This window comes from Oncorhynchus mykiss, chromosome 24 (genome assembly GCF_013265735.2).
Source record: "Oncorhynchus mykiss isolate Arlee chromosome 24, USDA_OmykA_1.1, whole genome shotgun sequence".
NCBI classification, from domain to species: Eukaryota; Metazoa; Chordata; class Actinopteri; order Salmoniformes; family Salmonidae; genus Oncorhynchus; species Oncorhynchus mykiss.
This window is the reverse complement of record NC_048588.1, coordinates 3022836-3308756: the sequence shown is the minus strand read 5'-3', so window position 1 is coordinate 3308756 and position 285921 is coordinate 3022836. Positions and strand designations below refer to the sequence as shown.

General features: G+C 45.0%; 9 protein-coding genes and 3 non-coding genes across 18 annotated transcripts; 8 read left to right on the top strand and 4 right to left on the bottom strand.

Annotated features, from left to right (window-relative positions):
* Positions 1-7955: 7955 nt before the first annotated feature.
* On the top strand, positions 7956-13063 carry LOC110503508 (probable zinc transporter protein DDB_G0282067). Of its 3 annotated transcripts, none has more exons than XM_036961986.1 (5): positions 7956-8346; positions 9003-9611; positions 9752-10105; positions 11593-12037; positions 12143-13063. In XM_036961986.1, exons 2-5 carry the CDS (start codon positions 9008-9010, stop codon positions 12453-12455), a joined length of 1716 nt encoding a protein of 571 aa, XP_036817881.1. In that variant the 5' UTR covers positions 7956-8346; positions 9003-9007; the 3' UTR covers positions 12456-13063. The 3 variants fall into 3 exon arrangements, with proteins under 3 accessions (XP_036817881.1, XP_036817882.1, XP_021437525.2); XM_036961987.1 differs by having other exon boundaries at positions 7957-8346; positions 9003-9596; positions 11581-12037; XM_021581850.2 differs by having other exon boundaries at positions 7959-8346; positions 11581-12037.
* Positions 13064-16440: 3377 nt separating this feature from the next.
* Positions 16441-16527, top strand: trnastop-uca. The gene has a single exon. It is a non-coding gene; the product is annotated as a tRNA-Sec (tRNA).
* Positions 16528-26594: 10067 nt separating this feature from the next.
* Positions 26595-26681, top strand: trnastop-uca. The gene has a single exon. It is a non-coding gene; the product is annotated as a tRNA-Sec (tRNA).
* Positions 26682-27237: 556 nt separating this feature from the next.
* Positions 27238-27324, top strand: trnastop-uca. The gene has a single exon. It is a non-coding gene; the product is annotated as a tRNA-Sec (tRNA).
* A 374-nt stretch (positions 27325-27698) lies between these two features.
* LOC110503509 (39S ribosomal protein L28, mitochondrial) lies at positions 27699-30466 on the top strand. Its single transcript, XM_036962003.1, is given in 8 exon segments — positions 27699-27877; positions 28231-28469; positions 28472-28548; positions 28665-28799; positions 28935-28951; positions 28953-29055; positions 29265-29351; positions 29506-30466. Coding segments are annotated over 7 exon segments (765 nt in total). The 5' UTR covers positions 27699-27877; positions 28231-28261; the 3' UTR covers positions 29644-30466.
* Positions 30467-40821: 10355 nt separating this feature from the next.
* LOC110503511 (transcription factor RelB) lies at positions 40822-50403 on the bottom strand. 3 transcript variants are annotated; one of them, XM_021581853.2, is made up of 11 exons: positions 49940-50403; positions 49385-49396; positions 48980-49167; positions 46905-47237; positions 45980-46146; positions 45678-45769; positions 45401-45532; positions 45107-45211; positions 44667-44882; positions 44439-44510; positions 40822-42687 (listed from the first exon to the last, which is right to left on the bottom strand). In XM_021581853.2, the coding sequence occupies exons 1-11, from the start codon at positions 49971-49973 to the stop codon at positions 42194-42196; spliced, it is 1845 nt and encodes a 614-aa protein (XP_021437528.1). In that variant the 5' UTR covers positions 49974-50403; the 3' UTR covers positions 40822-42193. The 3 variants fall into 3 exon arrangements, with proteins under 3 accessions (XP_021437528.1, XP_021437529.1, XP_021437530.1); XM_021581854.2 differs by lacking the exons at positions 48980-49167; positions 49385-49396; positions 49940-50403 and adding an exon at positions 47763-48912; XM_021581855.2 differs by lacking the exons at positions 48980-49167; positions 49385-49396; positions 49940-50403 and adding an exon at positions 47824-48912.
* Positions 50404-78843: 28440 nt separating this feature from the next.
* Positions 78844-101543, bottom strand: LOC110503565 (cleft lip and palate transmembrane protein 1 homolog). The gene is made up of 15 exons (XM_021581958.2): positions 101393-101543; positions 94296-94423; positions 91614-91737; positions 91131-91289; positions 90932-91049; positions 90752-90837; positions 90522-90642; positions 90090-90334; positions 89838-89931; positions 89616-89743; positions 89271-89333; positions 89085-89180; positions 88841-88976; positions 88268-88435; positions 78844-80908 (listed from the first exon to the last, which is right to left on the bottom strand). The coding sequence occupies exons 1-15, from the start codon at positions 101504-101506 to the stop codon at positions 80709-80711; spliced, it is 1980 nt and encodes a 659-aa protein (XP_021437633.2). The 5' UTR covers positions 101507-101543; the 3' UTR covers positions 78844-80708.
* A 2903-nt stretch (positions 101544-104446) lies between these two features.
* tbcb (tubulin folding cofactor B) lies at positions 104447-120011 on the bottom strand. Of its 2 annotated transcripts, none has more exons than XM_036961356.1 (7): positions 119882-120011; positions 108699-108869; positions 108406-108549; positions 107964-108060; positions 107483-107674; positions 106531-106603; positions 104447-106371 (listed from the first exon to the last, which is right to left on the bottom strand). In XM_036961356.1, exons 2-7 carry the CDS (start codon positions 108816-108818, stop codon positions 106257-106259), a joined length of 741 nt encoding a protein of 246 aa, XP_036817251.1. In that variant the 5' UTR covers positions 108819-108869; positions 119882-120011; the 3' UTR covers positions 104447-106256. The 2 variants fall into 2 exon arrangements, with proteins under 2 accessions (XP_036817251.1, XP_021437632.1); XM_021581957.2 differs by lacking the exon at positions 119882-120011 and adding an exon at positions 109090-109292.
* Positions 120012-120082: 71 nt separating this feature from the next.
* Positions 120083-129170, top strand: LOC110503563 (homeobox protein SIX5-like). Its single transcript, XM_021581956.2, has 3 exons — positions 120083-120921; positions 122337-123805; positions 125969-129170. The coding sequence occupies exons 1-3, from the start codon at positions 120230-120232 to the stop codon at positions 126658-126660; spliced, it is 2853 nt and encodes a 950-aa protein (XP_021437631.2). The 5' UTR covers positions 120083-120229; the 3' UTR covers positions 126661-129170.
* Positions 129171-129229: 59 nt separating this feature from the next.
* On the top strand, positions 129230-131545 carry LOC110503562 (homeobox protein SIX2-like). Its single transcript, XM_021581955.2, has 3 exons — positions 129230-130044; positions 130501-130664; positions 130864-131545. The coding sequence occupies exons 1-3, from the start codon at positions 129661-129663 to the stop codon at positions 131039-131041; spliced, it is 726 nt and encodes a 241-aa protein (XP_021437630.1). The 5' UTR covers positions 129230-129660; the 3' UTR covers positions 131042-131545.
* A 3218-nt stretch (positions 131546-134763) lies between these two features.
* On the bottom strand, positions 134764-233361 carry sipa1l3 (signal-induced proliferation-associated 1 like 3). 2 transcript variants are annotated; one of them, XM_036961354.1, is made up of 23 exons: positions 233156-233361; positions 187386-187502; positions 174372-176064; positions 172819-172949; positions 169552-169740; positions 169197-169371; positions 168638-168741; positions 163734-163891; positions 163032-163614; positions 162588-162686; positions 160612-160787; positions 151304-151558; positions 149896-150072; positions 146502-146626; positions 144744-144856; positions 144177-144631; positions 143060-143293; positions 141394-141556; positions 139549-139732; positions 139247-139402; positions 138722-138848; positions 138023-138104; positions 134764-137869 (listed from the first exon to the last, which is right to left on the bottom strand). In XM_036961354.1, exons 3-23 carry the CDS (start codon positions 175834-175836, stop codon positions 137726-137728), a joined length of 5295 nt encoding a protein of 1764 aa, XP_036817249.1. In that variant the 5' UTR covers positions 175837-176064; positions 187386-187502; positions 233156-233361; the 3' UTR covers positions 134764-137725. The 2 variants fall into 2 exon arrangements, with proteins under 2 accessions (XP_036817249.1, XP_036817250.1); XM_036961355.1 differs by having other exon boundaries at positions 139253-139402.
* A 7289-nt stretch (positions 233362-240650) lies between these two features.
* On the top strand, positions 240651-285342 carry map3k10 (mitogen-activated protein kinase kinase kinase 10). The gene is made up of 11 exons (XM_036961425.1): positions 240651-243811; positions 277276-277456; positions 278706-278854; positions 280663-280838; positions 281006-281252; positions 281524-281646; positions 281908-282046; positions 282220-282332; positions 282670-282920; positions 283164-283692; positions 284236-285342. The coding sequence occupies exons 1-11, from the start codon at positions 242812-242814 to the stop codon at positions 284646-284648; spliced, it is 3321 nt and encodes a 1106-aa protein (XP_036817320.1). The 5' UTR covers positions 240651-242811; the 3' UTR covers positions 284649-285342.
* Positions 285343-285921: the final 579 nt, after the last annotated feature.

Below are 285921 nucleotides of genomic sequence, written 5' to 3'. Positions count from 1 at the left end.
TAACCCGGTAGGCTAGTTGAGAAAGTTCTCATTTGCAACTGCGACCTGGCCAAGATAAAGCAAAGCAGTTTGACACGTACAACAACAGTTACACATGGAATAAACAAAGATACAATCAATAATACAGTAGAAAAATCTAGATACAACATGTGCATATGAGGTAGGATAAGAGAGGTAAGGCAATAAATAGGCCATGGTGGCGAAGTAATTACAATATAGCAGTTAAACACTAGAATGGTAGAATGTGCAGAAGATGAATGTGCAAGTAGAGATACTGGGGTGCAAAGGAGCAAGATAAATAAATACAGTATGGGAATGAGGTAGATTGGATGGGCTATTTACAGATGAGCTATGTACAGGTGCAGTGGTCTGTGAGCTGCTCTGTCAGCTGGTACTTAAAGATAGTGAGCGAGGTAAGAGTCTCCAGCTTTAGTGATTTTTGCAGTTCGTTCCAGTCACTGGCAGCAGAGAACTGGAAGGAGAGGCGGCCAAAGGAAGAATTGGCTTTGGGTGTGACCAGTGAGATATGTCTGCTGGGGCGCGTGCTACGGGTGGGTGCTGCTATGGTGACCAGTGAGCTGAGATAAGGCGGGGCTTTACCTAGCAGAGACTTGTAGATGACCTGGAGCCAGTGGGTGTGGCGACAAATATGAAGCAAGTGCCAGCCAACGAGCATACAGGTCACCGTGGTGGGTAGTATATGGGGCTTTGGTGACAAAACAGATGGCACTGTGATAGACTGCATTCAATTTGTTGAGTAGAGTGTTGGAGGCTATTTGTAAATGACATCGCAGAAGTCTAGGATCGGTAGGATGGTCAGTTTTACGAGGGTATGTTTGGCAGCAACGGTGAAGGATGCTTTGTTGCGAAATAGGAAGCCAATTCCAGATTTAATTTTGGATTGGAGATGTTTAATGTGAGTCTGGAAGGAGAGTTTACAGTCTAACCAGACACCTAGGTATTTGTAGTTGTCCACATATTCTAAGTCAGAACCGTCCAGAGTAGTGATGCTGGACGGGTGGGCAGGTGTGGGCAGCGATCGGTTGAAGAGCATGCATTTAGTTTTACTTGCATTTCAGAGCAGTTGGAGGCCACGGAAGGAGAGTTGTATGGCATTGAAGCTCGTTTGGAGGTTAGTTAACAGTGTCCAAAGAAGGGCCAGAGGTATACAGAATGGTGCCGTCTATGTAGAGGTGGATCAAAGAATCACCAGCAGCAAGAGCGACATCATTGATGTATACAGAGAAGAGAGTCGCCCTGAGAATTGAACCCTGTGGCACCCCCAGAGACAGCCAGAAGTCCGGACAACAGGCCCTCCGATTTGACACACTGAACTCTATCAGAGAAGTAGTTGGTGAACCAGGCGAGTCAATCGTTTGAGAGACCAAGGCTGTTGAGTCTGCCAATAAGACTTGTGATTGAGAGAGTCAAAAGCCTTGGCCAGGTCGATGAATACGGCTGCACAGTATTGTCTCTTATCGATGGCGGTTATGACATCGTTTAGGACCTTGAGCGTGGCTGAGGTGCACCCATGACCAGCTCTGAAACCAGATTGCATAGCGGAGAAGGTACGGTGGGATTCGAAAGGGTCGGTTATCTGTTTTGTTAACTTGGTTTTCAAAGACCTTTAGAAAGGCAGGGTAGAATACATATAGTTCTGTAGCAGTCTGGTTCCAGAGTTCTCCCCCTTTGAAGAGGTGGATGACCACGGCAGCTTTCCAATCTATATGAATCTCAGGCGATATGAAAGAGAGGTTGAACAGGCTAGTAATAAGGGTTGCAACAATTTCTGCAGATAATTTTAGAGAGAGAGGGTCCAGATTGTCTAGCCTGATTTGTAGGGGTCCAGATTTTGCAGCTCTTTCAGAACATCAGCTATTTGGGTTAAGGAGAAGTGGGGGAGTTTTGGGCGAGTTGCTGTGGGGGGTGGAGGGCTGTTGATCGGGGTAGGGGTAGCCAGGTGGAAAGCATGGCCAGCCTTAGAGAAATGCTTATTGAAATTCTCAATTATAGTGGATTTATTGCTGGTGACAGTGTTTCCTAGCCTCAGTGTAGTGGGAAGCTGGCAGGAGGTTGTCTTATTCTCCATGGACTTTAGTGTTTTTAGTTTGTGCTACAGGATTCAAATTTCTGCTTGATAAAGCTAGCCTTAGCTTTCCTAACTGCCTGTGTATATTTGTTGATATATTTAAATGAATGTTCTTACGTGATGTGGACACCAAGGAACTTGAAACTAACGACCCGCTCCACTTCAGCCCTGACGATGTTAATGGGGGCCTGTTCGGCCCTCTTTTTCCTATAGTCCACGATCAGCTCCTTTGTCTTGCTCACAATGAGGGAGAGGTTTTTAGTCCTGGCACCACACTGCCAGGTCTCTGAACACCTCCCAATAGGATGTCTTGTCGGTGATCAGCGAACTTAATGATGGTGTTGGAGTCGTGCTTTGCCAAGCAGTCTTGACTGAACAGGGAGTACAGGAGGGGACTAAGCACGCACCCCTGAGGGGCCCCCGGTGTTGAGGATCAGCATGGCAGATGTGTTGTTGCCTAACCTTATCACCTGGGGGTGGCTCGTCGGGAAGTCCTGAATCCAGTTGCAGAAGGAGGTGTTTAGTCCCAGGGTCCTTAAATTAGTTATAAGCTTTGTGGCACTATGGTGTTGAACGCTGAGCTGTAGTCAATGAACAGCATTCTCACATAGGTGTTCCTTTTGTCCAGGTGATAAATGGCCGTGTGAAGTTCCATTGAGATTGCGTCATCTGTGGAGCTGTTTGCGCGTTATGCAAGTTGGAGTGGGTCTAGGGTTTCCGGCATGATGGTGTTGTGAGCCATGACCAGCCTTTCAAAGCACTTCATACTAATATCCCGTTGGTAGGATAGTCTTAATCGTAGCTCGTCCAGTTTGTTTTCCAATGATTGTACGTAGGGTAGTGGTGGTTTACCTACTCTTCAGCGAACTCTTACAAAGCACCCCTTCCCCTTTTCCTCCGTCTTTTCTTCACGCTGATGGGGATTTGGGCCTTGTCTTGACAAACCAGTATATCCTTCGCGTCGGACTCATTAAAGAAAATCCTCTTCGTCCGAGGTGAGTAATCGCTGTTCTGATGTCCAGAAGCTCTTTTCGGTCATAAGAGACAGTAGCAGCAACATTGTGTACAAAATTAGTTCCACAATGCGAAAAAAACAAACAGCTGGTTAGGAGCCCTTAAAACGTCAGCCATCCCCTCCGGGGCCATTATTACACAATCTGGAACTACAATAACAATAGTGGAAGTCTGGTTCGCATACCAGTCCAAGGCCCAGTACAAGAGCTGACTGAGATAGTTTGGTCAGGCTAGTGACCCCTCTGTGCAATATGTGACCTTTCACCTTTCAAGGGAAGTATTGAGAGATCTGGATATGTCACTGTCTATGCTGTTTTGGTTGCTTGCCATTGTTTTTTTTATCGAATATCATTTTTTTCTTTGAATTTCTATCTTTTTTTTTGTCCATTGGACATGTGTACTGATAGAGATGGTTCTAAAAACAACAGAGAGACCACTCGGATCAGCGATTGCGTACTACAACGACATGGCATACTTGAAGTATAAAGTGGCATTTTGGCCAAGCATTCAGTACTATTCTGGTATGGATATTTATATTCTCTGTTATGTCAAGACTCAAAAGGTTTGTCTTTTAAATCAGATTTCAGGAGATGGCAGGTTCAGTCTTAACTTTCCAAAATGTGACCATGTTAAGATGGTACGTTGAGGGGTGAGGCGGTTCACCGGACCCCCTGAGACGGGCTCATGGGGCGAGGGTATTGTGTGTATGTGGGGGGCGGGGGGGGTTATGTTCTCTTTATATTACTAATTCTGTTCTGAAGGAATTCCAGCCAATACTAATCCAACCCCACCCTCCCACCCCCAGCCGCTTGAATGATCATGAGCTAGAGAGAGGAAAGGAGAGGGGGCTAGAGAAAGCCTTAAACAAACTTCAGAAGTGAAACTATATAGTGGATAAAAATGGAATGATCCTTCATTCCATTCTCTTTCTGTATAGTAGACTCGTGTGACTTGATTGGATAGAGAGACTAAGGGCAGAACCTGGAATTTAAAAAAACCTCAATAGCCATGTTAACGTTTAAGAACTATTTTTCTTTCATGTTTTTTTCCCTTTTCCTAGTGTATCTATGCAAGTATTTCCTTTGTTCTACTTTTCCCCAGCCCAAACTGCCACCCATGAATTGGCTTAAATCCACAATGAAAGCAACACTGAAATCTAATTAAAACGCGACCTTCAGTTCTAAGTCTGCTTTTCTCAGCTTCCCCATTTTACCTTTCATTTCAGTGAACCTATAAGTAATGCAGTGGGTTTCAGCTCCCAGTACACCTCACCTGAAATACATTGGTGTTGTCTTTAGCGCACAGGCAGGCTGTTGAGGTGAATCATATAAACAATGGCTGTGCAACATTGTGACCTGTGGTGTATTGTAGCTTCACCTACGTCTCATAATGTGCTCTTCTAAACTATCTACGGAGGTGAAGTGTCACTTGTTTTTCTTTATTTGTGTTAAAAGTTTTTATGGGATTTGTGTATAATGTTGGTTGAAATTAAGGATTTCCTCATTTCCCGTGTCTCTTGGTTTCATGTTTGTTACCTTGCCTGACTCTTCTTTACAGCTAGGTTCATATGCACGTCTCCAAAACTATGGGGGACAAAGCCTTCATGCTCCCTTGCCCCTCACCTATAGAATGCTCTCCCTGACCATCTGAGACCTGCTCTGTCCACGGGGGGCTTTAAAACCCACTTTTACAGACTTTCTCAAAACCTAGATTGCTTGCCCACTGTTTTTATTGCATCTATATTTATTTTCCCTTGTTAGAGTTTCTGTCATGAAAAGTGCTTTACAAATTACATTTGATTTGTTATTTACTGTATTTTCCACAGGTGTCTTGGTGAAAAATTGTGTAGCATTTGTACGACAGAAAACCCAATGGGCAAACCTGCACGGTGTCAACCGTGTTGAGCACTAGTGTTGTGGTTGACACTCTGCTGTAGTTTTCTGTTCCAGCAGACTGAGTGAAACCGGAGGTGGGACACAGAAGATGTCCCATCAACATTAACAGGTCAACAATCTGGTGTCTAGTTAATGAACCAATGTGGATGTTTCGGAAAGTTACGGGTCAGCAGTGTTAGCTATTAAACTATTTGGGAGTCAGTGGACAGACCAGGCTCATTGTCTTGTGTGTCCGTTCTGGCTAGTGATTCCCTTTGGCATCCGGACAACATACCCAAACAATCACTGTCATAACAACGGTGATGACATGCCCAGTGAGCACAAGATGTCTTTTCAACATCTGATGCTCATAAGAGGGAAATTATGCACATCCACAGATGTCCCGTAGCCTTCCCAGCACCTGTTGATTCTATGTGGGGTAATATATTGTGTAGGCTGATAGATGAACAAATACTCCACATTAGATGTTGATGTTATGTCTTGTAATATTATGCGAGTTGCATAATCAACCAACCGCTGGAGAGCGTGTGCCTGTGATGCTGAAAGAGCAGCTGTAACCTGGGAATGTATATGAGGAGAAGCGTTACTAATTATCTGCTACTCTGGCTGATGTCACTCGTACCTTTTATCCTCTTTTTCATCAAAGGGTCACAAAATCTGTAGGAACCAGCTATTTAACCTTTTTTAAAGGAGTGTTGTTTTTTTTCAAAGGACAGTGGCAAGTGATCAAATGTTTCCTTGCCAGGCCTTTCCTTGGGCTTAGCAGGGCCTGAGGAATGTGCAGGCGTGTTGGTATAAGAGTGAAAGGGGACTTTTCCATGGTGTCAACCCTCATCTAGCCTGTTGGCTCACTGTCCACTGGACTGCACCAAGCTTCTGCACTTAGGCAGGGAGCTGTCAGAGATGGGGCTCTGGCACCGTAATCTAACAGAGTGCCTTTGGAAAGTATTCAGACCCCTTGACTTTTTCCACATTTTGTAACGTTAGTTTTATTCTAAAATGGATTAAATAAAAACACACAATACCCCTTAATGATAAAGTGAAAACAGGTGTTCAGAATTTTTTGCAAATTATTCCAATAATAAACGTGCTTTATATAAGTATTCAGACCCTTTGCTATGAAATGTGACTTGAAATTGAACTCGGCATCCTGTTTACATTGATCATCCTTGAGATGTTTCTACAACTTGTTTGCAGTCCACCTGTGGTAAATTCAATTGGTTGGACATTATTTGGAAACACACACCCCTGTCTATATAAGGTCCCACAGTTGATGGTGCATGTCAGAGCAAAAACCAAGCCATGAGGTCGAAGGAATTGTCAACAGAGCTCCGAGACAGGATTGTGTTGAGGCACAGATCTTGGGAAGGGTACCAAAAAATGTCTGCCTCAATGAAGAGCACAGTGGCTTCCCTCATTCTTAAATGGAAGTTAGGAACTACCAAGACTCTTCCTAGAGCTGGTCTGCCCAGCCAAACTGAGCAATTGGTGCCATGATTATTGTATATATGTGATAACCTTTGTATGCTTGCAATGTGCAATGATGAAAAAGTACTGGGTAAATGGAGATCTACTGCTTTAGTTCTCGGACTGCGAATGGTCTGCACCTGCTGATAGTCACGCAGCCTCAATGCCGAGATAGCAGAGTGAGAAACCACAGTCTAGACATGTTTTTCTCTTCTTAGATACTTTGTATCTAATCCAATGCAACAATATGATTGGCGGTAGGTTGTCCGCACCAACTAGTATAAGGAGGGTTGTTTCGCCACACAGATCTTTACTGTAGACTACGGAGGTATTCTGTATGTGAATCTGTCTGCGACTGCATTTTACTTCAAAGTTTTATACCAACGTTCCTGTGTCTGTGTCATCTATCTGGAAGACTGATTGTTGAAGGAAACTTACATCACCCCATGCAAAGGACCACCCAACAGCAGCATCATGCTGTGGGGATGTTTTTCAGCGGCAGGGAGACTAGTCAGGATCGAGGGAAAGATGAATGGAGAAAAGTACAAAGAGAGCCTTGATGCTCCAGAGCGCTCCGGACCTCAGACTGGGGTGAAGGTTCACCTTCCAACAGGACAACGACTCTAAGCACACAGCCAAGACAACGCAGGAGTGGCTTCGGGACAAGTCTGAATGTCCTTGAGTGACCCAACCAGAGCTTGGACTTGAACCTGAACGAACATCTCTGGAGAGACTTGAAAATAGCTTTGCAGCGATGCTCCCCTTCCAACCTGACAGATCTTGAGAAGGATCTGCAGAGAAGAATGGGAGAAACTCCCCAAATACAGGTGTGCCAAGCATGTAGCGTCATATCCAAGAAGACTTGAGGCTGTAATCACTGCCAAAAGTGCGACAACAAAGTACTGAGTAAAGGGTCTGAATACTTATGTCATTTGATATTTCAGTTTTTTTAAATGTTATATTTATTCTTATTGATACTATGTGCATATACTGAACAAAAATATGAAGCACAACATGTAAAGTGTTGGTCCCATGTTTCATGAGCTGAAATAAAAGAGCCCAGAAACTTTCCATACACACAAAAAGCTTATGTCTCAAATTTTGTGTACAAATTTGTTCACATCCCCGTTAGTGAGCATTTCTCCTTTGCCAAGACAGTCAATCCACTTGACAGGTTTGGCATATCAAGAAGCTGATTAAACATCATTACACAGGAGCACCTTGTGCTGGGAACAACAAAAGGCCACTCAAATGTGCAGTTTTGTCACACAACACAATGCTGCAATTGGTATGCTGACTACAGAAATGTCCCCCGGGTCTGTTGCCAGAGACCAGCCACCTGGACAGCTCATGAAACTGAAGAGTATTTCTGTCTGTAATAAAGCCCTTTTGTGGGTGGCTGCGCCCCTGACCAGTCATGGGAAATCCATAGATTAGGCCCTAATCATTTTATTTAAATTTACTTGATTTCCTTGTAGGAATGTTGCGTTTATATTGTTGTTCAGCATAGTATCATCTTTGCTCAGGTTTAAATTATTTTCACTCGGCATCATCTTTTCCTGAAGTGTGGTCAGTAAAAGGGTTAAATGGGTGGGCTTTCCTCTTGACCCCCACAAGGGAATGGGACAGCGGATAAATGAGGAGGATGATGAGAGCGAATCACCTCACATGACAGCGATTATAACCTGGGAGTTTGGTGGGCGTGGGAGAGAAAGAGAACGAGAGAGAGAGAGAGAGAGAGAGAGAGAGAGAGAGAGGGAGAATAACAGAGCACAGAACACGTGAAGAAATGTCTTAATTCGGCGCGCAAATGTGCATGTATTATCTCACCGCCATTTACCGGGTGATTATTTGACGCTTGTGATCTACCGTTCATCAAAGGTAAAGAAACTCTAAAACAATAATATTATTAACTCCTACCATTAAAAAGTGATAGTGGCAAACCATTTGCCAGTGAGTTTTTTTTCATCTGTCAGACTAGCCTACATTTAAGTGCTCTGAATTTGGAGCATATTGACATATTGGTAAATTCATATGGTAGTGTGTGTGTGTGTGCACGCGTGCCAAGCAGGTTATTCATGCTGTGAAACATGAATTCCTATGTAACTTTTTAGGATCAGCTAGGCTGGAGTATTAGTGAGTTTGGTTGGGACCATTGCAAGGTAACACATTCCACTGAACAAGAGACATGCTAAAGCTCATTTGATACATTTCAAATCAAATTTGTCCATTTATGGCACTGGGCAGACAGGCTAATACTAAAGGTTAAAGAAGGTGCCTGGTTTGTTTGTTTCTATCAGTGCAGTCTTAGAAAAAAAGGTGCTATCTAGAACCTAAAAGGGTTGTCCCCATAGGAGAATTGGAGTGTATATTGTACTTTGGGTAACCAAATAACCTTTGCAGCAGTGGTCATTGATAGGAAGTCCTGGCTTTTACAGACCTTTATGTCATTTTTACATTAACTTGCATCTGATGGGCTGCTCCACCAATATCGAGCATGACATTTGACTTTTTCGTGTGCCTGTATCCTCGGGCAGGTGAGATGGCGAGCAGGTTGGGGCTCCCCCATGACAGTTCCCTACACAGATGCATGCTGGTCCTGACCTTCCTGCTCCTACTGTGCGAGATCGTTGTCAGCCGCCTCTGTAACTCCCTCATCACCATGGTGGATGTCTTCCACACCCTTTTCATCCTCATGCACATGGCTCTTCCTCAACCCACCCTGGGCAGAGGTTCCCCAAAACCCCCACCTGCCTCCCCTCTCTCCACCCCCAACACCTCCACTCAGTCACCTGTCAAAACTCCCCCATATTCCCCAGCCACCTCCGGTGTGTTCCCCAGACCCCTCACCCCTGTGGCCTCCCTGTGTGGCCTGTCCTACAGTGGGGCGAGGGTCCAGCCCCTGGGGGCTCTGATCTCAGCTCTTCTGCTGGCTGCCTTGTGTGTCTCTGTCTCTCTAGAGATCCTCAGCCACACCCTGCAGCCCCACCCTATACAGCGCCCTCTTTTGGCCACGGTGATGGGGGCTGTCAGCCTGCTCTACAACCTCCTGGTGCTGGCGCTCAGCTGGGGCAGCTGGCTTGGGACCAAGACTAGAGCTGCCTGGGAGGGGGAGGAGAGCTCTGTCCTTGGTGTGAATGGAAAAGGCACAGTGCATTCTTTGCTTTTAATATTAATGTCTGTGTGGGAGGGAATTGTGTACAAGTTCTGCATTATTATAGTAGGTTCAGTAGAATATAAGCAATGAGCATCTGTTTGTTTTTCCATTCTTTCCAACACACCACAGTCAAGGTCCAGACCAAAGACAGCAATGCAGTGGGGGGAGAGAATTACATCAGTAACTCCCCTACATCTCTAGATGGTGCCTTCCAAGATGGAACACTTGTACTCTGTAACCCTGGGACCTCCAGTGTCCTGAACCCTGACAGTGATACTCCGCACCCATCCCAGACATCCCCACTCCATACCGTGGCCCCTCAGGGTCCCCTTTCAGACCACTGCCACGGAGCACACACACTCCCTGCAGACTGCAGAACTTCAGAGACACCAAGCAGCTTCCCACATCCAGTGGCCAGTGTCTGTCATCCAAAGGACCTCCACTCTGAAGTGTCTAAGTACAGGGCCTGCAAGGGACACAGAGGTGAGGAATGGTATCTTCCTGTCTTTGACCTTGGCAGTACATTTTACTATTTGGTAGATGAGTAATTTCTATGCTTGGGGACCATGTTGCATTTTGTGGTCTTATCTGTCCTAGTCTGGAATTTAAACAACAAATCAAAAGGAGGACTAGGGAGTCGAGACATGGTCAAAGACTATCCATTTTATGGGGGTGGGGAAGGCTACACCCCATCCCCTGATTGGAGTAAACTATCAGACAACAATACTTGTACTGCGACATACAGCTATTTTCACTCATGTACAGTACATGTAGTTAAATAATTATGCATACCTGTATATCCCTAATTTCCTTTTTCTGCAAATGCTGGATTTTCACTCACAACAGCCAATCCACCATTCATTCTGATTTGAACTCCAACCCTCCGATGTCCACAGATTAACCCATCTTTCCCAGCAAAATACCATTTTGTATTGCAAAAGGAAATAGCATCTCCCCATTTTACTGTGATGTCTTTACGAGGGTCTTGAACCTCCCTATTTTTAAAATGTTTACCGATATTTCCCTATAAAATAAATACATTACCCAAGACTATAATCATATTTCCCATTGACTGATCATGATTTTTCAGATCCCCCAACAATATCTTGCAGGTCCATCTGAACCCGGATATTATGACATAACCATCACAGAAGTGCTCCAACGATGGACAGCACTAGAAAAGATGCCCTATTTATTCTGTTTCCTCATGGCTGCCCCGGTCAGACTGTTCAATGGCCTACATATTGAGCATTCTTTTTATAGCAAGTATTTTATATAATAGTTTAAATTGAAATGAGCTAATTGATTTGTCAATTGTTGTTTTATATATCAGTTCATAGGCCAGATGCCAAGGTATTGGGACATCAAAGACCTGTTCCGAACAGACTTGAATTTTATGCAGCATTACTGTCAAACCCTTTGACATTAAAGACATGCTCCAGAACTTTGGCAACTACTTTTTTTTGTAGTGGGCTGGAAGTGTCAATGTGTACTTCATAAATGCATAATCTATGCTCAAATTTACTTACCTCAATTAGGCACAAAATCACTAGTTTGGAAGCAACTGTTTTTCTGGAACCTGTGCTGTGCCATTTCCCCCCATCTGGGCCAGCCCCCCAGCAATTCGATTTCAACCAATGAGCTTCAGCCCCTTGCTATATGAGTGACGGCTAGCAAGATGCACACACACAGCAGCACGACGGAGAGAATAATGACATGGTGCACTTATCTGCACATTTTCCGGGACCACTTTTGTCTCGTTAACACTACTTTCAGAACTACTGGGTAAAAAGTAACCAAAAGTACCGGAGAATCTCTAAGTGAAACAGGTGTTTTTCAATGTTTATACTAATCAAGTTAAGCCATTTCATGGGTGGCAGACAGACTAATTATTACATTATTTCAGATTTGTTCAGTTCTTCCTGCCTTACCCTCTTTTTATCCTGTCTCCTCCTCAGAAAATCAGACAGACCCCACCACAGCCTCAGCCCTAAAGTCAGAAAGCCCTACAAGCCTCAGGGTCCAACTTCCCTCCTGTCTCCCATCCCTCATCGCCCTCACTCAGGCACTGCTAGGCTCCATCCTGGCACTCACCAACGGACTTACCTTGCTACTACTGGGCCCAGACTGCATGCATGGCTCTGGGGCCTGTGGCCCCTTCGTCTACCTGGACCCTGGCTTCTCCATGGTGGCTGTGGGGGTGCTGCTGGCCACCACTCTGCCCCAGGTGTGCCGCTACGGTTGGCTGCTGCTCCAGGCCGTCCCGCCCCAGGTGTGTGTGTCTGATCTGGGCCGGCGGATCGCCAGTGTGCCAGGGGTGCAGGCGGTGCACGACCTCCACGTGTGGCAGCTGACAGAGAGCTGCCTGGTGGCGTCTGTACATGTCCACTGCCACGCTGGGTTCCAGATTCACAGGTTTGTGTCTGTTTTTATAGTACAATACAATGCATGTTGCTGATGGGGAAATGGTTTTGGCTGGACAGTAAATATAGTTAACTCAATATGCATCTATTCCCACAGGTGTGGTGATTTGTTGTCGGGGGTCACCAAGGTGCTGCAGAGTGTAGGTGTGAGCTGCTGCACCGTACAACCAGAGTTCCTCCTCTCTACTCCCACAGCCAACGGCAACCTGGATAACAACGGCACCAACCCCGCCATCATCCATAGGGAGATGCCCTCACACCTCGCCTGCAGCCTGGCCTGTGGGAAGGGGTGTGCTGGGAAGATGTGCTGTGCTCCTCTGGAGGAAGGGCCTGCAGAGCCACTGGCACCCCCTGCTGGGGAAACTGAGCAGGAGCCTCACGTGCTGATCATCGAGAACACCTTTCTTTGAGGGAAGGACCTCTAGGATGTATCTCAGTAATGTAGAGTGTGCTCCTTGCATCCTTTCCTTCATATGAAACTGATGTGAGAGGCCTGAAGTGGAGCAAACCACTTTTGGCAATTAAGATTCAGCTTGGGGATTGAATAGAATACATTATTATTGTCAGAATATTCTTAAAGACTTCTGTCCCCATGTCATTGAGGTACTTTTAGAGCGCTAGATAGCCTAATGTAAGAATTAGGCTCAGGTAAAGAGTAGAAATCCCAGTAGTCATCATGCGTGTGTGTATTTTGGGATGGGGTGGGATAATAAACAGCATTCCTATGGGTATTCAGAAAGGGCCTGTATGTGTACTGTATCTACTGTATGTATGTACTACATTATTATGTTGGGATTGTATTTAATTGTATTAACACGGTGCCATACCAAAGATACAGTAGATTGTAAGCCAAGTCACTCACCTAATTAAGTGTTTATTCAATAATGCCATTTCAACATACACTACCGTTCAAAAGTTTGGGGTCACTTAGAAATGTCCTTGTTTTTGAAAGAAAAGCCTACAATTGTCCATTAAAATAACATCAATTTGATCAGAAATGCAGTTGACATTGTTAATGTTGTAAATGACTATTGTAGCTGGAAATGGCTGATTTTTCTATGGATTTTCTACATAGGCGTACAGAGGCCCATTATCAGCAACCATCACTCCTGTGTTCCAATGGCACGTTGTGTTAGAAAATCCAAGTTTATCATTTTAAAAGGCTGATTGATCATTAGAAAACCCTTTTGCAATCATGTTAGCACAGCTGAAAACTGTTGTTCTGTTTAAAGAAGCAATAAAACTGTCCTTTAGACTAGTTGAGTATCTGGAGCATCAGCATTTGTGGGTTCGATTACAGGCTCAAAATGGCCAGAAACAAATAATTTTCTTCTGAAACTCGTCAGTCTATTCTTGTTCTGAGAAATGAAGGCTATTCCATGCGGGAAATTTCCAAGAAACTAACCAGAATCGAAAGAGGAGTGGGAGGCCCCAGTGCACAACTGAGCAAGAGGACGAGTACATTAGTCTCTAGTTTGAGAAACAGACACCTCACAAGTCCTCAACTGGCAGCTTCATTAAATAGTCCCTGCAAAACACCAGTCACAACGTCAAGACTGAAGAGGTGACTTCTGGATGCTGGCCTTCTAGGCAGCATTGCAAAGAAAAAGCCGTATCTCAGACTGGCCAATAAAAAGAAAAGATTAAGATGGGCAAAAGAACACGGACACTGGACAGAGGAACTCTGCCTACAAGGCCAACATCCCGGAGTCGCCTCTTCACTGTGGATGTTGAGACTGGTGTTTTGCGGGTACTAACATTAACAATGTCTACACTGTATTTCTAATCAACTTGATGTTATTTTAATGGACAAAAAATGTGCTTTTCTTTCAAAAACAAGGACATTTCTAAGTGACCCCAAACTTTTGAACGGTAGTGTATTTTCACTGCCATTATTGCACATTAATGACAAAGTTGTATGTCTAATCATTCACTTTTTGTGCACATTGAATGTGTAAAATATTTAGGGCTGTCAAACAATCACAGTAATTAATGGAGTTAATTGCTAAATAAAGATTTTTACATTTAATTAAAAGGCAGTGCATTGAGGTACAGGCACACTATGCTTTGATTGTAAGGGACGAAAACACAACATTATCTACAACACAATTTTCACCGTAAACAACACAAATGTCACTAACATAGTTATTAATGCTCCCAATGTTTAAGTAGGTCTACTCCCTCTTATCAATGTTCTTGAAGTTTAACACTTGAGCAGAGCAGACAAATACACATACGCACATACTTTTAGAGAAACAACAAATGTCGGTACATATAAGTGTCTTATATCGGCTGAAAGCTTAAATTATTGTTAATATAACTGCACTATCCAATTTACAGTACCTATTACTGCGAAATAATGCCATGCTATTGTTTGAGGAGAGCTCCCAACAACAAAACACTTTTTTCACCGCGATAGGTTTGATAAATTCACCTCTGAAGGTGAAATGTGTACTTAAATTCTGAAATCTTGCTCTGATTTATCATCCAAAGGGTCCCAGAGATAACATTAGGTGTTGTTTTGTTAGATTAAATACATTATCATATCCTTAAAAGGTCCATATAGCATGCATGATCGATTTTGTACTTCCACTCGTTCAATTTGCAAAGAAAGGAATCTGAAAATCTCACCCTAAACGTTGTTTCAACCAGTCAAATCACATTCGTATGTATTCCTCAGAGATCCTAGACTGTAATCAGACTTCACCATATCATTAGGGGTGTAGTATATCCTATAGGACACTAAATTTGGTCAGAGAGCGACGCCTTCATGGCACGCCGATGATGCGGCCGTATCTGTCGCAAAATGTAGCTGCTAACCTTGTGCGACAGCAAGCCTTTTCCCTTTGGACAAAAATCCTAAGAATATGGAGAGTTATAAAGTTATGAAAACTGGGTGTTTTGCAAATGTTGAACTTATAATATGGCTACTAATACTGGAAAAGCTAAATCAAAGTCCAAGTAAACAGATTTGATGATATTCTTGCAAAGAAATGTAATGTGAATGTCTCCTTCACAATTTGCCCAAATGTACCTGGGTGACTTTGCACTGAATGTCATGTAGTTGGCTCATACTTCAACTTTGCTCATACACGGAATTACAACCAGAGTGCTGGCTCGATGTGGGACCTTTCTGTTGTATTTCAAAGATGGTGATCTATTGTGTTATATTCTCCTACATTTAATTCACATTTCCACAAACTTCAAAGTGTTTCCTTTCAAATGGTACCAAGAATATGCATATCCTTGCTTCAGGGCCTGAGCTACAGGCAGTTAGATTTGGATATGTCATTTTAGGCAAAATTTGAAATAAAGGGGGCTAACCCTAAGAAGTCTCCAAAACACAACATAATGATATATTTTCAATGTAGTCGCTTTAACTACCAGTTAATCCACTAGCAAATGTAAGATATGTGTTTCAAATCACCCTTAGAAGTGCTGAAAGTAATATGGTACAGTACTGTAAATTACAGTACAGTTTTCACATTAGGCAATACACTTATATTACCCAACAAAATTGACAGAAAATCTATCATTTCCATAATAAAGTACTGTATATATCCAATGTGTAATCAAAGGTGTGATCAATGAAGACATCCTCTACAAAATAAGTATACTATCTGTAATCAAATGTAAGAAATTAAATGTAAAATTAATTAATGAATTTAAAAAATAATAATAATTTAGCACACATTAATTTGCATCAAGCCTGTCTTGAGCATTTGGCCATAAATTCTCAACCACATCACAGTGAATGTCCTCATTGTTCATGCACCTTGAGAAAAACCTTTTGCCATGGTGAATCCAAGCTTGACATTGGTCTGCGTTGATGTTGTCGCATGCCTCATCCATGGAAGGAGGGTGGCACACCAAACCATCTTAAGAGATAGCAGCGCACACAGAAATGTTTTCCCCCACATTGTGCAGGCACTTGGAAGGTTGCCTGTTGGCCTATGAGATGGTTTCCATGTATTTGATAACATTCCATTTACTCCGTTCCATACATTATTATGAACTGTACATTATGAACACAGCAGCCTCCTGTGCCTTAGACACACTCGGAGAATGGGGTCAGAGCCAGGGACCAGCCATTATTTGATGGTGACCCTGGATGCGCAATATAAACACTCCACCCCTTTTGTTCTCAACCAGCCAATCAAATCTTATCAATTTTGCATTCTTTCGAAAAGCCCTCCCTTAACCAGAAACTTCGTTTAATTTCTGTGTTTCTTTCATTATACAGTCAGTAAAATGCTTGAGATTTTCATTGTAGAAAAACGTACATTCCTTATACTAAATATTACAGCTGCTTTTACCACAACATTTTGTCACCGTCACTGAAACACTTATGTACACCATCAGGTATATATAGGCACTGCGAACTCTCATTCAAATGCCCGGATGACCCTCGGTGGTCCGGGGTGCAGGCTTCAAACCTGTAGCTGCTTAGCGGCAGAGTGGTTCAATTCCACCTTTCGGGCGTAATTTATCAACATTGAAGTGTAATGGACTTTGATCACCAACAATGTTCGTACGATATATATTCGCTGGTATATATATACTACGCAGCGAAAGAAACGTAATTCTGTTCTTGGAGGTCCATCCACAATTTGTTACTTATATTTACCTCCAAGAACAGAATTACGTTTCTTCTTACCACATTTTAAGAGATAAGTGCACACTTTCCCCCCACGTTGTCCAGGCACTTGGACAGTGAGCTTCTGCCCACAGTTTTGACCAGGTTGAACCAGCACCATCACTCTCTAAAAATATATTTTGGTTAGTTATTTTTATAGTACAGTTCCAATATGATATTGTGAAGTAAGTTGCATAGCATGTGCATCAAAACTATATAGTGATGTACCTGAACATACAGAACCCAGTTGTTCCACCCGGTCGTTGTTTCTCTCAAAAGGCACCAGAAAAAATGTGTTTCGTAGATACCTGGTGCCTCTTCAAAAGAGGTCAAAGAGGTGGGCGTGTCAACGTTCTCCTCAATGGGCCAGCGTCATTTCCGACAGCCGCATGTCATTCCTGGCTTTCACCGTTTCCACTACTGCCCACTACTGCTGGTCGGTCAGCACACGGCCACCACCATGTGGTCTTCTGTCAATTCTGAGGGTAAAACAGGGTCAATAGATCATACTGTCAGAATACATGTTTTGCTAATTTACATGTGTTAGAATGTAATTTACTGTAAATGTAATAGTAAAGTATTGATATGTAGGCTATGAGTGCCTTTTTAAAAAAAGTATATAGTTCTGTCCTTGAGCTTTTTCTTGTCTATTGATGTTCTTTATTATGTCATTCTGTGTAATGTTTCATGTTTTGTGTGGACCCCAGGAAGAGTAGCTGCTGCTTTTGCAACAGCTAATGGGGATCCTAATAAAATACCCCCCCAAAAAAGTATAGTGCATATCCTGCAGACGGGTTTTCTTGGCGAAATGTTCTTGTGATCGAATTGGCAGTTGATCTTCTCAGATTGGGGTGAATTTATCTGGCAGCCTCTGCAATGGTAAGGCCGGTGTTTACCACATGGTCAACAACAACGGCCCAGACTTCATTAGACACAACAGTTCCCTGCCGTCTGCCTCCCTCCCTCTGATGTCAACATCTTTGATGGGGCCCGTGCCCACCTCTTTGACCTCTTTGATGGGGCCCATGCCCACCTCTTTGACCTCTTTGATGGGGCTCATTCCCACCTCTTTGACCTCTTTGATGGGGCCCATGCCCACCTCTTTGACGGGGCCCATGTCCACCTCTTTGACTTCTTTGATGTGGCTCATTCCCACCTCTTTGACCTCTTTGATGGGCCCATGCCCACCTCTTTGACCTCTTTGACAGGGCCCATGCCCACCTCTTTGACCTCTTTGTTGGGGCCCATGCCCACCACTTTGACCTCTTTGACGGGGCCCATGCCCACCTCTTTGACCTCTTTGATGGAGCCCATGCCCACCTCTTTGACCTCTTTGACGGGGCCCATGCCCACCTCTTTGACCTATTTGATGGGGCCCATGCCCACCTCTTTGACCTCTTTGATGGGGCCCATGCCCACCTCTTTGACGGACCCCTTGTCCACAAGCTATTTGATTTCTTCCTCTCCCTTGCTGTCTATCCTGCTCCGTATTGAAATCAATTAGCAATAACAAGTAGTCATTATGCATGGTTATCATGTATCATACAGTGCCTTGCGAAAGTATTCGGCCCCCTTGAACTTTGTGACCTTTTGCCACATTTCAGGCTTCAAACATAAAGATATAAAACTGTATTTTTTTGTGAAGAATCAACAACAAGTGGGACACAATCATGAAGTGGAACGACATTTATTGGATATTTCAAACTTTTTTAACAAATCAAAAACTGAAAAATTGGGCGTGCAAAATTATTCAGCCCCTTTACTTTCAGTGCAGCAAACTCTCTCCAGAAGTTCAGTGAGGATCTCTGAATGATCCAATGTTGACCTAAATGACTAATGATGATAAATACAATCCACCTGTGTGTAATCAAGTCTCCGTATAAATGCACCTGCACTGTGATAGTCTCAGAGGTCCGTTAAAAGCGCAGAGAGCATCATGAAGAACAAGGAACACACCAGGCAGGTCCGAGATACTGTTGTGAAGAAGTTTAAAGCCGGATTTGGATACAAAAAGATTTCCCAAGCTTTAAACATCCCAAGGAGCACTGTGCAAGCGATAATATTGAAATGGAAGGAGTATCAGACCACTGCAAATCTACCAAGACCTGGCCGTCCCTCTAAACTTTCAGCTCATACAAGGAGAAGACTGATCAGAGATGCAGCCAAGAGGCCCATGATCACTCTGGATGAACTGCAGAGATCTACAGCTGAGGTGGGAGACTCTGTCCATAGGACAACAATCAGTCGTATATTGCACAAATCTGGCCTTTATGGAAGAGTGGCAAGAAGAAAGCCATTTCTTAAAGATATCCATAAAAAGTGTCGTTTTAAGTTTGCCACAAGCCACCTGGGAGACACACCAAACATGTGGAAGAAGGTGCTCTGGTCAGATGAAACCAAAATTGAACTTTTTGGCAACAATGCAAAACGTTATGTTTGGCGTAAAAGCAACACAGCTGAACACACCATCCCCACTGTCAAACACGGTGGTGGCAGCATCATGGTTTGGGCCTGCTTTTCTTCAGCAGGGACAGGGAAGATGGTTAAAATTGATGGGAAGATGGATGGAGCCAAGAAGAAAACCTGAGTCTGCAAAAGACCTGAGACTGGGACGGAGATTTGTCTTCCAACAAGACAATGATCCAAAACATAAAGCAAAATCTACAATGGAATGGTTCAAAAATAAACATATCCAAGTGTTAGAATGGCCAAGTCAAAGTCCAGACCTGAATCCAATCGATAATCTGTGGAAAGAACTGAAAACTGCTGTTCACAAATGCTCTCCATCCAACCTCACAGAGCTCGAGCTGTTTTGCAAGGAGGAATGGGAAAAAATGTCAGTCTCTCGATGTGCAAAACTGATAGAGACATACCCCAAGCGACTTACAGCTGTAATCGCAGCAAAAGTTGGCGCTACAAAGTATTAACTTAAGGGGGCTGAATAATTTTGCACGCCCAATTTTTCTGTTTTTGATTTGTTAAAAAAGTTTGAAATATCCAATAAATGTTGTTCCACTTCATGATTGTGTCCCACTTGTTGTTGATTCTTCACAAAAAATACAGTTTTATATCTGTATGTTTGAAGCCTGAAATGTGGCAAAAGGTCGCAAAGTTCAAGGGGGCCGAATACTTTCGCAAGGCACTGTACATGTCATTTAGATGTTTATTCTTTAAACACATTTTATATCTGTAGTTCTCAAAATCCATTAAGCACAGTTGGATTAAATGATGGTCAAATGTAATTAAGCAAATGAGAAGAAAATCATATGAAAAGTATTGTGAGCAATTATTTTATATGAAAGGTATTTCTAGATTGAAATGATTAGGTTTGGTGAAAAGGTTACTGTGTGAATTTGTGTGTTGTACTTGAGATTGTGATTACGTTTTTGGAAAATAAACAGCCTTTTTGAAGATCTGTTTTGAGTTCTTTATTAAGAGTTGTGAAATTTTATCACATACTTGTGAATATAGTTTATTTTCATCATCACTCAATGCCTAGGTTCACCTCCACTGTATTCACATCCTGCCATACCTTTGTCTGTACACTATACCTTGAATCTATTTTATCGCCCCCAGAAACCTGCTCCTTTTACTCTCCGTTCCAGACGTACTAGATGTCCAATTCTCATGGCTTTTAGCCGTACCCTTATCCTACTCCTCCTCTGTTCCTCTGGCAATGTAGAGGTGAATCCAGGCCCTGCAGTGCCTAGCTCCACTCCTATTCCCCAGGCGCTCTCTTTTGATGACTTCTGTAAACGTAAAAGCCTTGGTTTCATGCATGTTAACATTAGAAGCCTCCTCCCTAAGTTTGTTTTATTCACTGCTTTAGCACACTCTGCCAACCCGGATGTCTTAGCCATGTCTGAATCCTGGCTTAGTAAGACCACCAATAACTCTGAAATCTCCATCCCTAACTACAACATTTTCAAACAAGATAGAACGGCCAAAGGGGGCGGTGTTGCAATCTACTGCAGAGATAGACTGCAGAGTTCTGTCCTACTATCCAGGTCTGTACCCAAACAATTTGAACTTCTACTTTTAAAAATCCACCTCTGCTATAGACCACCCTCTGCCCCCAGCTGTGCTCTTGATACCATATGTGAACTGATTTCCCCCCATCTATCTTCAGAGCTCGTGCTGCTAGGTGACCTAAACTGACATGCTTAACACCCCAGCCATCCTACAATCTAAGCTTGATGCCCTCAATCTCACATAAATTATTAATGAACCTACCAGGTACAACCCCAAAGCCGTAAACACGGGCACCCTCATAGATATCATCCTAACCAACTTGTCACCACCGATAAATCCACTATAATTGAGAATTTCAATAAGCATGTTTCTACGGCTGGCCATGCTTTCCACCTGGCCACCCCTACCCCAGACAACAGCACTCCACCCCCCACAGCAACTCGCCCAAGCCTTCCCCATTTTTCCTTCTCCCAAATCCAGTCAGCTGTTGTTCTGAAAGAGCTGCAAAAGCTGGACCCCCACAACTCAGCCGGGCAAGACAATCTGGACCCTTTAATTCTAAAATTGTCCGCCGAAATTGTTGCCACCCCTATTACTAGCCTGTTCAACCTCTCTTTTGTGTCGTCTGAGATTCCCAAAGATTGGAAAGCAGCTGCGATCATCCCCCTCTTCAAAGGGGGCGGACACTCTTGACCCAAACTGCTACAGACCTATATCTATCCTACCCTGCCTATCTAAGGTCTTCGAAAGCCAAGTCAACAAACAGATCACCGACCATTTTGAATCCCACCATACCTTCTCTGCTATGCAATCTGGTTTCAGAGCTGGTCATGGGTGCACCTCAGCCATGCTCAAGGTCCTAAACGATATCTTAACCGCCATCGATAAGAAACAATACTGTGCAGCCGTATTCATTGACCTGGCCAAGGCTTTCGACTTTGTCAATCACCACATCCTCAGCGGCAGACTCAATAGCCTTGGTTTCTCAAATGATTGCCTAGCCTGGTTCACCAACTACTTCTCTGATAGAGTTCAGTGTGTCAAATCGGAGGGCCTGTTGTCCGGGCCTCTGGCAGTATCTATGAGGGTGCCACAGGGTTCAATTCTTGGTCCGACTCTCTTCTCTGTATACATCAATGATGTCGCTCTTGCTGCTGGTGAGTCTCTGATCCACCTCTACGCAGACGACACCATTCTGTATACTTCTGGCCCTTCTTTGGACACTGTGTTAACAACCCTCCATACGAGCTTCAATGTCATACAACTCTCCTTCCGTGGCCTCCAACTGCTCTTAAATACAAGTAAAGCTAAATGCATGCTCTTCAACCGATCACTGCCTGCACCTGCCCGCCCGTCCAGCATCACTACTCTGGACGGTTCTGACTTAGAATATGTGGACAACTACAAATACCTAGGTGTCTGGTTAGACTGTAAACTCTCCTTCCAGACTCACATCAAACATCTCCAATCCAATGTTAAATCTGGAATTGGCTCCCTATTTTGCAACAAAGTATCCTTCATTCATGCTGCCAAACATACCCTTGTAAAACTGACCATCCTACCGATCCTCGACTTTGGCGATGTCATTTACAAAATAGCCTCCAATACCATACTCAATAAATTGGATGCAGTCTATCACAGTGCCATCTGTTTTGTCACCAAAGCCCAATATACTACCCACCACTGTGACCTGTACGCTCTTGTGGCTGGCCCTCGCTTCACACTCTTCCCCAAACCCACTGGCTCCATGTCATCTACAAGACCCTGCTTGGTAAAGTCCCGCCTTATCTCAGCTCACTGGTCACCATAGCTGCACCCACCTGTAGCACACGTTCCAGCAGGTATATCTCACTTGTCACCCCCAAACCCCCAATTCCTAATTGGCCGCCTCTCCTTCCAGTTCTCTGCTGCCAATGACTGGAATGAACTACAAAAATCTCTGAAACTGGAAACACTTATCTCGCTCACTAGCTTTAAGCACCAGCTGTCAGAGCAGCTCACAGATCACTGCACCTGTACATAGCCCATCTATAAATAGCCCAAACAACTACCTCTTCCCCTACTGTATTTATTTATTTAGCTCCTTTGCACCCCAGTATTTCTACTTTGCACACTAATCTACTGTCAAATCTACCATTCCAGTGTTTTACTTGCTATATTGTATTTACTTCGCCACCATGGCCTATTTATTGCCTTACCTCCCTTATCTCACCTCATTTGCTCACATTGTATATAGACTTATTTTTCTACTGTATTATTGACTGTATGTTTGTTTTACTCCATGTGTAACTAACTCTGTGTTGTTATGTGTGTCGAACTGCTTTGCTTTATCTTGGCCAGGCCGCAGTTGTAAATGAGAAGTTGTTCTCAACTTGCCTAAATAAAGGTGAATTTTTTTTTTTTTTAAATAAAAAATAGTATTAGGCATTCTAAACGACAATAGGAAATGACTATTGGGGAAAATAACTGTCTCTATAGATACAAAGAACAGAGCTTTTAAACCCTACTGGGAAGGGAGGGAGTTGTAACCCTACCGGGAAGGAAGGGAGCTCTGACCCTACCAGGAAGGATGGGAAATGGACAACTAGGTCAGGGGAAACATCAGGGGTGACTTCTGGCAGGTCCCCTGAGGCAGGGTCTGGAGGTTGCAGAACCCTCGGACCGGAAATAGCACGGTTCTTGCAGGTGGGGCTAAAGGCTTGGGACTGGCAGGTCTCACCTGGCTGTGACTGGAGAGGCCTGAACGTCTGGGCTGTACTTGACGTCCGCAGTATACTTATAACTGATTGGTTTGGTTCTGTCCTCTATCGTGCTGTCTGGTTAGAACATGATGTTGAGGCCCATCACTGTGCTCTTGATAGTCACCACCACATAGTTTCCTTTGAAGATGTTCATATGATTTTGGTCATCCGAATTACTTGGAATCTTATTGTTGTGGGAATTTAGATACACGCACAACATTCAGACATTCAGGTTACTGTCGACAATAAAAGGTTCTCAGAAACATGTGACTTCTCCCTTTGGATGGCAATAACACTCAGAACTGAGTGGGCGGGTGCAGTGTCCAGATGCACATTTCCAACCGCTCTGATTGGTTGGTAATGGCAGGGCTATAATGGGTGGGGGATAACTTAGGTAGGCTGAGCAGCAAAACTAACAGGACTTAAGGGAAGCTGAAGGGACTGTGAGGGGAAGTTAGGTCGAGAGGAGAGGAGCAGGACGGTCTTTTTTACACCCACACTACTTCCCGCGGCTATGAGAGGCACAGAGACTCACATCAATACCTTTGTCAGATAACACTGTTAATTAAACAAATAGCTGATGCCATTGCTAGCAATCTACCAGGCTTATGCTGTCCAAATGGATGTTAGCTGTGAGAGCCGAGGTGCACGTACACGCTATGCATGTTGGAGGATGCTATTCACAGGGACATATTGTTCTGTCTCACGATTATTGTTATTTTGTGTATGTGAATAACTCACGGCAAAGAGTTTGGTAAAATGCAAGCATAATCCTTTACTCAGGTATTTCGTGTTACAGGTCACGACATCCTCATCAGACACTCATAATGCACCTGTTAATATATCTTAGATAGGTGCCCCACCAGCGTCATCTTTGGGTTGGCAATTATGCCCATTATCTTAACATCAAGCATGAAATGGCACAGGGTATGTTCTGTGTGCTGTGTGGCTATATTGACGAAAACAGATTCCATGGGATCGAATAGTGGGCTGTTGCACAGATGGGTATGGAAAGGTGAAGAAAATCATGTGTACAAAAAATGACATTTGACACTTGAAAAAAGCGAGTGAAAAAATAGAATTATCAAGTATTCAAATCACCTGTAAACACACACTGGACAAGTGAAAAAAACACATGTAAAGAAAAGGACATTTGACACTTGATAATGATAAAATTATAATTACAATTGCTAAGACGTGTTCCAGGTAAGACGATTTGATCATTTTCGCTTTCCATATTTGGGACCTACTTCCCAATCCATTTGACTGTGATCCTGGCTCAGTTGACTTGCCGGTAAGTGAAATTGAACAGTTGATAGAGCTGTCATGTGTCAGAATGACACATGGAGAAGATGGAGAAGTTTTGGTTCCTGCCGTCTCCCTCTGAGAACTAATACCGCTTCGAAGCAACTTGGAACTCGGAACTGAGAACTCTGAAATCTCCAACTTCTGACTTCAGTGCGTTCAACACTAGCTCCGACATGGAAAAATCCATTTGAACAGTCATCCAACTCAGAATGCCAACTCTTTCTAGAGCTCCGACTTTCCGACCGGAAGATCACTGACGTATTTGTCCGAGTTCGCAGCTCTCTTGAAAGAACCGTAAAACTCATGGTACTCTTCACAAGCTCATATCTGTGTGAAGCTGGATTCACTACTCTCATCTGCATTAAAACCAAATATCGATCCAGGTTCGATGTGACAGCAGAGATGAGGTGTGCGATGTCGACCACGCCCCCTGACTTTAATGCAGGATTCAAAACAACTGGGAACTAGGTTGAATCCTGACGTCGGTGATCTTCCTGCCGGAAAGTCGGAGCTGTAGAAAGAAGCCCGAGTTGGAATTCCGTGTTGGACGACATTCAAAACGATTTTTCCCAGTCGGAGCTAATTTGTTTTCCAAGCTCCCAGTTATTTTGAACTCACTGAAGTCGGAAGTAGGAGATTTCCAAGTTCCCAGTTCCTAGTTGTTTTGAATGCGGCATAAGATGCCCCAAAGCTACATGCATCAAGCACACCCATCTCATTGGTGAGATAAGAGACATTATGTCAGACTAGATTGCAATTGACTGTCATAGTCCCACATTAAAAGTATGTGATGGTGAGTTGAGAAGGCAATCAGAAATACGGTTAGAATGTTTTTCAATTGACTATCATTGCCCCCAATAAAAAAGTAAACATTGGTTGTTAATTATGCTGTATAATTCTTTTCACATGGTTGGGTGAGCAATAATTTTTAGATATCTAAATGGGGTTGTGGTGCAAAACAGTTTGGGAATCTAGGTCTCAGTATATATGAATATGTATACATGATCCTGAAATATCATTTGGATTTCTTTTTTACAGTCGTGTGTCTATCTTCACCAAAAGTGCTGGAATAAAACAATTTAAGAAATTCTGCTTCCTTTGTGCACAAAACATGCTTGAAATGAATGAACCCACAAATACATTGCCGACTGTAATGCATTTTGTCATAATTTCTCTTTATAATGGGCAATTATACCCTCAGTGTCCTGCCAACCATATAGAGTAAATAGGCCCAAAAATACAGTATTTTGCCTAAGACACCTCACTACAGAGATAATAAGATAAGATAATTAGGTGGGTGCTTACATTTGTCCTATTTCACACATGTAAAAGTGCATGTGTGGATTGGAAATTATTTTTTGGGGATATCCCACTCCCCCTGAAACCACAGGAGGTTGGTGACACCTTAATTGGGGAGGGCGGGCTCGTGGTAACAGCTGAAGCGGAATCAGGGGAATGGTATCAAATAAATCAAACACATGGTTTCCATGTATTTGATAACATTCCATGTACTCCGTTGCATACATTATTATGAGCTGTACTGTTCTCAGCAGTCTCCTGTGCCTTAGACACACTCTGAGAATGGGGTCAGAGCCAGGGACCAGCCATTATTTGATGGTGACCCTGGATACACACTATAAAAACTCCACCATTTTGTTATCAACCAGCCAATCAAATCTAAGCAATTTTGCACCCTCCCTTAACGACATACTTTATTTCTGTGTTTCTTTCCTTATACAGTCACTAAAATGCCTGCGATTTTCACTGTAGGAAAATGTACATTCCTTATACTAAATGGTACGGCTGCTTTTACCACAACATTTTGTCACCGGTACTGAAACACTTATGTATACGGTTAGGTATAAATAAGCAGTGAGAACTCTTCAACAAATGCCCGGATGAGCCTCGGTGGTCCGGGGTGCAGGCTTCAAACTTGTAGCTGCTTAGCGGCAGAGTGGTTCAATTCCACCTTTCGGGCGTAATTTATCAACATTCAAATGTAATGGACTTTGATCACCAATGATTTTCTTACGAATTCGCTGATATATACTACGCAGCAAAACAAACGCAATTGTGTTCCTGGAGGTAAATACAGAGTCACAAATTGTGGATGGGCCCGGGACCTAACAATGACATCTTCACATTGACAGGTTCTACTGAATTTTATTGTGCGATGTTGTAGGACGTCCTACCACATTTTAAGCGATGAGTGCACAGATTCCCCCCACGTTGACTCTGGATATACCCTGGATACACACTATAAAAACTCCACCCCTTTTGTTGTCAACCAGCCAATCAAATCTTAGCATTTTTGCATTATTTCGAAAAGCCCTCCCTTTAACAACATACTTCGTTTAATTTCTGTGTTTCTTTCATTATACAGTCAGTAAAATGCTTGCGACTTTCATTGTAGGAAAACGTACATTCCTTATACTAAATATTACAGCTGCTTTTACCACAACATTTTGTCACCGACACTGAAACACTTATGTACACCATCAGGTATATATAGGCACTGCGAACTCTCATTCAAATGCCCGGATGAGCCTCGGTGGTCCGGGGTGCAGGCTTCAAACCTGTAGCTGCTTAGCGGCAGAGTGGTTCAATTCCACCTTTCGGGCGTAATTTATAAACGCTCAAAATACATGGACTTTGATCACTAACACATTCGCTGATTTATATACTACGCAGCAAAGCTACAACAATGTAAGTGTGTTCCTGAAGATATATATGTTGTTTTATAATTAGTTGTATTTCAACAGAGTCACGCTGTCTGATACATTTATTTGGGTATTGATGATGAGAGGTAGTTTAGCGGTTAAAGCGTTGTGTCAGTTGCCGAAGTCCCGGTGGTTCAAATCTCCGACAAGGTGAAACATCTGTCAATGTGTCATTGAACAGGGCATTTAAGGCTAATTGCTACTATAAAATGATTATTGCGTCACTCAAAACAGTACAAAATATGGTGCAGCGCGGCGCAAATTTTATGCATCCTTCAACGAACAAGACCGGAAGCACAGAATGACTGCCAAACCCGATAAACCAATCAACGCTTCGCGGTCTTTTTTCTTAACCTTGTTGGAGTAGGCGGAAATGTTGCATGTTCTTGTTTTTGTAACGTGGAGAGATATAAACGGCATCTGATGGTGTAGTTGGTCGTTTATCCAATTCAAAGGTAAGTTGCCGTTTGAACTAAGTAGACTAGTATTTGGCAACAAATTAGAAATTATATTAGAAATAGCTTCGTAGCTGTCCTATCCAGCTACTGTAGCTAGTTTAGTGAAACCGAATGTGCGGCATTGCTCGCTGTTGACCTCCAGACAACCCAGCAGCAACATCTAGCTAACGTTAGTGAGCTACACCGACTTCCATATTCCTATTTAAATAGCTATTTCACCTTACCTTGCTGTTGTCTAACAATGAGTTTAACAAAAGCACAATTAAATGTAAAGAGATTTAATTGAACAAATAAGTAAAGGAATTGCAAACAAGACTACTCTTGGTCCAATTATATGTTTGTTTTCCCAGCTAGGCATGCGTCAATACCAACCCAGTGACCATGCCTCTCCACAAGTACCCCTCAAAGATCTGGGAAGCCCTTAAACTGAAGCAGGGGATCTATGCCTTCCTCCCCAAACACTACCTCTGCTCTCTGGAGGAGACTACGCAGGCCACCCCGGTCCACTGGAAGGCCCTGGGAGTCAAATACAGGGCCAACCCCAAAACAGGGCACAAGAAGTGGGTCCAAGACATCCCCATCCCCATTTACTACCCCCTGAGTCCCAGGACGGCCTATGGGGAGGTGAAGGATGGATATCAGGCTTCAGATATGCAAACAATGACAAAGTGAGTGATATGAAGGGCATTAATGAATATCATGAGCATTTGTTGTGTTCCGTGTATTCACAGGCACACTTTATTCTATATCTGAGCATGTATCCTAACATTGTCTATCTCTTCAGCTCTCCACCAGGCTGGAAAGAGTCTGGAAGCCCCAGCTGTTCACCAGAGAGCTGTACAGTGAGCTCCTCAACCACAAGCTCACCATCACCGTCACGGCTCACATCCTTGACCTCATTGACTATTACATCCTGAGGGTGAGAGAGGAGTCTGCATGTTGCCGTCTTTAGCTATAGTGTGTGGATCCATGTCAATTGTTCAACGTGCCGTGTTTTGAGAAGATGGCACAGCGTGGGTTTCATCATCCAATGACTCGCTTGATTCTCCTCCAGACACCAAAGGAGGACCTGAATGGACCTGAGGCGGGCCATGCTCCTGAGGCTGGCCTTTAAAGACACCAAGCTCGACCCAAAGGACCCTGTCAAGAGGGAGAGGATCTACACCAAGCACAAGGTCGGTTCGTTATGTTTTGGACCATGACGGTTTGAAATTCCAACACCCTTTTGTCTTGAGCTTTCACCAAGTTGCTATAGGAGATGACGCAACAACCATTCATAAAGTCAGTGAAAGTGCTGCACAAAGTTTATAGATGACGTAATGAGGTCTCCCTCATCTCTCTCCCTCGCATTCTGTCCTCGCCCTTCTTCCATTGCCCTCTACAGGAGTTTGAGATCCCCGCAGAGGAGGCTGAGTGGGTTGGCCTGAGTGTGGATGAGGCCGTGGAGGAACAGAGACAACTGGAGCACAAGGTAACTGCATCGTTTCAGTCACATGGGACATATGGTGTCCCACAGTAATCACCCTGCCAGGGTAAAAATGCACGGGTGATATTGACTGATTTTTAGATTGTATCTGCTCGTGCCCATAATCTCTCTAACGGGACTCTATTGTTTTGTTGCCCAGGAGCCGGAGCCTTTGTTCAAGAGCTGTGTGGAGAACCCGGTGAAGGAGCTGGCCATCCAGAAGCTCTCTGAACAACAGCTGGTGGAGGAAAAAGTAAGGGCCATTTTTTCGAGGAGCGCTGAGGTCACTTCCTGTTGATGGTGACACTTGGGGACACTTGGTGGTCACTTGGTCCCATTGAAAGACACTTATTTATTCAGGTTCTATTTTTCAGCAGCTGATTTGGGCTGATTCATCTGGGTTGTTACCTTGTAAATATTACCCATTCAGTGCTATATCATTTGTCTAAGGAATAAAATATTCATTTTTAATCTGTTTTTATTGGCTGATTCTTAGTTATTGTTGTGGTTAGTTGTACGGTACTGGGCTCTTGATTCCTAATCTAGACTGTCATACTCATGTTTATCCTCTAGATGGGAGTGACTACCCCTTTTTCAGTATCATTTTAAGAACGATAGAAGACAGCCATGGGCCTCATTTATCAAAGGTGCGTGCACACAAAAAAATACTCTAAACCTTGCGTGTGCCCGTTTTTCCACAAAGGTTGGTATTTCTCAATTTTGATGTTTATGGGAAAGTGTGCGTATCGCACATACAGCTCAGACCATATGTGAAAAACTCATTTATTTGAATGCATTCAGTTGTGCAACTGGCTAGGCATCCCATTTCCCCATGCGTATGCACAACTTCTAGTGGTTGAACAATTGTATTGCAAGCAAATGTTGTTATTTTGGGGGTGTTTGATGCATGGGTATTATAGTAATGGTAGGCTACTAAAAACATTATAATGTAGGCCTAATGATAACATTGGTGAATAAGATCAGATAGCAGCATGAATCCTCATATTTATTTTGCTTTTATTATATAGCTTAGGCCTAAATCATCATCATTTGCAGGACATGTCTCTCCATTTCTGTCATGACTGGTTTATTCCTGCTACACAACAAATAGGTTATTCCACGAAAACAGTGCCCTGTGATATTTTAAGTGGAAATTGTGCACCAATATTAAATTGTTATAAAACGAATGCCCTTTTAGTAAAGACCACATGGAGAAGTCAATAAATCAAATTTTTACATAAAAAGGCTTGCTAAAGTGACAAAATTCAGTATTTTGACATGTCAATCCCGAAATGTCTCCCAAGTTTCTCCATCCTTGTAAAGCCTTATTTTGTTTCTTTGACATTAATTTCTGAAGATTATCATTCAGTGACTCTTTTACGTCTCTCTCTCATTTTAAGGTCAAGCGTTAACTGAACACTTTTTTTTTTTTTTAGTATGATGAAACAATTCCTTTTTAAAGTATTTTTTCCAAAATAAATATCTAATAGTCAAATCATAGTGTAAAAGCAGGTGAGTTGGTTCTACCCTTTTTGGCCATTTTGTGCTGGAAAACTGAATGGGTTGAGCATCCAACATTTTTGTGAAGCTTGCACCCCCTGTTGCACCCCCTGTTGCGCACAAGCTTCCATTCCCCCTGTCACAAGGGAATTTATGGCTGATTTTAAGAAGAAATCGTCAACCCTGTCACTTTATTTGGAACTTACTATTGTTATTTTTTATATATAACCACTTGAAGTTGAACATATACTCTTTAAGACAATGTTAAAATGAGCTCAAATCAAGTTTGTTTTTAACCAAGTCACACTTCTCAAAAGACACTGAATTGGTAGAACGACCCAAATATTAGGCTACCATTTATCCATCGCTCATTCAATAGCCAAGCATGCTCTGAAGTAAATAGACCAATAGCCCTGTTTAATATATTTGATGGTGTTGCTGTGCGATAGGAGCGCAACATCATAGCCTATATAATCTCAGAGCCTATACCAGGGCAGGAGATAGAAACACAATCATGTGTTGATAAACTAATAATTCATATACTGAACTAAATATAATGCAACGTGTAAAGTGTTGGTCCCATGTTTTATGAGTTCAAATAAAAGATGTATGTTGCGTTTATTTTTGTACATTATATTTTGCATAGAAGTGTGGGCTGCAGTACTTTTAAATTGTTTCAATATTGCAGAATATGCAGACAGTATTTGGCACTCGCTGTAGGCGGCATGCATTTGGTTTGAAAAAGTAACTTCAGAACATTACCCTTCTGCCCACACCTTTCCAGAAATGTGCTAAGATTGGCCATTGCGCTTTTTTTTAGAGACCGTCAGGGACCAGCTCCAAAATCTCAATCATACAGCAAATGAGGGTGTTTTTGTTACCATAAAAGGTGAATGATGTTTTCCAGACATGGTTGTAATGCTGGTTCACGAGCACACACATACAGTGCCTTGCGAAAGTATTCGGCCCCCTTGAACTTTGCGACCTTTTGCCACAGTGCAGGTGCATTTACACGGAGACTTGATTACACACAGGTGGATTGTATTTATCATCATTAGTCATTTAGGTCAACATTGGATCATTCAGAGATCCTCACTGAACTTCTGGAGAGAGTTTGCTGCACTGAAAGTAAAGGGGCTGAATAATTTTGCACGCCCAATTTTTCAGTTTTTGATTTGTTAAAAAAGTTTGAAATATCCAATAAATGTCGTTCCACTTCATGATTGTGTCCCACTTGTTGATTCTTCACAAAAAAATACAGTTTTATATCTTTATGTTTGAAGCCTGAAATGTGGCAAAAGGTCGTAAAGTTCAAGGGGGCTGAATACTTTCGCAAGGCACTGTATATACTGAACAAAAATATAAACATGTAAAGTGTTGGTCCCATGTTTCATGAGCTGAAATTAAAGATCCCAGAAAATGTCATAAGTATTCAAACCGGAGTCAAAACTTTGTAGAAGCACCTTTGAGTCGTCTTGGGTATGTCCGTTTCAGCTTTGCACATCTGGATTTGGGGATTTTTCTCCCATTCTTCTATATTTTCTCAAGCGCTGTTAAAGTAGATGGGGAGCGAAGGTGAGCAGAAATGTTCAAGTCTTTCTACAGATTTTCAATGGGATTCAAGTCTGGGCTTTGGCCGGGCCACTCAAGGACCGTCACATTCTTGTTCTGAAGCCATCCCAGCTTTCTTTTGACTGTATGCTTGTGGTAATTGTCCTGTTGGAATGTAAATCGTCGCCCCCAGTCTATGGTCATTTTCACACTGAAGCAGGTTCGCATCAAGGATTTGCTTGTATTTGGCCCCGTTCATTGTTCCCTCTATCCTTACCAGTCTCTGCTGCTGAAAAGCATCCCCATAGCATGATGTTGCCACCACCATGCTTCACTGTAGGGATGGTGTTAGATGAGTGATTACCTGAGCCTGGTTTTCTCCAGACATAGCGCTTTGCTATGACCAAACCATGTTATGTTCTTATGTTCTGTCTTTCATGTGCCTTTTTGCAAACTCCAGGTATGTTGTCATGTGTCTTTTCTCAGGAGTGGTTTCTTTTGATCTGGCCACTCTCCCATAAACCCCAGATTAGTGTACTGTAGAAACTGTTGTCCTTCTGGCAGGTTTTCCCATCTCAGCCAAGGAACTATATAGTTCTGTCTCCTCCCAGATCAAGGTCCTTCTTGCTCGGGTTGCTCACTTTGGTCGGACGGACAGCTGTAGGCAGAGTCTGGGTAGTTCCATATTTTTCCCATTTCCCAATGACGGAGACCACTATGCTCTTGGATACTTTCAATAATCAAGAAATGTCGGAGATCTATGTGTAGTTCTTTGGATTTCATGGTGTAGTTTCTGCACTGACATGCACCCCTATCAACTGTGGGACCTTATATGGAAAGGTGTGTTTCTTATTAAATCACATACAAACAATTGAATTGGCCACAGGTGGACTCCAATCAAGTTGTAATGACATCTCAAGGATGATCATAGGAATGCACCGGAGCTCAATTTGGAGTGTCATAACAGAGGGTTGTGAATATTTATGTACATTTTATATTTCTGTATTTCATTTTAAATAAATGTAAGAAAAATAAATAAGTAACTTCATCGTTATGGGGTGTTGTTTGCAGATGGGTGATATTTAAAAAAAATATTTAATCAATTTTGAATTCAGGCTGTAACACAACAAAATGTGGAGTAAGTCAAGGGATATGAATACTTTCTGAAGGCTCTGTATGTTCCATGCGACAGTTTGATAAATTCCAATAATAATTTGTTGCACAGGCAAAGCCTAGAATCTCCACCTACGCCAGAATTTTGGACAAAATGTACACGCCGTTGATAAATGGGGCCCCAGGTCGTCATCATGGTTTTAGTCTCAACACAACACAATTTAATCTTAAATAAGCTTATTTACATTTTGAATATAACGCAGCTGTGTAATGTCCCACTCTCTGTTTGTGCTTCTTGGAAGATTACAAGGACTATAAGGCAAGATGGAGTTCATCCACACACTCCTTAACTCACTTAAATGTAAATGTAATGAAGACCACATACACCTGTGTTTATGAAATTCCCTTATATGGTACACAACTATATTATTGAAAAAGAAGTTGCTTGGCTCTTCAGTAAACACTGTGTTTTTTGTTGTTGTGTGGCTTTCGCTTTCGACTCCTTCAGTGTGCCTGCACATATCCTGCTGTAACTGTTTCCATGACCAAATAGTGTGTGTTTAGGCGGGGAATCCCTGTTAGTTGGGGGACTCCCGTGGGTGTTGTAACCTAGCAACCGAGTAGGACTTCTCAACAATTACCTGTCTAAAGGTTCATCCTCAACTTATAAGGATAGGCGATGTTGTATGCCAAAGGCTGGAATTACCCTCACTCTAAATCTAAAAGGCCCATACCTTTTTTTAAAAACCTGTCTTTATGCCATTACGCAGGCAGAGTTTTCGATGAGGATTGTGCACAGTATGCAAACTAAGCATTACTCAGTGAAATATACCATGCGTGGATCATCATTCAGGGAAGATGCCTCATTTGCTGTGTGATCAGGGTCTTAAATTATTTCATTTCATTGTAAAGATAGTGAATGGAATGACAGTGTAGTATACTATAGATTTGAATATGGACATGTGACATGAGCTGATCATTGTGACTTGAGACTTAGCTTCTCAACGACTTTGAATTTGACAAGATGTGGTAATTGCTTTGTTCCATTCCCTCATGATTGTATGGGTATGTATTTACATTATGTCATTGACTGACAAGTGGGTCGGCGGGCGAGGTTTATTTACTTGGCGAACCTTTTCTGGATTTGAAATCAGACAGTCGTCAGGAGATGACATACACTGAGTATACAAAACGTTAAGGACACCTGCTCTTTCCATGACGTGACCAGGTGAATCCAGGTGAAAACTATGATCCCGTATTGATGTCACTTGTTAAATCTACTTCAGTCAGTGTAGATGAAGAGGAGGAGACAGGTTAAAGAAGGATTTTTAAGCCTTGAGACAATTAAGATATGGATTGTGTGTGTGTGTGTGTGTGTGTGCGTGTCACTCACAGGGTGAATGAGCAAGATAAAAGATTTAAGTGCCTTTGGTAATAGGTGCCATGCGCACTGGTTTGAGTCAAGAACTGCAACACGGCTGGGTTTTTCACATTCAATAGTTTCCTTTGTGTGTCAAGAAATGTCCACCACCCAAAGGACATCCAGCCAACTTAAACACACCTGTGGGAAGCAATGGAGTGAACATGGGCCAGCATCGCTATGGGGAGGGGGCAACTCAATATTAGGAAGATGTTCCTAATGTTTTGTATTCACACTTTCCCCTTTTGCAGGTATTCCCAAACTGGGGTATATATATTCCCCCAGGGATACGCGCAATGCCTTCGGAGGTACACCAAATAATAATGTGATTCACATTAAGAAAAACAGTCCATTTATATTTTCTAACGGGGCTATACATTTGGGTGAGGTTTTTTTCTCGTCTGGGTAGCCTCGTTTCACTGCCAAAAATAAAATTAAACCGTCTAGTGTTCAGCGAAATAACAATACAATGTCAAGTACAGGTAGCCTCGTCAAATAGATAACATCCAATCGCATTAACCGTTACTCTCTCGCAGGAATTCCACTAACGGTCCGTATGTAGCCAAACGTAGCTGCTGCTCATGTTGGTATCTGTACTGATGGTGCCAAAGCCATGACAGGGAGACATAGTGGAGTGGTAACGCGCGTGCAAGCAGTTGCCCCCGACACCACTTGGGTACACTGCAGCATACACCGAGAGGCTCTTGCTGCCAAGGGAATGCCTGACAGCTTGAAAGACGTTTTGGACAATACAGTGAAAATGGTTAACTTTGTTAAAGCAAGGCCCCTGACCTCTCGTGTATTTTCTGTGCTATGCAATGATATTGGCAGCGACCATGTAATGCTTTTTACAACCTACAGAAGTGTGCTGGTTATCAAGGTGCAAAGTATTGACACGTTTTTTTACTGACCATCATTTTCACTTGTCTGATTGCTTGCATGATGACTAGTTTCTCACAGGACTGGCCTATCTGGCTGATGTTTTTCTCACCTGAATGATCTGAATCTAGGATTACAGGGACTCTCCGCCACTGTATTCAATGTGCGAGACAGAATTGAGGCTATGATTAAGAAGTTGGAGCCCTTCTCTCTCTGCATTAACATGGACAACACACACGTCTTTCCATCATTGTATGATTTTTCGTGTGCAAATGAACTCAAGCTTATGGATAATGTCAAATATGATATAGCGAAGCACCTGAGTGAGTTGGGTGCGCAATTACGGAGGTACTTTCCTGAAACGGATGACACAAACAACTGGATTCGTTATCCCTTTCATGCCCTGCCTGAAATTGCAACAAGTGGTTCTGTGAAAATGTAATTTAATCAGAAGCCACTGCCAGATTTCTGGATTGGGCTGCTCACAGAGTATCCTGCCTTGGCAAATCTCACTGTTAAGACACTGATGCCCTTTGCAACCACATACCTATGTGAGAGTGGATTCTCGGCCCTCACTAGCTTGAAAACTAAATACAGGCACAGGCTGTGTGTGGAAAATGATTTAAGACGCAGTCTCTCTCCAATACAACTCAACATTGCAGAGTTATGTGCATCCTTTCAAGCATACCCTTCTCGTTAACCTGTGGTGAGTTATTCACAATTTTCGATGAACAAATAAGGTTTCATATGTAAGCTGGCTAAATAAAGAGCAAAATGATTGATTATTATATTATTATTTGTGCCCTGGTCCTATAAGAGCTCTATGTCACTTCCCACATGCCAGGTTGTGATTAAAACTCACACTCATTCTTATGTTTAATAAATGTATCGTATAGTGTGTGTGTGGCAGGCTTACAATGATGGCAAAAAACAACATTTGAGAGTGCGCTGATCCTGGTGCTAGAGGGGGTACACGCAGCTGGAGGTTGAATGTTTGAAGGGGTACGGGGACTATAAAAAGTTTGGGAACCACTGCCCTATTGTAACCATTGTGGTTCAGGAGGTGACAACACTATCAGCTAAATTCAGGTAGCATCTTGTTTGCTAACTGTTTCCACACTAAGATCAGCCAGTCAGCCTACAAGGCCAGGATTCCCTTGAATCCCCCAGAGAAACAGCTATGAAGGCCATCTCTAAACCACAACATCCTCTGCACACAAAGTACACATCACACTAGTACATATTTTCACCTTAGGCTGCATTTAGACAAGCAGCCCAATTCTGATATTTTTTTCCACTAATTGGTCTTTTGATCAATCAGATCAGTTATTGTGCAAATAACTGGGCAAAAGATCAGAATTGGGCTGCCTGTGTAGATGCAGGCTTTGTGACTGCTTGTGTTAATGTCGCCCATGATAAATTACAGTCCCACTGTGTATAGGGCCATCAACTTTCAATGCTCCCGAACCAGGGCTGGGTAGGTTACTTTGTAAATATAATCTGTTCCAGTTACCTGTCCAAAATTGTAATCCGTTACTTTTTGATTACCTGAACTCAGTAACGTAATCTTATTAATTTTTTAGATTACTTTCTCCTTAAGAGGCATTAGAAGACAAAAAATATCCATCAAATGCATTTGTTGTGTCATCATAGGGGTCTCTGACTTGTGGTCAGACTCACTCAGGTGGAACAAACTTGCGCTTTTTTTCAATGCTGAATTGAATGTTATTGAGAAAAAAGAAAGGTGTCAATGTATTTTTCCCGTAAATATCCTGAGGGAACCACTAGGGAGCAGTAGCGAGTCTGCTTAAATGGAGTGCTAGGAAAACTGCCTAGTCATACTGTACCACTACCAGGCCTCAGCCTGGTTCATCCTTATATAACAAACTTCCCTCCTGTATTTCTGTTATGTGGTAATTAAGTTTTATCCTTTATCATGATTGAAATGATTTAATCATTCCACATTTAGGACAATCTAGTTTTAATTCATTCTAAAGTGCCTTCTGAAAGTATTCAGACCCCTTGACTTTTCCCCATTTTTTTTTTACCTTACAGCCTTGATTTATAATTGATTAAATAAAAACAAATCTTCAGCAATCTACACACAATACTCCATAATGACAAAGTGAAAACAGATTTTTTTTTGCAAATTTAAAGTATTCAGTATTACATAAGTATTCAGACGCTTTGCTATGACACTCGAAAATGAGCTCAGGTACATCCTGTTTCCATTCATCATCCTTGAGATGTTTCTACAACTTGATTGGAGTCCACCTGTGGTAAATTCAATTGATTGGACATGATTTGGAAAGGCACACACCTGTCTATATAAGGTTCCACAGTTGACAGTCCATGTCAGAGCAAAAGCCAAGCCGAAGGAATTGTCCGTAGAGCTCCGAGACAGGATTGTGTTGAGGCACAGATCTGGGGAAGGGTACCAAAAAATGTCTGCAGCCTTGAAGGTCCACAAGAACACAGTGGTCTCCATCATTCTTAAATGGAAGAAGTTTGGAACCACCAAGACTCTTCCTAGAGCTGGCCGCCTGGCTAAACTGAGCAATCGGGGGAGAAGGGCCTTGGTCAGGGAGGTGACCAAGAACCCGATGGTCGCTAAGACCATGAGAAACAAGATTCTCTGGTTTGATGAAACCAAGTTTGAATTATTTGACCTGAATGCCAAGCTTCATGTCTGGAGGAAACCTCGCACCATCCCTACGGTAAAGCATGGTGGTCGCAGCTTCATGCTGGGGGGGATGTTTTTCAGCGGCAGGGACTGGGAGACTAGTCAGGATCAAGGCACAGATGAACGGAGAAAAGTACAGAGAGATCCTTGATGAAAACCTGCTCCTGAGCCCTCAGCACCTCAGACTGGGGCGAAGGTTCACCTTCCAACAAGACAACGACCCTAAGCACACAGAGTGGCTTCGGGACAAGTCTCTGAATGTCCTTGAGCTTTGCTTGCTTCAACAAAGTAGGCTACTGAGTGAAGGGTCTGAATAGCTGTGTAAATGTGATATTTCATCCCCCCCATTTTAAATAAACCTGTTTTTGCTTTGTCATTATGAGGTATTGTGTGTAGATTGATGAGGGGAGAAAAACGATGTAATCAATTTTAGAATAAGGCTGTAACATAACAAAATGTGGAAAAAGTCAAGGGGTCTGAATACTTTACGAATATGTCACAGAGATTCAATATGTCTCACACACACACAGGTTGTTTTTAGCACCAGAGAAGGTGGCGAGAGGAGAGGTTAGACGTTGACTTTGTTATGTCACACATTCTCATTTGCGTTCAACCACATTTGCAGAACATAAAGTCAGTAACGTGTCAGTAAGATCTATCGATGGTTTGAGGAGGTGGAGGATTGTTGTATGGCCACACAGGACATTTCAACTTCCTCAATCAGACGCAAGTGTTTGGGTGTGTAATGTTAACCTTTTAGCTTTCACCTCTACTATAAAAAGGTTATCTCTGGAATGAGGAGGTATGACTCTTAGCTCAGTGCAATGGTATGTAGGCCTATTTGTGTGAACACTCACGTCTGCTTTCCTATGACTAATCCGTATATTAGGAAAAAGCTCTTCTGCATGAATTCATGGGAATTTTTCGTGTTTCAAAATCCCAAAGTTTATTTCTGGGCAAGTATGCAAATTCTTCTGAAGCTGCTGAGCTAGTTTTAAAGTGAATTCAGACCAAAACACGTGGACATATACAGTAGGCCCATAGAAATAAAACCATTTAATGAGTGTGTATACTTTAGTCAAGTATGAAATGCACTATATAGTAAAGTAGGAAATGTGTATAGATTTACCTCTAGTAATACTCATCAGTGTGTAACTAACTGTGTGCATACGGTAAGTTAACTTTTGGTTGCGAGCCCAGCGTGGAGTTTCCCTGTGGCTTTATGAAACGCTATTTCCAGTGTTGGTGAACAGTGAAAAGCACAGTGTGAGGTACACCTGCTCAGACTGGGCCTTATTGAGCGTATTAAACAAATGTATGTCGTCATATCGTTCACCATGGACCTGTGAAGAGAGATCCATTCAGGTTTGTGCCGTTTAGCAGATAACAATTTGTGCCTCTCTAGTGAAACATTTGCTGCCATACAGTAAGTAGCCTTTCACTGGGTTGCGTTCAGTAGGCATAAAAAAAAACGGATCAAACCCCTAAACTTCTCCTGTAAGAACATATGAATTTTTTTTTATTGTTTGTACCTAAATATCAAAACCTGGGTGAAAGCTTGAACTGGATTTTAGTGGCCTTATAACTTCCCATAATGCTCCTCTGACTCAGCAAAAACTCTGAACACAAGGGATTAAACTATTATGTTTTAATGAATACATCCAAATAGAAATGCTTCCAAATAAAGTTTCAGCGGCACTACACACAAGGTGTATGGGAGAATGAGTCATCGTTGATGCAGTGACTCACAGGTGGTGTAATCTCATCAGGCAAAAAGCCTTATCCAATGGCATTGGAGGACAAAGTGAAACGCCTCATCAGAGCTCTTCCCCAGAAACTGATGGGCTAACAAAAGAGCACATCTGCTTTTACATGAGATAAAACACCAGTTACATACAACACAAACCATATATTTCTGTGTTGTACACTTATTGTCAAGTCAGGGCCCATGTACAAGAAGACTGTGTTGTGTTGGTGAGGTTAGGGGAAGTCACGTAGTTTTTGGAGTAAATGTGAGTGAGGCTTTTAGGAATGTGAGTGGGCTGGACTATGACCTGGCAACAAAAGCGGTGGCAGCTAAAAATAGGATGGCATTAAAAGCGGCAGTGCCTGAACACAAAGACGAACCCAGGAAGACAGACACTCGTCTGGCTCCCCGTTCTCCCACAGCCTTTGCCTCTTTCCCTCTGTCTTTCATTCAGTCCCTCTCTCTTTTTCTCTCTCCTTTATCATTGGCCAGTTAGGTTTTTACAAAATTAATAAAGCTATCATGTAATTAATATTAAATAGCCCATATGGCCAACAACAAAACCCACTTGATGTGACCAGAGTTTAAGATGAAGACTTGGAATCATTTTATTTTTTGAAATACTAATGACAAAAATCTAAACACTACAGTGTGAAGGGTGGAGTCTGGCATACAGTGTACAATGAAGCTGTGAATCTGAACATACACAGAACATAATCTGAACATGTTTAACACTAGGAACAGATGGACAGCGCATTGGACTATGGTCGTTTCTACTGTACATGGAGATTGGTTATTACAATGAACAGAGTCAACAGGTGAGCCAGAGGTTAAAACTAATGTCAACATTCAAAAACTACAGATACCAGTCAAAAGAAAGGAACTTTTGACGATACAACTTTGACTATACAACAAAGAATATATCACATATGGAAAGTGAAAAATAAAACAGCATTTGTGGTTGGTCCCTTTTTATTTAACAATTTCTCCACAGAGGGTTAGTTTTCAGGTTGTCTTGCGCCAACAATTAAATGCTTAGGGCTCGATTCAATCTGTAGTGCTGAAGATCCTTGCTACAGTGCGATGTAAATGTAACGGCAATGATGCCGCATTCGCAGAGACTGCATTCCTGGTAAATGGTGCATGTGTCGGCTCAATTGGAAATGACCTTGAAATTTCAATCGCGCTATAGCGCTGAACATCCGCGATACGGATTGAATCGAGCCCTTTTGTTGTGCTTTCCTTCAGTTGAACCCTCAAAATCAGGGATCTCCTGCAGGTCCTGGTGGAAGTCTGCCTCAGTCACAATATATACACAGTAAGGACGGAGCCTGACAAGGAAAACTGACAGGGCAGACAAGGGTTGAGTTTGTGTGTTTGTTTTGTATTTGGTCACCACGGGTAGTAATGACAATGGGTAGGTAGGAATCGTTCTTAACACCCATGGTTAGCCTAGTGGAAGGGCAACTCGCCTCCACCAGTATCACTCTGGTCCCCCGGAGGAGCTAAAGCTACATGTCTTCCGTGAGTGCTGTGCTGATCGCAGCTATTAGCCTTAGGCTAACGTTAGCAGCATGGCAGCACAGTACACTCCGAGACTTGGGTCCGGGCAGACATTTTGAAACGTATCCTTTTAGGGTCTGGTAGTGGTTGTGTGTGGGAAGGGGGGGGACAGGGGTCTGGATTATAGCCTCAGCCAGCGAGGCCTTTGGGGGCAAGGGGTAACCACAACGTTAAGGTACAAGGTGCTACTGCTATTACCTGTGTGTGTTCAAACTCTCATACTGTACTTTATTTGGGTGAGATGACTGTCACAGGGCAGAGTTAAAGTCCTAACAGAGTTAGGACTTTACACACCCTACACTTCTGGTTTGAGGAGCAACACAACAAAAGCCCCTTAATGTTCAGGGGCTACATTCGCGCCACATTCAGTCTTAAGGGGTTACGTTTTGTCCTCATAGGTCCCCCTCTGTCTTTACCTGGACCAAATCACACCCCTCGTTATCACACTGGCCCTGGTCCTGAGGGGCGGAGCCGCGGAGTAACATTGGGAGGAGGTCCATCGGAGAGGCCTGATTCTCGTTGACCAGCTGGTTGAACTGCAGGTCGTTATAGTAGCCCAAGTCCTGCCCAGACCCACCCTGGTTGAAGTTAAAGTTCATGTCCATGACGCCTGTGGTGAAGTTGGAGTTGAGCTCCTGGCCAAAGCCAAGGAGGGCAGGGTCACTGAACAGAATTCGAGAGAGCATACTGATGTCGTCTGGGCTCATGTCCTCATTGAAGAAGTTGTCCTCCTGGAGGTCATTGTAGTGGATCTCCCCCATGGTGGAGGCCCCAGTCTGGGCAGGAGGATGCAACTCTTCTGGGACCAGCTGGCTCTCTGCTGGGGGGAAGGTGAACGGCTCGAATGGCTGAGAGGTGGAGGCTCCTGCTGCAGCCACATTTTGAACTGTGGGCGATAGAAAGGACTTACAGTGTATTCGGAAAGTATTCAGACCACTTGACTTTTTCCACATTTTGTTACGTTTACAGTCCTAATCTAAAATGGATGCAATTATATTTTTTCCTCATCAATCTACAGACAATAACCCATAATGTCAAAGCAAAAACCGTTTTTTAGAATCTTTTGAAAATGTATAAAATAATGAAATATTACATAAGCATTCAGACCCTTTACTCAGTACTTTGTTAAAGCACCTTTGGCAGCGATTACATCCTTGAGTCTTCTTGGGTATGACGCTACAAGCTTGGCACACCTGTTTTTGCGGAGTTTCTCCCATTGTTCTCTGCAGATCCTCTCAAGCTCTGTCAGGTTGGATGGGGAGCGTCGCTGCAAAGCTATCAGGTCTCTCCAGAGATGTATGATCGGGCTCAAGTCCAGGCTCTGGCTGGGACCCTCAAGGACATTCAGAGAATTGTCCCAAAGTCACTCCTGTGTTGTCTTCAAATCAAATTTTATTTGGCTCTGTGCTTAGAGTTGTTGTCCTGTTGGAAGGTGAACCTTCGCCCCAGTCTGAGGTCCTGAGCACTCTGGAGCAGGTTTTCATCAAGGAGCTCTCTATACTTTGCTCCGCTCATCTTTCCCTCGATCCTGAATAGTCTCCCAGTCTCTGCCACTGAAAAACATCCCCACAGCATAATGCTGCCACCACCATGCTTCCAGATGTGACACTTGGCATTCAGGCCAAAGGGTTCGATCTTGGTTTCACCAGACCAGAGAATCTTGTTTCTCATGGTCTGAGAGTCCTTTAGGTGGCTTTTGGCAAACTCCAAGCGGGCTGTCATGTGCCTTTTACTGAGGAGTGGCTTCCATCTGGCCACTCTACCAGGCCTGATTGGTGGAGTGCTGCAGAGATGGCTGTCCTTCTGGAAGGTTCTCCCATCTCCACAGAGGAACTCTGGCGCTCCGTCAGAGTGACCATCGGTTTCTTATTCACCTCCCTGACCAAGGCCCTTCTCTCCCGATTGCTCAGTGGCCGTGTGGCCAGCTCCAGGAAGTCTTGATATTTGCATATTTCTTCCATTTACGAATGATGGAGGCCATTTTGTTCTTGGGGACTTTCAATGCGGCAGACATTTTTTGGTACCCTTCACCCAGATCGTGTCTCGGAGCTCTATGGACAATTCCTTCGACCTTATGTCATGGTTTTTGCTCTGACATGCACTGTCAACTGTGGGACCTTATATAGACAGGTGTGTGCTTTTCCAAAGCATGTCCAATCAATTGAATTTACCACAGGTAGACTCCAATCAAGTTGTAGAATCATCTCAAAGATGATCAATGGAAACAGGGTGCACCTGAGCTCAATTTCGAGTCTCATAGCAAAGGGTCTTAATACTTATGTAAGTAAATAAGGTATTTCTGTTTTTTATTTGTAATACATTTGCTAAACTTTCTAAAAACCTGTTTTCGCTTTGTCATTATGGGGTATTGTGTGTAAATTGATGAGAAAAACAACAACAATTGAAGGCTGTAATGTAACAAAATGTGGAAAAAGTCAAGGGCTCTGAATACTTCCCGAATGCACTGAATATAAGAACACCTTATTGACACTCAGATGTACAGTCATTTGTTTCGGAGATGGTCCTGTGTAAGCAGCTGTTATTGGTCTCGCTTTCATTTTCTTTTTTTACTTTCTGTCCTGCAATAGGTGCAGAAGTTTAAGCTGGAAAGAGAAAGAGCCCGAGGCCAATCCTCACCTGCCACACAGGACCTCTCTGTGAAGCCGATGTCCGACTTTATCTTCCTCTTCCGCTTCACTTCATATGGATCTGAACACGGCATCAAAACAGAAAAAAAAGATCTTTCATCCCTCTGTTTGAATAGCTCTTATCTCTATAATGTTATATTATTGCACAATACATAACATGTTATATAACACAGCATTATGATATCATATATATATATCATTCATAAGTTGTATCAACCTGTGTTGTCGGGCTGGTAGGTAAACGTGACGGGGTCACTGTCCATGTGGTCCGAGAGACGACGCAGGAGGACATTTACTTCCACTTCCTCCCCCACGTCCTGTTCCTGGTAGGACGGGGTCTTGAACACGATAGCGATCTGCCGGTGGACGTCCGTCTGGGCAAACTCCGCCTTGGCCTCCCAAGACCCCCTCTTGAAGATTATCTCTATGTCGTCTGAGTGGGAAACACACACACACACACACCAATCAGCTTGTATAGTCCTGCAGGCTGTATGACTTCAACCGTGTATTTCCAGAGAGGTGTCATTACACATCATGTGCCACTTCCATCGAGTTGTTTAAAAACAGGATTTTGCCTTCGCCCTTTAATTTGCTAGATATCAGCGCGCTCAACACAGTGTTTCTATGTTACAACTTGGGAGTCTGGCTCGATCTCACCTTTCTGGACTTTATCGCAGAGCATGTAGATCTCAGTCTTGCCGGTGCATGGCCCTTTAACAATGTTCAGACGGTTGATCTTCAACTCAGATGTGGTGGTCGCCTCTGTAAACACACACACACACACACACTGAGCACCTGCTAGATGGTTCAGGAAGGAAGTACATTTACATAGCTGTGGTGTGACGGTACTGGTTCGTATCACGTTTGAAGACGATTGTAAAAGCAGTCATGCGCAGGTGTCCGTGTCAGGAGGACGTTTGGGGGGGGGGGGGTGGGGGGGGGTGATCTTACTCTTGTCATAGACGGGGTTGGACACTATGGGGTTCAGGAAGTCCTTATTTCCATCCTCCCACTCCAGCTCACACTGGAAACACAGCCGCACCACGTTCATGTCCATGTCCTCGATGCTTTTAGAGTGGCCCGCTGTGGGAGGACAGAGGAGAGGATATTACCCTACGGCTAATGAAAATACAACTTTCTTGTACAATGATATTGGGTTTATGTAATTGGGTAAGTTCTGCGTGTGCTTGCGATGTGCTTTGTGTGCGCGTGTCAGGGCTCTGCTCACTTTTAAAAGGGTCGATCTTCTGATTCCGTCTCTTCTCTAGAGAGGCATCCAGCTCCTTCCGCCTGACACACTGGATGCCCAGGTTAGCGAAACTGCATGATGCACACAGAACATGGTCGGTTACCAACCATTAAAAACAGACATGTTTACACTAACCTAGTGCACTTTCCTGGCAAAGCACTCCCAAAGAGGTGAAGAATGAACGAGAAAGAAATAGGATATGGGCCTCTGGTGGACAAAGGGAGAAAATGCACTTGTCAAGAAAAGAGAGCGATGAATAGAGGAGAGAAAGAGAGGGGCACCTGTGACGTCGGTTGCTGTGAGGGTTTAAGCAGATGACACAGATTCCGGTACCGTCAGCACAGTCTTTACCCACAAGGCAGTGGGGATGTGGGCGGTACGGGTAGTCTTTGGTCACCAGGGAAACAGTGACCATCACTTTTTTTATGTTCTGAATGGGACCCTGGAGCTGAAAGAGGGAGGAGAGGGGAAAGAGGGAGGAGAGGGGAAAGAGTGTGAAGACGAGAAAGAAACGGGGAGAGAAAGCGGGGGAGAGGGACAAAGAAAGAGGGCGGGGGAGAGATATGCATCAATCAAACCGTCTTTCTTCCTCCAACGCAAGTGAGAGCATGATTAAAACTGAATAAATGTGCAGTGATTAACCAAAAACTCTCCCTTTCAACTGTCAAACTTCACACTTGTCTGGTAGTGTTAATCTTAGAGGGATGTGGTCTGAATTGTAGTATGTGGGTGCGAATCAACAGTGTTTAAAGGGGGGGGGGGGTAATCCCCTTAGTTTGAACCACACAAAGATGTGGATTTGTGGGGTACTTTCTATTTCAGTTACATGTAATTCCTCCCCCTTCCCCTCTGCCCCTGCTCCTTACACTAGCAAGGCTCTACATGTTGAGGGCAGCCAAACCAACAAGGGGGGAAACACCTTTATTCTGGGATAGATGGTACATTCCGTTAACCCCCTTCCACTTCCCACACAAACATACAAATCCAGTGCAAGTTAGGGATGACATTGGGAACACAATTTGCAGTAAACAAATATAAGGACTAGGTTCTATATTAATGAGACGTTAAACCAAGTGGTCACGATGAAAGATGTCCCTTATCACAAGAGTAAGGGCATTAACTGCGACTTCGCTAAGTTGTCTTAAATGAAAGTGTTTCCAATCAACTTCAAATAAATACAAACTACAATATGGATCTATTGGGTACCTCTATAGCAGGCAGGGTCTTGGTGGAGTCTCCACTGGAGGCCCCTAGGATGCTCCCGGCCGAGCGGCCCTCACACTCATAACGGAATCTCATGCCTCTCTCTTTGGGCTGCTCCACCACAGCCAGGGTGGGCCTCTCCAGGATCTGCTCCAGCAGATCTGTGTCTGTCTGGGCCTGTCGAGAGGGACTATCTGGCCCCCTGGAAGTCCCTGAACCAGAGGACCCCCGTCCTCGTCCGTTTGAGCCCGAGTGAGAGACCCCACGAGTGGGGTGAGGTGCTGCCATATCTCTGGTGCTAGAGGGGTGCTGGGGCTGAGGGAAGAAGCAGGGCGGCTGCAGAGAGACATTGTTTAAAGTCAGTGGCCATGTTTAAAAATCCATGTAAAGAACACAGCAGACAACAAACAGTTAACTTTGCATCCAAAACATCATCATGACGGTACTGAGAGTGAAATGGTGAGAGCGTTTTCAAAGATAACCTGCATTGTTATTGTTTATCTACATACTCCCTCTCAGTACACCACTTTCTATGTCCTCATTTGACACATTCTGTTGCCATGCCCCCCTTTCAACCGTTAAACTAGAGAGCACCCCTTCCGTTTTTGGTTAAACCCTCTATACTTCCGTCTCCCTTCCACCCTCTCAGGCTGCTGAGATGCATGACTGTTCTCCATCCTTCATGCCTCCATCTCTCTAGCTCTGTCCGTCTGCCCATTTCTCCTAGGTTCTCTTACACGTCAAAATGGTATACTTATATACATTTTTTTTAATTTTTTTAAACGGCCTGTGGTCATTACAGACAGACACAATCTCTCTCACACACACTTTGCCCTTCACTCTCCAAGTTCAACCACATACCTTCTAATTGACAGCCCGTTTGAAGAATCCCTAGAGACCAGCAACAGGAAAAACTACTCACCAAAAGCAAACCGGAAACAAAGAAAAAAAGCTGACCGACTTAAGGGATCGCCTTCTCCCTTTGTTATTACAAGCTGCCCTTACAACTCAAGTCTGTCTAAACAAACCGCCAGAAGTTGAGCAAGTATGGGCAAAAAGAGGTGCGTGTGAGATCATTGTGCTCCACCGCAAAGTAGCGTCTACAGGCGGAGTATGTGTGCGAGTGTGTAAGAGTAATAGTGTTGGCATGCCTTAGAGCCTCTACACAAAAGCAACTAGGATCGAGCCGGGAGGCGCATGTTCAGGAAACAGGAAGTTGACATAATCTACAGCAGATGGACCAATTAGAAAAGCAGAAAAGCCTCCGAATGTGAACTTCCACCCTGAAAGGGTTGGGTCCAGGAAGGAAGGGAACTCAAAACGAAAGTAGGAATCAGATGACACTCTTTCTCTCCTTTTTCTGCCACCTCCCCCACGAGATGCCACAACATGCAGAAGACGGGGGTGTGTCAACTCAGCTCACAGTCTCTCTCAAGGCACTGCTTTGACTCACAGACGTACACAGACCACAATTGTCTCACTGTGAGTTCCAGACTATTGGAGAACAGCAACCCAAGGCATGACAACAAGGTAATCAAGGCCGCCTTAGAAGTCAAAGCACCAGTGAATTGAGTCACCATGCTTATCCATGGAAACTGTGAGTAGTTGAGTTTCACTTATCCCTGAGGTGTGTCTGTCGGCCTTGGTTCCTACAACTAGCCCACGAGGAAGCGATAGCACACTTCCCAGATAAGACTAGACCTTAGCTGTTTTCTTGACTTTATATCCCAGCTATTACAACAAACTGAGATACCAAGCCCTGACAGTGTGAACTGATGCGACCACAAAGAGTACCTGAGTGTCTGCAGAAACAAATCAAATCACTAACTAACCACCACACAACAACTACAAGTTTTGAGCTGGTGTGTAGGCCATCTGTGGACCCCAGGAAGAGTAGCTGCTGCTTTTTCGACAGCTAATGGGGAACCTAATGAAATGTCAAATACCAAAAAGTCAACCCCTCCATTTTTCTGTTGAACTCTATGAATCAATGGCCTAACAAAGACTATCTCCTGTGTAGAAATGTATAATTTATTAAATATATTTTTGTATTAGATCCCGAAAGGCCTGGTACTCACCCTGGAGGTCGTGCCCCTTGGCACCAGTACTGGGGGCGTCGAGGAGGGTGTCTGCCTGGGCATGGCCCTGTGGTTCTGGGCCTGGGGGTCAGAGTCTACGGGGGGATAAGGAGGTCTGGGGAGGCAGAAACGAGACTGGGCCTGACAGGGAAACTCTCGGTCTGCAGAGATCACCTCCTGAATGATGTCTAAAAAGAGTAGAGGGAGTGGGATGAGGGAGACTGCAAACACGCTGATGGGGGGGCCTGCAAACATTGAGCTGGTGGGTTGGCCATCTGAGTGTGATCCACGTCTGTATGTGTACAGTACCAGCTACATCAAACCATGAGCATGATGCACAGGCCTAGGAGGCCTTTTTTTTTTTTAAACAAGTAACTATACATTAATAACAAATAGCCTACTCACCCAAGTCATTTGCTGTTGTACAAAGCGGGAGAGAAAAAAAGTGAGTTAACTAATTAATGATTACTTTGTGACAGGCAAGACTATATACATGTATGACAGTGATTGTAATAGTGTAAGTATAACAGGTATGTATTGCAATGTAATAGTATAGGTTTAACAGGTAGCCTAAGACTAGTGTCTAAGACTAACGTCTCTGAAGTGGGTGTTGACCCTTCTACTCAACTGTCAGTCACGCTGGGGAAGACAGAATGACAACACAAACTGTCAAATGAATAGCATGGGCAGTGTGTGCCGTTTGAATAGCATGGGAGTGTGTGCAGTTTGAATAGCAAGGCCGTGTGTGCCGTTTACACTATAGGATCTCTTGTCTAGGCCCCTGCAGTCTGTCCACTCTTTGACACAGACCCGTGACAATGCGTTTACACTACAAGTAGATAAATTATTTATGAAAATTATACTACTGTTCGTGCGAATGTGAATGACTTGGGACAACACACATCAGACACCGTTGATGCATAACTCAGATTCCGTTTATTTAAAAGAAAAGACACTTACTTGCAGTGCAGTTTTGAACACTCATGTTTCTCATGGCACGTGACGACGTTTGTCCTGGAGCTGAAAACCTTGTTCGAGTATTAAAAAAAAAAAAACAGACACAAACACAATTCCGCCCTATTTCCCCTGACCGATCATTTCGTGGCCATGGTAGGCTACTGCAATCAAATATTGTCCTCTCTTCGCTCTTGTACTTCGATATGGTTCAATTGGCCTTTCGTTGTTAAAAAGCATACAAATTCTACATCTCCTGCATGCGATGAGCTAGTGCATATGTTATGGCTAAAATGAGTCGCCTCACAAGCGCCCTGTTCGAGTGTGCGTTTAGTTCCGCACTTGTTGGATGGATTTGACTGGCTGTTCGGTTGGGTGGAAATCCCCTTACATCACTGCTTGGGAAACCCCCAGAGGCAGTGTTGTGCCGGCAGTAGCCATGTAGAAACTTCAGATGACGGCTCATACCATCAACTATATTTTGCAAACTACTGTTTTATAATAGCCGCAAAGTGCAATGACCCGAATGTGAATATCCTGATATAAAAAAGAAGACCCTTCCTCATGTCCGGTTTTTACGCACAATGGGATCGATTATTGTACTTTAAAAATATAGCTACTTGCACTAAGTATATTTCAGAAAATAGAATAGTATATTTCATTGTTTAATGCAAAATAGAGTGGGATATTTATAATAGAATGAGGAAGGATACTGGTAGTGCACAAACATGCAATTTCTCATGGTGGTGCATCCCGGTGTGATTCAAACGATATGCCAACTAATCCAATTAATTAATATATCCTTTATGTCAGAGATGAGCAATTTTGACAGTGGTGAGGGCCACAAAAAAATCCGAACTCATCATGATGGACCGCAGTTGCTCGCAGGTCTGCATACCCACATCAATACCCACACCTCCAAACAGCGCCGGCCCTGGCGTTTTGGGGGGCATAAGTGGAAATATGTTCGTGTAAGAGTGACTAACCAAATCAATGGGGGTGTCATGGCAAAAAGTGTCCCTCCAAATCACAATGGGGTTCGATCAACTATTAGCGTTCGTTGCTATATCAACCTAATGCATCGAATTTGGAGATCATTACCGCGACAATTTCCCCTGTTTTAAACGAGGTTTGTTGAGCTAATATGACGAAAACATTACTTCCAAGTGTTTTTGGGTACCTTGTTAACATTTCAAGAACATGACATCCATGTCTTAAACTTTGCTACGTTTCGGAAATAGAGAAAATGTGTGATCTGTTTGACACATTAATGTTACTTACCTTACAGATCACAAAGTCAGCTAATTTCCACTTCATTCATATGAAAATGCGTTTGATTCATACACTGGCTTGTCTGGCTGGCATGTTTTTAATTTGACCTGTCGTTCCCTTATCTTCACTGAAATAATATTACTTTCAGTAGTTCTCTTATGATACTTATGATACTCGCATAGCTCATTAGTACACCCTTGTGGTTGAATATATGCATCTATTGTAGGTTCTAGGACACAATAATGAATCATGTTGAACTAACGAATACCGTAAAGGGATACCTTACAATTTACACAATGAACACCTTGTGCAACAGCTGTGAAAACAACAGCTGTGAAAACCAACCTTCGATTCTGTGGGGTGATTCTGCAACTTCGGGCACTTTGGCCCTACAAGATTTCAGAATTGTTTTTTATTGAAACACCATTTTTACCTGTATTATAATTGTGTTTGATTTGTCTAGAAATAATATCTGATAATGGCTGCGATCGTACTATTCAGGAATGTATATATTATATTAAAACAGCTATAAACAAATGTCATTTACATATAAAGAATAAAAACAAATTTCAAAAAATAAATCCCCAAAATTGACCCTGAGGACATAGAAGCTCCGTAGTTGCAGAGTCACCCAGGTACACTCACATGACAATCATAGACTGAACTACTGAATTATTGTGTGGACTAGAGAGGTGGGTGCTGTGTGGTTCTGCCTGTCTCTCAAGAGGGACTCAAAGAGGGAGACTGCAAAGTCCAGGCACTGCTGTTCTCTTTGTTCTGAGTGTTTGCAGTGCTAGTGTTTTTAGTTCATCTGTGTATGTAATCAAACACAAGGCACATGTGAGAACATTTGATGGATTAGTGCAGTGTTATAAATGGGAGATATTTACTTTTCAACAGTTGTTTAATGTATAGCCTACCTCAAGCTCCAACTCAGAGCACAGAATCAGACTGATCAGAACTCACTGGCTCTGGTGGATGGGATACCTCCTGTGTGTCTCAGACAGTTGATGGTCCTAAATTAATTTGGAGAGGTGAATTGAAGAGGTACACTTGTTATAAGCTAAGCATAACTACCATTTCTTGCTTTCTCATGTCACCCAAAGCTTATTATCACGTTTCAGGTAAAAACCCAGATGCAGACAATGTCAAATTAACAACAGTTTATTTATCCAACAGGGGCAGGCAAAAGACAGGTCAAGGGCAGGCAGGAGTCAGTAATCCAGATAGGTGGGGAAAAGGTATAAGGCCCAGGGCAGGCAGAAAAGGTAAAAACCGGGAAAACTAGAAAAAAGGAACAGCCGAGAGACAGGAACAGAGGGAAACAGCTGGTAGGCTTGACCAAACAAAACGAACTGGCAACAGACAAACAGAGAACACAGGTATAAATACACAGGGGATAATGGGGAAGATTGGCGACACCTGGAGGGGGGTGGAGACAATCACAAAACAGGTGAAACAACACACACTCCTAAAAATCTTTTTAGATTAAAAGACTATAAGAGCACAATATAGAATTTAGGAACAGCATTAGCTAGGCCAACCAAATTTGTATTTATTGATTGACTTCGCTAGATAGAGGTGCACACACAACCCCAGACTTGACACAGGATACTTAACACAGGACAAGTAAAATTATACAATCTCAGCCTTTGCCACTCATGCTGTACAAATGTAACAACTTTCCATCTTGGTAAAGTTCCCGTTGTTGGATGTCCATTGTCTCTTGTAGGAACTCCTCTGCCTGCAACAGCAATTAGATTGCTGGCCAACTCTTTATCAATCAAATGACCGCTTGCCCACCGAAGGCTCCGCAACATGGTCTAACAATGACAACCGTGCGATAGTTTTAACTACATCGCTAGCTGGCTAACGTTACTACGTTTTATTGATTCCATAACTAGATTATAGACGAGTGACGTTAGCTAGCTATCTTGAGTTCAGTTTACTGTCAATGGCAGATCTAGCTAGCTAACGCCGTTGGTAGCGTTACATTATCTAACCGTGACCAACCCCTTTCGGTACACATTTGCGTAACCACTACATTCAAACGAGGTTGCAATGAAAACGTCTGTGTTGACATCAAAATCTAGAGTGTGAACTACATTTCTAATCAAGCGTTGATTGACATGGTAATGGCTCAATAGTATTGGAGAAAGTTGCAAAAACGTTAAATTGTGATGCGTCATGACGTAACGTACAGCACGCATAAAGCAACTCATTCTGTGTCTTTACAGCCTCTCTCCACCAGGTGTAGCGCTTCTCTCACCGTTTAAAAACAACACAGGGACAGGGTAAGGGGGATATCAAGTCCTTTTTCGTTTTCGTCATCACTACAAGTCATCATGATTTGAAAAAGCCGCTGTTTACTTCTGAAGATAACTTTAGCGGCGCCCTAAAATTCCCGATTCAAATTCGACACAAACCTTCCAATAGGTATAGGTAATGACACATTATAGAAACTCTTTATAGTGTTTTATTTACATTTTAGAGCTGAAGGTCGTCATTGATTTTGTTGGAAAGGGGGGAAAGTGTGCTTTACAATGGTATTGATATTACAGTTGATCTGGAAATACTACGTTTTTGGGGGCGCTAAAATAAGGTCAATTGTACTGACCAGCGATGTAGATTCCAAGAACACAGGATGAAATGTTACTATCCTTTGTGCAAGCACTTCCAATAGTTAATGAACAGTGAGCCTGGTGAAATTCGGGGAGCGCATCGTCAGCAGTGTACCTTTGGTTCCTAGGGTGTTTCGGCCTACACTATTCACACTATTCACCCTCCCCAAAGGCGGCCAGCGACAGGCTGATCAATCCTACGCTTGCGTCCCATTCCCAATTAGTCATAGGAGTTGCCTTGTTGTTGATAGAGTCAAGCATTGTTCACCGCATACTTCCTGGCCCTCTCACTTCGGGGCCCAGCTGGGGTCTTTCCTCTTCATCCAGAGCCACTGACTGCTGCCTTCTGCCGCCTCCGACACAGCTTTGATTGCCGAACGCTGGCTCTGGCCCTTAATTCCCAGGTCTCTAAGCAGTCTGGTTGTAGATGTTGCCACAAAACCTCTGCAAATACAAATAGCTACTTGTTTTTGCTTCTCAACACCGACGTTAGATAGCTAGCTAACATTAAGTCAACGTTAACGTTACTGTGGATGGTTGAAGTCCATCTCTTCTGTCCGTGAGCAGCAGCCTGGTGCAATCAGAGATGGTAGATTTACAATTTTCGATTAATTGAGCTGCCATTGTTAACTAGCTAGCTAATTTGACCTCAGAAGAACAGAAAGTTGAGTGAACGTCTTTCATCGGTACCTGAGAATTGGGCGCAGTCCAAACGAACTTTATGCAAATGAAAATCTATGACTCATAGCATACGTATAGGTGAATCGTTGTGACATGATATACGAGTGAGAGTGTAATCAATGTGTAATAACTACGTTTAAAAAAATAACTATAGCTACTGAAACAGATTATGTCGTTTTACTGTGTTTTTGAGGAAGAACATTGTTTGAATCCATGAATTAGCTAGCTTTTTTACGACCAGCACTGTCCGGAGTAGTGATGGGCATTCCGGCTCTTTTCAGTGAGCCGGCTCGTTCGGTTCAACTCACCAGCTCTTTTGGCTCTCAAACGGCTCTTTAAAAAAAACATGTTTTGTATTTTTTCAAGTCAAACAGTTTGCGATAATTTTTGCTATGATTGGTGTTAAAACAATTCTAATTAAATTATTAAATTAAATCATACTCTACCTTAATCACAATGCATTTAAAAATGCATTGTTTTGTTATGAAAAAGAATGCTATTAAACATTTCCATTTAAAGTATAACTTTTTAATGTATATAAACAAAGTGCATATCAATCTGACCTTACAAAACGAATACGATCTGAACAGCATAATAGAATATTGCACCATATCAAAGAAAAATAAATAACAATTTGCAAAACTGCAGCATCCCACAAATTGAAATAAATGTTAAAAAGAAGGGTGCTATTACACATGTGCATTTAAAGTATAACTTTTTAAATATATATAAACAAAGGTCATATAAATGTAACAATTCAAAACGAATACAATCTGAACATAATAATAGAATATTGCACCATATCAAAGAAAAATAAGTAACAATGTGCAAAACTGCAGCATCCCACTTAAAACATTAAACTGGTCCCTCTTTTTTTCTCTTGCTTCTTTATTGCCATGTTATATCCAGCAGCACACAGCAATGCTGACCATATTTTGCTTTTATGAGAGGTTTGCATTCAGAAATACAAGCTGAATGCAAAGGGGGCTGATGGGGCTGATGCAGTTTCTTCTCAGTAATTATTTGTCCCGTTTTCGAGAAGACCCTCTCAGAGGGAACGGATGTGGCCACTATGCAGAGTCTCCCTGTCGTGACTTTAGTAGGCCATGGGTAGACAGAGGCCTTGTTCTTACACCAGCTCAGAGGATCTGCAGATCTTTGGAGGAGGGGCTCCTCCAAATAGGATCGGACCTCCATTATGGCATCTGCTGAGGGATTCCTTTGTGCTGCATCCCCAGTTGCTCTCTCGTCAAACAGCATCCAAACAGCTGATCCCTCTTCTTCCTGTTGCCCTGGTGCCTGAGCCAGCTGACTGCTGGGGATGTCCCTCCCTGCTGCTGAGGTTATTCTTTGAAGAGCCTCATCAATCGCTCTGGCATCACTGAAGGCTAACTTCTTAAACCTGGGGTCAAGTGCAGCAGTTTCTGATAGCATGTGATTATATTCCATTCTGTGGAACTTTCTGTCCATTGATGAACATAGGGTGTCCATCAACTCTGTCACATGTCCTGTGGTTACATTTGCTTCTCTCTGGCGGCTGGCTGTGATTTGCTGCAGACCTTTACACAGGAGTATCATTTTTTAGGCTGTCACATAGCTGAAAAGAGAGAACAGTACCTTATTAGTTCAGGTTCATGTTTTGTCCACAGATACTACATTCTCATATACATATATAATAATGGATTAAATAATGTAGAAATAACTGCTTACTGTATCTCTCTCCACTGATCTCCATAGTGACCTGCTCAAAGGGTTCCAGGACTCCTCCACCACCTCTCATTACTCTTGGGTCAGAGCATCAACAGGTGCATTGACAATGGCCAGGGTAGAGATGATGGCATCTTTTGACTCAAGAAACTGCTTCAGCATATAAAATGCTGAACTCCACCTTGTAGTGCAGTCTTGTTTAGGCCTCAGCTCAGGCATTCCCATCTGGTGTTGTGTAGACTTTAGTTTTTCAGGACCTACTGTGCTCCTGTGGAAGTATTCCACAGCTGCTTTCACTTTGTCCACAGTGGGCTTCATCACCGTCAGAGCATCTCTTACGATCAGGTTGATTGTGTGGGCAAGACATGGATGATGTGTCCAGTTGAACATTTATGGCTTTGGTTATGTTAGCTGCATTGTCGTTAACACAACAGACCACTTTTCCATCTACTTGCCATTCTCTGGCCACTCTCAACAGTTCCTCTGCCAATTTCTCTGAGGTGTGTCTGTCGCTGAACTCAAAGCAGTCCAGAAGACAGCTAGACATCGAAAAATCTTCAATGAAGTGACAGGTAACCGACATGTAAGAAGTGGGTACCCTTGATGTCCAGCAGTCAGTGGTAAGGCAAACTGCAGTAGGTTTTTGGACCTCTTCCCATACTGAAGCATGTGTGCTCTCGTACAGTTGTGGAATAAGTGATTTTTGAAAGGGTTTTCCTGCTCTGAATTGTGTACATTGGATTTAGACTATTGCTATAATTTCTAAAACCTCTGTCCTCCACGATCAAAAATGGCGGCAATCATTTTAGCCTGTTCTTAAATGCAAGTAAAACTAAATGCATGCTCTTCAACCGATCGCTGCCCGCCCGTCCAGCATCTGTCACGGTCGTTCTCCTCTTCATCTGAAGAGGAGAGGCGAAAAGGATCTGAGGACCAATACGTGGCGTGGTAAGTGTCCATGGTCAATCTTTAATAAAGAAAGTAGTGAACACTGAAAACTATACAAAACCAGTAAACAAAATAACAACCGTGAAGCTAATCATATGGACTGTGCTGAAACAAGCCATCAACATAGACAATCACCCACAAACAAACAGTGTAACCCAGGCTACCTAAGTATGATTCTCAATCAGAGACAACTAATGACACCTGCCTCTGATTGAGAACCATACTAGGCCGAAAACATAGAAATGCCCCAAAACATAGAAAAACAAACAGACTGCCCACCCAACTCACGCCCTGACCATACTAAATAAATGCAAAACAACGGAAATAAAGGTCAGAACGTGACAGTACCCCCCCCCCCCCCCCCAAAGGTGCGGACTCCGGCCGCAAAACCTTAACCTATAGGGGAGGGTCTGGGTGGGCGTCTGTCCGCGGTGGCGGCTCTGGCGCGGGACGCGGACCCCACTTCACCATTGTCTTAGTCCGCCTTATTGTCCGCCTCCGTGGCTTTCTCACCATGGCCACCCTTCTCAATGACCCCACTGGACAGAGGGGCAGCTCGGGACAGAGGTGGGGCAGCTGCTCGGGACAGAGGTGGGGCAGCTGCTCGGGACAGAGGTGGGGCAGCTGCTCGGGACAGAGGTGGGGCAGCTGCTCGGGGCAGAGGGGCTCCGGCAGCGGCGCCGGACAGGCGGGAGGCTCCGGCAGCGGCGCCGGACAGGCGGGAGGCTCCGGCAGCGGCGCCGGACAGGCGGGAGGCTCCGGCAGCGGCGCCGGACAGGCGGGAGGCTCCGGCAGCGGCGCCGGACAGGCGGGAGGCTCCGGCAGCGGCGCCGGACAGGCGGGAGGCTCCGGACAGGCGGGAGGCTCCGGACAGGCGGGAGGCTCCGGACAGGCGGGAGGCTCCGGACAGGCGGGAGGCTCCGGCAGCGGCGCCGGACAGGCGGGAGGCTCCGGCAGCGGCGCCGGACAGGCGGGAGGCTCCGGCAGCGGCGCCGGACAGGCGGGAGGCTCCGGCAGCGGACAGGCGGGAGGCTCCGGCAGCGGCGCCGGACAGGCGGGAGACTCCGGCAGCGGCGCCGGACAGGCGGGACCACCTGCAGGGAGGAGACAGAGAGACAGCCTGGTGCGTGGGGCTGCCACAGGAACCACCAGGCTGGGGAGCCCTTCAGGAGGCTTGGGGTTAGGAGGAGGCACCTGAAGGACCGGGCTGTGGGGGAGCACTGGAGCTCTGGTGCGCAACCTTGGCACCACTTCCCCAGGCTGGATAACCACTCTAGCCCGGACCCTCCAGAGTGCAGGCACAGGTTGAACCGGGCTGTGGGTAAGCACGGGAGATCTAGTGCTTACTACACGCACCTCTCCCTTAGGCTCCACTCCCACATTCGCCCGGCACGAGCAGAGCGCAGGCAGAGGACGCACTGCACCCTCCCAGCGCCCCGGAGACACAGCACGCAGAGCCGGCGCAGGATACCCTGGACCAAAACTGCGTACCGGCGACCAGACCCGCTGAGCAGGCACCATACGCCCTGGCTCGATGCCTGCACTCGCATGACACTCTCGGGGGGCTGTCCTATAGCGCACTGGGCTATGGACACGTACTGGCGACACCGTGCGCTTAACCGCATAACACGGTGCCTGCCCAGTATCACGCTGCTTATAATAAGCACGAGGAGTGAGCGCAGGTCTGCTACCTGGCTTAGCTCCACCCCTCGTGTGCCCCCCCCCCCAAAAAAAATTTGGGGCTGTCTCTCGTACCTGTCGCACTGCCCTGCTGCCTTCGCCAACCTCATTCTCCTGTAACCTTCCTTGCACTGCTCCATCGAATCCCAGGCGGGCTCCGGCACTCTCCCTGGGTCGATGGCCCATCTGTCTACCTCCTCCCAAGTTGTGTAGTCCTGTGAAGCCGGCCGCTGTTGTTGTTGTTGCTGCTGCTGCTGCTGTCGTCGCTGTTTTCTACCACGCCGCTTGGTCCTTGGTTGGTGGGTGATTCTGTCATGGTCGTTCTCCTCTTCATCTGAAGAGGAGAGGCGAAAAGGATCTGAGGACCAATACGCGGCGTGGTAAGTGTCCATGGTCAATCTTTAATAAAGAAAGTAGTGAACACTGAAAACTATACAAAACCAGTAAACAAAATAACAACCGTGAAGCTAATCATATGGACTGTGCTGAAACAAGCCATCAACATAGACAATCACCCACAAACAAACAGTGTAACCCAGGCTACCTAAGTATGATTCTCAATCAGAGACAACTAATGACACCTGCCTCTGATTGAGAACCATACTAGGCCGAAAACATAGAAATGCCCCAAAACATAGAAAAACAAACATAGACCCAACTCACGCCCTGACCATACTAAATAAATACAAAACAACGGAAATAAAGGTCAGAACGTGACAGCATCACTACTCTGGACGGTTCTGACTTAGGTATATGTATTTGTCCACATATTCTATGTGTCTGGTTAGAATGTAAACTCTCCTTTCAAACTCACATTAAGCATCTCCAATCCAAAATTAAATCTAGAATCTTTAAATCTAGAATATACAGATTTGGTAAAAGATCAAGTCCATATTACAGCAGGAACAGCTCAAATAAGCAAAGAGAAACAACAGTCCATCATTGCTTTAAGACATGAAGGTCAGTCAAATCGGACAATTTCAAGAACTTTCAAAGTTTCTTCAAGTGCAGTCGCAAAAACCATCAAGCGCTATGATGAAACTGGCTCTCATTAGGACCGCTACAGGAAAGGAAAGCCCAGAGTTATCTCTGCTGCAGAGGAAAAGTTCATTAGATTTAATTGCACCTCAGATTGCAGCCCAAATAAATGCTTCACAGAGTTCAAGTAACAGATACATCTCAACATCAACTGTTCAGAGGAGACTGCATGAATCAGGCCTTCATGGTTGAATTGCTGCAAAGAAACCACTACTAAAGGACACCAATAATAAGAAGAATCTTGCTTGGGCCAAGAAACACGAGCAATGGACATTAGACCGGTGGGAATCTGTCCTTTGGTCTGATGAGTCCAAATTTGAGATTTTTAGGTCCAACCGCCGTGTCTTTGTGAGACGCAGAGTACAGTGCCTTGCGAAAGTATTCGGCCCCCTTGAACTTTGCGACCTTTTGCCACATTTCAGGCTTCAAACATAAAGATATAAAACTGTATTTTTTTGTGAAGAATCAACAACAAGTGGGACACAATCATGAAGTGGAACGGCATTTATTGGATATTTCAAATGACATATATATATATATATATATATACCGATTGATTCTTAAAGAATATAATTTGTCTCATGGGTTTAGTTCAACAGTGGTTACATCCATCCCTCAGCTGTTTACCAAAGACAGTCGCAGGGTGTACCTGCAGATTTGTTGCCTGAACATTTGTTTGAACAACAGAGTGCCCCTTTAATGGTGCTATGTTAATAAAAATATTTTCTTAGAGTACCACAGTATGAGTCATTATACCCATAAAAGCTATTTTAAAAACACTTCAAATAAGGGCTGTGTTTTGTGAAGGCTTACCATGGCATCAGTTTTTGATAACTGTCGAATCGAGGAAAAGCTAAGAATTTCTGCATTAACCATCTGTTAACTAAATTTAGTAAGGAATTTATTGGCAAAATATCCTTAAGTTGACAATTCTGTGAACTGTCTTGGACATGTTTTAAATTTACACAATACCTGTTAGCAAAGGTATCGTCTAAAGATGACGTGCAGGAGCTTGCAAGGATTTGTGGTCTTGATGATCTACTTTGATGCTAATTATCATTTTCAAAAGCTGAATAAATAGAACCGAATATATTGATAAATCACCTTGTCCAAGAGAGATTTACACGGTTAATAAAATTTCACGCCCGGATAAGCCTACACAAAACACAGCCCTTATTTTAAGTGTTTCTAAAATCCCCTATGGGAATAATAAATGGTGGAAAAACGATTGGAACCATTTCCCCGTTTGACCGCTAGGTTTTCTGGGTATATGACTCATCCACTGTGGGACTCTATGGCTATTCCCTCCAAATCCATACTGAAGCCATTTCTTCACTGAATGTTAACGCTTCGTTCAATGTGACACTATCATCGTAGGAGTAAACATGTCTGTGAAGTGATTGCACCACGTTGTGAAACATCAGGAAATAAAGCCTACATTTAAGCAAGTATTTGTGTAGGTGTGTGACTTTACCGCGGGTTGCCTTTATGCCAGCGTTTCCCAAACTGGGTCCTGGGCACCCCAAGGGGTGCATGTTTTGTTTTTTGCCCTAGCACTACACAGCGGATTCAAATAATCTAAGCTTGATGATTAGCTATTTGAAACAGCTGGGAAGTGCTATGGAATAAAAATGTGCAGCCCTTGGGGTCCCCAGGACCAAGTTTGGGAAACACTGCTTTATGCTATTCCACATACAGTGAGTGTACAAAACATCACAAACACCTGCTCTTTCCATGATAGACTGGGTGAATCCAGGTGATGTCACTTGTTAAATCCTCTCCAATCGGTAGATGAAGGGGAGGACACAGGTTAAAATATATTTTTTAAGGCATGGATTGTGTTTATGTGCCATTGAGGGTGAATGGGCGAGACAAAAGATTTGAGTGTCTTTGAACGGGGTATGGTAGTAGGTGCCAGCCGAACCGGTTTGAGTGGCAAGAACTGCAACGCTGCTGGGTTTTTCTCACTCAAAGGTTTCCCGTGTGTATCAAGAATGGTCCACCACCCAAAGGACATCCAGCCAACTTGACAACTTTGGAAAGAATTGGAGTCAGCATTGGCCAGCATCCCTGTGGAACGCTTTTGACACCTTGTAGTGTCCATGCACCTACGAATTGAGGCTGTTCTGAGGGTGGGGTTGTTAATGTCTTAGGTGTTCTTAATGTTTTGTAGACTGTGTATGTCAAGGTGGTCCTGCTTGGCGTGTGAATATAGTAAAACAATTTTAAAAATCAAAAGTCCAGGCAAAGACTTGTAAATCAGCTATTGCTAGACATTTTGACATCAGTATTAACATTACAAGCTGAGATTCTGTAGTTTCAGAACATACTAAATAAATTCAAGTGACTGAAAAACAAATCAAGTCATTAATATATTTATATTAATACCTACAAGACTGTTGTTGTTTTGTTTGGAACATCGAACATTTGTTTAAAACTTATTTCGGCTGCAGGGCGCCAAATTCAAAACATCAGAAATCCCATAATTAAAATTCCTCAAACATACAAGTATTTCAGACCATTTTAAAGATACACTTCTTGTTAATCCCACACAGTGTCCGATTTCAAATAGGCTTTACAGCGAAAGCACCACAAACGATTATGTTAGGTCAGAGCCAAGTCACAGAAAAACACAGCCATTTTTCCAGCAAAAGAGAGGAGTCATAAAAATCAGAAATAGAGATAGAATGAATCACTAACTGTTGATATAATTTCATTATTCAAATATGTTTTCATTAATTGAATTCACTTAGTCTATTTTATGAGAATTTGTAAGATTCTTATTTGCATAAAATAGACGCAGACCAGTCTTATCAAAATTAGATAGTAGTATTTATTCTCGGAGCGCGCTGACATGTAACCACGAACAACAGTTTAAATACAAAATATGACGTCATTGGTTCTAGAATGAATCTCCTCCTGTCGACCAAGACAAACGCAGGTTTAAAAGTTGATTCCAACCTACTAGCGCACACACATGACACACAATATAACTGAATTAACTCTTGATCCCTCACCATTATCCATCACCACTTAGCTGACAGTTCCAGTTAACGGAAAACCTAAGAAAAAAAACAATGTCTTTATCTGGACATTACAGTGCTAAGTTGAGTAGGTTCAACCATAGGTTAATTACCCTTTCTGCTTATTTAAAAAAAAAAACACTTCCAATCTTCTCCAACCTGGCTGGAATGGTATTTATTTAATTTAATAACCCCCTGTTTCAGGCTCCACAATCCCTCACTTATGAATTCATATTGTTAATCAGATATAACAAAACAGAGTATAAGTTTACTTAGTGACAGTTCTATTTATAATGGGGATATTGTTTAGTCATTTATTCATACAATTCCTAACACTAACCTTTGATGATCTTCATCAGATGACACTCATAGGACTTCATGTTATACAATACATGTATGTTTTGTTCGATAAAGTTCATATTTCTATCAAAAAATCTCAGTATACGTTGGCGCGTTATGTTCAGTAGTTCCAAAAACATCCGGTGATTTTGCAGAGAGCCACATCAATTTACAGAAATACTCATCATAATTGTTGATGAAAATACAAGTGTTATACATGGAACTTTAGATAAACTTCTCCTTAATGCAACCGCTGTGTCAGATTTCAAAAAAGCTTTAGGGAAAAAGCAAACCATGCAATAATCAGAGTATGGTGCTCAGAGCCCAAACAAGCCAAGAAGATATCCGCCATATTGTGAAGTCAACAGAAGTCAGAAATAACATTATAAATATTCACTTACCTTTGATGATCTTCATCAGAATGCACTCCCAGGAATCCCAGTTCCACAATAAATGTTTGTTTGGTTCGATAATGTCCATCATTTATGTCCAAATAGCTCCTTTTGTTAGCGCGTTTGGTAAACAAATCAAAACTCACGAAGCGCGTTCACTAGGCCGAAAAGTCAAAAAGTTCCGTTACAGTCCGTAGAAACATGTCAATATAATCAATCTTTAGGATGTTTTTAACATAAATCTTCAATAATGTTCCAACCGGAGAATTCCTTTGTCTGTAGAAATGCAATGGAACAGAGCTCGCTCTCACGTGAACGAGCGTGGCCAGCTTGTGGCTCTCTGGCAGACCTCTGACTCATTCCCCTCTCGTTTGGCCCCCCTTCACAGTAGAAGCATCAAACAAGGTTCTAAAGACTGTTGACATCTAGTGGAAGCCTTAGGAAGTGCAATATGACCAATATCCCACTGTATCTTCAATAGGGAATAAGTTGAAAAACGACCAACCTCAGATTTCCCACTTCCTGGTTGGATTTCTTGTCAGGTTTTTGCCTGCAATATGAGTTCTGTTATACTCACAGACATCATTCAAACAGTTTTAGAAACTTCATAGTGTTTTCCATCCAAATATACTAATAATATGCATATGTTAGCAACTGGGACTGAGTAGCAGGCAGTTTACTCTGGGCACCTTATTCATCCAAGCTACTCAATACTTCCCCCAGTAATAAGAAGTTAAAAATGGAGGGTAGTCTGTCTTTCGTGGGTAGCAGGCCCGGCCCTTCCATTAGGCAAGATTAGGCCGTCGCCTATGGCGGCACTTGAATTTGAGGCGACATTTTGACAATTGATTGGCTACTTCACCGCCCGCGGCACCCCGGCCATTAGTTCTTGGCATTGCTGCAGTTCCCACCCTCACCCCATTCCCGCTTCTCCCGAAGTTCACTCCCATTATCCTTGGTAGCTATGGTGATGTGTGTGTTTATATGGGATTATCCAATTGTGAAACATTAAGAAAAATGAATCTGACAAATAAATGATTGTATTTTTTTTAAATGTGTGTGTGACGAAGACGATTATTGATTAAGGCAGTAGCCTAAACTAGTCTGTTAATGTTAGCTAGCTACTACTAGTGGATATAATTTGAGCCAAAAGTAATATATAGAGATTTGAAACAATTTGCTACCATGTGTAAGAGACAATGAGAAAAAAGGCACAATCTCTGGACCAAAGAAATTCACTGGTGAAATGCGTCAGTGTGCAGCAATGTCCATCAGCCGGTGTGGAGAATGACAAGCCTACGAGGACAGGCCATTCATACGACGAGCCCCCGTTCGCTGATTCTAGCAGGGAAGAGGGCAAACCGGAGGAGTCCGAGCCATGCACTTCCACCGATGATGACAGCTCTCTGGCTGGACAAGAACAGGTGGTCGCTCCAGGCAAAGCCACACCTCGGCGAAGACCCTACTATCTTGGACCCAGATTCGTACCCTTATCTATTGTTTGCTTTATATTTTGAAATAAATACAAAAAACGTATCCAGATTATATCAAGCGTTCTATAACAGTGCTTAACTCGGTGATGCCTTATGGTAGAAATAAATTCTAAAATGCCCGTGAAAGACGTGACTCCGATGCATATGGGGATATATTGATCCCTCACTATGACAATCTGAAGCTAATCTGCAGCCTATAATATTTGAGGAGATTGTCTCACCTAGGGCAGCAGAACGTCCAGGACCGGCCCTGAAGGGTAGGGTTGGACAGGTCATCCATCTTTTTTTAGTTTTATTTTGATTTCACCTTTATGTAACCAGGTAGGCCAGTTGAGAACAAGTTCTCATTTACAATTGCGACCTGGCCAAGATAAAGCAAAGCTGTGCGACAAAAACAACAACACAGAGTTACACATAAACAAACATACAGTCAATAACACAATAGAAAAGAAAAATAGAAAAACCTATGTACAGTCTGTGTAAATGTAGGCAATAAATAGGCCATAGAAGCGAAATAATTACAATTTAGAATTAATACTGTAGTGATAGATGTGCAGATGAAGATGTGCAAGTAGACATTTATTTGTTTTATTTTATCTTTATTTAACCAGGTAGGCTAGTTGAGAACAAGTTCTCATTTACAACTGCGACCTGGCCAAGATAAAGCAAAGCAGTGCGACACATAAAGCAACACAGAGGTACACATAAACAAACGTACAGTCAATAACACAGCAGTATGTGCAAATGAGGTAGGATAAGGGAGGTAAGGCAATAAATAGGCCATAGTGGCGAAATTATTACAGTATGGCAACTTAAACACTGGGGTGATAGATGTGCAGAAGATGAGTGTGCAAGTAGAGGTACTGGGGTGCAAAGGAGAAAAATAAATAACAATATGGGGATGAGGTAGTTGGGTGTGCTATTTACAGATTGGCTGTGTACAGGTACAGTGATCGGTAAACTGCTCTGACAGCTGATGCTTAAAGTTAGAGAGGGAGATAGAAAGACGGATAGGTTGGTCATGTTAATCGTTCTTCTCCTCCTCTGCTTTTTCTGTTATGGCGGCGACCTCCCCTGTGGCTGTGACCTCCCACTATGCTGTGCTGTCCTTGTTAGGGTCCACTCCAGTGGGTTCCGCTCCGCTGGTGCTAAATTCGTTCCTCCGGTTGGGATCCACCCTGTAGATCCAGTGCTGGTACAGGTAGACAAAGAATACTACGTCTGTGGGAGGGAAACATAAGAGTTATTACAGTGAACTAGAGGTGTAATATTCAGCAAAACACATGGTTCGGTAGTAACTGGTTTTGGGGTCACCGTTCGGTTTCGGTACAGGGGGAAAATGAAATGCCAATAGTTACTATAGTAACATTTTTGGCCATTTAAGAAAATGGCCAAAACTGGTTTGTCACTTTTTCCCCAGATAACACACCTGACTCCAACAATTAACTAATCATGATCTTCAGTTTAGAATGCAATTAGTTTAATCAGCTGTGTTTGATAAGGATGGGGGAAAGTGTGACACCACTCTGGCCCCCGAGGACTGGAGTTGCCCATCTTATTGGGATGTGTACCAAACTTACTAAAAATGGCAGTATTAAAGCCTCTCTTGAAAAAGCCAAACCTTGACCCAGAAAATATAAAAAACTATCGGCCTATATCGAATCTTCCATTCCTCTCAAAAAGTGTAGAAAAAAAGGTGCGCCGCAACTCACTGCCTTCCCAAAGACAACAATGTATACGAAATGCTTCAGTATGGTTTTAGACCCCATCATAGCACTAAGACTGCACTTGTGAAGGTGGTAAATTACCTTTTAATGGCGTCAGACCGAGGCTCTGCATCTGTCCTCGTGCTCCTAGACCTTAGTGCTGCTTTTGATACCATCGATCACCATACTCTTCTGGAGAGATGGGAAACCCAAATTGGTCTACACGGACAAGTTCTGGCCTGGTTTAGATCTTTTCTGTCAGAAAGATATCAGTTTGTCTCTGTGAATGGTTTGTCCTCTGACAAATCAAATGTAAATTTCGGTGTTCCTCAAAGTTCCGTTTTAGGACCACTATTGTTTTCACTATATATTTTACCTCTTGGGGATGTCATTCAAAAACATAATGTTAACTTTCACTGCTATGCAGATGACACACAGCTGTACATTTCAATGAAACATGGTGAAGCCCCCAAAATTGCCCTCGCTAGAAGCCTGTGTTTCAGACATAAGGAAGTGGATGGCTGCAAACGTTCTACTTTTAAACTCGGACAAAACAGAGATGCTTGTTCTAGGTCCCAAGAAACAAAGAGATCTTCTGTTGAATCTGACAATTAATCTTGATGTTTGTACAGTCATCTTAAATAAAACTGTGAAGGACCTCGGCGTTACTCTGGACCCTGATCTCTCTTTTGACTAACATATCAAGACTGTTTCAAGAACAGCTTTTTTCCATCTACGTAAAATTGCAAAAATCAGAAACCTTCAGCCAAAACTGATGCAGAAAAATTAATCGATGCTTTTGTTACTTCTAGGTTAGACTACTTGCAATGCTCTACTTTCCGGCAACCCAGATAAAGCACTAGATAAACTTCAGTTAGTGCTAAATACGGCTGCTAGAATCCTGACTAGAGCCAAAAAATTTGATCATATTATTCCAGTGCTAGCCTCCCTACACTGGCTTCCTGTTAAGGCAAGGGCTGATTTCAAGGTTTTACTGCTAACTTACAAAGCCTTACATGGGCTTGCTCCTATCCATCTTTCTGATTTGGTCCTGCCGTACATACCTACATGTACGCTACGGTCACAAGACGCAGGCCTCCTAATTGTCCCTAGAATTTCTAAGCAAACAGCTGGAGGCAGGGCGTTCTCCTACAGAGCTCCATTTTAATGGAATGGTTTGCCTCATGTGAGAGATGCAGACTCGGTCTCAACCTTGAGGTCTTTACCGAAGACTCATCTCTTCATTAGGTCATATGATTGAGTGTTGTCTGGCCCAGGAGTGTGAAGGTGAACGGAAAGGCTCTGGAGCAACGAACTGCCCTTGCTGTCTCTGCCTGGCCGGTTCCCCTCTCTCCACTGGGATGATCTGCCTCTAACCCTATTACAGGGGCTGAGTCACTGGCTTACTGGTGCTCTTCCATGCCGTCCCTACGAGGGGTGCGTCATTTGAGTGGGTTGAGTCACTGACGTGATCTTCCTGTCTGGGTTGGTGCTTCCCCTTGGGTTGTGCCGTGGTGGAGATCTTTGTGGGCTATACTCGGCCTTGTCTCAGGATGGTAAGTTGGTGGTTAAAGATATCCCTCTACTGGTGTGGGGGCTGTGCTTTGGCAAAGTGGGTGGGGTTATATCCTGCCTGTTTGGCCCTGTCCGGGGGTATCATCGGATGGGGCCACAGTGTCTCCTGACCCCTCCTGTCTCAGCCTCCAGTATATATGCTGCAGTAGTTTATGTGTCGGGGGGCTAGGGTCAGTCTGTTATATCTGGAGTACTTATCCTGTCTTATCCGGTGTCCTGTGTGAATTTAAGTATGCTTTCTCTAATTCTCTCTATCTCTCTCGGAGGACCTGAGCCCTAGGACCATGCCTCAGGACTACCTGGTATAATGACTCCTTGCTGTCCCCAGTCTACCTGGCCGTGCTGCTGCTTCAGTTTCAACTGTTCTGACTGCGGCTATGGAACCCTGACCTGTTCACTGGACGTGCTACCTGTCCCAGACCTGCTGTTTTCAACTCTCTAAAGACAGCAGGAGCGGTAGTGATACTCTTAATGATCGGCTATGAAAAGCCATCTGACATTTACGCCTGAGGTGCTGACTTGTTGCACCGACTTGTTGTACTCCTTTCTAGGGAGTTTTTCCTAGCCACCGTGCTTCTGCACCTGCATTGCTTGCTGTCTGGGGTTTTAGGCTGGGTTTCTGTACAGCACTTTGAGATATCAGCTGATGATTTGATTTGGTCACTGATCTGTAGTAACCTCAACACATGGTGCTAATTCATTGACAATGTCGGCTTTAGCTTGCTTAGATAGAGCAGGTCCTACCCGTTTGCTGTAAACATACAAATCTCTCTTGTTATTTCTTTGGCCCGGTCAGAATCAGCTGCATGAATGCAGGAGTGGAGACCATGATGTGTTGATAGTTTTTGTTTCCGTCTTACTCCGGAGTAAATATGTCAACACGGCAGCTGCATAGGTTATTGTCGTTGAGTAGTGGAGACACACTCCTTCTGTCCATTGTCGTAATCTACTAGGAAACCAAAATGTTCCCAAACTGGAGATTTAAATGCCGTTGCAGTGCTTTCTGTGTGGCGCATACGTTGGATTTATCGAATGTATGCGTGGAACTGTATGTGTAGAAGGCTTGAGAGAAATGGTAGCAGAAGGTGAATGTTGAACATTTGTTGCACACGTATCCAGACGACGCTGTAGGTTTCTCTCCCTCGAAAAACAGACAGGAAGAATTCTAAGATTATTAAAGGGCTTTATTTATCACAGTGTGGAAAGACTGATAGCCCCTCAACATAATGTGAAGTTATGAATCATGGAGGCCTTTCTTTGCTGACGTGAAGAAACCAGTGTCCAGTGACGTAATGGACGGAACAAGTTTTAAGACCTGAGAAACATTATTTGTTTTACGAAATGTACTAGTTTATTTAGGCAATTGAATGTATTCGTTTAGGCTTGGCCTATTTAGTAGGCTATTTTGCAGCATAAAGCCATACTTGTCAGCATTAAGCTGAGTGATGCCATCATTTGGGGCTTTGGATCAAAATAAATAAGTACCAGAAACAATCTTTCTGATAGTCTTTAAGGAATAAACGTTTTGACCAACTTAATCTGCTCATGTTGTGTGTGTGTGTGTGTTAAATTATTCGTAATATTGTGGTAAATGAGATGAATAAAATGAATCCTTTTCATAATTAATCATCAGATTCTCGTTGCGAGCTGTAATTCGAGAAAACCGGCAACTGATTTTATTTGCCCAAACTGTCTAAAACATCGTTTTAGCGAATTTGGCAGTACATCCAACCGCCCTCATAACCACAGACCACATTTAACCACGCCAGCCCTGGCTTTTTCGTCTGAGGGAGGGTGCTGAGAAGTTAATCTGTCAGTAATAAAGCCCTTTTGTGGGGAAAAAGTAATTTCATTCTGATTGGCTGGTCCTAGCTCCCCAGTTACTCCCCTCCCAGGCTCACCCATGTCTGCAACCCTGCCCAGTGATGTGAACTACATAGATTAGGGCCTAATGAATTTATTTATATTGATTGATTTCCTTATATGAACTGTATCTCAGTGAAATCGTTGAAATTGCTGCATGTTCCGTTTATATTTTTGTCCATTATACTTTTGTTTTGAAAATGATGTACAGTGGCTTCACGACGTTGATCTGAAGTGTGTGTCCAGTTCTGCTAGGGACAGTGGAGTGTGTCTATGAAGATGAACGAGTGGTCCATCGTGATGGTAAACATGTCTTTGCTGGCCTCTCATGGCAATGTCAGCACCCTGCCTTCCCCTCTGTACCACACATTACCCGACCACTGCAGCTCCCCTGAACTGGTGCCGGGCAACACTTACATCTGTGTGAAAACAGGATTCATCTCTGATCTCAGTGATCATTCCTCCCCTCTCCATTCCCTCCTTTTCAGGTGCTGAACCTTTATCTCGCTCAGAGAAAAGAAGCCCAATCTTCTCAACATAATGTTAATTCTGGGTATTTCCATAGCCTATTGCTGAGAAATCTGGTATCTTAACCTTATAAGCTTAAAACTAACATCTTTATAGTCTCTCATGAGCCGTATCTCAGGATAAGCCATATTGTGTCAGTCTGGGTAGTGGTGTTCTGTAATATCACAAAATACTGACTATATGTTTTGTTGCTTTAAAGACGCAATTGGTGCATCCATTTTTGGACTTATATATTAGTGCATTCAGAAAGTATTCACACCCCTTGACTTTTTCCACATTTTGTTATGTCACAGCCTTATTCTAAAATAGATTACATTTCCCCTAATCAATCTACAGACAATACCCCACAATGACAAAGCAAAAAAAGGTTTTTAGAAATGTTTGGCAAAAAAATGTCTTTCAAATATCACATTTACATAACTATTCAGACACTTTACTCCGTACTTTGCTGAATCACCTTTGGCAGCAATTACATCCTCGAGTCTTCTTGGGTATGACGTTATAAGCTTGGCATACCTGTATTTGGGAAGTTTCTCCCATTCTTCTCTGTAGATCCTCTCCTCCTGTCAGCTTGGATGGGGAGCCTCACTGCACAGCTAGTTTCAGGTCTCTCCAGAGATGTTAGATCGGGGTCAAGTCTGGGTTCTGTCCGGGCCACTCAAGGACATTCAAAGACTTCTCCCAAAGCCACTCCTGCGTTGTCTTGACTGTGTGCTTACGGTCGTTGTCCTGTTGGAACGTGAACCTTCGCCCCAGTCTGAGGTCCTGAGCAGGTTTTCATCAAGAATCTCTCTGTACTTTGCGCCGTTCATCTTTGCCTCGATCCTGACAGGTCTCACTGTCCCTGCTGCTGAAAAACATCCTCACAGCAAGGTGCTGCCACCACCAAGCTTCACCGTAGTGATGGTGCCAGATTTCCTCCAGGCATGACACTTGGCATTCAGGCCAGAGTAACTCCAAGCGTGCTGTCATGTGCCTTTTACTGATGAGTAGCTTCCATATCGCAACTCTACCATAAAGGCCTGATTGATGGAGTGGTTGTCCTTCTGGAATGTTCTCCCATCTCCACAGAGGAACTCTGGAGCTCTGTTAGAGTGACCATCGTGTTCTTGGTCACCTCCCTGACGAAGGCCTTTCTCCCCTGATTGCTCAGTTTGGCTGGGCGGCCAGCTCTTGGAAGAGTCTTGGTGGTTCCAAACTTCTTCAATTTAAGAATGATGGTGGGCACTGTGTGGACTTTCAATGGTGCAAACAGTTTTTGGTACCCTTCCCCAGATCTGTGCCTTGACACAATCATGTCTCGGAACTCTACGGACAATTCCTTTTGACTTCATGGCTTGGTTTTTGCTCTGACATGCACTGTTAATTGTGGGACTTTATATAGACAGGTGTGTGCCTTTCCAAATCATGTCCAATCAATTGAATTTACCACAGGTGGACTCCAACCAAGTTATGGAAACACCTGAGCTCAACTTCGAGTCGTACAGCAAAGGGTCTGAATAATTACGTAAATAAGTATTTTATTTATTATTCACTTGCAAGAATTTCTCAAACTTTTTTTCCCTTTGTCATTATGGGCTATTGTGTGTAGATTGCTGAGGAAAATGTTTTATTGAAACCATTTTAGAATAAGGTAGTAACGTAAGAAAATGTGGCAAATATCAAGGGCTCTGAAAACTTTCCGAAAGCGCTGTATATATTCCCATTGATTCTTAGAGATTATCATTTGTCTCATGGGTTTAGTTCAACAGTGGTTACATTTCTCCAGACCCATCCCTCAGCTCTTTACCAAAGACAGTGGCGGGGTGTACCTGCAGATTTGTTGGATGGAGATTCGTTTGAACTACAATTTTCCCCTTAAATGGTGCTAGGTTAATGAAAATATTTTCTTAGAGTACCACAGTATGAGTCATAAAACCTATTTTAGAAACACTTCAAATAAGGGCTTGTCCAAGAGAGATTTACACAGTTAATAAAATGTCATGCCCAGGTAAAAGCCGACACAAAACACAGCCCGTTTCTAAAAATTGCCTCTGGGAAAAATAAATGGTGGAAAAACGATCGTAAACATTTCCCTGTTTGACCATTAGTGGGGGAGTCGTAATACCCATAAAACCTGTGGGGCTCTTGCTATTACCTCCAAATCCATTTCTTCACTGAATGTTAACGCTACGTTCAATGTGACACTAACATTGTAGGCATAAACCTGCCTGTGAAGTGATTGCACCACGTTCTGAAACGGCAGGAAATACAGTCTAATTTTAACCAAGTATTTGTGTAGGTGTGTGACTTTATCGGGGGATGCCTTTATGCCAGCGTTTCCCAACTCGGTCCTGGGCACCCCAAGGGGTCCATGTTTTGGTTTTTGCTCTAGCACCACACAGCAGATTTAAATAATCTAGGCTTGATGATTAGTTTGTCATTCGAATCAGCTGTGAAGTGCTAGGGAACACAAATGTGCAGCCCTTGGGGTCCTTAGGACCTAGTTTGGGAAACACTGCTTTACGCCATCTCACACTAAACATTTTCCCGTGTGTATCAAGAATAGTCCACCACCCAAAGGACATCCAGCCAACTTGACAACTGTAGGAAGCATAGGAGTCAGCATTGGCCAGCATCCCTGTGGTACACCTTGTAGTGTCCATGCCTGACAATATGAGGCTGTTCTGAGGGTGGGTTGTTAATGTCTTATGTGTTCTGAATGTTTTGTAGACTGTGTATGTCAAGGTGGTCCTGCTTGGCGTGTGAATGTAGTAAAATAATTCAAAAATCAGAAGTCCAGGCATAAAGACTTGTAAATCAGCTATTGCTAGAAATTTTGACATCAGTATTAACATTACAAGCTGAGATTCTGTAGTTTCAGAACATACTAAATAAATTCAAATGACTGAAAACAGAAATCAAGTCAATAATATTCATGTATTTATATTAATACCTACAAGGCTGTTTTTTTCTGTTCAAGTTTGGAACATCGACCATTTGATTAAAAATGGAGGGTAGTCTGTCTTCTGTGGGTAGTGTTGGTTAGACAGGTCGTCCATCTTGGTTCCCTTCACGTTGCCCTTGGCTCTGGACCCTTCCAGTTTCCTCCAGCACTACTCACCAATTTCCAGTTACCCCACCATGACACACTGCGTTCACACACGGAATGAAAAATATATGTTTTTAAAAAATCACAAGAAATCCATAAATGTCGCAAAGATCTGAAAATACGGAGATATGTACTGCGACCTTCCACCCTCAACTTGGCCTCCCACATTCACAACCACGCTTCCCAAATATTACTGTTACCCATTGAAAAAGTTAAAGATTACAGTACATCACGTTTCACTTCACTTGAACTGCAAAAAAAAATCTAAAATATTGAGTCTACACTAATTACGATTTGCTGCAGATCCCCACACAAAGAAGAGAGTTAAACAGAAATATGTAGCGGTGACCATGACAGAATACAATGACTCCTTTTCCGTGGCAAGTGACATTTCACTCTGCCTGGTTTTCACAGGTCCGCTTCGCCCCAGGAACGAGGGAGAGAAAGGCAGATAGGTTGGTCATGTTAATCGTTCTTCTTCTCCTCCATTGCTTTTCAGTTATGACGGCGACTTCCCCTGTGGCTGTGACCTCCCATAAAGCTGTGCTGTCCTTGCTAGGGTCCACTCCAGCGGGTTCCGCTCCACTGGTGCCAAATTCTTTCATCCGGTTGGGATCCACCCTGTAGATCCAGTGCTGGTACAGGTAGACAAAGAATACTACGTCTGTGGGAGGGAAATATAAGAGTTATTACAGGGAACCAGGGGTGTCATGTTCAGCAAAACACATGTTTCGGTATGTATTGTGGTTTTGGGGTCACAGCCATTTAAGAAAATGGCCAAAACTGGTTTGTCACTTTTTCCCCAGATAACACACCTGACTCCAACAATTAACTAATCATGATCTTCAGTTTAGAATGCAATTAGTTTAATCAGCTGTGTTTGATAAGGATGGGGGAAAGTGTGACACCACTCTGGCCCCCGAGGACTGGAGTTGCCCATCTTATTTGTCATATGAAACTAGCTCCCTGGTATACAGAAAATACCCGAGCTCTGAAGCAAGCTTCCAGAAAATTGGAATGGAAATGGTGCCACACCAGACTGGAAGTCTTCCTACTAGCTTGGAAAGACAGTACCGTGCAGTATCGAAGAGCCCTCACTGCTGCTCGATCATTCTATTTTTCCAACTTAATTGAGGAAAATAAGAACAATCCTAAATTTCTTTTTGATACTGTCGCAAAGCTATCTAAAAATCAGCATTCCCCAAGAGAGGATGGCTTTCACTTCAGCAGTAATAAATTCATGAACTTCTTTGAGGAAAAGATCATGATCATTAGAAAGCAAATTACGGACTCCTTTTTAAATCTGCGTATTCCTCCAAAGCTCAGTTGTCCTGACTCTGCACAACTCTGCCAGGACTTAGGATCAAGAGAGACACAAGTGTTTTAGTACTATATCTCTTGACACAATGATGAAAATAATCATGGCCTCTAAACCTTCAGGCTGCATACTGGACCCTATTCCAACTAAACTCCTGAAAGAGCTGCTTCCTGTGCTTGGCCCTCCTATGTTGAACATATTAAACGGCTCTATCCACCGGATGTGTACCAAACTCACTAAAAGTGGCTGTAATAAAGCCTCTCTTGAAAAAGCCAAACCTTGACCCAGAAAATATATTATATATCGAATCTTCCATTCCTCTCAAAAATTGTAGAAAAAGAGGTGCGCCGCAACTCACTGCCTTCCCAAAGACAACAAACAATGTATATGAAATGCTTCAGTATGGTTTTAGACCCCATCATAGCACTAAGACTGCACTTGTGAAGGTGGTAAATGACCTTTTAATGGCGTCAGACCGAGGCTCTGCATCTGTCCTCGTGCTCCTAGACCTTAGTGCTGCTTTTGATACCATCGATCACCATACTCTTCTGGAGAGATGGGAAACCCAAATTGGTCTACACGGACAAGTTCTGGCCTGGTTTAGATCTTATCTGTCAGAAAGATATCAGTTTGTCTCTGTGAATGGTTTGTCCTCTGACAAATCCACTGTAAATTTCGGTGTTCCTCAAGGTTCCGTTTTAAGATCACTATTGTTTTCACTATATATTTTACCTCTTGGGGATGTCATTCTAAAACATAATGTTAACTTTCACTGCTAACATGGTGAAGCCCCAAAATTGCCCTCGCTAGAAGCCTGTGTTTCAGACATAAGGAAGTGGATGGCTGCAAACGTTCTACTTTTAAACTCGGACAAAACAGATGCTTGTTCTAGGTCCCAAGAAACAAGGAGATCTTCTGTTGAATCTGACAATTAATCTTGATGGTTGTACAGTCATCTCAAATAAAACTGTGAAGGACCTCGGCGTTACTCTGGACCCTGATCTTTCTTTTGACTAACATATCAAGACCGTTTCAAGGACAGCTTTTTTCCATCTACGTAAAATTGCAAAAATCTGAAACTTTCAGCCAAAAATGATGCAGAAAAATTTATCCATGCTTTTGTTACTTCTAGGTTAGAATACTGCAATGCTCTACTTTCCGGCAACCCAGATAAAGCACTAAATAAACTTCAGTTAGTGCTAAAAACGGCTGCTAGAATCCTGACTAGAGCCAAAACATTTGATCATATTACTCCAGTGCTAGCCTCCCTACACTGGCTTGCTGTTAAGGCGAGGGCTGATTTCAAGGTTTTACTGCTAACCTACAAAGCCTTACATGGGCTTGCTCCTACCCATCTTTCCGATTTGGTCCTGCCGTACATACCTACATGTACGCTACGGTCACAAGACGCAGGCCTCCTAATTGTCCCTAGAATTTCTAAGCATACAGCTGGAGGCAGGGTGTTCTCCTACATAGCTCCATTTTAATGGAATGGTTTGCCTCCTCATGTGAGAGATGCACACTCCATCTCAACCTTGAGGTCTTTACTGAAGACTCATCTCTTTCAGTAGGTCATATGATTGAGTGTTGTCTGGCCCAGGAGTGTGAAGGTGAACGGAAAGGCTCTGGAGCAACGAACTGCCCTTGCTGTCTCTGCCTGGCCGGTTCCCCTCTCTCCACTGGGATGATCTGCCTCTAACCCTATTACAGGGGCTGAGTCACTGGCTTACTGGTGCTCCTCCATGCCGTCCCTAGGAGGGGTGCGTCACTTGAGTGGGTTGAGTCACTGACGTGATCTTCCTGTCTGGGTTGGTGCCCCCCCTTGGGTTGTGCCGTGGTGGAGATCTTTGTGGGCTATACTCGGCCTTGTCTCAGGATGGTAAGTTGGTGGTTAAAGATATCCCTCTAGTGGTGTGGGGGCTGTGCTTTGGCAAAGTGGGTGGGGTTTAGGAATTTAGGAGATTAATGGATGTAAGTCTGATAGTTAATGTGACTGACTTAGGTTTGGAAGCACAAGAGAAAATTCTTAACCTCACAGCACCTATAACTGATGCATAGTGGGGCTTGTACCAGTAAAGAACGCATATGACAGACACTACCAAAACGGTGGTTAGGAACTTGCGCTGCGGTGTTATTGGTCCAACCAGTTAGAATTAGTCATCAGAGGCCAGTTATAGGATGCCAAGGTAGGCACATGCGGAGTTTTGACCAGGATGAGAGTAGCCCTGTCTAGATGGATGCTATTGGCAGATGAATACAAAGCTATGAATCAAATAGGTGAAGGTTTTACCACTACATTTTTCAGTGGTTGACAAATAAAAATGTGGATTGGATTAATTACATCTAATATAATCAATAGAGATTCATGAATGAAACCAGGGATGCAGTAAAGGGGATCTCTGACCAATTATCCACCACCTCCCTTATGACCTGGCAAAATAGGCTGGCTCTCGATGTTATTGGCAGAAAAGGGCGGGGTATGTAGAATGATAGGGGTTCATTGTTGTACGTTTATTCTTAATAAAACATCACCAGATGGGACAGTTACAAGAGCTCTAGCAGGGTTAACAGCGCTAAGTGAAGAATGGGCTGAGAACTCAGGGGTTAATACATCTGTGACAGGGTGGCTCGATAGTATGTTTGGAAAATGGAAAAATGTTATAATCACAGTGTTGTGGGCCGCTTTCACCTGTATGAGTGTGTTGATGTTGTGTGGTTGCTGTTTGATTCCGTGTGCGAGAGGTTTTAATCACCAGGACTCTAGAGAGATCGATGACGCAACAAATGGTGAGGTAAGGACCGATTCTGAGCTCCGACCAGTGGGACAACAAATACATGCCTCCAATCCGAGTAGATGACTCTGATCCCTTTGATTACGAGGAGCCCATGCTGGATGAGACTATCTTCAATGTTTAGACAGACTGTTTATTTCATGAAGATAATGAAAATCCTAAAAAGAAGAGTTAATTGGATATAGGCCTAGAACAGTCGTTGATGAGTATATGATGTAAATACATGTATTGGTTTTGTTTGATTTTGTGTGACGTTTATAATTCCAATAAAGGTTGAAGTATCAGTGTGTAATATTTAGTCAAAGGGTGGATTGATAAAGGAATGACTAAAGAATTCCACCCTGAAACGTATTTAACGGTGTGAAATGTATTAGAATTATGAGACTATAATCCAATAATGTGTGTGTAAAACAAGTTTAGATAAAAATATTGTGTTACTTTGTAGCAATGTGAACCACAGATGACTTAGTTACAACTCTGAAAACATACGACAGGAAAGAGGCCCTTTCCAAGGTCCCTCTAATCTAGGGAGGAGAGGAACAGCTAGAAACTGCCAAGCTGGAAGAAAAGTGTTAGTATTGTGGAAAAATACAGCCCACCTAAAGGGAGGCAGAGTTTCTACTGATGTGTGTGTGAATTATAAAATGACTGTTCTCATTTTTGACTTCAGAGTACTCTCTGAATAAAGAATTAACCTTTTGCACAATCTGAGACTTCGCCTAATTATTATTAAACCCAGGGTCTTACAAACCTCTGGGAATTGGTCAAAGTTATAAATTATTTGAGTTATCATTGGGATTGAAAATTCTCGCGACAACACCCATTAATTCTTAAAGAATATAATTTGTTTTACGGGTTTATTTCAACAGTGGTTACATCCATCTCTCAGCTGTTTAAAGACAGTAGTGGGGTGTACCTTCAGAAGTTGCCTGGACATTTGCTTGAACTACAATTTGCCCCTTTAAATGGTGCTAGTTTAATGAAAATATGTTCTTAGAGTACCACAGTATGAGAAATAATACCCATATAAACCTATTCTAGAAACACTTAAATTAAGGGACCTGTTTTGTGAAGTCTTAAACTGGCGTCATGTTTTGATAACCATGCCCATGATGCTCTGGGTGAGACTGCCGAAACGAGGAAAAGGTAAGGATTTCTGGATTAACCATCTGTTAACTACATTTAGTAAGGAATAAAATGGCTACATTTCCTTAAATTGACAATTCGGAGAGCTGTCTTGGGTAAGTTTGAAATGTGCTTGCAGGGATTTGTCATCTTGCATGTCGTCTACTTTGATGCCAATTAGCATTTCTAAAAGCTGAGAATAAATAGCCGAATATATTGATAAATCACCTTGTCCGAGAGATTTACACGGTTAATAACTCATCACAGCCTGTTAAGTGTTTCTAAAAATCTCCTATGGGAGAAATAAATTGGGGGGAAAAGTAATTGTGTAGGTGTGTGACTTTACTGCGGGATGCCTTTATGTCAGCGTTTCCAAAACTCAGTCCTGGGGACCCTAAAGGGTGCATGTTTTGGTTTTTGCCCAAGCGCTACACAGCGGATTAAAATAATCTAAGCTTGATGATTAGTTGATTATTTGAATGTGAAGTGCTAGGGGAAAAAAAAAAAAAGTACAGCCCCAGGACATAGTTTGAGAAACACTGCTTTAAACCATCTCACACTCAACAGTTTCCCATGTGTATCAAGAATAGTCCACCACCCAAAGGACATCCAGCCAACCTGACAACTGTGGGAAGCATAGGAGTCAACATTGGCCAGCATCCCTGTTGTACGCATTTGACACCTTGTAGCGTCCATGCCCCGGCGCTATGAGGCTGTTCTGAGGGTGGGTTGTTAATGTCTTGTAGACTGTATGTCAAGGTGGTCCTGCTTGGCGTGTGAATGTAGTAAAATAATTCAAAAATCAGAAGTCCAGGCATAAAGACTTGTAAATCAGCTATTGCTAGACATTTTGACATCAGTATTAACATTACAAGCTGAGATTCTGTAGTTTCAGAACATACTAAATAAATTCAAATGGCTGAAAACAGAAATCAAGTCAATAATATTAATGTATTTATATTAATACCTACAAGGCTGTTTTTTTTTTGTTCTTATTGGGAACATCGACCGTTTGATTAAAAATGGAGGGTAGTCTGTCTTCTGTGGGTAGTGTTGGTTAGACAGGTCGTCCATCTTGGTTCCCTTCACGTTGCCCTTGGCTCTGGACCCTTCCAGTTTCCTCCAGCACTACTCACCAATTTCCAGTTACCCCACCATGACACACTGCGTTCACACACGGAATGAAAAATAAAAATAAAAAAAATCACAAGAAATCCATAAATGGCGCAAAGATCTGAAAATACGGAGATATGTACTGCGACCTTCCACCCTCAACTGGATCTCCCACATTCACAACCTTGCTTCCAAAACATTACTGTTACCCATAGAAAAATATAACGATTACAGTACATCACGTTTCACTTGAACTGCAGAAAAAAAAAGAAAAAAGTGAGTCTACATTAATTACGATTTGCTGCAGATCCCCCACACAAAGAAGAGAGTTAAACAGAAATATGTAGCGGTGTCCATGACAGAATACAATGACTCCTTTTCCCTGGCAAGTGACATTTCACTCTGCCTGGTTTCCACAGGTCCGCTTCGCCCCAGGAGCGAGGGAGAGAAAGGCGGATAGGTTGGTCATGTTAATCGTTCTTCTTCTCCTCCTCTGCTTTTTCTGTTATGGCGGCGACCTCCCCTGTGGCTGTGACCTCCCCCTGTGCTGTGCTGTCCTTGTTAGGGTCCACTCCAGTGGGTTCTGCTCCGCTGGTGCCAAATTCATTCATCCGATTGGGATCCACCCTGTAGATCCAGCGCTGGTACAGGTAGACAAAGAATACTACGTCTGTGGGAGGGAAACATAAGAGTTATTACAGGGGTGTAATGTTCACCAAAACCCATGGTTGGGTACATATTAGGTTAAAACAGTTATAACTGTCCAGATCTGGAATGACAACAGTATCACTTGTCTCCAGGGGTGTTTTGACTCTACTATGTGGGAGGTATTTGGTCTCCAGGGGTGTTTTGACTGTACTATGTGGGAGGTATTTGGTCTCCAGGGGTGTTTTGACTCTACTATGTGGGAGGTATGAGGACAGCAGCTCTGATCTTGATGAAGTCACAGATGTTATTTCAGACTATGCCAACTTCTGTGTTGAGTCAGTTGAGTCACTAAAACCTGTAAAATCTTCCCTGACAATAAGCCTTGGGTATCAAAACTAGGGGTGTAATGTTCAGCAAAACACATGGTTGGGTACGTATTGTGGTTTTGGGGTCACAGTTCGGTTTCGGTACAGCGGGAAAATGAAATGCCAATAGTTACTGTAGCAACATTTTTGGCCCTTTAAAATACAAAGTGTTGCTATTCCTGATTCCATGTATGATCATGAGTCATATAATGGCTGATGAGAGCACAAATCAGGAGTACCAACACTTTGCCTTTTCTGAAATGAAAACAATTACTCATCAACAAAGTGCAATATCTGTGTGAAATGAATATGTAAACATGGCTCAGACATTGTACATTACGGACACCTTCCTAATATTGAGTTGACACCCCATGTGTCAATTGTCTCAAGGCTTGAGAATCCTTAACCTGTCCCTTTCATCTACACCAGGGATGAGCCCGCAGAACATTTTGTAGGCTGGTGGACCAACTCAGCCTGGGTCTCAACTTACTGTTAAGACTAAGAATAATAGACAACACATGTGGTTCTGCATCAGTCATTCACTCAATTAGCCCATGTCAGCACAAAAAAATATTTGATTGTTTAGTTAGTCTTGCGGCCAGCTTTCTAAACTTGTAGTAAGCATGTTTCGAATTACCGACCTGGGTGGGGCACATTGATCACGAGTGATCATATTTAAAACATTTGCCTCCACCCTATGCCATAATGTGGAGAATTGCAGGAAATGCACTTTTACAATATAGATTTTGTTATCATTTAATTAGCTCTCTGTAGGCATGGAGATCCATCTGTAGCAGGGATGGGCAACTCCAATCCTCTGGGGCCTGATTGGTGTCACACTTTTGCCCCAGCTAACACACCTGACTCCAACAATCAACTAATCATGATCTTCAGTTTAGAATGCAATTAGTTTATTCAGCTGTGTTTGATTAGGATGGGGAGAAGTGTGAAACCACTCTACACCCTGAGGACTGGAGTTGCCCATCACTGATCTGTAGTAAGCTCAACACATGATGCGTTGGCCAATTTATTGACAACGTCGGCTTTACCTTGCTTAGATAGAAAACGGGTAGGACCCACTCTGAAACGGGTGCGAGGGTTCCAGTTTCATAAAGTCTCGAGCACGTTCATGAGGTGCTGAATCCCCATATTCTCAACAACCGAGAATGGGCGCATATACGCAGCAATAAACATGCTAAAGACAATCAGAAAGTATGCATTTAACCCTGCTTTGTAGTATAACTTGTTTTGAACAAAAGCTACAAATAAGTGAGTCAATCAGCCCTATGCTGAAAAATAGAGCTGTCCATGGTTCTGAAACAATCTTCAGTGACCATTGAATTGTCGCCTTTCCCTATATGTTGCTTTGTGCATAAAAGTGCAAATTGAGGAAACACCAACTTAATTACACTGAACAAAAATATGAAACACAACATGTAAAGTGTTGGTCCCATGTTTCATGAGCTGAAATAAAAGATCCCAGACATTTTCCAAACGCACAAAAAGCGTATTTCTCAAAAATGTTAAAGTTGGTTTACATCCCAGTTAGTGAGCATTTCTCCTTTGCCAAGATAATCCATCCACCTGACAGGTGTGACATATCAGGAAGCTTATTAAACAGCATGGTCATTACACAGGTGTAGCTTGTGCTGGGGACAATAGAAGGCCATTAAAATGTTCACTTTTGTCCCAACACAATGCCACAGATATCTCAAGGCAAGGGAGCGCGCAATTGGCATGTTGATTACAGGAATGTCCATCAGAGCTGTTGCGAAGTAATTTAAAATGTTAATTTCTCTACCATAAGCCGAACCATGGACACCAACGTCGTTTTAGAGAATTTGGCTGTACGTCCAACGGGCCTCACAACCTTAAAAAAGGTATCCGTCTATCATTTGAATTCCATAGATTAGGGCCTACTGAATTTATTTAAACTTCACAGATTTTCTTGTATGACCTGTAACGCCTTTGAAATTGCTGCATGTATATGTTTTTGTTCAGTATAAATAGATCTATAATCAACAGCCTAACGGTTAAACGTGCCCATCTTTATAAATCATCCGTATACACTACAGTATGTATGTATGTATGTATGTATGTATGTATGTATGTATGTATGTATACGCACGCACACACACACAAAAGTAGGTGGACACCTGTCAAATGAGTGGATTCGGCCATTTCATCCACACCTGTTGCTGACAGGTGTATAAAATTGAGCACACAGCCATGCAATCTACGTAGACAAATTGGCAGTAGAATGGCCTTACTGAAGAGCTCAGTGACTTTCAACATGGCAATGTTATAGGATGCCACCTTTCCAACAAGTCAGTTTGTCAAATGTCTGCCTTGCTAGAGCTGCCCCGGTCAACTGGAAGCTCTGTGAAATGGAAACATCTAGGAGCAACAGTGGCTCAGCTTCAAAGGGGTAGGCCACACAAGCTCACAGAATGGGACCACCGAGTGCCGTAGCGCGTAAAAATGATGTCCTCGGTTGCAACACTCACTGCCGAGTTCCAAACTGCCTCTGGAAGCAACGTCAGCACAATAACTGTTCGTTGGGAGCTTCATGAAATGGGTTTCCATGTCTGAGCAACCGCACACAAGCTTAAGATCACCATGCGCAATACCAAGCGTCGGCTGGAGTGGTGTAAAGCTCGCCACCATTGGACTCTGGAGCAGTGGAAACGCGTTCTCTGGAGTGATGACAGACTAATCTGGGTTTGGCGGATGCAAGGAGAACACTACCTGAACCAATGCTTAGCACCAACTGTAAAGTTTGGTGGAGGATGGGGCTGTTTTTCAAAGTCCGAGCTAGGCCCCTTAGTTCCAGTGAAAGGGAAATCTTAATGCTACCGAATACAATGACATTCAAGACGATTATGTGCTTCCAACTTTGTGGCAACAGTTCGGGGAAGGCACTTTCCTGTTTCTGCATGACAATGCCCCCCGTGCACAAAGCGAGGTGCATACAGAAATGGTTTGTCGAGATTGGTGTGGTAGAACTTGACTGTCCTGCACAGAGCCCTGAACTCAACCTCAATGAACACCTTTGGGATGAATTGGAAAGCTGACTGCAAGCTAGTCCCCGCAGCAATGTTCCAACATCTAGTGGAAAGCCTTCCCAGAAGTGTGGAGGATGTTATAGAAGCAAAGGGGGTACCAAGTCCATATTAAAACTCCTAAGATTTTGGAATGAGACGTTCAACGAGCAGGTTTCCACATACACTACATGACCAAAGGTATGTCTACAGGAATGAGACGGATCCTGCTTCTGTTGCCTGTTTGAGTTTATTTAATAGTCTACTGACTCCGTGAGTACCAAGTATCACACAACTGCAAAATGTCAGATAAATGTTGGGTAAAGCAAGCAGTCTGTTTTTAAAATCTTTGCTATGCTTTAATAAAAGGCTTTACAAAATGTTTGTTAGAACAGATTCTCTGGTATTCGTGTTGTTTACGCGGTTCCAAACAGGCAGAAAAGGTATTGTAATCCAACACCATCGGTTTGTCACACATAATATGCAAGCAGCTCTCGCTTCTCTACCCTCCTTTTTCTTCATCTCCTTATTGTTATTACAATTATGATCATCATTATAATAAGTCATGTCATTAGATGGTATAACCTTGTATAGCCTTGTATAACCACCACTCAGCTGTAGGCCTAAGAGCGTGTCCGGTTTAGTCTTAATGTCGTTGACAGATTTTTTAAAAACATTTTATTTTAACCTTTATTTAACTCATTCTTATTTAGAACTAATTCTTATTTACAATGACGGCCTACAGGAGACCCCATAAGCTGTCTTAACAGTTAAGTGTTCTGATTCTCAGAGTAATAAAACTCTGACACTCTGAAAGCTTAACCATGTGTATTCTTCCCAGAGGATCATTAGAGCTGCACTAGACACATGTTTCCACCACAACAAGTATATACACTCCAAGTTAGTATATACACTCCAAGTTAGTATATACACTCCAAGTTAGTATATACACTCCAAGTTAGTATATACACTCTTTCTCCCTTAAGGGGATCTGACCTGACCTCAACCCCTCATTTTCCTAATCCACAGATGTCCATCCCTATCCCCTATAGCAATCCTGTGACTTCCTCCCGTCCACCCAGCACATTCCAAAGCCACCGACTTCTGATGTAAAACATAGTTCCTAGGATAGCAAATGTTCCAAGTTTAACCCAGAATCCAACAAGAGTTACCAGCAGGTATCTTGATTACAGAAAGAGGCAAGTGGTTCCTGAGCCATAGACAGGCAATTGCTTTGGAGCTGTTAAAATAAATGTTTTTAGCATTCCTATATGACGAACACATTGGAATGGAAAAGGCACAACGCTCGCTCAACACTAAAACTTTACTTTCGCTAAACAGGTTTAAAAGAATGATGTTGAGGCCTTCAATGGCCTTCTTCAGAATAATCACAAAGTGAATGGACAAGTTCCTATTAGGGCATGGGGAAGACAATTAAGGAGAAATCGTCAGCTGGTGGTGCTAATGAGACATGTGGTAGACCATACAGGTCGGTACTCAGGGTTTGGGGTACTATGGTCAATGTCTCCACCTAGTGATGTAATACAGATGTGGAACCAGTAAAAAAAAAAACAATTGGAAAACTGGGCAAGCTTTTTTCAACTACAATAGGTGTAATTGATATAAAACCATCACTATATAATGCATGTTGAATATGTTGGGTATAGAAACTCAGCAAAAAAAACAAAAAAAGGACCTTTTTCCCCGTCTTTCAAAGATAATTTCTAAAAATCCAAATAACTTAACATATCTTCATTATAAAGGGTTTAAACGCCGTTTCCCATGGTTCAATGAACCATAAACAATTCATGAACATGCACCTGTGGAACGGTTGTTAAGACAGCTTACAGAAGGTAGGCAATTAAGGTCACAGTTATGAAAAGCCTCTTCAGTGTCTGAAGTTCTCTACTGACTCTGACAAACACCAAAAGAAAGATGCCCAGGGTCCTGCTCATCTGCGTGACGGAGGCATGAGGACTGCAGATGTGGCCAGGGCAATAAATTGCAATGTCCGTACTATGAGACGCCCAAGAAAGCGCTACAGGGAGACAGGACGGGTGTTGATCGTCCTCGCAGTGGTGGACCACGTGTAACAACACCTGCACAGGATCGGTACATCACACCTGCGGGACAGGTACAGGATGGCAACAACAACTGCCCGAGTTACACCAGGAATGCACAATCCTTCCATCAGTGAGAGAGGCTGGACTGAGGGCTTGTAGGCCTGTCCTCACCGGCAACAACGTTGCCTATGGGCACAAACACACCGTCGCTGGACCAGACAGAGCTGACAAAAAGTGCTCTTCACTGAAGAGTCTCGGTTTTGTCTCACCAGGGGTGATGGTCGGATTCACAGTTATCGTCGAAGGAATAGGCGTTACACCGAGGCCTGTACTCTGGAGTGGGATCGATTTGGAGGTGGAGGGTATGTCATGTTCTGGGGCGGTGTGTCACAGCATCATCGGGCTGAGCTTGTTGTCATTGCAGGCAATCTCAACTCTATGCGTTAGAGGGAAGACATCCTCCACCCTCATGTGGTACCCTTCCTGCAGGCTCATCCTGACATGACCCTCCAGCATGACAATGCCACCAGCCATACTGCTCGTTCTGTGCGTGATTTCCTGCAAGACAGGAATGTCAGTGTTCTGCCATGGCCAGCGAAGAGCCCGGATCTCAATCCCATTGAGCACGTCTGGGACCTGTTGGATCGGAGGGTGAGGGCTAGGGCCATTCCCCCCAGAAATGTCCGGGAACTTGCAGGTGCCTTGGTGGAAGAGTGTGGTAACATCTCACAGCAAGAACTGGCAAATCTGGTGCAGTCCATGAGGAGGAGATGCACTGCAGTACTTAATGGGGCTGGTGGCCACACCAGATACTGACTTACTTTTGATTTTGACCCCCCCCTTTGTTCAGGGACACATTATTAAATTTCTGTTAGTCACATGTCTGTGGAACTTGTTCAGTTTATGTCTCAGTTGTTACTTCGAAGCTGCGATGCCTGATAAGGACCCGATCACGTGATTGGCTAATAAGAATTTAGATATTTGGCAATTGACAGGTGGGAATTGTTTTTTTTTTTAAATGACGATTTGTAACACAACAAATACAATAATAGCACAACCAAAGATTAAAAACAGTCGCTTTCAATCGTGATTGCAATTGCTTTAGCCAACTTGTTGCAGCTCATATATTGTTTAATTATTCAAGGCTCCCTTTCGTTTCTTATTTTTTTTACAACTGAAACGCTTAAACAAAACGAGCAAACCAAAAGATACAACAGTTCACCGGACACAAGACTAAAGTTTGAAATGTCTAACTCAAGACCACAGACCTGATTTGCCCTGACGAAAATGCTTCAACCCCCTACAAATGACAATTATAATCCACGTAATCAAAACAACCTTATTGGGTCATGATGTACAGTATATACTTTACAGCCAATAGAAAGTAGTATACGGTTTTTGTTCATCAACATCTTTGTGTTTCCGTCAATAAAAAGAAGGATAAAGAGACTAGATGGAGAAGATGTGATCAAATATGCCCTCTGGTGTTTTAAATGAGTATTAACTGCAAGCGCTGCGACTCACCGACATGTCACAACATATCGTTCACGACACTACAGTATGATTTCAAACGAGGAACCACTGTGGTCGTTAACGCAACAGCCTGAACATGTTATTTTTCAGCTCAGACGTACTCAAAAAGGCAGACAATGCAGCGTAGACAGGCTGCAGGCCTAGTGTTATTACTTTGTTCATATATTTTTGGGATGCATTCATTCAGGTCCACGATGCAGCCAGAAACAAACGGTTCGGTATAAATACGTGTACCGTTAAACCCCCAAGGGAACTCTTTTTTAAATGTTTTTTTTCTCCTCTCACATCAATGGGATAGTCATTGTTAAGACCCGGGATGGACTGTACTTAAGTCTATGAAATGTGTGTGTGTGTTGGAGGGCAGTGAGTAATAACGCACCGTCTCTGAGACATCCTATCCTGTACATCATGGGCATCTTGATGACAAAGGCGAACAGGTCGTCGATGAAGGTGTTCAGTGCCTTGTAGGTGAGCATCCTCCATGGGAGGTGGGCCACGGACTTCATCTTATAGTTGATGAACAGCTGTGGCGTCATCGTGATGAAACCTGAGCCAAATCACAAAGCAGACACCACGACGAATCAGATCAAAAAAACGATGAGCGTCGCACTTAGTCCGTCTCCGACAGTGTCACTTAGGGTCGAATATCACTTAGGATGTCAATTAATAAAGAGACATTTAGGAGAGAGTGTGTTAACAAGGACAGACTATCAATAATTATAGACTTACGGGTCAATAAGGCTCGACTGTCTGCTCGGACAGACTGTCAATAGGGATCAGGCTATGTAAAATTAGGATTAAGACGGCATAGACTCTCACTTGTCCTGGACTGTGCAACTGATATTTAGCGATTTGATCATCACAGCATAGAAAACGAGGATTTTCCAAAACCAGAAAAATAAACAAAAATATTTACAATCCCATTTCTGAACAATGACCACCCGTGACTCACCAAAGGTTAACAAGAAGCCATAGAGCATGCCCAGTACGAATGAGTACCAGCCTTTGTGCTCTTGGTACAGCACACTGTAGACGGCATAGCACCCGAACAGAGGGTAGAGCAGCCATGACAGGTACTTGAACGCCATCTACGCAGAGGGAAGAGGACAGGACAAAAAAACGTCAGTAGAAGAGTTGCCATTCTAGCGGTCAATAAAAGCTGTTGTATTGTGTGTGGCGTTGACGGGTTTCCTTACGTCGTCGAAGACTTTGGTGGAGGACTGCACGTACGTGGACTTGTCTTTTATTGATAAGCGTGGGAGGATCCCGAACAACTTGTTCTCTCTGTCCAACTAAGGGGAAACCGACATCCAGATTAGCTAACAAACAGGGATTCATTTGCGCAACCCGAAAACAAGAGAAATACCTGTTCTCCATCTCACCTTGACGTCCATGACCTTGGTGATCTTCCAGAAGTCGATGAGCAGGCCGATGAACACGCTGACCTGTTATGGGACACGAGCTGGGGATTAGAGAAGGGACCACTCTGCTCTAGTACAATGGTCATGAACGACATCCCTACAGAGCCTGGGGTCTGGTGACAAGTCTTTATTTTAATATATATATATATATATATATATATATATATATATATATATATATATATATATATATATATATATATATATATATATATATATATATATATATATATATATATATATATATATATACACACACACAATACATACATATACACACACACACAAATGGAAAAACCCACTGACCTGCACCACAAAGTTCGTCTCATTGTCCAGGATGTAGAGCAGCACCACCAGGGACTGGAACACCCCGAAGATGATGGAGCGCACAGAGAGACCCTCCATGGACTGCCTGCTGTTCCAGAACTGGATGTCTAACACACACCAGAATAGAAAGAACATTCAACCACACAAAATACATGTAATAGGCAGTTAAGCTGTGGGAAAAAAGAAGCACAGTGAGCTCACCATTCTTGAATGCCAGGAACTCGAAGACGCTGTGAACGATTGAGACCACAATGGTCACGCCCAGGAGGTAGGGGTTGGTTTCCAGCAGGGCCACCTACAGAGACAACACAGTTCCTTAGCCACGGTTACCAGGGAAACAACATGGGGTCCAGACTCCGGGACCAGTTTGATTCTACGATGTGCTAAATTGGAGGAGCAAAAGCAAAACAAAAATGTACGCCCTGCCCCAGCCTATGACCTCTAACCCCTGACCTTGACAGAGTCCTGGTCCTCGTCAGACTGCTCATAGGTGTCCTCTGGCAGGAAGTTCCACGGTGAGCGGGCGTTCTGGGCAGCGTAGAGCTGCCAGCGCCACAGGGACAGCGGGCAGTAGGACAGGCGCAGAGGCAGCGACTGCAGGCTCTCATTGATGGGGTAGTAGTCTTTCTGCAGGTTCCAGTAGTCGTTGAAGTAGACGATAGGATAGTAGTCGCCGCTCACAGCGTCAAACTTCACATCTGTAGGGTTGTGGAGGGTTAAAAGAATGGGTTGAGAAAATGAGACGGAATAGAGCAGTAACAAAACAACAAAAAGGTATTTCCCCTTTAGTTAGATATTTGTAAAGAAGCAGTAGATCTCAACCCTCCTAATACATGCTCTGGTCTGAACCACTGAGAAGCGTGAGAATAGGTTGGTAGAGCTTACGTTGGTCCAGTGGAGGTGGGACCGAGCCCTTGACCCAGGCTGTATGGTCGTCCACCATGTTGATGGTGAGGTTAGGGTGCCAGTGGGAGATGATCTCCACTGGGCCGTGGCTCTCCGCTCGCTGGGGTGGGGGGAGAAAAGAGGAACGGCAGTTAATCAATACTGTACGGACTGGGTTTACTGACCGAAAACAAAAATAGGGTCTATGCATCATGGTAAACACAGCCGACCTTGATCATCTCCGGGTCGGTCTCGGTCTCCCCCGTCAGCAGGTTCTTAGTCTTCACAAACTTCCTGCGTTTGAACTTGTTCAGCACTGAAAGAGTCAAAGAGGAAAACGTGAGTGAAACCACTGACATACTACTTTGAGAAGGTCATGCATGCACCAGAGTGTGGGGGGGGTTACTTACTCCGCGTGGCATGGACTGTCGCTAGCCGACGATACTGGCCCTTGCGTTTGGGGTCTGGGTGGAAACCAGTCTTTGTGAAATACACGTGGATGTAGAGGGAACCATTCATTTGCACCTTCTGTAGCACATAGGATCAGCGAAAGAGAAAGAGATTAGAAAATGGACATTCTACCTTCACTTCTCCCTCCTGCTCCCTCACCTCTGGGATGTTCAGATCTATTGAGTGCTCATAGCAGCCGTCCCCATCTTCTCCAGTGTTCCAGTCTCCGTAGACCAGGTCTCTATGGAACCAGAACAGGGACTGTGTGTCGTTGAAGTCAGAGAACACCTCGTCCTGGGAGATGTACACATACAGGTCCTGAGGGCAAAAAGAAAACAGGTTATCACTTAGTCTTCATGTAATGTATTTCCATATTCTCTTATTGACTTGCTCTCAACCACTTTGGGTGGTTGTTTGCTGTGGCATAGCTTCTTTTTCCAGCAGTGTGAACTAATTACTGAGTGCAAGTCAACAAGCTAGCCAGGATAAAGCTCATCAACGGAGACAAGTTGTGCACACAACTCACCCAGAGAACTACCACTGAGGGGCAGGCACAGACCAAAAGGTCAACCAGGAAGTCAATACTGTCACATGACCTGGGGTTAATCGCTTATGCAGAACAGTGTGAAAAGGCTGGTGTACCATGAGGCTTTCCTTGGGGAAAAGGTTTCGACTGGGTAAATGCGGTGCCCCAGCTGGGGTACTGGGGTCTGGTGTAGAGGACCCTCTGCGGAACCAGCTACTGATGGCCCAGATGACAAAGATCCTGTAGAGGATGAGGAAAGAGAAGAAGAAAGTCAAGTAAGTCCAATTGAAACCAATTAAACTTTTTGTCAAATGTGTAAAAAGGTTGTTTTTTCTAAGTGGGGTGCTTGGAACCATAGAAATAGAATTACATTTCTATGATTGGGACCACCCAAATGACACCACCCCATTAAAGTTGAAATTTAAAACAGTTATGGTAAGGGTTAAATGCTAGGTTAGTAGTATAGTGTAGTCCCAACGATCCCACTTAAAATCTACCATAAAGGGTATGTGTCTGAAACAAAAGTGGAGATAAAGACGTGTGTTTTTTTTAATATATATATATATATATATATATATATATATATATATATATATATCATCAGATGTTGGAGAGGATTGATTACAGTTCCTTGGTGTCCACGTCACCAACAAACTATCATGGTCCAAACACGCTAAGACAGTCATGAAGAGGGCACGACAATGCCAGGGTGCCCTCTTCATGACTGTCTTAGAAACAGGAGACTGAAAGGATTTGACATGGGTCCCCAGATCCTCAAAAAGTCCCACAGCTACATCATCGAGTGCATCCTGACCGGTTGCATCACCACCTGGTATGGGAACTGCTCGGAATCCAACCTTAAGGCACTACAGAGGGTAGTGCGTACTAGAGGTCGACATGGCCGATTAATTAGGGTCAATTTCAAGCTTTCATAATCGATAATCAGCATTTTTGGGCGCCGATTACGTGAATGCAGCAAGGAGCCAAGGTAAGTTGCTAGCTAGCATTAAACTTATGTTATAAAAAAAAACTAACATAATCACTAGTTAAACTAGTAATATCATCAACCATGTGTAGTTAACTAGCTTGTCCTGCGTTGCAAATAATCAATGCGGTGCCTGTTAATTTATCGAATCACAGCCTACTTCACCAAACTGGTGATGATTTAACAAGCACATTCACAAAAAAAAAAAGCACTGTCGTTGCACCAATGTACCTAACCATAAACACTGTGTCACTTCTCTTGTGTTCAGTGCAAGCAGAGTCAGGGTATATGCAGCAGTTTGGGCCGCCTGGCTCGTTGCAAACTGTGTGAAGACCATTTCTTCCTAACAAAGACCATAATTAATTTGCCAGAATTTTACATAATTATGACATAACATTGAAGGTTGTGCAATGTAACAGCAATATTTACACTTATACCATGACTTGACCGCTCGCATCGCGAGCGTTTCAAAATAAATGTAGAAATCTATATTAATCAATTATTGCACCAACACTGCTCGCTCGCACGCGCCAACGAGCATCTGCGTTGCCAAGGGCTAAAATAGAAGTCAGTTCTATTTGTGACGCAGATCGCACTGCAACTCCTGACTCTCCCATCTCCTCGTTGGTTATACCCACGTGGGTGACTGAAAGACGAACAAGGGCGGTGGCGGAAATGCACCTAATTTATGAAAGTTGCCAATCGCAATATAAAGTCCAGAGAAGAAAAGGCCTGGGAGGAGAGATGACGGGAAACGATTCGGTTGACCGTTTTATGTGTGGATTAATTGGTCGGAGTAGAAGGACCGTGTGCATTTCAGGTAAAATAACAACTCAATGTTTATATCCCAGGACAAATTAGCTAGCAACAGCAAACTAGCTAAATAGGACAAATTAGCTAGCAAGTGCAAGCTAGCTGGCTAAATTGCCATAAATGTTTAATGCTTTTCAACCTGTTCCCAAATTAATGTAATTGGTTCAGAGTTTGTTTTTATATTTCAACCTGAGTGTCGTGATCGCGTTTGGTGTGGGGGGATAAAATATGCATTTATGCACAATGGCACACGCGCGCAGCCGGTTTGGATTCCGCGTGCGCCATCGTGCACCTTGGTTTCTTATGATTCCAATATTGAACTCTTTGGCCATAATGCCAATTGTGACATCTGGAGGAAACCTTGCACCATCACTATGGTGAAGCATGGTGGTGGCAACAACATGCAGTGGGATGTTTTTCAGCGGCAGGGAATGGGAGATCAGTCAGGATCAAGGGAAAGATGAACGGAGCAAAGTACAGAGAGGGTTCCTTGATGAAAACCTGCTCAGGACCTCAGACTGGGGCAAAGGTTCACTTTCCAAACACACAGACAACGCAGGAGTGGCTAGGGGAACAAGTCTCAATGTACTTGAGTGGCCCAGCAAGAGCCCGGACTTGAACCCGATCATCTCTGGAGTGACCTGAAAATAGCTGTGCAGCGACACTCCCCATCCAACCTGACAGTGCTTGAGAGGATCCTCAGAGAAGAATGGGAGAAACTCCCCAAATACAGTTGGGCCAAGCTTGTAGCATCATACCCAAGAAGACTCCAGGCTGTAATTGCTGCCAAAGGTGCTTCAAATACTGAGTAAAGGGGTCTGAATACTTGTGTAAACGTGATATTTCAGTTTGATTTCTCAGTACGGGGTATTGTGTGTAGATTGATGAGCGGAAAAAAAAATAAAAGATTTAATCAATTTTAGAATAAGGCTGTAGCGTAACAAAATATGGACAAAGTAAAAGGGTCTGAATACTTTCCGTGCACACATCTCTGACCCACCTGAAGAGTACTCCCTTTATGACCGACCATGCGTTGGGTGGTGGAGCCGGCGGGGGCTGTGCAGGGTCCCCAACAGCAGTCTGTATGGCCTGGCCATCCACGGCTGCAGCAGCTCCATTGCTGCTCACCTACACACACACACACACACACACACACACACACACACACACACACACACCAGTAGTGATACACCGATATTAAATATTTTGGCCGATACCGATATCCAATATTTTCCTTGCCAAAAACTAAACGATACAAATAACCAATATTTAAACATTTTAGCGGCCTTTTCAGCATTCTAGTACAGTTAAATAGGCACTGCATCTCAGTGAAAGAGGCGTCACTAAAGTCCCTGGTTCTAATCCAGGCAGTATCACATCCGGCCGTGATTGGGAGTCCCCATAGGGCGCACACAATTGGCCCAGCTTCGTCCAGGCCGTCATTGTAAATAAGAATTTGTTCTTAACTGACTTGCCTCGTTAAATAAAGGTTACACACAAAAAAGTTATTGTTGGCATTTAAGTATGTCCCCATTACCAGTAAAACAATCAAAACATATTTATTTCACTTACTTGCTATTCTGTTCCGTTGTTAATTTGTTCAGTCGTTTCAAAATTTTACGTGGAGTTTATGTCATGTACCTACGTTATATAGGTATGCACGGTAGCTTTGACATTGTTTTTTAACATCGGCGTTGAACTAAACAGACATCGGCTGATACCGATGTTGGCATTTTTAGCTAATATCGGCCGATTCCGATATGTTCACCGCTATATCGTGCATCCCTATCAATCAGGGAATCCTAAGATGGGTTTCCATCCACTAGCGGAATATCCATCAAAAAGATATGCACAGGAGTGTTTGCATCAAACTGGCTTGTAACAGATGAAAAGCTGTGCGTGATGACATAAAAAACACCTTCTGGACATCAGTTTTTTATTCAGTTCATGGAAACTTAAGTTCAATGCGATTCCATCGGTTGTCACAAAAACTGTTTCTATCAAATAGCAAACTTGCCCAATCTTGTCTTGGTGCGTGTTCTCTGGACAACACTGATAAAGTAGAATGTAGGGTGCAAAAATATATATATATATAAAAAAAAGCAATTTCAATAGCTAGGCAAAAGATTTATGCTAATATTCTCTGCGTTAACAAAATATGTGCATTTTCCCACCAGAGACGTTTTCCCCTCAAATTAACTAGTTGTGCGTGATGACGTAGTGCACAACTTCTGTGATTAAATTCTTACGTACCGTATAAAAAAAAAAAACAAGTTAAAATGGGTTTCCATCGCATTTTCAACTCTACTGATGGTTTAAATGTTGCGTTATATAGCAAAAGTGCCCACTCTGGTATTGGCGCGTGCGCTCTAGCCAACAGCTCTCAGATATAGTGCGGGTATATCCTACACGAGATGATTATGGACAAAAGAGCAAGTTCATTGTTTATTTGTCATACGGCAGCCATCATGTCACTAGAATAAGACCCTCGATATTTATTGTAAAGGAGCATCAAGCTCATCACCACCACCCTCTGTGAAGTTCATTATTTATTTAGCTGAAGTGCGTTGTTTTCCGAGTCATAGTGGCAGGACCACAAATCACGACTCCAAGTTTACTTCGATATGATGGTTATTATATCAATATTTGTGCATTAAAAAAAAAAGTTGTTTCCACTGCCATTTCTTGCATAAAACATTTTACAGACAAGAAGAACAAAATGTCTGTCGTAGGGATGCAAATGTTGGTACATTTTGCAGCTGACTAACTGACCCTCATTAACCGGTCAACCACCTACATTTTTTCCCAAACAGCAAAACGACGTAACCAACAGAAAGTGCACAATTTGCTGGTTTGGGTAAGTGTCCTTCAGTAGCGTTTGGACACCACGTACATTACCACTCATCACCGCTGCCCCGTCGTAAGTTTGTGCAACCAGCTTCTTGACATTTTAGTGTTCAACACCAATTTTGTCCACCTCCACAAACTCCAAAAACCGACAAGACAAGGACACTAACTCCCCTACCTTTAAAATCTCCTATAGCATGTTCCAAGATGAAGGGGCATTATGGGAAAAATACCCCGACGGGTGTTCCTGGGCAGTTTCAATGTGGTGCTCTTATTCTTCTCACTTTGCTTGGTGAGGTAGATTGCTGCTACAACTTGATGACCCTTAACATACCTAACCATTTCCTTGGCTGTCTTGTAGTGTGTATCCATTGTTTTCAGTGCAATGATGTCCTTGAAGAGCAGATTCAATGCATGAGCAGCACAGACAATGGGTGTGATGTGAGGGTAGGACTCCTCCACTTTAGACCAAGCAGCCTTCATGTTTGCAGCATTGTCTGTCACCAGTGCAAATACCTTCTGTGGTCCAAGGTCATTGATGACTACCTTCAGCTCACCTGCAACGTAAGGACTGGTCTGTCTGTTGTCCCTTGTGTCTGTGCTATTGTAGAATACTAGTTGAGGGGTGGAGATTATGAAGTTAATTATTCCTTGCCCACCCATCAGAGATGATTGCAATTCAGTCTGCTTTCTCAATGATTTGCTTGACCTTCACTTGAACTCTGTTGAACTCTGCATCCAGCAAATGAGTAGATAAAGCATGTCTGGTTGGAGGGGTGTATGCTGGGCGAAGAACATTCAGAAATCTCTTCCAATACACATTGCCTGTGAGCATCAGAGCTGAACCAGTTGCATACACAGCTCGAGCAAGACATTCATCAGCTTCTCTGCCTACATTCCTCCATTGAGTAAAAAAAAACATCTGATTCCAGGAGGACCATGAGCTGTTGCTATTGATTATGTGTCCAATTCATCATTTTCACCTCGAATAGAAGTAGAGGGATTTTTGTCAGATAGTGCCTGTGGCATTTGCCTGTAAAGGTTATAAAAACATTTGTAAAACATTTAAATAAATAAAAATACTATTCCATGTACAGATAAAGTTAGGCAGTTAGATTAAACAACTCCTTTGTAAGATATATATATTTTAATTAAACATGTATGGAAACAGATTAATTAACACTCAGTTAGCAGATTCAAGCAAGCTAAAAACCCACATGGTAGCAAAGACTAACTAGCAGAAATTGTTAAGTTAGAAATCATTTAAACACACTTTGCTGTAGACTACTATTTACTAGTTAACAAAAAATCATGTATGTCATAAAATATATTCAACCCACCCAGTATTGTAATCAAAACATACCAGAAAGCATGTGGTCCTTGGCTCAGACAGTGTAGTAGTGTGGGCTCAATAGCATCTCATTAGTGTGTAAGATCTTGAGAATCAGCTGTACATGTGATGGAAGAATGCGCTGTGCATGCAGAGGGTTGCAATTCCATTGAATTGGGGATAGTTTAACCAAAATATGCCACAAAATCTAGAATTGCCTTCTGTGTATCCCACAAAAAAAAAAGGTAAAAAAAATGAATTTAAGCACAATTCCCAGGCTTAACTCCCCATGGAAATTTTCCCGGAAAGCTTCCGAGCCTTCGCAACACTATTTCTAACCTAAAAATGTGGGGCTCAAAACAGGTGGGGGCTCTGTCGCCACAGAGCTTCATAGAGTCAAAAGTCTCTATGGTCTACTATTTAACATGCAACTGCTGTAATGAAGCAGCTAATAAAACGTATTTTTAAAACATTTGCCAAAACGCAAATGACGGGAATTTGATTTGAACATGAGAGAAATGCTGATTAATGGCATAAGGAAGTCTAAAATAATTGCCTCCACGTTTCTATGGATGGATTTTCGCAATGCTACTTTGAAGCAAGGTAAGACATGACTCATTATTTGAAGTAAAATGTTCAGGTTTCAAACGAATATACTGCCGCAAACTCAAATTGCAAAGTGGTGAGTGACGCGCTGATTGCCTTCTTACCATTGACTAACGTTATAGCCTACGCACTCGAATCGGAGGCGTGCTTTTATTACGAGTCGAGATCGAGAAAGACAAAAAAAGCTCATTTTAAAACCGTGGCCATCAAAGTTAAACAATTCTAGACGCAGTCGCATGTTATTTGTTGCGCAATGACTTGGCTGACAAAAGCATGTTTCTCATCAGTGCAGGCTTTTTGACAGGTGATCGACTATTCCGCTCCTCAAACTAGCCTCGGTATGCATGACGACAAAACGAAAATACACACGCCAATTTAATTCCACTAAATTATGCAAATTCACCTATATCATGACAGGCCAAATGTATTTTCAGCAACTAACCGTTTAATGTTTAATCTCCCTAGGCTGTCGGCATTTATAAAATTGTATTAAATCTTCCTGTTTCCATCACAGCTGTCATGTTTGGTGAATTTTGTTTTGTCGACTGTAGGACATTTTACCCAGAAGTTCCCAGTTTCCATGAACACTATAAGAAAAGATTTTTGATTTTCCAGCATCAACTAAATTTGACCTAAAGCGAGCAAGAGAAAAAAAAATAAGACCCAAACCAGGGTGAGGAAGGTAGCACTTCGGGGGGTTATCCAGTCTGAGACTCATTTCAAGAGCCACCAATGAATTATGCGAGTCACTTATAAAGAAAGTGATTTCCTGAGGTTTGTCAATGGTTTATACTGCATTAATGTTCCCCTGAAAGTCTACTATTAGGACCCATGATGATGTAGCTACTTTGATAGGTTTTGCTTACATGTCAAATCCTGTCTAATTAAGTTGTATGGTTTGGAGTGAGTGCAGCATGAAGGAAGCATTCCAAGCCAAGAACGTGTCAGTCAGAAAGCCCAAGCAGGGGTGCATTGTTGCCCAGTGAAACAAAAGACAAGCACACGCCAAGTCACAAGACAGGCCCCACTTTCTGAAAATCACATCTCCCCTGCATGTCACCAACACAAAAAGGGATGGACAGCAAGCCTCTAAGAACAAACTGCATTGACAGTCAAAGGTTTCAGTCAACACAGTGACCACCATGGCCTAAGAGGCTGAAGCTAAACAGTGCTGCATGAGTGTTTTTGAGTGAAGGCAGCAGTTTCCTTATGATGTTAACTGACTGGAATGATTTCATTATCTGTGGCAGATGCTCCGTTTTGTTCCAGAGGGCACCCCAAGATTACACAGGATCCAAAATCCAACTTATTTTCCCAGTAAGAAGTAATCCTTACAACTCACATTGTCAACTGGGGTTAACATTTTACCCGCTACTAAATTCTGCCAATGGGACACAGAGTAAAAGCTTCAAAACAACCAATGGCTTTGCCTACTGCTAAGAGAGACAACACATCCCTTTTTACCTGTCAATCTTTCATGGAGGGAATCGAAAGACAGCTGCTGCCTTGGCTCCTGTAGCATTCCTCATTGGTGAGATGACTGACAGTATCTGTGATAAGAGGACCAAACTGGTTCCTATGAGTGGATACTCGTGAATGCAGTGGATAATCAACTAGAAGTATCTGCACAAACAAGCCATGAGGACCTTAGAGAACACCACTCTGAAGGCTAGCATGGTAAGAGGGCCTCTAGCGGATGCGTTTGAAGTTGATTTAATAACTATCAAATCAGGAGGCTTGTTGAGACACAGTAAGAAATTACCCCCCCCCCCCCCCCCCCCCCCCCTCTTCCTCTAAAATTTTTTTTTTGCATGCGTAGTCTCCCAGTTAAAGCAAATGTCACACGAACCAAAAAATTGTAATTGATCCGATCTGTTCAGAAGGGGATGACAGTCCCGTGGCATGCATGTGCACGGATGTTTGACCGAAGTCAACATTAGCTTGCTAACTGATGAGTAGTGACTAGCTTGCTAGTTAGCTAATAACTAACAAGAATATCCAACCCGCTTGCTTACAGATGCACTAGGGTCAGACAGGCTCACCGTGTAAATTGTTTAGATTATTCGGCGTCTCACTTGGAAAACATACCCCAATTCAGGGATGATAAATGCTTTGTACTTCGAATTGTCCCATTATCCCAACTGTTACAGGAGAAGATTGAATGACAGTTATCAGTAGCCACAGCAGCCATTATGGAATGGCATGTCGCCTTGAACAACAAAGAAGCGGATTGGCTGACACTGCAATTCCAAAATGGCTGCCGTGGCTTGAGGATGAAAAGGGCAGTTTTCCAGAAAAACAGCCTGGTCTCAGACTAGACGTAACATAGTAATTGTACATTCAGGACACCCAAATTAGTAGATTTTACATTTGGTATGGTTACAAAAGACATACAAAAATTAAAGTAGGGTGGTTGGTTGGGCGTTTAACGCAAATGTCTAGCAACCCAAAGGTTGCAAGTTCAAATTACAGACAACCAAAACATTTTTTAGCTATTTTAACTACTTTGCATGTTACCTAACCCTTCCAGCAAACTTCTCGGTGTAACAGTTTGGATAATGGGACAAATCGGAATACAACATTTCTCATCCCTGGATTGAGGTATGTTTCCCGAGCCATATTTTGCGCCAGCTCCGCAGTGTCTTAAACTATACATGAATCCCGTCTGACCCTAGTACAGCGCTAAACATGCGGTCGGATCTGCTTGCTAGCTAATAAAATGCAACATACATAACTAAGTAGCTAACGAACCAAAATCTAGAAAACACAGATGTTCGATCATTCTCAGCGCCGGGCTGTGATTCGTTTAGCACTCAGTTGATAGTGATAGGCAGCAGACTAGCCTAGTCTACCAAGTAATAACTTTAGTCCATTAAAAAAGGAAGTGCGATTAAAGGTAATGATTGACAAATGATTCTGCTAAACGAACGTTGGCTAGGCTGACGAAATATCATCGCCAGTCTAGCTAGCCACTCTTGTAGCTAACTAGCTAGGTTAAAACGGGCTAACCCAATCATCCACTGTCATGACATGATCTGTTACCCCAAGTACCGACCTCATTATTTTGATCAGAAATATGGTTGTCGGTTTATCAGAAAATAACAAACTTGCAAGATGCTGTAACAAACGCACCGTGAAAGGCAGGGGGGACGTTTATAAACCGACCGGCATTGACAGCGTCAAAAAGCTCGCGTGTGAAACGATCACACTTCAATAACAATGTCTGCAGTGCCATTCACTGCTCGAGTTAGCCATATGCCGATATTGGTACGTTCACACTTTGACGACAGTCATACAATTTAATTCATTTTTACCTCGCCGTTGGCTTGCGGAGAAGCTTCGGTCTCCTGCGACGCCATCTTCGCTGTCTCTGTCGCACACCGCTGGCAATGAAACTGAAGTTCTCGCGTGAGCTCAGATAGGTACATCTACAACGTGACGTTTTTTTTTTGTTGCAAAGAAGCAAGTCGTCCCATGTTGGCATGAAGACATCAGTGCCTTCCTTATTTCTCTATTTGCAGCAGTCCCCTCTTTTAAACAATAGAGGAGACAGCTGCTTGTTATATCTGCTACGCTCTCTTTACTGTATGTTCAGTGGTATGTTGTGCTTACTGTATTTGTGCCTGTTGTAACCCAGGGGTGTAAAGTACCTTTGTAAAAAATACTTTGAAGTATTACTTAAGTCGTTTTTGGGGGGGTAGGCACCTTACTATGTATTTTGTTTGCCTACTTTTACTTCAGTAAATTCCTAAAGAAAATTACTTTTTACACCATACATTTCCCTGACACTCAAAAGTACTCATTATGTTTTTACAGAAAAATTGTCAAATTCACCCACTTATCAAGAGAACATCCCGGGTTATCCCTACTGCCTCTGTTCTGGTAGACTCATTTAACACAAATGCTTCCTTTGTAAATTACGTTGGAGTGTGCCCCTGGCTATCTAAATAAATACAAACCAAGAAAATTGTACTGTCTGGTTTACTTAATATAAGGAATTTGAAATTATTTATACTTTTACTTCTGATACTTAAGTATATTTTAGCAATTCAATTGACTTATGATACTTTTTATTTCACCTTTATTTAACCAGGAAGGCAAGTTGAGAACAAGTTCTCATTTACAATTGCGACCTGGCCAAGATAAAGCAAAGCAGTTCGACACATACAACGACACAGAGTTACACATGGAGTAAAACAAACATACAGTCAATAATACAGTATAAACAAGTTTATATACGATGTGAGCAAATGAGGTGAGATAAGGGAGGTAAAGGCAAAAAAAAGGCCATGATGGCAAAGTAAATACAATATAGCAAGTAAAACACTGGAATGGTAGATTTGCAGTGGAAGAATGTGCAAAGTAGAAATAAAAATAATGGGGTGCAAAGGAGCAAAATAAATAAATAAATAAAATAAATACAGTAGGGAAAGAGGTAGTTGTTTGGGCTAAATTATAGGTGGGCTATGTACAGGTGCAGTAATCTGTGAGCTGCTCTGACAGTTGGTGCTTAAAGCTAGTGAGGGAGATAAGTGTTTCCAGTTTCAGAGATTTTTGTAGTTCGTTCCAGTCATTGGCAGCAGAGAACTGGAAGGAGAGGCGGCCAAAGAAAGAATTGGTTTTGGGGGTGACCAGAGAGATATACCTGCTGGAGCGCGTGCTACAGGTGGGTGATGCTATGGTGACCAGCGAGCTGAGATAAGGGGGGACTTTACCTAGCAGGGTCTTGTAGATGATACTTAAGTATATTTAAAACCAAATACTTTGACTTTTACTCAAATAGTATTTTACTGAGAGACTTTCAATTTTACTTCAGTCATTTTCTATGGAAATCAAATCTAATTTTATTGGTCACATACACATATTTAGCAGATGTTATTAGGGGTGTAGCGAAATGCTTGTGTTCCTAGCTCCAACAGTGCAGTAATATCTAACAATTCATAAAAATATTAATCTAAATCAAATAATGGAGTAAATATGTAAATATTATGACGAGCAATGTCAGAGTGGCATTGACTCAAATACAGTGGAATAGAATACAGTATATCAAATCAAATCTAACTTTATTTGTCACATGCACCGAATACAACAAGTGTAGACTTTACCGTGAAATGCTTACTTACAAGCCCTTAACCAACGTATATACATATGAAATGAGTAAAGCAGTATGTAAAAATTATTAGTGACTAGTGATTCCATGTCTATGTATATAGGGCAGCTGTCTCTAAGGTGCAGGGTTGAGTAACCAGGTGGTAGCCGTCTAGTGATGGCTATTTAAGAGTCTGATGGCCTTGAGATAGAAGCTGTTTTTCAGTCTCTCGGTCCCAGCTTTGACGCACCTGTACTAACCTCGCCTTCTGGATGGTAGCGGGGTGAACAGGCCATGGCTTGGGTGGTTGATGTCCTTGATGATCTTTTTGGCCTTCCTGTGACATCGTGTGCTGTAGGTATCCTGGAGAGCAGGCAGTGTGCCCCCGGAGATGCCTCCGGAGAGCCCTGTGGTTGCGGGCAGTGCAGTACCAGGCGGTGATACAGTCCAACAGGATGCTCTCAAATGTGCATCTGTAAAGGTTTGTGAGGGTCTTAGGGGCCAAGCCAAATTTCTAAAGCGCCTTCTTCACCACACTGCCTGTGTGGGTGGACCATTTCAGATCGTCAGTGTTGTGTATCCAGAGTAACTTGAAGCTTTTCACCTTCTCCACTGTGGTCCCGTCGGTGTGGATAGGGACGTGCTCTCTCTGCTGTTTCCTGAAGTCCATGATCAGGGAGAGGTTATTTTCCTGGCACCACTCCGCCAGGGCCCTCACCTCCCTGTAGGCTGCCATTTTCGGTAATCAGGCCTACAACTGTTATGTTGTCTGCAAACTTGATAATATAGTTGGGAGGCATGTGTGGCCATGCAGTCATGGGTGAACAGAGAGTACAGGAGGCTGAACACGCACCCTTGTGGGGCCTGTGTTTAGTCAGCGAAGTGGTGTTGTGTCCTACCTTCACCACCTGGGGCGGCCCATCAGGAAGTCCAGGACCCAGTTGCACAGGGTGGGGTTCAGACCCAGGACCCCGAGCATAATGAGCTTGGAGGGTACTATGGTGTTGAAGGCTGAGCAAAAGTCAATGAGCAGGTATCAAGTATGACAATTGGGTACTTTTACGACCACTGACCATATTCCTTCCGTCAGTGCTTCACTGTTCAGTTTCCTGTGCAGTGTCCCACTGCAACCTGACAGTTTCGGGATAAGTGTGATGAAGTCTTTAACCCCTGCCTAGACTAGAGATCTCTTCTACCTCTCTTTTCACCATGCATGAGGTACTTTATTTTTGTCCTACTAATGGTGAATCAGAGTAAGAATCGGTAAAATACACCTTGAGCATCACATCTGCTGGTATGTTTATTTTACTTTATTGTGCATTAGATACCATTGCACTTTGGCACATCAAAAATAACACCAGCACCTTTGAGATTTCATAAGAACAGATTGCAATTCATGGACCAATCAGGGCCTGTCAATTGCTGACAAGGTCTGAGGAAAAAAATACAATTAAAATAAAAAAGGAACGCATTAATTATTTGCTTTTATATTCAGTTTCTCTTCCAAAACTGGCTCAGTTACATGCGCGATAAAACAAATGACAGATCACATGCTTTCATGAGTCAAACTCTGAAGTAGCAATGAGGAGCAGTACAATGAAGTTCAGTAGAAATACAGATAAGATATCTCATCCATCTGAAAAGTGACTTGTCATCAGCTGAGCTCTAGGTCTGAACTGCATGCTATGTGCATAACTGGTATTCAGACATTTGAAGTGTTGGAGCGTTAGAAGCAGTTTAACATTTTCCAGAATCTAGAACAGGGACATAACACACAAAAACAAAGGGTTTTATGGTACAATAACCATTGAACAGATTCAAATAAACTGTCACTAGTCAGTACAACTAGATATTTTGTTGTAGTGTGAATTCTTGCATTCCAAAGCATGGGATTTATTTTATAAAGTTTACCAGAACCATGGCTTGGGTTGATAATTCACATTGTGATGCTTTTTATGACTGCCTATTATTCAATTTGAATCTAGGATGTGATGGGCAATTCAGGTTCAACTCAAAATTCAGAGGACATCAATTTAGGAACGCTTGCATTCTAAAGCCACTGGATCAAACGAACTAGTAGGACCACCTGGTTATCATTTACATGAAATACATCCAACAATGTAGTTGTAACAAGGCATCAAAGACTCTGTACTTTAATTCGAGAGCTTTTCTCAACTCTGCTCATTCAATATCCAGTAAATTCCACAAAAAAAAACATTCAAAGATGCAGTCCTGGATTTTAAAGAAATTCGTAAAATATGGCACAAATTGGATTTGTAACAGATGAATTTTAAAATACACCTCAAACAATTTTCCAAATTCATATCACACAAAATTAATGACAGTACACAAAAAACAGGGACCAATTTTGACTCAGGAGCACCACTTTCAAAACTACTGTGAAATTTCTTATGTAAACAAGGTATTTCTGTTCAATAAATTTGCAAACATTTCCAAAAACCTGTTTTCTCTTCACCATTATGGGGTATTGTGTGTAGATTGTTGAGGAAAATGTTTAATTTAATCAATTTTAAAATAAGGCTGAAAAAGCCGAGGAGTCTGAATACTTTCTTTATGCACTGTACATGTACAGATTGGAAAAAAAAAAACTTGAATTTTATTTGGAACCCAACAGTCTGCTCTGATATAGAATGTCAGTGAAGAATATTAGTAGTCGTTTTCCATCTTGGAACAACTCATCATTGAGCAGTGTAATTGAGTGGGGGCAGTGGGTACTTCTGAAGGGAAGGTGATGCATAAGAGGACCACTTCATACCCTCCGACAGAGTTCACATGAAACATTGACTAGGTTAGATCCTCCCATGGCGGTTTACTCACGTTCTGCACTGAATTTCTATTCTGATATCAAACACCTACGCTAGATTTGGTCCTAGGCGATACTGCCTCCTTACCCAGTTGCAGCTCTCTATAGTCCAACCCATACCTCCCTGACCAGCGCAAAACAAAATAAAGTTAATCGCAATGACACTGTCCCTCGCCCCGGGTTCGTAGTCGGACTGGAGGTCAAAGTTGAACCTTGGTTGAACCCATCTGCCCACACCCTTTGACTGGGTGACAGCATCACAGTTCTACATCTCATCCAGACCGTAGTCTTCCTCTGGGAAGTCCCCCACGGTCACTGTCAGGGGCCTGACAAATGCACCGTACTTGTTCTCACATTCAAAGTATCGCTTCTCCTTCACACTAAGGAAAGAGAGAGAAGAGACATCAAGTACACTTCATGCGGTCTGCACAACTCCATAAGTCTAATACAAGAAATGCACATCATGATGCAAGGTAGCTCTTAACAGTGAACATTCTCAGACACCATGTGATGTCACAAATTATGCCAGTTGCCCTCACCTGCCATCATGTTTCCCAAGAGGCTCGTCATACTTCACTCCCACCCAATGACCCGGCTTGAAATCTACTGTACCTGCAAGACAGAAAATAACAGTGTTTTCTGTTGGAATAAGGAGTGCCTTAAGTATTCATACCCCTTGACTTATTCCACATTTTGTTGTGTTGCAGTAGGTTTAACTAAAAACTGTAACTAGGCCACTAAGGAACATTCACTGTCTTGGTAAGCAGCTCCAGTGTAGATTTGGCCTTGAGTAATAGGGTTTTGTCCTGCTGAAACGTGAATTAAGCTCCTAGTGTCTGGTGGAAAGCAGACAAACTCATTTTCCTCCAGGATTTTGCCTGTGCTTAGCTCCATTAGGGTTTCTTTTTTTTATCCTAAATTCCCCAGTCCTTAACAATTACAAGCATACCCATAGCATGATGCAGCCACCACTATGCTTGAAAATATGGAGAGTGTTGTATTCGATTTGCCCCAAACATAACACTTTGTATTCAGGACAACTTATTATTTGACATAAGTTTTCCACAAACTTATTTAGGCTTGCCATAAAGACATTTCAGCTTTTATATTTTGATACATTTCTAAAAACAATTCCACTGACATTATGGGGCAGGCCAGTGACATTTTTTTGTATTTTTTAAAATAATAATCCATTTTAAATTCAGGCTGTAACAACAATTTAGAGAAAGTAAAGTGGTGTGAACACTTTCTGAAGTCTCAATTCTATTTAAGGGTCTCGCTCTCCCTTTCCTGTGGATACCTTATCTCCACCTCCTACCGCCAAAAGGACCAACAGCATGTACAACCACTACAGTAGGTGGAAATGTAGAGACCATTGCGTCTTTTTAGGGCGACTTCAGTCAGACTGATAATCCATGGCGTAACCATGGTAACAGTCTGTTTAGACAAGCCTAAATCCTGTTGTGGAAAATAAGCTTCAACCTCACTCACCAACATACATAACGGTGCCAATCTTGGTGGGTAGCCCAACAACCTGTACTTGGCATCGGTTGCCGACGCCGATGGCAGCAGCAGCAGCCTCCTCCTCGGCCTCACGAGCTGCAAGCTCTGCCTCCTTTTTAGCCGTCTCTTCTTCATTGAAGCGACCAACGCGTTGCTTCTTCATGAATGACCTTACAGAATCTGAGGAGGAAAGATGGACAATCCACTTTGAAATCCCCATATTACAATGGTAATAGTTTGTCACTCAATCATTACGTAATGTACTGAGGAAAGGTTTTGCCATGTAACCTCAAACTGAAAGGTAACACAGGATGTAGATGAGAGCAATTATCACTAGTTATCTGTTGTGGCACTCGAAAGTGGCAAATGGCTCTCAACAAGTATTTTCTTCACTGCCTCCGATTCAATTTCAATTGTACGCTTTAGCTGTGAATGGTGAATGATGGATGATGGTGCAAGCTCACAGTACCTGTCCTCTTCTCATAGACTTCATCTGGAATCTCAAATTTCTCCACTTTAGATAGATCACTGAACTCTCCGCTCTGGGCTCCACTGCGGTCAATCACCTAAGCACACAGAATTCACCATCATCGTGACTCAGCATATTGAATAATAAAATAACAGAATGGCTCAGTCATCGTACAGGTGCCAGTCAGTTTCTGCTTTTAACCAACTGGTCGCTGTTTAGCCCAATAAGACAAGTATGGCATATAATCTTGTCGAATGTAGAAAGAGGCTGGCAATCAAGCTAGCAGAGTCATGCTGTGGTCAGAAATCTTGTGGGCATTGAAATCACTTGTGGATTAAGATACCCTATCAACAGATCTAACATCTTACACATGACTCCAGTGTGAATAAAGGTAAACAGGGGACACACCATGTGAGCAGTGTTTGAGCACAGAAGTACATACGTGAATTTTGCAGTCATCATCCACAGGGTAGGAACCTAGCAGGGCCTCGTTGTCATCCAGTTTCTGCATGAACTTGTCAGTGGTACTGAAAAGCTGCAGTTCCATGCTGGAGGCCGGGGTACCCACAACCATCTCCAATTTACCCTAGAGAGAAAAAAAAATAGAAACCGAGAAACTGCATCACATGACCACAGGCTGTGCTGCGCCTGTGGTCTTAGTGTCTGCAGTGCAGAGGGGCAATTGCTACATCATTATGATTCAGAGGCCCGAAGGACATATTACCAACAACTTACCTTGAATTCGGCGATGGTGATTCCCCTGTTATATCGTTTATTCACCTCGAACGAACTGATGGTACTGGTCAGCCGCACCGACACTGTGGGATTGGTGATGACCGTCACGCCACCGTCCATTTTCAAGCTTTCGTTTCGCCGGTGTTTAACTTATTCAGGCAACAACGAACACTGCATAAATGACAAATAACAGTTAGTCAGTTAACATTCTTAACCTAAATAAATAGTACACAACAGTTGCAAACGGCTTTCAACACGGCTAGTCAGATACAAAGTTCACAGTTAAGAAAAGGAGAACTTGCTAGCTAGCTAGCTAGCATGCACGCAGCAAACTAAACAAAGTTAGCTAGCTAACGTGAGTCCTTCCAGCTTGGTCGCACACATAATTTACCTGTCCTTCTGCACTTTTCTTGACGATCTCTATAAATAAGTAGCTACTATCAAATAACTGGGTGTTTTTAGACTAAATCAATCCAGGGACCATGTGCTGTAATCTCAGTGAACCGATGGGAGAAGGGTGGCTGGCGGATGTGTTGTTCACTTCAAACGACACCACCCACAGATCCTGCTACGCCCAGTTCTGGAACCTTCTACCCGCCCACAACCGCAGGGAACCAGTCATGTCAATAAAATGTAGGGTGTGTATTTAGGTTGACCAATGGGTAGCACATTTCTAAGATGCCGTAACAGAAAGAAAGGCTTTGGGATGCCTACGTAGGCACGTCAATCATGTTGATAGAAGTGGCCTTCCATGATTAGTAACCAATCATCAATGTAGGAATCAATGCGGGGTTTTGCGTGAAAGTGCCACGCCCAAGTAATATAAGTATCAATTGCATCCACATAGTGGCGCTATAAGCCCTATAAAGCCCAAATGTTAAGTTTTGTAACAAAGTCATGCAATGTTAGCTACATTGTTACAAACAACGTTGAATTGCGATGAGAGCAAATAAAATTGTGCATTGACATATTTTGAAGTTAGTCTATTGATTGATTGAATTAATATATATATATATATCATGTGCAGAATAATTTGATTCTTTGCTAAGGTGTTAACTGCTCTATGACATATTAATCAGTGAGAAAGAGACACATTCTTACCTTTGAAAAGTTATTACCAGGCCCTGCCTTTGACAAATAATGGTTGTCTACTCCAATATCTATTCATGGATGTGTGAGTGGGAAATAAACAGATCAGACAGGAACATAAAATAACATCTGTGCATCAAATTAGAATTTTGGGCTGAGAGTGGGAGTTTGAGGGCTTGTATGGTCAGAAAAGACAAGATCAAAGAAAGGAGTATGGGGTGCAGCCAGAAGCCAGACCGCCTCCCCACTACCTCCACCCCTAGAGGAAAAGTTTACCATTCCTGTATCAAGTTGAGATAGGGGTGTTTGGCCTTGCCTCATCACACTCTGTCTGTCTGCACATCCAGGTGTACGTGCTGTAAAACACTCTCTGTCACACACACACATACCATCTCTCTCACTTGGTCACACTCTTCATTCTCCAGGGAACTCATTATCATACACACAATCATCTGCATTTACCGCCGACACAACACCGACAACGATGAGACAGCCTATAGGGAGGAGGTCAGAGACCTGGCCGTGTGGTGCCAGGATAACAACCTCTCCTTCGACGTGATCAAGACAAAGGAGATGATTGTGGACTACAGGAAAATGAGGATCGAGCACGCCCCCCATTCTCATCGACGGGGCTGTAGTGGAGCAGGTTGAGAACTTCCAAGTTCCTTGGTGTCCACATCACCAACAATCTATCACGGTCCAAACCCGCCAATATAAGGGCACAAAGCGTGACCCAGATGCAGACACGGGAAGCAGATTTGAGTCTTTGATATTTATTACATCCAAAAGTGGTAGGCAAGAGAATGGTCGTGGACAGGCAAAAGGTCAAAACCAGTTCAGTCCAGGAGGTACAGTGTAGCGGTCAGGCTCGAGGTCAGGGCAGGCAGAATGGTCAGGCAGGCGGGTACAGAATCCAGAAAACAGGCAAGGGTCAAAACCAGGAGGACTAGTAAAAGAAAATAGAAAAAGGCAGGAGCACGGGAAAAACACACTGGTTGACTTGGAACATACAAGACAAACTGGCACAGAGAGACAGGAAACACAGGGATATAAACATCAGGGATAACAAGTGACACCTGGAGGGGGTGGGGACAATAACAAGGACAGGTGAAACTGATCAGTGTGTGACAGTAACCCCCCCCCCCTCTAGGGACGCCACCTGGCGTTCTACCTGGGCGCACACCTGGTTGACCAGGGTGTTGGCGGTGGAAGTCGGTGATGAAGCTAGCAGAAACCCAGCACCTCTACTCCGGGTCATAAACTTCCCAGTCAACCAGGTACTGGAAACCTCTGCCCCTTGGTCAAACACCCAGGAGACATCTCACTGTGTATGCCGGATGGTCATCAATGACAAGGGGAGGGGGTGTGGGCTTGGGGACAGAAGACAAAGGACTGTGAGACACGGGCTTAATCCTAGACACATGGGAGCGTTGTGCCTTGTGAAGCAGGGTCTCAATACCCCAAACCACAGTGGCTGCAAGGCATGAGGTAGGGAGAATGGTTTCGGAGACCGAGGGTGTGGCAGAGGAACTGTATAGGCGGGAGAGGGCGTCAGGCTTAACATTTTTGGACCCTGGGCGGTAGGAAATGGTGAAGTTGAATCTAGTAAGCAAGAGAGCCCACCGAGCCTGCCTGGAGGTAAGGTGCTTGGCTGTACAGAGATATTCCACATTTTTATGGTCGGTCCAGACCAAGAATGGCTGTTTTGCTCCTTCCAGCCACTGCCTCCACTCTTCCAACGCTATCTTGACCGCCAGGAGTTCTCGGTTGCCTACGTCGTAGTTCCTCGCTGCAGGATTGAGACGATGGGACAGGAAGGCACAAGGATGAAGCTGCCAGGGTGCTGTAACCCAAATTAAAACGGCGGTAGAAGTTAGCAAAGCCTAGGAAATGTTGCAACTGCACCCTGGACGTAGGTTGAGGACAATCCACCACTGCTTTCACCTTTCCAGGATCCATCTGGACATTACCCTAAGCCATGAAAATCCCAAGACAACTGGAACACGGGGACATGCAATGAGGAGGAACTGTATGGTCTCACAGTGGTTACCTGAAACCCGTATATGAACGGGCACAGTACTATGGGTGACGCTACCTATTGAGCGGCCGTCCAGCGCCCTAGCATCCATGGGAACCGAGAGAGGTTGAGTGGGAATACCAAGCTCAGAAACAATAGTGGCATCCATAAAACTCATCAGCCCCAGAGTCAATGAGCACTCGGAGAGACTTAGATTGGTCTCCCAACAGTAAAAGCACAAACAAAATGTGTGCGGGCGACGGGAATTAGGGAACTCCCAGTCTGGCTCACCAGAGTACTTGTACCCACCAGAGACAAGGGTTTCCTAATGTCCTGCCCCTCCACAGAACAGACAACAGTTTGAACTCAGCCTACGTGAGCATTCCCCAACCGATAACCTAGCTCTTCCCAATTGCATAGGCTCAGGAGTATCCAACTCACTTTTCGTTGATGATTCACGAGGGAGCTCGGGTGGCTTCGGATCCTCTCGGAAAAACAGCCTTCGGGGGTTTCCGGATTCCTTGGAAGGTGAGCGAGCTATAGCGGATGAACGAGTGTGCCCGAGACCAGACCTCCTCTCACTCCTGCGTTCCCTTAGGCATCCGTCAATTCTGATGGTGAGGGCGATGAGGGAGGCGACGTCCACCGGTACTTCCCCAGCTGCTAGCTCATCTTTTACCACCTCAGATGATCCGTGAAGAAAATTATCGAAAATAGACTCCGGATTCCAGGCACTCTCTCGGGGGCCAACGTGTGAAAATCAACCGCGTAGTCTGCCACACTACAGAGTTTTTATTTTTTTTACATTGTTTATTGAATTGTCAACACCAGCATTTACAAAATAATTGCACTTGTCAGTTATTTGGTAGTAATATACAACAACACATCAAAGACAGCAAAACAGAGACAGAGAGAGACATAAAAAGTACAAATACAAAAATAAATAAATAAAATATAAGGAAAACACAGGAAAAAATGATGTATATTTTGATACAATTGTTATAGGTCAACAAGCACAGATAATACAGTCCTTAACATCCGAGATGTCGTTTATGCACATACCAGGCCTCTTACATCACCAATATATAAATATACATCACTCTGGCACTGCAGGGAAATGTAGTTGTTTAACATAAGAAAAGAAGAGAGCCCACATTGCATAGAATTTGTCTACAGACCCATTGAGTGTGTGTTTAATTTCTTCCAGCTTTATGCAATTCAAAACGGATTTAATCCAAAGAGCATGAAAAGGGGGGTACAGAGGATTTCCATCTAAGTAAAATGAATCGTCTCGCTAACAAAGTGACAAAGGCAATTACATCCTTACTCATTTTGGTCAATTGTATTGTGGGTAAGGAAACCCCAAATAGTGCAATAAAAGGGTCTGGCTCGATCTGTGTGTCGCTTAATTCTGAGAGTGTGTTAAAGATGTCTTTCCAGAAACCAACAAGAGATGGGCAACAGCAAAACATGTGTATATGATTAACAGGAGACTGATTACGTCGTACACAATTAGGGTTCACATCCTTGTAAATTTTGGATAATCTTGCTTTGGTCCAGTGGGCCCTATGAATGAGCTTGCATTGAATGAGACCGTGTCGAGCGCAAATAGAAGAGCTATGTACCCCTTTGAGTGCCCCTTCCCATAGTTCATCAGATATTTCCTCTCCCTGTTCCTCCTTCCAGTTTGATTTAATATTGTTTAATGAGATGGTTTGTAGTGAGCAAATTTGACTATAGATTATTGACACGGTGCCTTTCAGAGTAGAAAGTGGGGTAAGAAATGTGTCGAACTGTGTTTCATCGGGAAGGGTGGTGAATCCTGGATCTATGCTGTGGACGTAACTCCGGACTTGTAAGAACCTAAATAAATTATATCTGGGGAGACCAAATTTAGCTGATCATTGTTCAAACGTACTAAATGTATTGTTAATATAAAGATTTCTCAATCTTTTAATACCGAGACTAGACCATGTTGAGAAAGCACCATCAACCATAGATGGGGGGGGGGGAAGCTGGGTTTGAGGCCACCGGATCCAAAGAAGAGGTTGTCTGAAACCCAAAGTGGCGCCGAAATTGATCCCAGATCTTCAATGTTGTTTTGACACACATATTTTTGGTGAAGGAGGAGTAAGGGCCTGTAACGGAGGAGTGAGCGAGGGAAGACAATGATGCCGGTATAGATGAGGCAGCCTCCATCTCTAGCCAAATTGGAGGTGTGAATATCTCTGCTCTGCAACCAGTACTGAATGATCCTAAGGTTAGCGGCCAATAATAGAATCTGAAATCCGGTAGAACTAGACCGCCGTCTGGTTTGGGCCTCTGCAAAAGCTGTTTTCGTACCCCGGGGGGATTTTTGTCCCATGTAAAGGGTAGTATTAGGCTGTCGATCTTTTTGAAAAATCTATTGGGAAGAAAAAAATCAGAAGGCACTGATAGAGATATAAGAATTTAGGGAGAGTATTCATGTTAATATAATTAATTATTGCGACTAAGGAGAGGTGTAGCAAAGACCAGCACTCCAAATCGTCCTTAGTACGGGTTAGTACGAGTTAAAAGAGGAGCAAAGTTGTCATGAAAAAGGTTTTTGATTGTGACATGTACTCCCGAGGTAAATAAAACTACTGTGAGCAATTTTAAATGGCAAGTTATGTAAAGGGGATTTCTTTGTGGCCATATTAGGCGGCATCAATTCGCTTTTACTGAGATTCAGTTTATACCCTGATAAGTGACCGAAGGATGCAAATGTGGCAAGAGCAGCAGGAACATAGACAGAAGGGTTGGATGTGTATAATAATACACCTGCTGTACAGCGAGTACAGAAGTCTTATCCAAGTCCAGCCCAGCGTCATGAATTTGGAGCCAAAGCAGAGTTTATTTAGAGTGTAAAAAAGGTATTTCCATTCCACCCGGTCAAACGCTTTCTCCGCATCCAGGGATATAATGGCGTCAGAGGTATTGACGACAGAAGGATTATATATAATATTAAATAATCATCGAAGATTGAAGAACGAGTGTCTATTTTTAATAAATCCTGTTTGATCCGGAGAGATAATTGATGGGAGGAGTGTTTTCAGACGCCTTGCCAGAAGTTTGGCTAGAATTTTATAGTCAACATTTAGCAGGCTAATTGGACGGTGTGATACACAGTCAAGAGGGTCTTTGTTTTTTGTTTTTTAAGTTAAACGTTCCTTATAAATAATTGGGCAATACAGCGTGTTAACATAGATAGACTATCCCTTTTCAGTTTGTTCTCATGTGCGGTGTAGGAAATAATTTCACCTCTGATATATGATTTGACAGTTTCCCGGAGTAGACGCAGAGATGTTTGGGGTTCTATTTGTAATCATGAAAAAGTCGATTTGACTCAAAACAAAATGTACTAATTGTTCATTACTGAGCAGTTGAGTATTTAGCCACCAAGGCGGTCACAGATTGTCAACAGTTTGAAAGACTGCTTCCATAGTAACAGGGGCGTGGTCAGATACAACACTTGGATTACATGAACATGAAGATATGGAATGGAGAAGCCTGTCATCTACAAGGAAGTAGTCTATGCGTGTAAAAGTGTGGTGAACCAATGAGAAAAAAAAAAGAGTATGCTTTTTCAGGCGGATTAAACATTCTCCAAGGATCTGAGACTGTGAATTCAGACAAAGGTTCGGACAACTCTAGGTGAGGTTGTTAAGGTGGGTGGTTTAGTGGAGGATCGATCCAAATGTGGGTCTAACCAACACTTAAAGTCAACGCCTAAGATCAACATCAGAGAAGACATATTTGGGAGTGTAGAGAAAACCGATTTGAAAAAAATCCCCATTGTCCCAATTAGGAGCATTAATATTAACAAGAAGTACATTCGTATTGAGCAGCCTACCACTGACAATTATGCATCTTCCATGGGGATCTGAGATCACATTAGAACATGTAAAAGGTACTGATCTGTGAAGTAAGATAGCCACCCCTCTTGCCTTACTCTGAAATGAGGAATGAAACACCTGACCCACCCATCTGCACCTGAGACTTGAGTGTTGCAATACCTTCAGATGAGTTTCTTGGGGAAAGATGATGTGAGCTTTCAATTGATGAAGGTGGTGTAGCACCTTACTACATTTATCTGGGTTATTTATGCCCCTGCAGTTCCAAGTAAGAAAATGAAAGCCATTCCCTCCAGCCGGATGGGCTACACTAGGCTGAGTCATGTCTTAAGAGAGAGAGGATGTGTAAAGGACAAGATACAATGTAAACTAAAGATCCTAGTTGACCCTAAAAGCTCAAATTTAAAAAACAAAAGACAAGCGACGAAGTGCAAAAAACACATAAAAACTATATACAAATAAAGAGGGAAAAACCCTTCCCTCACACCCTCCCTTGCCGAAGCATCTCCCCAACTGAGATGCAAGCAAAACCCTAAAAACAAAAAAAGTTTAGAGCAAAGCATGATAACTCTTACTCTGTGCTACCTGAGATTTGTGACCATTTAACCAAAGTAAGCCAAACATTCATAGATCGGTCCCCAGTAGAGTCTACAGAAAACAAACGTTGGTTAAGAGAGGTTTAACAGCAATACCGATGGTAAAACTATGACTGAACAATGAAAACAGCCAGATATTGGCATTAGAGGCGGCAACCTGCTTTGGAAATAAAAAATAAATAAAAAGAGAGTGACATTCAAATGTCGATGAACCCAGCAAAGTTGGCTTCGCTTGCCAACCAGTCTGCCAGCCGGCCTGCTAAGAAGATCAGCTAAACAACCATTTGTTCCACACCATGCAACAGCCGCTTTCACGTTCTTGTTGAGAACCGCAGGGTAGATGAGGCTGAACTTCACGCCCGGGCAGGCGCGTAGCTGATGCTTCACAGCTCCAATGCTAGCCCGCTTCTTAGCCACAGCTGTGGTGTAGTCCGCAAATATCGAGACTCTTTTACCCTTGGAGAGGAGAAAGGATGCTTCTCCCGGTCTCCTCAGTATGTCATTGCGGACGTAAAAGAAATGCACCCTGATGACAAATGGTCGCGGGGGTTCTCCATCCCAGGGTTGGCTACGCAGAGTGCGGTGGACCCGGTCTAGCAGTGGCTTCTCCTCCAGGCCGAGCAGCTCCTGAAGCAGCTGGGCCATGAACTCCGTGGGTCTTGGGCCTTCCACTCTCTCCATTATTCCCAGTAGACTAATGTTGTTCCTCCGCATTCTACTTTCCATATCTTCGCATCTATTGGCGAGGTATGCCACCCTAGTTGTTAATGAGCCAATGTTAGCCTCTAGCTCGCTAATGCGAGTGCTGTGGTCTGTAGCACCTCGCTCCAGCTCCGATAAGGCCACTTCATGTGCGTCGAGCTTACTCTGTATACTCTCAATAGATTTTTTTAAGCTCATATCTGACCATTGATATGTCTGACCTGAGATTGGTAGAGAGAGAGTCAATTTTGCTGAAAATATCGGTTTTGGGGGTGCCTATCACAGATTGTAGCATCTCCACAGTCAGTGTTTCGGTGAGGCCGGCATTAGCAGCATCCAGTGGCGGGGGTGAATCAAGAAAGGGCACAGGCTTGCTGCGGCCCGCTCTTGCAGACGCAGTTTTTGGCCGAGTAGACGACATTACAAACTTACATTTCTCAAACTTGATCTGAATTGTTTAGGGGTCACTTCAGACGCCTGGCCAAACCAAAATATATAAAATTTTGTAAGGTTAAATATATAAATATGGTCACTAACTCAGGAGCGATAGGGAAACGTGTTCTACATCCTTGTCTTCCAACAGTGCCCCCCCACACTACGGGAGGTTTGACGTAATTCAAGAAGTTTACTGGCCACCCCTCTCCCGGACACCGGAGAATCAAATACCTTCCTCACCTCTGCCATGAAATCCTCCAGATGACAACAAATGGTGGATTGTTGCTCCCAAACTGCCATAGCCCAGGAGAGCACCCTTGCTGACTTTAGCGTAATAATATTTGCTATCTTCGACGGGTCCGAAGGAAACGAAGATGGCTGCAGCTCAAAAATAAGGGAGCATTGAGAAAGAAAACCCTGGCAAGTTCCAGGATCTCCAGAATATCGCTCCGGAGGAGGTAAGCGGGGTTCTCGGGGAGTCGGGGTAGGCTGTACAAACCCACCACTGATAGTACTGGGTGGTTGGGAGGTCTCAGAGGGCTAAATCATGATAGCCTTGAACCCTTGGTCGTGACGTTCCGTCAAGGAACGAAGCCCTTCCAAAAGGTCCAGCAGTAGCTCCTCATGTCTCCCTGCACGGAGACAGTATAGCGGAGCTGGTCCAAGTCTGCTGGGTCTGTCATGGCCAGTTTGTACTATAAGGGCACAAGCCGAGACCCAGATGCAGACACAGGAAGCAGATGGTTTGAGTCTTTGATATTTATTACATCCAAAAGGGGTAGGCAAGAGAATAGTCGTGGACAGGCAAAAGGTCAAAATCAGTTCAGAGTCCAGGAAGTACAGTGTGGCAGACAGGCTCGAGGTCAGGCAGGCAGGTAGGTACAGAGTCCAGAAAACAGGCAAGGGTCAAAACCGGGAGGACTAATTAAAGAGAATAGAAAAGGCAGGAGCACGGGAAAAACATGCTGGTTGACTTGGAACATACAAGACGAACTGTCAAAGAGAGACAGGAAACACAGGGATATATACATCAGGGATAACAAGCGACACCTGGAGGGGGGTGGAGACAATAACAAGGACAGGTGAAACTGATCAGGGTGTGACAGCCAAGACAGTCATGAAGGGGGCACAACAAAAACATATATTTGCCATGGGTCCTCAGATCCTCAAAAAGTTATACAGATGCACCACCGAGAGCATGGTTGTATCACTGCCTGGTATGTCAACTGCTTGGCCTCGGAGCGCAAGGCACTACAGAGGGTAGTGCGTATGGCCCAGTACATCACTGGGGCTAAGCTGCCTGCCATCCAGGACCTCTACACCAGGCGGTGTCAGAGGAAGGCACTAAAAATTGTCAAAGACACCAGCCACCCCAGTCATAGACGGTTCTATCTACTACCGCATGGCAAGCGGTACCAGAGCACCAAGTTTAGGATCAAAAGGCTTCTCAACAGTTTTTACCCCCAAGCCACAAGACTCCTGAACAGGTAATCAAATGGCTACCTGGACTATTTGCATTCTGTGCCCCCCCCAACCCCTCTTTTACGTTGCTGCTACTCTCCGTTTATCATATATGCATAGTCACTTTAACTATACATTAATGTACATACTACCTCAATTACTCCGACTAACCGGTGCCCCCGCACAGTGGCTACAATCTGCATTGTGTCCCGCCACCCACCACCCCCTCTTTTATGCTACTGCTACTCTCTGGTTATTATCTATGCATAGTCACGTTAACTCTACCTACATGTAGATTACCATTACCTCAATTACCTGGAGGAACCGGTGCCCCCGCACATTGACTCTATACCGATACCCCCTGTATATATATAGCTTTGCTACTGTTATTTTACTGCTGCTCTTTAAATCATTTGTTTTTTTTTACTCATCTATTTTTTACCACTTATTTTTCTTAAAACTGCATTGTTGGTTAAGGGCTTGTAAGTAAGTTCATTTCACTGAAAGGTCATTTCACTGTTGTATTCAGTGCATGTCACAAATACAATTTGATTTGTTTATTCTATCAGAAAGGCAAAATAAAGTCACAAATTTGCACACTCTATTTATACAAACAAATCAAACCAGCTCTTGTACCAACCCCACTGTCAGAGAGATGGGTGCACATTTTAATTCCAAAACAACATTCACATCATGGCACTGTGTGTGTGTGTTGCACTGAGAGTATTTGGATAGAGAAACCACACCAGGTGCTCATTCCGATGCCAGCTGAAGAACTGGAGAGACAACTATCAACCATCTAAACAGACAGCAGTGTAAACAGACAGCAGGGAAAGAACACACAGCACGCATAGACTAGTTCACCCGTAGTCCTATCTCACAGATGGAAAGATCCTGCTTAATTCAACTGTTCATGTGAAATCAACAGACTTTGAGATCAGTAAACAAATAGACACATCTACACGTGACGTTATAATGTACATAATCTCATCTGGAATACGTACATACCATATAGCCGGGCCCTACTACATCCTGATCCTCCATAGACAGGCTGAAAAGTGTATACTGAAAAAAAAAGGGGGGGGGGGGGGGGGCAGTAGGCCTATTTAGTACAATCTGATAATAACATCAAATTGTCAATAAAATAACGTGGTTATTCAATCTGGAATTGAACAATAACATGTAGCCTAATAAAAGGTATTGAACAGGCATCGCTATAATTAATCTTAAAATCGGAGATTGACGAGGTTAGAGGCGTGCGTGACGCGTGTAGCTGTGGCAGACACTCGTCGACGGAGAATGGGCGAGAGAGAGCGCGCAGGGGAGGAACTAAAATTAAAAAAAGTTTAACTAAAAATGGCTTCCTTGTCTTTGGAGTCTGCAGAACAATCTGAGAATAGCACGGAGAATCCTACCCAAGAGGCCGCTCCCGTGAAAGAGGAGACGGATCCGGATGAAGTTTCGGAACAATTGCTAAAAACTTTTCAGAACTCGGCGCTTAGCTTTTCGACCGATCAAGTAGCATGTCTGTGCGAAGCCCTTCTACAGGCAGGCAATGTGGATCGCCTGTGGAGATTCCTATCAACCATCCCTCCTTCGGCCGAGCTGCTACGTGGCAACGAGACGTTGCTCAAGGCCCAGGCACTGGTCTCTTTCCACCGGGAAGAATTCAAGGAGCTGTACGCAATATTGGAAAGCCACGACTTCCACCCGAGCAACCATGGGTTCCTGCAGGACCTCTACTTGCAGGCGCGCTACAAGGAGGCGGAGAGGTCCCGAGGTCGTAGCCTGGGCGCCGTGGACAAGTATCGGCTTCGGAAGAAGTTTCCCCTGCCGAAAACAATCTGGGATGGAGAGGAAACGGTATATTGTTTCAAGGAGAAGTCTCGCAATGCACTGAAAGAGTGTTACAAAAGCAACAGGTACCCCACTCCAGACGAGAAGAAAAACTTGGCCAATGTGACTGGACTCTCCCTCACGCAAGTCAGCAATTGGTTCAAGAATCGACGGCAGAGAGACCGAACCCCGTCTGGTACCAACAGCAAAAGGTAGGCTATGCATTCCTTTCTACATTTGTAACCAAATACCCCATTAAAACCTTCCATGCACGATTGCATGTCAAACATCTATGTCAATGTGGTTCGTTTTATAATGAACACAATTGTTTATGTACAGTGTCATTTGCAGAGTTGTTTATTTTTAGCCAGGCAGCCAGACTATGGGAGTACATGTAGCCCATACTGCTGCACACGGCACACACTAAGATATTGATTCATTTGACACACAATGTTCACCGAAATTCTCCTGATCAGATAGGTAAGAGTGACATATATGGATCTGTCAACTGCAATATTATTTTTAGTGCTCCAAACATATTTTGTGTGATGCAGACTTTTCTGAACCATGGTCTCGACTGTGTGGTTAATCTCAACTGTATGGTTCATGTTCGAGATATTTAAATCAAATTCTATCAATCCCTGCAAGAACTACATTTCAGTGCAAGGTCTACACCTTGTTGTATTCGGCGCACGTGACAAATAAACTTTGATTTGATGTTTATGAATGACAGCACGCATGAACTCTGACTGTGATGACGCCACACATGTCGTAGAGAGCACGACTGGGAGCAAGAGCATGTTGCTTTGTTGTGAAATGTGAGATCCGGGCGCCCATTGTGGCTCAAGTTTCCTGAAATCCTGCACCGCAAAGTCTCCCGGCGGACCTCTGCGCGCTCCCGAGACCCTGCACCGCTGGGAGAGCAGGGGGGAAACAGAGACCGAAAGAGAGAGGAAATGGTGTAGGTGTTGGGGAACAAAAGGAGAAAATAATATATTTCAAACCGTAAATGTCTTCAGCTCTCCTGTGCCCCGTTTGGCGTGCACATTTAAAAACCCAGTACTTTTTAAAATGTTTTATTTTTTTATATATTTTTTATACTGTTGTGTGTATAGGTTACATACAGTATGCTAGTTTTGGCCAGGGAAGTTGGCAGTTTCCAAAGCTACACAGGAAATTGGGGTTTTCGTGTGTCAGTTGTTGATGTCCTTTATTCCCATGTGTGGAGAAATAAAAACAGAATGCTGATCATCCCCCATGCAGTCCAGTCTTCATCTTTATATCTAGGGGCTGTGGTGACTGGGGACAGTAAATCAGTTGTCCATTGTTCTCTGTGTGACCCACACTGCTTCAGTGCACCAGGATATTTCAGGACATACACATCACAATACGGTGTCAACCATAGGATCAAAGGAGAGATTGTCACTGACGGTTATTGATTTACCATATGTTATGTGTATTGTAACATTCTGACCCCTTTCCCCTCTTTTTTTTTCCGTTCCATCGGGCAATCCTTGCCCTCTACTCCCCCTTTTTCTTCCATAAGCTGTCTCTTTTCATTGTCTCACTCCCCCCACGGTTCACTCACCTTATCGTTCTCCTCTGCTCCTCCCCTGTGTTTCCTCAGTGAGTCCGATGGCAACCACAGCACAGACGATGAGGGTGACGACATTTCAGACAAACTAGAGGACATTGTGGGCTCCACAGCCTCCATCATCTCCCTCTCTGGTACCCCCTGCAGCACTGGGGGCCAGATCTTCCTCAACGGGGCTGGTGGGTTCCTCGCCGCCTCCCACCCCTTACTCCTCAATAGGGGCTCCCTGATCTCCGGGGCAGGGGGTGGCGTCATCATCAACGGGCTGACCCTGAGCGATGGTCACACGGTTACCCTCAGCCCCATATCGGCTAACTCGCCTCTTCTCTTCAATGGAGCGCAGGTCATATCCAAAAGCAGTGCGGTTGTGCAGGATATGGGTCTGGAGGGCCAGGGGGTTACAGCCATGGAGGCCCAGCCCAGCTCGGTCATCTCCGTCCCCCTGACAGAGGACTGTAAGATGGACAATGTTAGCCTGACGAACCCCTCGACTATCCCCACCCTGGACTTCATCAATGTCCCAGAGGGGATGGTTCTCAAAGCCGAGGACATCCAGACAGTCTCTCCTTCCCCCTCTTCCTCCTTGTCTTCCCCCTCAACATTCTCCCCCACCTCCCTCCCCTCCCTGGTTCTGACTCAAAATGGCCACCTCTCCGACACCCTCCCGGTCTCTAAGTCATCCCCGGGTGTGGTCTCCAGCCCTGTAGTGAGCCTCCCCAACCAGCAGGGGGAGTATGTTGTGTTTGCCACAGCTGGTTCTCAGCTCACCCCCTCCAGCTCCATCTGCCAGGTGGTGTCATCCTACAGCTACTCCAGCCCACAAGTATTCTCCCTGCCTCAGGTGGTGCCCTCCATCCAGGGTGTCCCTGTATCCCAACTGGTCCAACACAACCCTGGAGGCCAGTGTCCCCAGTTAGTCCCTGTCCCCCCCACCTCCCTCCCCCAGGGCACCCTCTCCCAGTTCCAGGGCCACCAGACTCTGAACATTGCCCCCCACCTCGCCCAATCCCTCCCCCAGCATCATACTGGTTCCTCTACATTGGGAGCGGGATCCACCATCCTCTCCCTGTCCCAGCTCACCAATGGACAGCTCCCCCAGGGACTCACACTCCAGTTGGGTGACCAGACCTCAGCTACGATCCCCACTCTGACACAGATCCAGTCCCCACTAGGCCATCCCCAGATCATCTCCTCCCCTACCCAAGTGGTTCCTGTCTCCCAGTCCAAAGAGACAACCCCAGCTCAGTTGGTTTCCCTGCCCCAGCTGGTGCCTGTCTCCTCCGCGGGACAACTCTCCTTCCCTCAGGTCGGCCCAGCCACCCCTTCTCTATCTGGAGGTGCTTTCCAGATCCTAGCCTCGGCCACTGGTGGTGGGATGCCTCAGGGGCCCTTTAGGATAAACCAACTGGGACCCCTCCAGACTGTAGGCCCCCCGACCAGCATGGCTCCTAGTGTCCAGCTCCTCAACTCTGGGGTCATTCAGCTCCCCTCCGCCTCGCCAGGTAACTTAAGACTCGGACACACGGTGACGACTGTCGATAGGTAGTGTCGGCAGTCAACTTTTTTGTTGTTCACATCATATAGATCAACCGCTGATCAGATCACTGGAACACTCCAAAACACAAGATGGCAGTAGCTTTTCTTTTTAAGCTTTGTTTGGCTTTTGCTAACTGGCAAATGGTGATGCTAAAATTAGCTAGCAAGGGAACTGGCACTGGCCATATGGGATAATGGAGAGTGAATAACATTTAATAATTCATCTTGCTAGCTCAAACTCTAGGCAGCACTCTGACTTCTCCCTACAGTTTCAGTCATTAGCTTCGCCCACGACTACCCCGTGAAGAATGCTGTGTTTTTAACACTTAGAAACGTCAAATCATCGCTTGCAGCACGGCTTTTCGAAACACATGGCCCTTATCTTTCATCAGCGAGAAAGAACCCTTCAAATAAAATAAATCGAATTATTGTAGCAATTCTGTCCAAATCCATACAGCTGTGTGCGCCTCCATCCGACGACACTACATTTCCTGCTTCACTTCCCGAGTGACACTTACACACGGGTGTTTGGAGCATGCTAAAATGGCTAATTAGCGCAGGTCGCCTCTTGTGTTCTGTAAACAAGCATTGTAACATGGAGATATGGAAACACTAACTTTAACCCTATCCAGTTGAGTATCAATTAAACCTTTTTTTTGTTTTTTTAGAAAGTTATTTATCGCCGATATGAAATATAAGGTTCCTTATACTTCCAAAACCGTATCACGAGTGACAATGTTTAGATTGAACATCTGGGCTCTTTACCAAAGTCCCCTTGTACAGAAGACACCTTCATCCAATGACTCTTCTGTGTAATGTAATGGAACTGAGAGTCATGATCGCTAGATAGCTAGCTTGGTAAAGCAGCTAATGTTGTGTGCATTGTTCTGCACTTAACCACCCCATGTGTTTCATATGAAGTGTTGTGTGACTGCCTGGCTTAGTTGGCAAGCTAACGTGGGGCGGATATCTTGTGCCTTTTAAAAAAAAAAAAAGGTTTTGTCGACACACTCCTTTTCAGAGAAGCATCCCAAAATGGCGTCTGGAGTATGAGTGGACGTGTGGAAAGGAGTGGATGTGTGAAGTGCTCTGCCATAGGTTAGGCGGTTTTGATCGAGTGGTGTTTTTTTTTTGTCCCTCCTGTTTCTTACCGTGCTACTACCGTACATTAGAGCTATAATACCGCCAGAGATTCAACTTCTGTTTTGAAGCCAGAGGAGGAGTCTGATTTCACTGTTAGTTTTCCATAAATAATTGTTCATTTTCTGTTGTAATTGACGATTTTGTTTATTTTTTTAAATTTAAAAGTGTTGAGGGGTGTACTGTTGCTTGGTGCGTTTTATATGTGCGTGCTTACTGACCGTCCCCCTGATATTAGGTAGCTTCTTCTCACGCCGTTGCCGGACAGTAGTGCTGGTCAAGCAGGAGCGAAAGGCACTGTCCTGGTTGTGTTTCCGTTCATGCCCTCCCCATTGCATAGGCTTTATTTTCACGTATCAATATTAGTTATTTCTTGTGTAGGTTTGCTATCCTACTTGAAATAAAATCATAGGAGGGGGGCCATGTTAGCTACCACTGGTGACACAACCATGGTATCACGGGCAGAACCACCCAAATATTGGTCTCGGGTCGGCAGGCAAGCCCATACAACACTGGTGCCCCGATCGCCGGCTTATTGATTCGTCGTGCAGCCCAATCAGCCACGCAAAATGGTCTTGAGTGGCAACAAATCTGCCCAGTTATCTGATTCGCTTTCCACACACCCACTCCTATCGAAGCATCCACTCGCCCATACTCCGGTCCCCATATTGGACTGCAGCTACCCATAGTTGCCTTTTCGGATCCCCCACAGGGGGTCCGTGCACTCTGATTGGCTCAGAGGAAAGTTGTGTTGAAACAGCAGGTTCGTCAGTATCAGATCGGTACGCAACAGGTTGTCTTTTGTTCTAGCAAGATAAGGAAAGCCTCATACTGTGCTATCGGCAGTCAATCTTCTCTGTGTGTCTGACCTATTACTAAGTAATTTGCTTTTTAGGGCAAATTTAGCTATCTCAATGTTGGTGATGAACTGCTAACAAATATTGTTTTCACTACTACTTCCTCTCTTCTACCTCTCCTCTGTCCTGTAGGGAATCTCCTCTATGGTGGAAGCCCCATCCTGAGTTACCAGAACGGCAAGCTGATCCTAACTATTCCGGCTGGCATCCAGTTTGGCAGCCTGCCCATGAAACCCGTCCCTGAGGCTTCTACCCACCCCACCAACGGAGTAGGCCCCGGACTCACACTCAACCCTGTCATCCACCCTACACCTACCCTCATCCCAGTCTCCACCTCTGTCTCAACCTCCAACACCCTCCAGACGTCCCCCCTCTGCTTCATCAACTCCTCTCCGCTCTACTGCACTCATGAGACGGGTGTCCCCACCAACCAGCCCCACTCCACCACCTCCCCACACACCCTGGACCTCTCTGCCACTCACACTCCTCCCAATGCCCTCACCCCAGAGAGCATGCTCTCCCTCAGCCCCATGTGCAGTGGAGTGACCCCCACCACTCAGCTCTCCCACACCACCTGGAGCCCTGTCCCCCTCTCCACCTCTGCCAGCCTGACTATGTTTGACGTCCGTGGGAAGGGGGATCTTCCCGAGGATCCGGCTCTGCTGGGCCTACCTGGAGGCGAGGCACTGCTACTGGGGAGCCCCTCTCCGGAACAGGATGTGGACAGGGTGTCGCCATTGGGGGACCCAGAGGAAATGGATGGAGAGCCCAAGATCCTCACCCAGCTACAATCAGTCCCTGTGGATGATGAGTTGGGGCTGTAATCCAGTCCCAGTCCCCCCCAACCCACATCACCATAAACTCAGTCAGCAAGACTATATGTTACAGAACAACCTCAGTGCTCCCTTGGATAGGTTTCATTGAAGAGTGGACTGGCTTTGACTCGTATGAGAAATGTGCTTTGACTCAAAAAAATCCTAGGCGATGATCCTTTTGGATAAACCGTCACGGGATAGGCTGATTGTATGCAACATGGAATTACCTGGAGGATGGCCTTGCATATAGGCTAGCCTGTTACACAACTGTCCACTGCTTGGTTTCCACAGTTTTAGAACTCTTATACTGTTGTCGTCTGCCTCCCATAAGCCAAGAGCCCTTCCTGTGTCACAAAATCCAGTCCGAGACAAAATGGAGGAGCTGGCACGGTTCCTTTTACTCGGCATCAAGTTAATTTCTAAGGACATTCTGCGGCTTTTATGCACAGACGTGCCCGTTTCAGCCAATACTATTTGTACTACAAGGGAATGAATGCCTTGGGTTTTAGTTGGCGTTGGGTTGAGCGGTACGCCACGGCCAGGTTGTCTTGTTTAAGTCTCTAAACTCCGCCAAATGCAGACGCAGCCAAGCATTAAGTCCTGTTGAAGTTGGACTGTGTGGTTCTGAATGGCTGTTCACTTTGGTGCTGCTGAGTATTGCACAGTTTAGCCTCAGTGAACGCAAACAGAAAGTGGGCTGACCGTGACACCAGAAACCCCCGAACACTCTAGCATCGAGCTGGACTGTGTACTCCTCTCTGTCAGCAGTGTCACCGCGCCAAAGGGCACAGGCTCCTCATTTAACTACAGGTTGGCATGCATGCTAAGCTCTGTCACATCTGAGGTCTGTAGGAGGGAATGGAGTCACCTGGGAATTTTTTTGAAAACAAACTTTTTTTATTTTATTTTTTACTCTATGCAATCAATGCATGGTCCTCTGTAAATATGACCATGTGACATGTATTACATATGTAAGCCAGTCTAATTAGGATAGACCAAGCTTTAGTGAAGACAGGTTTCATACACTGTCTAACGCGCGTGTACACTACACACTCTGCTTGACCACATGGTGCGATATTTGCGCCACAATCGTACACTACTACAAATTGTCCGATTTTATTTTTATTTTATCTTACTTTTATGGGTTTGAGCTCGACCTAATATAAGTGCCTTGTTATCTAGTTGCTGAGGTTGATGGGCCAGTGTGGGTTTTACTGCCTTTGGATCTTCAAAGTGAAGAATGTGTTCTACTCTTCACAAAATGAAGCACCATTGAGACAAGCAACTTCCCACGTTGATGTCGAATTTGAGTTTTGTAATAACCTGTATCCCTCGCGAACTCCAGAGAAACGTAACGTGGCGCCCTTGGTTTGTACGGCCGTTGCTCTTTTAGCATCACTAACGCCTACCATGACATAATCACCATTGAGAACTCCCTGCTCATTGTACGTTTTGCACATTTCGTCCGTGTCATGTTTACGCCTAAGGTGATGGCCAGATTCTATTCTGTAAAACCTGCTGCCTTATTCTCTGTTCTTGACGAATTGCACTCACTGATCTGAAGGGACGGGATAGGTCGAATTAGCTGGTTAGGTTGAGTTTCAAACAGCCTCTGTCTATCCTGATATCAGCAACAGTGAGTCACGAAGCGCTGAGAGCAGGTGACAGGTCTCCTAGAATGGAATGGTATCCAGCGAGACTCGGTGCAGTTGTTCTCGCCATAAACGTACAGTACTCGCCATCTCTCCATAACCAAAACACAGATGGCAGTTCTCTGGCCAACAGTAAAACCACGCTATTCTTCAGTGTCACTCCCAACTGTTGTGTTTTTTATATTTGTGTGTTTTTGTTTATTTTCTGTGTGTATTTAAAGCATGTATTTAAAGCATGTATCAATCATTTTCTAGTAGTAACTTTGAATACTTTGAATGGGAGAGGAACAAAACGAGCAGTCCTTGTAGAAGTAGAACACATGGACAAAGGAAAAAGCATCAATGGACCTTCCCAGGGGATGGCTGGTTGGACAGTCTCAATGTGTAGCTAATGATAATCACCACTTCTCAAATGATATTATACACTTCTACAATCTGAATAGGATGTTAATACCCATCAAAGGTATGTTACATGTTGAGTTTTTAAATTGTTTTTAATCGATGTTTGGAAATGTTTTGTTGGTTCTAAGGCATTTTCTTTCCATACGATACAGTGCATGAGTTTGAGCCTAAAGGGAATGTGTGTTCATGTTTGTTTTTGTTTGTGTAGCCCACCACTTGTCTACATGTAGTGTTTTTTTGTTGTTGTTTTTTTAGTGTGTGGTGCTCCAATGGCTGTTCGTGTCAGGTGCAGGAATTTGTAACACACACACAACCTCCAGCTGAGTTATCCAAAGATGTACTTTTTAAGTGAGTAAAGGGATTATTAGATTTAAAAAAAAAACATTTGAGGTTGGTTTTATACTGAAAGGTATTTTATTTTTTATATGCAGTTTTGTGATATTCTAATAAACTATATAAAGAAAATATTTTATTTCTTTTTGGGGTGATTTTTGTGAATGCTTCTATTTAAATCTCCCATGTGAGATTTATGGGTCATGGGGGAACAAACTATTGAGTGCCTACACTACCAAACCACGTTAGAAGCGCTTTTGCAATTTGGTTAGTAAATTAGATTTAAATACGCTTGTTTGAACAACACAATCCTGCTTTCTCTCTGGATGAATGCTTTCTCTGTTGTGTACCCAATCAGGTATGTCTGTTTTTGTAACCCCTATGCTCTCAGGTTACCTGAGTTCAACATTGCCAGGGCGGAGACAGGGTATGAATAAGGAGATATATATATATATATATACACACGTTCATACAGACTTATTCACCCGACTGCAGCTAACATTCTCTACAGGCTCTCAAGCTATCGATAAAACATTTCCCTTCAGAGAGTTGTGAAAGGTCACAGAGGTAGGCCAACTAACCTTTTGACCTCTCGTCGTGCGTGGGCTCCATCTCCGTGGCAATGGTCTTCTCAGCAGAACAAGTGGCGTGTGTGTGCGAGGTCCTTCTGCAGAGCGGACGCATGGAGAGCTTGACTGGCTTCCTCCGCACTCTTCCCCCCTCTTCCTCCTCTTGCCTGGGGGGTCTGGAGAGCGTCCTGAAGGCACGGGCTGCCGTGGCCTTCCATCTGGGGCGCTTCTCGGACCTCTACGCCCTCCTGGAGGGCTTCCCCTTCTCCAATCGCAGCCACCCCCTGCTGCAGCAGCTCTGGCTGAGGGCACACTACCTGGAGGCCGAGTGCCAGAGAGGGCGCCCCCTTGGGGCTGTGGGGAAGTACCGCGTACGCCGTAAGTTTCCCCTGCCAAGAACCATCTGGGATGGAGAGGAGACTAGCTACTGCTTCAAGGTACAGTGAATTAAATCTGCAACGTTTGAGTTAATATTTAATATTTTACTGCTTCAGAACATTTTTGCAACAAAATGTCCCTAGGGACTTAGGGGCTCTTGGTCCATAATTAAGCTAAGTCCCTAGGGACATGTTGCCAAAATGTCACATAATATATGTTATAGGTCTTGGTCCATAATTAAGCTATCTATAACATATGTGTTGCATCTGAGTTTAGACTAGACAAAAAAGATGAGGGGAGGAAGGCTCTTGTGGAGTCAAGATGGTGTATGTCAAGACAAAAGGACTTTTCTACCTGGAACTCAAGTCTAAAGTGTCTTACTCTGTCTGCTTCAAATGTACTGAACGGTGCAAATGAAGGAAAGGAAATGAGCAGAGGCCTCTTACGGCTACCATGAACTTTAAATCATTATCCTACTTGTTTCATCAATCTGAAGTGAATGTTCCTCTTTATAGGAGAAATCCCGGAGTGTGCTGCGCGAGTGGTATTACCATAAACCGTACCCTTCACCACGTGAGAAACGAGCGCTTGCAGCCGCCACCGGTCTCACCACCACCCAGGTGAGCAACTGGTTCAAGAACAGACGGCAACGGGACCGAGCAGCTCACAGTACTACCGGGTGAGTCTTCACCTTCTCTGCTCTCCCTCGAATACGTTTCATGAGAAAATGTTCATCCCTCCTTTAATTTCAAATGTTTGTCTGGCAGTCAATACTCTGTTTTTGCTTTAGGACAGTATTACATTTCATTTTGCTGTGGACCACCACTGCCCTCTTTTGGCATGACCAGAGAACTGAAATGTGCTCTCTCTTCTCTCAGGGAACAGGAAGCTTGTGGACCACTTATTGGCTCCAACAGAAACCCAGGAGCAGTATACCCGTCCTCTGACAATGACCTTTCATCTCCAGGCACCCCCAGTCCCCCCTTCTCCTGCCCCCAACCCCCACCTCCTGAGCCATATGGGTGGGGGACAACTCTGAACCTCTCCACTACCTGAGCCATTATGTATAGTATGTTCACTTCAGAGGCAATACTATTCAGTTGTCTAGCCAGAAATGTGAGAGAATGATCTTTTTTAGTAACTTAGTGACACCCTGTATCCAAAATGGTTAAGCGTTTTAAATCTGAAAAAATAAAAGGCAGTTTAATAGAAAAGTTGTCACCTAATCATTGACACAAGTATATGTAAATCATGTTTAAAACGCAGCACTCTGGCAAGATGTGCTGAATGATACCACTCCCATAGCTAAAACCAAGACATGCCTGACACCTCTTGGGGAGAAGTAATGCATACGGAAGATATCCAGTGACAGTACAACCAAAGGCATTGACAACCATTTTAATGTCGCCCATTGTTACGTTTCTTCATGTTTTCAGTCACTGCCATGCTCTGTGAATATAACCTTCAATGTCATCTGTGAGCTTACTGCACGAAACCAAGTCTCAAATCTGACATTCACAGAAATCAATTGTTGGCAAAATCACAACTGATGATCATGATTATATAGCATTAAAAAAAAGGTTTAAATCAGTGTGGTCTTTATCCTTAAGAACGTCAATGAGAATATAATTCAGAGAAAGGCATCTTCCAGTTTTTTTTCATGAATGTGTACCATCAAGTGTTTTCTGTGATCCAAGTTGCCAACATCTAGCAATGTAACTTAATGGTAGTTCTGCTCTCAGATCAATGCGTCTACGAGTCTGTTGGTTTCAGTGGATGGAACATCCATCTGCCCCTAGTCTTTTGCAATGTCAGGGCGAAACTGTCCCCAATCCCATCTGTGTATTTCCTACACTGGTTAAAAGGTTTCTAGGTAATCTATTGGTTCTTATTTATGGTTAGAAGCCCAGGTACTCAGCCAGAACCTTGGTGAGGTTCTCCACTGTGGGCTGGTGTATGTTCTCCTCAGTGTCATCCAGTGTGTACCAGAACAGGGGGAAGGGGGTGGCAATGACGTGAAGCACATGAACACCTGAGTTGGTGTGAAAGAAAAAAATAAATGCAGGATTGAAAGTATTTCATAAGACAAAATTCCATCAGCTGGGGCGACGCAGTCTTAGTGTGTCTGTCTGTATATGAGCACACCCTCTCACCTTAATGCAGGAAGGGGATGTAATTGATTGTCACCACAGCCTGCAGTAGGTTGGTGTGTGTGGAGCCTAGTGGGTGGGGTGTGTGTGCCATGCCCTCTGCCAGGTGCCTCGATCCGTAGAGAGTGGCTGTCCACTCCTCAAATGACTCCTCTCCGTCAAAAAACACTAGTTGGAGGGTTACAGCAGATGCCTGCAGAGAGAGAGGGAGGGGGAGGTGGTCGTGTTTAATAGCAGAAGATGGGAAAGAGAGAGGGGTGAATTCTCTGCTCTGTGCCAACTGGTAACCAAGTCAAGGCTAAGGCAACATTTCATCACATCTCATTTCCCAGCAACAACGTCACTCTTGCAGTTGATTGGTCTTTTTGTGTGAGGCTGCAATGATGTCGCAGTTTGGCTGTGTGACTACCAAGATCTGTCTCAGGTGGGGGCGGGGCATTGCACTGCTAAACAGAGGATTCTGCGGCTAAAAACAGGGCTGCTCTCTGCAAGGCTACAGTCAGCACCTTATACTCTACACTGCAGAGAGAGAGGGGACAGAGAGCAGGGAGAGAAACCCAGCTACTCAGCATCTCTGTTCTTTCCATTGCAGTCTTTATTCTGTGTTTCTGAGTAAACTGCCTGAAATCAGACACTGATGTAAGGTTATGACCACAATGTTAGGGCTCGTTGTGTTAGTGAATTTTGTTTGCTGCCAACTTGGGATGGGTGTGCTTTGAACATTTGACCGTTTCTCATAAAAATCTCCTTTACTGACTAAACTGATAGATAAATAGATATCAAATGCGGTCCCTGGAAATAAATTGATGGACATAACAGGACACCTGCTGATTGAGAGCAGGGACACAGGGGTCCAGGGGCAGGACTTTGGAGTCATAGTGGCAGGTCAGTAGCAGCCTGCGAGGGGCCCCGGGGTCAAGGGTCGCGATGATGTTGGAGAAGGTGACCTGTCCCCGAGGCGTTGGCGACAGGAAAGAGTCGAGTTCCACTGTCCAGCTTTATTGGGAGTTGAACATTTATCGATATCATGACTGTCGATGGTTAACCTACTCTTCCTTATCTAAAATATTTTGTTCTCAAATATATTGAAATACATTTATGCAGTAACTGCCATGGTTTGTAATTTCTGTAGCCTCTCACTCAACTGAAAACATCTAATCCACTGATAACCCAACTTGCTTTTTTGGATCCAGGTTTTCGTTGAGGCAAGGGTTTATTTTAAAGGCGCTGTCCCTGCCTGACAGATCTTACAAAGCCGTGATACGTTAAATACCTATCAGCTAACTACTGAACAAAAATATAAACGCAACATGTAAAGTGTTGACCCCATGTTTCATATGCTGAAATAAAATATCCCAGACATTTTCCATAACCACAAAAAAGCTTATTTCTCTCAAATGTTCAGATTTGTTTACGTCCCTGTTAGTAAGCATTTCTCCTTCGCGAACATAATCCATCAGCCTGACAGGTGTGGCATATCAAGAAGCTGATTAAAACAACTAGATCAATACACAGGTGCACCTTGTGCTGGGGACAATAAAAGGCCACTCTAAAATGTGCAGTTTTGTCATACAGTACAACGCCACAGATGTCTCAAGTTTTGGGCGACCGTGCAATTGGCATGTTGACTGCAGGAATGCCCACCAGAGCGGTTGCCAGATAATTTAATGTTCATTTCTATACCATAAGCCGCCTCCCTCGTAGTTGTAGAATTTGGTAGTATGTCCAACCGGGCTCACAACCGCAGACTACACGTATGGTGTCGTGTGGGCAAGCGGTTTGCTGTCAAAGTTGTGAACACAGTGCCTTGCAGTGATGTTATGGTATGGGCAGGCATTAGCTATGGACAATGAACACAACTGCATTTTATTGATGGCAATTTGAATGCAGAGATACCGTGACGAGATCCCGAGGCCCATTGTCTTGCCATTCCATAATGCACAGCCCCATGCTGCAAGGATCTGTAGACAATTCCTGGAAGCTTACAATGTCCCCGTTCTTCCATGGCATGCATACTCAGACATGTATCCCATTGAGCATGTTTGGGATGCTCTGGATTGACGTATGACAGCGTGTTACTATTCCCGGCCACATCCAGCAACCGAAGAGGAGTGGGACAACATTACACAGGCCACAATAAACAGCCTGATCAACTCTATGTAAAGGAGATGTGTTGAGGCAAGTGGTGGTCACACCAGAAACTAACTGGTTATCTGATCCACGCCCCCTACCTTAAGGTATCTGTGACCAACAGATGCATTTGTGTATTCTCAGTCATGTGAAATCCATAGATTAGGGCCTAATTGAATCTATTTCAATTGACTGATTTCCTTATACGAACTGTAACTCAGTAAAAATCGTTGAAGTTGTTGCATGTGGCGCTTATTTTTGTTCAGTGTACACGTTATAGCAATCTGTCAGCCGATGACGTAGCACGCACCACATTGTTGTCCCTTCTATCCACTCGCATTCCTGTTCCATTTAGTTCCATTCAGTGTTTCATTTGAGGATTCAGTCGATACATTGTATGCCCCAGGTCACACGCCAATAACTCTAGCAGACCCACAACCTGTTAATGTGATCAAATAAGTTAAATACCATTGCCAGGAAAGATAAAAAATGATTCCATCATTGTGAAAGTTTTTTTTTTTTAATATATGTTCTTATAAAACAATGAAAACAATTTACACTTTTAAATGTACAGTCATTGATACAACATCCCCCAGAAAAACAACGTTCAACCGTAAGTTTTCGTCGATGCATAAAGATCCCCCATTGCCTCATGCAGAACGCACCAACACAGAAAAACAATTGAAATCAGCCTTGAACAAAGATTTAAAAGTCAAACAGCAATACATAGAAATAAAAAACACGGTGCCCTCTTCATTTCACTATTTTGTCTTTTTCAGGTTGCAAAAGTGGCCAAAAATAAATTATACAAATATTAAAACATAAAAAATAAAAAAAATCATATAATTGATCAATTTACCAAGTTTCGGTATTACCATTTCTGATTTGTGCACGTGCAACATCGATGCACCGAGCTCTGTTCAACATGTATAACTGCAGTTTGCTTAAAATCAAATATATCAAAACTAAATCCTCAAAAACACCCGTACCCCTCCACACACACACACAAATAAACAAAATAAAGATTAAGACATTGAAGATAACAACATCACAGCACATTTGCTGAGCTTCAGTGATAACATGAGTGTGTAGGGTTGTTTCAGTTGCTCTTGGTTTCGCCCAAGACGAGATGATTTAACTGGCTGGAGGAGGATGGGCAGCTTACAGGACACAGGGAGGCAGACTACAACAGCGTCTGTGGATGGGGCAGTGATGAGCAAATACCAGAGATGGTGAGATGAAGAGAAACGGGGACAGAGATGTCTGTATACATGTTGCTCTTATCTAAACGTAATGTCTCTCAACAATGTACAGATGTATTTGAAAGAGTGTGTGTGTGGGGGGGGGGGGGGGGGGGGGCAGTGTTGAGTAGTGTGTTTTGTATGTTTGTGTGCCACATGCGTGTGAATGTCCACTGATCCAGCCACAAAAGGGTTGACACCGTCCAGGTACATGCCCACACACAAAACAATACATAGTACAGTTCTTAAAGGGGGTGTCTGAAAGGTCCTGAGAGTAGTGAGGGTAAGAAAGGATTCCAGTTGAGGCAGGGCAGAAGGTTCCTGAAAAGAGGGGGTCTGTGATGAAAGGGTACTTAACTGTGCTCGGGGCTTACGTTTACTGGAACGGAGACCAGACCCTTTTATCATTTTTGTGAATGGATGTGGCCCAAACGAGAATTGGAACCCCCACCCCGTTGGTTTTGCCAGCTCCACGCTCCCCTCCATTTATCCCACATTCATAACAAACAACGGACACAAAGACACAAAGCTGTAAGAAAAATACTTTCTGTAAAGAATATAACCAAGCTAGTGAGAATATAGTGTATTTGCGTTGATTTATTTGACTGTATTCCTGTCAGATGGACATTTTTACAAAATGGCCACAAGTTTCACACGGACCCACCACCCCAAGCTAAGTTACTTCCGTTTTACGTCATTTAGCAAGGTCTCACAGTTGTGTATAAATTGTTGAGTTTGATTCTGCAGACACTAGGACTGTCTGTTAGCTAAATTAATGTATAATACCCCTTCATTCTAGCACACACACACACGCGCACACACACACACACACACACACACACACACACACACGGCTACAGTGTTTAATAAGAGATCATATCTACGAGTCTTTTCTAAATGCACACAGGTGTGTACCCGCAGCTGGTACCCAAAACAAAAACCACGAAATATGCAAATTCTACAAATTGTAAAACATACTGCTTGGATATTTGTAAATACCTTTCAAATGGATTGTTAACCAAAAATGGACATTGAGATACTATCGTTGAGTTTATGACACTATATTCTGTTTCATAAACTGAACGAGAAGGCTCGTCTCATATCACTGGCGTACCTTGTCATATTATAGCTTGCTCGTAACTGAAATGCCCTGTGTCAGCCTATCACACACTCAACGAAGGGTAAAAAATAACATCGCCAGAGCTCTCCATTTTGTGCGATTAATGCATTGTGGGAGTATTTGCTGTACCCTACACACCTTCACGAGTTACACACCTCATTAAGTCAGTTATATCAGTACAATAGACATGTGTTCAAGCTATATGTTGAATCACACAGGCAAAAGTACAGTACCATTTCTTTTATAACACACGTCTCCCAGAGCATTCTGGGAGTTGGAGTCCTTTTTTTTGGCTGATTCGCTTCAGGAACAGTATTAGGCCTCGCCGTGCGATCTTTGTGTTCTACAGTTCAATAAAAGCTCTCCTCTTTATTGGCTCTGCTCTGACGCAGGAGTGTATAAGACCTCAGTTACAAAAAATAAAAACCTACAAGCAGGGACAGAGAAGGATTTCCTCTGGGTGCACAGCCTGAGGGAGACGGCTTGTGCGGTGTTGGGAGTTAAAAAAAAATAGGCGTGTCTACTTGCAGGCTCTTCTGTCTAGGCAATTCGGTTTCAGATGAGCCAACGGGGATCCATTGGTTCTCTGTAGCCCCTGTGTCCGTCCAGCCCAGAGCGAGGCAGGGATTCTGGGGTAGGAGGGTGGCGGCGTAACGGCAGGTCCCTCTCCCCAAAAGCAGGTCAGAGTGGTGGAGGGGTAAGTGCTCCTCTTCTCCCCTACCACCCCACCCCCCCGGAGGGAGATAGTGTGGTTGGAATGTGACAGAAGCAGCAGGTGGAGGACAGAACGTAAGAATGTGGGGGGGTGGGGGGGGGGGGGTTCTTTCCCCCTCTTATGCTTAAAAGTTGCACATTTTCTTGTACATAATGTTACACCTTAACTTACTTGCATTCGTTTTTTTTCCTACTGCCCATGTCTTCCACATACCTAACCAGACTCACTGACAAATCTATTCCCCACTCAGTTCCCCACGCATGAAACTCACTGTGGCCGAGTTTCCAATAAATCAGGGTAATCCTAACCCCCCCCGGCTTAGGTCACACGTCCTCTTTGCGAATGCTTTTGCACGCCCTCTCTGAGGTCACTTCCTGTGTGAGCTCACTTCCTCTGCGGGGTGTCGGTGAAGAGCATGCTGAACTTGCGAAGCTGCTCGCTGGCCGAGTGGCTCTCTTCCTGGAGCCGCTGGTTATTCTGCCGCAGGTTAGCCATCTCAGCCAACAGGTGCACTTTGTCCTTCTTCTCCTGAGGGACAGAGAGGGAGGGGAAGGTGGGGGAGAGAGAGAGAGAAAGGGACGGAAGAGTTTATTTATTATCAGTTTCCGTTCTTACCTGCGTCAGAGGTACAGCCATATAAATTAGCATTGAGACTAAATGTCCTTCTGGTGTAAACGGTACCTTCTCCAGGTCAGTGTTGAGCTGCTTCAGCATCACCTCTAGGCTGTACAGTCGCCCCGAGAGGGCGTTGGGTACCTCATCCCTGAAAACACACAAAGACATTTAACTCAACACTGTCACCTGGGTTTAGGTAGCAGGTAGGGCAGACAGGTTTCACAAGGTGTGTGTTCAACAGAACAACAGAGTTCATCAGGACCGTACGACGCAGTAGGTTAGTTCGGGAAACAAGAGACCGTTTCAGTGATAGGTTGTAGTTATGCCCTGGGACAGCACAAGCTGACTGGCCGGACTGCTGTAACTCAAACACTCCACTGTTTGTTCACGACAGAAGGTGTTCAGAGATCCCTTGGTAACTAACTGGTTAGATCCATGTGTAACTACCACAGCTAACTACGGGATGGTGGTTCCCTACATGTGAGGTTGACCTGACCAAAGGGAAATGGGGAAATACAAGAGTAGGCCGTGCTTTTATACACACACATTTCGGGTTTAGGATTTGGAGTCTCAGGGTCAAACAGACGAAACGTTCCTAATCGGCTGTGACTGCCGTGAACTTAAGATTGTGCGTCCGTGGCAGTGTCTATGGATCGTGATTGTTTGAGATTGTGCGTGAATCTTGGGTGTGCGAGTTGGTGTCGTGTGTGTGAATATTTGTGGATTCATGCGAAGTGTGTGTGTGTGTGTGTCTCAGAGACTTACCCGCCGAAGGTGGGGGTAGTGCGTGGAGTCTGAGGTGTTTGGAATTGGATTGGACTCTTGATCGGCCGCATGTCTGGAACCCCAACTTGAGGCTCACTGAGCGAGAAGAGCGACACTGCCCTTTGCACTGTAAAAAACACACAGAGACACACTGTTACAATGCTGCATTTCCCCATTCACAATCAGCTACCAATCTACAAATGCTGATTTTTTTCTCTATCTATCTTCACAAGGTCTCCAGGGACATTTCACACAATCAAGCCCAGCCAGGAGCAGCTTAGCTGGGCTAGGGCAGTAATTGAGGTCCATGATCATGTGTCAATAGGGGCCGTATGTGTTTGTGCCTGCTGGAGCTGCTGTGAGAAGCTTTGTGGTGACAGGAGACCAGAGGGAGCCAGGTGTCAGGAACTGAGGTGAGGTGAGACTCTCTCTCTCTCCCCCTCTCCCCCTCTCCCTCTCCCTCTCTGCATGTATACACAAACAAAATGTCTGTCGCAAATATCTGAACACACACAGAATACTCACACTCACCCTCGTAGGCCTTGGCAGCGTTGACCAGACTGGCCCACTCCAGGCCACAGGCAGTGTCAGGCAGGGGCATGAGCCCCGGGTCCAGCCTCCTCAGGGGGGGAACCTTATCCCTCACCTCTGTCAGAGACAGCTCTGACGCAGACAGAGGGACTGGCCAGGCAGGAGGGGGGGCAAGTTAAGTAGTCTTAGCATTCATGATGATGTCACGTGATAAACTTTGCTTCTTGATAAACCATCATTATGTACGGATACAATGAAGTGAGAAGGTAACGACATCAAGCTGTGGCCCCACTCACCCTTCTTGTTGGGCATGTGGTTGGCAGAGTGTGCATGGCGCCGGGTGGGTAGGGTGCAGGTGAACAGCAGGTCGCTGGGAGTGCCCTGGTCAAACAGGGGGGCAGAGTTGGCATAGCTGGCATCCCTGCGCCCGCTGCACAGAGACTCGTCGGAGAACGTGCGCTGAAGAGTGTGTCGAGGAGACTGAAAAGAGAAGGGAGGGAGGTTAGTCGTGGGGCAGTATGTTTGTGGGTGAGCAAGTTTGGGGTGTGTATGTGTAAAATAGTGTGTTGTGTATGTGTGTGGGTGTATATGTGTATGGACAGTACCGGTCAAAAGTTTGGACACACCTATTCATTCAAGGGTTTTTCTTTATTTTACTATTTTCTAAATTTATTCTACACACTGAAACACATCAAAACTATTAAATAACACATATGGAATCATGTAGTAACCAAAAAAGTGTTAAACAAATCAAAACATATGTAATATTTGAGGTTCTTCAAAGTAGCCCCCCTTTGCCTTGACAGCTTTGCACACTCTTGGCATTCTCTCAACCAGCTTCACCTGGAATGCATTTCAATTAACAGGTGTGCCTTGTTAAAAGTTAATTTGTGGAATTTCTTTCCTTCTTAATGTGTTTGAGCCAATCAGACAAGGTGGTATACAGAATGTAGCCCTATTTGGTAAAATACCAAGTCCATATTATGGCAAGAACAGCTCAAATAAGCAAAAACAAACGACAGTCCATCATTACTTTAAGACATGAAGAAGGTCAGTCAATCCGGGAAAATTTCAAGAACTTCAGAAGTTTCTTCAAGTGCAGTCGTAAAAACCATCAAGCGCTATGATGAAAGTGGCTCTCATGAGACCGCCACAGGAATGGAAGACCCAGAGCTACCTCTGCTGCAGGGGATAAGTTCATTAGAGTTATCAGCCTCAGAAATTGCAGCCCAAATAAATGCTTCACAGAGTTCAAGTAACAGACACATCTCAACATCAACTGTTCAGAGGAGACTGTGTGAATCAGGCCTTCATGGTCAAATTGCTGCAAAGAAACCACAACTAAAGGACACCAACAAGAAGAAGAGACTTGCTTGGGACAAGAGACACGAGCAAAGGACATTAGATCGGTGGAAATCCATCCTTTGGTCTGATGAGCCGTGTCTTTGTGAGACGCAAAGTAGTTGAACGGATGATCTCCGCATGTGTGGTTCCCACCGTGAAGCATGGAGGAGGAGGTGTGATGGTGCTTTGCTGGTGACTGTCAGTGATTTATTTAGAATACAAGGCACACTTAACCATCATGGCTACCACAGCATTCTGCAGCGATACACCATCCCATCTGGTTTGCGCTTACTGTGACTATCATTTGTTTTTCAACAGGACAATGACCCAACACACCTCCAGGCTGTGTAAGGGCTATTTGACCAAGAAGGAGAGTGACGGAGTGCTGCATCAGATGACCTGGTCACCACAAACACTCGACATCAACCCAATTGAGATGGTTTGGGATGAGTTGGACCGCAGAGTGAAGGAAAAGCAGCCAACAAGTGCTCAGCATACGTGGGAACTCCATTAAGACGATTGGAAAAACAGTCCTCATGAAGCTGGTTGAGAGAATGCCAAGAGTGTGCAAATCTGTCATCAAGGCAAAGGGTAGCTACTTTGAAGAATATAAAATATAAAATGTTGGTTACTACATGATTCCATATGTGTTATTTCATAGTTTTGATGTCTTCACTATTATACAACAATGTAGAAAATAGTAAAAATAAAGAAAAACCCTTGAATAAGTAGGTGTGTCCAAACTTTTGACTGGTTCTGTATGTACTGGGTTTGTGTGTACTGTGTGTGTCCCTCACCGTGTCTCTTTGTGGCATCTCTCCAGGGTTGTCCATGATGATGAGTTTCTTCAGGTCGTCCTCGACGGTGCTCTTGTGGGATCTCCGTGGAGACCGCAGGTCCCTTAGCGATGCTCGAAGACGGGGCTGTCCGAACACATTCTTAGAATTCACGTCCACCTGTCTGAACACACACACACAGCAGGAATATAATGTAGGTTAAATACAGTAACACAACTTGTCCCATTGAGCATGGCTTAACATAGTGGCGTGATGCTTGGCTTTTGTGTTGGTAGACCAGTGCATCTCAATGCACACACACACGCACACACACACACACACACACACACACACACACACACACACACACACACACACACACACACACACACACACACACACACACAGAGAGAGAGAGAGTTTGGGGTCACTTGGAAATGTCCTTGTTTTTGAAAGAAAAGTAAAACATTTTGTCCATTAAAATAACATCAAATTGATCAGAAATACAGCGTAGACATTGTTAATGTTGTAAATGACCATTGTAGCAGGAAACGGCTGATTTTTTTATGGAATATCTACATAGGCCTACAGAGGCCCATTATCAGCAACCATCACTCCTGTGTTCCAATGACACGTTGTGTTAGCTAATCCAAGTTTATCACTTTAAAAGGCTAATTGATCATTAGAAAACCCTTTTGCAATTATGTTAGCGTAGTTGAGTATCTGGAGCATCAGCATTTGTGGGTTCGATTACAGGCTCAAAATGGCCAGAAACAAAGCGCTTCTGAATCTCGTCAGTCTATTCTTGTTCTGACAAATTAAGGCTATTCCATGCTCTTGCCTAGAAGGCCAGCATCCCGGAGTCACCTCTTCACTGTTGACGTTGAGACTGGTGTTTTGCGGCTACTATTTAATGAAGCTGCCAGTTGAGGACTTGTGAGGCGTCTCTTTCTCAAACTAGACACTCTACTGTACTTGTCCTCTTGCTCAGTTGTGCACCGGGGCCTCCCACTCCTCCTTCTATTCTGGTTAGAGTCAGTTTGCGCGGTTCTGTGAAGGGAGTAGTGCACAGCATTGTATGAGATCTTCAGTTTATTGGAAATTTCTCGCATGGAATAGCCGTCATTTCTCAGAACAAGAAGAGACTGACTAGGTTCAGCAGAAAGTTATTTGTTTCTGGCCATTTTGAGCCTTTAATCGAACCCACAAATGCTGATGCTGCAGATACTCAACTAGTCTAAAGAAGGGCAGTTGTATTGCTTCTTTAATCAGTACAACAGTTTTCAGCTGTGCTAACATAATTGCAAAAGGGTTTTCTAATGATCAATTAGCCTTTTAAAATGATAAACTTGGATTAGCTAACACAACGTGCGCCATTGGAACACAGGAGTGATGGTTGCTGATAATTGGCCTCTATACCTCTATGTAGATATTCCTTTTATTTTTAAATCAGCTGTTTCCAGCTCCAATAGTCATTTACAACATTAACAATGTCTACACTGTATTTCTAATCAATTTGATGTTATTTTAAATGGACAAAAACGACCCTAAACTTTTGAATGGTAGTGTATTCACTCACTCACTCACTCACTCACTCACTCACTCACTCACTCACTCACTCACTCACTCACTCACTCACTCACTCACTCACTCACTCACTCACTCACTCACTCACTCACTCACTCACTTCTTGCTGCTGTTACTGTCAGAGCTGTAGGTAGTGGGTGTGTTTGAACGGGAGGGGGCGTTGTCGTCTGGTTGCCAGGCGCCCAGTCTGCTCTTGCTGTATAAGGCCTTGGGGGCGGAGCTGGACAGAGGGGTGGAGCTGAGTAGAGCAGAGTTAGGCGTGACTGTGGCGGCTCGGACCGGCCGTGATTTCTCTGCTGCAGGGGTCTTGTAACCCTGGGGTGTATAGCAGGCCCTGTGACGACACACAGACACATGGCATTAATGTACAGAGAAACACATGCTCAAATCCATAAACCGATCTATCTAGCCGTCTACATGCATAACAAAGTCAATATAAATGATGCACAGGTTTAGAGATATGCTTGAGTTGATGGATTCATTCAGGGTGGGCTACATAACTAACACAACAAACCACACATCATGCAGAACAGCTGCAGGTGGAATTCACCTCTCAAATCTCCTTTTTCTCCTGACCCATTTCCACCAAAAGCAACATTAACCAACATACCAACCAACCAGCAGCAACATCTGTGAATATCCCTGACCAGCTATCATGGCTTTCTCTGGACATGCAAACCATCCACCCAATCACTCAAGCAACCACTCATCTACAAAATGTCCATCCAACCCACCGTCACTCAACACCTCCACCCATCCATCTTAACACTCACACGTCTCTATCCCCATTTCCTAAGCTCCTGTACCACAGTACCACATACCTGTACGTTATTTGTTGTGTCCCACTGTGTGATGGGTGTCTCTGTGTGTCAGAGTGCCAGTGTGCTGTCCTGTTCCCCTGAAGTGACTGGATATAAACTGGGGGACTGGAGTGATGGAACTGGGGGTCTAAACCCCCAATCCTTTAATCCCCCTCTAAGAGTAGCTGAACTCTAAATATGTTGGCCTATGTGTATGTAGGGCAAGGGTGGCACATCTGGCCCATACATGACCCCCATAAGGATTACACACTGATGTGTTTCGGTACGTTCAGTATGAGGGGTGGGATGCCTGTGTGGACAAAACATACCATTCTTTGTCCTACCCACTTCCACTCTCTTACCACTACTAAAAGCTAAACTGCGTTGGAGTGTATAAGCAGTGTGTCTCTCTTGTACCTGGGTTTAAATGAGTCTGGCTTCTCCACGTTGGATCCAGGAGGAGGGAAGGTACGTGTGCGGTATCCTTTGTTCTGATTGGCAGGTAATACAGGTGACGACTCTAGTCTCCGCCCCTCGACTCCGTTGCCCCTCACCCCAGAGACGTCCTGCAGCCCGCTATTATAGGTTGCTGAACAGTGCAGGGGCTTCTGTGATTGGCTGGACTGGTTTCCGTGGCGACCGCCAGGCTTGGTGTTGTAGAGGGTGGGGGCATCGATGCCGCTGTCACTGGAGCCGCCCTTACTGAGGGGGTCGGGGTCAGGTTCAGCCAGGTCGCCTAGGCAACCCCCGGATACCCCCGGGCCTCCTCTTTCCCCCCCGGCCCCCTCGAACCAGCGCTCGTCACTGTGGCTGCTGGACGCGTTACTGGAGAGAGTGTTACTGCTGGAGTGGCTGGAGTACTGGGTCTCACCCTACAGAGAGGGGGATGAGGTGAGAGAGAAAGAGACGGTAGATACACAGAAAAGCAAATGGCATAAAATCTCTCTCTCTCTAAAAAAAAAAAAGAGGACAGTTATATCTGACCTTTGAGTGTCTGTTGGGGGAGTCTTTCCCTGGGACATCCTGTCGGGTGGGTCTCCTCTGCCCTCCTCCTCCTGGCCCCCGAGACGATGACGCTGGGACATGCCATAGGGGCTCTGGGCAGAGAACACACACACCATTACGCATCACAGGTTTAATGTAGTGACAGGTGTGGTATGTAGGCCAGCGTTATGTTTTACGTGTTCATTGTGTGTGTGTGTGTGTGTGTGTGTGTGTGTGTGTGTGGTCACTGTATTGGGGTAGTCATTATTTAAGACTTTTCTGATGTCTAACTCAGTTCGATTGGGACCCTCTCCGATTGACTCTCTTTAATCATGACTCTCTATTTCTGTGTGTGTGTATGGATATGTACAGTTGAAGTTGGGGGTTTACATATACATTTAAACTCAGTTTTTCCACAATTCCTGACATTTAATCCTAGTAAAAATTCCCTGTCTTAGGTCAGTTAGGATCACCACTTTATTTTAAGAATGTGAAATGTCAGAATAATAGTGGAGAGAATGATTTATTTCAGCTTTTATTTCTTTCATCACATTCCCAGTGGGTCAGAAGTTTACATACACTCAATTAGTATTTGGTAGCCTTGCCTTGAAATTGTTTAACTTGGGTCAAACGCTTCGGGTAACCTTCCCACAATAAGTTGGGTGAATTTTGGCCCATTCCTCCTGACAGAGCTGGTGTAACAGAGTCAGGTTTGTTGGACTCATTGCTCGCACACACTTTTTCAGTTTTGCCCACACATTTTCTATAGGATTGAGGTCAGGGCTTTGTGATGGCCGCTCCCAATACCTTGACTTTGTTGTCCGTAAGTCATTTTGCCACAACTTTGGAAGTATGCTTGGGGTCATTGTCCATTTGGAAGACCCATTTGCGACCAAGCTTTAACTTCCTGACTGATGTCTTGACATATTGCTTCAATATATCCACATCATTTTCCTCCCTCATGATGCCGTCTATTTTGTGAAGTGCACGAGTCCCTCCTGCAGCAAAGCACCCCCACAACATAATGCTGCCACCCCCGTGCTTCACGGTTGGGATGGTGTTCTTCGGCTTGCAAGCCTCCTTTTTATGGCGGTTTTGGAGCAGTGGCTTCTTCCTTGCTGAGCAGCCTTTCAGGATATGTCGATATAGGACTTGTTTTGACTTTTGTACCTGTTTCCTCCAGCATCTTCACAAGGTCCTTTGATGTTGTTCTGGGATTGATTTGCACTTTTCGCACCAAAGTACATTTATCTCTAGGAGACAGAACACTTCTCTTTCCTGAGCGGTATGACGGCTGCGTGGTCCCATGGTTTTTATACTTGCATACTATTGTTTGTACAGATGAACGTGGTACCTTCAGGCGTTTGGAAATTGCTCCTAAGGATGAACCAGACTTGTGGAGGTCTACAATTTTTTTTCTGTGGTTCTTTAGTTTTCCCATGATGTCAAGCAAAGAGGCACTGAGTTTGAAGGTAGGCCTCGAAATACATCCACAGGTACACCTCCAATTGACTCAAATGATGTCAATTAGCCTATCAGAAGCTTCTAAAGCCATGACATAATTTTCTGGAATTTTCCAAGCTGTTTAAAGGCACAGTCAACTTAGTGTGTGAAAACCTCTGACCCAGTGGAATTCTGTCGATAAACAAATGTTGGAAAAATTACTTGTCATGCACAAAGCAAGCTAGCCACTTAAAGTATTTTTTTATAGATATATGTGTGTGTGCATTCTGTATGTTTGTCTACATATTTGTGTACCTGTCTTGCAGCGCTCCATAGTGCTGTCCTGGCTGGTGAAGCCCGAGGAGGACTCTCCACTAGAGGTGATGTCCAGACTGAGATGAGGTTCGTAGGCCAGCAGGGGGCGCTGGGCTGAACCGTACCTATACAGATATAAGAGGAACAGGGAGGTTACACACACACACACGACTGGGCGTAATACCGTACTATATACCAGTTTTGATGCATGGACTGGTTTGGGTTTTTACTTTACCTTCTACAACGGTATTTCAATGTTTGGTTTGTTAAATGTAAAACGCCAGTTTCTGTTTTTTTAGTTTATTCCGTTTGCTACTTGAGCCTTCTCTCCCTATCCTCCTGGAAATATTTGTATATGCTAACAAATGCTAACAAAGTACTAGCAAACATAAGCTAAATACAAGGACAGACAACCCATGAAGTTGTAGAACTATCTCAAAAGGCTACTCACACTTGATCCAGAAGGGGATGGATTGTCTGTGCTGCAACCAAGAAGCTTGATATTGCAAGCTAGCCCCTTAACTTTGTAGCTAGCAAATTAGCAAACCAAAAGCATAGCTGGAGCCCTGAACTGAAGAAAATGTATTTGGCACATCTTAAATAGTTAATTTATAGTCATAAGATATTTATAGATGGCAAACATTAGTAGTGAATTTCAAGTGGAACTTGATCACCACTCTTGTGCTTCTCAACTGAAGATCGCCACGGTGCTCTTCGTAAACAAACATACCATGTGACTTGCTCAATATAATTTATTAGGGGGAAAAAATGTGGGGGGAGGTATATATGGTATACCACACAAGCCTGTTTAAAAAATATTGGGATATGATATTCTGGCCATACTGCCCAACCCTAACTCACACTCAGGTTACACACTCTCAGATTTAGGCAGACAACAACAACAAAAAGTACACAAACACACACACATTGTGTGGTCGTAAGAATGTTTGTCCACTGAGATTTCTTTCGTCGAGCAGTCGCAAATCACAATGGTGCACAAAACACCGGTCTGATCTGCGCCTGTCTCAGTGGACTGATCCAATGGTGCACAAAACACCGGTCTGATCTGCGCCTGTCTCAGTGGACTGATCCAATGGTGCACAAAACACCGGTCTGATCTGCGCCTGTCTCAGTGGACTGATCCAATGGTGCACAAAACACCGGTCTGATCTGTGCCTGTCTCAGTGGACTGATCCAATGGTGCACAAAACACCGGTCTGATCTGCGCCTGTCTCAGTGGACTGATCCAATGGTGCACAAAACACCGGTCTGATCTGCGCCTGTCTCAGTGGACTGATCCAATGGTGCACAAAACACCGGTCTGATCTGCGCCTGTCTCAGTGGACTGATCCAATGGTGCACAAAACACCGGTCTGATCTGCGCCTGTCTCAGTGGACTGATCCAATGGTGCACAAAACACCGGTCTGATCTGCGCCTGTCTCAGTGGACTGATCCAATGGTGCACAAAACACCGGTCTGATCTGCGCCTGTCTCAGTGGACTGATCCAATGGTGCACAAAACACCGGTCTGATCTGCGCCTGTCTCAGTGGACTGATCCAATGGTGCACAAAACACCGGTCTGATCTGCGCCTGTCTCAGTGGACTGATCCAATGGTGCACAAAACACCGGTCTGATCTGCGCCTGTCTCAGTGGACTGATCCAATGGTGCACAAAACACCCGTCTGATCTGCGCCTGTCTCAGTGGACTGATCCAATGGTGCACAAAACACCGGTCTGATCTGCGCCTGTCTCAGTGGACTGATCCAATGGTGCACAAAACACCGGTCTGATCTGCGCCTGTCTCAGTGGACTGATCCAATGGTGCACAAAACACCGGTCTGATCTGCGCCTGTCTCAGTGGACTGATCCAATGGTGCACAAAACACCGGTCTGATCTGCGCCTGTCTCAGTGGACTGATCCAATGGTGCACAAAACACCGGTCTGATCTGTGCCTGTCTCAGTGGACTGATCCAATGGTGCACAAAACACCGGTCTGATCTGCGCCTGTCTCAGTGGACTGATCCAATGGTGCACAAAACACCGGTCTGATCTGCGCCTGTCTCAGTGGACTGATCCAATGGTGCACAAAACACCCGTCTGATCTGCGCCTGTCTCAGTGGACTGATCCAATGGTGCACAAAACACCGGTCTGATCTGCGCCTGTCTCAGTGGACTGATCCAATGGTGCACAAAACACCTGTCTGATCTGCGCCTGTCTCAGTGGACTGATCCAATGGTGCACAAAACACCGGTCTGATCTGCGCCTGTCTCAGTGGACTGATCCAATGGTGCACAAAACACCGGTCTGATCTGTGCCTGTCTCAGTGGACTGATCCAATGGTGCACAAAACACCGGTCTGATCTGCGCCTGTCTCAGTGGACTGATCCAATGGTGCACAAAACACCGGTCTGATCTGCGCCTGTCTCAGTGGACTGATCCAATGGTGCACAAAACACCGGTCTGATCTGCGCCTGTCTCAGTGGACTGATCCAATGGTGCACAAAACACCGGTCTGATCTGCGCCTGTCTCAGTGGACTGATCCAATGGTGCACAAAACACCGGTCTGATCTGCGCCTGTCTCAGTGGACTGATCCAATGGTGCACAAAACACCGGTCTGATCTGCGCCTGTCTCAGTGGACTGATCCATTGCAGAGGCCATAGGGATGGTACAGTCCATCACTCGAAGACAGTGGTCACCAACCTTTTCTGAGTCAAGATCACATTCCAAGTAAAAAAAAAAAAAAACAAGCCAAAATCTACCGCTCAGATAAAAAAGTTGTTTAAAAACCCTAGAGAGGTTAAAGCATCAGACAAGCTCAGTGCATATAGTTGAAATTATTCAAACACATAGGGTGTGTCTATATATGAAAAAATACACGTTTTAAAGTTTTGACCAATCAGGCAGACGATTCTCGATCGACCAATATATCCCCGCTCCCCCCGGGGACAGCCCTAACACACACAGATATGTTTAAGAGCATTTCCCAGATTCTGTTTTTGCTATGTTCCATGGTGGCGCTTATTTCAAACATGTTTCTCTGGTTGGGCAGAATGTAATAATCACCAAACACACAGGTAAAACTACACAATGGAGTCTTAATCCAAGAGTGTGTTCGTACAGGCCTCACTGACAGAAGATCGACAGTCAAATCAGTCAAAGGTCTGCAGCAAGTTAGCTACCACTCCTAGCAACAACCGCCAAAAGCCTGCCAAGTATCATGCAAAGGAAATGCCAGGGAACAGGAAGGAGTGACATCCTCCTCCAATACAAACAAATGGAGACCTCAATGATAGCTCAATGCACACAAACAGAGACAACCACAGAGCCAGTCAGAGACAACCCGAGAGATACACAAAAACACTAACACACACACTCTGTTGACTGACCTGTCAGGTGAGGGTTTGTAGCGTATGAAGGTCCCGCTGAGTACGGGGCCCCCCAGGGCCACCATGCCCCCCAGGCCAGAGGGAGAGGAGAAGCTGGCTGAGGGGTTCCTGTAGGGCAGCACTCTGTCGCCCCCCGCTGGCGACAGGCAGTAGTAGTTCTCAGGGAAACTCACCGGCCTGCAGAGGGGACAGCGGAGTTTAAAGTCAGTATATTAATAAAGCGTCATAGAGTATGAGTGCTGATCTATGATCAGTTTTAACTTTTAGATCATTATTTATATGGTTATATGGAGAGAGAGGACCTGATCCTGATCCACCAAAAGTATGTGGACACCTGCTCTTAGAAAATCACATTCCCAAATCATGGAGTTGGTCCCCCTTTTGCCGCTATAACAGCCTCCACTCTTCTGGGAAAGTTTTCCACTAAATGTTGGAACATTTCTGCAGGGACTTGCTTCCATTCAGCCACAAGAGCATTAGTGACATCGGGCACTGATGTTGGGCGATTAGGCCTGACTCGCAGTCGCCGTTCCAATTCATCCCAAAGGTGTTCGATGGGGTTGAGGTCAGGGCTCTGTGCATGCCAGTCAAGTTCTTCCACACCAATCCCGTCAAACCATTTCTGTATAGACCTAGCTCTGTGCACGGGGGCATTGACATGCTGAAACAGGAAAGGGCCTTCCCCAAACTGTTGCCACAAAGTTCGAAGCACAGAATCGTCTCGAATGTCAATGTATGCTGTAGCGTTAAGATTTTGATTTGTTGAACACTTTTTTGATTACTACATGATTCCATATGTGTTATTTCATAGTTTTGATGTCTTCACTATTATTATTCAACGTAGAAAATAGTAAAAATATAGAAAAACCCTTGAATGAGTAGGTGTGTCCAAACTTTTGACTGGTTCTGTATGTATTTTTGTAAAGAAAATATATTACAGAGCAAGCGGTAAAGCTTCATGACACATTTTTGCCTTGTAGCACCTACAGATGAAACATTACGGAGTCTTAAAGGAGGCCTGGGTAAGGTCAAAATATCAGAAAAATGCCATCTTTGATCAATTATTTCTCAATTATGCCAAATTATTAGTTACAAATGTAAAATATATGTAAACAATTCTACCTCCAAAATAACCATGCTATGGGTTCCATTTCGTGCAAATCCCCCAAAATCGTGGTATTTTGTATCCTGGTTTCGTGTGAAATCACTCATATGTTCTCCACCTACAGCGATGCTTAACGTTTTTTTTTTTTTATAAGGATAACCTCAATGTCGGAGCATTTATGAGAATCACACCAGACCATGAGCATAGGACAACCCCCTCAAGACACTGACGCAAACAAAGGCAACGACACCAGTGTCTACGCACAAGGCAAACAAATCACACACACACACGTCAGTGTCGCACCTCTTGTTGGAGAGGTGCTGGGGCTCCCTGTATGGGACGGGCATGACCATGGCCTTGTGTGAGCGGGGTTGGGGTGGTGGGGGGCCCATAGGGGTCCAGCGCTGAGGGGTGGGGGCGCTGTGCAGGCCAGGAGGGCCGGCGGTGCTGTCCCAGCGCCAATCGGGGGGGCGAGGGGAGGGCCGGTACCCTGCTGCCACAGGCTCAGGCTCTGGCTTCTGCTCCATTGTTTTCATCTCATACTCCTCTGTGCAGCCCCTACAGACAGAGAGGGGGAATGGAGAGTCAGTGGTACTGCAAGGCTACACCGTTCACACAGATTACACACAAACACCAGACAACAACTAGAAATGTCATAGCTGCTTACAACATGTCAGTGGCTACGCACACACACACACACACACACGCACACACACACACACACACACACACACACACGCAACCACGCACGCCGTCTCCGTCAGCATATTCCCTTTAGCATCATCCTCCTCCTCCTAACACACACACACACACACACACACAACCACACGCGCCGTCTCCGTCAGCATATTCCCTTTAGCATCATCCTCCTCCTCCTCCTCCTCCTCCTACAACACACACACACACACACACACACACACACACACACACACAAATGAGCTTCTTCAGGACTCCATCAGGACTCCATCCCCTACTGTAAAGGCCCCGGGTCAAGTGTGTGCGTTTCTACGAGCGCACGTACAGATAGAAGCCATGACCTGACCTCTCAGTCAGCCAGTTGTCGCTGGACAGAAGCACGGTAAGATAAACCGCTAATCTCATAAAGATTCTCTCGGTCAGCCTTTCATTCCTGTGTATGTGGCCTAGATGTGTCACCTTGCATCGAGTTTATACACGCGCAAGGCGTGCGGAAATGGTCGTTGTAGGCTAGACCACTCCAGTTAAACACTTTTATTGGTGCGATAACGGGCTTTTCTTCAACTTCCCCTAAACAGTCACGATCTGGACATTAGGAGTCACTGCACTACCAATAATACAATGAAGTGCACATGAACATTTCTTGGCAAATTCAAAGGAACACCCTCAATTACGTAATATCAGTTTCAGTGGGGTGTTCGTCTCCTTTTCGACTCAAGAGAGCGCGACAGGTTAAAGAGGCACCACACCGCCACAAACATCGTGGGGGCGGAGAGGTGAGAGGAGAGGAGGGACAGACGAGGGAAAATACAGATGAGGAGAGGACGGCGGGGGAAGGGAAGAGAGGAGAAAAGAAAGACAAAAAGAAGGCAGATAAAAAGAAGGGAAGAAAGGGACAGGATACATGAACAAATTAGAGGACATGGAAAAGGAGGGAAAGGGATGAGAAGTGGAGAAAGGGACAGGATACATGAACAAATTAGAGGACATGGAAAAGGAGGGAAAGGGATGAGAAGTGGAGAAAGGGACAGGATACATGAACAAATTAGAGGACATGGAAAAGGAGGGAAAGGGATGAGAAGTGGAGAAAGGGACAGGATACATGAACAAATTAGAGGACATGGAAAAGGAGGGAAAGGGATGAGAAGTGGAGAAAGGGACAGGATACATGAACAAATTAGAGGACATGGAAAAGGAGGGAAAGGGATGAGAAGTGGAGAAAGGGACAGGATACATGAACAAATTAGAGGACATGGAAAAGGAGGGAAAGGGATGAGAAGTGGAGAAAGGGACAGGATACATGAACAAATTAGAGGACATGGAAAAGGAGGGAAAGGGATGAGAAGTGGAGAAAGGGACAGGATACATGAACAAATTAGAGGACATGGAAAAGGAGGGAAAGGGATGAGAAGTGGAGAAAGGGACAGGATACATGAACAAATTAGAGGACATGGAAAAGGAGGGAAAGGGATGAGAAGTGGAGAAAGGGACAGGATACATGAACAAATTAGAGGACATGGAAAAGGAGGGAAAGGGATGAGAAGTGGAGAAAGGGACAGGATACATGAACAAATTAGAGGACATGGAAAAGGAGGGAAAGGGATGAGAAGTGGAGAAAGGGACAGGATACATGAACAAATTAGAGGACATGGAAAAGGAGGGAAAGGGATGAGAAGTGGAGAAAGGGACAGGATACATGAACAAATTAGAGGACATGGAAAAGGAGGGAAAGGGATGAGAAGTGGAGAAAGGGACAGGATACATGAACAAATTAGAGGACATGGAAAAGGAGGGAAAGGGATGAGAAGTGGAGAAAGGGACAGGATACATGAACAAATTAGAGGACATGGAAAAGGAGGGAAAGGGATGAGAAGTGGAGAAAGGGACAGGATACATGAACAAATTAGAGGACATGGAAAAGGAGGGAAAGGGATGAGAAGTGGAGAAAGGGACAGGATACATGAACAAATTAGAGGACATGGAAAAGGAGGGAAAGGGATGAGAAGTGGAGAAAGGGACAGGATACATGAACAAATTAGAGGACATGGAAAAGGAGGGAAAGGGATGAGAAGTGGAGAAAGGGACAGGATACATGAACAAATTAGAGGACATGGAAAAGGAGGGAAAGGGATGAGAAGTGGAGAAAGGGACAGGATACATGAACAAATTAGAGGACATGGAAAAGGAGGGAAAGGGATGAGAAGTGGAGAAAGGGACAGGATACATGAACAAATTAGAGGACATGGAAAAGGAGGGAAAGGGATGAGAAGTGGAGAAAGGGACAGGATACATGAACAAATTAGAGGACATGGAAAAGGAGGGAAAGGGATGAGAAGTGGAGAAAGGGACAGGATACATGAACAAATTAGAGGACATGGAAAAGGAGGGAAAGGGATGAGAAGTGGAGAAAGGGACAGGATACATGAACAAATTAGAGGACATGGAAAAGGAGGGAAAGGGATGAGAAGTGGAGAAAGGGACAGGATACATGAACAAATTAGAGGACATGGAAAAGGAGGGAAAGGGATGAGAAGTGGAGAAAGGGACAGGATACATGAACAAATTAGAGGACATGGAAAAGGAGGGAAAGGGATGAGAAGTGGAGAAAGGGACAGGATACATGAACAAATTAGAGGACATGGAAAAGGAGGGAAAGGGATGAGAAGTGGAGAAAGGGACAGGATACATGAACAAATTAGAGGACATGGAAAAGGAGGGAAAGGGATGAGAAGTGGAGAAAGGGACAGGATACATGAACAAATTAGAGGACATGGAAAAGGAGGGAAAGGGATGAGAAGTGGAGAAAGGGACAGGATACATGAACAAATTAGAGGACATGGAAAAGGAGGGAAAGGGATGAGAAGTGAAGAAAGGGACAGGATACATGAACAAATTAGAGGACATGGAAAAGGAGGGAAAGGGATGAGAAGTGGAGAAAGGGACAGGATACATGAACAAATTAGAGGACATGGAAAAGGAGGGAAAGGGATGAGAAGTGGAGAAAGGGACAGGATACATGAACAAATTAGAGGACATGGAAAAGGAGGGAAAGGGATGAGAAGTGAAGAAAGGGACAGGATACATGAACAAATTAGAGGACATGGAAAAGGAGGGAAAGGGATGAGAAGTGGAGAAAGGGACAGGATACATGAACAAATTAGAGGACATGGAAAAGGAGGGAAAGGGATGAGAAGTGAAGAAAGGGACAGGATACATGAACAAATTAGAGGACATGGAAAAGGAGGGAAAGGGATGAGAAGTGGAGAAAGGGACAGGATACATGAACAAATTAGAGGACATGGAAAAGGAGGGAAAGGGATGAGAAGTGGAGAAAGGGACAGGATACATGAACAAATTAGAGGACATGGAAAAGGAGGGAAAGGGATGAGAAGTGGAGAAAGGGACAGGATACATGAACAAATTAGAGGACATGGAAAAGGAGGGAAAGGGATGAGAAGTGGAGAAAGGGACAGGATACATGAACAAATTAGAGGACATGGAAAAGGAGGGAAAGGGATGAGAAGTGGAGAAAGGGACAGGATACATGAACAAATTAGAGGACATGGAAAAGGAGGGAAAGGGATGAGAAGTGGAGAAAGGGACAGGATACATGAACAAATTAGAGGACATGGAAAAGGAGGGAAAGGGATGAGAAGTGGAGAAAGGGACAGGATACATGAACAAATTAGAGGACATGGAAAAGGAGGGAAAGGGATGAGAAGTGGAGAAAGGGACAGGATACATGAACAAATTAGAGGACATGGAAAAGGAGGGAAAGGGATGAGAAGTGGAGAAAGGGACAGGATACATGAACAAATTAGAGGACATGGAAAAGGAGGGAAAGGGATGAGAAGTGGAGAAAGGGACAGGATACATGAACAAATTAGAGGACATGGAAAAGGAGGGAAAGGGATGAGAAGTGGAGAAAGGGACAGGATACATGAACAAATTAGAGGACATGGAAAAGGAGGGAAAGGGATGAGAAGTGGAGAAAGGGACAGGATACATGAACAAATTAGAGGACATGGAAAAGGAGGGAAAGGGATGAGAAGTGGAGAAAGGGACAGGATACATGAACAAATTAGAGGACATGGAAAAGGAGGGAAAGGGATGAGAAGTGGAGAAAGGGACAGGATACATGAACAAATTAGAGGACATGGAAAAGGAGGGAAAGGGATGAGAAGTGGAGAAAGGGACAGGATACATGAACAAATTAGAGGACATGGAAAAGGAGGGAAAGGGATGAGAAGTGGAGAAAGGGACAGGATACATGAACAAATTAGAGGACATGGAAAAGGAGGGAAAGGGATGAGAAGTGGAGAAAGGGACAGGATACATGAACAAATTAGAGGACATGGAAAAGGAGGGAAAGGGATGAGAAGTGGAGAAAGGGACAGGATACATGAACAAATTAGAGGACATGGAAAAGGAGGGAAAGGGATGAGAAGTGGAGAAAGGGACAGGATACATGAACAAATTAGAGGACATGGAAAAGGAGGGAAAGGGATGAGAAGTGGAGAAAGGGACAGGATACATGAACAAATTAGAGGACATGGAAAAGGAGGGAAAGGGATGAGAAGTGGAGAAAGGGACAGGATACATGAACAAATTAGAGGACATGGAAAAGGAGGGAAAGGGATGAGAAGTGGAGAAAGGGACAGGATACATGAACAAATTAGAGGACATGGAAAAGGAGGGAAAGGGATGAGAAGTGGAGAAAGGGACAGGATACATGAACAAATTAGAGGACATGGAAAAGGAGGGAAAGGGATGAGAAGTGGAGAAAGGGACAGGATACATGAACAAATTAGAGGACATGGAAAAGGAGGGAAAGGGATGAGAAGTGGAGAAAGGGACAGGATACATGAACAAATTAGAGGACATGGAAAAGGAGGGAAAGGGATGAGAAGTGGAGAAAGGGACAGGATACATGAACAAATTAGAGGACATGGAAAAGGAGGGAAAGGGATGAGAAGTGGAGAAAGGGACAGGATACATGAACAAATTAGAGGACATGGAAAAGGAGGGAAAGGGATGAGAAGTGGAGAAAGGGACAGGATACATGAACAAATTAGAGGACATGGAAAAGGAGGGAAAGGGATGAGAAGTGGAGAAAGGGACAGGATACATGAACAAATTAGAGGACATGGAAAAGGAGGGAAAGGGATGAGAAGTGGAGAAAGGGACAGGATACATGAACAAATTAGAGGACATGGAAAAGGAGGGAAAGGGATGAGAAGTGGAGAAAGGGACAGGATACATGAACAAATTAGAGGACATGGAAAAGGAGGGAAAGGGATGAGAAGTGGAGAAAGGGACAGGATACATGAACAAATTAGAGGACATGGAAAAGGAGGGAAAGGGATGAGAAGTGGAGAAAGGGACAGGATACATGAACAAATTAGAGGACATGGAAAAGGAGGGAAAGGGATGAGAAGTGGAGAAAGGGACAGGATACATGAACAAATTAGAGGACATGGAAAAGGAGGGAAAGGGATGAGAAGTGAAGAAAGGGACAGGATACATGAACAAATTAGAGGACATGGAAAAGGAGGGAAAGGGATGAGAAGTGGAGAAAGGGACAGGATACATGAACAAATTAGAGGACATGGAAAAGGAGGGAAAGGGATGAGAAGTGGAGAAAGGGACAGGATACATGAACAAATTAGAGGACATGGAAAAGGAGGGAAAGGGATGAGAAGTGAAGAAAGGGACAGGATACATGAACAAATTAGAGGACATGGAAAAGGAGGGAAAGGGATGAGAAGTGGAGAAAGGGACAGGATACATGAACAAATTAGAGGACATGGAAAAGGAGGGAAAGGGATGAGAAGTGAAGAAAGGGACAGGATACATGAACAAATTAGAGGACATGGAAAAGGAGGGAAAGGGATGAGAAGTGGAGAAAGGGACAGGATACATGAACAAATTAGAGGACATGGAAAAGGAGGGAAAGGGATGAGAAGTGGAGAAAGGGACAGGATACATGAACAAATTAGAGGACATGGAAAAGGAGGGAAAGGGATGAGAAGTGGAGAAAGGGACAGGATACATGAACAAATTAGAGGACATGGAAAAGGAGGGAAAGGGATGAGAAGTGGAGAAAGGGACAGGATACATGAACAAATTAGAGGACATGGAAAAGGAGGGAAAGGGATGAGAAGTGGAGAAAGGGACAGGATACATGAACAAATTAGAGGACATGGAAAAGGAGGGAAAGGGATGAGAAGTGGAGAAAGGGACAGGATACATGAACAAATTAGAGGACATGGAAAAGGAGGGAAAGGGATGAGAAGTGGAGAAAGGGACAGGATACATGAACAAATTAGAGGACATGGAAAAGGAGGGAAAGGGATGAGAAGTGGAGAAAGGGACAGGATACATGAACAAATTAGAGGACATGGAAAAGGAGGGAAAGGGATGAGAAGTGGAGAAAGGGACAGGATACATGAACAAATTAGAGGACATGGAAAAGGAGGGAAAGGGATGAGAAGTGGAGAAAGGGACAGGATACATGAACAAATTAGAGGACATGGAAAAGGAGGGAAAGGGATGAGAAGTGGAGAAAGGGACAGGATACATGAACAAATTAGAGGACATGGAAAAGGAGGGAAAGGGATGAGAAGTGAAGAAAGGGACAGGATACATGAACAAATTAGAGGACATGGAAAAGGAGGGAAAGGGATGAGAAGTGGAGAAAGGGACAGGATACATGAACAAATTAGAGGACATGGAAAAGGAGGGAAAGGGATGAGAAGTGGAGAAAGGGACAGGATACATGAACAAATTAGAGGACATGGAAAAGGAGGGAAAGGGATGAGAAGTGGAGAAAGGGACAGGATACATGAACAAATTAGAGGACATGGAAAAGGAGGGAAAGGGATGAGAAGTGGAGAAAGGGAAAGAAAATATGAATATAGCCTCTAGGTAGCGGACAAGAAGAGGAGAAGAGCTGGACAGGGGCAGATTGTCCTGTCCGTGTCTCTGTGTGTGATCTCTCCCCTATTATTTGACCTGGGTTAAGCTCAATCACACGGGCCTGGCCACCCTAAGCCCAAGACTGCTTCAGAAAACAACAAACACACACACACCACTACTACTACTACCGCTGCAGGCTAAAGTAAACAGAGCACACACACAGAGGGGACATCGCAACATCACATGCACGGTCTGTATGAAAGATACCAGGAGACACTGTATGGGTAGAATGATGGGAATATGGTGGTCTCTCGATCAGTCTCAAACACATACCAGTGAGTGTACTAACCAACCTTGTAAGGGGAAAACAATTTGATCCCACACAAATATAACTGCCAATGTCAAGTCACGAAACAACCCTCACACACACACAGACACTCGATAAGAACATGTACGGTGCACACACACCAGAGCACCAACCTTAGAGACAGAAAACACCGGTGCCCACTTCCAGAGACCGCTCCATCGCAATGGCCGGCCTGACAGCTGGAGCTCTCTCTCTCTCTCACACACACACATTCCGCGAGCAAACACACACCCTCTCTCGCTACTGCATCTCTATATTGCTCTCCTGTCCACAGCGCACACCGGGAGGGGAGAGAAAGAGGAAGAAGTGAAGGCAGTTCCCTTTTCTCTCTCCCACCCACTTGGCTTCTCCCACCTGAGAGGTGTTCAGACACGTCTTCCCATCCAAGCTCCTCTACACCGCTGCCCTACTGTACACACACTGCCTCTCTCTGTCTCCCCCCTCCTCTTCTACCCCTCTTCATTCAAACAGAGCACGCGGTTTTAATTCATCGCCTCTATATATTTCTTTATTTTCCCGCAGATTCCAGGCGTTAATCTCAGGCAATCTGTTTTCCTGGCACACTATAGAAAACGAGCGTGATAGAGAGAGAGAGAGGGGGGGGGGGGGGGGAAGTGGTAGAGAGAGATGTGGGGGTGAGGTGAAAAAGAGAGGGTGGAACAGAAAGAGTGAAATACAAGAATAATTATGTAGTGTGTGTAGAGGAGTGAGCGTGTGTGTGTGTATCAAATGGGTTTAAGTCATGCAATTAAACTGCCTTAAACATTAAAGAAGTCCAACCACTGTGCCCTCACACAGCCCCGGCAGCACAATTACTGTATTTAGCAAACCCCAACTCAATCAAGAACAGACATCCTGCTCCATGTGACCCTGACTACAGAGCAGCACACTCGGAGGGGGGTGGGGGGTCCAAAATGGCACCCTATTCCTTATATAGTGCACCACTTTTAACCAGAGCCCTATGGGCCCTATTCAAAAGTCTTTGCACTAAATAGGGGAAAGGGTGCCATTCGGGAAACACCCAAGCTGGGCTATATATCGAGTAGAGACTAGTCCCACTGTGTGTAGTCAGTGCATATTCATCTCAGTAACATTCAACCCCACACTATTTAATAGAGCCTCATTATCCCACTGTACTCAAGGCCCATACTCAGATGAAAGGTTGAGAGGAACGGAGCCAACAAAAGAAAAGAGATGGGGGAAGGGGAGATAGCAAGAGAGATAAAGAGTGAGAGGCACGTAAAAAAACACAGGCAATACAGGCAGACAGCGAGAAGGGGAACAAGAAAGCTTGAAAGGATATTGTGTACTCATTCCATTGATTATTATTTCGTTCTATCCGTCTCTTTCTTTCCCTCTCCTCTTTCACCACGTCCAGGAATTCACACATGTTCAGACCATGTGCCTCTCGCCTCTCTTTCACACACTCCCACTCAAAACTCTCCACAGAACAGAGACGTCTGGCCAGCATATCTCAGCTCTGTTGGTGTTGCTGTGTGTTGTGATTCTCCTCTCTCTGCAACACATCCTTCGGAGGCAGGATGATGCTTTGACACAAACACATTCATATTCACACACAGACACTCAAAAGTGCACACACACTCAAACACATGGGCACAAACACACTGACCTGCGGGGCCCTCCCTCCTCGTAGGGTGGTATGATCACCACTTTAACGGTGACCGACGTCCTCAGTAGGTCGATCATCTGCTCGTGTGTCAGGGTTACCGCGGCAACCTTGCAGATCTCCACCAACCGGCTGCCCTGCCTCAGCCCCGCCTGCCAGGCAAAGCCGTACTCCTCCACCTAAAGCAGGTAAAAAAAGAAGTAAATAAATAAATAAATAAAAATATCTATCTATCTATCTATCTATCTATATCTATATCTATATATACAGTGCCTTGCGAAAGTATTCGGCCCCCTTGAACTTTGCGACCTTTTGCCACATTTCAGGCTTCAAACATAAAGATATAAAACTGTATTTTTTTGTGAAGAATCAACAACAAGCGGGACACAATCATGAAGTGGAACGACATTTATTGGATATTTCAAACCTTTTTAACAAATTTAAAAAACTGAAAAATTGGGCGTGCAAAATTATTCAGCCCCTTTACTTTCAGTGCAGCAAACTCTCTCCAGAAGTTCAGTGAGGATCTCTGAATGATCCAATGTTGACCTAAATGACTAATGATGATAAATACAATCCACCTGTGTGTAATCAAGTCTCCGTATAAATGCACCTGCACTGTGATAGTCTCAGAGGTCCGTCAAAAGCGCAGAGAGCATCATGAAGAACAAGGAACACACCAGGCAGGTCCGAGATACTGTTGTGAAGAAGTTTAAAGCCGGATTTGGATACAAAAAGATTTCCCAAGCTTTAAACATCCCAAGGAGCACTGTGCAAGCGATAATATTAAAATGGAAGGAGTATCAGACCACTGCAAATCTACCAAGACCTGGCCGTCCCTCTAAACTTTCAGCTCATACAAGGAGAAGACTGATCAGAGATGCAGCCAAGAGGCCCATGATCACTCTGGATGAACTGCAGAGATCTACAGCTGAGGTGGGAGACTCTGTCCATAGGACAACAATCAGTCGTATATTGCACAAATCTGGCCTTTATGGAAGAGTGGCAAGAAGAAAGCCATTTCTTAAAGATATCCATAAAAAGTGTTGTTTAAAGTTTGCCACAAGCCACCTGGGAGACACACCAAACATGTGGAAGAAGGTGCTCTGGTCAGATGAAACCAAAATTGAACTTTTTGGCAACAATGCAAAACGTTATGTTTGGCGTAAAAGCAACACAGCTGAACACACCATCCCCACTGTCAAACACGGTGGTGGCAGCATCATGGTTTGGGCCTGCTTTTCTTCAGCAGGGACAGGGAAGATGGTTAAAATTGATGGGAAGATGGATGGAGCCAAATACAGGACCATTCTGGAAGAAAACCTGATGGAGTCTGCAAAAGACCTGAGACTGGGACGGAGATTTGTCTTCCAACAAGACAATGATCCAAAACATAAAGCAAAATCTACAATGGAATGGTTCAAAAATAAACATATCCAGGTGTTAGAATGGCCAAGTCAAAGTCCAGACCTGAATCCAATCGAGAATCTGTGGAAAGAACTGAAAACTGCTGTTCACAAATGCTCTCCATCCAACCTCACTGAGCTCGAGCTGTTTTGCAAGGAGGAATGGGAAAAAATGTCAGTCTCTCGATGTGCAAAACTGATAGAGACATAGCCCAAGCGACTTACAGCTGTAATCGCAGCAAAAGGTGGTGCTACAAAGTATTAACTTAAGGGGGCTGAACAATTTTGCACGCCCAATTTTTCAGTTTTTGATTTGTTAAAAAAGTTTGAAATATCCAATAAATGTCGTTCCACTTCATGATTGTGTCCCACTTGTTGTTGATTCTTCACAAAAAAATACAGTTTTATATCTTTATGTTTGAAGCCTGAAATGTGGCAAAAGGTCGCAAAGTTCAAGGGGGCCGAATATTTTCGCAAGGCACTGTGTATATATATATATATATATAATATAAATTCACAATGAATTTTTATGGACTTGACAGAAATATAGTTTTTGAAGGAATGGGAAAGTACCTCAGCCACGGTGCCATCCAGCCTGACGTGGAACCCCAGCTGTCCCAGGCCGTTCCTCCTCAGAGTCATATCCACCGTCTCACAGCCCACCGTCAGCGCCTGGGGAGAGAGGGAGGGAGGAGAGCCTAGGAGCTTTAAGCAAATAAAAAGGCTTCAAAAAAGAATGGTGGTTTTAAATGCATCATTAAATACATAATCACACAAAACAGCCAAACGTGGATTTTTTTTTGGTTTTGAACAGCGAATCACGGTCACCTTAGCCTGGGTGGCTGTCTGTCTGCTTTAGCAAACTCTTAATTGTCTTACGCAACAATGTAGGGAAGTGGTACCCAGGCTATTTCTTCTAGAAAAAAAATCCAGTTGAACTCTTCCCTACCCCGGTGCCTCTTACACCACCATACATGTGGTAAACCTTCCCCAGCTCTATGACCTCTGCCCGCTCACCTTTAACCTCTGCACCACCTCCCTGATGTCCTGAGCAAAGCCCTCGGGGACTCGGACGGCGATGTGGTCTCCTCTCCCGTAGAAGATCTTCAGCGCCAGCCTCTCCGGCGTCCAGCCGATCACGTCGATGCAGAAGCAGTTGAACACCACTTCCTTGGTGTTGCAGTCTGCCAGGAGGATGTACTCTGCCGACACGCCCAGAGCGCAGGAGATCTCCGTCCCGCCGCCACTGAAGTCCTGGGCCAGCACCCTCCACGCCACCGCCCCGGCCGCTCCCAACTCGGCCCCCTCCCTCGCCCGCGCCCGCTCTCTCTTCTTCGACGCCAGCGAGATGAGGTTGTTGAGTTTGCCCGCGGAGTCGAGCGGCGTACTGCTCACACAGTTCTCGGCTAAGTCTCTGAGGTACTCCTGTCGCGTGCGCGTGGCCATGGTGTGGAACTTCTCTGACTTGTGCGCGGCGCTCTCTGCATTGATCACCTTGGCCAAGAGGAAGTTGCGGAAGGCTTCAGGGTCACGGAACGTCACCCCGCTGGGGATGGGCGGGCCGAAGGGAGGCACGTCCTTCATGCGCGTCACAGCCACACTGAGGAGAGAGGGGTAAAAAAATAAAAATAATAATTAAAAAAATAAATCATCAACAAACCCACCAATAACAGCAGCATAATGAATGCCATGGTGAGAGTTGGTGTGCCCCCCCCCTACCTGTAGCAAGTTCCGTCAGAGCAGGGGTTGTGCACGCGGACGATGACGAACACGTGCTGGAAGTGGGAGCGGATGTTCTGAGGGGTGAAGGGCAGCGCTCCCGGCTCCTGGAAGATTATTGTGACGATGTCGTTCCCTATGTGCCTCTTCCTCAGGAGCTGAAGGAGAAAAAGGAGAGGGGGGGGGGGGGGGGGGGGGGGGGGTGAGAGGAACAAAAAGGAACGTGTGAAAGAGGGAGACAGAAAGGAGTGCGAGCGAGGGTGGAGGTAAGCACACAGAGTTGGCAGAGGGAGAGACAGACCGAAGGAGGGAGGAGAGCGAGCGGGGGAGACAGAACAAGTACAAGTGAACATGAGTGAGCCAGAATTGGCACTATGAGCTCACTTGACTCACTATCGCACCATTATATTGTTAGGGAATATAAGGTAGCTTCAGTTTGACAGGGGTTTCATCCTCCAGGGTAAGGAGCTTTTTTCAGGAGTTTATTGAATTTTATTTTAACTGATTAGGAAAAACAGGTCCCATCATAACCCTAAAATGAATCACTGTCAATACCTTATAGGGTCCAGAGTTTTCCTAGTTAGGTTAACATATAAGGAAAAACTCCAGGCCCCAGGGGGAAAGTTGTCAGTGTGCAGTTGTCAGGTATCGTCAGGTATGTGGATGATAAGGGCTTTATTCAGGAATATTTCTTGGGCTACTTTGATGTGTCAAGTGGGCGAGATACAGTCTGTTTGACTTGATGAATTTTTGTCTGAGTTTAAGTTCATAGAGAAACTCGTTGTCCAAACCTACGATGGTGCAGCTGTAATGGAATGTATCTGCTATTTGTATTTACAGCGAAGTCCCCTCTTGTTCCCTGAGTAAGAGTTGATGACTACTCCACTCCACTACCATTGTCAACTTTCTTCTGACACGAACTGAAGCCATGTCTAATGTGCCCGCTCATCCACTGTTACATTTAATGTTTCCTCTCCAAGTACTGTGAGTACCCTTATCAATTGCGTCTCATTACTGTATGTAGAGTCAATCACAAACACAATCACATTACACATCATTGATTTTACTCCTTGCTTGGACTAACTCATTCTTAGATCTTTTGTCTAACTGTGTAGTGTGATTGTTTTTAGCCTTCCCAGTCAAATCCTGTCCAGCATTGGTCAAGCCTCTGAACACCTCAACTCATGCCTCATACCCTCATTCAATCCCTGCTGTGATCCCTTTCCAACACGGTGTAAGTAGCCCTCTCATTCCCCATAACACTGTACAATAAATGTATTTATTAAATGCTTTAGGTTAAAATACTTCGACTTTGACGATTTTTGAAAAACACTGTCGTCTCCATGCGTTCCGCGCCTATACCGTGGGTCTACTCCATTTTTCAGGTCACCAGCCTCCACTGGTGTGAATGTCAGTCACACAGTGACAGAATCCATCCTGTGTCTATTTGCGGTGTAACAGTGTGAAAGTGTAAATTATATAAGACAGCATAAAACTCACACACACACACACACACACACAAAGGAGCTCTGTATGCCTGAGACACACGTTCTGCCTGGGGCTGGACAACTGTCAGGGGCCCCTGGGGTCCGGATGTACTGGAGATCCTCCTCTCCTCTCTAGGCCCTTGCCCTTAGTCACATTCACCTCTTCTCTTGCTCTCGTTTTGACTCTCCTCCTCTCTCTGGCACATAACATGACTCTTTATTGACTACCTGACTCTCTAACAGGTCTCTCCCTCTCCTCTCTGAGTGAGGGTTTATTGGTGATCAACACTGACACCTAGAGGTTGCACGGCAGAAGTAAAACATGTTGCTGCTGTTGCCTTTGAGCCCCTGGATGGAGTAAGTGTGCTGAATATTCATCTATTCTCTGCCATTGTACCATTTACACACCCACACGCCTATAAAAGTAGTTCAGTCAGTCAGGCACACGTACACATATAGCGTAACCACAGAGTTTTTGTGCCCAGAGGCGCAACGTCGCGATACTTCTGGGAATGCGTTTGGAAGCCGACTGACCAGGGTTTGGCAGACAATGGGAGAAGTGAGGAAGTCGTCCTTAGTTGTTCATTTTCTTGAATTCTAAAGGCAAAACCTAGATTTGAACAAATATCTTAAGTAGCTGGACCTGTCATTACTACAACCTTGTGAAACTGACAGGTATGATTTTCTTTTAATATCGAAGGAGTGACGTTAATTTGACAGCCTGCACATGCGTAATTCGGCAAGGCATGACCATTAGACCCGATGGAGGGTTTTTGCACATGAGCTATGCTAGCTAACGTCACCTTCACGTGTGATTGGGGATTTCTATTGTAGAAGCAGTTTCTGCTGATCTTTATACTGTACAATCTTTGGCGTAACCAAAGACTGTACAGTATGAAGACTGTACATTATGAAGATACATCGTTTAGATTTTATTCATCAAACTCATTATTTAATGGAAGACATACAAGACCACTGATAATCTCCCTCGATCTGGGGCTCCACACAAGATCTCACCCCGTGGGGTCAAAATGATCACAAGAATGGTGAGCAAAAATCCCAGAACCACACGGGGGGGACCTAGTGAATGACCTGCAGAGAGCTGGGACCAAAGTAACAAAGCCTACCATCAGTAACACACTACGCCGCCAGGGACTCAAATCCTGCAGTGCCAGACGTGTCCCCCTGCTTAAGCCAGTACATGTCCAGGCCCGTCTGAAGTTTGCTAGAGAGCATTTGGATGATCCAGAAGAAGATTGGGAGAATGTCACATGGTCAAATGAAACCAAAATATAACTTTTTGGGAGAACTTTCACAATTGGTGGCTGACTAAATACTTTTTTTGCCCCACTGTAGCTGAAACTGAGTTTTCATAACCTACCAATTCACATACAGTGCATTCCAAAGTACTCAGACCCCTTGACTGACAAAAATGTTGCTGTTAGCAACAGTTAGCATGTTTTAGCAACTATTAGAATGTATCCACTACACAGTGGGGCAAAAAAGTATTTAGGGGGCAAAAAAGTATATATATGAAGTGCTCAGTGACTTTCAACGTGGCACCGTCATAGGATGCCACCTTTCCAACAAGTTAGGTTTGTCAAATTTCTGCCCTGCTAGAGCTGCCCCGGTCAACTGTAAGTGCTGTTATTGTGAGGTGGAAACATCTAAGAGGAACAACGGCTCAGCCGCAAAGTGGTAGGCCACACAAGCTCACAGAACGGGACCGCTGAGTGATGAAAAGCGTGTCAAAATCACCTGTCCTCGGTTGCAAGACTCAATTTAGAGTTCAAAACTGCCTCTGGAAGCAACATCAGCACAAAAACTGTTCGTCTGGAGCTTCATGAAATGGGTTTCCATGGCCGAGCAGCTTCACACAAGACTTAGATTATTATGAGCAATGCCAAGCGTCGGCTGGAGTTGTGTAAAGCTCGCCGCCATTGGACTCTGGAGCAGTGGAAACGTGTCCTCTGGAGTGATGAATCATACTTCACAATCTGGCAGTCCGACGGACGAATCTGGGTTTAGCGGATGCCAGAACACGACCTGCCCGAATGCATAGTGCCAACTGTAAAGTTTGGTGGATGAGGAATAATGGAATGGGGCTGCTTTTCATGGTTCGGGCCCCTTAGTTCCAGTGAAGGGAAATCTTAATGCTACAGCATACAATGACATTCTAGACAATTTTGTGCTTCCAACTTTGTGGCAACAGTTTGGGGAAGCCCCTTTCCTTGTTTCAGCAATGCCCCAATGCACAAATTGAGGTCCATACAGAAATGATTTGTCCAGGTCAGTGTGGAAGAACTTGACTGGCCTGCACAGAGCCCTGACCTCAACCCCATCGAACACCTTTGGGATGAATTGGAACGCCGACTGCGAGCCAGACCTAAATCGCCCAACATCAGTGCCCGACCTCACTAATGCTCTTGTGGCTGAATGGAAGCTCGTCCCAGCAGCAACGTTCCAACATCTAGTGGAATGCCTTCCCAGAACAGTGGAGGCTGGTATAACAGCAAAGGGGGAGGACGAACTCCATATTAATACCATGCAGGTGTCCACATACATTTGGCCATGTGGTGTATGTGCTAGCAACAGTTACTGTACAGTTGGCATGCATTTAATGAACATAAATACCGTTAGCAGCACATTACAAATATAAGCACACTCGTGGGGTTTATATGACCTTGTACATTCACCCACATTAAGTTCTCATGCAAACACTTGGGCAAACGATTTTAAACATACACGCACGCGCACACAAGAAATGCCGAGCTTAACAACCGACGCACAGTTTCACTCGCACACACCGTTAACACAACGCCCTGAGGGATATGTCGGAAGGCAGCTTTATTTAGAGCAGAAAGGGAAACCTAGAGCCCGAGCCCCACCCAGCTTCGATCCGGTTATAAGAGAGAGAGAGAGAGAGAGAGAGAGAGAGAGAGAAAGAGAGAGGACTGAAAAGGCCATTCAAAAAGGGAACAAAGACTCCAGGAAAAACACCACAGACACAGAATTGAAGAGGAACGCCAGTCTAAAAGAGAGGGAGAGAAGTTCTATTTCACGAGCAGCCGCAATTGTCCATGTCCGAGCCAGACAAACTATAGAACAGAGCTACAACAAAACCACATTACACAAACACAGGACAGTTTATAACCCTTCCTGTCTCGGTCCGCCATGTGTCTTCTGAATCTGAGCTATAACACTCAACGGTGACACTCGGACGGACGTCCAAAGGATTAGTGAGACTTTGACAATGGCCACGCCACCCTGAGTACCCTTTGGGTCATCTGGAAGAGTGCCTGACCCCTGTAACTACACCTGTGGGATTGACCAGACAACAATACTAGATAGAAGGGGAGTTGAAGGTGTTTGGGGTGGGCTGTGGTAGACCATGGTGTGTGTGTGTGTTGGTCTCACCTGCTGTGGGTTGTTGGGCATGTAGGGCAGCATGGTGGACACGTGGAACATGACCTCATAGCCCTGGTAGGTGGTGTACAGGGAGTGGGTTCCCGTCGAGTCAGCTGGGGGAAACCGAGAGAGAGAGAGAGAGCAACACACACAAACATACGCACAAGCAAACACACAGTTAACGTTCCGTTATCCTGTCCCAGTTCAGCACCAGGGCATGACCTCAACAAATAAAGGAACACCACATTAAAAAAAACACAGTCTGTCGAGACTCTTTCTAAACGGTTGACTTCACAGGCTGTGACGCAGCAACTGTGTTTTTATATCCATGAGCCATTTGACAGGAATCACTCATTTTACTCAGTGTTCACACCTGGGCCTTAAGTTCCATCATTACAAAAACTACATTTAACCATTAGGAAGGCATGCAGAAAACTGTGCTGACATTGGGCACGCACATTCGCCTGCACACACACCCTACTACGCACCCCCCCACACACACACACAAACAAGACACAAACACCAACGAACACAAACACCCTACCCTCCCACACACACAGACACGTACTCTTAGTGTCCAGCTGGGCGGCGTAGTTGGTGAAGCCTCGGAGGCACACCTGCTCCCCTAGCAGGTCCATGAAGGCAGAGAAGGCGGGCGTGGCCTCTTCGTTGTTATACATCTCCTCTTCGGTGCTCTGCCCTGCCCGACACAGCAGCACTCCCACCTTGTGCTTCTGACTCAGCTACACCGGAGAAGAAACAAATATTAGGCCGCATTCACACGCGGCTGCCGCGCCCCCGGCGCAAACAGAGACACACCTATCTGCCGTTTATGACCGTAGCTATAGGAGGTGATATCAGAGGTGATAAAAAGACAGAGATGTCACTTAACTCGCGCCTGAGACCATGGCCCGCCGACTCACCCCCTGTTCGTCCAGTTTGAGGAGCTGCTCGGTGACCTTGGGCGTGCTGAGAGCCAGGCGCAGGCAGGACACACTGAGCTCCGGGACCACCTGCTCCAGCACCTCCTTCAGGGGGAGACCCCGCACCGTGCCGTGCCTCCCCGTGGAGGCCACCGCATCCTCCAGGATGGACCCCCGCAACGTCACCAGCTACACACACACACACACACACACACACGGAGGACATGGGAGTGATAGAGATGTGAAACACACACAAAAAGGTAAGATGAGACGTACTTTATTGTCCATTAACTTGAAGAGAACTTGCTCACATCTATGTCTCTGGAAGTTGTTTTGAGACAAAAAGGACAAATGTCTTCAGTAGATGAATATCTGCAATCTTTAAAAGCTTCTTACTGCCATGCACCTGAGTGAACCCTACAGGGGAGACCGGTACTCGGGGTGTTTCCAGACAGCGGGGCTATAATAATCTCAGGTGCTGAGAGAGCTGTATTTTATTCAATGTATTCAGAGAGACCACGGCACCGTGCTTCATTAAAACTGCAACACACTGCCGAGGAGCTGGAGGGGACGAGAGAGTGCTTCACCTTAACGAAGTCAAGGGTTTTTGTTGTGGGGGAAAAGAAACCCCTAAATAGTGCAGGTTAAATTCCAACTATTCAGATGACCTTCTGGCACAACACAGAGCTACTCAAGTCGTTTCTCAGATGCTGAGCCAATAGTTGCCAATAACCTGTCGTCGAACTATTCATATCGTGTTTCCCCCGGTGACCTTTAACCTCTGACAATTGTCTCCAACCCAATCTCTCCCCCTTGGAGGCAGGATGGGGAACCCTTATGTTGGTGTCCAGTAGTGGCTGACTGCACCAACCTGGGGCATCTGTAGGGTATGTGTAACAATGTGTTTGAGTGCACGTGGACGTGTGCGATTGAGTGTGCATCGTGTGGTTATAGCATGCTGTGTCAGCGTCGTTCAATCTTCAATGAATGAGGGAAGGGGGGGTTGTGGGCTGGCTGGCTGGCTGTCTGTCTATCTGGGAACCAAGGACAGGCCTGAGTGGAGCGTTTGTGTGAGCTGATCTCTGTAGACACAGGCGGCGGAGCTGCCCATTGTTCCATAGGGGCTAAGGCGCTGAGGCCAGGCAGCCATGTAATCCAGCTAAAAACAACAGGGAGGGCAGCAGCTAGCCAGAGGGGCACAGTCACTCACTGGACACTATTGGAAAGTACTATTAAGATGGCTATTTGTGCAGTGGTCAGTCAATCTGTCAATCAGTCTCTGAGTATTCAGACCCCTTGACTTTTTCCACATTTTGTTACGTTACAGCCTTTTTCTAAAATGGAGTGAATTAGTCTCCCCCCCCATCAATCTACACACAATACCTCATAATGACAAAGCAAAAAAACGGAAGCGCGGCGGGACATATCACATTTATATAAGTATTCAGACCCTTTACTCAATACTTTGTTGAAGCACCTTTGGCAGCACCTTTCAAGTTTGAGCTCTGGCTGGGCCATTCAGAGACATGTCCCGAAGCCACTCCTGCATTGTCTTGGCTGTGTGCTTAGGGTCGTTGTCCTGTTGGAAGGTGAACCTTTGCCCCAGTCGGAGGTCCTGAGTGCTTTGGAGCAGGTTTTCATCAAGGATCTCTGTACTTTGCTTCGTTCGTCTTTCCCTCGATCCGGACTAGTCTCCTAGTCTCTGCCACTGAAAAATCCCCACAGCATGATGCTGCCACCACCATCCTTCACCGTAGGGATGGTGCCAGGTCTCCTTCAGTCGTGACTCTTGGCATTCAGGCCAAAGAGATCAATCTTGGTTTCATCAGACCAGAGAATCTTGTTTCTCATGGTCTGGGAGTCCTTTAGGTGCCTTTTGGCAAGCGGGCTGTCATGTGGCTTTTACTGAGGAGTGGCTTCCGTCTGGCCACTCTACCTTAAAAGGCCTGATTGGTGGAATGCTGCAGAGATGGTTGTCCTTCTGGAAACAGGATGCACTGGAGCTCAATTTCGAGTCTCATAGCAAAGAGTCTGAATACTTAAGTAAATAAAGTATGTTTTCGCTTTGTCATTATGGGCTATTGTGTGTAGATTGAGTATTTAAAAAAAAATATATATATATTTTTTAGAGTAAGGCTGCAACGTACATTTTTTTTGTGGAAAAAGTCAAGGGGTCTGAATACTTTCCGAATGCATTGTACAAGAAACATCCTGAGAGAACTTGAGTGTGCAGGAAAGGTAGTGCCAGGTACATGTGGACTCTTAGAGTGCCCTAAAAATAGTGGCCTGGATTGTTTATGGGCTTTTCCACATGAATATTTCAGTGGTGCCCTAGTTTGTTAATGGGAGATCCCCGCACACTTGGTCCACACTTGGTGTTTATAATCTACTAAAGAGGACTTTGGTAATGCTAGACGGCCAATCATAGAGAATGCCCTGTCCCAGGCCTGGAGGGGTGGTGATCCAATCAGAGCACATCTTTGCTTGCCTGGCTACCCAGACTCATTGCTCCGGCCAAACACTACGCTGTACGTACAGACGTTAGTTTCTTCTCCACAATGAGTCTGGATCTGAGGACCTCCCCAACCCTTTACCGAAAGCGAACACATTGGTCTGATTGGTCCAGAAACCAATGGGTTGGGCCAGAGTTAGAACACACGTGGGTAAAGTGGCGGTTTGACAATGTGTCATTGGCTTTGATACTCTGATCAGGTAGAGACGATCTAAATCGCTGATGACTTTGTTTTGTACACCGCACCTATTCACCACAACTGACTTCAACGATGGCCGTCTCAGACTAAAGCATGAAGCGATCCACAGCGCAACTGAAAGAAGGAGTTGTCTGGCTACATCTTTGCTTCGAATGAAGAGGTTTGACCTATCACTAGCTGGGGTATGAGTGGAGAGAGGCCTACCAGTGGACCGGGGCCGGGCTTAGCTGTTCTGAGCAGGGCCTGGTCAGGTGGAAATTTCCACTGGCAGAGAATGGAGGGATTGGAGAGAGGAGGGGAGGTAAGAGTGCGAGGGGAAGGTGTGAAGGGAGAGGGTAGTGTGGGGTGGAGCCAGGATGAGCCGTGGTGACTCGCTGAGGTCCAGTCCAGGCATAAATAACAGCGTCCAAAAAACGCACACTCCCACACTGTGTCTCAAGCGCACTCTGCCTACTCAAACGACACACACATTTGGCAGCGTCAATATTCAGCCTACTCGGTGTTCCATCTAGCTGTGTGTGGGCAGACAGTGGGAGGCGGAGGTGGGTGTTAGTACCTCACTGGTTCTGGCGATGACGCGGTACTGGTACTGGTCCTTCAGGTCTTTAGTGTCGTCCAGTTTCTCCCTGCGGATACTCACAGCCACCGGACCCAGCTTGTCGTCCGTGCCAAAGTAGTTTGAGTGCTCTGCAGTGACACACAGGGAGAGAGTGTGTTCACAACATGTCTGAACATGCCTTTGGTACTGTTGAACACCGTGTATTGATCATTGCAATAACAGCCTTTGGACATGGAAAAATGGAGGAGTGAAAGGAGATGGAGAGAGAGAACAGGCTCAGAGCGGAGGAGGGAAAGAGAAGAGACCGAAGGGTGGAGTGTCAGAACAGTGCTTGCCGTGCTTGTATGTGGTTTCAATCCATTTTCAATTACACATTGAATTAAAATCAGGTCATCAAGGAACCTGAGGACATTGATTAAGAGCTACAAATGACAAACAAAGACTGTACAGCTGAGCCGGTGGTGTGGTGGCATGGCTTGCTCGGAACAGATTCCACTTTTCCCAGATGTCACATGCTTGAGTAACCTTCAGATAGGTAGAGTAGATAATACAATAATAATAATAATAATTTACAAATGACTAAATTCAATTATATTTGCTCTTCAATCCACAACAACACAAACCGATTGCTTTGACGTGCTAGCCTTATTGCTTTGCGCGATATAGGCCTCGTAGCCAGACATGTTGGTTTCATAAACAGATCGCTCCACATGATATTTTATTACAACTGTGTGACGAATGAGTAGCCTGTCTGCTTATCTACAGTTTGATGAATTTGATGAATATAAGTGGAAATCTCCGATGAGACACATTCCTAAAGTAAAAGGCTTAAACATATCCGTGTGATTCATTAACGGCCTACTCCTCAAACGGAGAGCGACTTCTCCCATTTGTGAGCGGAGGAGGAGGAAACCCATGGAAGGATCTAGTTTTCAACTTGTTTCGCCCCTGCATAATTGAAGAGGCTCAGCCATGTTTAGCATTCCCGCTTTGTCCTGCAGTACAAACGTCAGCTTTTTGACATGCATGCAGGGTAGTACAGTTACAACACCGGAGTGGTCTCATGTTCCACACAGCGTTCTGTCTCTAATTAGGCTCTTAGCAGACGATTCTGTCCTCGGGGGGGCAGCCATCTATTTTTCCAGGGTCTTAGAGAGGCAATGCTTGGAGCGCGCGCGTGTACACACACAGTTCTCTATGATCGGGGGCATTTTAATAGGAAGAGACAACCAGTGTCAGGATTAATGTGCTGAGGCAGAGAGGTCACCGTGTGTGTGAGGGAGTAAACTAATTCTTCCCAGAGCTATGAACTCAGTTTGCCAACAGACAAGAGGCAGGTAGGTACATGTTATCCTCTGGGACCGCTGCCAGGTTGGCTGTACAGGGACAGCTGGATGGAGGAGGAGAGAGTACCACCAGTGGAAACACTAGTGACATGGCTAGACTTTTATTGACAGCAGAAAATGATAGGGAGAGTGAATACTAATAGTTGTACAAGTTAGGCAGGATAGGGCGGCTGGACCGAGTGGCAACATCAGATGAGTTGTTACCTTTCCCGTGGAAGTAGTCTCGGTAGTAGCGTGCCCCCAGGTCCATGTGCTCGATGCTATAGAGTTTCAGCCTGTCCATTCTGGTGACTTGCTGCTCTATGGGTACCTCCACCACCGACACACTGGCGTTGCTACGCCGAAGGCTGCCCCTCGCCAGGTCACCCGCGCCCCCCTCCCCTCCTCGCTCGGCCGAGGAGCTCAGGAAGCTGACGTTGCGCTCCCCGTGTCCCCCCGTCTCGTTCCGGAAGTGGGGGCAGCTGAGGAGGAGCAAACTGGAGGTGGGGCCACCGGGGGGGCCGTCCAGAGGGTCCACGCCCAGGGAGGGGGTGGGGGCGCTGGGGTCGAGACCTAGTGTCAGGTCCTCAACGCTGGAGTAGGTAGCGTCCAACCCACTCAGAGCTGAGGACCGTGACACAGCCAGGGAGACGGAGGCCGCCGATGCCCCGGTGGCAGTGTTCCTCCGCTGGGATACATACGCGCGCTGAGCAGCAGCCTCATGGAGGTCAAACAGGATGCTCTGGGCGTCGTAGTGGACAAAGCTCTTGGGGCACACCCAGGGTTTGTAGGGGGTATCTGTAGAGTTACGGCCTCCCCCGTCCTCCCCCGCCTCCCCTCTGTCCAGCTCCCCTCTGCTGGAGCTGCGGAGCTTCCGGAACAGAGAGGATGTGCCCAGAGACGAGTCTGTCCCCCCACTCTTCTTCCTCACCCTGTTCTCCGACCGTCCCATCCCTCCATCCTCCCCCCGGGGTGTGGGGATGGGGGAGTGGCCCGTGGGGAGGGGTGCCGAGGGAGGGGAGTTGGTGTACAGTAGCTCCCCCAGGTGTACGGGGGCAGTGCTGCGCTGGTCGGGCCTCTCCTGGTGGAATTGGCTGAGCATGTCAAAGAAGCTCTGCTCGGGGATGCCCTGCACGTCGATGGAGGAGGTGCTGCCGTACTCCCGGAACAGATTAGCACCTCCACGACCTTCCACCTCGTTCTCATCCTGCTCGCTCAGAGTAACCTCGCTGTTGGAGCGCTGCCGTAACGGGGGGAAGGCACGCAGGCCTACGGGAGACCCTCTTCCACCCCCGTACCCACCACGGAACTCCACGTCCTTTGTGCGTCGCCTTGGTAAACGAGCCACTCCTCCCCGCACCAGCCCGACCTCGGAGATGGGGAAAGATGCGGAGGAGGTCGTCGTGGAGGGGTCGTCTCCATGGTGATTAGCGCCTTGCCCGTTCTCCAGGAGCGACTCCCTCGATTGCGCATGGCGCGGCGGCCACTCAGCAATACGGGCGCGGACGCCCATCTTGGGAACGGAGACACGGGATTGGGTGGCTGGGTCAGAGGAGGGGGCAGGGTGGCCGTTGAGGGTGAGGTGGAAGGCGGCATGTTGTGTGAGGAGGGACCCAGGCCCTCCCCCCCCACCCCTCTCTAGCAGGTCTGAGGAGGTGCAGGTGACCCCTCTATCTCTGTAGGTGTTCATGGCGCCCCAAGAGAGCTCAGGGCAGGACAGAAGGCAGGGGGGAAGTGGGCTGGCATCCCGTGCCAGGGTGGGGGGTAGGGGAGTGGGAGAGGAGCCCCACACACACTCTGCTGATGCTGCGGCCTCCACCTCCCACACACATCGCTTTCACTGGGAGGGTGAGAACCTGCTTGTCAAATGCCCAGTTACACAGTAGGTCGTCTCTCTTCTCTCAGGCTCTGGGCAGATCTGGGGAGGAGACAAAACACACATTGATATGCTGATGACCACAACAAAAAAACTAAAAACATGCATACAGTAATACGCTGTTTCTTAACATGCACACCTAAACACTAACCTACACTGACCCAGATTCCCCCCTCCTACCCAATGAAATGACACCACGAAAACTGACTACAGCAACTCATCTGCAGTAGTGTGTGAGAGAGTGATTAAGGTAGAGAGGAGGATATGAGAGAGAGGAGAGAGAGCAAGAGGATATGAGAGAGAGGAGAGAGAGCGAGGATATGAGAGAGAGAGGAGAGGGAGAGGATATGAGAGAGGAGAGAGAGCAAGAGGATATGAGAGAGAGAGGAGAGGGAGAGAGAGAGTGGATGATATGAGAGAGAGAGAGTAGTGAGGTGAGGGGATTTGACAGAGGATTTCTCCTGTTGAGACTAATCTTCAGAATGCCTGACAAGCAGGGTTATTATTATCATACTAGTGTCATATTTCAGCAGCAACACACACACACACGCACGCATTACATTACACCAAATCAAACTCCTGCATCATAAAGCCATACTGAAAGTGCTAGGACAAATCCCAACTAAACCGACTGGATAGTTACATGGAGGCAGAATATGCACACACACACACACGTTGGGTTACTGCTGCAGTGTCATCTTTCAGCTAATTTAACTTACAAGCAGTATGTGTGGTTCTTCATTTTTCTCCTATCTGCTCAGGGCGATGATAAATATGAGAGCATCTATGCTATGTACCTGGTATCAGCCCGTGAGAGGTATGTGTGTGTACACAAGTGCATTACAGCTGGTGTCAGGCAGTGAGAGGTCATAAGCATTCGTGTGTGAGAGTAGGTATGTGAGGTATGTGTGCAGTGGGTATAAGTTTAAGCACCAGGCCAGATATGAGCATGACTTTGAGGTTGGGTGAAGTCAACCTTTGTCCTATCGTGATTAAGTACCAATAAAACATCATCCCCTATTGGGAAACACTTTTGACAAAAAATATATAATAATATATTTTTTTAAAGCTAAAAAGGACAGCTAACACGAGCCCGCATGCTGCGAGAGGGACGAGAGGAATCATGACAAAATATATTTGGGAGCCAAATATTTTTCAGTAGCCTATTCCTCTCTGTTGAAGCCGTGGCATGAAAGAGGCGAGTGTCTGTGTGTGCCGACGCACAAGACAGCCTCGCTGGCTGAGCGTTGTGTGATGGGTTGTAAAATCATGAAGGGCACGGCTTCAGAGCACTGCTTCAGAGCACGCAACTCTGCTGTCCTCAGAACTGGATAATTATTCAATGATTTGCATCTTTGCCTAATCTGCCTTTATTATTATGCCTAGGCTCGATTACATGGCCTTCGGAAATGAATCAGACCCCTTGACTTTTTCCACATTTTGTTACGTTGCGGCCTTCTAAAATGGATGAAATTGTTCTTCATTTGTAATGGGAATTTTAATGTTTTTGCTTTTCTTGTCAATAATTTCTGTCTTCTATTCATGTGCTGTTCTAATAACCAATTTCTGTGTTCACGCAAGTGGCTGACTGTACAAATCCTCACTGTCAGTAGCTGCAATTTGTCAGTGCGCCCAGACATTGTTTTGAGAACGAATGAAAGATCTCGGTTTTTGTGGTCTCACCTTCGAGAGAAAGAAGCCTTGTGAGGTATTGGTCTGTCACCTGTTATGAACCAGTATTGGTCGGTCACGTGGATGAAACAAAACAGTAATGATGAATTAATTATGCTAAACCAAGCAAATATAACTTGTGTATAGCCATTTATAAAGACAACTGCTGGGTCTGCCCAGGAAAAGCTCCCGATTGACATATGTACTATGGTGCATCAAGTTGGTTGGAACCTCTCCAGTGCGCTGACAAATAAACAATGATTCATTTAAAGATGGACTTTGTGTCCACCTGTAAGAATTTCCATGACACTTTCCTCAATCTAAACACAATACCCCATAATGTCAAAGCAAAAACTTTTTTTTTTCATTTTTTTTTTACATTTTAGCAAATGTATAAAAAAATATTTTTTAAAAAATCCAAATTTTCATTAGTATTCAGACCCTTTACTTTGTTGAAGCACCTTTGGCAGCGATTACAGCCCTGAGTCTTCTTGGGGAACGACAGATTTTTACCTTGTCAGCTCGGGGATTCGATCTTGCAACCTTTCGGTTTCTAGTCCAACGCTCTAATCACTAGGCTACCCTGCCGCACTTATGTAAATAAGGCATCTGTTTTTTTTAAATTTGTAATAAATTTGCAAACATTTCTAAACCTGTTTTCGCTTTGTCATTATGGGTTATTGTGTGTAGATGGATTTAAAAAATACAACTGTCATCAATTTTAGAACAAGACTGTAACGTAACAAAACGTGGAAAAAGTGAAGGGCTCTGAACACTTTCCAAATGCACTTTACATAGCTAATAACAAACTGTGGAAATAGGATTGGCATACTCTACACAGTTTCTTTCATAAGCTGTACGTTTTCATTTGAGTTCTCGTTCAAACTTTCAAACTAAATGTTGGCTCAATTCCACTTCTCGTTGACTGATAATATGTCATTAAAAATAAATCTGTGATCAAATCTGATTGTCACAATAGTTACCATTTGAAAGCTGCAACTTTAGGACAAACACTATTAGAATGGCCCCTGTTTGGCAAATACTCATAACTGTAACTCGCCTTAATGCTTTCGATAAGCTATTTTAATTAGTAGGATTTTGCTTTTGGCCGTTTGGTTTGCAACGGCAAGGAGGAGGGATGCATGCATAACTTAATTTAGATTAAGCCACGCTCAACTGTAAGGTTTGTTCGAACTACTCATTTGATTTTTCTATCTTGCTATTGTTTGTTCTACCCGTCTCATTATTTATTACCTTAGGCCTATCATGTTTTTCGTTCAGAGTTAAGTTATTGTCACGTGACGTGAAATGCATTTGTTGCTCTTTTCCAACAATGCAGTAATCAATAATCAATAGAAAACTTATAAAACAATGATAAAAAATCAAATAGAACAAAAACACACAAGAAATAGAAATAAGATCAACAACAAGAAAACAAGCAAGCTATAGACAGGGTCAGTGCCAAGACCCATATTCCCAATGTGCAGGGATACTGGAGTGGTAGGGATAAGTTGACTAGGCATCAGGATATATGATACAGTATACGTTGCTGCTCAGTTTGATGACTGTGTGTGTGTTGCTTGACATACCAGTAATATCCCGGTACCAAAACGTCATGATACTTATGATACCAACATTTTAGAATACCGTAGTACCGTTTCATATGATACTACCAACTTCTTATGCCCTACCGATCTAAAGAACCTGCTGGTGACTTTTATAAAAGTCACTTTTGTTTATAAATTTAGTTGAATTGAAGCAACGGCCGCTCGTCTCTTGTATGGGCAGGTCCAATGATATCCACTTTCATGTGTATATCACGTGTGGCAGCAGTAATCATCCTGCTGCATCCCTTATCAGCCCTCACTCACCTGCTTCTCTTCGTCAGCACTTCACGTCTATTCCACCTTCAGGTTTTAAAAAATATATAATTTAGCCGTGATGGCGAGTGGGGGTGCAGACCCCAATGAGTCTTCCGTTGTTCGATTTCTACATTTGTTGCATTGGAGCAGTGTGCAAAGCCATCAATGTTGATACGTTGTATCATTTCATCACCTGTTATAACCAAGAGCACAGGCCCGTGTCTGAGTCGACTTTGCAAGCTCACCATCATGCAGCCTCTGAGTGTCAGAGGGGAAAATGGAAAGAATCGTGACAGGCATGCATGGAGCTTTTACGGCAAAGAAAAGAGCTCGTCTCCAACCTAAACGGTTTTTAAAAAATATGGCCCATATTACCGGAGATGCCTTTTTTTTTGTCATATCGAGATTCACATGCATTTTATATAATTTCACAAACCATGTTGTGGGCCGTAGAAAAATATATATTTTTTTTAAATCCAGAGTCGTTAATTATTGGCTTGCTAGCTAGCTAGCTCAAGTACCAGACCTAGCTAGCTAACAGTCTGGTACTTGACAGTAGGCTTAGGCACATTTCGGTCTGCTATTCATGAGATGTGCTTCAAAAGGTAGGATTCATATTAGGCCTAATCTAAGCCTAAACTAGATAAAAATCTATGTATTTCTGGTGCTCCTTAAATTCTGTTTTTTGTGACTAATGTTTTAAAAGTTGGGAGCAGTGTGTGTGTGTGTGAGAGAGAGAGAGAAAGCTGCATGTGTGTGTACTGAAGAGTAAAGGCATGCATGACACAATGACATGCAGATCATTATGCATGTATATCACAGGAGGTTGGTGGCATCTTCATTTGGGAGGACGGGCTCGTGATAATGGCTGTTCCCGATGAGTGGAATGGTATCAAACACATGGCTTCTGTGCGTTTTGATGCCATTCGCGCCGTTCCAGCCATTATTACGAGCCGTCCTCCCTCCAGCAGCCTCCACTGATGCATATTCGTTCCTCCCATTCCTCCAGCCAAATCACAGTTAGGCCTTTGCAAATATGAGCAAATCAGCCATTCTATGCAGAATTCTATAATACACTGAACAGTGTGAATTTAAATACAATGTGTTGCATTGAGTAGAAGTTTCAGAGACAGTTTTTTGGAGAACGTTTAAAAAATAACGTGAACAAGCATCAGAGGGGGGGGGGGGGGGGGGTGCTAAGCCACAGATTTTTTCCCCACCGTGGTATTTCGATACTACTTGGCATCGTGATACTTGGCCTGGTATCATATCGTTTGTTGGCATCGTGAGAAGCATAGTGTGTGTAGAGTCAGTATGAATGCGTGTGTGTGTGTGTGTGTGTGTGAATAGAGATAATAAAATAGGGACAATGCCGATAGTCTGTGTAGCCATTTTGTTAGCGGTCTTATGGCTTAGGGATAGAAGCTGTTCAGGAGCCCGTTTGGGTCAGACTTGATGCTCCGGTACCGCTTGCCGTGCGGAAGCAGAGATAACAGTCTATGGCTGGAGTCTAACAATTTTCCGGGCCTTCCTTTCATACCGTCTGATATAGAGGGCCTGGATGGCAGGGGAGCTGGGCCCTAGTGATGTACCGGGCTGTTTGCAACATCCCCTGTAGCGCCGTGCGATCGAGGATGGTGCAGTTGCCATGCAGTGGTTATTCAATAACTTCAAAACGCTCTGACAACTCCGTTAGATAAATTCATAGTTTGATCACGCAGTAGCGTGGCCGGGAAAAAAAACAGGTCATATTCACATCAAATGGAGAGAAAATACAAAATTAGGCTTTTAAAATAATTAAGAAGCCGTGGTGTCCACACACAACAACAAAAAATAAGCGTCAGCTATGTTGCCCAGATCATCCGAAAATTTTCTGACTGGACATTTTGAGCTGCTTTGATGAAAATCTCTGTCTACATTATTCTCTTGCATTCTATAAATTGTTTATAGCATATTTATTGAAATAGGTTGTGCAGGCTATAACAACGGAATGTTGAAATGGGCTATAGTCAAGTTGAAATGGGCTATACATAGCCTGCCACATCACAATGTCGCCACTATCGACGATGGCTGCCAATCATCTTCGATATCAGACACTATCGTAATATCGCCCGACCCTACTCCACCCATCCTGCTGTACATTCTCACCCTCCCTTGCCATGGCGTTTTCAGAAAGAAACAAACGAGGATGCACGCAACTATGCTACTTCATACTCAGCTAAGGAGGGGAAGGGTGAATAGAATACCGAGAAGGGGGGAGAGAATGTAAAAGCGACAGAACAGCAGAACGCTAGGGGGGGGGGGACTGAAAGGGGGAGAAAGTGACGTAGTCGAGAGACTGCGAGGAGGAAGAGCAGAAACGTGTTCACTGAACCAAAATGACTCGCCTTAATATGGCAGTCACAAAGAATCAGGCTTCACCACCGCCCCGGCGCTATAAAAAACCTAATCTACCTCTGCTTTATTCAGGGTCTTTTCTCTGCTCAAAAGTCTCTTGTCTAATGTTTCTCTCTCTCTCTTTTTCTGTGTCCCTTATACCTAGGCTCAGCTATCGCCATTTTATTCAGTCTCCTCTCCGCTCACACTCCCTCCTCTCCTTCGTCGCTCCATCCCTATCGGTTTCCTTTTGCTTCATCCCGGTGTTTCTGTATCTCTCCATTCGGGCTTTGTGATCCGCCAATCCTTGTTCTCATTCCATCCCAACATCTGTCTCCAGTAAGCTTATGATCCAGGCAATTTCTCAGTCTGACATTGTTTAACGGATGCTAGCTACTGGTACGAGGGGGGGGGGGGGGGGGGATAATGTTTTGTGAGGATCGTAATCATTCCCACACAAGCTTCTATTCATCATTCTACTCAGCCGAATTTGAATTATATTGAGTGTTACATCTCACAAGGCAGAGAGTGAAGGAAATTTGTGTACGTTCTGCACAATCCTCTTGTGATTCACTTTTGGCATATGACAGCATTACACACATACCATGAACAAAACTCATTTGCAGTGAACAAAACCCCCCCGTGTCAGTTGAGCACCAGTTAAACACACAAATGAATTGTGTCTTTTGGAGAAGGACAGGATATTCAAAAAGGCCCCTTTCCGAAGGGTCCTGCTCTGATCCTGCTGCTCCGGAAAAAAAACCTTCCCTCATCCGGCACGTTGGCTTTGATACGCTATCAGTCCCAATCCCAGATAGGTCCCGGGCTGCAACAGCCGGAGAACGGGCCCTTTTATTCAGCTGAACGCAGGTCAGGAGAGAGTGGAACTTCTGTCATGTCTCTGGGTGTCCCACGACACCGTGCCAAAGGCCGGACAGACGCACAAGCTGGGAGGGAGGACAGACACAGACTAAAACACAGCCACACAACGAAACAGGACGTGTTTGGCACACACATCTTGTTATGCAGTGCACTGATACGTTTCTAATTCAACTCAAATGTGACGTTGTTGGACGCCGTCGCTAGCCTCCACGGTTCACGGAGCCTTTGCCAAACTCAAAGAGATGGGCTCGCCACGGCCCAAAATAAGAGCTGCAAGGAAACTCCTCCAGACAGACCCATCGCAACCCAAGGCACAGAGGATGGCCCACATTAGGTGAAAGGGACGAGCTTTATCCCCAAACAACTAAAATAACTAAATAGAGTTAAGTGGGGGGGGGGGGGGGGGGGGGGGCAGAAAATGGCAAGTGCCATAGGAAACAGGAGCCACAGGAACATGAAGGGCTTTGAGCCACCCCCAGGCAGACACAGCTCTGGCCCAAACTACAGAAGACGTAAAGCAGGAATGTAATGCCTTTTAATTACTCCCATAGCAATTAGTGAGGTCTCTGAAGATGCTGCTGCCCCCCCCACCACCACCACCACCACACCGCCTCCCACTCGGAGTGCCTGTGCACCCTTGGCCCACACAACGCAAAACACATACTGGAGCTGGTAATTACACTAGTCACTCACCATAATCACAGAGAGAGCAACGAGAGAGCTACAGCTTACCAGCGGAATTATTGTACACATGCTCCAGACGGAGAGAGACGGTTACTGTATCGTCACAAAGCCAAGTGGCCAAGGTCAAGGAAAAAGTCACTTGTGGAACAGACGGCCACGCAGGATAATAATGCATTTGAGATAGAGGTAGCCTACGCATAGAATGGCGACAGAATTAAGCAATAAGGCCCGGGGGGGGGGGGGGGGGGGGGGTATGGCTAATATACCGCAGCTAATGGTTGTTCTTAGGCACAACGCAACACGGAGTGCCTGGACACAGTCCTTAGCCGTGGTACATTGGCCATATTCCACAAACCCCCGATGTGCCTCACTGCTATTACCAAACTGGTTACCAACGCAATTGGAGCAGTGCAAATAAATGTGTTGTCATACCCGGCTGATATACCACGGCTGTCAGCCAATCAGCATTCAGATTATGTAGACAGGGGGACCTGATCCGAGATCAGTATTCCTACTCTGAGATGCTTTACTAATACCAGCGCTGGTAGAGATCGACTACAACAGAGACTGGGCTGTGTGGTCTTCATACACAACCCCCAGGGCCGGGGTGGAATATACATGAAGACGAGAATCAAGTGCTGAAACATATGTAGCCAAACAGTACTTTACAAACTGATCGAGAGTGACGGGAGGAAATGACACGAGACCCTTGATGTCTGTTCAGTTTGCCAGAATGTTAGCGTCCGTAATCCTTATTAGGAGACAGAATTGTTGTAACGAGTGAAAACTGTGACCTGTTAATGAATGAATAGATGATTAGTGAGTGGTGGAGATGACTAGGACCCTTACTGTCACTACAGTGGGTTGTGAATGTGTAGCGATGCAGAAAGTTCAGCTCGGTTATCCTCTGGTCGTTGAAGGGTTCCTGTGGCGAGTCTGTCTCAAGCTAGTCCAGGATGACCCTCCTCTCTGGCTACCTGATCTCAACCCACTGGCTTCCCCTTGCAACCTGTCCACAGCTCTGACCCTAACCAAACCCCGGTGCCACATGAACATGATAAAAGGACTATCTGTGGTTTTTCCCAGGACTGTTGTGTGATAAGACTTGACCAACTTAGCCTGACTCTGGTCCCGGAGGGCTGCAGTGTTTGAGATAAAGTGACGGCTTGGAAAAGCTGGCACACACACACACTGCAGCCCTCGTTTTTCACCCCTGTCTTAGTGTGTCCTCCAGGTCTGCTGTGCTTCCCTACTGAACCTGGCAGTGACAGGTCTTGTCAGGATCAGGGTCTCTGTGCTGCCTCTCCTGGCACGGCTGTGATGGTCTCCATTGATTTCCTGTGACATTGTTTTGCACTCTGTCCCTGATAACCTCTACTGTCACTGCTGTGGTCTACTCCGTCATACAGGCAGAACGCTAGCCTGGGGGAGAAGCATTGGCAGGGAGTGATACACACACAGAGACACATGCGCATTTGCATTGTGCGCACACACACACACACACACACACACATAGGAGAAGGGTGCATGGGGGCTGGGAATGAGGGGCGACCTACAATCTTCCCCTCCTCCACTTGGTTGCCTGTGATCTGAAGTAGGGTGAAGGGCAGTGGAGGTTTGAGGAGTTGTTGCGAGGGGGAGGGAGATACGTTGAAGGTCGCCTTGTCGACTCTGCCATGACATAGGCTTACACAAATCTTTACATTGATAACATTAGGAGGTAGTAAGATTTACACATCAGCACAAGGCCATGCAACATCTGAACTCCTCCCCCCCTCTCTGACTGGATGAGATGAGCCCTCATCTTACACACCATTGGTTCAGGTTTAAAAAGAGACTGTCTGACTGTTACAGCTCATTTCTAAAGCGTGTCCCGAGGCCGTCATGCTGAGCAGTGGTACTTTTAACCCCAATCAGCTATGCAAATAAAGCATTCATCATCATTTCACCGAGACCTTTGCATCGACTCCAATTTACTACCACTTTAATCTACTGCTGTGGTGCAATCTAGCACTGGGCCTTTCCCCTGGGGTAGACAGCCACTTTAGAGAACAGGGGGAATTCTCAGACTCAGAAAGAGGGAACGCTAATAGCAGTCAACTGCATTACTTCCTCTAAAAGTCTGTGGTGTAGCTTAGTAGAACTACAGTGGATTCAGACACAGTACTCGACTTTCGGACTGAATAGGAACATGACTCGCCTCGGTCGTTAGTGATGGGGGGGTTGATAGCTACATATCATGATATTATTTTGAAATATACAACATATCGTTTTTTCCCCATGACTGATCAAAACTTGTTTTCTCATGGCTCTCGCTTGTCCCTCTGCAGCAGACATACGGTGAGCAATATGTTTGGACCGTGGAATCTCAATTAAAAATCACAGTGTCGAATTTCAATACATATAGAATCGCAATAGATATCGTATCGACACCTAAGTATCGTGATATCATACCGGGAGGTCCCTAGCAATTCACAACCCTATTGGACAAAGTGCATTTAAGTGAATATTACCAGTGCAGTAAAACCAGGACTATATGGTTAAGTGTAGATCTATTTCATATGAGTAAGAGATAGAGGCAGCGGTAAAAATCAGGAGAAAAAAAAAATATATTTCCTGCTTGAGGCTATACCCTCAATTTTTTTTTTTACCTGACATTGTAGAAACAGCTGGTTACACTCTGAAATGTTCAACGTTGTCAGAAGCTATTTGCTTTTACATGGTTTGTTCTAAGGTAGCGCTAATATGCTAGTGTAAGCCTAAGAGCTCCTGTCCTAGCTATGGTTCAGCTAAACGTCAGCCTTCGGCTAACAGACAGCACGTTGATGTGAGGAGGATGCAGAAATTATTTTGTTTGGCTAGCAAACTAGTTCGCTAGATAACGTTGCCTAGCTGTGTAGCCTATATTATAATATGAATGACGCTGTATGATAACGTGAATGTACTTTTGTTACTACGGGAGGGGTAAATGCTGATGTTACTTGATCATGAAGAATGTTGTTTGTTAGATAACTAGCTAACAGGAGTTAGCTGTGTATTTTCAGCTAATTGAATACGTACGGATGAGAAAATAAACCACGCTTGTCAATGGTTGCATTATTCAAGAGTGTAATCTGGTTTGGTTGTAATTATTCATTAGTGTAATGTATTTCAGAAGAAAAGTTTCTAAGATTGTTAAATAAATTGTGCTTACTGGCTAGTGGCTACTGTGATATTTAGGGTCAATTTGATCTGCGGACCAAGAACGACGCTTTGCCAGCCACAACAAAAGGCATAGCAAGGATGTGATGCGAACTGAAAAGTAGAAATCTATTTTCGCCACGCCGCATCTCTCGCAGCGGGAATAGGGCCTAAGACTCAGCCACAGACGTCAAAACACACCCCTTAACCTCCCCCTGACTGTTAACATTGACAACACACAGGACGGCTGTCACATAACAGAGGATCAAGTGATGCCCCAAGGTTAAGGCTGGTCCGCACAGAAGACTTCCAGTATCCCTAATGGGTTCGTGTGCGAGCATACACACTTGCGACCACATTCAATCTCTCAGCGTTAAAATGTTGTCAACATTCAGGCTACAACAAACGGATGCATAGACAGAAGCAGGACCGAACAAATCAAAAACAGTCCCGTGTCGACTATGCAAATGAAACCCCAAACTCTACTGGTGGGAGGTGGGGAGTTTCACTGAGTATTGAACCAGGTCTTTCAAGCTGTCATCTGAAGGCAATATAAATCTGTAGATGGGGACACAAATCCTGCAACACACTTTCTGTGACTTCCTTCACTTTTACAGCCAACCACGTATTGCCCTGCTGCTGTAAAATAACAGTGTTACTAACACATACGTGCACACACACACATTTGTTGTTACTCATTTAGCCTACCTCCTCCTGGCGTCAGCTGTGCAGGTGAACCGGGCGTGGTCCGCGTGTGTGTTGACTCACAGGGCATCAGGGGATCAGTGAGGCGGGGACAGGGGAAGTGGGTCACAGCTCTGCTGCCTGGAACACAAGAGGAACACAAGGTAAGAAGTTAGAACCACTGTTCTCTGCTATTAGGGAACCGAAGAGAGAGAACTACCAGTTGTTTAAAACTTTTAACGGGTGACATTTTGAGTGAAACGTCAGAGAGCCCGAACAAAGCCTCCAGGTAGCCAGAGGGAAACTACACTAACACAACTGGGAAGATCTAAGCCAAAAGAGAGAAACACACCGCAAAACATTAATTTTGCTACTTTACTTTAGCAGATTCATAATGTTTATTTGTTAACCGGTAATAACATTCCAAGTAGGCTGACTGAGCTCTATGTGAGGAGTTGAGTGGGTACAGTGTGTGTGTGTGTGTGTGTGTAAGTGAGTGAGTGGAGTGTGTGTGTGTGTCTGCTGTCAGTTCCAGGCTCATCAGTCCAGCAGTGAGTCTATTGTGTGATGAGGAGACATGGATGCCAGGGGCTCTGTCTGTGTCTTACAAACACACACACACACGAGGCCTACATCCAATCACTCAGTGGCACACACCATAGTCTCCTAAATACACAAACTCACCAGTTATCTCTACAACATTCATATGTTAGCACCCAAAATCGAGCAAACAATTAAGATCTTCTGATCCTCCACGGATAAAACAGCTCAGACATAAAGCCTCTTTTAATTGACCTCTTTTCATGTCACTACGACACTATACATGTCAGACGTTATACTGAAGTAAAACAAAACTTTTATTGAACAGATAAATCCGGCAGCATCCTCTGGCATTTCTCTCCCTCTTTCTGCCTCCTTCCCCCCCATCTCTCTTTCTTTCTCCCGCTCTCTTCCTCTTAAGGCATCAACATGCTTCAGTTCGGCTGGCACCTAGCCGAACTCAGCTAGGCCGAACCGAACAAATGTGTCTGTATATTCCCTTAAAGAACTTCGCTTGGAAAATGAGAAAAAAAGCAGCAATACTACTGCAATACTACTACCGAGGGTCGGCTACAGAGTAGTGGGATGAGGAACGGGGTTGATGTAGGCTCAGTAATATAAATTTTAAAAATGGTGTTGGGTTGCTCAGAACCGGAGTGAGTCATGTGAAAGGGTATGCAAGAGGGTGGGGTGATCAAATATGGGGGAGGGCAGGGGGAGGGCGGGGTGAGCAGGTGAGGTTTACGGTTGGGCGGTGTCAACTTTTGTCCTATCGTGATTATGTACTCATAAAACACTGTGATATACAAATGGTATCGCCACTACTGGCCAACACCTCTAAAAAATATAATTGGGCAGGAAAACAAAACCCTACTATAACCACCATTAGGCTATAGAGTGAAATCACATTCACAACTGGACAAATCATGAAACAACTTGGGAGGCAAATATTTTCTAAATATCCTTCCTGGCAGAGGCAGCTTCAGTATGTTGGCACTTAATCTAAAATTGCTTAAATCATTTTTTCCCCTCAAGATATACACAATACCCCATAATGACAAAGCAAAAACGGGGTTTTAAAACTTTCTGCAAATGTATAAAAAATAAAACTGAAATATCACATTTACATAAGTATTCAGAGCCTTTACTCAGTACTTTGTTGAAGCAACTTTGGCAGCGATTACAGCCTGGATTCTGCTTGGGTATGACGCTACAAGCTTGGCACACCTGTCCCGAAGGCACTACTGCATTGTCTTGGCTGTGTGCTTAGGGTCGTTTCATCAGACCAGAGAATCTTGTTTCTCATGGTCAGAGTCCTTTAGGTGCCTATTGGTTTTCCTAAAGAAGTTAAATCCGCGTTGTGTTTTGTTTCCTTTCCACGATACTTACGTGTATCGCGATTCTGGTATAGTCCCGGCTTAACTGTCTGGCCTACATTCCTCCCTTGCTTTCTTTAACATATTTATTGAAACAAATAGGCTATATAGCAAATAGGAATAGGCAAATGACTCTGAATGTCGCTTGTGTGCTGTACCACTCCCTTCATTGCTGCGCGGCTCCAGTCAAGTTCAAATAGGCTAAACCATCGTCTGTCACATCGTGATGGCTATACGATACTATTGTAATATCGCCCAACTCTAGTGAGGTTGATTGGGCTGAGATGGAGGGGAGGGGATGGGGGGGGGATCAGACACTGCTAAAATATCCTGAGGGGGAGGCCCATTACCGTCTGACAATACAGTGCCAATCAATACTGATCAATTCAGGTCCACTTACTCCACGACGCACAGCACTACAATCTCTTAGTAAATGCATGTGTGGGGTTGGGGAGAGACATTGTGTGTGTGTGCGTGCGCGTGCCATGAGTGTGTGTGTGTGTATCGACTAAACTACTGGAGAGTATAGTATCCAGAGCCAAGGGCCAGTCCTGAATATAGCCTGCAGAGTCAGCATGGATTTACAGTTTAGACCTCCCCCAACTTCCAAAATCAAAATCAAATGAAGAGTGAAAACTTTCCAGCCGTGGCTAACAGTTCAGCCCATGGAGTAGGGTCACTGGTAAGCCTGTTAGGGTTGAAATGTATAAACACAACACCTAGGCCACGGGGCTTACAGGCATGTAGGCTAATAGCCTAGCCTACATTCCATTATAATAAACACAAAGAAATGAAGACACTCCATTTAGCCTCGTATGTGTGCATTTTTTTTTTTTAAATAGGACATCAGCTGTATATTTAGGACTGGAGTCCTTCTCTGTGGTTGCAGTGCCTGCCAGACAGAATGACCATCAAACAAAAGAGAAAAGAAAGTCATGCCCAGTGCAGAGGGAGAGCGAGTGAGTGTGTGTGTGTGTGTGTGTGTGTGTGTGTGTGTGTGTGTGTGTGTGTGTGTGTGTGTGTGTGTGTGTGTGTGTGTGTGTGTGTGTATAGAGCTGGATCTATCAGGAAATCGAGTGCATGTTCTTGACTTATGAGTATGACGACTGGGCTTCTTGGTACCAGCTATGCTTCCAAGTGTGTGTGTGTGTGTGTGTGTGTGAATGAGCGTGTTTCCACCTGCCTGTGTGTGTACTGTGTAATATGAACGTGTGTGCCTTGCTGTATACGGCTGTACAGTAGGCTCAGTGAACACGGTCAGTTATGTCCCTGCATGTTAGATCTAGGGAGAGCTCAGTAATCATCATCATCATCATCTCCCACAGCAGAGCAGGATAATTAAAAATCTCTCTCAGCACGCTGAACACAGTGTGACTGGGCCGGCCCGAATTAGAAACCAGGTGCGTTTCAAAGAGGACATGCAAAATCGTACTTTTTTACATACCATTAGTGGTTGATCCCAGCGCCGCTCTGCTCCATGGTGAGCCACAGAGGAGAGAAGCAACGAGCGGGCTTCCTCCCACCCACCTGTCATACACATTGTGTTGCGACTGAAATGGATTACTCCAAAACTCCGGCTGCATTAATATTTCAGAAAGTTTGCCGTGTGTGCGTGCGAGTGCTACTAAAGTGCTACTTAAGTCGTTCCATATTCCAACCAGTTTGAAGAGGAGCCGTTCCAGTCATCTAATGGGTTCGTCAATGCAACTGTAAGGGCGTTTTCACACAGTTCTGAGCTGTAGTTCGAATCGGAGTTCCATTATTTGTTATTGTATCCCCCTCTAATGCAAGTAATTTGTTTATCGGGGAGACAATGCTCACATTAAATCCCTCTGATTATCAAGAAGCATAGCACGTGTATCCCAAACGTCATGTTACTTCCAATAAAAACGGCACAATAGTAGCTATATTCAGTAGCTTATAACCCGGTATATAGCCCCCATCTTCCCTAATCAATAATATTAATAATAATAGAGATTCTGCATGATAATATCAAATTACAGTACATTACATTTCATAAAATGCACGCATCAGTTTTTCCCGGTGTTTGGCCTGGACTGTGTTCTCACCAGCAGTGAACCTAACCACGGTACGAATGGAATCGGGCCGAGACCACCCTTTTTGAACGAAACCATGGTGCGTTGTTTAGTGCGCTCTTGAGTGGACACCAGTCCAAACGAACGGAACTAAGGGGGGTAAACGTGCCCGAGTTGGGGGGGGGGGGGGGAGAGAGAGAGAAACGCTCCAAACCAATTTAGTGTGAAAGCCCTGTAAGACACATCGAAGTGTTGGTGTAATCATACCCTGGCTGACGTGGCCTGTACAATGTACGCAGTTCTTTACCCTGTTAGAATGGGTAGACTTTTTTAGCTGTGTGATACCACTGCCATTGTATTATATGAATTCATTTCAGCTCGGGATGGGAACGGTCATTCAAATTAATTTCAGCTCGGGATGGGAACGGTCATTCAAATTCATTTCAGCTCGGGATGGGAACGGTCATTCAAATTAATTTCAACTCGGGATGGGAACGGTCATTCAAATTCATTTCCGCTCGGGATTGGAACGGTCATTCAAATTCATTTCAGCTCGGGATGGGAACGGTTATTCAAATTCATTTCAGCTCGGGATGGGAACGGTTATTCAAATTAATTTCTGCTCGGGATGGGAACGGTCATTCAAATTAATTTCTGCTCGGGATGGGAACGGTCATTCAAATTAATTTCTGCTCGGGATGGGAACGGTTATTTGAAAATCCGAACGTACGCTAAGTGTTTTGATTTCTTGGGAGAGGATTCATTTTTAGAGAAAAAAACCCAGACCTAATTTAACAATGAAAAGGCTTTGCCACATAAGTCCACAAGGATAGACCACCACATTCGACATTTGAATAAAACAAGTTTTTATGAGTGCACCCCAAAAAGAAGCTCCGGTAGCCTACACATTAGGGAAAGGGGGATACCTAGTCAATTGTACAACTGAATGCATTCAACTGAAATGTGTCTTCCGCATTTAACCCAGCCCCTCTGAATCAGAGAGGTGCGGGGGGGCTGTCATAATCGACATCCAAGTCATCGGCGCCCGGGGAACAGTGAGTTAAACTGCCTTGCTCAGGGGCAGAATGACAGATTTCAACCATGTCAGCTCGAGGATTCGATCCAGCAACCTTTGGGACACAGGCCCAACGCTCCTACCCACCAGGCTACCTGCCGCCCCTACATTAGTGTTGCACGGTATACCAAAACTTCTGTACTTTTTCAAAACAAAAACCTGTTCGATACTATCATTTTTGTTACATTCGGTACTGTCACGTGATTGAGAGGATTACATCTACTCAGTGCAGTCCCTTTATAGCAATTGCCTGCTCCACTTATTCAATGTTAGAGCTGTCTGAGCTGCCTCGATAGCTCCCCACTCATGCTGCACAGAAGTTAACACACTTGATTAACGCAACACGGAATTAAGAAATGTTGAAACTGTTCATTACTGTTCGCAAAACAAATGTCCATGCACGATAGAACCCTTTTACAATGCAAGACTATACCTGTAGCTTCCATTTTTAATTGTAGGCTAACTTTCCTTGCTAGCTCACAGCTGAATCCACTCCCCTAAGTGCTTTTGTTTGTAATAATATGCAAACCATTAAGCAAAATATACTGATTTTAAAGCTGATTGTCACCAAAAACGTTATTAGCTCACTTTGCCTCCCTCACCACCAAAAAAAATCTACTTCTTCATCTCCCTCGCCACCCGTCTGGTTTCCACTAGATTCCGCAGCCACAAAATCTGATTCCACTGGCACATTACTCGGGCTGTGGCGGTCATGAAATTTTGTCCGCCGGTTACTGCCACGCAAAATACTCCCGGTCTCGTGTGGTATAGCTAAAGGTAATGTGCCCCCCCAATTAATTATGAAAATATAACAAATTCCTTATTACTAGACTATTCAAAATCAAATTAATTATTTTGTAGGCTAACTAAGCCGCTCTGCATAATCAATTAACCAACAGCAGGGCCTAGGGCTATACGTTCTCTCCTAGGCTCATGGAAGTACATTTTGGAACGTAGCATAAGGTAACCAGTCCATCCACTATGCACAATAACAGTCCACACTCAAAAGCTAGACCAATTATGTATTAAAGACATCTTAAATCAGTTTTGTTTTATGTTTTTCTGCCATGCGTAATACGCGGTAGGCTATGTATTGTATAATGGAACAAGCATAATTTTTATTCATTCATTTGGGGGGGCTTGGGCTCATAAGCCTATGCATATGCATAAACTCTTAAGATGCATATCGGCGTTTTGAATTAATAATCACCTTAGAAAGCTCTGTCCATTTCTTTTACACTGTTTAAACCCGCTGTTGAACTTCTTTCTTCAAATTGATCACAGTGGGGTGAGTTAAAATATGATAGGCTGTTTGGGTGATGTGTTTGATGTGATTTTCGATTGCATTTGCGCGGTTCTCAAAAGTGACGACAAACGCGATCATGCACGTAAACGCTTTATAATAAAATGTGCACTTTAAACTCACACACAGCCTACCTATGCGAGTTAGAATTAGAGTCTAAGAAATTATTTGGCCACTTTACTTGTGATACAAACCATATCAAAACAAATAGGTCTACGGGCTTGGCTACATGACTATGATTTGAAAAAGGTAGCAAAAAAAAAGAAAGGCAAGCTGTTTCTTGCCTTACTGCACAAGCGATAATACATCATTCACAAGTGATAGGCTAATATTGTCACCCATCAGACTATTATTGCTGTCTTTACATATACTAAATAATGTGTGAAATGAGTTTTGATTTAGAATGAACCATTATCATGCACCGGTCTCAGAACAGCGGCAAAAATACATCATCTATGCACTTAAATAGCGAAGGGAGGACTCTTTTCCCGTGGTTCATTCCTGTTGTAAATACAGTTCAAGTCAGAAGTTTACATACACCTTAGCCAACTACATTTAAACTCAGTTTTTCACAATTCTTGACATTTAATCCTAGTAAAAATTCCCTGTCTTGGGTCAGTTAGGATCACCACTTTTTTTTTTAAGAATGTGAAATGTCAGAATAATAGTAGAGAGAATGATTTATTTCAGCTTTTATTTCTTTCATCACATTCCCAGTGGGTCAGAAGTTTACTTACACTCAATTAGTATTTGGTAGCATTTCCATTAAATTGTTTGATTGTTTAAAATGTTTCGAGTAGCCTTCCACAAGCTTCCCACAATAAGTTGGGTGAATTTTGGCCCATTCCTCCTGACAGCTGGTGTAACTGAATCAGGTTTGTAGGCCTCCTTGCTCGCACAAGCATTTTCAATTCTGCCCACAAATCTTCTATGGGATTGAGGTCAGGGCCTTGTGATGGCCACTCCCAATACCTTGACTTTGTTGTCCTTAAACCATTTTGCCACAACTTTGGAAGTATGCTGCTTGGGGTTATTCTCCATTTGGAAGACCCATTTGCGACCAAGCTTTAACTTCCTGACTGATGTCTTGACATATTGCTTCAATATATCCACATAATTGTCCTTCCACATGATGCCATCTATTTTGTGAAGTGCACCAGTCCCTCCTGCATCAATGCACCCCCACAACACCATGCTGCCACTCCCGTGCTTCACGGTTGGGATGGTGTTCTTCGACTTGCAAGCCTCCCCCTTTTCTTCCAAACACAACGATGGCCATTATGGCCAAACAGTTCTATTTTTGTTTCATCAGACTAGAGGACATTTCTCCAAAAAGTTCGATTTTTGTCCCCATGTGCAGTTGCAAACCTTAGTCTGACTTTTTTATGGCGGTTTTGGAGCAGTGGCTTCTTCCTTGCTGAGCAGCCTTTCAGGTTATGTCGATATAGGACTCATTTGACTGTGGATATAGATACATTTGTACCCGTTTCCTCTAGCATCTTCACAAGGTCCTTTGCTGTTGTTCTGGGATTGATTTGCACTTTTCACACCAAATTATGTTCATCTCTAGGAGACAGAACGAGTCTCCTTCCTGAGCGGCTACATGGTCCTATGGTGTTTATACTTGCAAAATAATTGTTTGTACAGATGAATGTGGTACCTTCAGGCGTTTGGAAATTGCTCCCAAGGATGAACCAGACTTTTGGAGGTCTACAAAGCTGATGTGATCCTCCTATTTTTAATAGAAGCCATCAAATCAGTTCTCACGCAATTGAGTAGCCAATTGATTAGATTTTTGATTACATTTGTATTGATGCCAGAGTGATTAGAGGGACAATAGAGTGCGTAGTACCAGGCAGATAGCAAGTTTGGTAGGCTACTAATGACCATGAGCAGTGTCAGAGCTTGGAGAAGCCTAATTACCGTGACTAAACAGTAACGTGGGATTTGATTGCCATCAGTACGGTCACCTTAACAGCCCTACTCATTACTTTCTTAGAGACAGCACACACTAATATGGAAATGTTGTTGATCAATAGAACACAATAAATGTTCTCCTAGCCAATAAAATAAGTCCTAAATGGAAGGGATTGTTTGTAATCTGTAGCCCCATGAAATCAGCTAAAACAACCTCAATAACTCAATGCATGCACACACTTCTATTGGATAATATGCATTCACCTGTATTGTGAATAGACCTAGGCGACATCTGGATTTACCCAGTTTATTAATAGATTTACAATAAATTATTACCATTATGTTTTGTAGTGAGATTGTTTTTACCAAAGTAAAATTGATTGTATATATTGAACAGTGCAGCAGATGAGTTTATCTAGCAGGATCAAGTGCCATTCTGTAACTTTGGCTAATACTCCTTGTTTTTCGTGGTCTTGTTTTGGTCTGGTGACGGTATCGAGTATGATAATAAACCTGGTATCGGTATCAAAGTCAAAAGTCTGGTACCGTGACAACACTACTACACACGTTTAACACGTGTGTAGCTTGTTATTGTCGGTCAATCAAAGCTGCGCTACAGAGGTTGTGTGTGTAGCAAGTGAAGTGGGAGATTTCTTACCAACGCAAAATGGAATTCATTAAAATGACGGAGGAAAGTTGTCAAAATAAGGAGGAGTAGGCTACAATGATCAACCAACAGGTCGACAGTTTCATTCATATGAATGGAGTTGTAGACAAGGACAGGGACCGCAGCAAAATAGCCTCGATTAGCCGTGCTACTCTGACCAGCTAGCTACTGTAGCTAGCTAACTTCTTCACAACGACTTGATGCAGTCAAGACCGGCACCGCCAGATGGTATATGATAGATATCCGACTCCGGCAACAAGTTTGTCTAACTAGCACGAGTCAGTTTGCCTACTTTCTCTCTCACCGTGCCACACACACAGACTGTCACACAAACACACACAAGGCCCCTGGTCCTCTCTCGTCCCCTCCCCCACTCTCAAGCTGAAAAAAGAGCCACCCTTGATTGAAGATATTAAATAAATAAAACAAACATTCTACTATCCGGATATCCGGGGGCATCCCTCATTTCTGCACAACTACCACTCATTTCCCTGATTCCCAACCATAGAAATATAATCTAGATTATATTTCTATGTTCCCAACACCATTAAAGAATGCATCGAAAAGTCAACCATGACAAAGGTGGTCGGTTATAAAGGGCTTGGTTCAAAGCAAATGCATATCCCTCTACAGAACCGGCGATAAGGAACACTGCCCTGCATCAAACCTTTATCAGCTAGAGAGAGACCGTGCTAGGCGTGTTAAAATAAATTGTGTGCATCTAAAACGGTTTCTTTCTCTAATAGCACCACCATCGAGCAACCTTCACTATTAAGCCCAAAGTGTGCTACAGGCAGGGAGGGACCCCCTGCAGAGAGGGGAGGGCAGCCCCATTCATACTAAAACACAGGGAGGTGGGATTGCCACGCTTTCATCCTTTTCTTCCTCCTATTCCCTCTACTCTACCTCCCCCCAACTCTATTTGAATGGAAATAGGAGGGTTGATCAGACCTGCATGAGAGAACTCCTACCTCTGCTGGATGTCTCTCCAGTGTGTGACTCGTGGCGCTGTGCTGTCTACAGTATGGTGGGGGCTACTGCTGTGAGAAGTACCGGACTAATCACATGAAAAGTGGGTGAAAGGTAATAGCTGAATTTCAAGGAATAGATGGAAGCCCTTACCCACTTTAAGGTTGGAAATGGAGTTGGGGGGGGGGGGAATCTATCTGATCCTAGATCTGTGGTAAGGGGCACCGCCACCATCTCCCTTGAGCATCTCAGGGTGGGTTAGGTTGGGGAATGCTGTGTTGTATGTATGTATGTATGTATGTATGTATGTATGTATGTATGTATGTATGTATGTATGTACAGTGAGGGGGAAAAAGTATTTGATCCCCTGCTGATTTTGTACGTTTGCCCACTGACAAAGAAATGATCAGTCTATAATTTTAATGGTAGGTTTATTTGAACAGTGAGAGACAGAATAACAACAACAAAAATCCAGAAAAACGCATGTCAAAAATGTTATAAATTGATTTGCATTTTAAATGAGGGAAATAAGTATTTGACCCCCTCTCAATCAGAAAGATTTCTGGCTCCCAGGTGTCTTTTATACAGGTAACGAGCTGAGATTAGGAGCACACTCTTAAAGGGAGTGCTCCTAATCTCAGTTTGTTACCTGTATAAAAAGACACCTGTCCACAGAAGCAATCAATCAATCACATTCCAAACTTTCCACCATGGCCAAGACCAAAGACCTCTCCAAGGATGTCAGGGACAAGATTATAGACCTACACAAGGCTGGAATGGGGTACAAGACCATCGCCAAGCAGCTTGGTTAGAAGGTGACAACAGTTGGTGCGATTATTCACAGCTGGAAGAAACAAAAGAACTGTCAATCTCCCTCGGCCTGGGGCTCCATGCAAGATCTCACCTCGTGGAGTTGCAATGATCATGAGAACGGTGAGGAATCAGGCCAGAACTACACGGGAGGATCTTGTCAATGATCTCAAGGCAGCTGAGACGATAGTCACCAAGAAAACAATTGGTAACACACTATGCCGTGAAGGACTGAAATCCTGCAGTGCCCACAAGGTCCCCCTGCTCAAGAAAGCACATATACATGCCCGTCTGAAGTTTGCCAATGAACATCTGAATGATTCAGAGGACAACTGGGTGAACGTGTTGTGGTCAGATGAGACCAAAATGGAGCTCTCTGGCATCAACTCAACTCGCCGTGTTTGGAGGAGGAGGAATGCTGCCTATGACCTCAAGAACACCATCCCCACCGTCAAACATGGAGGTGGAAACATTATGCTTTCGGGGTGTTTTTCTGCTAAGGGGACAGAACAACTTCACCGCATCAAAGGGACGATGGACGGGGCCATGTACTGTCAAATCTTGGGTGAGGACCTCCTTCCCTCATCCAGGGCATTGAAAATGGGTCGTGGGTGGGTATTCCAGCATGACCCAAAACACACAGCCAAGGCATTCTTTTTCCCTCATTAAAATGCAAATCAATTTATAACATTTTTGACATGCGTTTTTCTGGATTTTTGTTGTTGTTATTCTGTCTATCACTGTTCAAATAAACCTACCATTAAAATTAGACGGATCATTTCCTTGTCAGTGGGCAAACGTACAAAATCAGCAGGGGATCAAATACTTTCCCCCCCTCACTGTATGTATACAACACTCCGCTCACGCTGGATTGCCGTGCTGTCGGTTTCCATGACAACCCCGGACACACAGAAAGAGTTATGATGTAGGCGTGAGGCGGTGAGCATTCACAACACATAACCTGAGCGATAAATAGATGTCCTATCATCCACTCCGCAATATGTCAATCACAAAATGTTTCCTTGTCACTACAGGTAGGGGAAGAGGAATCTAACAAGCATGCACGCAGACACACACTGTAGAGGAAAAGTGGTTAGCCTCCCACTTGCACTCGCGTATCAGTATCACCTCTGTTCAAATCTCTAGGGGGAGAGAGGGGAGAGCGTGGGGAATAAGAGAAAGAGAGAGAGGGTAAAGGAGCCAACAGAAAAATGATGACAGTGTAGAAAGGGCAGAGAAACAGCGGAAACAAGAGTGGAAGAGAGGTTGAAGGTCAGTATAACAGAAGACTGGGGAAAAAATGAAAATAGCCGGAGGGAACGAGAAAGAAGAACGCAGTAAGTTAGGAGCCTAGTAGGACTGCAGTCAGAGAAGAGCCTGTAAAGGAAAGTAATGGACATTGAGAAAGCACGGGAGCACAGGGGGGAATACAGTGTGTGTGTGAGGGAGAGAGAAAGAATGCATTTTAACACGAGGAGAGAGCAGATCCTGACAGACCAAGGACTCCGTGGTAAATCAGATAGGAGAGATTGACTGAGGCTTTTAGAGTGATGCACCATCACAGAGCTGCTGCTCCTACAGAGGCCCAGCAGTCCTTGACCCCGCCTCCTCTCCGATCTCTGAGTCATCCTCTGGCCCTCCATCTCTCCCGCTCTCTTTCCATCCATCTCTCCTCTATCCCCCGAATCTCTCCATCTAGCTCACTGATATTTCTGCTGTGTCCCTTGACTCTCTTCTCCCAGCTAGCCTCCCCGATATCTCTGTGTGAGAAGGCTTGACACGTACCAACAAACGGGTGTGATCATTCTACAGTGGTCCCTGCAGTGTACACTTAAACCGGTGTGATTAGAACGTCCAGTTTCGATTGACGCAACAGTCAGCATTTGAGCTGGCCACAGCAGTTTCACTGAAACTTTACAACGTTAAGTCCTCAATGTGAACAGTTTATTTTTGGATGCAGTGTTCAGACATTCACAGAAGTAGCGACAGCAAAGGGCCTCCCGAGTGGCACAGTGGTCTAAGTAGCTGTGCCACTAGAGATTCTGGGTTTGAGTCCTGGCTCTGTCGCTGCCGGCCGCGACCGGGAGACCCATGGGACTGGGGAGGGTTTGGCCGGCAGGGATATCCTTGTCCCATCGCCCACTAGCAACTCCGGTCGCCAGGAGTACTGTGTTTCCTCCGACACATTGGTGCGGCTGGCTTCCGGGTTAAGTGGGCATTGTGTCAAAAAGCAGCGTGGCTTGGTTGGGTTGTGTTTTGGACGGCGCACGGCTCTCGACCTTCGCCTCTCCCAAGTACGTGTGGGAGTTGCAGCGAAGATGCAAGACTAACTACCAATTGGACACCCCGAAATTGTGGAGAAAAAAGGGGTAAATAAAAAGGTAGTGACAGCATAACACAATCATCCAAACCATAAAATGTAGGCTACATTAGTCCTGGCGCCAACTGAGGAAAAATTGACTATACACAAGCGGTCATATTTAGATAATTCTCGGCTGACAGAAACCACAATATTAATTAGCTAATAGCAATTAGCTACTATTTACAATTCATCACATCACGGGTGAGCTCACCATTGAATGAAAAAAAATGTAGTAAAATACCTTCGAAAAATCGAAAGCAATCCGACGATGGGTAATTTGTGCGCGCCGCCATGTTTGTTTTTTCACGTCAACAAAAGATAAGAGGTTACAAGATGAGTTGGGTCTGTTTGTAGTACGGATGTTGAAGGGGGTGTGTCATCTACCATCATTCATCTTCCCTTCATTCCCTTCCGGAGGTTTATTTAAAAAAACAAGTGAACCATTCCTTGACCGCATTTTGTTATAACATCTTTGGTCTGACAGACGTTTTATGTGACACCAAGAATGCTTTGTATAAGGTCAACAAACATGGCGCCACACATAGCTGGCAAATAGCTTAGCATTCGCTCATCATAATCAGTACAACCTTCAAAAAAGTTAATTTACATCACAGGTGTCCATTTCAATCTATGCAATTATCGGAATGCATGATTTGTCACCAGTACTTGAAAACGTGAATAAAACGGTAAATACATGACGCTCCATATATACATACTGTAAGCTACAGTAGAAACGCCAACACGATATACAGAAAATAAGGCACTTACTTTGATAGGAACGCAAACGTCCAATATTATTTGCAAGGAAAACAAACAATGAATGCAATGCAAGCTCCAGCCACAAAATGTGCCAGGTGGGAAAAGTGTATGCAAGACTGTGCAAATGTCTGCATACATGATCTGCGGAAACACCGGGGAAGTACTTGGGCTCTTCTTCAAGCGAGAAGTTTGTCTGGCTCAGTAAAGCCTCAAACATAAAATTGTCCGCAACAGTGAAATGGGCTACTTCTATGTGAATTAATGAGGAGGCGGAACACACCTCAATTCAAACTACTGTTAGAAAATAAAACTTGTTAGAAAACCATTTGAAATTGACAAGTGGAAACACAGCCTATAGATAATTAGCAGGCAGCGTTTCTTGGTTGGAGGGCAGCGCGTGTTAACTGTCATGTTGCGTAACAATCACATTTTGGAACAGTGAGTGCATTCTGACATCACGTGCATGAAAACAAATGACACACGCTCGGGCGACCGTTAAGACATATTTGGAACTACTGCTTCAAAACACGCAATACAACGTGTTTTAAATTGCACCACATTCATCAAAGACGTCATGGTAACCGTACCCTTAAATATGCATTCCTCGGGATTCAACATGTTACTGTGTCCGTTTCCCTAATATAATCTAGCATGCATGCTTTCAAAAAAAACATTGCATTTTTGAGCATTTCACATAGTGATTGGGGGAAAATAATCCTTAGTTACATATCTGGGTTTCTTTTCTGGACGACGTATCGTTTCGTTCTGACAACATTACAATATTATTTTTGTGCTACTTTGCTGTACCTGCACACCAAAAATGGCAGTATTTTCCCTTCGTAGCTTGTTCTCTCCATCTTTTTAAAATAGGGAGCCAATTAGTTTTCAACACTTTAAATTCCCATGACCGATCAAAACTCGTTTTCTCATGCCTTGTCCCTCTGCAGCAGACATTTGATGAGCCATATGTTTGGAACGTCGCAATACATATAGAATAGTGACAGATCCCAATACTTATCGTATTGGCACCCAAGTGTCATGATGTTGTATCTCGAGGACCCTAGCGGTTCCCAGCCCTAATTCCACACATATACTAGACGGGCTTTTAAAGAGAACGCGGCTACGCTAACACACGGAGCAGGAGATGGGCCTAAATCCCACTCTGTGTCCCACACACACACAGAGTACACACGGTTTCGAGAGTAACACATGCCTATTTACCTGGGCCACACAGGTGTAACGAGTGGCGTCAGGTAGGTAAAGGTGTCAACACACAGGGCTGATTACCATCTACATGCTGCTTGAGGAGCCAGCAGACAGACCGACTGACCCACATTCCTGTGAGGTGACACGAACGCACACACACACACACACACACACACACACACACACACACACACACACACACACACACACACACACACACACACACACACACACAGTCAGGGGAAGAACATTACAGTGGGTGAGCTAAGCTGTCACAGCAAAACTGTGATACTTTATTCTGGTTGTCCAGGGGTAGAAGGGAAGGTTACACTTTTCCTGAAGCCCCTCCCCCCTGCCACAAGGACCACATACTGTAACAGACGCCATTAACATGAATGTACAACAACTGTCTTTGCACAGTCATGAGTCATGAAGACAAACCCTTGTTTAGGCTAGGTCGGGAGAGCATAAGGATGGACTGGGTAGACATAACAGTAGCCAAACGGCTTACTTAAGTAATGGTTGTGAAGTAAATGGTCAAGCTTCTCCGGCCCTCTTGGCCTGAGGTCCTCCCCGTCTACCGCCCCACGGGGGGGGTCTGGTAATGACGGAGCAGAGGGGTGAGTTAGACCCCCACAGCTGCTGCTGCTCACATGGAGGCGTGCGTCCCAGGGGAGAACAGGGGGGGATAGTGCTGCGCCGCGCCGATTAGCCCCTCAGCACATGGAGGCTACTCTCAGCCAACACGCATAGCTGACTACTAGGCCTTAAAAAAGAAAAAGAAAACCGCACAGCAAAAAATGTGGGGGTTTATCCGCCTTTCCGGCAGGTGCCATCTTCTCCCTCAGGCCTAGCTTTGGGAAACAATCTTCACAGTCCGTCAACAAACCACCAACGTATCTAGGAGAATCCTACAGCGCAGATCCAGTTCATGGGCTAATTACAACACAGTGACAAACAGTAGCCCACTCGCACGAGTAGGAGCAGTGGCTGCGGAATATTCTTCAAGGGGGAAATTTCAAGTGTTACACTGCCCTCTGCTCTGACTTGAGTGGTGAGTATGGTCATCACGTTTGCATTAGGGACGTGGGAGGAAATGGAGTTCTGGGGTTCTTTTACGAGGCTCTTCCTGTAACCGTATCACCCCAGCGACAGGCGAATGAGGCTAAATGATGATGAGGCTTTAGGAGCAAAGGGTGTCCTGCAGGGAGAGGAGAAAAGACCCCAACGAAGACATACAATGACATAGAACAGTCACAGAGCCAGCTGTCCCCCGTGGCATGGCCCCTTCTAACATGATGTCCATCTCGCCAGTGGCATCAGTGTTGTTTCTCAAGGGACCCAGAGGAAAAAGTGAAAAGTGCCGTTTATAAAAAAAAATACAATTTAAGTTTCATTTGGACCATCTAAAAAAAAGGGACGTTCAGCTTTCAAACCATTAGCCTGGAAAAAAAGAGAGATATTTTGAAACATGCTGTTTGTCCAGCCCCAGAGCCAGACTGTAGGAACGACGCCATGCTGTCCTCCCAGCAGCACGGACCAGATCAGCGGGGTCAATCACTGATTAAAACGCCCCTGAAACGCATCCTCCAGCACATTTAAAACCGATTAAAAACAGCACCACCAGTGGAATAGAGGGGGGGGGGGGGGGGGGGGGGGGTACTTTAGAGCAAAGAGCAGAATCTGGCAACCAGGAAGTAAACAGAACAAACACTGCTTTCTGGAAACAGATTTGGGGCCAGTGAGAAAGAGGCATATTGTGGCTGACTATTGCTACATGGGTGGTGAGACGGGCACATGATTCGTCCCATAGACGTCAATACATTAACACGTCAATGGTCCATACATGCAGTCAGAACTCGGACGACACTCGCATCTGTTGTTTTACTCCTCAAAATCAGGGATTGATTTTCTTTCACAGAAACAAAATAAACAGTTGGAAAAGAGCTGTTGAATATTTTTTTTTAAATGCCACTAAACTGAAAACCAAAATGCATTGACAAGATTCATGGTTTTGTTGCCAGTGTTGTTGAAAAACCGACACAGAGCTCTCCTTTCCCGCCAACTAGCACATACTGATGCACCAACAAAAAGCCACATTTTCAACAGGGTCAAGGGGCAGAGTGTGTGTGTGTGTGTGTGTGTGTGTGTGTGTTGGGGGGAGTTACAGTACAGCCAGACAAAGAGGGCTTGTGACACAGTTTTAGACAGTCTCTCCTTCTCTTGCCTCATTTTCTCACGCTCTCTCCTCAATGGCGCCATTGAGAGTGGAGGCCGTTGGGATCCTGTGAGGACTGAGCGTGCTCCCTGAGGAGTGAGCCCGATAGGACCAGGACCCCCCCCCCCCCCCAGTCCCGGATCGCTTTCCCCAGTCAGTCAGTCCGTCCGTCCGTCAGTCAGTCGGCCTGTCCTCTGGAAGGTTTGGGTTCTCCATAGAGAGCTATGCTGGATCTAGCAGTCATGTGGCCTAGATAAGCCCGGCAGCCAGTAGGGGCCCGGGAGATAGTGATAATAATGCCAGACTGTTCTTCTGATGCTTGTGAAATTATGTATTATTTTGAGGCTTCCTCTGTGAACCGCTCAACTCTGCTTCTCTGGACTTATGTGGGAAGCATTGGCCTAGTGAGGCTGGAATGCAGATCAGACTGGACTTGAGGCTATTTGGCTTATTTAACAAGGCAAGTCAGTAAAGAACACATTCTTATTTACAATGACGGCCTACCCCGGACGACGCTGGGCTAATTGTGCACCGACCCTATGGGACTCCCAATCACGGCCAGATGTGATGCAGGCTGGATTCGAACCAGGTACTGCAGTGACGTCTCTTGCAGTGTCTTAGACCGCTGCGCCACTCGGGAGCCAATCAAAGCACATCAATCCAGGAAGATAGAAGAGGAGGGAGCCGTGTTGTACCTTTGAATGAACTTTTCACTACCAGGGAAACATTTTTCACACGCCACCTGGACTTTGCATTGGCATAAGAAGAGACGGGGTTACTGGCCAGGATGATAAAACCACCAGCACAACATTCGGCTCACCGCACAAGTGCAATGCACGGCAAACTAGGTGGGTTGCCGTTTTCTGGGTTACCGAAAATATTTTGTTGTGTCACGAAAACTTGGGTTTGCTCAACTGGTATGTCACGAAACAACTTTAAAGCTATAACTGGGTCACAGCGCAAACAAACAAAACGTTTCAGAACCACTTTGACTGCACAAGTCTTGTGGGTGTTTGGGGTGCGAGACTGCCGGGGCTGGACTTTAACCAACATTAAAAAGGAATGCCTCTAAGATGGGTCTTGTCATGACTCTGCCTAATGGACTCTGGGATACGAGGGGTGCAGAGACCTTTACCGGGCAGGAGAGTGACCGCTCAGCTCTCCTGGGGGAGCAGTACTCCAAGCAGATTGCATGCATCTTGGGTGGGATCCTCTCTTTCTCTGCTTTGAACGGAACAAGCCTAATACTTTATGACTTAGACGTGGGCCTTCTTGTACTCACGAGTGCCCCATTACATTCACCAACAGCCAAGAAAGAGGGGGGGGAATCAGTCGCGACCCTAGAGAAGGCCTTTGAGTGACCCTCCGCTGTGACCTTCTCGTCAGTGGGTTAACAGTTCAGTGGGGCAGTGGCGTGAGCAGCATGCCGTCTGGGTTCACACAGCAGCAGCAGCTCAGGTGGACTCGGTCAAGGGTGCAAAACAGTCAGCCTGGTGGAATACTATGTTCTTCTGCGCGCAGAACTGTGTGGCGAGGCAGGTCGAACCCAGCCTGTCGCATGGAGCTTCCTTCCGGGGGAGGGGGGGGGGGTAGTCATGCAAGTGTCGTGCTCGTCACCCCCTCCCTCTCCTCGAGTGATTCTAACCTGGTTCTCTTCGGACCACCACAGACACAGACACATCACCACCACACCCTCCTCCCTCCCGCTGAGTGACTACTACTGCTTCCTTATAAGCCTTGCTTCTGGATATGTTCCCTCTTCCTTTCTGTTAGCTATCAAATTAACTGGCCTCTAGGTTGAACCCAACCCCCCCCCAAAAAAATCCTTTGCTCTGCCCTCCCCCACCCCCCTTCTGTTCCTTGAACCCTCGTGCCTCCTCTCGCTCCTTCCCCCTCTCCTGTGGTCGGTTCAGTATGTATTATGGGATTAGCTGGTATTCAGCCTCAGGTCCCGGCTTGCCAGGATGGAGAAGAAAAGAAAAGAGAGCGAGAGAGAGAGAGAGAGAGAGAGAGACTCGTACATTTCCTCAGTGAAATCAACGTACTGAGGGGTGGCAGGAAGCCTAGTGGTTAGAGCGTTGGACTAGTAACTGAAAGGTTGCAAGATCGAATCCCCGAGCTGACGAGGTAAAAATCTGTCGTTCTGCTCCCGAACAAGGCAGTTAACTGTTCCTAGGCAGTCATTGAAAATAAGAACAATTTCTTAACTGACTTGCCTAGTTAAATAAAGGTAAAATAAAATGTACTGAGCTAATGTCAAATTGGCTTTTTACCAAATTACCGTACGTGTTCACCCTGCACACCCTAATTGACAAACAAACCAAAACAGAGCCAAAGTCTTCTCATGCTTTGTTGATTTTTAAAAAAAGCTATTGACTCAATTTGGCATGAGGGTCTGCTATACAAATTGATGGAACATGGTGTTGGGGGAAAAACATTTGACATTATAAAATCCATGTACACAAACAAAAAGTGTGCGGTTAAAATTGGCAAAAAAACATAATTTCTTTCCACAGGGCCGTGGGGTGAGACAGGGATGCAGCTTAAGCCCTACCCTCTTTAACATATATATCAACTAATTGGCGCGGGCACTAGAACAGTCTGCAGAAGCCGGCCTCACCCTACTAGAATCTGAAGTCAAATGTCTACTGTTTGCTGATGATCTGATGCTTCTGTTCCCAACCAAGGAGGGCCTACAGCAGCACCTAGATCTGTTCCCAACCAAGGAGGGCCTACAGCAGCACCTAGATCTGTTCCCAACCAAGGAGGGCCTACAGCAGCACCTAGATCTGTTCCCAACCAAGGAGGGCCTACAGCAGCACCTAGATCTGTTCCCAACCAAGGAGGGCCTACAGCAGCACCTAGATCTGTTCCCAACCAAGGAGGGCCTACAGCAGCACCTAGATCTGTTCCCAACCAAGGAGGGCCTACAGCAGCACCTAGATCTGTTCCCAACCAAGGAGGGCCTACAGCAGCACCTAGATCTGTTCCCAACCAAGGAGGGCCTACAACAGCACCTAGATCTGTTCCCAACCAAGGAGGAACTACAGCAGCACCTAGATCTGTTCCCAACCAAGGAGGGCCTACAGCAGCACCTAGATCTGTTCCCAACCAAGGAGGGCCTACAGCAGCACCTAGATCTGATCCCAACCAAGGAGGGCCTACAGCATCACCTAGATCTGTTCCCAACCAAGGAGGAACTACAGCATCACCTAGATCTGTTCCCAACCAAGGAGGAACTACAGCAGCACCTAGATCTGTTCCCAACCAAGGAGGGCCTACAGCAGCACCTAGATCTGTTCCCAACCAAGGAGGGCCTACAGCAGCACCTAGATCTGTTCCCAACCAAGGAGGGCCTACAACAGCACCTAGATCTGTTCCCAACCAAGGAGGAACTACAGCAGCACCTAGATCTGTTCCCAACCAAGGAGGGCCTACAGCAGCACCTAGATCTGTTCCCAACCAAGGAGGGCCTACAGCAGCACCTAGATCTGATCCCAACCAAGGAGGGCCTACAGCATCACCTAGATCTGTTCCCAACCAAGGAGGAACTACAGCATCACCTAGATCTGTTCCCAACCAAGGAGGAACTACAGCAGCACCTAGATCTGTTCCCAACCAAGGAAGGCCTACAGCAGCACCTAGATCTTCTGCACAGATTCTGTCAGACCTGGGCCCTGACAGTAAATCTCAGTAAGACAAAAATAATGGTGTTCCAAAAAAGGTCCAGGTTGCCAGGACTACAAACACAAATTCCATTTAGACTACGTTGCCCTAGAGCACACTATAAACTATACTTGTGACGCCTAAACATCAGCGTCACAGGTAACTTCCATAAAGCTGTGAACGAGCTGAGAGACAAGGCAAGAACGGCCTTCTTTGCCATCAAAAGGAACATAAAATTCAACAAACCAATTAGGATCTGGTAAAAAAAATACTTGAATCAGTTATAGAACCCATTGCCCTGTATGGTAGTGAGATCTGGGGTCCAACCAAGAATTCACAAAATGGGACAAACACCAAATTGAGACTCTGCATGCAGAATTCTGCAAAAATATCCTCTGTGTACAATGTAAAACACCAAATAATGATTACAGAGCAGAATTAGGCCGATACCCGCTAATTATCAAAATCCAGAAAAGAGACGTTAAATTCTACAACCACATAAAAGGAAGTGATTCCCAAACCTTACATAACAAAGCCATCACCTACAGAGAGATGAACCTGGAGAAGAGTCCCCTAAGCAAGCTGGTCCTGGGGCTCTGTTCACAAACACAAACAGACCCCAAGGACAGCAACACAATTAGACCCAACCAAATCATGAGAAAACAAAACGATAATTCTTTCCAATTTGTCAAGTAATTAACAAAACAAATGAGCAAACTAGAACGCCATTTGGCCCTAAACAGAGAGTACACAGTGGCAGAATATCTGACCACTGTGACTGACCCAAAACAAAGGAAAGCTTTGACTATGTACAGACTCAGTGAGTATAGTCTTGCTATTGAGAAAGGCCGCCGTAGGCAGACCTGGCTCTCAAGAGAAGACAGGCTATGTGCTCACTGCCCACAAAATGAGGTGGAAACTGAGCTGCACTTCCTAACTTCCTGCCAAATGTATGAACATAGAGACGCATATGTCCCTCAGATTACAAATTTGAAAACAAACACAATTTTGATCAACTCTACTGGGTGAAATACCACAATTTCACAGCAGTAAGACTTATGACCTGTTGCCACAAGAAAAGGGCAACCAGTGAAGAACACAATTGTCAATACAACCCATATTTATGTTTATTTATTTTCCCTTTTGTACTTTAAAATCATTACAACACTATATATTATTTTGGAACTTTGGCGAATGTAATGTTAACTGTTAATTTTGGTTGTTTATTTCACTTTTGTTTATTATCTTCTTCACTTGTCCTTGAATTGAAAGATACAGCGAGAGAGAGAGAGAGGTACAGAGAGAGAGAGAGAGAGAGAGAGAGAGAGGTACACAGAGAGAGAGAGAGAGATACAGAGAGAGACAGAGAGAGAGATACAGAGAGAGACAGAGAGAGAGATACAGAGAGAGAGAGAGAGAGGTACAGAGAGAGAGAGAGAGAGAGAGAGAGGTACACAGAGAGAGAGAGAGGTACAGAGAGAGAGAGAGAGAGAGAGGTACACAGAGAGAGAGAGAGAGATACAGAGACAGACAGAGAGAGAGATACAGAGAGAGAGAGAGAGATACAGAGAGAGAGAGAGAGAGGTACAGAGAGAGAGAGAGAGGTACACAGAGAGAGAGAGAGAGATACAGAGACAGACAGAGAGAGAGATACAGAGAGAGAGAGAGAGATACAGAGAGAGAGAGAGAGAGATACAGAGAGAGAGAGAGGTACACAGAGAGAGAGAGAGATACAGAGAGAGAGAGAGAGAGAGATACATACAGAGAGCTACAGAAAGCGACAGAGAGCTACAGAAAGCTACAGAGAGAGAGCTACAGAGAGAGAGAGCTACAGAGATAGAGATACAGAGAGATACAGAGAGAGATACAGAGAGAAAGAGAGAGATACAGAGCCCCAGGACAACAGCACAATTAGACACAACCAAATCATGAGAAAACAAAAAGATAATTACTTGACACATTGGAAAGAATTAACAAAACTGTGACCACTGTGACTGACCCAAAATTAAGGAAAGCTTTGACTATGTACAGACTCAGTGAGCATAGCCTTGCTATTGAGAAAGGCCGCCGTAGGCAGACATGGCTCTCAAGAGAAGACAGGCTATGTGCTCACTGCCCACAAAATGAGGTGGAAACTGAGCTGCACTTCCTAACCTCCTGCCCAATGTATGACCATATTAGAGAGACATATTTCCCTCAGATTACACAGATCCACAAAGAATTTGAAAACAAATCCAATTTTGAAAAACTCACATATCTACTGGGTGCCATCACAGCAGCAAGATTTGTGACCTGTTGCCACGAGAAAAGGGCAACCAGTGAAGAACAAACACCATTGTAAATACAACCCATATTTATGCTTATTTATTTTATCTTGTGTCCTTTAACCATTTGTACATTGTTAAAACACTGTATATATATATATATAATATGACATTTGTAATGTCTTTATTGTTTTGAAACTTCTGTATGTGTAATGTTTACTGTTAATTTTTATTGTTTTTCACTTTATATATTCACTTTATATATTATCTACCTCACTTGCTTTGGCAATGTTAACACATGTTTCCCATGCCAATAAAGCCCTTGAATTGAATTGATACAGGGAGAGAGACAGCGAGAGAGATACAGAGAGAGAGATACAGAGAGAGAGAGAGAGAGAGCTACAGAGAGAGAGAGATACAGATAGCTACAGAGAGAGAGAGCTAGAGAGAGATACAGAGAGAGAGCTACAGAGAGAGATACAGAGAGAGAGAGCTACAGAGAGAGAGATACAGAGAGAGAGCGCTACAGAGAGAGATACACAGAGAGAGAAATACAGAGAGAGATACAGAGAGAGAGAGAGATACAGAGAGAGATAGAGAGATACAGAGAGCGAGAGATACAAAGAGAAAGATACAGAGAGAGAGAGAGAGAGATATACAGAGAGAGAGAGATACATACAGAGAGCTACAGAAAGCGACAGAGAGCTACAGAAAGCTACAGAGAGAGCTACAGAGAGAGAGAGATACAGAGAGAGAGAGATACAGAGAGAGAGAGATACAGAGAGATACAGAGAGAGAGAGATACAGAGAGAGAGAGATACAGAGAGAGAGAGATACAGACAGAGAGAGATACAGAGAGAGAGAGAGATACAGAGAGAGATAGAGAGATACAGAGAGAGAGAGAGAGAGAGAGAGAAATAGAGAGAACGAGAGAGAGAGAGATACAGAGAGAGAGAAAGAGATACAGAGAGAGAGAGAGAGAGAGATACAGAGAGAGAGAGAGATACAGAGAGAGAGAGATACAGAGAGAGAGAGAGATACAGAGAGAGATACAGAGAGAGAGAGAGAGAGAGAGAGAGCGAGAGAGATAGAGAGAACGAGATACAGAGAGAGAGAGAGATAGAGAGAGAGAGAGAGAGAGAGAGAGAGAGAGAGATAGAGAGAACGAGAGAGAGAGATACAGAGAGAGAGAAAGAGAGAGAGATACTTTGACAATGTAAGTAATAATGAACTTGCCATGTCAAAAAAGTCAATTGAATTGAGATACAGAGAGAGAGAGAGAGAGATACAGAGAGAGAAATACATTTGTAATGTCTTTATTGTTTTGAAACTTCTGTATGTGTAATGTTTACTGTTAATTTGTATTGTTTATTTCACTTTTGTATATTATCTACCTCACTTGCTTTGGCAATGTTAACACGTTTCCCATGCTAATAAAGCCCCTTGAATTGAATTGATACAGAGAGAGAGATACAGAGAGAGAGAGAGATACAGAGAGAGAGAGAGAGAGATACAGAGACATAGAGAAAAATAGCTTTAGGAAGGGGGCTAAGCCACAGACAGGGTAGAGAGATTGAGATGAAGGGAGAGGACAGGCCAGAGAAATGAAAAATAGTGGGAAGGGGAAGCCACGAAATATGACCCTCTACGCTGTCACAGTCAATCACACAACAGCTAAGAACATGTGGGACTGTATTAATTCAAAAGGCTTCTGGCATCCCACTCACTCCCAAGATACCTATTCAAGCCAGTACGCAAATGTCGTCACTACACAAACGACTTGGCAACCCCTGTTAACACCTCCACCCTGACCCAACAGAGGTGGAGACAATTGCAGTGCTCGGTGGCACAAAGCCACCGCATCATGACCAAGCACAGAGGGTAATCACAGATGGGGACGAGAGCATGAAAACGCTGAGGTCAGCCTCCGACTTATTAACGGGGCAGCCGGACAGCCGATGGGGCTGTGTGTGTTCGTGTCCTCCACCCCTAACCACCGTAGGATCACCCCCATGCGAACATGTGCAAAACAGACCCAGCACTCGTCTCCAAACAAAGCCACCCGGTCTGCTCGAACTGACGGAAGAAGTACAACTGTAAGAACACACAACAGCCTAATTGATTCCCGGGAGTAAATAAGGCTGAGGTTCAATCACACAAGGGTTCAATCTTTGCGGTGGGAGAATTGCGTTCATTTCTGGCCGTGACGCAGACACGCACAAAACTGTAAAACATTACACGGTTTCCACGGGCTTATAGGTGGGAGAAGCATTTGGCTCAGGCCTGCCCTTCTGATCGCCTCAGATGGGCAAGGTGATCATTACTTGCGGCCTGACAAGCACGCCCAGGCAGAGGAAGGGGCTGCAGTGGAGAGGTTCCCTTCAAAGCATCTCTGACACGTGTAGTTTACGAGACTGGCTGGTCTCTTTATGTTGCCGTGGAAACCGAGACACATTTTTACTATACAACCCCCCCCCCCCTATATCCTTCACTCGCAAACTCTCCCCTCCGCTGCTTCCTCTACACCTCCTTGACTCTGCTGTACAGACTCTTTACATCCTTCACTCTCTTGGGCAGCCAGCTGGACAGAGTGAGTGGGTGAGTGAGTGAGAGAGACAAACATACTGCCCAGGGCTCAATGGGTGGCAGTTGCTCAAGCAAGCGGTTTGCCGTTGGTGTGTCGCATTTAAATAGCAGCAGCTCACGACGCAAACATTTTAGCCACACACATTCACTCACCACTTAGAGCTGTGGTTAGCATCAAGTGTTTTAGAAATGCAGACCTGGAGAACATTAGGAACAGGTGTCACATCTCAGGCGGAGATATCTCTCCCTCTCTCCCTCTCTCTCTCTCTCTCTCCCTCTCTCTCTCTCTCCCTCCCTCCCTCCCCAGAGGAAGGGTGACAGCTGCCACAAGGGGACAGTACACTAGAGAGAAAAGCCTAACGTTGGGAAAAGAATGAAAGAAAATCCATCTCTCACTCCCATTTCTCTCTCAAAAGACATTTGCCAGTTTGTTTGTTCTCACGCCAGAAGGCAGGCACTCACAAAAGCCAATATTGACTGTGGGCAGGCTGGGCTCAGCCTCTGTACTGCTAGACCACATCACCTTGGACTCCAACTCAAAAGGCTGGATCCAGTGTCCAAAGCCACAATGCAACCACTCCAGCCTGTTACTCTGTGGAGAACACAAATCACTGCTTATGGCAAGACAGCTCCAAATCCTTTTAGGTTAACTGTGAGTTCCGTGTTTCTTTAAATAGAGACAGCCCCGGGTGTTGGCAGCAAGGTGAAAATTCCAAAGAGACTAATCCCGATTCAGTCCTTGCAGAGCTAGGGTTAGGGCGGTTGGGGAAGATCTGAATTTGGGCATTAGTTCTAGGTATGGTGAAGCTGCCATGGCATAGAGACCCCTAGGTGAGATGGTAATAGGGTCTGTCTGGACAGTCCATCCCTGAGGTAGCCAGCACCAGGCCATCTGTCTTGCCAACAGATCCATGCTGTGCCATCCCAACATGGAGCGACAGACAGGGCGATGACCCAGGTCCCAATACGACTAGAGCACACCGCGGCCCATACGCTAACTTAGTGGAGAAAGAGAGCGCGATATGGAGCATGTCCCGGTGCTGCTCGGGAAAACAGGGGCGACCCGAATTCCGGCGTGACTCTGCAGAGGAGCCGTGCGGCACCACGCCGAGACGTAAAACCCACAGTGACGGGCCCTTGCTACTGAATCGCCCCTCCAAGCCTCTGCTCCCTTCCATCAGACCTCCACTGATGTGTGAGCACCCCACACTCACAATGTCAGATTGGGCTATCGACGCTGGGTTGGGTAGGCTAGCGTCTTTGGCAATAATCATAGGCCGTCCTAACAATGCGTGCGCGGTTCAGTTTGTGCACGGCACTACCACTCATTACCCTGGCAACCGTCTACATAGAAGGAAAGAAAAAGACAGAATGCAAAATAACGTTGAGGAACGAGCGTGTATTCATTAACTGTGAGCCCAGCACGGCGAGGAAAACAGACACACAGTGGGAGAAACCAATGAAGAGACGAGGCTGGGGCTCCATGCGGTATACTGGCTCCCAGGGCAGATGCCAGCCCTGCAGGGACCAGGGTAAATAAACACGTCTGCCTGCCCGTTTGTGTAGAAGAACCAACGGGGGGGGGAGGCTCACTCCGAAACCACCTCGGGGCTCTTCGCTAGCGTGTTGACGACCAGGAAACAACCAGACAAGCTGTGCACATAGCGCGTTTACGAACACGCCTCACAAACACGGCCGCAAACAAACGCACACAAACTCGAAAAGGAAGTTGGACGAGAGCACGATCGGTAAGCAAAAACCCGTTGGCTTGAGGATTAAAAGCACTAAGCTAGGCGTTTTGGCAGGAGACCCCCCCCCCCCCCCCTCCCCCTCAAGTGTTAAAACCGATCCCTCGCTTCATAATCTCTCTGCTCTTGCCCTCCTCCTCTGTGTCTGCCAGGCCTTACCCCGAGAGTCCAGTGAAGCAGCGCGACTACAGGGGGCCCCGGTTTTTCGATTAATTAGGTGTAACGACACCTAGACACACACATGCAGAGAGAAGCACAGAAAAAAACATGGCCACAACTGCCTTGCACCCAGGTGTTACGGGTTTTACTAGGGCCTGCTCTTCCTCGCTCACACCTACCCTAAATGTGTGAAAGCTGGGGCCAGGCTGGCCCAGTGGAGACCTTCACCCTCCCCAGTCTGCCTGTTCCGAGTCCCAGGGACCAGAGTTATGCTAACTGTGTACCGTTCAACTTGTGTGTCGTCATCACTCGGTACACACTCTGTGCTCATGCAGCTCCCAATGCAAAACACACACACACACACAGTACAGACACAGACACACCCACTTAGTCCCTCACACATGTGTCTTCAAAGACTGTTACACAACACAGACACACAGCACAGACATCTCCCCTGCTGTTGCTAAAACAGCTTGGCAACATACACTGTAACTGTAGTGCTGCTTCACAGCTGCCTTGGTTACATGTCCAAAACCCCTGAGCACAGAGCAGCAGTCTGGGCTTGCCTGCCAAAGCAAGGCAAACCGAATGCAGTAGCACTATTGAGACTGAACGGAATCACTAGAAGAAGAAAAAGAGCGAGAAAAAAAAGACACTTTACAAACGGAATCTATAGCGAGATATGAAGAATGCAGCATGGGCATTAAAACCAAGCAAACGGGGCTAAAAAGCACTCCCCGTGGCACAGCACAGCTTTACCACAGCTACACACGCAGACATACAAACGAGGCCTAGTGCACACACACACACCACTCCCTTGTCCTGGCCAGGTGAACAGAGGCAGGTGGTGAGCTGAGGTCTATTCAGACAGTGATATATAGGCAGTCTTTGGTGAAAGATACCAGGAGCAAGGTGTGGCTATTTCCAATGCAGAGGAGCACTGTGTGTGTGTGTGTGCGTGTGCGTACTTCTAGCTTTGTATGCTCTTACAAAGCCCTTCTCTGACAGGCTAATGTAGAGACAGAACTCCCACCCAGAGCGGTCAACACCCACCCTTCAGTGTCCAAGGGTCGATGCCCCTTTAAAATGAAACTCTCCTCTCCGCAGCATGTGTTTCTAATACAGAGCAGCCACGATTACTGATGTCTGCTTGTTGATTCTAAGCTCACAGCATCAAAGGGAAGGTCGCCCCCCCCCCCCTCCAGAGCCATCTCAGGCATCTCTGAAATGGAATTCGGTCAGTAATGGCCCGGTAAAGGTGTGTCCCTCTGACGCAATAAACCTGCTTGTTTAGCCAAGGGTAGTATGGTGTGAGCCTACGGCCTGGTGGTGCCGCATTCATGAGCACACGACCATGCACTTGCAAAGACACAGGTACACGTCCCACTGAACAGACAACAGCATGTAGCCTGACCTCAGTGAAACCATTTGTCTAATGAGTGAGAAAAGGAGAGTGAAGAGGGGGGGGGGGGGGGGGGGGGGGGCCTAGAGAAAACAAGAGAAAGACACTGCCTAGAGGCTCCCCGTGTGGATGCCAACATTCCAGTAAAATCCAGACATGGGAACCACTGGAAAAACACAACAGAGTGTGTGTGTGTTTGTGTGTGTGTGTATGTTAATGTGTCCAAGGGTTTGCAAAAGAGAGAACTGCATGAAAGTAAATGTGAATGCACGGAAGTGTGTGTGAGTTTTAGGTGTCTGTGTAGAGTGAATTCATGCAACTTTGAGAGGGCAAAGCTGAGAGGATCATGCCTAAGTGGCGAGGACGCTGGGTGTAGGTCTGTAGCGGTGACCGTATTACCGCCACACCGACGGTCTTGAAGGCAGTCAAATTCCACGTGACCGTTTAGTCACGGTAATTAGGCTTCTCCGAGCTCTTGATGCTGCTGCTGGTCATTAGTAGCCTACTAAACTTGCTAACTGCCTGGTACGCAGGGCTCCATTGTCCCTCTCAGTTCTCTGACATCAATGCAAATGTAATCGAAAAATGTATCTAACACTTCATGAGAGCCCATGAGATCATGTTGCACAACATTTCTATAGGCTATGCGATTGCACAAGAAAACAGCATGATAGGATCCTCCTCTTTTTAGTAGAGGCCATCAGCTTTCTATAGGTTAGGCCTACTATATTTAAATTATTTTTTTAGGGTGCATTACAGCCACACAAAGGGAATGCCACCATGAAATTCTAGGCTCATCAAGTACTTGTCAAATTGTGAATGAGAGACTGATGTAGTGTGTACAGCCCGCAGAAAAAACTAAGCACAGCTCATGCCCATTAAGCAACGTTTTTTAAATCATCAGAGTCACGTCACTCAGAATTACAATGTATTAAAAATCAAAACATATATACGCAACGTTTTATAACAACTAAAGTTACATTAACAACTCTAAATTAAGCATATAGGAATACCTATTTCTTGTTAACCGCTCAACACAGAATAGCCGCATCCCTCAAATCGTTTGGAGAAAATATCCTTTATTTTATTCTGCTTTGTTCAATTGTATCAGGGATGCAAACTGCTGAGGGCCCAAAAAGGTGACACTTTTTTTGTTGCACTGAAACATGCAAAAAAAATCCCTGCTAGGGGGAAACTAATTACACAACAAAGAATATGATATTGCAGTTAGCCATGACAGCCTTTATAATAGAACGCTTGTGACCACACAAATATTACACATGGGAAAAAAACATCTTAAAGTAGAAATAGAATTTGCTCTATTATAGTGGCCACTTTTGACATCGATCAAGTGCACAAGTCTACATGTGGAAAAATAACATTCACGGAGTACAACCCCCCCTCACTCACACATGTGTTACTGTCAACTTCAACACAACTAAACCACTATGTTTGGGCTACACTGCACATGTTTACATTGTACACTTTCTGCCTGTGGACATCTGTTCTACAATGTGCCAGTAAAAGTGAGAAAGAGGGAAAGTGTGTGGTGTTCCTTCCACATCAACAGTGGCATCCAGCTTAAGCCAGGCCCAGCTCCAGCTACACTTGATCCCTGAATCCACTTGTCTACCAAGCAACGCCTCATTGTCACCTAATTCTCTCATTCTGAAAATGAACTAAATGTTTTCACAGTATGGGGTTAACAGAGCGTGGTTAGCTCGTTAGCTAGTTCACATTTCACACAGATTGCCAGGGTCAAGTAAGCAACCAACGTGTTATAACTTGAGGAGCGGCAAGGGGTCGTATACCGGTAAATAATATAGCGGATTGATTAAGTTACTAACGTTAGCTCATCTGATGTTGTGACGTTAGCTAGATCACGCTAGCTGCCTGACTTTACTAGCCAGCTAATTTTCACACCATAAACTCAATTACTTGATCAGATGAGTTGTTGTTGCTCAACATTTCTCTGGCTAGCTAACGGAGAATTCGATCCAGCTAGCTGCTGTAACTGACCAGATGCCTTTCCATAGCGCGTCCTGATGCTGCAACTAGTAAGTAAGTTGGTTGTCTCTTCTTTCTTTTAAATCGCTGGCTGCATTGCGTTCTATTGTTAAGTGAACGATTGGCTGAGCCTTGGATACAGCCAGTATTTCTCCAAACGCGCATCACTCATTCACTTACAGCCAGTAGTGATCCTACCCCCCCATCGGATCGACACGAATCACATAGAACACCAATTTTGGATTCAAAACGGCAAATTACACCTGAAAAGGTGACTAGTTTACATCCCTGTTGTATTCTTCATACTATAAAATAATGCCATGGAATTCTAAGTAAATCTTGTCTGCTGAACGAACTAGTGTAGCCCACAGCCATTTGGCATAGCCAGATCAGGACAACTCAGAGTATGCTATTCTGTCCTTCTGAAATAGACTACATTTTCTTCACATCATGCTTTAGATCGGTCTAAAATAGATACTGGATTTATTGTGAAGGTGTAGGCTATATTACATGGATGTATTAGACATTTTAAAATGCAGATGTTCCAAACGTCTGCATCGGTGGCGTGTAGGCTGTGTGTGGACACCAGGGGAGGCTAAATGTGTTTGTTAATTAATGGTCAATTAACGCGAGACCGCTGAAGAAACGTTGTGACCAGCCACATCCCTAGCTGAGTGTTTGTGATTCTGTAAGTGGGCCAAGCCCACTTTATTTAGGGGTGGTAATGGAAGTGACCTTCAGAGTGTGTGTGTCACCTGGTTACTGTGATAGACAATACATGCTCTGTGTTTGTCCGTGTCCTGTCCTCACCCTTTTCAGAGTGCTCCCATTCAGCCCGATGGGAGGGGAGCCACTGAATTGCCCTGCTAAACCAAGCACACACCCTCTCCCTCTCAGGAGAAGAACAGGGAAAGGACAACAGCACATTTCCTCCACTCACGCATTCATTCTAGCCGCTCACTTCTTCCTCTAGGGGTTCATTCACACTCTCCTCCTCCAATGTGTCTTTCATGTCAACAGTTACTATAGTTCATTTTGGTTTATTTGGCAAACTTTATTTGCGAAACTATAAAGCACCCCATTTGTGGCCCAAGTCCAGCTTCTGTGACAGCATTCACAATGTTCCTTGCATTGTCTGTTGTGACAGGGATTGTTATGTTGGGCCTCTAAAGTGGAGGAGGACTTCACGGGTCCAAAAAGTCAGACACATTCCGAAATGGACCTGGGGCTTTCCCACCCGGATCCGATATACACTAGAGACCCGTTCTGAACGGACCCGAGGATAACTAGACCAGTTCCGTATAGATCTGGTCAGATCCAGACCCGGTCAAGTCAGAGTGAGGGAAGCAGCAGAAGTCAATTTGTAAGTACTTTGTTAACCAGAGCTGATAAATCACCGGGGCGAGACGCTCTAACAGGCAGAAAGGCGTGGCCTTGCGCTGTGTGTACTGTGAGTGAGTGACACGAGGTGGAGGGAGGAGAGACAGAGACGGCAACCAACCATAGACTAACTATTCTAGCTTGTTATAGCTTGGTAATTTATCATCCAACATGATTACGTACACGACATGGCCCGAAGTATGTGGACACCTGCTCGTCAAACAAGACATTCCTTTTCTGCTATAAAAGCCTCCACTCTCCTGGGAAGGCTTTCCACTTGATGTTGGAACTTGCTTCCATTCAGCCACAAGCATTAGTGAGGTCGAGCACGGATGTTGGGCGATTAGGCCTGGCTCGCAGTCGGTGTTCCAACCCCAAAGGTGTTCGATGGGGTTGAGGCGATTCCACACCAATCTCGACAAACCATTTCTGTATGGACCTCACTTTGTGTATGGGGGCATTGTCATGCGGAAACAGGAAAGGGCCTTCCCCAAACTGTTGCCACAAAGTTGGAAGCACAGAATTGTCTAGAATATCATTGTATGCTGTAGCGTTAAGATTTTCCTAGTCAGAACCATCAAAAAAAAGTCCCGACCGTTATTCCTCGTCCACCAAACTTTACAGTTGGCGCTACGCATTCGAGCAGGTAGTATTCTCCTGGCATCCGCCAAGCCCAGATTCGTCCAACGGACGGCCAAACAGTGAAGCGTGATTCATCACGCCAGAGAACGAGTTTCCACTGCTCCAGAGTCCGATGGCTGCGAGCTTTACAGAACTCCAGCTGACGCTTGGTATTGTGCATGGTGATCTTAGGCTTGTGGGCGGCTACTCGGCCATGGAAACCCATTTCATGACATTCACGACGAACGTTGCTTTCAGAGGCAGTTTGGAACTCTGTAGTGAGTGTTGCAACCCAGGGCAGATCATTTTTTACACACTACACTCTGCTGCCCCGTTCTGTGAGCTTGTGTGGCCTACCACTTCATGGCTGGGCGTTGTTCCTAGACGTTTCCACTTCACAATAACAGCACTTACAGTTGACCGGGGGCAGCTCTAGCAGGGCAGAAATTGGACGAACGGACCATCCTATGATGGTGCCATGTTGAAAGTCACTGAGCTCTTCTGTAAGGCCATTCTACTGCCAATGTTTATCTGTGGAGATTGCATGGCTGTGTGCTATACACCTGAGAAGCTAGTTAGCTAAGCTATTTGAGGCTGCCTGCGCTTTCTACCAGTCCTACAGTTACCAATAACAACATCTCGATTCAGATTTTTAAAGTAGCAGCCTAATTGGCTCTTGGTCGCTGTAGCATGTCCTTCTCCTTTAACTTTAACTCCATCTTCCATTGATTAGATGATCTCCTAACTTGCTTTGCCACACACCGAGGCACTATCAATGTAGTGCCGCTTTGTTTGGCCAACAACAACAACAAGCTACACGCGCCACTCCGCATACGCTATTCTCAGAGCAGCGGCGACATACTGCTCGTGTTTTATCCAGAACTCTCTGTCCATCGCGGTTGTAATCTACTACGGAGTCAAAATGTTCCCAAACTGGAGAGTTAAACGATGATGGAGGACCCTCCTATTCTGATTTATCAACCCCCCCCCCCCCCCCCCCCCACCGTACAAAACTAGTTCCCGGCTGCGCCTCGCAAAAGGATAGTTTGAAATGTGCCATTTAAGATTAGAATTTTGATTACAACATGTGTATAGGCTGTAGTTGTTTTAACGGAATAACCTACAGTGTTTTTGCAGATCAGATTTAATCAACAGGCAATGGCATAGAACGCAGTGTAGGTATAGCTTATAGGACTAGTGTATTTTTTTAAACTTTTGATGTATTCATTCAGGTTCACAGTGTGGACCCGAACCCGAGGTCCCCGTTTAGTACGAATACGTGTACCGTTACACCTTTAATGTAGGGGCCGGTTTGGCCTCTGGGCTGGCTCGGTTTGGCCTCTGGGCTGGCTCGGTTTGGCCTCTGGGCTGGCTCGGTTTGGCCTCTGGGCTGGCTCGGTTTGGCCTCTGGGCTGGCTCGGTTTGGCCTCTGGGCTGGCTCGGTTTGGCCTCTGGGCTGGCTCGGTTTGGCCTCTGGGCTGGCTCGGTTTGGCCTCTGGGCTGGCTACAGACATCCTTTTACACCTCCTTACATCCGCCCTCCTCTCCGTCCCGCCACCTCTCTGTCTGGGTTTATTAGCCAATCTATCTCTCCCACGATGATAACAGGGTCTACTGTTCTAGAGGGAAAAAAACACAACTTCCCTCACGCCATCACTCTCAGGCCCACTCCTAGGGGACAAGGAATAAAAAAGGTGTCAACAGTGCACAATTATTTCTCTCTTTCTCTCATACACATATTCACAGACATTTGTCATCATTAGTGTACCGCCACTGGCCCAGAGAGACATGCACACACACACACATCATTAGGAGAGACAACAGCCCCACCCGCCGAAACAACAAACAGCCTGCGTCGCTCTCAGAAACACCCCCTTCTCTTCCTGAACATACTATATAGTATAACCACATAGCCTTTGCAGCAGCACCATCACACCAAATCGGATTTCGAAATGGGGAGGAAAAAATGCACACACTGGTACAGTACCATAAAATCTGTCCAAATGGCATTCGTGGAATGACCACATGCTACACCCACTTCACATTAAAACAATGACTCTACAGTGGAGACAGAATCGGAACTGTGGGGAGGTGGACTGGACTGCACAAACACATACAGGGTGGGAGGGACATGCCTCCAGACACATTCCAGAGCAAAAGAGAGAGGGAGAGTGAAAATAGAGAATGAAGGGGGGAGGGGGGGGGGGGGGTGACTGGCCAGCTCCAAAACGGAAACATCCTCAGAGACAGAGGAAGTGGAATTAAGCAAATGACCACAGCTTTCCTGGTGCTGTTGGGTTGTACCCATTCATCCATTCCAAAATGTTAACAATGCATACTTAAAAACGTCACTTGAACCATAAATGGAATAGTTGAGGATGTATTTTATTATATCCTGACCAGGTGGATTCTAGTCATGCCTACTGTCTGACTCATAGCGACAGTCATCGCCCTGACCACACAGACCAGTACACACTCACTCACTTCCCTGAGCGCACTCACTTCCTGTCCTCAAGCCGGACCTCCACTCACGCAATGGGAAGGGCCAGGGCAAGCAAGAGCCAAACAACTCATCTCCCAATGAAACACAGATGGTACCGAGCAAAGATCAGATGTCCCGCTGCCCTCTCTTCATCCAGTGAGCAAACCAGCATGCAAACACAGACACAGACACAGACACAGACACACACACACAAGTCACTTCAACACTCCTGAACACAATCACGTGCAGCTCCATCATACGCTGCCAGTCATTCACTCAAGTAACCTGGGTCGAAGCAGCTTTGCACTTCTCGGAGCTCTACCAATGAGTGACAACATGGTGATCCCGACCATGTGTGGGGGGCGTACAAGTCTAACGTCGACCCCTCCTCAACACATAAAAGAGAGAGAGAATCCCCCATTTCCTTTTCCCTTTATCCAGGAATTCCTCCTCTATAGAACATTTCACTCTCTGCGTGACAGGGCTCTTTGTGGAAGTCCCCTCGCATCTTAACTCGCACACTGCCCTGTCCATTACGGCTCCATGTGCACGAACACGGTTTGAGAGAGAGCTAGAGAACGGGTGAAATAAAGACAGGTAGGCTTGCTAGCGCTTCTCGGTGGAAACAGAAGAGGCAAATACAGAAGACAATAAGAACGTGAGGAACAACAAATCAAGGGGGGCCTCAGTTGCACCCACATATACCAAGGGGTTGGGGAAATGCTTTGCCAGGGGATCTGCATGCGTGATTTGCTCATCTACCTGTTCTATTGATTCAGCACAGCATCGGTTTCGAAATGTGAATGACCTAATTAGAACCAAGGAGGGTATAAGGGGTCAGAAATCAATTCATGTTAAAAACAGCACACCAGCAAGGGCATTTTAGCTTGACATTTGTTATTCCAGGCCTGGGCTTATAGCCTTCTCTGACCGAGTCACTCCTACATGTTTGGCCTTGACTACAGCGTGAGAACTCTGAGATGACCTCAAAGAGGCAGAACTATTATTTCATGTGGCTCTTGGGGTGTGAAGATGTTTTCCCCAGTCTTACCGTATCTAACCTAACAACGCAGGGGGTCGCGTTAATGCAGAATTCAGATTTTTTTTCCTGCGCAGAAATGTCTTGCTGTTTTTCCTAAAAATGCTTCTTATTTCAATATCTGCTCAGATTAATTTTGTGCTTCAGTTGCCTTTTCTGCGCCCTTGAGAATTCACTAAGGGGTACTCGATCAGCAGACAGCGCTCCGACTAATGTGTTGTTTTCTTTTGTTTGGTACTTTTCTCTGTGTTGCCTACTTTTCCTCGAGGAAAATGAAAGATTGAAGGGAAATGTCATATGTACCGTCTCCAGCACCAGCCCAACATCAGCATATGTGGAAATGACACGATTCTATGTTTTGTAGAGAAAGATACGTGCTTTCAATGACGTCAACCAATTAGCAGGCAACGCCTACTCGCAATTGGTCAAAATCACAGCAAATCATACGACGTCATTGGAAACCCTTCTCTACGACTAAACCTTAGAAACGTACCATTTTCACATATGTTGATGTTGGGGTGGTGCTGGAGATGATGAATATGAAGTAGAACAATTCTGAAGGAAATGTATCGGACTCTGTTTTTTTGCATAAAAAAAAAAGACCTTGCTTTTTCATGAGTTAATTTACTGGTGTGGCTGCTAGCCAAACAGTGCTGCACTTCTGTTGTCATCTGATGAACAACGCTATTTTCTGCCGAATGCGTTGCACTAATAATACACTACATGACCAAGCGAATGTGGACACCTGCTCGTCGAACACCTCATTCCAAAATCATGGGGATTAATATTTATTTATTTTACCTTTATTTAACTAGGCAAGTCAGTTAAGAACAAATTCTTACTTTCAATGACGGCCTAGGAACAGTGGGTTAACTGCCTGTTCAGGGGCAGAATGACAGATTACCTTGTACCTTGTCAGCTCGGGGGTTTGAACTTGCAACCTTCCGGTTATTAGTCCAACGCTCTAACCACTAGGCTACCCTGCCGCCCCATATACACAGTTTGCGCTCCCTTTGCTGCTATAACAGCCTCCTCTCTTTTGGGAAGATTTTCCACTAGATGTTGGAATACCACGGAGACTTGCTCCCATTCAGCCACAAGAGCGTTAGTGAGGTCGGGCACTGATGTTAGAAGATTAGACCAGGATCGCAGTCTGCATTCATACCAACGGTGTTCTATGGGCTTGATGTCAGGGCTCGTGCAGGCCAGTCAATTTCTTCCACACCAATCTAAAAAAAATACAGTTCTATATGGGCCTCGCTTTTTTCACAGGGGCATTGCCATGCTGAAACAGGAAAAGGCCTTTCCCAAAACTGTTGCCACAAAGTTGGAAGCACAGAATCATCTCTAGAATGTCATTGCATGCTATAGTATTAAGATATCCCACTGGAACTAAGGGGCCTAGCCCAAACCATGAAAAACAGCTCCAGAACATTACTCCTCATCCACCAAACTTTACAGTTGGCACTAAGTATTCTGGCAGGTAGCATTGTCCTGGCATCCGCCAAACCCAGATTCTTTCATCGGACTGCCAGATGGTGAAGCATGATTTCACCGCCCCCAGAGAATGTGTTTCCACTGCTCCAGAGTCCAATGGCGGGGAGCTTTACACCCCTCTAGCCAACGCTTGGCATTGTGCATGGTGATCTTAGACTTGTGTGCTCCAGAAAAACAGTTATAGTGCTGACGTTGCTTCCAGGGACAGTTTGGAACTCGGTAGTGAGTGTGCAACCGAGGACAGGCGATTTGTACGCGCTACGTGCTTCAGCACCCGGCGATCCCGTTCTGTGAGTTTGTCTGGACTCCCAATTTGCTGCTGAGCCATTGTTGCTCCTAGACATTTCCACTTCACAATAACAGCATAACTGGGGCAGCTCTATCAGGGCAGAAATTATACAAACGGACCTGTTGGAAAGGCGGCATCCTATGACAGTGCCACGTTAAAAGTCACTGAGCTCTTCAGTAGGGCTATCCTACTGTCAATGTTTGTCTATGGAGATTGCATGGTGGTGTGCTCGATTTTATATATCTGTCAGCAACTTGTGTGGCTGAAATAGCCAAGACCACTAATTTGAAGGGGTGTACACATACTTATGTATATAGAGTGTATTTTCTGTGAAAAACTATAGCTGCATACCCCTGATCACTCTATTGAAGAAAAGAACTTGACTTTCAATATAATTAAAGTCATTAAAACTTGTTTTTCAACCACTCCACGAATGTCTCATTAACAAACTATGGTTTTGGCAAGTCAGTTAGCACATCTACTTTGTTCATGATAAGTAGTTTTTCCAACAATTGTTTACAGACAGATTATTTCACTTATAATTCACTGTATCACAATTCCAGTGGGTCAGAAGTTAACATACACTAAGTTGACTGTGCCTTTAAACAGCTTGGAAAGTTACAGGAAATGATGGCTTTAGAATCTTCTGATAGGCTAATTGACATCATTTGAGTCAATTGGAGGTGTAGCTGTGGATGTATTTCAAGGCCTACCTTCAAACTCAGCGCCTCTTTGCTTGACATCATGGGAAAATCAAAAGAAATCAGCCAAGACCTCAGTGAAAAAAATTGTAGACCTTCACAAGTCTGGTTCATCCTTGGGAGCAATTTCCAAATGCCTGAAGGTACCACGTTCATCTGTACAAACAATAATACGTAAGTATTAACACCATGGGACCACGCAGCCGTCATACTGCTCAGGAAGGAGACGCGTTCTGTCTCCTAGAGATGAACGTACTTTGGTGCGAAATTTGCAAATCAATCCCAGAACAACAGCAAAGGACCTTGGGAAGATGCTGGAGGAAACAGGTACAAAAGTATCTATATCCACAGTAAAACGAGTCCTATATCGACATAACCTGAAAGGTTCGCTCAGCAAGGAAGAAGCCACTGCTCCAAACCACCATAAAAAAGCCAGACTAAGGTTTGCAACTGCACATGGTACAAAGCTCGTACTTTTCAGAGAAAAGTCCTCTGGTCTGATGAAACAAAAATAGAACTGCTTGGCCATAATGACCATCGTTATGTTGGGAGGAAAAAGGGGGAGGCTTGGAAGCCGAAGAACACCCTCCCAACCGTGAAGCACAGGGGTGGCAGCATCATGTTGTGGGGGTGCTTTGCTGCAGGAGGAGCTGGTGCACTTCACAAAATAGATGGCATCATGAGGGAGGAAAGTTGTGGATTTATTGTAGAAACATCTCAAGACATCAGTCAGGAAGTTAAAGCTCGGTCGCAAATGGGTCCAAATGGACAATGACCCCAAACACACTTCCAAAGTTGTGGCAAAATGGCTTAAGGACAACAAAGTCAAGGTATTGAGTGGCCATCAGAAAGCCCTGTCCTCAATCCTATAGAAACAATGTGGACACAACTGAAAAAGCGTGTGCGAGCAAGAAGGCCTACAAACCTGACTCAGTTACACCAGCTCTGTCAGGAGGAATGGGCCAAAATTCACCCAACTTATTATGGGAAGCTTGTGGGAAGGCTACCCGAAACGTTTGACCCAAGTTAAACCATATAAAAGAAATACTACCGAATAGTAATTGAGTGTATGTAAACTTCTGACCCACTGGGAATGTGATGAAAGAAATAAAAGCTCCACTGTTATTCTGACATTTCACATTCTTAAAAAAAAGTGGTGATCCTAACTGACCTAAGACAGGGAATTTTTACTAGGATTAGTGAAAAACTGAGTTTAAATGTATTTGGTTAAGGTGTATGTAAACTTCCGACTTCAACGGTTGTACAAGCCTATGGGAAAGAGTAGTTTTGGCCATGACGAAGGTCACTTACTGTATACAGCCTTATGGCTGGGGCCAAAATTGTGTGTGTGGATGGCTAGTCGAAAGGATCTGCACGGGTTTATACGACACCTCCAGCAGAATTTTATTCTGACATCTGCTATGGGCTAGGGCATCTCGAAGATTTTCCATACACTGGACTGATGGCAGATTTTAGGAACGGAATGTAATTGGGCCGGTCTGTTGCTCAGAGGGAGTTTTCTATAAGGCCTGCCTAGTGCGAGCTAAATTGTAATGAGACGCTTCTGCCATGGATCCGAACGCAGATCCGGTGGCATTTCTTAGTAACCCTGGAGCCAGGCATTCTTTGGAGGGGTAGATTGTGGATTTTGCTCAATGAGAAAGTTTATTTTTTGAACATAGGATCAATGTTGATCACAGTTGTTTCTTGTTGAAGAGGTAGCAGCTAACATTAGCTTGCTATAGCTTGCTATTGTCTTCCTCTGTTTCGTAATGACTTTGTGGCTATTTCTTTCTAGTTGGCAAAATAAGTGAGCAAGATTTTGTTTGTGTACTGCCATAGGTCACTAACATTGCCAACTCACTGGTATGGGCTAGTAAATATCCTAAACCTAGCCAGCTACACAGCGATAGCTGCAAGCTAAAACCAGGGAGAGAGGGAGGAACGAATTCACATTCTGCTTCATCTACTACTTCTGGCTTGCTAATGTTGACAACCCTTAGCCTTGGTATATTGGCCATACACCACACTCACTCGGGCCTTATTGCTTAATTATTTGAATGCACAGAGATACCGTGACGAGTTCCTGAGGCCCAATGTCGTGCCATTCATCCACCGCCATCACCTCATGTTTCAGCATGATAATGCACGGCCCCATGTCACAAGGATCTGTACACAATTTCTGGATGCTGAAAATATCCCAGTTCTTCCATGGCCTGCATACTCACCAGACATGTCACCCATTGAGAATGTTTGGGATGCTCTGGATCGACGTCTACGACAGCGTGTCCCAGTTCCCGCCAAAATCCAGCAACTTCGCACAGTCATTGAAGAGGAATGGGACAACATTCCACAGGCCACAATCAACAGCCTGACCAACTATTTGCGAAGGAAATGTGTCACACTGCATGAGGCAAAGGTGGTCACACCAGATACCAGATGGTTTTCTGATCCACGCCCCTACCCTTTTTTGAAGGTATTTGTGACCAACAGATGCATATCTGTATTCCCATTCATGTGAAATCCATAGATTAGGGCCTAATGAATTTATTTAAATAGACTGATTTCCTTATATGAACTGTAACTCAGTCAAATCTTTAAAATTATTACATGGTGCATTTATATTTTGGCTCAGTATACATAAATATCTGTTAGGGTCCACAATCTGCTACATGGACTTGTGGAGTTGCAGGAAATTGGTAAAAAAAAGAAAATCAATAAAATTCAGCCTCGCCGCCCACCCATTGCCAAACACCCTACCACACCCACCACCTAAGCCCCCTTTCATGCAGAAAAACCCCTGTTGTAGAGACGTATAGCCCTAACAGCAACCTTACTAAGTCCTATAACTCTGTTTAAAAGCTTTGTGGACAGTGGGACATTTCTCCCTCTCTCAGTGCAGGGAGGACACTGTTCTGTGGCGAGGAAGGTCTACTCAACATCTGTGTTTATCCTCCAGCTAAAACCAACAGGCTATATTTACCCCAGTCAAACAGGCCTGGGGAAAGCCTGCAGGGGAATAACCACTGGGTCTGGGAGAAGTGCTCGCTCTCCCTCCCTATCCGAAAAGGGAATCTATAAAACACCTCGGGGGCTCATGCCTGAGGGAGTGAGGAGAGGGGGATGATGTTTTATGACAGTAAAGGAGCCATAAAGTAGATCCTAATTTTAACGAACATCCTGCTCCTTTTTTCTATAACTCAAACTGTTGAAACTGTCATACATGCTGAGTCACAGACGGGCTTCAAGGGACGGCCAATACTTCAAAAGAGATTCTGTGAGCAACACCGGTGCAGGTGGGTTAATGCCGATTGCATACCGTGTATTTATATTGTAAGATCACAACGTCAATCGCAGATAAACACTTTATTTATTTACTCTGGATGTGAGCGATATGTGCTCAAATCAACAACGACAAAAGAAAAAAATGCACAAACGTACGATGCTCTCTCCAGCATGATGAGGGCCAGATGGTATCCCTAGCCCGAGGCTTGCTTCCTCCTCTCGGAGCTGTGATGCTACACTAATGAGCATGATGGATCAGTCTGTCTGTCTGCCGCATCTTATGTGACGCCGTGCAGTTCTATTAACCTTTATTTAACCAGGACGTCCCCAGGGGTCAGGGAGAAACCTGGCAAGAAACAGTATAGCTCTAAAGATGACAAAACAGAGGGAGGACTACCCGTGTGGTGGTTATTAAGACTCAAACTGTGCTGTTGGAATAGCTGAAACGGAAAAATACTAAGTGGAAGATAAAGAAATCAAATCGATAGGGCTTGTGTAGTCTACTTTTAGAGAAGACACCCGACACTCAAGCCATGTTCATTTCATTTGATGAAAATTGTTTTAACTCAACAGCTGAGTAACATGCTGACCCCACCGCTCGCGTCGGGGGGCGTGAGGGTTGCAAAAATACATTTACACATACATGTTATTCAATCATTGCAGCGACAGCGAGCGTCTGCATGGCTAGGCGTTAAAATAGAAGTTGGTTCTATTTGACGCTTGATGCGCTGCAAGTCCTGCCTCTCAAATTTCCTTATAGGTTTTTAGGAGCATATACCCACGTGGGTGATTGAAAGGTGAACTGACATCCACACTCCTGTCGGTTGTAGTAATGCACCGTAGAGTTGGTTACCAACCGCCATATAAAAGTCCAAAAAGGAAAAAGAAGCATGTAGGAAGGAGGAGAGATGACAAGAAACAAATGAGGTTTCTAGTTTTATCTGTGGATGAATTGTCAGAGTAGAGGACCTTGTGCATTTCAGGCAAAATAACAACCCAATGTTTATATCTCAGGACAAACTAGCTAGCAACACCAGGACTATCAACAGCAAGCTAGCTAAATTGCCTTAAATGTTTAATGCTTTTCGGCCTGTGAATATAATTGGTTCAGAGTTTGTTTTGATATTTCAACCAGCGTGTCCTGACCGCTTCTGGTGTGGGTGAACAAAAATAAACGTGTGAGCGATGCCGGTTTGGTCAGCATGTAAGAGTGTACCCTTGAGAACCAGTTGAATCATTGGTCTTTATCTTCAACAATAACAAAAAAAACACATGAGTTCGATGAGTCATCAATGAGAGGGGTGCGTGAATCATTAGGTTTACAGGTTAGAATGCAACTGGGGTCACCCAGATACAATTCCCTTTGTATTTTAAAGTCTTTCTACTTTATTTATAATGTAAGCCTAATCATAGAGACAGCAAGAAACTACGGCATATTCATCGAGATCATTTTCAATGGTTCCTTATGGAACTACATTGGGAAGCACTACTACGGGGTCCCAAGTAACCACAGAGAATTAACATAATAAATATAACGTTTTGTTCAACCAAAACATGCTGCTTTTACATTATTATAATTTTTTTAAGTTAAGCTTTTCTCTCCAGAGGTGATTTAAGTCACTAATTATTTTAAAGCCGTACAGAAATGTTATCTTTGAAAGGCAATAAAGGCAGCATACAGTAGCCTATATGAAACGGACTAAACCAAAATATAACTATCAAATTTAGCAATTCAACAACAATAACTAGTCATCTAAATAAATATCCCAAAGCATGTAAATGGAATAATATCACCACTTAGTTCAGGTTTTGATTCAAGAACTTTAGTCAAAATATTTTTGCAGCACAGAATGAAGAAATAAAATAGTACTAAAATGTGTATTGGTTAGTTTCACCACTGTTGTGAGACATTGATAGAAATTCCCTAATGGAAATTATCCAAAAACGAAGTGTCTCAATTAAAACACTTATATCGTTCAGTGATAGGCACCTGTAAAGTTGAAGCAGTAGGGATGAATGAGGGGATCTGAAGTTGGAATTAGAGGCACCTGGTCGTGGTTAATCAACTTTCACTGTGGTATTCAGAACTTCACAAGCACGCATTGCCTTTCTAATGTAATTTCCTTCAAATTGAGTGAATAGGCCCCCGAGGAAACTGCAGACGTGATTAGTGTAACATTAATGAGCTGATCTGAAACCCTCTGTTCTCAGAAAGCAGGGAAGTTAGTGGACTTGACCTTTTCTCGCCGGTACTGGCATTATCGTTATTCTATTAGTCACGGAGAGAAAGCAACCAAAATAAATTGTTAAGCACCGTCATATCTATGCTGCCCTCTGCATGAAAGGTCTATCCTAATATTTGATGTGTTATTTCCTGCGGCATTCAGTGCACAGGCATTTGGACTAATATACGACATGTAGACGTGGCAGACACAACTGACCTTAAACATGTCACAATGACAGCTGATCAGCATTGACACTAATGTGTGCAAACAGGTCAGCATGGCTTGCAAATATTGGTGAACTTTGGAGGTTTAAGTTTCTATGATTGAATGAAAGATGATTGATTGAATGAAAATCAGTAAGACCACTTATGAGGGCTTTAGTTAATAAAATGATCTAGCTAGTTAGCATGCTAGCCAGAGTCACCCATTCTAGGCACAACCACTTTCAGTGACCTAGTTAGTTAACTAGCTCGTTCGTAAGATTTTACCCATGAATCACACAACACCAAAACATTTTTTGTCGTAGGCTGCCAAACACGAAACGTATAAACTACCCAACACAAATCCCCTAAAGAAAACAGTGTGTTTTGTGGGCAATTCAATCAAAACAAAAATGAACCCACATTAGCAACTTTCTACTGCATCACTTTTCAAAATTCTAAGGTCGATCAAACTAGGCTTGGTTTACATTCCCAAATGTTGCGTTTCACTTAAGGAGACGATTGTTCCATTGTCTGGAACTTGTCAGTTTACCACAGCCGCTTGGCCTTTACAAGTGTGATTAAATCAAGTGGAGAAAGTACAAACCCGGAGTATGCGAAAATTACTATGCGCCTGCGTATTGGAAAGACGGCGGACCAGGAAGGATCGGGCTTTTTTTTTTAGTTAATAAAACATGATTTCTGAGGCCGATGTACCGTGTTTTTAACTAGTTAACGGATTAATATGGGTCTAGGTGAGACGTATATCCCCTGCGTGTTTGGAAAGGTGCAACGATGATTCAAAAAAAGAACCCGTGGTATGCAAGTTGTTGGCTGCATAGCAGGAATGAAGTTATAGCTCTCCGCTGGCCAGTTGCAAGCAGTGAGCAATGGTAGCGAAACGTTTACCCCGCTAGCCGACTCGCCACTTTTCAATGTTTGTTGAGGAGCCCGAACTATTACTCAAAACTACTTTTGAAATACGACTTGGGAGTGTTTTCTTACCTCTCGACGTTCTCGCACTTTCGACGAACTTATATCCCGTTAGAAATCCCCAATCCGAGGGGAAACATTGATCGAACAATATAGTGGACTGCTTGTTTCTATCTCGCTCGCAAACGTTGCCAGGAATGCCCTCTCGGGAGTCCGATCACACAAGCCAGGCGAAACCACCGCGCTGCGCTTAGCAAACGATCTCACGCCGCAATGCGCCTGTGCGAGCATGGTTGTTGTAGTACCGATAGTAACATGTGAAGGGCAGTGTTCTACAACCATAACATAGACGCGTTAGTAATGTTCATTGCAAAAAAAATGCAATAAGTGCTGTTGCAGCAATGTCTCGAAGAAACAACAGCGCTGCTCAGAAATAGGCAGTTGTGTTTTTGTGGTATAACAGTACCTAGCTACATTTGCCTGTAAATCATTTCGCATCACGTTCATTGTCTATTTGGGGTTGTTGGTTATAGAGTTGGAGCCTACTTATTAGTAAATAGCGCAACCTTGTGGCAGTCGATTACAATCAAAGCATTTTTACACGTAAACACAAATAGTGGCATACAGCGTTTGGCTATTTAATTTTGGACATGATCTGAAAACACAAATCCCATCCTCTCCACTTTATATGCCTGCCAACCACTGTGACGCAAAGGTGTCGTTTTACTATTAAGCTGCATTACATTATTGCCACGTCATAATACGCCAATTTTTCAAGGAAATATAATAATGTAGTCTGATTTTATATAGATTTTTATTTATATACTTTTTCTTAAATATATATCTTTTTAAATTCATAATACAAAATTATCAACAACTTTACATCGCAACATCAAACATGTCTAACAAAACAAAACACAGTTATAAACTTTAAAGTTTTTATGAAGGTATAAAAAAAATAAACAAGAAAATACTAAATACATACAAAAAATCTAATATTTAAATGATAATAAATAAAAACAATTATAGTGCAATTGTATTCACTCGGAATCTCATTATAATGATTCAGGAAGATGTTATTGTTTTTGTTATTCACTGGGGATAATGTCTTAACAAGATGATTCAGTTCAATCAAAAATATTAGTAATTTTGGTATAGAATTCTTGAATTTTTGTTTGTGTATAATGTATTTAGTATAAAGTATTTAAAAAATTACAATCATTTCAAGGGTCTTGTTATCATTGCAATATTATAGCCTTCATGTCAAAAATATGGGTAGTGTTCAAAATGGTAAATAATATTCTGCAAGGTTTCCCCAAAATTATATCACAGATTTACATTCATAGAACAAGTGAGTAAGATTTGTCCTGTCTTTTTCACAGAAAACGCAGATATTGTCAATAGCCACAAATTTGGACAACATAGAATTACATGGATATATCTTATGTAAAGTGCACTTCCTTAAATTGGTTTGGTATACAATATTTGTAAGGCATCAACCAAGCCAGACAACATCAGGAATAAGCATGTTCCATACTTTTTTTCCTCTAGGCGTAAGTTGGTTCCATGAATGGAACATTTGTCTTATGTATTTATTACAAAAAAGATTTCTCAAGTTAAGCCCACGCCTTCCAAACTGAGTTCTGGAAAAGCTCTGTGATCATCACCAAAGCTAAGATGAGTTTTCATTAGTGTAGTTAGACCACTGGGAATGGCTTTGATCACTTAAATAAACTCTCTGAAAGGTATTGGAAACCCATCCAAAGTAGAAATGGTTCATATGCAAGAATATTACCCCTGTTCTCAAAAACATCAACAACAAAGTCAATACTCCTCTCGTGCCAGCTAGGGTAGAACAATTTATTTATTTATTTTAAATTTTACCTTTATTTTACTAGGCAAGTCAGTTATGATTTATTCCTTACAGTTATGTCTGAATTATTTCTCAAAAGAGCTTTATGTGGGGAAAAATTGTGCAGGAAACATATTTTTAAAGCTTATTGGTGAAACCTAGCCAATTTAGTGGGTTTATCTTTCAGGAATATAATTACATTTCAGTAAAAATGGAAGACATCCCAACTTATTAAACACATTGTTTGGAATGAAAGACCAAACGGATTCAGTATTGACCAAACATCTTTTCCACCAATTGATCTTGAAAGTGTTATTTATGTCACAAAATCCAACACTTCCAGACCGCCTTCACCTCTTTTATTAGAGAGGACTGACTTGTTTTTGAAGTCAAGTCTTGTTGATCTCTTTACAGGTAGAGGGATTTACACATAAAGATAATGAGGGGTACACAAAGCGAGACAGTCCCTCTGCCTTGGACAGAATCACTCTCCCAAGTATAGAAAGATCCCTTTGTGGCCAATTATTCAATATATTCTTGGTTTTCTTAATGTTAGGAGAGAAATTCATATGTTGTCTGACTTAAGTGTTTTTTTGACAGATATATCCCTAAATATTTAACACAGTCCTTTACAGGAATATTTTCCATTTCATTATCGTCAGAGTCATATAAACATAAGATTTCATATTTAGAAACATTCAGTTTTAATAGAGAGTGCAGTGATAGCATTAAGGGCATGGGCGACAACCTGGTCTTTGTCTTTAAAAAAAAGAGTAGTATCATCAGCCAATTGGGAAATGTGTATTTCTTTGCTACAAATGATTAAGCCGTTGATTTCCATTATTCAGAATATCTAGAGATAGAAGTTCCACAACCAAAATGAATACAAAGGGTGAAATTGGGCATCCCTGTCATTCACTTCTGTTGATACGGAATATTTTGGATGTATTAAGATTTAGTAACACAGAACTATTTATATCTTTGTAAAACATGTGAATGACTTTGATAAAATGTTCACCGAAACCAAAAAGTTTAAGAGACCGAAAGAGAAATGAATGTTCAATTGTGTCAAAGGCTTTACAGAAGTCCAAAAATAAGACAACAACATATGAGTAAATTGCATCTGACTAATCTAGAAGGTCCAAGACTAAACGAATGTTAGAGTTTATGTGACGGCCCTTCATAAATCCTGTTTGAGTCTAATTTATAATGGTATCTATTCCTTTCTTTAATCTTTTGGCATTTACCAGAAAGATTATCAGGCTTCAGAATCAGTGAAATAAGTGGAGACCATTTACCCATTTTCAATGCAATCTTGAAACATATTAAAAATAGGGTCTTCTAGTAACTACCAAAACTGTCTATAGAATGTCTATCCCATTTTTCATTGAATTCAGAGCCTCTCCAATTTCTTCAATTGACACAGGTGAATCGCAAACTGAGTGGAAATCATCCTCAATTACAGGGATGATGTAGTCGAAGTGAAAAGGGGATAAGGTGCAGCATGACTTCAATGAGAAGGACTGTTCCAGAATGTAAATATTTTTCTTCCGCAGCTGAAACAAACTATAAAGGTCTTGTCCAACTCGCTCTTGAGTTGACATTTTGACGTTTATCATAGCTGACTCCGTCGTCATAGGACTTGTTTTACTATCCCATAAGAAACGGATTAGAACTCCCATTGGTCTTCGTGATCTTCATCCAAATCTAATTTGTGACCATGATCTCATCGTCGTCGTCGCCATTACGAGGACTTGACCATTTCCCGTGCATATTTACAGGAAGTGTGTGGTCCTGATGAAGATGTGGTGGAGGAAGAGATAGCCCTGTGTCTGGATGCTACTCCCGCCATGCAGTTCCAATACTCCACAGAACTACATACAGTGCCTCACTACCAACTCAAGCCTCCGTGGCACTGTGGTGGTGGGCTTCCAATGGGGACACGCCATGACCTCGGCATCGGGAGAGAAGGGGGCATTAAATGGGGATTTACAGATGTAAATTCAAAGATAATACTGTGTATAATAAAAAGCAGTGCCATACTAATGTATATTTTATTGATCCTATTAGACCAGGGCAATTAGTTCCAGGGCGGTATGCCATTGCATGATACTCAAATAGAATTAGCACAAACCTCAAAACTGCAAAACCATGAACTCTTACCTCCCTCCCTCAGTGTGGACAGAGAACCTGCGAGGGGATCTGAGGCACAACCTGAGCCTGCCCCTGGATAGCGGCTACCTGGTGGAGCACCTGGTCTCTGTGCCTAGCCAGCGGGTCTTCGTTTGGGGCCTGCGATGACCTCTCTCTGCATGTGTTCTCTGACCCAACTCAGGGCATGGCGGTCCTGTACCGGGCCAATTGCTTGGGCTCTGTGCTCTGTATGCATTACTGCAAAGTGTCCGGGGAGCTGCTGACTGGCAGCATGGGCATCATCACCTTCTGGGGCTTCTGGACTACTCTGCAGATGGGTGGGATATTCAAACGTTTTGTTAGGAAGCACTACAGTCTTCTTGTTCTTTAAGATAAAAATCCTTTTCTCTTCAACTTCTCTGACACATCCTGTTTTTTTACTCAATTCCCACACCTTGGTTGGACTGATAAGTAGCGACCATATTGTTTTCCCTGACATCTGACCTCTGTGCAGACCCACCTGGGGATGTTAAGGTGCTGGACTGGCACTGCAGCTCCTTGGAGAGGGACACTGTCGTTAGTGGCCTGGTGACAGGGAGACAGGTGTCCACGTTTTACACGCTCTGCAACCGCGGGATCAAGAGCTTTGACTTTGTGAGGAAGAAATAGTACAGGGCTCTCAGGGGCCTTGGTCAGGGGCCTTGGTCAGGGTACTCTGCGCTGTGTGTACAGGACCTCTATATGGGCGACATGACTGGATTTGTGCAGGTATGAAGGGGAGAGAATAAAGAGGAGATAAACAAAAATTAAACAATGTCTTATGCAGAAAGGATACCCACACAATTATATACTGTATGTTCCTAAAGAGTAAACAATCAGAAAGTTTTATTGTTAAATCAGCAAGTTGACAATGACTCAAATCAATTGAGATGCTTGGATGTGTGTCATTAATCTCCTCTCCCTTCAGGTGTGGAGCTGGGATACTAGGAGCCTGCTGCAGGAGTTTCCGCGGTCTTCATGAGGCCTAGCACCCACAAGCTGCTCACCTCCTCCCTGGACGGCTGGGTGAAGGAGTGGAGCTGCAGTGGGGACCTCCTCCTCCGCTCTTCCTGGATGGCCCTGGAGGGGTACGCAACCTGTGGGCGCTGGGCGAGCTGAGAGTGATTGACATTTCACAAATCAACCAGTTTTGTTAGCAAGAGTCTTATTTATGATTTGATTGTGTATTTCCCCTCCCAACCTTTCTCACAACCACAGGCTCCATAAACGGCGGGATAGAAAACTGTCTTGATGATCTGGAGCACGAAAGATCTACAGACGCTCCCACCAAATTCATCGGCAGAAGGCTGTCCAGGTCATATTTCACACAGGGACTCCAGTACGGTTTGCTTTTTTCCCCAGTGTATTTTTGAAACTAAACATTTGGGTTGTACTCTGTTTCAGTTAATTTCAATAGAGGAAATGTATTTGACATGCAATTTGATTTACCCCCCCCCTCCGCTCCCTTTCTTCTCTCTCTCCTCAGGGCCCTTCTTGGAGTTCACAGCAAAGAACACTGGAACTATGAGGCCCAATATGACTGTCATACCCAGTGCATTTGTTTAATTGCTTATATATTATTGTCAACACGTTACTTCCAGTGCACAATGGCAATGTTCATCATTTACATGATGGCTTTGTACTGTATTACAAACATATAATATTATTTTCAAACTAGTTCCTCAATATGCTATGAAAGTGAACACAGTGACTGACTGGTTCCCAAGCTGACTGGTTCTCTTCTTGTACCCAGGGCGCTTAGCTACCACTCTCATCCCTCAGTACCCAATCAGGCCTCTGCTTTCCAGGGCAGTGCTGCTGGTGCTAACTAAGCAGGCAGCGTCTGCCGATGGAAAAATTCTGATTTTAATCAGGAGGAAGCAAATGCTGATTTTCTGCCCTAATTAGTAATCTTCGTGTTTCATGGAGAGAAACCCTGGAAGTCTTTAGACGTGTTGGGTGATGGTGTGGCAAGACACGATTCATCAAGTAATAGTTTATTTTTGTATATTTATTGAATGTATTATTTTTTAGCTCAATCATTATCAGTCTCACCCCTATTTCTCCCATCCCTTTTGTTCTCCTCTCTTCTTTCTATTTTAATGTCTATTTCTGTCTCCCACTCTCTGTAAACAGATCACATGTGGACTCCTGACCTCCCTCTTATGAGGTCCCTTGGGGGGTACCCATGAATCTTCTCCCCCGAAAGAGGAGCCAGGCCTCAGCCTGCCAAACGACGACTTCAAGCGCCCACACCGCTCACCAAAGAAATGCAGCAAATTCTCTCAGTCCACAGCCAAGTGGGAGAGCATTGTGGAGATCCCTGAGAAAGTACACGTACAAGTCTATGACCCCACCCTCATAGGGGAGGCAGGGTAGCCTAGTGGTTAGAGCGTTGGACTAGTAACCGAAAGGTTGCAAGTTCAAACCCCCGAGCTGTCGTTCTGCCCCGGAACAGGCAATTAACCCACTGTTCCTAGGCCGTCATTGAAAATAAGAATTTGTTCTTAACTGACTTGCCTAGTTAAATAAAGGTAAAATAAATAAAAAGATGTCTACAAGAAATCCAAGCCCCGTAAGCAGTTGTGCAGCCAGCTCCCCTCCATCAAGGCGGAGGCCCCAGTGAGGCCCCAGTTAACTGATAGGCGGAGGCCCCAGTGACTATGGGTGAGCTCCATGGGGATGAGTAAGGAGGGTAGTCTGGTGCAGCTTCCAGACAGCAGGCCACAACACTTCAGACTGGAGCCCATCAAGGGGCTCCAACTGGAGGGAGAGCCTATACAAGCTTGTATCCCAATATGGCTTCCGCTCCACAGAGGACCAGACTGTCCGCTCTTGGCCCTCTGGATGTCCCATGGGCTGTCCAGCGCTACCCCTGCACCCTGTCCCCTCTTCAGACCAGGTAGGTCAGCCAGGTGTCACTGGGCCAGATCATCATTGGAAAGGCCCCCCCTTCCAGCCAGTTCCACGAAGGTGCAGAAAGTGAAGGTGACACCTAGACCTAATGTCTAGGTGTCATCCATCCTAATCACCAGGGGGCAGTGTGGAGCCATTTAGTCAGTGTTAAGTTGTATTGTCTCCGGATATCTGCGTGATAAACATCTACCAAATTGTAATGCATTCAGCTTGTTGTTGTAAATTGCAATAAAATAGAGCTGTATACGTTCCTAGACAGTATGCTGTGTGATAATTGGAGACACACACATGCATGCTCTCTCACACAAGCGCCAACAGTGTTATACACACACACACCATGAAAAACTATTTCAACCCACTGGTCCACAAAACATCAGCCTAATGACCAAGGTTAACTGATAATGACCAGTATAGGATGTTGTTGTACAGTCAAGCAATGCCTTAACCCTAAAGGTCACCCATAAAAATAAGCATTACAGATAGACTATTTTTAAACCCGATTTTTTATAATCAAAATGAAGCAAAAGTTAATTTGGTCGTCCAAGCGATGTCCAAATTATGAGATATAAAGGCCTGTGTGGATGTAGGCTCCTCAATAAACTACACTACCCAGAATACAACGGCATATTCCACCCCCAGTACAGCCGGTGTATTTGGATACAAAGTCAGCCGAGAGACTGACAGCTCCGTCTAGAAATTGCACGTCTTTTGGAGAAAAAAGCGATTTGATTGTGAAGGACAAGTGGCCAACCGACTGACCCAGATGAGCAAGGACTCCAATACTATTCATTTTGTGGAATTGGATTATGGAATCTGATGGTGGATATTTGGATGCGATCACACGCCCATGCGACAATGTCAATGGATGTTGTGATGAACAGTGGTCAGGCTTTTTTTCCGTAAATATTTGAACATTTCATATTTGGTTTATTTGAACCAGAAGACAAGACGCTATATACGCATAAAGACATGATTATAATTCAATGTTGCACCAAAAGGAAGAATTAGGCTTTTATTAGACCTGTTACGTTATTATTATTATTATTGTTGTTATTATTATTGCCTCGAGGATGGTGCATCTGTCTATCAAAGCCAAAGAAAACACGTTACCGTAGACGATTAATCGCCTTATTCTTTATCACGTCAACTCGAATCAGAGATACACAAATATTTGCAATTGGAATTACAGTCAAATGATTTCACAAAACACATAATGTATTATTACTGTAGGCTATTTCGGTCTCTAACATAGCGTGTGAAGGTGTCGAAAAGCACTGAAATATATTCGTTAAGAGCCAGCAGGTGCTGATTTTGTTATTTGATCACAAATAACTGAAATGTGCAACATTGTGTCCATATAACTAGACAAGGCTATTGCTTATGATTATAAATGTATCAGATGTTATGAATGAGCATCGTCTTATAGCCTACAAAATCGACGCGAAGATAATTATGGCTACAACAAACTGTTCTGTACACGTTGTATGTATACGTTTCTGTCGCGATAACTCGCGCATTCGTGAACGCTCACTGTATGGTGTTTATTGAAACGTTACAGAGCGCAGAATTTAGGCCGGTGACTTATGTATGTTCGCTGACTACTAAGGTGCAAAATGTACAGTCACTCAATGATGTTTGCCTGAACACTGTCCGCCGTAATTCCCCATCTAAAAATGGAGTAGTAGGCTTTTTAAGAACATTCAACGGGCGTATAGTTGATCGATGTAGGCGTGCAGGACTTAAGACGAGGCAGCAGCAAAGTAGGGAAATATTTCAATCGACATTTCAACGCAATACTACGTCAAGACAAGGGTCTTTCATCGCTGTCAAAAAGCCAATGACCCTGTAATAACGAGATGTCAGACAAGCGCTATTTTGCTACGCTGCGCTTGATTGGAAATAACAACGATCCTTGCTCAGAGGATGTTAAACTACACAGGTGAAACTATTTAGAATACAAATGTTTTGTTACACGTGGTGCAATTGATTTATAAATAGCCGATTTAGATGTGGGATCTCCTTTAACTGTCGCGTGGCTTCCTCGCTGTCTTTGGCCTCTCATAATCTCCAGGGAGAGGAGTGAGTTTGCCTCTTTAAATCTCTGTGTCAGGATCTGTTCTCAGGGAGGCGAAATGAAGTGCAGCGTTGGCCGTGAATTATTCATCAGGGCAAAAAATTCAAAGGAAATAAAAATAGTAAGAAACCAGAATAAACTTTTGTGGTCAACTGAGACCATCCAGCTCTTGCTGAGTCTTGAGAGGGAACAGTAAATCAAAATTGTAGTCTAATATGAAATAGCAATAGATGCTTTGAGGATCATAAACCCCCTCCCACAGCCCCCCTACAGTAGTCGTAAAAGCAGTGTGGGATGTTACAGAGACCCATGTTCAGATCCTGAGCATGCTCTCCTGAGCAGCGCAAAGCTATCCCATCCACCAGAACCTCATCTCATAGTACTGAAGAGGGAACACATGGTCTACTTTGGGATTTTTCCCAGGCCAGCCTTGACTCTCTGGTAGCTTTCTAGAACATACATGGGATAATAATCAGTAGCCTCTCTCAGGGATAGCCAAGGATCACCCCAAAGTGAACTCGTAGGTATACATGTTAAATACACACTGCATTATACATGGTAATACAGACTGCTACACACACATGATTGGTGACAGGAACTGGAACTACCCCAGTAAACGGGGCCAGTGATGGGACAGTGGAGCTTTGGCCTGCCTGTCCACTGATCTGTCACTCCTCTGGTTAAGGAGGCCTGGATTCAGCTGATGGGCCCTGCATGGATTTTGTGTGTGAGTTGACAGAGGGCAGGCCCACACCGCTGACCAGCAGCCGGGCAGCCATGGACCCGTATGCCAGAGTGAGCAGCACAGCAGCCCCCCTGCCCTGCACCAGCTGTGGGGGCTGCTGCGACCCTCCTCCCCCTGGCCTCGTGCTCGCTGGTCCCCTTGGTCCCCCTTATGGCCCCCCTCTCTCCTCCATGCCCCCGCACATGACCCCCGTTCCCCCGGTGTGTGCTGCTACAGCTGTCCAGGCTGAGAATGGCAGCAGCTGGAACTCCTCCTCTGGTTCTTCAGACTCCCACCCTGGCCACCAGGGCGGCTCTACCACCTCCAACCCCTACTGGACGGCCGTGTTTGACTACGAGGCCACGGCAGACGAGGAGCTGACCCTGCGGCGCGGGGACCTCCTGGAGGTCCTCTCCAAGGACTCCAAAGTGTCCGGGGACGAGGGCTGGTGGACGGGCAAGATCCAAGACAAGGTGGGCATCTTCCCATGCAACTACGTTACTCGGAGGGACGCCGGCAGCTACCCGCAGCTAACCGCAGGAGGGCTGGTGGCGGGTGGGGTGCCTGAGGGGTGCCCCTTGGAGATCGACTTCACGGAGCTGGTGCTGGAGGAGGTGATTGGGGCGGGGGGGTTTGGGAAGGTGTATAGAGGGATTTGGAAAGGGGAGGAGGTGGCAGTTAAAGCTGCCAGGCAGGACCCGGACGAGGACATCAGCGCCACAGCTGAAAGCGTACGACAAGAGGCCAGGCTTTTCTGGATGCTCAGACACCCCAACATCATCAACCTGATAGGGGTGTGCCTGCGAGAGCCCAACCTCTGCCTGGTGATGGAGTACGCCCGCGGGGGGGCCCTGAACAGAGCCCTAGCTGGGAAGAAGGTACCCCCCAGGGTGCTGGTGAACTGGGCCGTGCAGATCGCCACAGGGATGGACTACCTGCACAATCAGACCTTTGTACCGGTTATACACAGAGACCTCAAGTCGAGCAACAGTGAGTATGCCAACACTCGTCTCCCACTCCAGTCTGCCATCTCAAAGATATAATTCGCTCCAAATGAGTCCTTTCCTATTTCATGTAAAATATAAAACGTTTGGGGGGCAAATCACACTCAGAATGGGAACGCGTTCATTCTTTCCGTTGGTTTGTTTGCATGTTGAATCAGCCATGCACACACAGTTGATTGCCTCATAGGCCGTAGACAGACTGTATTATTGCCTATTTCTGTTCCAGTCTCCAGTTAAGGGAAGTATAGTATATGAAATTCATTTAACAGAGGATGGATGAGTGGACACTTACAGAATGTGCAGTACAATACATACTGTTAACCCTCATGTTGATGGGTTCATTTAAGTGTCGTGTGGATGAAATGAAATAGAGAGGTCTTCTGTTTGACACACAGACCGTTGAGTTGAGAATGGCAGGGTAAGATCAGCCATGGAGAGCTGGCTCTCTCTCTCTGCCATCTTTCCCCAGTCATTTATTCCCCCCTCCTCCCATCCTCTCTTTTCGTCCTCCTCTTTCTACCACCCCTCCTCAAGGACAGCAGTTCTGCTCTGCAGCTCACCAAGCTATTTCTGGTCCTTTGTACTACGTATGTGACAAATAAAATTTGATTTGATTTGATTTGATTTGATTTGATACTTGCTGTTTAAAGTCACAGTTGTTGGTGTATTGGGGGGGGGGGGGGTATACTGTTTGTTAGTGTGTGTGTGTGTACGTGGGCCTGTCTGTGTGTGTGACGTGAGTATGGGGGATGGGGCGTAGAGGTACGAGTTGAGGCTACAGGATGCTGAGTCCAGAGATTTGTGAAGGAGAGAGATGATCTGGAGTGTCTGTAGCTTAAAAACACCCGGCTCACAGATCTTCCGTACTGTTCCTAATCGCTCCCCGGTTTGTGAAGCCATGATGTAGGCGAGAGCCGCCATGTGAAAAGCTGCCCCTCCCTCAGTAGCTGTGATGATAGGGATCAGATGGGTATTGGATGGCGAAGCCTTGGCAACAACACAGAGCTGCCTCCACGACACTGGGCTGTGTTGAGTCATCCAGCTGTCAGCATCCCAGTGCAAATGTCAATTCCTTCACTTGGAATTATTTCTGTGTGAAAAAGATGATTTCAAAAGAGTGTCTCAATCTGTCTCATTTCTCTGCGTCCCGTTCCAAAAAAAAAAGCTAAACTATTCAAGTATGTGATCAGACGATGACGTAAAGATTAATCTTTACATTGCCTCGGTGAAGCCCGGAGGGAGGGAGGCAGGGAGGAAGAGAGAGGAGAAAGGAAAGGAAGAGAGAGAGGGAAGGAAGCGAAAGAGATGGTGAGAGAGGAGAGGTTACAAAGATGAGGGAGGAAAGAGAGGGACAGAGAGGGAGAAGAAAGATAAGAGAAATAGAAGGGGAGGTAGAAGGAGAGGGACAGAGAGAGAGAGAGAGAGAGAGGGAGAGAGAGAGATAAACAGTGGTTCATCTTAGTTTAGGGTTACACCTCAGCTCATTGTCCAGGTGTACAGGTCTCAGATATCCGCTTCAAACCGCCGCCCGTTTGGCATCACTGCGGTTATGGAGAAGCTTTAGGCCCCACAGCTTCTTCTCTGTTTCTTCCCCACCTATCTGGCCGGCCCTCAAACCTCTCCTCTTCCCACTCACTGTATTTGTAGTGTGTGTGTTGGTGTGTGTTTCTGCCTTTCTCTCTGTGTTGTTGTTTGCCTGGCTGAGGCTAGAGTAGTGAGCCTGACTGTCTAACTGGGATAATCTGATTACGGTGACCTCCTTAGAGTGATGTGACAGCGGTGTTTGTGGGTTGGCAGGTCGCTGTCCCGTGGTCCCTTTAGCCGTACCTGTCACACTGATCCAGAGTCAGCCCACTCTCTCAGTGGCGCACAATCCTCCTTGGGTCATATGATTCAGGGCAAGAATGTGCTGGCTCTCATGCCAGCAGCAAAATCTAAATAAATATGAATATAACTGTTATAACAGTTTATAAGCACATATAAACTCGAGAGAAGCCCTAAGAATGTGGTCATGTGAACAATCGCGTCATTAACCACACATTTCTCAAAAACATGGCCCTAGTTGATAGCCATTCAATTAAAAACATTACGGATCAGGGGATTTGACAAAGTTGAAATTCAACCTGCCCTAGTTAATGGGTCTTCAGAAAGAGGTCTTGGAAACTCTACCCTGTCATGGCTAACGTGTCTGCTGCCACTGCATTGAGTTGTACAGTATATGGGCATGACTCAACATCCAGGTCACGAAATACTGTACTACTGATCACCTGGCTACTGTAACTCACGTAGAAATATAATCTATAGAACAGACCTCCCCATTCAAGTCAATGATGCCATAATGGGTGGACTAGCAGCGGGTTAGAGGTTCTAAGCCCTTTCTATAGATTATATTTCTATGGACACACACGGGTCAGATAGACCCCTCTATACTGCAAAGGTAGGCATACGTTATATATACCTATGTTCTGTTCTGTTAATTACTGATGTCCCCTTTCATAATGAAGAACCCTTGGTCATGTGCAGTGTTGCTCTAAGTTATTCTTGTACTAACTAGCTTCATTAAATGTGAATCTCCAGTTCACTTCCCCTTGTATCGGGAGTCTTTCTTATTATAGACATGAGTAGTAAGAGCTAAGACACTACAACCTACATGACTGTGTCCCAATAAGCTTACTGTATACAGATACATACAGTTGAAGTTGGAAGTTTACATATACTTAGGTTGGAGTCATTAAAACTTGTTTTTCAACCACTCCACAAATTTGTTGATAATAAACTACAGTTTTGGCAAGTCGGTTAGGACATCTACTTTGTGCATGACACAAGTAATTTTTCCAACAATTGTTTACAGACAGATTATTTCACTTATAATTCACTGTATCACAATTCCACTGGGTCAGAAGTTTATATACACTAAGTAGACTGTGCCTTTAAACAGCTTGGAAAATTCCAGAAATTAATGTCATGACTTTAGAAGCTTCTGATAGGCTAATTGACATAATTTGAGTCAATTAGAGGTGTACCTGTGGATGTATTTCAAGGCCTACCTTCAAACTCAGTGCCTCTTTGCTTGACATCATGGGAAAATCAAAAGAAATCAGCCAAGACCTCTGATGTAGACCTCCACAAGTCCGGTTCATCCTTGGGAGCAATTTCCAAACGCCTGAAGGGACCACGTTCATCTGTACAAACAATAGTACGCAAGTATAAACACCATGGGACCACGCAGTTGTCATACTGCTCAGGAAGGAGACGCGTTCTGTCTCCTAGAGATGAACATACTTTGGTGCGAAAAGTGCTAATTAATCCCAGAACAACAACAAAGGACCTTGTGAAGATACTGGAGGAAACAGATACAAAAGTATCTATATCCACAGTCAAACATGTCGTATATCGACATAACCTGAAAGGCCGCTCAGCAAAGAAGAAGACACTGCTCCAAAACCGCCATAAAAAAAGCCAGACTACTGTTTGCAACTGCACATGGAGACAAAGATCGCACTTTTTGGTGAAATATCCTCTAGTCTGATGAAACAGAAATGGAACTGTTTGGCCATAATGACCATCGTTATGTTTGGAGGAAAAAGGGGAGGCTTGCAAGCCGAAGAACACCATCCCAACTGTGAAGCACGGGGGTGGCAGCATCATGTTGTGGGGGTGCTTTGCTGCAAGAGGGGCTGGTGCACTTCACAAAATAGATGAAATCATGAGGGAGGAAAATTATGTGGATATATTGAAGCAACATCTCAAGACATCAGTCAGGAAGTTAAAGCTTGATCGCAAATGGGTCTTCCAAATGGACAATGACCCTAAGCATACTTCCAAAGTTGTGGCAAAATGGCTTAAGGACAACAAAGTCATGGTATTGAGGTGGCCATCACAAAGCCCTGACCTCAATCCTATAGAACATTTGTGGGCAGAATTGAAAAAGCGTGTGCGAGCAAGGAGGCCTACAAACCTGACTCAGTTCCACCAGCTCTGTCAGGAAGAATGGGCCAAAATTCACCCAACTTATTGTTGGAAGCTTGTGGAAGGCTACCCAAAACGTTTGACCCAAGTTAAACATTTTAAAGGCAATGCTACAAAATACTAATTGAGTGTATGTAAACTTCTGACCCACTGGGAATGTGATGAAAGAAATAAAAGCTCAAAATAAATCATTCTCTCTACTATTATTCTGACATTTCACATTCTTAAAATAAAGTGGTGATCCTAACTGACATAAAACAGGGAATTTTTACTAGGATTAAATGTCAGGAATTGTGAAAAACTGAGTTTAAATGTATTTGGCTAAGTTGTATGTAAACTTCCGACTTGAACTGTATGGTTGCTTCTGTCCCGTGACCCAGTTTCCTGCGCAACCACAGAAAGGTGAAAGGACTGGATTTAGATTAGATTAGAGATTAGAGATGGAGATACCCATCTCTGAGGATTCACCAATCAAGTCCTTTTGTAGATGAGTCGATAAGAAGGAAAGGAACCAAGGAAATGCCATTTAAAAACCCATGTTTGTAGCCTCTGTTTGGGAGTTTTTGTGAAAGCTGTTTGACAATTAAGATACTGAACGAGAGAGGCTGCTACACTGTATATAGGCATCATAAAGATGGGGGTGGGTGGTTGACGGTACCTGCTGCTGTTTTGAGCGCAGTCACTTCAAACGGAGAGCAAGTTGACACGTTCAACAGTCACCTGAATAGTGGGGCCTTGAGTCTGCAAGCTGGCATGTCCAGTTTGCCGTCGTTTCTTCCCTCCACTGGATAATTCAGCATTTATTACAGGAACCCGTAAATTGGATATTACTCGGTTAGATGGAGTTGGACCGAAATGTCGAGCGTCATCATCTTACATTTCGGTATCTCTTCCGTTATGACATGAATACGTGTTCCCTAATGGCTACTCATGGGATTAGTGCATGGCGTGCCACTGAAAAGCGTTTGAATGTGTGTTTGTTGAGAGAAGGATTAGCGTTATGGCTAGCAGTAGCTGCTAATCCCTATCAGAGATAGACTAGCCTGGCTGACGGTCGGTGGATGACTGGGCTGGACTCTCTCTGAGTAGCCTGTCTTCTCTGGCTTCTCCCGCACAACAGAAAGAGGGATGTTGCCGCTAGAAGAGCCGTGACTTGATTCATCGTCGTGGCAGGAGTAGGAAAATATTGTCCAGCACCAGAACACCTTATTCAATTGAATGAATGAATCAATCAAGGGCCCTGTCTGAATGCTTTCGCACGCATGTCTTTGGATGTACACGTGTTACATGCGTGTGTGTGTGTGTGTGTGTGTGTGTCAAATCAAATTATATTTGTCACATGGTTAGCAGATGTTAATGCGAGTGTAGCTAAATGCTTGGGCTTCTAGTTCTGACAATGCAGTAATAACCAATGAGTAATCTAACCTAACAATTTCACAACAACAACCTTATACACACAAGTGTAAAGGAATGAAGAATGTGTACATGAAAATATATGAATGAGTGGTACAGAACGGCATAGGTAAGATGCAGTAGATGGTATCGAGTACAGTATATACATATGAGATGAGTAATGTAGGGTATGTAAACATATAAAAGTGCATTGTTTAAAGTGGCTAGTAATACATTTATTACATACATTTTTCCATTATTAAAGTGGCTGGAGTTGAGTCAGTATGTTGGCAGCAGCCACTCAATGTTAGGGATGGCTGTTTAACAGTCTGATGGCCTTGAGATAGAAGCTGTTTTTCAGTCTCTCGGTCCCTGCTTTGATGCACCTGTACTGACCTCGCCTTCTGGATGATAGCGGGATGAACAGGCAGTGGCTCGGGTGGTTGTTGTTCTTGATGATCTTTATGGCCTTCCTGTGACATCGGGTGGTGTAGGTGTCCTGGAGGGCAGGTAGTTTGCCCCCGGTGATGCGTTGTGCAGACCTCACTACCATCTGGAGAGCCTTACGGTTGTGGGCGGAGCAGTTGCCGTACCAGGCGGTGATACAGCCCGACAGGATGCTCTCGATTGTGCATCTGTAGAGGTTTGTGAGTGGTTTTGGTGACAAGCCAAATTTCTTCAGCCTCCTGAGGTTGAAGAGGCGCTGTTGCGCATTCTTCACCACTCTGTCTGTGTGTGGACCAATTCAGTTTGTCCGTGATGTGTACGCCGATGTGTACGCCGAGGAACTTATTACCCTCTCCACTACTGTCCCGTCGATGTGGATAGGGGGGTGCTCCCTCTGCTGTTTCCTGAAGTCCACAATCATCTCCTTTGTTTGGTTGACATTGAGTGTGAGGTTATTTTACTAACACCACACTCTGAGGGCCCTCACCTCCTCCCTGTAGGCCGTCTCGTCGTTGTTGGTAATCAAGCCTACCACTGTAGTGTCTTCTGCAAACTTGATGATTGAGTGTGTGTGTGTATGTGCGTGTGCGTGTGTGTGCGTGTGTGTGCGCGCGTGTGTGTGTATGGAGGTGGGACAGAGGGACACGGTGGTGCTCGCTAGCTAGGGCAGGGAACACTCACTGGGAGTGCAGCAACAATGACCCCATTCTCACACAACAAGCCAAGGCAGAGCTGGGCTCACAATGACAGGAGTCACTGAGGGGAAGGGGGCGCGGAGAGGACGGACGACGCAGAGACGGAGGGAGTGAGGTCGACTGTAGACCTTGAATGACAGGATGGAGGGATGGATGGGTAGAGAAAAGGAGAAGGAATGTGCTTGCTGTAGAGTGGGCCCTGCGGGCTAGGTTGGGGGAGGGATGGAGGGAGGGATACAGGGATGGAGAAAGTGGTGGGGATGGGGTCAGAGTGTTCTACAGAATCAAAGTCATACAGTTCCTCTAGTACCTCTCTCTCTACTCCACACATCTGTATGTTCCCAACCAAAACGCCTCACCAATCAACCAATGGTGGTGGACTAATTCGTTGAACATAGCAAATGGTTGTAAAGAGAACTAGCTGACAGACGAATGAACAAGGTCAAATGAGGCCTATCCTGTGAGTAGTCGTGTCAGTGTGTTCTGTCTTACTACTGTTTTGGCTCGGAGTAAGGCCTTGGACTCAGCACAGGCACCGTGAGAACAGGGGAATACTGCAAACAGATGTTTGTATTCCCTCTCTGTTAAGCTCAGTTAGACCCCTTGAGTTGATAAACATGATGAAAGCGCCACACAGAGAGAACAGGGGAGAGGGGTAGAGGGATAGATAATGGGAGAGGGATAGAGAGTGATAGAGGGATAGAGAGTGGGAGAGAGATAGAGGGATAGAGAGTGGGAGAGGGATAGAGAGTGGGAGAGGGATAGATAATGGGAGAGGGATAGAGAGTGGGAGAGGGATAGAGAGTTGGAGAGGGATAGAGGGATAGATAATGGGAGAGGGATAGAGAGTTGGAGAGGGATAGAGGGATAGATAATGGGAGAGGGATAGAGAGTGGGAGAGGGATAGATAATGGGAGAGGGATAGAGAGTGGGAGAGGGATAGAGAGTTGGAGAGGGATAGAGGGATAGATAATGGGAGAGGGATAGAGAGTTGGAGAGGGATAGAGGGATAGATAATGGGAGAGGGATAGAGAGTGGGAGAGGGATAGATAATGGGAGAGGGATAGAGAGTTGGAGAGGGATAGAGAGTTGGAGAGGGATAGAGGGATAGAGAGTGGGAGAGGGATAGAGAGTGGGAGAGGGATATTTATTTATTTTATTTTTTTATTTCACCTTTATTTAACCAGGTAGGCTAGTTGAGAACAAGTTCTCATTTGCAACTGCGACCTGGCCAAGATAAAGCATAGCAGTGTGAGCAGACAACACAAAGTTACACATGGAGTAAACAATTAACAAGTCAATAACACAGTAGAAAACAAAGGGGGAGTCTATATACAATGTGTGCAAAAGGCATGAGGAGATAGGCGAATAATTACAATTTTGCAGATTAACACTGGAGTGATAAATGATCAGATGGTCATGTACAGGTAGAGATATTGGTGTGCAAAAGAGCAGAAAAGTAAATAAATAAAAACAGTATGGGGATGAGGTAGGTGGAAATGGGTGGGCTATTTACCAATAGACTATGTACAGCTGCAGCGATCGGTTAGCTGCTCAGATAGCTGATGTTTGAAGTTGGTGAGGGAGATAAAAGTCTCCAACTTCAACGATTTTTGCAATTCGTTCCAGTCACAGGCAGCAGAGTACTGGAACGAAAGGCGGCCAAATGAGGTGTTGGCTTTAGGGATGATCAGTGAGATACACCTGCTGGAGCGCGTGCTACGGATGGGTGTTGCCATCGTGACCAGTGAGCTGAGATAAGGCGGAGCTTTACCTATCATGGACTTGTAGATGACCTGGAGCCAGTGGGTCTGGCGACGAATATGTAGCGAGGGCCAGCCGACTAGAGCATACAAGTCGCAGTGGTGGGTGGTATAAGGTGCTTTAGTGACAAAACGGATGGCACTGTGATAGACTGCATCCAGTTTGCTGAGTAGAGTGTTGGAAGCCATTTTGTAGATGACATCGCCGAAGTCGAGGATCGGTAGGATAGTCAGTTTTACTAGGGTAAGCTTGGCGGCGTGAGTGAAGGAGGCTTTGTTGCGGAATAGAAAGCCGACTCTTGATTTGATTTTCGATTGGAGATGTTTGATATGAGTCTGGAAGGAGAGTTTGCAGTCTAGCCAGACACCTAGGTACTTATAGATGTCCACATATTCTAGGTCGGAACCATCCAGGGCGGTGATGCTAGTCGGGCATGCGGGTGCAGGCAGCGATCGGTTGAAAAGCATGCATTTGGTTTTACTAGCGTTTAAGAGCAGTTGGAGGCCACGGAAGGAGTGTTGTATGGCATTGAAGCTTGTTTGGAGGTTAGATAGCACAGTGTCCAATGACGGGCCGAAAGTATATAGAATGGTGTCGTCTGCGTAGAGGTGGATCAGGGAATCGCCCGCAGCAAGAGCAACATCATTGATGTATACAGAGAAAAGAGTCGGCCCGAGAATTGAACCCTGTGGCACCCCCATAGAGACTGCCAGAGGACCGGACAGCATGCCCGCCGATTTGACACACTGAACTCTGTCTGCAAAGTAATTGGTGAACCAGGCAAGGCAGTCATCCGAAAAACCGAGGCTACTGAGTCTGCCGATAAGAATATGGTGATTGACAGAGTCGAAAGCCTTGGCAAGGTCGATGAAGACGGCTGCACAGTACTGTCTTTTATCGATGGCGGTTATGATATCGTTTAGTACCTTGAGTGTGGCTGAGGTGCACCCGTGACCGGCTCGGAAACCAGATTGCACAGCGGAGAAGGTACAGTGGGATTCGAGATGGTCAGTGACCTGTTTGTTGACTTGACTTGATAGATAATGGGAGAGGGATAGAGAGTGGGAGAGGGATAGAGAGTGGGAGAGGGATAGAGAGTGGGAGAGGGATAGAGAGTGGGAGAGGGACAGAGAGTGGGAGAGGGATAGAGAGTGGAAGAGGGATAGAGAGTGGGAGAGGGATAGAGGTATAGAGAGTGGGAGAGGGATAGAGGGACAGAGAGTGGAAGAGGGATAGAGAGTGGGAGAGGGATAGAGGGATATAGAGTGGAAGAGGGATAGAGAGTGGGAGAGGGATAGAGGTATAGAGGTATAGAGATTGAGAGAGGGATAGAGGGATATAGAGTGGGAGAGGGATAGAGGTATAGAGATTGGGAGAGGGATAGAGGGATATAGAGTGGGAGAGGGATAGAGAGTGGGAGCGGGATAGAGGGATATAGAGTGGGAGAGGGATAGAGAGTGGGAGAGGGATAGAGGGATATAGAGTGGAAGAGGGATGGAGAGTGGGAGAGGGATAGAGGGATATAGAGTGGGAGAGGGATAGAGGTATAGAGATTGGGAGAGGGATAGAGGGATATAGAGTGGGAGAGGGATAGAGGTATAGAGATTGGGAGAGGGATAGAGGGATATAGAGTGGGAGAGGGATAGAGGTATAGAGATTGGGAGAGGGATAGAGGGATATAGAGTGGGAGAGGGATAGAGGGATATAGAGTGGAAGAGGGATGGAGAGTGGGAGAAGGATAGAGAGGGATAGAGAGTGGGAGAGGGATAGAGAGTGGGAGAGGGATAGAGAGTGGGAGAGGGATATAGAGTGGAATAGGGATAGAGAGTGGGAGAGGGATAGAGAGTGGGAGAGGGATAGAGAGTGGAAGAGGGATAGAGAGTGGGAGAGGGATAGAGGGATATAGAGTGGAAGAGGGATAGAGGGATATAGAGTGGAAGAGGGATAGAGAGTGGGAGAGGGATAGAGGGATATAGAGTGGAAGAGGGATAGAGAGTGGGAGAGGGATAGAGGGATATAGAGTGGAAGAGGGATAGAGAGTGGGAGAGGGATAGAGAGGGATAGAGGGATAGAGAGTGGGAGAGGGATAGAGGGATATATAGTGGGAGAGGGATAGAGAGTGGGAGAGGGATAGAGGGATATAGAGTGGAAGAGGGATGGAGAGTGGGAGAGGGATAGAGAGGGATAGAGAGTGGGAGAGGGATAGAGAGTGGGAGAGGGATAGAGAGTGGGAGAGGGATATAGAGTGGAATAGGGATAGAGAGTGGGAGAGGGATAGAGAGTGGGAGAGGGATAGAGAGTGGAAGAGGGATAGAGAGTGGGAGAGGGATAGAGAGTGGGAGAGGGATAGAGGGATATAGAGTGGAAGAGGGATAGAGGGATATAGAGTGGAAGAGGGATAGAGAGTGGGAGAGGGATAGAGGGATATAGAGTGGAAGAGGGATAGAGAGTGGGAGAGGGATAGAGGGATATAGAGTGGAAGAGGGATAGAGAGTGGGAGAGGGATAGAGGGATAGAGAGTGGGAGAGGGATAGAGGGATATAAAGTGGAAGAGGGATAGAGAGTGGGAGAGGGATAGAGAGTGGAAGAGGGATAGAGAGTGGGAGAGGGATAGAGGGATATAGAGTGGAAGAGGGATAGAGAGTGGGAGAGGGATAGAGAGTGGAAGAGGGATAGAGAGTGGGAGAGGGACAGAGAGTGGAAGAGGGACAGAGAGTGGAAGAGGGATAGAGAGTGGAAGAGGGATAGAGTGATAGAGAATGGGGGAGGGATAGAGAATGGGAGAGGGATAGAGAATGGGAGAGGGATAGAGAATGGGGGAGGGATAGAGAATGGGAGAGGGATAGAGAATGGGAGAGGGATAGAGTGATAGAGAATGGGAGAGGGATAGAGTGATAGAGAATGGGAGAGAGATAGAGAATGGGAGAGGGATAGAGAGTGGGAGAGGGATAGAGAATGGGAGAGGGATAGAGAATGGGAGAGGGATAGAGAATGGGAGAGGGATAGAGAATGGGAGAGGGATACAGAGTGGAAGCAGGATAGAGAGTGGAAGAGGGATAGCAGGGGAAAGTAGAATAGCTCAGTGTGTCTGAAATGACACCGATCAATGGTCAGTCAGATTGCAACACACACACACACACACACACTGGTACTGTCTACACAGGTCAATAAACAGATAAGAGATGAGGCCAATGGCTACCAGTAAACTAGTGAGGACACAGGTCACACTACACAGCTTCCCAACCCCATGGCCTTCTCTAGAGTTTCCGCTCATTCAATGATTTGAGGAATTTGGCATGTATTCAGGTACATCCTAGTTGCTCATTTCCCTGCATTCATAACATTCCCAGAATGCCAACGTACATACTGTACAGTACCCAGTTAACAGGGCAACCATGGCACCCAGCCTCCCTCTGCCAGCCTCACGCGACAACAGAGCAACAACAGAGAGCGCACGCTGCACACAGACGGACGCGCACGTGCGAATGCACGCACACATACAGACGCTCGCACGCTCGTGCCAGAAAGCTGGCACAATGCACATTGGCCAGGCTGTGTGTGGCGACGGCTGTTAGAAGGGCATTGTTGCTGGCCAGTCTAGCACTGGGCCTAGGACTCCCGGGGACTGGCGGGGGGACTAAGAGAAGGCAGGCCAAACACAGGGGGCCTTGCACTGTGTGTCCCCTGAGCCAGAGTTCTTGACCAACCGTAGGACAGTAGAGGACACACTGGGTGTCCTCTTTGAAAACAAAGGAGAATGTTATCATCCTGTGTTTCGCTTGGACGTCACGTATTACTGGTTCGGATACGATGTCCTGTTCATGTTTTTTTTGTTGTCCGTGTGTCCCGTGAGACAGTGGCCTGGTGAGGCTTGAGAGGGCGCACGTGAATATCGACGGACGGGCCAAGCGACTCCGGGCCCCATGGAAAGGTCATGAGCAGGGGACAAACACTGCAGCTAGAGTAGGCCTCACAGGGATAAACGCTGCAGCAAGACGAGGCCTCACAGGGATAAACGCTGCAGCTAGAGTAGGCCTCACAGGGATAAACGCTGCAGCTAGAGTAGGCCTCACAGGGATAAACGCTGCAGCAAGACGAGGCCTCACAGGGATAAACGCTGCAGCTAGAGGAGGCCTCACAGGGATAAACACTGCAGCTAGAGTAGGCCTCACAGGGATAAACACTGCAGCTAGAGTAGGCCTCACAGGGATAAACGCTGCAGCTAGAGTAGGCCTCACAGGGATAAACACTGCAGCTAGAGTAGGCCTCACAGGGATAAACACTGCAGCTAGAGTAGGCCTCACAGGGATAAACACTGCAGCTAGAGTAGGCCTCACAGGGATAAACGCTGCAGCTAGAGTAGGCCTCACAGGGATAAACGCTGCAGCTAGAGTAGGCCTCACAGGGATAAACACTGCAGCTAGAGTAGGCCTCACAGGGACAAACACTGCAGCTAGAGGAGGCCTCACAGGGATAAACACTGCAGCTAGAGTAGGCCTCACAGGGATAAACACTGCAGCTAGAGTAGGCCTCACAGGGATAAACACTGCAGCTAGAGTAGGGCTCACAGGGATAAACACTGCAGCTAGAGTAGGCCTCACAGGGACAAACACTGCAGCTAGAGGAGGCCTCACAGGGACAAACACTGCAGCTAGAGTAGGCCTCACAGGGATAAACACTGCAGCTAGAGTAGGCCTCACAGGGATAAACACTGCAGCTAGAGTAGGCCTCACAGGGATAAACGCTGCAGCTAGAGTAGGCCTCACAGGGATAAACGCTGCAGCTAGAGTAGGCCTCACAGGGATAAACACTGCAGCTAGAGTAGGCCTCACAGGGATAAACGCTGCAGCTAGAGTAGGCCTCACAGGGATAAACACTGCAGCTAGAGTAGGCCTCACAGGGATAAACATTGCAGCTAGAGTAGGCCTCACAGGGATAAACACTGCAGCTAGAGTAGGCCTCACAGGGATAAACACTGCAGCTAGAGTAGGCCTCACAGGGATAAACACTGCAGCTAGAGTAGGCCTCACAGGGACAAACACTGCAGCTAGAGTAGGCCTCACAGGGATAAACGCTGCAGCTAGAGGAGGCCTCACAGGGATAAACACTGCAGCTAGAGTAGGCCTCACAGGGATAAACGCTGCAGCTAGAGTAGGGCTCACAGGGATAAACGCTGCAGCTAGAGTAGGCCTCACAGGGATAAACACTGCAGCTAGAGTAGGCCTCACAGGGATAAACGCTGCAGCTAGAGTAGGCCTCACAGGGATAAACACTGCAGCTAGAGTAGGCCTCACAGGGATAAACGCTGCAGCTAGAGGAGGCCTCACAGGGATAAACGCTGCAGCTAGAGTAGGCCTCACAGGGACAAACGCTGCAGCTAGAGTAGGGCTCACAGGGATAAACGCTGCAGCTAGAGTAGGCCTCACAGGGATAAACGCTGCAGCTAGAGTAGGCCTCACAGGGATAAACGCTGCAGCTAGAGTAGGCCTCACAGGGATAAACACTGCAGCTAGAGTAGGCCTCACAGGGATAAACGCTGCAGCTAGAGTAGGCCTCACAGGGATAAACACTGCAGCTAGAGTAGGCCTCACAGGGATAAACGCTGCAGCTAGAGTAGGCCTCACAGGGATAAACACTGCAGCTAGAGTAGGCCTCACAGGGATAAACACTGCAGCTAGAGTAGGCCTCACAGGGATAAACGCTGCAGCTAGAGGAGGCCTCACAGGGATAAACGCTGCAGCTAGAGTAGGCCTCACAGGGATAAACGCTGCAGCCAGAGTAGGCCTCACAGGGACAAACGCTGCAGCTAGAGTAGGGCTCACAGGGATAAACACTGCAGCTAGAGTAGGCCTCACAGGGATAAACACTACAGCTAGAGTAGGCCTCACAGGGATAAACACTGCAGCTAGAGTAGGCCTCACAGGGACAAACGCTGCAGCTAGAGTAGGCCTCACAGGGATAAACGCTGCAGCTAGTGTAGGCCTCACAGGGATAAACGGCAATGCAGTATAGAGCTACGTTTTAGTCGTTTAGCAGACGCTCTTATCCAGAGCAACTTACAGTACTGAGTGCAGACATTTTCAATGCTTTTTTTCATACTGGTCCCCCGTGGGAATCAAACCCACAACCCTTCCGTTGCTAACACCATTCGCTACCAGCTGAGCCGCACGGGGACCGAGCCCTCGAACGACATGTCGACCCTACGAAAAGGTCGAAAACGACAGGCTGTTACAGAATAAAGGATAATATAACTGTGTGGAATGAACATTGGACTGTGTTTGTATGTCAGCGTGTTTGTGCGTTGACCCTGCTCCGTTGCAGAGCTTGGCGGACCTAAGACTAGCCTCTCAGTCCAGGCAACATGCATATGGATTTCCTGGTGTCGATGGTTTGTGTCTCCAATAGACGGCACAGGGAGGTTCAAATGGATCGCTCAAATGCTAAGAGATCTCTTGTCTTTGGTTAAACCATGTCAATTTCACCTCGATATGTTTGAGGTGGTGAGTGAAATACGACTTGAATTCGAAACCCAATTGTACAAATATTGATGCAGTCCTACTCCACATACTGGGGGGAAAGCAGTCTCAATGCCTCCATCCTTCATGAGAGCCAGGCTGCCTGGTCAAAACGAATTTGGCAGTTGCATTTGTGTGGAGACAAAGTGAATGCCTCCAGGGTGAAACTGTGCCGCAGCATGGCTCAGGATTAGAACCCAAATGGCCTCTGGTTATACGACTGGAGCCAACCAGGGGTATCAATGACATGGGAGCAGACTAGGTACAACCTGCATATCCAAGCAGGCAAAGTGCAGCAATTCTGGCTGCGATACTGTGGGTGCAGCGTCCATTTTGCTGATGTTGTTACTGGCGTTCTGTAAATTACCATCCATAGGCGGCGGGTGAGTTTCAAGTTTGGGGGGGGGTGAAATTTTCGCCCCTCCCCCCAAAAAATGCACCTTTATAATAAGGTGTACCGCGCATCAACGCATTTGAAGACTTATGTAATGTGATGAGTAGATTCTGTAGTCATAATTTAGGCTAAAAATATAACTCAATCCCTGTTAGGCAACAAGAAAAAGATGCGTGGCTGAGTGCATATAACCCTATAGAGTAGGCCTCGGCTATAGTGTATATCAGATACATTTCTCCTTTCTTGGCTTTCTCTTATAAACACATTTCAAGGTTTTGCATGTTTCTACACTGTACTGCAGTTTATCCCTGTGAGGCCTACTCTACGCTATTACAACTGGAGACACGGGCAAAACCTTTTCGAAATACTACAAATGACATGGTAGCCTGCACTACTCTGCTGACACTGACAAACAGATCAACTAAAAACCCAGATTCGAGTCTTATCATTGGCGCCTTATTTACCGCCATAGCCATTTGCATTCCAAACTATCGTTTCCCGCGATTGTATTTTTTTGGAAATATTGCGATATGACTGGCTGGGCCTATGTACCTTTCGCTTGACTGTCGTAACTCGTTAATCGTATGCTTGGTACTTGCCTCGCACGCTGCCCAAAATGTGCACGCTGTCGTCTTTCCTTCCGACTGTAGGCAATGCGATAGAAAACAATCCACTTTTTTTTTTTCAAAGAAGCTAATGAGCCTCTGTGTCCAAATCATGCATTAGAAGCCTATTTTGAATCCTTAAATGTATTTCTGTATAGACAGTAGTGGGCTAATTAGACAATATAATTTTGGCAATTTAATTAATTTACTTTAGGGAAAGCTTCCCCTAGCCTACTGGACCCGCGGGCTATGGTACCGTACACAATTAAGAGCAGTGCTGTATACTGTACTTGTATCCCAGTGTAGTGTTTTGTGAGATGGGTTCGTGTTCTTGACTGACGTATGGTTTCTCTTTAGAGTGTCAGAACAGGAATATGTGACAGAAAGAAAGACCCACGAGGGACATCAAGACATGAAGAATATCCTACCAGCAAGATAACAACAACAAAAGAGCTTCTTCTCCCAGTCATCTCTTTCACTCCTTCACCCTTTTCGTCGACTTTACTTCTCTCTTTCTCACGCCATGAATCCTCTGCCCGTCTCACTCCATTTTCCTCGCCATCTTCCCCTTTTATTGCCCTCACTCTCTCAATCCTCCTTTCCCCCACTATCCTGTCTGCTAGTTTATTCCCATCCCTCTGCCCTTGCCCTCATTCCTGTCTCGCTCTTGTCATTTTTTCTCTTTCTTACCTCCTTCCTTCCTTCCCTCTTATCTCCATCCCCTCCCCCACATCTCCTCCTCCTCTCTGTCCCTTTCTTCTGTCCCTCTCCCTTAAAGACGTCCGTATGCTTCCCATCCGAAACAGTGTGTGCATAAATTATGACCCCCCCCCCAAAAATTGACTTTTTGTTCTTCGGCAAGATTTCTTTCGGCTGTTCGTGCACACACTTTTTTTTTCCTGAGGCAAGCCGAAGCTCTGTAACCGAAGTCTATGCCCCTTCGTCAGCGATTGGTCAACAGTAGGAATTCTTCAAGGAAGTGTTTGTTGTCATTCAACGAGAGACGTTTTGTTTTCATGCCACTTTTTTGACTTGAGAAATACTGCACCAAAAAGCTTTGATAGATTTTGAGCGACTAATACATCCTCTGCAAAAACATCTACATTAATTACAGATTTCTTGAGTTATCTTAGATTCATTCGGACTATTTTGAGGAAGTGTATACTGGCTTTAATGTGCACGAAAAGCCGAAAAAAACCTTGCCATAGACCAAAACGAACAAAAACGTTGCAAAATGTCTTCATGATATATGCACAGACTGTTTCAGATGCGAGGCATGTGGAAGCCTTTACTCTCCCTCCCATACCCATACCCATCCCTCTCTCACTCTCTTTCGTGCTCTCACTCCATCTCTCTTTTTTTCTCTCCATCAAACCTCCCCAGTGTGGGTAGTCTGAGTTGATCCTAGGCGGCGACAGCTGGAATGGCAGACAGACATGGGAGGGGCAGGGGGGAGCGAGGGGTGAGGGGTGGAGATAAGGGGGTGACTAGGGGATGGCTGGGTGGTTACAAGGGGTGGTGGGGTGGGGGGCTTTGTCAGCAGTGCTGTGATCTGCGGTGAAGTGGAAACGGAGTCCCACAGACTGGCCCTGAGGGGCGGGGGCAGTGACTGTATCAAAGACCTCTATTGGAGTACAAGGATAATAGAGCCCTTCGCACTCTCACATTGGCTCACAGCCATGCCAATCATTCTACCTGGTTGGCTCACAGCCCCGTCTGTCACCTACACTTTTAGCCAGTCCAAAACCCTTGGCTCAGAAATCCCCCTTCCCACCATATAGAAATTCCAACAGAGAAAATCTGGCACCCTATTTCTTGAAGAATGTTTTTCGATCTGGAACTTCAACTGAGGTGGGCAATCGCAGGTAAAATATGCTTCAGTGTTCTGCACTGTTAGACTTGTAGAACCAGCAGGTAGCAGTGTGGGGAGCTGGGAGGGATGCCGGGGAGCAGTGGGCTGTGGGGGGCTGTATAGTGGTGGGGGTGGGGGGGGGGGTTATTCGTTGGAGGCAACAGCTGTTCCACCCTGCAGGCTACACCTGTTCCTCTGTGGAGAGAAAGAGAGAGAGAGAAGGAGTGGGAGGGAGGGAGGGAGGGAGGGAGGGAGGGAGGGAGGGAGGGAGGGAGGGAGGGAGGGGGGGGAGGGAGGGAGGGAGGGAGGGAGGGAGGGAGGGAGAGAGGGAGGGAGGGAGGGAGGGAGGGAGGGAGGGAGGGAGGGAGGGAGGGAGGGAGGGAGGGATAAACTAAGAGAAGGAGAGGGAGAGACTTTTTATTGAATTTTTATTGAACCTTTATTTAACTAGGAAAGTCAATTAACAAATTATTATTTACAATGACGGCCTACCATTAAAATAAAAAATGTAGGCCAAAAAAAAACATCACGACAAAGAGAGACACCACAACACTACATAAAACTGTCCAGTTTGAGTGAATCTTTGCAGTTCGTTCCAGTCACTAGCTGCAGCGAACTGAAAAGAAGAGAGACCCAGGAATGTGTGCTTTGGGGACCTTTAACAGAATGTGACTGGCAGAATGGGTGTCGTATGTGGAGGATGAGGGTTGCAGTAGGTATCAGAACAGAGTTAATGGCAGAGAAAGCTTGTTGGACACTAAGAAAGCTTTGTTGTAGAGCATTTAAGACAATCATCTGCATATAAATGGATGTGAGAGCTTCGCTTCCTGCTGCCTGAGCTACACTATATATACAAAAGTATGTGGACACCTCATCAAATTGGTGGATTCGGCTATGTCAGCCACACCCATTGCTGACAGGTGTATTTCTGCCCTGCTAGAGCTGCCCCGGTACACTGTAAGTGCTGTTATTGTGAAGTGGAAACGTCTAGGAGCAACAACCGCGAAGTGGTAGGCCACACAAGCTCACAGAACAGGACCACCAAGTGATGAAGCACGTAGTGCGTCATCTGTTCTCGGGTTGCAACACTTATTACCAAGTTCCAAACTGCCTCTGGAAGCAACGTCAGCACAATAACTGTTCGTTGGGAGCTTCATGAAATTAGTTTCCATGGCCGAGCAGCCGCACACAGGCCTAAGATAACCATGCACAATGCCAAGAGTCGGCAGGAGGGGTGTAAAGCTCACCGCCATTGGACTCTGGAGCAGTGGACATTTTCTGGAGGGATGAATCATGCTTCACCTCTGGCAGTCAGACGGACGAATCCGGGTTTGGCAGATGCCAGGAGAACTCTACCTGCCCCAATGAATAGTACCAACTGTAAAATTTGGTGGAGCAATAATGGTCTGGGGCTGTTTTTCATGGTTTGGGCTAGGCCGTTAGTTCTAGTGAAGGGAAATCTTAACTCTCTGGGATATGTGGGACAGTAGCGTCCCACCTCGCCAACAGCCAGTGAAAGTGCAGGGCGCCAAATTCAAAACAACAGAAATCTCATAATTAAAATTCCTCATGCATACAAGTATTTTACAACATTTTGAAGATAGAATTCTCGTTGATCCAGCCACAGTGTCGGATTTCAAAAATGCTTTACAGCGAAAGCACCACAAACAATTATGTTAGATCACCACCAAAACACAGGAAAACACAGCCATTTTTCCAGCCAAAGAGAGGAGTCACAAAAAGCACAAATAGAGATAAAATTAATCACTAACCTTTGATGATCTTCATCAGATGACACTCATAGGACTTCATGTTACACAATACATGTATGTTTTGTTCAATAAAGTGCATATTTATGTTACGTTCAGTAGTTCTAAAACATGTGGTGATTGTGCAGAGAGCCACATCTATTTACAGAAATACTCATTATAAATGTTGACGAAAATTCAAGTGTTATACATGGAATTAGAGATATACTTCTCCTTAATGCAACCGCTGTGTCAGATTTCAAAAAAACTTTACGTAAAAAGCAAACCATGCAATAATCTGAGTACAGCGTTCAGACAACAAAGCAGCCAAAAAAGATATCCGCCATATTGGGTAGTCAACATTAGTCAGAAATAGCATTATAAATATTTACTTACCTTTGATGATCTTCATCAGAATGCACTCCCAGGAATCGCAGATCCACAATAAATGTTTGTTTTGTTCGATAATGTCCATCATTTATGTCTAAATAGCTTCTTTTGTTAGGGCGTTTGGTAAACAAATCCAAAAGCTCGTTCAGGTCCAGCCGAACGTCGGACGAAAAGTTCAAATAGTTCCGTTACAGCCCGTAGAAACATGCTAAACTAAGTATAGAATCAATCTTTAGGATGTTTTTATCATAAATCTTCTCCAACCGGAGAATTCATATGTCTATAGAAAAGCAATGGAATGAGAGCTAACTCTCTCGTGACCGCGCCTCAGAGCCTGTGGCACTCTTCCAGACACCTGACTCATTCCTTTCTCATTCGGTCCCACTTCACAGTAAACGCCTGAAACAACATTCTAAAGACTGTTGACATCTAGTGGAAGCCTTAGGAAGTGCAACATAACCAATATCCCACTGTATCTACAATAGGGGCTGAGTTTAAAAACTATAACCCTCAGATTTCCCACTTCCTGTTTGGATTTTTCTCAGGTTTTTGCCTGCCATATGAGTTCTGTTATACTCACAGACATCATTCAAACAGTTTTAGAAACTTCAGAGTGTTTTCTATCCAATACTACTTATAATATGCATATATTAGCATCTGGGATAGAGTAGCAGGCAGTTTACTCTGGGCACCTTATTCATCCAAGCTACTCAATACTGCCCCCCTGTCACCAAGAAGTTAACGGTACAACATACTACATACATACCACATTCTAGACGATTCTGGGATTCCAACTTTGTGGCAAGAAACTTTACTGTTTCAGCACGACAATGCCCCCGTGCACAAAGTGAGGTCATTACAGAAATGGTTTGTCGAGATCAGTGTGGAAGAACTTGACTGGCCTGTACAGAGCCCCGACTTCAACCCCATCAAACAACTTTGGGATGAATTGAAAGAGGAATGCCCTATAAATTGTCAAAGACTCCAGCCGCTGCCTCCCGGGTGGCGCAGTGGTTAAGGGCGCTGTACTGCAGCGCCAGCTATGCCATCAGAGACCAAGGGTTTGCGCTCTGTCGTAACCGTCCGCGACCGGGTCCGTTGGGCGACGCACAATTGGCCTAGCGTCGTCCGGGTTAGGGAAGGCTTGGTCGGTAGGGATGTCCTTGTCTCATCACACACCAGCGACTCCTGTGGTGGGCCGTGCGCAGTGCGCGCTAACCAAGGTTGCCAGGTGCACGGTGCTTCCGGGTTGGATGCGCACTGTGTTAAGAAGCAGTGCGGCTTGGTTGAGTTGTGTATCGGAGGACGCATGACTTCAACCTTCGTTTCTCCCGAGCCCGTACGGGAGTTGTAGCGATGAGACAAGATAGTAGCTACTACAACAATTTTACACTATGAAATTGGGGAGAAAAAAGGGGTAATTTTTTTTTTTAAGTCATAGACTGTTCTCTCTGCTACCGCACGGCAAGCGGTACTGGAGCACCAAGTCTAGATCCAAAAGACTCCATAACAGCTTCTACTGCCAAGCCATAAGACCGCTGACCAGTTAATCAAATGGCTACCAGGACTATTTCCATTGACACCCCCCCCTTCTTTTACGCTGTTGCTACTCAATGTTTATTATCTATGCATAGTCACTTTACCCCCACCTACACTACCGGTCAAAAGTTTCAGATCCCCTACTTTATCTTTGTTTGGACTATTTTCTACATTGTAGAATAATAGTGAAGATGTCAAAACTATGAAATAACACATATGGAATCATGTAGTAAACTAAAAAGTGTTAAACAAATCAAAATCTATTTTGTATCTGAGGTTCTTCAAATAGCCACCCTTTGCCTTGATGACATCTTTAAACACTCTTGGCATTCTCTCAACCAGCTTCATGAGGTAGACACCTGGAATGCATTTCAATTAACAGGAATTTCTTTCCTTCTTAATGTGTTTGAGCCAGTTAGTTGTGTTGTGACAAGCTGGGGGGGGGGGTATATATACAGAAGATAGCCCTATTTAGTAAAAGACAAAGTCCAGGAACAGCTCAAATAAACAAAGAGAAACGACAGTCCATCATTACTATAAGACATGAAGGTCAGTCAATATGGAACACAGTCACAAAAACCATCAAGCGCTAGATGAAACTGGCTCTCATGAGGACCGCCACAGGAATGGAAGACCCAGAGCTACCTCTGCTGCAGAGGATAAGTTCATTAGAGTTACCAGCCTCAGAAATTGCAGCCCAAGTAAATGCTTCACAGAGTTCAAGTAACAGACACATCTCAACATCAACTGTTCAGAGGAGTCGAATTTCTTCATGGTCGAATTTCTGCAAAGAAACCACTACTAAAAGGACACCAATAAGAAGAAGAGAATTGCTTGGGTCAAGAATCACGAGCAGTGGACATCAAACCGGTGGAAATGTGTCCTTTGGTCTGGAGTCGAAATTGGAGATTTTTGGTTCCAACCGCTGTGGCTGAACAGATGATCTCTGCATGTATATTTCTCACCGTAAAGCATGGAGGAGGAGGTATTATGGTGTGGGGGTGGTTTGCTGGTGACACTGTCTGTGATTTATTTAGTATTCAAGGCATACTTGACCAGCATGGCTACCACGGCATTCTACAGCGATACGCCATCCCATCTGGTTTGTGCTTAGTGGGACTATCATTTGTTTTTCAACAGGACAATGACCCAACACACCTCCAGGCTGTGTAAAGGCTATTTTACCAATAAGGAGAGTGATGGAGTGCTGCCTCAGATGACCTAGCCTCCACAATCCCCGACTTCAAACAAATTGAGATGTTTTGGGATAAGTCAGACCGCAGAGTGAAGGACAAGCAGCCTACAAGTGCTCAGCATATGTGGGAATTCCTTCAAGACCTTTGGAAAAGCATTCCAGGTGAAGCTGATTGAGAGAATGCCAAGAACTGTCTTCAAGGCAAAGGGTGGCTATTTGAAGAATATCAAATATATTTTGATTTGTTTAACACTTTTTTGGTTACTACATGATTCCATATGTGTTATTTCATAGTTTTGATGTCTTCACTATTAATCTACAGTGTAGAAAATAGTACAAATAAAGAAAAACCTTGAATGAGAAGGTGTTCTAAAACTTTTAGCCGGTAGTGTACCTGTACAGTACCAGTCAAAAGTTTTGACACACCTACGCATTTAAGGGTTTTTCTTTATTTTTATGATTTTCTATGAGTAGATGTCCACATACTTTTGGTCATGTAGTGTATGTTGGTGATGTAAATTGAGAAGAGTGTGGGGTCTTGGATCGAGCCTAGGGGTACTCCCTTGGTGACAGGCAGTGGCTGAGACAGCAGATGTTCTGACTTTACACACTGCCAGGCCAAAGACCCCTCAGAGACACCAATACTCCTTAGCCAAGCCACAAGAATGGAATGGTCTATCGTATTAAAAGCTTTGCCTAAGTAAATAAAAATAGCAGCACAACATTGCTTAGAATTGAGGGCAATGGTGACATCATCTAGGACCTTTAAGGTTTCAGTGTACATCCATAATCTGAGCGGAAACCAGATTGCATACCAGACGGAATACTATAGACATCAAGAAAGCCAGTCAGTTGATTATTTACACATTTTTCCAACACTTTTGATAAACAGGGCAAGATAGGAATTGGCCTATAACAGTTAGGATCAGCTTGAACTCCCCCTTTAAACAAAGGATGCAACATGGCTGCCTTCCAATTCCTGGGAACCTCCCCAGAGAGGAGAAACCGGGTTAAAAGGTCAGAGATAAGCTTGGCGATGATAGAGGCTGCAACCTTAAAGAAGAAAGGATCTAAACCATCTGACCCAGATGTTTTTTTTGGGGGGGTCAAAGTCTAAGGAGCTCCTTTAGCACCTCAGACTCAGTGACTGCCTGCAGGGAGAAGCTGTGTAGCAGGGCAGGGGAAAAAGAGTGAAATTATGGGAATGATGCAGACAATTCCATGGATAGAAGCCATAATCTATCTGCAATATTAAAGCTGATCTACTATTTGCAAAATAATAAATTAAAAGGAGACATGGCTGACTTAAATAGGAATCCTGACTTAATGAAGTGGTGGTTCAAAGAGCTCAGCCATACGCTCCTTGTCAGTAACAAGGACAGGAAGGGATGGGGACGAAGGTAGAAGTGAACGAAAGGTTGGAGGAAAAGAAAGTGAGGGTAGGGAATGATAGAAAGAGAGTAATGGAGGGATGATGACAGAGTAAGAGGGGGAAGAGGAGCATAGGGGTGTCCAGGTCAGTGAGGCCACTATGCTTGTTGCTAACTGGGTTGTCAACTCTGCCTAGTTCTCCCAGGGTCATCTCTCTGTCTCAGTCTCAGCTCCTTAGCTTCCTGTCTGACAGAGCACGACCTCTGCCCTGGTTACCATAACAACTGAGGTTGATGACACTGCACATTAAAGTTACTCCACACTAAAGTCAAGTAGACTAACTGGTTAAGCTGTGTAGCACTCACAACTGTCAATCCCATTTAATAGTTACTCATACAGTTGAAGTTGGAAGTTTACTTTAGCCAAATACATTTAAACTCAGTTTTTCACAATTCCTGACATTTAATCCTAGTAAAACGTCTCTGTTTTAGGTCAGATAGGATCACCACTTTATTTTAAGAATGTGAAATGTCAGAATAATAGTAGAGAGAATGATTTATTTCAGCTTTTATTTTCTTTCATCACATTCCCAGTGGGTCAGAAGTTTACATACACTCAACATACACATACACTGTTTGGTAGAATTGCCTTTAAATAGTTTAACTTAGGTCAAACATTTAGGGTAGCCTTCCACAAGCTTCCCACAATAAGTTGGGTGAATTTGTGGCCCATTCGTCCTGACAGAGCTGGTGTAACTGAGTCAGGTTTGTAGGCCCCCTTGCTCGCACACGCTTTTTCAGTTCTGCACACAAATTGTCTATGGGATTGAGGTCAGGGCTTTGTGATGGCCACTCCAATACCTTGACTTAGTTGTCCTTAAGCCATTTTGCCACAACTTTGGAAGTATGCTTGTGGTCATTGTCCATTTGGAAGACCCATTTGCGACATCTGACTGATGTCTTGAGATGTTGCTTCAATAAATCCACATAATTTTCCTCCCTCATGATGCCATCTATTTTGTGAAGTCCACCAGTCCTTCCTGCAGCAAAGCACCCCCACACCATGATGCTGCCACCCCTGTGCTTCACGATTGGGATGGTGTTCTTTGGCTTGCAAGCCTCCCCCTTTTTCCTCCAAACGGTCAGATGGTCATTATGGCCAAACAGTTCTATTTTTGTTTCATCAGACCAGAGGACATTTCTCCAAAAAGTACAATCTTTGTCCCCATTTTCAGTTGCAAACCGTAGTCTGAATTTTTTTATGGCGGTTTTGGAGCAGTGGCTTCTTCCTTCCGTCGATATAGGACTCGTCTTAGTTTGGATATAGATACTTTTGTACCTGTTACCTCCAGCATCTTCACAAGGTCCTTTGCTGTTGTTCTGGGATTGATTTGCACTTTTCGCACCAAAGTATGTTCATCTCTAGGAGACAGAACACGTCTCCTTTCTGAGCAGTATGACGGATGTGTGGTCCCATGGTGTTTATACTTGCGTACTATTGTTTGTACAGATGAACGTGGTTCCTTCAGGCATTTGGAAGTTGCTCCCGAGGATGAACCAGACTTGTTGAGGTCTACATTTTTTTTCTGAGGTCTTGGCTGATATCTTTTGATTTGACCATGATGTCAAGCAAAGAGGCACTGAGTTTGAAGGTAGGCCTTGAAATACATCCACAGCTACACCTCCAATTGACTCAAATGATGTCAATTAGCCTATCAGAAGCTTCTAAAGCCATGACATCAATTTCTGGAATTTTCCAAGCTGTTTAAAGGCACAGTCAACTTAGTGTATGTAAACTTCTGACCCAGTGGAATTGTGATACAGTGAATTATAAGTGAAATAATCTGTCTGTAAATAATTGTTGGAAAAATGACTTGTGTCATGCACAAAGTAGATGTCCTAACCGACCTGCCAAAACAATAGTTTGTTAACAAGTAATTTGTGGAGTGGTTGAAAAACGAGTTTTAATGACTCCAACCTAAGTGTATGCAAACTTTCGACTTCAACTGTATATAAATGTAATATAACAGACACAAGTACACAGATCACAGCACCTGTACATAGCTCATCTGTAAATAGCCCATCCAATCTACCTCATCCCCATACTGTATTTATTTATTTATCTTGCTCCTTTGCACCCCAGTATCTCTACTTGCACATTCATCTTCTGCACACCCTACCATTCCAGTGTTTAATTGCTATATTGTAATTATGTCACGCCCTGACCATAGTTTACTTTGTATTTTCTATGTTTTGATTGGTCAGGGTGTGATCTGAGTGGGTATTCTATGTTTCATGTCTTGTTTGTCTATTTCTATGTTCAGCCTGATATGGTTCTCAGTCAGAGGCAGGTGTTCGTCATTGTCTCTGATTGGGAACCATATTTAGGTAGCCTGGGTTTCACTGTGTGTTTGTGGGTGATTGTTCCTGTCCTTAGTGTTAGTTTGCACCAGTGTAGGCTGTTTCGGTTTTCATTACGTTTATTATTTTGCACTGTTTGTATTTAGATTCATGTTGCTATAGTCAATAAACATGGATCGTAATCTACACGCCGCATTTTGGTCCGACTCTCCTTCTCATCAAGAAAACTGTGACAGAATCACCCACCACAAAAGGACCAAGCAGCGTGTCAACAGGCAGGAGCAGCGCAATAAGGATTTCTGGACATGGGAGGAAATCCTCGACGGGAGAGGACCCTGGGCTAAACCAGGGGAGTGTAGCCGCCCAAAGGTGCAGCGGGAGAAGAAACAACAGGAGCAGCCCAAAGAGGAGTGCAGTATGGAGTATACGACTTGGGAGGAGATCGACAGGTGGGCGGCCGACCCAGGGAGAGTGCCGGAGCCCGCCTGGGATTCGATGGAGCAGTGCGCGGAAGGATATAGGAGAATGGAGTTTGCGAAGCAAGCAAGGCGGCGCGGACGGAGGCCCCATAGTCAGCCCCAAAAATTTCTTGGGGGGGGGCTCAGGGAGAGTGTGGCAGAGTCAGGAGCCAGACCTGAGCCAACTCTCCCTGTTTATCGTGAGGAGCCAAGGAGGAGAGCAGAACCAGAGCCGGTGTTGGAGGTGAGTGAAACAGAGACTGTGAAGGAGTTAATGGGGAAATTGGAGGAGAGAGAAATGAGGGAGTTGCTGTGTTGGTGCATTTTGCATAGAATTCGCCTGACGGAACGTGTCAGGGATTTGATGGCACCTGGGTTAGCGCTCCATACTCGTCCTGAGGTCCGTTTTAGTCGGCTGGTGAAGTTGGTTCCAGTCTCACGCATCAGGCCTCCTGTGCCCATCCCTAGCCTTGCACGTCCTGTGCCAGCACTATGCATCAGGCCTACAGTGCGCCTCGCCTGTTCAGCGCAGCCAGAGCCTCTCTCATCTCATGCGCTGCCGGAGTCTCCCGCCTGTTCAGCGCAGCCAGAGCCTCTCTTCTCTACTGCGCTATCGGAGTCTCCCGACTGTTCAGCGCAGCCAGAACCTTTCTACTCTCCTGCGCTGCCGGAGTCTCCCGCCTGTTCAGCGCAGCCAGAGCCTTTCTGCTCTCCTGCGCTGCCGGAATCTCCCGCCTGTTCAGCGCAGCCGGAGCCTCTCTCCTCTCCTGCGCTGTCGGAGTCTCCCGCCTGTTCAGCGCAGCCAGAACTGCCAGTCTGCATGAAGCAGCCCGAGCTGCCAGTCTGCAAGGAGCTGCCAGTCTGCAAGGAGCTGCCAGTCTGCAAGGAGCTGTCAGTCTGCATGGAGCAGCCTGAGCTGTCAGTCTGCATGGAGCAGCCTGAGCTGTCAGTCTGCATGGAGCAGCCTGAGCTGTCAGTCTGCATGGAGCAGCCTGAGCTGTCCGTCTGCATGGAGCAGCCTGAGCTGTCAGTTTGCAAGGAGCAGCCAGAACTCTCAGTCTACATGAAGCAGCCAGAGCTGCCAGTCTGCAAGGAGCTGCCAGTCTGCAAGGAGCTGCCAGTCTGCAAGGAGCTGCCAGTCTGCAAGGAGCTGCCAGCCTGCAAGGAGCTGCCAGCCTGCAAGGAGCTGCCAGTTTGCAAGGAGCCGCCAGAGCTGCCTGTCTGCAGGATGCCGCTAAAGCTGCCAGCCTGCAAGGAGCTGCCAGCCTGCAAGGAGCTGCCAGTCTGCAAGGAGCTGCCAGTCTGCAAGGAGCTGCCAGCCTGCAAGGAGCTGTCAGTCTGCATGGAGCAGCCTGAGCTGTCAGTCTGCATGGAGCAGCCTGAGCTGTCCGTCTGCATGAAGCAGCCCGAGCTGTCAGTTTGCAAGGAGCAGCCAGAGCTGTCAGTCTACATGAAGCAGCCAGAGCTGCCAGTCTGCAAGGAGCTGCCAGTCTGCAAGGAGCTGCCAGCCTGCAAGGAGCTGCCAGCCTGCAAGGAGCTGTCAGTCTGCATGGAGCTGCCAGTCTCCAAGGAGCCGCCAGAGCTGCCTGTCTGCAGGATGCCGCAAAAGCTGCCAGTCTGCAAGGAGCCGCCAGAGCTGCCAGTCTGCAAGGAGCTGCCAGAGCTGCCAGTTAGCATGGAGCAGCCAGGGCCGCCAGTCAGCATTGAGCAGCCAGTCAGCATGGAGCAGCTGGAGCTGCCAGTCGGCATGGAGCTGCCAGTCAGTATGGAGCAGCCAGAGCCGCCAGTCAGCATGGAGCAGCCAGTCAGCATGGAGCAGCCAGAGCTGCCAGTCAGCATTGAGCAGCCAGTCAGCATGGAGCAGCCAGATCTGCCGGTCGACCAGACTCTCCCAGATCTGCCGGTCGACCAGACTCTCCCAGATCTGCCGGTCGACCAGACTCTCCCAGATCTGCCGGTCGACCAGACTCTCCCAGATCTGCCGGTCGACCAGACTCTCCCAGATCTGCCGGTCGACCAGACTCTCCCAGATCTGCCGGTCGACCAGACTCTTCCAGAGCTGCCGGTCGACCAGACTCTCCCAGATCTGCCGGTCGACCAGACTCTCCCAGATCTGCCGGTCGACCAGACTCTCCCAGATCTGCCGGTCGACCAGACTCTCCCAGATCTGCCGGTCGACCAGACTCTCCCAGATCTGCCGGTCGACCAGACTCTCCCAGATCTGCCGGTCGACCAGACTCTCCCAGATCTGCCGGTCGACCAGACTCTCCCAGATCTGCCGGTCGACCAGACTCTTCCAGAGCTGCCGGTCGACCAGACTCTTCCAGATCTGCCATTCGACCAGACTCTTCCAGATCTGCCCGTCGACCAGACTCTTCCAGATCTGCCAGTCGTCCAGACTCTTCCAGATCTGCCAGTCGTCCAGACTCTTCCAGATCTGCCAGTCGTCCAGACTCTTCCAGATCTGCCAGTCGTCCAGACTCTTCCAGATCTGCCAGTCGTCCAGACTCTTCCAGATCTGCCAGTCGTCCAGACTCTTCCAGATCTGCCAGTCGTCCAGACTCTTCCAGATCTGCCAGTCGACCAGACTCTTCCAGATCTGCCAGTCGACCAGACTCTTCCAGATCTGCCAGTCGACCAGACTCTTCCAGATCTGCCAGTCGACCAGACTCTTCCAGATCTGCCAGTCGACCAGACTCTTCCAGATCTGCCAGTCGACCAGACTCTTCCAGATCTGCCAGTCGACCAGACTCTTCCAGATCTGCCAGTCGACCAGACTCTTCCAGATCTGCCAGTCGACCAGACTCTTCCAGATCTGCCAGTCGTCCAGACTCTTCCAGATCCGCCAGTCGACCAGATTCTCCCAGATCCGCCAGTCGACCAGATTCTCCCAGATCCGCCAGTCGACCAGATTCTCCCAGATCCGCCAGTCGACCAGGATCTGCTGAAACCGCCAGCCAGCCAGGTTCTGGTAGTTTCTACTACCTGCCTGGGCTTCTTCTCAGTGCTGGGCTTCTTCTCAGTGCTGAGCTACCCATCTGTCCCGAGTTACCTCTGTCCCGAGCTGTCCCTCTGTCCCATGTTATCATTGTGGTGGGTAACCTATTTAGGGACGTTTAGGAGGGGGATTAAAACTGTCATGGAGTGTGGTCCACGTCCAGTGCCAGAGCCGCCACCGCGGACAGATGCCCACCCAGACCCTCCCCTATAGGTTCAGGTTTTGCGGCCGGAGTCCGCACCTTGGGGGGGGGGGTACTGTCACGCCCTGACCATAGTTTACTTTGTATTTTCTATGTTTTGATTGGTCAGGGTGTGATCTGAGTGGGTATTCTATGTTTCATGTCTTGTTTGTCTATTTCTATGTTCAGCCTGATATGGTTCTCAGTCAGAGGCAGGTGTTCGTCATTGTCTCTGATTGGGAACCATATTTAGGTAGCCTGGGTTTCACTGTGTGTTTGTGGGTGATTGTTCCTGTCCTTAGTGTTAGTTTGCACCAGTGTAGGCTGTTTCGGTTTTCATTACGTTTATTATTTTGCACTGTTTGTATTTAGATTCATGTTGCTATAGTCAATAAACATGGATCGTAATCTACACGCCGCATTTTGGTCCGACTCTCCTTCTCATCAAGAAAACCGTGACAAATTACTTCGCCACCATGGCCTATTTATTGCCTTACCTCTCTTATCCTACCTCATATGCACATGCTGTATATAGACTATTCTACTGTATTATTGATTGTATCTTTGTTTATTCAATGTGTAACTGTTGTTGTACGTGTCAAACTGCTTTGCTTTATCTTGGCCAGGTCGCAGTTGCAAATGAGAGCTTGTTCTCAAATAGCCCACCAGGTTAAATAAAGGTGAAATAAATATAAAATAAAAAACACTGCTACATAATAATAGTACAGCCTTAAACGTTTGGACTTTTCTCAAACTCCCTTCCACCTCCAGTGTGTATCAGCCACCTGTACTTAACATAACCTGTTGTCATGACTAACCTTAACAAAGCACTCTCTCCGTTTTGGTAAACAGCTGACGGGGCTGGAGGGACGGGGCTGGAGAAATGTAACCACTCTCAAATTCATAGACAGAGCTATGGATGCAAAGAATGACCCTCCATGTAGAAATGGCAGATGGCCCCCTTTAAAGGCTGATCACTAAGGTTAAGTCTCCACGGTTAGCCTTTATCAGGCCTCTGTGTAAAGATTGACTCACAGCATTCCTCTGCTCTCCGATGAGGGTCAGGGTCCAGTGGCTGGGGATGGGGGGTGGAGGGAAGGAGGGATCAAGGGAAAGAACAAAGGGGTGGTTCAGGTCTGGGCTGTGGCGGAGGAAGGTAATGGGCACTAGAAAAATGTTGATGGCACTTAGTCTTTTTCTGGGTGCCAGTAACTGATGTCGACATTATTGCCATGCAGGACGTGAATACTTTACCACTTAGTGAATAATATGTATGAACAGGAACAGCGCTGTGTTGTTTTTCAAGTTTCACTACAGTAGAAGTGTAAATACTTCAGTATTTGTATAAGCTGTTAGTATGCTTACGCTGTGAAGAGTTGTGCTGGAGCGGAAGACATGGGGACAACATGAGAGCTAGTGGAGAGCAGGTGCCTCTGCTTTGATCACAGATATCTGTAAACATGATCTCTCTCTCTCTCTCTCTCTCTCTCTCTCTCTCTCTCTCTCTCTCTCTCTCTCTCTCTCTCTCTCTCTCTGTCTCTGTCTCTGTCTCTGTCTCTGTCTCTGTCTCTGTCTCTGTCTCTCTCTCTCTCTCAAGCTCCACTGAGATACACAGACACAAACACTAGCACGCCCCACCTGTGTGCACACTGTGACGTACAGCGCACATACTGTAGTCAGACACCAAAAGCAATGCTGTGTTAAGTCAAACACACACATTTATGGACTCTGACAGACACAGACACACCCTCAGTTTCACATGCAAACAGACACATTCGTGCCTCGCTCCCTCTCGCTCTCTCCCTCTCCCTCTCCCTCTCCCTCTCTCTCCCTCTCCCTCTCCCTCTCCCTCTCGCTCTCTCTCTCTCTCTCTCTCTCTCTCTTTCTCTCTCTCTCTCTCTCTCTCTCTCTCACTCACTCACTCACTCATTCACTCTCTTTCTCTCTCTCTTTCTCTCTTACTCTCTCTCCATCTTTCATAGGCACACACACACACGCACACGCACGCACACACACACGCACGCACGCAAGCACACACGCACGCACACACACACACACACACATACACACACACGCACACGCACACACACGCACACACAAACACACAAGGCCCATCCAGCAATGGGAAGACAACTGTCCCTCACAGGGAGAGAGACAGTTGGTATTGAAATAGAAAAAGAGAGCTGGGGGATGACAATGGCTTATTATCAATGTCAGCAGCCATCCCCTATTCCCTGTCCCTCAGATGAGACTTGGGTGGAAGCTACACACACACACACGCATGTGAAACATAACAAGCACATGAAGAACACATGCACACACATACACTCGCACAAACGCACAAACACCAATGTGCATGTTGACCGACAGACAGGCAATATTGCCTAAGTGCTCTTGTGACATATACAGTATGTCATCATGCCATTGAACCCAGAACATTGTTGATTGACCTGAAATAAAATGTGAGAATGGTATTTGATGAAGAGTGGAGCCATCGGGAGATTAACAAAAGCACAATATATAGTCATGCCTTGAACAGTTGAAGACTCAATATAGACTGTATGTACTGTACTTGACATGACCTTTTAGTTGTGTGTGTTTGGACATTAGCTGCCTGTCAGCACAATAATGAATCTTAGAGGCACACCTGTGTCACGTGAGCCAGGTCTCTCTCTCTCTCTCTCTCTCTCTGTGTGTGTGTGTGTGTGTGTGTGTGTGTGTGTGTGTGTGTGTGTGTGTGTGTGTGTGTGTGTGTGTGTGTGTGTGTGTGCGTCTAAACAAAGACTTCGCTGTGTGCTGTGCCTCTCTCCGCCTCCCTTTGCATACGCCTGTAGATAAGCAAGTGCAAACCCCCTCCTCCCTCCCTCCCTCCCTCCCTCCCAGCACTGTGGACAGTGTACACTCCAGATATTTCCATAGCCAGCCCTCACGCGGAAATGGAGGAGGAAGTGCAGGGAGAAGAGAGGACAGGAGATTGTTGATAGGCCAACGCTGGGAGTCCAACAGGGGGAAAAGCGACTCACCCAAGTCACCTAGAGACTTTGGAATGATTGCTTCGTTGTGTGGAAATTCTCAAAACGGAGGTGCTGGGTATAGTGCATAACGTCGGTGAGGCAGAGACCTGAACACTGATGTGACCATACCTTTAGCCAATAGTGCTATATATTGAGTGTAGACCTGAGGAAAATACAGGTTGATGACAGATATGGCCTACAGCCTATTAGAGGAATATGGCCAGGTGACTAGGGTCAGATACTGGCTAATAATCCCCAGGTTGCACTGCCCTTGAACCACACACTTAACCTGAATTGCTTTTGTCAATAACCACACCTTCTATCTATGTATGTGATGGTAGGGTGTGCTGTTTAAAGTGCTTTGGATAAGGGCCTCTGCTGAAGGACAGGTTGTAGTACAGCTCGTGGTCTGCATGACGTACACTGTACCTTTACTCCTCCAATCAAACTCGACCCATCTCTCTCTTTCTGTTCCTCTCTCCCGTCTCTCCATCGCTCTTTCCCCCTCACCCCTTCCCCCTCGCTCTTCTCTCCTCGCCACCTTCCTCCCTCTTTCTCTTCAGTCTTGATCCTGGAGCCCATTGAGAGGGAGGATCTGGGTGGCAGGACCCTGAAGATCACAGATTTTGGCCTGGCACGGGAGTGGCACCAGACCACCAAGATGAGCGCGGCGGGCACCTACGCCTGGATGGCCCCCGAGGTCATCAAACTCTCCCTGTTCTCCAAGAGCAGCGACGTCTGGAGGTACAACACTCATGTAAACTGTACCGTTTGTTGTTACTGTGGGACATGTCGTACACACAGCACGGTGCACGTGCAACACCCACAGTCAGTGGCTAGTGTCCTTGTTCTTTCAATAATTCAACTATTCATACCCTCAGGGAAATTTACTTCCTCAATATATAAACTCAGCAAAAAAAAAGAAAAAGAAACGTTCTCTCACTGTCAACTGCGTCTATTTTCCGCAAACTTAACATGTGTAAATATTTCCATGAACATAACAAGATTCAACAACCGAGACATAAAAACTGAACGAGTTCCACAGACATGTGACTAACAGAAATGGAATAATGTGTCCCTGAACAAATGGGGGGTCAAAATCAAAAGTAACAGTCCGTATCTGGTGTGGCCACCAGCTGTATTAAGTACTGCAGTGCATCTCCTCCTCATGGACTGCACCAGATTTGCCAGTTCTTACTGTGCGATGTTACCCCACTCTTCCACCAAGGCACCTGCGGACATATCTTGTGGGGAATGGCCCTAGCCTTCACCCTCCGATCCAACACCTCTGGTGAGACAAAACCGCGACTTGTCATTGAAGAGCACTTTTTGCCAGTCCTGTCTGGTCCAGCGACGGTGGGTTTGTGCCCATTGTTGCCTGTGATGTCTGGTGAGGACCTGCCTTACACCAGGCCTACAAGCGCTCATTTCAGCCTCTCTCAGCCTATTGAGGACAGTCTGAGCACTGATGGAGGGATTGTGCGTTCCTGGTGTAACTCAGGCAGTTGTTGTTGTCATCCTGTACCTGTCCCGCAGGTGTGATGTTCGGCTGTACCGATCCTGTGCAGGTGTTGTTACATGTGGTCTGCCACTGCGAGGACGATCAGCTGTCTGTCCTGTCTCCCTGTAGCACTGTCTTAGGCGTCTCACAGTACGGACATTGCAATTTATTGCCCTGGCCACATCTGCAGTCCTCATGCCTCCTTGCAGCATATGTTAGTGTCTTAACGACCTTTCCACAGGTGCATGTTTATTAATTGTTTATGGTTCATTGAACAAGCATGGGGAAACAGAGTTCAAACCCTTTACAATGAAGATCTGTGAAGTTATTTGGATTTTTACAAATTATCTTGGAAAGAGGGTCCTGAAAAAGGGATGTTTCTTTTTTTGCTGAGTTTAGTAGGTAACATAAAGTTTGTGTTAAGTTAATATATTAATAGCCTGTACAATCATGACCAGTGCCAGTGATTTGAAGCTGTACCCCCCCTCTCAGTTTCGGGGTGCTGCTATGGGAGCTGCTAACAGGAGAGGTTCCGTACCGTGAGATAGATGCGCTGGCCGTGGCGTACGGAGTGGCCATGAACAAACTGACCCTGCCCGTCCCCTCCACCTGCCCCGAGCCCTTCGCACTCCTGCTGGCTGGTAAGAACCAAGATGGCTTCCTGTCAGCCCAATTTCACCTATTGATTAGAACCAAGATGGCTTCCTGTCAGCCTGTCAGTCTATTATTGTTGGTGGTCAGAGTGAGACTACTGTAGGTTCCCCTCCCAGTCAGCCAACTGGCGATTTCGTAGGCTCTTGCTCCACTTCTCTCTCCACTATTCCTAAAGCTCTTTCTCGCTTCATCCCTCTCTCCCTCTCCTTTGTCTTATCCCCGTTCATCCTTTAATCTCTCCTTTGTCACCCCTCTACCGTGTCCGCTCTCTGTTTTTACTGCTCTCTCTCCCCTCTTTCATCTCCTCTCTCTTTTACTTCAGCCCATCCTTGGACTTGAAATATCATCTGTCTGTCTATAAACAATGGTTTGGGATCTGAGGGCAATTGGTGCTACATAGCAATGGGGTCTGTTCAGTGGTGTAGGTGGTGGGGAGACGTGTACATCTAGAAGACAACCACTGTACTTGGTTATTTTGAGAATTTACACTACCGTTCAAAAGTTTGGGGCCACTTAGAAATGTTCTTGTTTTTTGAAAGAGAAGCACATTTTCTGTCCATTAAAATGACTTCAAATTGATCATAAATACAGTGTGGACATTGTTAATGTTGTAAATGACTGTTGTAGCTGGAAACGGCTGCTTTTTAATGGAATATCTACATACAGAGGCCCATTATCAGCAACCATCACGCCTGTGTTCCAATGGCACGTTCTGTTAGCTAATCCAAGTTATTCATTTTAAAAGGCTCATTGATCATTAGAAAACCCTTATGCAATTATGTTAGCACAGCTGAAAACTGGCCTTCTTTAGACTAGTTGAGTATCTGGAGCATCAGCATTTGTGGGTTCGATTACAGGCTCAAAATGGCCAGAAACAAAAACCTTTCTACTGACACTCGTCAGTTTATTCTTGTTCTGAGAAATGAAGGCTATTCCATGCAAGAAATTGCCAAGAAACTGAAGATCTCGGAACAACGCTGTGTACTACTCCCTACACAGAACAGCGCAAACTGGCTCTAACCAGAGTAGAAAGAGGAGGGGGAGGCCGCGGTGCACAATTGAGCAAGAGGACAGGTTCATTAGAGTGTTTAGTTTGAGAAACAGACGCCTCACAAGTCCTCAACTAGCAGCTTCATTTGTCCTCTTGCTCAGTTGTGCACCGGGGCCTCCCACTCCTCCTTCTATTCTGGTTAGAGCGTGTTAGCGCTGTTCTGTGAAGGGGTAGTACACAGCTCGGTACGAGATCTTCAGTTTCTTGGCAATTTCTCACATGGAATACCCTTCATTTCTCAGAACAAGAATAGACTGATGAGTTTCAGAAGAAAATTATTTGTTTCTGGCCATTTTGAGCCTGTAATCGAACCCACAAATGCTGATGCTCCAGATACTCAACTAGTCTAAAGAAGGCCAGCTTTATTGTCTCTTTAATCATCACAACAGTTTTCAGCTGTGCTAACATAATTGCAAAAGGGTTTTCTAATGATCAATTAGCCTTTTAAAATTATAAACTTGGATTAGCTAACACAACGTGCCACTGGAACACAGGAGTGATGGTTGCTGATAATGGGCCTCTGTACACCTATGTAGATAATCCATAAAATTTCTGCCGTTTTTAGCCACAATAGTAAATTACAACATTAGCAATGTCTGTACTGTATTTCTGATCAATTTGATGTTATTTTAATGGACAGAATATTTGCTTTTCTTTCAAAAACAAGGACATTTCTAAGTGACCCCAAAACTTTTGAACGGTAGTGTACATTTAAGCCATATTGACTCCTCTCCCCATCCCCAGAGTGCTGGAGCCCTAACCCCCACAGTCGCCCGTCCTTCACTAGTATCCTCATGCGGCTGCTGGCCATCGAACAGTCGGCCATGTTTCAGATGCCCCTGGAGTCCTTCCACTCTCTGCAGGAGGACTGGAGGCTGGAGATCCAGCAGATGTTTGACGAGCTCAGGGCCAAGGAGAAGGTGAGAAGAGCCCCCACGGTCACGTGGGTATGTTGTCAACATCCCCCACAAAGTGCAAGTGGGAAAGTGCCGTTGCCTTGGCAACGTGAATGATCCTCGACAGGGTGTTATGTTGTTGTAACACCACATCTACATTTTGTTTTATATTCCCCTCTCCTCTCCTGTAGGAGTTGCGTTCCTGGGAGGAGGCGTTGGCTCGTGCGGCCGAGGAGCAGAGGGAGCAGGAGGAGCAGCTGAGGAGGAGAGAGCAGGAGCTGGCTGAGAGAGAGATCGATATCGTGGAGCGTGAACTCAACATCATCATCCACCAGATGTACCAGGAGAAGCCCAGGGTCAAGAAGCGCAAGGGCCACTTCAAGAAGAGCAGACTGCTCAAGCTGGGCAGAGATAGCAACAGCATCAGTCTGCCCTCTGGTGTGTGATGGAGGGTATTGCACCCAAGCACTTATCCTATTACTTGAATAGGGCATCATTCTTTTTTCTTTCTATCCTTATTAGGATTGCAAAATTACAGTAACTTTCCCAAAATCCACAGCTTTTTAAGAAAGACCGGTTGGAGGGTTCACGGATTCCGGGAATCTTCCAACCAGGATTTCTGTGAAACCAAGCAATTTGGTGGAAAGTTACCGGAATTCTTGCTGCCAATCATTTGACTGTAATCCCTCCCTGTTGTGTATGTACACAGGTTTTGAGCATAAGATCACAGTGCAGGCGTCTCCGAGCGTGGATAAGAGGAAGCCCCAGGGCAATGAGAGCACCACACCTCCAGCCAGCCCAGGGGTCATACCCCGCCTCAGGGCCATACGACGTGAGTTGATCTGCGGGGGAGACAGGGACAGGGGTTGAGGGGGACTGGAGGACCGAGGACACACCAAAAAGTTAACACCGGTTATTCAATTGTGGGGGATGGCATTGTCTCAATATAATTCAAACCAATGTTGTGGATTCCCTCCCTAGATCTGGTATTCAAGTGGATAGAACTGCATTTTGTTATGCTCACGGCACAACGGGAGTTTGTTGATGATGTGTGGTGTTGTAATGACAATAACTGTGTTATTGAGCCCCTCAGTGACGCCCAGCGATGGCAGTAAAACGTGGGGCCGCAGTGCCGTGTGTAAGAAGGAGGACCTGGCAGCTAGCAAAAAGAAGGGACGCACCTGGGGCCCCAGCTCCACCCTCCAGAGAGAGAGACTGGGCGGAGAGGACAGGTAACAGTCATGGTCCAAAAACAGCCCCTTGATAGCCCCATTCCCTTACCTGCCTGCTACCCTTTCAGATTTGTTTCATTTGCACGTCAGAATCATCTCTGAACATTATTCTGGTTAGTGTTTGGTGTATGGTACCAGTTAATACTATTGACCCAATCTTCTTCGTCTTGCAGGTTGAAGTCGCTGGGCGACGGATGCAAGGTGTGGTCCTCTAGTGCCCCGAATCTGGGCAAGTCTCCCAAACATGCCCCCATGACCGCCGGCTTCTCTAGCCTCAATGAAATGGGTGGGTCTCTTCATGTATCACCATTTCTGCAACAGAAAAGAGGTTGCGAAACATACCGTGGATACAAAATCTGTCGGATTCGTGACTGATTGAAATGCTTTGTTCTCCTTCTCACTCTCTCTCTCTCTCTCTCTCTCTCTCTCTCTCTCTCTCTCTCTCTTTCTCTATCTTTCTGTCTCTCTCTCTTTCTCTATCTTTCTGTCTCTCTCGCCTTCTCTATCTTTCTGTCTCTCTCTCTTTCTCTATCTTTCTTTCTGTCTCTCTCTCTTTCTCTATCTTTCTGTCTCTCTCTCTTTCTCTATCTTTCTGTCTCTCTCTCTCTCTCTCTCTCTGACAGAGGAGCACTGTGAGCTGGAGGAGTCGCCCGGGTCTCTGATGCCCCCAGAGCCCAGCAGTAACGGGTCTGTGGAGGAGGGAGGCCCCTCGTTGGGCGGGGCAGGGCCCGGGATGGGGAGCGGGGTGGGTTACCAGGACTCTGTGCGGCGCTGCAGCCAGAGGAAGAAGAGTGACCTGCTGCTGCTTGGCTGTGCCTCCCTACTGGCCTCTGTAGGTCTGGGGCTGGACCTGCTACAGCTGGGGAGACTACAGGTACTGTAGGGAGGGAAATGGGTCTGTAACACACCCAGAAGGACAAAATGACCCAAACCATGGGAAGAGATCCTGAATCCTGCCACCTGCTGTAGAGATGATCTTTATACACTGAATAAGGGTTTACACTCGACACCAGGAAGTTTACAAGTTCTAGTGTGTGTCAGTTGGCAAGATGCAACCGTAGATTGTAAGGTAGATGCCAGTAAGAACTGACCAGTCTCCATGTGTGTGTGTGTCTAGGTCCAACAGGACGAGCAGGACCTTAGAGAGGAGCAGCGCAAGAAAAAGGACAGCATTTTCCAGCGAACGGGTCGCTTCCGTCGCAGCACCTCTCCCCCGAGCCGCGCCCTGTCCCTCTCGCTGTCCCGCCGCCGCGACTCTACTCTCCCCTGCACGGACCCCTCTCCCTCCGTCACCCTCCTCTCCCTCTCCTCCCTCTCAGACTGCAACTCCACCAAATCCCTCCTTCCCTCGGACCTTGAGGACTTGGCGTTGACCCCCGGAGTGGGCGTCTCCCTCCCTGCGGCGCCTCCCGTCCCCTCCGTTAACCCCCTCCTGGATCTGAGGGCAGAGAGCTTCAAGAGGGAGCCCAACCAGTCCCTCACGCCCACCCACGTGTCTGCAACCATGAACAGGGGGCACAGACGCACCCCCTCTGACGGGGCGATACGCCCCCGCGCCCAAACCCTAGGGCACCGCAGGACCCCCTCGGACGGCAGCATGCCCATGCCGCCCCCGCCAGGGCCACCCACCCTCCCCCTACATGCAGGTGAGTGTGTTGGGAAAGCATGATGTCACTAGGAGCTTTAATTGAATTGAATTGAAGAAAAGGAAGCAATACACTGTGTACAAAACATTAGGAACACCTGCTCTTTCCATGACAGAGACTGACCAGGGGAACCCAGGCGAAAGCTATGATCCCTTATGGATGTCACTTGTTAAATCCACTTCAATCAGTGTAGAGGAAGGGGAGGAGACAGGTTAAAGAAGGATTTGTAAGCCTTGGTACAATTGAGACATGGATTGTGTATATGTGCCATTGAGAGGGTGAATGGGCAAGACAAAAGATTTAAGTGCCTTGAACGGGGTATGGTAGTAGGTGCCAGGCGCACCGGTGTATCAAGAATGGTCCACCCTCCCAAAGGACATCCAGCCAACATGACCCAACTGGGGGGAAGGGGGTTACAATTAAACCTAAAATAAGACATGGCCTGTCATGGCCCATCCCTGTTAACCAAGTGTTCATATTGTTCTCCCCTGTTCTCTCCCTCTTCTCTCCCTCTGGTATCTGTATTTCTCTCTCTTCTCTCAGGTTACAGGGAGACCCTGGACATCCCCCGACTCTCTGACCCCTCCAGCCTCTTCCCAAGGGTCCTCCGCCGCAAGGCCCCCGCTCCGCCTGTCCCTGTCCCGGTCCTGGAGCCCCTGACCATCATCAGCCCCTTGGAGAGGCCCAAGACCCTGGAGTTCGCCCCCCGGCCTCGGCCCACCCCAGCCAGGGTGCGACCGGACCCCTGGAAACTGGGCTCCCTGTCCAGGACCCTGAGCTCATCCCCGGGCAGCAGCTGTGACAGTCCCCTGGGCTCTGGAGACAGCAGTGCCAGCACCGGCGCGGTCAGGCCCAACCTCATGGACATGGACGTGGATGGACAGGATCTGGACGGCACCGTGCCCCTGTGTGAACAGCACCAGGCTGCACAGCTCTGTGGACAGAACTACGGCTAAGCCACACTCTGCAACATTACTGTATATGGGCAACACTACTCCTAGTGCACACTTCAAAGACTCCTTAGTACGCCCACTTTATTCCTGGTAGCCAATCCCTTTGCGAACAGTACTTCTCCTAGTGTCCACTCTGAAGCCCACTTGTGCGGGCTGTACCTCTCTCCTGGTGGTCACTCCTAAGCCTTGTGCCCTCCTAGTCTCATAGTGCTCCTAGTACACACCCAAGCATCCGGGACAGAACTTGTCTTAGTGTCCCTCCCAAAGCCGCCCAGTGTGGGACAACATTCCTCTAAGTGACCACTCCGCAGCCTCTAGAGTCCAAACCTTTAGTGCCCTAGTGACCAGTGTGCCCTCCTATCCTTCCGTATATATTACCCGTCCTCCAAAAAGGAACATGTAAGCCATTACGCTTCTAGGCAGACACTTCTAAGTGCTCATCTCTATCCATCATTTCCTGTAGTAGGGACTCGTTCTGCTTCACCACTCCGTGGACTCTCTGCCTCTCTCGACACAGGTGTCATGTCTGTCTCTGCTCTCTCCTTCCCCAAAGACTAGGGCTGAAGCTTCGCCAGCGGCCAACACTTCACACCTCTCATCAGGGTTGGAATCATTGTACGCTGACTCTTGGGAGTGCCCTTGAAGTGTCCATGTTAATAGTTGTTTTGTGTGTGGGGGGGGGGGGGGGGGGGGGGGGGGGGGGGGGGTGCCCTGATTTGTTATGAGAGCACCTCTGGGTGCCATGTGAACCCTGCTGCCCCTCTTTCGTATTTACATGTAGTCAATGGCAGGTCGATGCTCCAATCCTGAGCGACTTCCAAATCAGTGCGTAAGTTGCCCTCTTATTGAGCGTCCCCTTCTATAGAACTAATGTCCACCTCCCTCACCTCCACATAGCATCTTGCTGTATAGGGATGGTCTCTGTCCTGCCCCCTCTCCCCAAAGGCCGTGACAGGAACAGGGAAGCCATTTTAAGCTCCACAGCACAATGGACAGGACTTTGCTTCCTCAGCCCTGTGTAGGCGAATGAGTTTGATTCTTCTCCACGCTTGAACCATTCCAGCCATAACCTGCTTAGCACAACATTTTCTATTGGTTTGGTCGAATTGTGGGTCTGTATGGGTGCACTCTGTGTGCGCGCGCACGCGTGCTTGTGTTTTGTGACCGCATGTTATTTTAGCTTGAAGGATGTACTGTAGAACTAGCAAATCCGTAGTAAGAGAGCCGAAACACGCTTCTCTCCCCCTCATTCTTTACCTTACGTCCTCATAGGGTT

What these genes read in the sequence shown, in the direction of transcription:
- LOC110503508 (XM_021581850.2), top strand. Translation starts at nt 9,008, where the DNA reads ATGGCGAGCAGGTTGGGGCTCCCCCATGACAGTTCCCTACACAGATGC. An exon ending in CCTTGGTGTGAATGGAAAAG is followed by an intron (nt 9,612 to 9,751) that starts GCACAGTGCATT and finishes AACACACCACAG; the next exon opens with TCAAGGTCCAGACCAAAGAC. An exon ending in GGCCTGCAAGGGACACAGAG is followed by an intron (nt 10,106 to 11,580) that starts GTGAGGAATGGT and finishes TCTCCTCCTCAG; the next exon opens with AAAATCAGACAGACCCCACC.
- LOC110503511 (XM_021581853.2), bottom strand. Translation starts at nt 49,973, where the DNA reads ATGAGAAACATGAGTGTTCAAAACTGCACTGCAA. An exon ending in AGACCCTGCCTGCTATAGAG is followed by an intron (nt 46,147 to 46,904) that starts GTACCCAATAGA and finishes TCCCTCTTTCAG; the next exon opens with CTCCAGGGTCCCATTCAGAA. An exon ending in CTGCGATAAAGTCCAGAAAG is followed by an intron (nt 44,883 to 45,106) that starts GTGAGATCGAGC and finishes TTTCCCACTCAG; the next exon opens with ACGACATAGAGATAATCTTC.
- LOC110503565 (XM_021581958.2), bottom strand. Translation starts at nt 101,506, where the DNA reads ATGTACCTATCTGAGCTCACGCGAGAACTTCAGTTTCATTGCCAGCGG. An exon ending in ATAAAGGGAGTACTCTTCAG is followed by an intron (nt 91,738 to 94,295) that starts GTGGGTCAGAGA and finishes CATCCTCTACAG; the next exon opens with GATCTTTGTCATCTGGGCCA. An exon ending in TAGATCTGAACATCCCAGAG is followed by an intron (nt 91,050 to 91,130) that starts GTGAGGGAGCAG and finishes TATGTGCTACAG; the next exon opens with AAGGTGCAAATGAATGGTTC.
- tbcb (XM_036961356.1), bottom strand. Translation starts at nt 108,818, where the DNA reads ATGGACGGTGGCGTGACGGTCATCACCAATCCCACAGTGTCGGTGCGG. An exon ending in AGTCTATGAGAAGAGGACAG is followed by an intron (nt 107,675 to 107,963) that starts GTACTGTGAGCT and finishes TTTCCTCCTCAG; the next exon opens with ATTCTGTAAGGTCATTCATG. An exon ending in CTTGGGAAACATGATGGCAG is followed by an intron (nt 106,372 to 106,530) that starts GTGAGGGCAACT and finishes CTCTTTCCTTAG; the next exon opens with TGTGAAGGAGAAGCGATACT.
- LOC110503563 (XM_021581956.2), top strand. Translation starts at nt 120,230, where the DNA reads ATGGCTTCCTTGTCTTTGGAGTCTGCAGAACAATCTGAGAATAGCACG. An exon ending in TCTGGTACCAACAGCAAAAG is followed by an intron (nt 120,922 to 122,336) that starts GTAGGCTATGCA and finishes GTGTTTCCTCAG; the next exon opens with TGAGTCCGATGGCAACCACA. An exon ending in GCTCCCCTCCGCCTCGCCAG is followed by an intron (nt 123,806 to 125,968) that starts GTAACTTAAGAC and finishes TCTGTCCTGTAG; the next exon opens with GGAATCTCCTCTATGGTGGA.
- LOC110503562 (XM_021581955.2), top strand. Translation starts at nt 129,661, where the DNA reads ATGGTCTTCTCAGCAGAACAAGTGGCGTGTGTGTGCGAGGTCCTTCTG. An exon ending in AGACTAGCTACTGCTTCAAG is followed by an intron (nt 130,045 to 130,500) that starts GTACAGTGAATT and finishes TCCTCTTTATAG; the next exon opens with GAGAAATCCCGGAGTGTGCT. An exon ending in GCAGCTCACAGTACTACCGG is followed by an intron (nt 130,665 to 130,863) that starts GTGAGTCTTCAC and finishes CTCTTCTCTCAG; the next exon opens with GGAACAGGAAGCTTGTGGAC.
- sipa1l3 (XM_036961354.1), bottom strand. Translation starts at nt 175,836, where the DNA reads ATGAACACCTACAGAGATAGAGGGGTCACCTGCACCTCCTCAGACCTG. An exon ending in TCAAACTGGACGAACAGGGG is followed by an intron (nt 169,372 to 169,551) that starts GTGAGTCGGCGG and finishes TCTCCGGTGTAG; the next exon opens with CTGAGTCAGAAGCACAAGGT. An exon ending in TACAAACCCTCACCTGACAG is followed by an intron (nt 146,627 to 149,895) that starts GTCAGTCAACAG and finishes ATATCTGTATAG; the next exon opens with GTACGGTTCAGCCCAGCGCC.
- map3k10 (XM_036961425.1), top strand. Translation starts at nt 242,812, where the DNA reads ATGGATTTTGTGTGTGAGTTGACAGAGGGCAGGCCCACACCGCTGACC. An exon ending in AAGAGCAGCGACGTCTGGAG is followed by an intron (nt 277,457 to 278,705) that starts GTACAACACTCA and finishes CCCCCCTCTCAG; the next exon opens with TTTCGGGGTGCTGCTATGGG. An exon ending in CAGCATCAGTCTGCCCTCTG is followed by an intron (nt 281,253 to 281,523) that starts GTGTGTGATGGA and finishes GTATGTACACAG; the next exon opens with GTTTTGAGCATAAGATCACA.